This window comes from Mus caroli, unplaced genomic scaffold (assembly GCF_978045245.1).
Source record: "Mus caroli unplaced genomic scaffold, Mus_caroli_1 scaffold_2, whole genome shotgun sequence".
Lineage (NCBI taxonomy): Eukaryota > Metazoa > Chordata > Mammalia > Rodentia > Muridae > Mus > Mus caroli.
The window spans coordinates 89,742,067-89,988,648 of NW_028227257.1; the positions used below are offsets into that span (position 1 = coordinate 89,742,067).

The window sequence follows — 246,582 nt, forward strand, 5'->3', positions numbered from 1 at the left end:
TCAATCACCCATAGGTAACTGAGAATGAATGCAGAGAAATCAGGTCACTGGTACTTTCAATTCCAACACATTCTCAAAGTGTGGTTTTTCGCCCCCCTCCATTCCTTTTTTTTTTTTACTTCCAAAGTAAAAATCCTGGTCTATTATCAACTCATCTATTTATTTGTTCAGTTATATAACAATAATCTAGTCATATAATTTAATAAAGTAAAATACTTTTTTGTTCTGTTTTATTCTAGACAGGTTTTTCTGTGTAGTCTTGGCTTTCCTGGAATGCCCTCTGTAGACCAGGTTGACCTTGAACTCAGAAATACAACTGCTTCTGCTTCCCAAGTGCTGGGACTAAAGGTGTGAGCCAGCACCCCTGGCTAAAATGTTTCTCAATCATTTCACCATCATGAAACACAAACTTAACAAAGAAAGTTTAGAATTTGTCTGAATCTTCCTCATACTTTGGCTACCCAGCACTGCTGAGGAAGACGGTGTCCTATTGCGGGTAGGAGGCTTGAAGCAAAGTGGGAGATGTCAAAGCTGAGGGCGCTGGAGCACCCAAAGCAGAGGGTACGTTTCAGAGCAGCAAGCAATGCATCCGTGGTGGCCCGAAGGCGTGTTTTCCTGCAGCCATCTTGGCAGGATAGGACAGGCACAGAGAAGACAGATGGCTGGGATGGATGGCTGAGCCAAAGTTGGGGAACTACCAGATGGAGGTGGTAGGAAGACAGAGGGCGAGGATGCTGGAGTGCTGGCAAGAGAGTGTTTGACGTCAAGGCCATGGAGTTCAGGCGGGATGGAGCAGGAAGGGGAGTGACCAGGGCTTGGGTGGGCTTGCTGTAGTGACCTCTGACTGATGGATACAATGCTCTAGGGATAGTCAGTTCGGGGTGGTCATGAAGTGAGATAGGTTATGCTAAACCTGGTTGGGCGGATCTATACTCAGAGCAACCAAAGAGACCTGGCTACACCAAGGACTGAAAAGACTGACCCAGGGAAACCCTTGCTGGCCTAGGCTGTAGAAGGACACTTTCTATAGCACCCTTATGCAATATATAACAGCAAAGAGCAGTGATCAAATGAGTGAGGTTTCACGGAGACCAAGGGACTCTCAGCAAAGTTCCACCTGCAGTCTCTTCACTTTAAAGATTTATTTTTTATTTTCATTTTGTGTCTGTGTGGTTTGCATGTAGGTATGTATGTATGTATGTATACATGTGTACAGATCCTAAAGATTTGAAGTTACAGCTAATTGTGAGCTACCATATAGGTGCAGGGAATTGAGCCACAGTCCTCTGTGCTCTAATTCACTGAGTCATCTCTCCAGCCCTTGTAGTAACTTCACTTTAAAGCTCAGGAAGACAGCCCAACCCAGTGGGGCACAGACCTGCAATCCCAGAAATCAAGAGATGGAGACAGAAGAATCAGGAGTTCAAGGTCATCCTCAGCAACATATTGAGTTCAAGGTCAGCCTAGGCCTTGTATCAAGCAAATGAACACTAACAAAAACCAACCAGCCAAAACCAAACCCAAAAGCCTGCAGGAGATATGCCTTAGTTGCTGCGGTGGTTTGAATGAGGATGGCCTCCGTAGGCTCATAGATTTGAATGTCTGATGGAGAGGTGTCTTAATTAGGGTTTTACTGCTGTGAACAGACACCATGACCAAGGCAAGACTTATAAAAAACAACATTTAATTGGGGCTGGCTTACAGGTTCAGAGGTTCAGTCCATTATCATCAAGGTAGGAGCATGGCAGTATCCAGGCAGGCATGGTACAGGAGGAGCTGAGAGTTCTATGTCTTCATCCAAAGGCTGCTAGTGGAAGACTGACCTCCAGGCAACTAGGGTGAGGATCTTATACCCACACCCACAGTGACACACCCATTCCAACCAGGCCACACCTCTAGATGGTGCCACTCCCTGGTCCAAGGATATACAAATCATCACAAGAGGGTAATAAAAGAATAGGAGAAACGCCTTTGTTGGAGGATGTGTGTCACCTGAGGTGAGCTTTGGGGTTTCAAAATCCCATACCAGGCCCAGTCTTTATTTCTTTCTCCCTTAGGCTTGTGGATTCAATGAAAACTTTCAACTACTGTGCCATTGTAATGCTTGCCTGCCTGCTGCCATGCTGCCTGCCATGCTGGTCAGAGAATAACCCTCTGAAACTGTAAGCGAGCCCTAAGTAAATCCTTTCTTTTCTAAGCTGCTTTGATCATGGAGTCTCTTCATCTCAATAGAACAGTAATTAAAACAGTTGAGTAGGTGTCCTTTGCCTAGCATGCATGAGGCCTAAACTCAATTTCTAGCATCAGATAAACCCTGCTGGTGATACATGCCTATAATCCCAGCAGAAGAGGCAGGAGGGTCAGAAGTTCAAGGATGGGATAGAGAGATGGCTTCGCTGTTGCGTGCTTGCTTTGAGATCATAAGGACCAGAGTTCAGATCCCAGGACCGGCAACAAACCAGATATCCTGTACACACCTGTAATTCCAGACCAGCGAAGGGTGGAGAGATGACATTTGATAGGGCGAGCAGAGAAAATGTGAGCCTCACATTCAAGGAGAAGCCCTTCCTCAAAAGAATAGGTTAGATGCTGGTCACGGCAATGCACCTCTAGCCACAGCTCCTGGAAGCCCTACCCTGGCGCTCTCTCAGAGTTCAAGGCCAGCTTAGTCTATGTGTGAGTTTCAAGCCAGAGAAGTGTATAATGAGATCCTGTCTCCAACAAACAAACAACAAAACAAAATAAAACAAACAAAAAACAGCCGGGCGGTGGGGGTGCACGCCTTTAGTCCCAGCACTCGGGAGGCAGAGGCAGGCGGATTTCTGAGTTCCAGGACAGCCTGGTCTACAGAGTGAGTTCCAGGATAGCCAGGGCTATACAGAGAAACCCTGTCTCAAAAAACAAACAAACAAACACAAACCAAACCCTCCAGGCTGGGGAGGGAGCTACCCAATTGCTCTGGGCCTTTACTTGCTGTGCATTTATTCTGTCTGTCTGTCTATGTGTCTGTGTGTGAGAGTACATTTGCACACATGATGGGATGGGAGTGTGGCTATGATCGCTCTTTCTCTCTCTCTCTTTTTTAAAGATTTATTTATTTATTTATTCATTATATATGTGTGTACACTGTAGCTGTCTTCAGACACTCCAGAAGAGGGCATCAGATTTTTGTTACAGATGGCTGTGAGCCACCATATGGTTGCTGGAATTTGAACTCAGGACCTTTGGAAGAGCAGTCGGTGCTCTTAACCGCTGAGCCATCTCACCAGCACCTTTTTTTTTTTTTTTTTTTTTTTAAGATTTATTTATTTATACGAGTACACTGTAGCTGTCTTCATACACCAGAAGAAGGCATCAGATCCAGGTGTTCTGAATTCCGGGCTGGGAATGCCTGAGCACAGTGCAAGATGTCTGGCAGGCTTGTGTGTGCTAGTTTGTGTTTGCTACCTAAGCACAGGGCCAGGGACAGTGGTTATGTGCTGTTGTACTTAGCACAGTTCAGAAGTCAGTCATGGCTCCACGCATTCTTTCAACTGACAGAATTAGTGGGAAAAACCCATCTTGGGTAGACAGGCATGGTGGCCCTCATAGGCTCGTGTATTTGAATGCTTAGGGAGTGACATTAGAAGATATGGCCTTTTTGGAGTAGATGTGGCCTTGTTGTTGGAGAAAGTGCATCACTTGGGTTGGGCTTTGCAGTTTCAGAAGCCCAAGCCAGGCCTACAGCTTTTGCCACCCCCCAGTCCCCATGGATTTACATGTAGAACTCTTAGTTCCTCTCCAGCACCTTGTCTGCCTGCATGCTGGCATGCTTCCTGCCATGACGACAAAGGATTGAACCTCTGAACTGTAAGCCAGCCCCAGTTAAATGCTTTCATTTATAAGATTTGCCATGGTCTCTTCCCAGCAATAGAACACTGACAGAGACAATGAAAGGAAATAAAACTTGAGACCTGTGATTCATGTAATGTATGTCAAATAGCCCAAAGAGTTGTTTGTGAGCTTTGAAACCTGGGGCTGAGAACATAGCAGAACAGGCCAGGACATGCCCGGGCAGGCCCATCACTACATGTCCTGACTGGCCTGGTGCCTCCCTATTTCCCGCCCTTCTGACAGTCTGTTGATGTTTAAATGGACCAATCATGTAAAACCGCGCCAATTCCTCCCCTGACCCCACCCCTTTTCTATAAAAGTCCCTAGCTTCCAAGCCTCGGGGTCGAAACCACTGTCTCCTGCGTGAGATATGTTTCAACCCGGAGCTCCGCCATTATGACTCCACCATGTGGTCAACACCTCTGTCTCCTGCGGGAGATATGTGTCGGCCCGGAGCTCCGTCATTAAACTACCTCGTGTTCTTACATCAAGTTTGCCGTCTGTTCGTGATTCTTGGGTGCGCGCCGAATCGAGAATTGAGTGGGGGTTTCCCCACTAGGTTCTTTCAACAACATGTCAAATGCAAACTGGAATTTTTAGGGAACGTCATGAGTTCAACATCTTTTATCTGAAAGGCTCAGGGCCAGAAGCGCTTTCTATCATGTACGTTTTAGGATCTTAGACTTTTTGCACATATGTAACAAAATGTCTTGGGGATGAAACCCAAGTCTAGACATGAATGAAATTCATTAATGTCTTATGTATAGTTTGTTCACAAAGCCAGAGGGGAATTTGACACATTATTTTCATCATAAAAATGGTTTGGGGGAGTTGGAGAGATGGCTCAGTGGTTAAAAACACTGGCTGCTCTTTCAGAGGACCTGGGTTTGATTCCCAGCACAGGTAGCTCACAGCCATGTAGACCTCAGCTCCAGGGCATCTTTGGCCTGCTGAGGGCGCCTGCATGCCTAGGCACGCTTCCTCTGTTGATCATCCCCGGAACACAGACTTGCACTCTAACCACTGAGCCATCTCTTAGTCCTTTTTTCTGAATTCCTAGACAATCCCACCCTGTCTCTCTCTGACAAGTCTTGTAATCAAGGCTGGCCTGGATTCCATATGTAGCTCAGGTTGGCCTGCAGTTCATGGTTCTCTTACATCCCTCTCCTAATCCAGTTGTCAGTTGTTTTTTTACTTTTTTTTTTATGATCTTCATTACATGCTCATTAATCTGGATGTGGCTTTGCCATTGTAGCTTTGTTAATCAACATACACATGCCTTTCTGAGTCTGACGTCACATGAAAATCTGGTTGGTAGAGAAGACAACTGCACAGAGCTTAGGTGGAACACACTCACCACAAAAAATAGACCCCATGTTTTTAAATACTTGCTGAGGCAGCTTTTCAGGTGAAGAATAGAATATAAAGATATTGGATCGTGGCAAGCATTAACAGAGATAAGTTTGCCTCCGCAGGAATACTCCACTAAGAAAGGGAGAGAAGCCTGGGTGGTGGTGGCACACACCTTTGATCCCAGCACTTGGCAGGCAGAAGCAGGCAGAACTCTGAATTTGAGGTCAGCCTGGTTTACAGAGCAAGTTCCGGGACAGTCAGGGATATAGAATGAGAGACCCTGTCTGCAAAAACCAAAACCAAACAACCAACCAAACAAAAAAAAACAAAAAAACCCAAACAAACCAAAATCCAAAAAAGGTTGGGGGGGCTGGCTGGTGAGGTGGCTCAGTGGGTAACAGCACTGACTGCTCTTTCAAAGGTACTGAGTTCAAATCCCAGCAACCACATGGTGGCTCACAACCACTGTAATGAGATTTAACACCCTTCTTCTGGTGTGTCTGAAGTCAGCTACAGTGTACTTATGTATAATAAATTTCTGGGCCAGAGTGAGTGGGGCCTACTGGAGCAAGCAGGGCTGACCAGAGTGAGCAGAGGTCCTAAAATATTCAATTCCCGGGCTGGAGAAATGGCTCAGTGGTTAAGAACATTGACTGCTCTTCCAGAGGTCCTGAGTTCAATTCCCAGGAACCACATGGTGGCTCACAACCATCTGTAATGGGATCAGTGCCCTCTTCTGGTGTATCTGAAGACAGCTAGTGTACTCACATAAAATAAATAAATCTTAAAAAAAAAATTCAATTCCCAACAACTGCATGAAGGCTCACAACCATCTGAACAGCTACAGCGTACTTAAATAAATAAATAAGTAAATCTTTTTAAAAAGAAAAGAGAAAAAAGAAACCGACAAAACACCACTAGTCAAATTTGGTTAAATTGAGTCTACACACACTTTTTTTTCTTAAACAAGATCTCATGCAACCTAGGAGGCCTTGAACTCACTACATAGCTGAGGCTGGACTTCAACTCCTGATCTTCCTGCCTTCACATCCCAAGTGCTAGGATGGCTTACAGGCCCTCACCACCATACTTAGCTCTGTCTTCATACCTTAAAGGACTAAGTGGGCTTTGCAGCTTAAAAGGCATCTGGGGAAGAAGGTGTCAAGTCTCTGACCTGGAAACAGCTCTGCTCTTCTAGATAATGAAGCCAGAATTAGTGTGAGAACAGCTTGGAAAACCTGAAGTTAGCATTTCTATTTCTGTAGAGAGGAACATTTCGTGTGGCATTTTCCCACCAAGTCTTATGTGTTGTAAACTTGGTTCCAGTGTGGCAGTTAGTGGCATTTGGAGGTGTGACTTTGGTGGGTGATTGGGTCAGGAGGGTGGGTGGCTTTGTAGATGAATGAATTAATAAACAAGGGAGGGATTTTGTGAGAAAATCAAGATCTCCCGGGCACACCTGTTCTGTTCAGTGATGTGAAGGTTTTATTGCCTTGGGACTCAATGTTGCCCCCAGTGAAGAGCTAGCTCCTCATTAAATGTGGCTGTTTTACCTTGGGATTTTGTAGACTCTTTAATCATAAGAAATTTTCTGCTAGGCACAGTGGCTCAAGTCTGTAGACTCAGAAGTCCCAAGGTGGAGGGAGGCATGGGGAACAGAAATTCAAGGTTATCCTCGATACAAAGAAGTAAACTCAAGGCCAGACTAAACTGCATCAGATCCTCTCTCAAGACCAGTGCCCTCAAAATGAGATTCCTCTGTTCATCAACCATCCCATCTCCTGTACTCAGTTACAGCTTCAGAGAATGAACGAGGATGTCTTTGACAAAATTTTGTGGCAACATAACTACAGCTGGTGATCATGGAAGGCTCTGAGTTGTCACATATCTGGTAGCTCTTCAAAATTCTTGCACACACATCCCAAAATAGAGTTTGATCTGTAGTCTAGGCTGGTCTTGAACTTGTGACCTCCTGTCTCAGCCTCTAGAGTGCTGGGATCACAGGTATTTTACCATGCTCAGCTCATAGTACTGTACCTTGAATGTTGTGCTGGTTAGTTTTTAGTCAAGTTGGCCTAAGTTAAAGTCATTTGAGAAATGGAACTTCAACTGAGGAAATGCCTTCATAAGACTGGTCTGTAAACCGGGCGTGGTGGCGCACGCCTTTAATCCCAGCACTTGGGAGGCAGAGGCAGGCGGATTTCTGAGTTCGAGGCCAGCCTGGTCTACAAAGTGAGTTCCAGGACAGCCAGGGCCATATAGAAAAACCCTGTCTCGAAAAACCAAAAAAAAAAAAAAAACCAAAAAAAGAAAGAAAGATGTAGACAGCAAGCAAGAGCTGTGGTCACTTCACCTTTCCAACACCAGAAAAGGGGGCTGGTGAGTAGGCTTACTAATAGTTTAAGGGCCCCTACTGTCAAGCCTAGTCACCTGAGTTTGATTTCTAAGAACCACTCAGTGGAAGGAGAAGACCAACACCCACAAGTTGTCCTCTAACTTCCACAAGTGCACTGTGCATGCATGTGCTCATACATATGCACACTAAGTAAGTAAAAATTTAAAAAATCAAACAGAAAAGGGTATGCTGCCACCAGATGGTAATGATACTCCCAGTGGCCATGCAGCCCCAAAGGCAAGACTGGAGTTAGGTACACCACATGCACACATACATGAACATGTATATGCACAGGTGTGCACACACTAACATGCACACACAACACACATGCACATATGAACACATACGTTAACATGTACAAACGTGCATGGATTTGCACACACACATGCATATATCCATTCTGTCTTAGTTATGGTTTTACTGCTGTGAATAGACACCATAACCAAGGTAACTCTTTTTTTTTTTAATTATTTTATTTTTAATTTTTTAAAGGATTTATTTATTTATTACATTTGCAATATTCTCCCTGCATGTATGCCTGCAGGTCAGAAGAGGGCACCAGATCCTGTTACAGATGGTTATGAGCCACCATGTGATTGCTAGGAATTGAACTCAGGACGACCTCTAGAAGAACAGCCAGGGTTCTTAACCTCTGAGCCATCTCTCCAACCCCAAGGTAACTCTTATAAGGACAACACCTAATTGGGGCTGGCTTACAGGTTCAGAGGTTCAGTCCATTATCATCAAGGTGGGAGCATGGCAGCATCCAGGCAGACATGGTGCAGGAGGAGCTGAGAGCTCTACAACCTCATCTGAAGGCTGCTAGCAGAATACTGCCTTCCAGGCAGTTAGGATAGGGTCTTAAAGCCCACACCCACAGTAACTCACCTACTCCAACAGGGCCACACCTTCTAATAATGCCACTCTCTGAATCAAGTATATATAAACTATCACATACATATTCATACACGAATGTGCATCCACACAAACATGAACATATATACACACAAATGAAAAAAACATGGTAGGAAACTTCCACTCTAATGTGAGAAGATAAAAGAAAAGTAAACAGAGGAGTTGGCCTACATGAGCAGAGGTGATCCCTGTCTATTGAGTCTCACTCAGTAACTCAGTATTACATTCACAGCAAGTCTCCTAACTCAGTGATGGAGTTACATATGAGCCACCATACCTAGCTAGAAGTAGACACCTTCTCCCTTTTTATGTACAAGGTCTTGCTTTGTAACCCTGGCTGGCCTAGACTTTGGGATGTAGAACAGACTGGCCTTGAACTCATGATTTATGCCTCCCAAGTGCTAGCATCATGGGCAAGCATCACCACACTCACCTGAGTGACTCGTCTTTAATGGGACTCTGGATTCTGACAGGGCGTGTCGCTGCACGACTGTGCTTGGTGCTCATGAAGGATCAAGGAAAACACATGGCTGGCTGTATGACTTAAGATTATGTAGTAAAACAATCCAGGAGAAGTAACGAGAGAGAAAGAATTTTAATCACTGAGTTAAAAACTTACACAACCTTGTTGAACATAATATAAGCAACATTAAATTCTAAGTAATACATGTAATTATTTTTTTCCTATGTAGGAATACCTTACTTTGAGCAAACCTAATATAACCACAGTCTGACTGGTCAGTCACCATTTGAAAACTTCGACACAAGACTTTTTCATATGGCACATTCCCAAAACACACTTAAAACAGCTTGATCTTTTAAAACTGATTTGCATCTAACTTTAAAGAGAACATCTATTGGTTAAAATTAACTATATATACTGTTCTGTCTTTTTATGTGTACAAAGGCTTCAGTGTTCAATAAAGGCTTTTCTATACATCAAAATATAATCTCATCTAAGGGAAAAAAAAACCTAACAAATTCACGAGGTAACAAGGCATGCATCTAAGGACAGTGCACAGCGGAAGACCAGAGAAAGTCAGTGTGTGGTGAGTGTACAACACAGTATACCATAAGTAGAGTTTCCATTTTATTCACAGATTTCCCCCTTATAAGATGTGTATAACCCACAAACTTTTCAGGAGGGCTGGAGACACAGCTCAACGGTAAAGCACTTGCCTAGTATGCTCACTGCCCTAGAGGTTTGGTCCCCAGCATTGCATACAAAACAAACCAACAAAACTACCCAAAACCTTTGGAGGAAGCATCTGTGTGTCACAGCAAGAGCACACTTATGGGTACGTGTATATATGCAAGGATGGGTACACGGCCATGGTGGCATGGTCCTTCCTCGCGGCAGAGTATCTAGTCTTAGACCAGTTTGGCTTCACATCTGGAGCTGGCCCTAGGCTGGAGTTTGTGCTTCTCTTTGGAGAGCATGATGCTGTAAAGCCTGGCTTCTTACTCTGCATAAACAAGATAAAAGAGTTGAATTCACCTTCTGTTGCAATTTCTAAGTTATCTTTAGGCTTGAGGTTGGTCTTACTAGATAGGAGTTAGAAACATTTGCATTTCCTCCCCAACACCAAAACAATTAACATTATTGCAGGGCAGAGGTAAGTCAGGAATTTGATCTAGTTTATCAGCAAAGTAGAGGCAACAGTTGATCCGGGAAGTGGAAGGACTGTTTTCTATATGCTGTCTGCCAACATTACACAAAGAAAGGAAGACTTAGTATGCCAAGATGGCTGCCCCACATTTCCAACTCGATATCTGACATGCCATGGTAGGTAAAAAGAATTCCCGTTAGAAAAAGACTCCACAGAAAATCCGAGAAGATGGAGTAATGATAAAGGTTTGCCTGGTGTCCACCCTGCCCATTGACAACGGGATTCACGTTCACGCTCCAGGCTAGTTGGCATGTTTTAGTTGTGTGTAAGGTTTTGTTGTCTCCAGGCTTGGAGCAATACTGCTATATAAGGAATGAAGACAAGCTCACCACTTACTATTCTGCTGTAGCTTTCTTTAGTTTGACGTTTTTATTTACTGAAAAATAAGATCTTTATTTTATCTGTAATAAAACACTTTTTCTATAATAAAATAAAATGAATGCTTTTACTGTATGTTTGTACATGCACCCAAAGGTGCTAGATTTCCCCGGAATGGATAGCTGCAACCCTTCATGTGGGTGCTGGGAACAGAACTCGGGTCCTCTGGCTCTGCTGAGCCATCTCGCTACTCCATAATATATTTTTGTTTTTGTTTGTTTGTTTTGAGACAGGGTCTCTCTACACAGTCCTGGCTGTCTTGGAATTCCCTATGTGATCAGGCTGGCCTCAAACTCAGTACCCAGGAGGCAGACATAGGTGGTTCTCTGTGAGTTCAAGGCCAGCCTGATCACATAGGGAGTTCCGAGACAGCCAGGACTGTGGAGAGACGTGGCCTGTTTCCTCTGAACTCACTGTGGTGGTATTGAGAGGCAGGACCTTAAGAGCTCACTCAAGAAATTTAAGTCTAACAGAGTTGGGCTATTTTGTGGGACTTTATTAATTACTGAAAAAACTGTTATATAGTGAGGCTGCTATGCACTTGAAGCACTTGGGAGGCAGACGCAGGCTCCAGCCTGGTCTAGATGGTGAGTTCCAGGACAGCCAGGGCTATGTAGAGAAATCCTGTTTCAAAAACAAAATACAACAACACAATACAACACAACACAACAAAAATCTAAACAAATACCTTGTGCTCATAAGTTACCTAGACCCAGGCATTCTGTTACAGCAACATAAACTGTATGAGCCATGTACACACTTCATTTTTGAGTCATCACTGTCAATGCTGGCTATGAGACATACATACCAACTGTGACATTCCATGTATCAACAATACATAGCCAGTGTCACTGTTTCAACTGACATACTGCCATGGAGCTATGAATTGATGGCAGCCTGAGAGAAGTTTGTTAAAATTAAGTTCTTGATATCCAGATTTTAGCTCTGCATGAGCCTTTCCTACTCCTGTCCTATCTTGAGGGCTGTGCCCCAGAGTGGCCAGGTGGTTTGAGCCTGAGGGTACAAACTACCCTAGACATCCGCCTGGGCAGAACAAACCTGAGAAGGCAACACTGGACAACAGCACCACCCATCCAGGAACACAATATGTAAGAAAGTTAATTCAGTTGGGGGGTGGCAGTGCACACCTATAATTTTAGCAGTTGCTGGGCAGAGGCCAAAAGTCTATGAGGCCAGTCAGGTCAGTATAATGAGTTTCAGGCTAGCAGGGGCTATATGTTGAGAACTTGTTCCAAACAAAACAAAACACACTATAATACACACACACACACAATAAAACAAAACAAGAAAAGAAAAGAAAAGAAAAGGTAACTAAAATTAACCGTTGACATGTGTATGCATAAATGAGGGGAAGTACCTGATTTCTTTCTTTATTCTTAGGGCTGGTCAGTGGTGGATCCAAGGAGGTGCCCTTCTCTCTTCCACTTAACTGAGTCTAAAATAAATGAATACATCCTTGCTAAGTTCTCCTTGTGAACACTGTGGGTATACTGAATACGCACTGGTCCTGTGATTTTTAAAAGCTCATGAGTGTTCACGTATGGGGACAATGCCCCGTAAGAGGCAAGGCAAAGCAAATACAAGAAAGGACTCAGAAGAAGAAAACTAGTGTTTATTCAGTGGTCACTACATGCCCAGGACTTTTTAGTTTCCCACCTAGTGCTAAGCCACCAGAGATGGCAGCCGTTAGCACCTCAGTGTTTCAGAGCAGGAAGTTCCTGGCTGATTGAGTAATCCCTACAATAGAGAGTTCTCAGGCATGCTTAGGAACACAAGTGTTTTGAATTTCAGGGTTTATTTTCTTCTGATTTTGGAATATGTGCCTATGTATTACAAGATATCTTAGAGATGGGATTCCAGTGCAAACATAAAATTGGTTGTTTCATATGTGCACTTATACGTGTGGCCTGAAGGTATTTTGTATATGTGTTGTGTGTGTAGCAGATGTGTATGACAGTATGTGTTGGCCAGAGTGACAGAGTGTAGAGTTTTGTTCTAAACCTGGAGGTCATTAGTTCACTAAACTGGCTGGTTGACAAGGCCCTGGGGTATCCCTGTCTCTGCCCCCTACAGTGGTGTTACAGTGTACCGCCACCCTGGCTTCACGTGGTGCTCAGGTCCTTGGGTTCCCACAGCAACCCCTTTACCCACTGAACCATCTCCCCAGCCCTTGCCTGAAGATAATTTTACATAATAAGAAATTATTATATGTTCTTGTGTGTGTGTGTGTGTGTGTATTGTTTACTAGGAATTAAACCTAAGACTTTGAGCATGGCAGGCAGGTACCCTATAACTGAGATAATAATCCTAGTCCTTTCCTCAACATTTCCTTTTTTAAAAGCTTTTTTTAAAAAAAATCTTTGATAGGGGCTGGAGAGGTGTCTCAGCCGTTAAGAGCACTGACTGCTCCTTACAACCATCTGTAATGGGGATCCAATGCCCTCTTTTGGTGTGTCTGAAGACAGTAACAGTGTACTCACATACATGAAATGAATAAATCTTTAAAACAAAATCTTTTATCTATATCTGTATCTATATCTATATGTGTGTATATGCATAAATATCTCTATAAGTGTATATGTACACATGCATGTGTACGTGTGTGCAGGAACTCGCATGTGCGTGTGTATGCCATCTATGTGCACGTGACATTGGAGACCAGGGGAGGCATTAGATCCTCTCGAGCTGGAGTTATGATGGTTGTGAGCCACCTGGTGTGGGTGCTAGGAACGGACCTCAGGTCCTCTACAGGGACAGCAAGCACTCTTAACTGCTGAGCCATCTTTCCAGGACCTCTTCCTCCATAGTTTGAGAAGGGTCTTTCTAAGGTACCCAGAGTTGCCTTGAACTTGCGGTCCTTCTGCTTTAGTCTCTCCAGGAGCTGATATTACAGGCCTATGTCACTATGCCTAGTTGAGAAAATAATTTTTAAAGCAGTGCTGAGGACTGAATGCAGAGGCCTGCACATACCAGACGCGTTTCCTACTACTGAGCTGTCTATTACTCTCTGAAATCCACTTTCCCCCCTTTTTGATATTACGTCTCATGTAGAACCTGTTTGTCCCCTGCTTCTAATTCCCAGGTGCTGGGTTACAGGCAGGTGGCAACATCCTGTTAGAATCAAGGATTTCAGCTGTGAGACTAAGTACTGACAGTTGTCTGATGCCCCTTCTCCGGGTGTCTTTCTTTGCAGCTCTGAACTCTCTGAGGAAAGGAGGGCATCTTGTTCACCTCTGCACGCCTCAGCGTCCAGGAAAGGACCTGCTGTATAGTAGGCACGGGGCAGAGTCTGTCAATGTGTGGATGTGTGAATGGATGCGAGTATGGATAAGTAGAGCAGCCTCTTTCTTATGTTCTTGATATAAAATCACAAATCATCAATATTTGATATAAGATTCCAGTTTTTAATCCAAAGCATCCTTTTCCACCTCCAGGTGACATGATGGCCACTGTGCTCTTCACCTAGTGGGACTGAGAAATCAGAGAATCTGTGTGACAAAGAATCAAGCAAAAATACTACCTCATTGAGCCTTGGGTTTTCACTTCTCCTTACTGAAGGGCTAGGACTCTCTGGACTTTTCAAAAAAGTAGGCTGCTTTTGCAGAGTAGAGACAAATCCTGCCCTTCCCTGTAAGGATTGAGTGAGAAGGTTTTTCAGTTGACCCATTCCTTAGCTACCCAGTCAAACACTCTTGAAAGCATCCTCTCTTTAGAAAGCAAGAGTCTGGACAGGGTGGCCGTGGTGGGTACCGGAGCTACAAACAAGGTGGAGAGGTGTCCCCCTCCTGACCCGGCCACTCTAGCCGAGCCCCGGCTAACACACCCCGACTCCACCTCTTTCTTGCAGGAGCAGTTTTAGTCATGCCCTGACCCTGCTGTACCTGAGCACAGGAGGGGAACCGTGGGTTGAGGCAGGCTGAAATCTGCTCAGACACACCCAAGGACCTGAGGAAGTGCTCTGACCTCAAAATAGAAAGCACTCCTGCTTCCCACCACCCCCTTCTAGTGTGGAGCAAACTCTAGCCCTGTCTCCTGCTTCGTCTGTGGAACACAAGTGGCAGAAGCAGATGTAGGCAGCAGGGACTGCTTACTGGGGCGTTTTCTGTTAACTTTAACTCCCGCATCAAGTAGCTCTTCTGGTACTGCTCATCCCGCTGTTTTCTAGTCTGAAGTCTCTTCTTTTTTGGATTCTTGAACACCGTCTTCTGATTTGGCTGTTTCAGAAATTACAGAGAAACTGGTCAGAAGGGGCGGCAGAGGTACACTCATCCTCACACACAGTCTTCAGGTAACAGTCCACATGCACACACAGTAGCCTGTCATGTGGGCCTTGTTTGTTGGCTTGGAGAATGGGTCAATAGCTCAGCCACCTTCTTTCAAGAGGCTGTTCCTTGACTGAACATGCCTGAGTCCCATTGATGTGGATCAACACCCAAATATGTGTGATTTATGACACAAGACCAGATGGCACGATAACACGGTCAGGTGGGGATCACTCTGACCACTGAGACGTGGCTACAAAATTCAGCCTGGTGTTATCGTAAAGAAACTCCAGTGATTTAGCAAGGAGCACATAAAGGACACAGTGAAATACTCTGAGGTAGGATGACTGGCTAGAGATGTATTCTGAGGTGACTGAAACCAGAAAGCCACTCATGATAGGCAAGTGCTTTCTTCCTGAACAGCACCCTGGGACTATTGCTTTATTTCCTGAAGGTTCTAGGACAGTTGAAACATTTCCCCAATCGTCTAGTGTTGTGCTACTTTACAGGTTTGGTTTTTTTGTTTTTTTGGTTTTTGTTTGTTTGTTTGTTTGTTTTTTAATGTTTTGGGTGTGCACAAGAATCAGCGCCCTCTCACCTCATCTGCAACGACGTTCAGTAGACGAATGGGAGGGCCATCGGAGAGGGAGCTGTCCGAGCCGCTCGTGCTAGCACCGAAAGGGGAAAACAGAGAGAGAGAGAGACAAGGAAAGAATGGGTATTAAAGGAGGCAGAGGCTCTGTACCTGGGCATTCACAATCAGTACAGCAAGGTGAAGGCTGGCCGGATGGGCAGAGGTGACGTCAGAGGGCGGAAGGGGCCATGGGAGAGCAATGTGACTTCCCTGAGAACAGAGGCTTCTGTTTCTTCATCTCCTTTGAGATGATACTAATTCCCAGAAGCCAGGATTCTACCAGTTACTCTGGGAAAACTCACTGAATGTGTAAATAAATAAACGTGATTTAAAAATCAGCAGGCTAAACACCGTAAGAATTACTTCAAGAACTTTTAGCCAGGTGCAGTGACACATAACTGTGACACTGGCACTTGGAACATTGAAGCAGGAAGACGGCTGAATTTGAGTCCAACATGAAACTCCATCTCAATAAAGCAAAAACCAGCTGGCCATGGTGGTATGGATTTCTAAATACCAGCACTCAAGAAAGGAAGGGAGGGAGGGAGGGGGAGAGAAAGACACAGACAGAGAGAAACACTGAGAAAAATTTGAGGGGTCTGGAGAGATGGTTCAGGGATTAAGAGTACTAGCTGCTCTTTCAGGGGACCCAAGTTCAGTTCCCAGTGCCCCGCTCTCCCCTCCATTTTGCTCCCTCTCCTCAGTGTGCAATGAGGAGTCCCACCACATAGGAGCAGGAAGGAAGCCCTATCTTCTGTCATCTAATTTCCAGTATGCAGTTATCAAAGGCTTCTGCAGTCAAGATGGAGCCCTCAAGGCTGCCGGACAATAGGCTCTGTAGTTCTTTTGGAGATAATAGACTACTTTAGTAAAGGGATATCAAGGCATTCGTTGTACTGTGTTCTAGAAAATGTCAGTCATGTGTACACACAGAGAATAATCTCACCATTCCAAGCCTGCCTTCATGTGTAGTGTGAGAACAGACAGGTTCGATCCTGGAGAGCCTGGTGGCATCAGACTTTCTGGTAGAAAACTGGAGAAGTGTTTCTTCTGTTTCTTAGCTAAATAGGTCAGCGTTCCTGCTGAGTCAGCTATAGTGTAGCGTCTGGCTATCCCTGCTGTTGGTTCTCCTGGGCTCTATGTATCAGTAAGCTAACATACACAGGATTCTTTGGTTTTTCGGGATGCAAATAGAGAGGGGCTAGTGCAGTGGGCTGAGGAGTGGAAGGGGTAATGGGTTCTTAGGCTTCTCAGATTCCCATTGGACCCACTCCTGCATCCTAGAATCAGACAGGTAATCTACAAAGGTATCGCCAGGGACCAGAACAATGGAGAAGACAAGGAAGAAAGTGGTTTTTATATTCCACCACAGGCTCTTGTGACTCTGAGATTCTGGGTTCTCATAGAGGTGTCTCTCTATATAGTCCTGGCTTCCCTGGGACTTACTATGTATATCAGGCTGGCTTTGTACCTACAGAACTATGCCTGCATCTCCCTCCAGAGGGCTAAAATGAAAGGAATGTGCTTCCACACCTAGCCTAGGTCTTGGGACATGAACATGCTCTGAATTTGCATGGACATGCGTTTAATCCAGCAGAGGTAGGCAGATCTCTGTGCGATCCAGACCAGCCAGGGGGATACAGTAGCACCTTGTCTCAAAATAAACAGGTAGATAGATGATAGATCGATTGATCGATAGATAAAAAAAATAAATAAACAAGAGGACAGGATGTCACATAAATATAAACTCAGGCTTTCCTTAGACTCCCAATGCCCCTGCCTCTGTTTCCCATGTGCTGGGGTCAAGGATGTCAGGGATGTATTACCAATCCCAGATTTTCTTTGAAATGAAGTCTGTTACCTGGATTCAATGTCAGACAAAGGAATGTCACTCCAGTTTCCTTCTAAATCCATATCTTGTCCAAAGTTATTCAACTTTTTGTTGATTTCCTGTTGTAGGAGCTCCTTAAGCTCTTGTAGACACTGTGTGTACTGCGGCAGAGGGAAAGACAGCTTTATAGGCTATTCACAAAATGTTTTGGAGCGTATGCTAAAAGGCACTTATCAATGGGGTGAGCTGTAATTCCTTCTGTGAAGGGCATGGTGACAGGTAAGTTACATAGGCTATACAAGGAAAACTATTTACAGCAGATCGAGGAGCACGGCCTTAGCCACTTTTCTCTGGCTGTAGCTCACTTTTGCAATTGTTTCATTTATTTTCCTAAGTTGCAAGTAAAGTGTAATGGTTTGAAAGAAACCCTACAGGCTGGGGGGGGGGGGGGCGGCGCTATTTGGAGGTGAGGCCTCTTTGGAGTAGGTGTGTGGCCTTGTTGGAGGAAGTGTGGCATTCACTTCCTGCTGCCTTCAGATCAAGATGTAGAGCTCTCAGCTCCTTCTCCATCACCAGTTCTGCCTGCGTGCTGCTATGCTCCCCACCATAACGATAATGGACTCAACCTGTAAGCCAGCCACAATGAAATGTTTTCTTTTATGAGAGTTGCCGTGGTCCTAGTGTCTCTTCACAGCAACGAAACCCTAACTAGGACAGAAGGAACAGTTTCAGTGCTGGTGTTCTGACTTTGGCCCATAGCAGGTGCAGTTTGGATATAGGCGTAGGTCAGAAGAAGAGGTCTTGCCTCACATTGAGTGAGGAGCCTTGTGTTCTATCCCCAGCACCACAAGAGGAACAGGACCTGCAGATTAAACAGCCCTTCTCACTCTGTATCAAGCACTGTACATCAAGACAACACTTAAAAAGGACCATGAGACATGGATTACTGTGGGTACACCCCCCCCTTCCAAGCCGACCAAAGGAGTGAGGAATAGCCACTGGAAGGCGATGGCCAAAGGACAGAGGCAAGCTTGAGCACGCCTGCCGCAGAGGGGAAGGATAAAGGGTGAGGAAACCGGGGATACAGAACAGAAAAGGCAACTGGTGAGGCCTCAGCTTACTCAGCTACAGGGGCATCCACTAGCGCAGAGGGCAGGGTTAGTTTTAGCCAAGGGAGTACAAGCCGTGTGTGCAGTTTAGCCAAGGGAGTGTGCCATGTGTGCAGTTCTTCTGAACTAGAAAAAGAAGTAGGCTCAGTGTGGCCAGGAGTAAGCCTGTAAGTTAGGAGAGGGTGCCAAAGGGATTATCAAGGGTTACCATTTGTTGGCCGGTTACAGGGTAGGGGTTCTATTTTTCTCTGCTGATAAAAAACATCAGGTTAAACACACACACACACACACACACACATATATATATATATATATAGAGAGAGAGAGAGAGAGAGAAGAAGGAGGAGCAGGAGGAGCAGGAGAAGCAGGAGGAGCAGGAGGAGAAGCAGGAGGAGCAGAAGCAGGAGGAGGAGGAGCAGGAGGAGCAGGAGGAGCAGGAGGAGGAGGAGCAGGAGGAGGAGGAGAAGCAGGAGGAGCAGGAGGAGGAGGAGGAGCAGGAGGAGCAGGAGAAGCAGAAGGAGCAGGAGGAGGAGGAGCAGGAGGAGCAGGAGGAGCAGGAGAAGCAGGAGGAGGAGGAGGAGCAGGAGAAGCAGGAGGAGCAGGAGGAGCAGGAGGAGGAGGAGGAGCAGGAGAAGCAGGAGGAGGAGGAGAAGCAGGAGGAGCAGGAGGAGCAGGAGAAGCAGGAGGAAGAGGAGGAGCAGGAGAAGCAGGAGGAGCAGGAGGAGCAGGAGGAGGAGGAGGAGCAGGAGAAGCAGGAGGAGGAGGAGAAGCAGGAGGAGCAGGAGGAGGAGGAGGAGCAGGAGGAGGAGGAGCAGGAGGAGCAGGAGGAGGAGGAGCAGGAGGAGGAGCAGGAGGAGGAGGAGCAGGAGGAGGAGGAGTGGTGGCTCTGGTCCCACGTGAAACTCAGCAGAGTGCAGGTACAACACTTCTTGAAACCCCACTTTTACCTTGGTTTGGTCAGGATCACAGAAATCCAGAAGAGTGTCACAGACGTGATACCCTAGGGACTTCAGGTCCTCAATGGTAAAGTGAGTGTCTCTTTTACTACCTGGGGGGGGAAAATCAGCATTTCTTATTAGATTTTTTTTGTTTTAAACTGGGGGTGGAGAAGATGGCTTAGTAGCTAAGGGCATTTGCTGCTGTTCCTCAGAATGCAGGTTCAGGTCCCTGCACCCACACACTGGCTTACAACCATCCAAAACTCCAGTGCCAGGGGAGCCAGCGCCCCCTGCTGGATTCTGCATGCAGTACATGCACATGGTGTAGGCAAAAGACTCACACATACATATAAAGATAAAAATGTTTAAATTACACGTAGGTATATGTTTCTGTGTTCATAAGTACATGTACCCAGGGCCACCAGAAGCCTCGGCTCCCTAGGCAGTTACAGTTACAGTTACAGCTGGGAGCTGCCTGACACCAGTGCTAGGACGAAATCTAGGCCCTCTGGAGGAGAGGTGGGCATTCTTAGCCACCGTTATCTCTCCAGCCCTAAATCTTTTATTTTTAAAATATTCATTTTTATTTATAAATACGAACTTTTTTCTTCATGTATTCTGCACCATGAATATTAGGTGACCTTAGAGTCACAAGAGGGTGTCAGATCCCCTGGAACTGGAGTTACTGATGGTTGGGAGCACATGGATGCTGGGAATCGAACCCAGATCCTCTCCAAGGACAGTGCTCTTAACAGGTAACCCATCTTCCCGACTTTCTAAATCTTACTGGGTCAGTGCAAATCTAATTTATGAACAGCTTTTTAGAAAAATACCACTCGTCAAAGGGCTGGAGAGATGGCTCAGCACTAATAGTGCTTCCACAGAACCCAAGTTTGGTGCCAATACCTACACTGGGTCATGCACAACTGCCTGTAACTCCAACTCCAGGGGATCTAACACCCTTTTCTGATCCCTGTCTGCAACTGTGCGCATACACTCATTTCACACACACACACTATAGACACAGATATACACAATACACATGAATAAAAATAAAAATAAATTTAAAATACCACCTCTTATTCTAGAATAGTGTATTTCTGAACAGGATAGCTCTCCTAGCTTCAGTTTGGTTCAGAATCTTTGACAATGAAACAGTTCACTATTACAATGGATGATCAAGTTCTTTAAAGATTATTCTGGCCTTACTTTATGGTGGGTGCTGCTTAGTAAAGCAGTATTTATAGTCTGGTGTTATTCTCATCACTTAGAGGGAATATGAGCTTCAGGGAAGTTGGACAACTGAGCCAAGGTCACAGAACTAATAAATGCATCAGGAAGTCCAAACCTAATCTTCCTGATCCCCAGGTCCTGAGCTACAACTACAGTTCAGTGAAGCGCTGTGTCCCACATTCGCATTTGGGGTACTGAGGCCAGTGAGGAAGTCCTTCTCCTGCTTTCCCCAACCCGGCTTTCCCTTGCTGGACTCCCCTCTTACCCAGGGTAGACCCGCCAAAGGTAGACTCCATGGTGTAGCTGTTGATGATGCCCATCCGCCACATCACCACTCTTCCCGTTCCTTCTTTGCATTTTTGGACCTTAAAGTTACAGCTGTCGAAAGAGAACTAGAGAGAGACCCGCATTCTGTCAGGTATATAACGTAGCTAGGCCAAGATGTCTAAGAGTTATTAATATGAAAACAAGAATGGGTCTTTGGGAGCTTCGATCATGTTCTTTTCTTGATTCCATCGAGACACTGATTTTGAGCAATAAAAAGGTGGTAACAGGTACGGGCAATTCGGTTGTCCCGGCTGGGGAGATAACAGGCCTTGCAGCACTTAATGTGGACTGTGAGCTCCCAAGGCAAAGAAACAGGTACCTCTACTGTCCAGGCTTATTTGCCTCCTATCCCAGAGCATCTTGCCAGATGAGGATCCCTAGGAATCTGGGAGCCCTGGCACACTTTGCCATCAGGTACTAGCTGACTCTTCTAAGTCTTTTCTTGACATATAGCCCCAAAACGTATTCAATCCTCCTGCCTCCATCATTTGAATACTGGGATTCAAATATATGCATGTGTTCCCCATGGGCTCTATAATTTATTTTCTGTCACAAAATATGAACTTCCAGATCTAGGATTCCCTCCAAATATGATTTTACCCCCCTTTGGTTTTTCAGGCATGGTTCTTCTGTGTAATGGCCCTAGTTATCCCAGAACTCACTCTGTAGATCAGGCTGGTCTCAAACTCACAGAGATCTGCCTTCCCAGTGCTGTGATTAAAGGCAATGCACCATGACTGCCTGGCCTCTAAATATGATTTTTGATTTATGTTTCTTACCCCCAAAGTCTCTGACTGAAAGAAAATTAAAATTCAAGGTCCATGACTCATGTGGCTTGCTAGTTAGGAGGGCTTTTTGGGCTTAGAGCAAAGAACAAAGTCATCCCAGGAACCAACTAGCCATAAAGATAGGGAAGATATACAAGAATGTCCGGACTGGCCCAGCGCCTCCCTATCTCCCGCCCTTCTGACCTAAGTTAAATGTTAACCAGATGCTCTGCTGTTACCTCGATCTGCATGTACAGTTTGCTGGTGTTTAAATGAACCAATCATGTGAAACCACACCAATTCCCCCCCCCCAGCCCCAGACCCTTTTCTATAAAAACCCCTAGCTTTCAAGCCTCGTGGTCGAATCCACTGTCTCCTGTGTGAGAATACGTTTCAACCCGGAGCTCCGCCATTAAACTTCCTCGTGTATTTACATCAAGATGGTCTTTTCGTGATTCTTTGGGTGCACTCCGAATCGGGAATTGAGTGGGGGGTTTTCCCACTAGGTTCTTTCATGACTAGGGCTCTCTCAGTCTCTGTGGTAGTAATCTTTTCACTGAGAGTCTGATGTTTTCTTTTGCCTTTAATGCCCAGTTCAGCTTCTCATCATCTACAGCCTGTAACACGCTTACCTTGTCTGGTGCATTCTTGCTCAACATTAAAGGAAAGACACGCTCATGGAGCCAGTGCTTGTGGTTGTTGCTGTGACAGCCATAGAGGAAGATGTTGTTCTTGCGGCTATGCCCATGGAAATCACAGTACAAGAGAACCTCTCTTTCTTCCAGAAGCCTATTGAGGGACAAACAGAAGGGTGCAGTGGACATCCAGACTCATAAGAGATTAAAGTAACTTGCTTATCTATGGTCACAGGGTCAGTCAATAGTCAAAGCAATCCTCATGTGATGGCCAGACATGGCCGGCCAACCCTTCTCATACCTGCTCACACAGCTTGGGAACTTTCGTTTAGATCTTATCTGCCGCACGTTCACTTCTGGTGGCACAGAAGCTCTTCCGGGATGGGTGCTGTTACCTCAGAGCTCCCAGCCGCCTTCACACAGGCCTGAGACTGCAGGTTGATTTGTTACTTTCTCTTTATTAGGAGCAACTTGTGGTGATATTGGGGGGGGGTACTCAGTTTCTGAGTCAGCGAGCCTGTGTTCAAATGCCTACCCTGTTGCTTACTAGCTCTGAGACCTTGTTCGAGTTATTTAACAGCTTTGGAACTCAATTTCCATTGCCTACAACAGTGGATGTTGACCGTATGTAATTTCCTAGTGGGTTTATGGGGAGAGTGATAAGAGTGTTTGTTCCTTCATACTTACACATTCTTGGCTTGATTATGATTACAGTTTCACAGGAACAGTAAGACTGCCCTGACCTTTCCCATCCAATTGCTTGACTTAAAAATAAAACAATTGAGCCCAGCATGGCAGCACAGGCCTTTACTCGCAGCAGAGGAAGGCAAATCTCTGTAGTATGAGGCCAGTCTGGACTACATAGTGAATCCCACACCAGACCTTCCATCAGAAACAAACATGAACCAAGTGGCTTGGAGAGATGGCTTGGTTGGGAAAGTGTTCATTATATGAGCATGAGGACCCATGTCAAAGTTCAACATGGAGAGGATGGGTGGGGGGTCCCAGGGGCTTGATAGCCACCCCAGCCAGAACAGGAAGCTCTAGGTTCAGTGAGAGTTTATGTCTCAAAAAACAAAACAAAACATGAAATTGACAATATAGCTCAGTGATAGAGTGCCTGCCTATCTAACATGTCTTAAGCCTTAAATTCAATTCGGGGGGGGGGTGCGGGGGGAGGTGAAATGGCTGACACGTTGATGTGTGCTCAGTTTTCTTTTAGAGACCCAATGTGATTTAAAGGTCTGAAAATTAACCTCTGACTGCAAGGACCATCAAAGCCATACCGGACTCCTAAAACAAGGGACAAGCTCTTCCTCCTCCTAAGGTATGAGTATCTGGCACTCATGGTCACAACATTCATAGAGTTATCAGCAAAGAGGTCTCACCTTTTGATCATGTTCTTGGTGTACCAAATGCAAGGGAAGGAGTCCTTAAGAACGGTTTTATAATGCCTGTTCAAGTCCCTTCCAGCCAGCGAACACCGATAGTTCCCCACTATCACGCCATCTGGGTTTAACATGGGAATCACCTTGAAGATAAAGATATCCCTGAGGAGCTGGGCATCGGGAGAGTTGCTAAGGATGAAGTCCAAAAAGCCGTTCATGATCCAGGAGCTGTTACTCTCTCCGGGGTGGACTCGGGCGCTCAAAACCACAGCCTTCTTTGCGGCTGCCTCTTGAGGGGTCCTGGATGGGTTGGTGATGGTCAGCAGGTAGACAGTGTTCCCGGCTAAGCTCCTGCATAAGGCTCGGAGCTTGCAGAACTGAGACTGGATGGGGTTGTTTGCTACTGACAAGAGATAGCATTGCAAGTCAGTGTAAGTGTATGGGTAAAAGTGTGCGAAGAAGCAAGTGTCCTGGTCGTGAGGAAACTGAGTGGTCCAGGTGAGGCAGTATAAGGGCTGCTGGCCGTCGTCCACGTTGTTCTTGTAGTACTTGATTTCACGGCCCTCTCTCCTCCAGCCGATGTTGTAGAGGGTGGCGTCCAGCTGAGAGTACATGAGAGGCTTCATGCCTACTGCGTAAAGGCTCTTGGGTTTCAGCAGGTTGACGATGGTGAAGCGATAGGTAGCATCTTTTCTGGTGTTCTGAACTCTGAAGTAAAACCACTGAGTGTGTTTGTCCGTGTAGAGGTCAGTCCGCAAGGTGAGTTCGTACTCATAGATACCTCTGTAACGGAAAAGAAAACAAAGATGAAAGAACCTTCCTAACCCTCGTCACCTCCCTCTCAAAGCATGCAGGGGAAAGCATTGCTCTTTCCTTGTAAAAGTAGATGGACCAGAGCTGCCTGCTACAGCAAACATGCGTTTTGGGGTTTTTTTTTTTCCTAGCTTACCCACTTCTCCAAGTCACATAATAAACTAGTGAAACTTCCGGGAGGAAAGTTTATTTGGGACAGAGGAGGAAGAGTCCCAGATCTCACTGGGAGCTGGGTGTGGTGGGACATACCTATAACCCCAGCACTCGGGAGGCTGAGGCAGGAGGCTCATAATTTCCAGGTCAGCCTGAACTCTACAGTGAATTCGAAGCTAGCCTGAGTTACCTAGGGTTTTTGAAATTAGGGAAACCGTGTTTCAAAAAGCCAAACAAGGGCTGGTGAGATGGTTCAGTAGGTAAGAGCACCCGACTGCTCTTCTGAAGGTCCAAAGTTCAAATCCCAGCAACCACATGGTGGCTCACAACCACCTGTAATGAGATCTGATGCCCTCTTCTGGTGCGGCTGAAGACAGCTACAGTGTACTTACATATAATAAATAAATAAATAAATAAATAAATAAATCTTTTTTAAAAAAAAAGCCAAACAAACACATTTACTGCTGCATGCGGTGCTTGGAGGGCCTGTCAACTTTTTTGGTAGGTTTGGAAGGTCGCTAGTGGTTTCTAGTCACTGCTGTTTTCTGAAGCACACTGAACAGCACTCTCTCTTGGCTGTGCTCTCCATTTTACAGGCGAGGTCACATTTTGAAAACCCTTAAACCTTAGTGTTATTTTCATCTCTGATCACCAATTTGAATATGAGAAGACATCTCTGGGATATATTCACTTTGCTAGAAGGGAGCGCGATACTGGGGCTGGCAGGATGGCTCCGTGGGTAAAGCTGCTTGCCACCATACCTGTTGACATGAGTTTAATCCCCAGAACCCACACAGAGGAGAGAAACCCAGAACTCATGTGGAAGGAGAGAACTGAGTCCTGCAAGCTATCCTCTGACCTACACAAAACCACACATGCACGCACACACACATGCTTGTGTAGAATAACACATGTGTGTCCTTTCCTCTCCAAAAGAGAGGCTTTTTTTTTTTTTTAAAGGAAGAAACTAGGCATAGTGGTGAACAGCTATAATCTTAGCATTTGGAGCCTGCAGCAGGAAGACTGTAAAGTTAAGGCCAATCTCAGAGGCATAGTAAATCCTGCTCCCTCCAAAAAACATAGAGATGGAAATGAATTTACAAAAGGAAATGTATATGGCAAGAATAAAGATATTCACTTATGTGCATAATCAAGAAAGTGCATACTGGGGCTGGAGAGATGGCTCAGCAGTTAAGAGCACTGACTGCTCTTCCAAAGGTCCTGAGTTCAACTCCCAGCAACCACATGGTGGCTCACAATCATCTGTAAAATGGGGTCTGATGCCTTCTTCTGGTGTATCTGGAGAGAGCAATAGTGAATACATAAAATAAAAACAAATAAATCTTTAAAAAAAAAGAAAAGAAGCCGGGCGTGGTGGCGCACGCCTTTAATCCCAGCACTCGGGAGGCAGAGGCAGGCGAATTTCTGAGTTCAAGGCCAGCCTGGTCTACAAAGTGAGTGCCAGGACAGCCAGGGCTACACAGAGAAACCCTGTCTCGAAAAACCTAAAAAAAAAAAAAAAAAAAAAAAAAAAGAAAAGAAAGTGCATACTGAAATAAGAAATGGACAGGGAGTAGGTCTAGCTCTATGGTAGGACATGTACTTAGGATGTGTCAGGCACTAGGCTTGATTTAAATTTTTCTTTAGACTTATTTATGTGTATGAATGTCTTGTCTGAATGTATGTATATGCACCATGTGTGGACCTGGTGTCTGTGAAATCAGATCCCCTGCAAATGGAGCTATGGATATTTGTAAGACACCATATAGGTGCTGGAATCTGAACCCAGCTTTTCTGTAAGAGCAACAAATGCTTATAACTGCTGAGCCATTGCTCCAGCCCCTGGATTCAACTGTTTTTTGTTTGTTTTGGGACAAAGTCTCTTTACATATCCCTGACTGTTCTGGAATTCCATCTATAGATCAGGCTGGCCTCAAACTCAGAGATCCATCGGCTTCAGCCTCCAGAGAGCTGGGATTAAAGGCATGCACCAATATGCCCTGTTCCTGGGTTCAATTTTTAAATGATGAAGCTTCCTCCTTTATCTGGTCAGCATTAGGAAAGAGGCCTTTCCACGTACTGATGAAGGGAACTGAAGTCACAGTGGAAGGTAATGAATGTGCTGATAACCAGCAAGGCTTAAAACATCCAAAGCCTTTGACCTAATAATTTCCTTTTTAGAATTTATCCTGTAAGACCACAAATATATTTTTTATTTGCAATTTCTTTTTTTTATTTCATCTTTTATTAGATATTTTCTTCATTTACATTTCAAATGCTATCCCGAAATTCCCCGATACCCTCCCCCTGCCCTGCTCCCCAACCCACCCACTCCCGCTTCCTGGCCATGGCATTCCCCTGTACTGGGGCATATGATCTTTGCAAGACCAAGGGCCTCTCCTCCCATTGATGGCCAACTAAGCCATCCTCTGCTACATATGCAACTAGAGACACAGTTCTGGGGGTACTGGTTAGTTCATATTGTTGATCCTCCTATAGGGTTGCCGACCCCTTTAGCTCCTTGGGTACTTTCTCGAGCTCCTTCTTTAGGGGCCCTGTGTTCTATCCAATAGATGACTGTGAGCATCCACTTCTGTATTTGCCAGGCACTGGCATAGCCTCACAAGAAAGAGCTATATCAGGGTTCTGTCAGCAAAACCTTGCTGGCATATGCAATAGTGTCTAGGTTTGGTGGTTGTATATCAGATGGATCACTGGGTGGGGCAGTCTCTGGATGGTCCTTTCTTCCATCTCAGCTCTGAACTTTAAGACCATAAATATTTAAAAACATAATTCATAAGGGTGTTCAGTCTTTAAGATAATTAAACAAAAAGTATTGTAATTGCCCTTGAAAGACAGGGTGAATGAGGTATAGGATACACACAAAACAAAATTGTATGCATGCTTCACTTAGTTAGAGACAAGGTCTTACACCGTTACCCAGGTTGGTACTGAACTCTTAGGCATAAGACACCCTCAGACACCTGAGTAGGTGGAACCACAAAAAGCACAAGCCATTGTGCCAAGATTTCACAAATAAAATAAGGAGGCATATATATATATATATATATATATATATATATATATATACACACACACATTTATATACACATGTACATATATATAGACATATACACACACATATATATACACACATACATTTATATACACACACATATATATAAACACACATATATATGTATATATATACACATATATATGTGGTAAACTGCTAATAGTCCTTACACATAGGACTTTTTATGTTGTATATATATTTACTAATAACTATGTTAAAGTTTTATGTATCTTTTTAGTGTTATGTATACAAGGACATGTGTGTGTGTGTGTGTGTGTGTGTGTGTGTGTGTGTGTGTGCTATGGCATGTATATGGAGGACACAGGCCAACTTTGTGGAGCCAACTCTCCACTTCCACGTTCATGTGGGGTCTAGGGATTGAAGTCAGGCTGTAGACTTGACAGGCAAGTGACTTTACACACTGAATCATCTTGCTGGCCCACGGATTCAACTTTTAAGTGAGCTCTTTTTCCTTTTATAAGCAGAAGAAATGACTTAATGCTTTTTTCTGAGGGAAAATTAGTCATAATTATTCAATTCTTTGCCAGCCCCTTAATAAGTTCTCTACCACCCATCTTTTGCAGACATTCCCGATTCCTGGAGTCGTTCCTCGAGACCCCCCAGCCCCTCCGCCAGCACCCCTTTGTTACTCACACTCTGACGGCTTTCTGCAGATTCCCGCTCTCAAACCTTGACTCAAACAATAGAGTGTTGTCATCTGGCCCTTGCAGTGTGACAGCAAGTTCCTTGATGGTCCCTCGTTTGCCTCCTATTCTGGAACTAGTGAAATAGGTACCTTCTGCAGGCACTACAGAGGAGAAAGATACCATGAGGCTATGCTCCACTCAGAATGCATTCACTCAGCAAGTCTTTACCGAGCCCCATCAACCCTATAAATATTCAACAAATTGTTTATTGTCCTTACTGGGACCCTTGACCTTATAGCCATTAGATGGTTGGGGTTTTTTTGCATATAGTAATGGCGTTGAATCCAGGCCCCACCCTACCAGGTCAGTGTTTTACCAACATCTCTCCAAGCAGAGGCCCTTAATTTTCAACAGTGCACCACTCTGAAGTCTTTAAGTGGTTTAGAGTACTTCTTTTTGCATCAGATCCTTGGCACAGCAGAGACTTCTCATTCCCATCTAAATCCTGACTTTAAAGGATGATTAAAACTGATTCCCTAGCCCAGCTTCCTAGGACTCTGGAGGAGGCTGAAGTAGGAGGACTGCCTGCTGTGGGTCCCAGGCCACACAGCAAAGCCATAAAATCAAAACGCTAAAACCAAACTAACCCAGACATCCTAAACGTCTGACACTGGATGAAATCACAAACAGTGATGATTTGGCTGCTTTCTAAGGACATCTCAAAACATCTGCAATCCTACTCTACAAAGTAGGACCTATCTTTTTTTAAAACTATAATGGAAAATAAAGTATATTGCATATCATGTTTTGGCATAGCCCTCAAGGTCTGCAGTTGCTGGTGAAAAGGTAATGTAGATCTTCATAGTTTCAAAGATTTCTTTTTGTCCCACAGCATTGTGTTCTAAAGACCCTACTTTACCATCTTTTTCTGGTATTTTTGTTAACTTGAGGAAAATTTATTTTACTTATTTGTCAATGGCTTTGTGATTTAAGCAATTTTAATATTCATCAGATACTTTATAAGATCGTGAATTTTTTATGAAGATCACAATGGTAATCACTTTTACTATACTTTTATATTTATTATATTAATAGATTATAATATTATTATATGTATTATATATTTCAGACATTAAAATTCACTCACCAATTGTTACTAATTGTTATTGCTACCATGTGTTGACCCCATGAACAACATTAAACAAATAGCAGTGTTTATAAGGAATCTGATTTTTTTTTTTTTTTTTTTTTTTTTTTGGTTTTTTGAGACAGGGTTTCTCTGTATAGCCCTGGCTGTCCTGGAACTCACTTTGTAGACCAGGCTGGCCTCGAACTCAGAAATCCGCCTGCCTCTGCCTCCCGAGTGCTGGGATTAAAGGCGTGCGCCACCACGCCCGGCGGAATATGATTTTTTAAGGTATTTTTTTATTCATTTGTATGTGCAGGTCACATATGTGCAAGTGGGAGACCAGAAAAGGGTACCAGATTCCCTGGAGCTGGAGTTACAGGAGGTTGTGAGCCGTCCAGGGTGGGTGCTGACAACCAAACTCAAGTCTTCTGAAAAAGCAGCAAGGGCTCTTGCCTTCTGAGCTCTCTCTCTAGCCTCAGGGATATGTACACACTTAATCATATAATCATATGTATGTATGTATATATGTATGCCTGCATGCATGCATGTAGCCTTGGCTGGCCTGGAACTCTCTTTGTAAACCAGGCTGGGTTTGAACTCATAGAGATCTGCTTGCCTCTGCCTCCCAAGTGCTGGGATTAAAAGGTTACAGACCACTCCCAGCCTCAGGGTACTGATTTTCATAACTGGTCCCTGTTATGACTTTTCTTTCATATGCAGTCTTGTGACTGTAGAGTTGAGATCACACACAGCTGGCGAATGAACCATAACATGTATATAAAAATGAAGGCACCATGAGAAGAAACAAAGCCCAGAGGAGGCGGGAGCAGAGGTAAAACCGAGGCCACATAAGTCCTCTGTAACTAAATGGGGGTAGGGATGGGGGCCCAAGAGTTCTGTTTTTTCATGGAACAGCAAAGGACTACTCAGCAAAGCCATGCCATAAATATAGACTTTTCATTGTTTTCTTTTTTCCGGAGACAGGATTTCTCTGTATAGCCCTGGCTGTCCTGGAACTCACTTTGTAGACCAGGCTGGCCTCAGAAATCCGCCTGCCTCTGCCTCCCAAGTGCTGGGATTAAAGGCACGTGCCATCACGCCTGGCCTTCATTGTTTTCTTTAACATTTCAAAGTAACACTTAAGATGACCTAACCTCTGTAACACATTTGTCTGGGCATGGGGGTGTGCATCTATCCCAGCATTTGCATGGTAGAGGCAGGTTGATCTCCTTGAGTTTGATGCTAGCCTTATTTACAGAGGGAGTTCCATAATAGCCAAGGCTAAACACAGAATCCCTGTCTCAAAAATATACATATATATTGAGTGTTGGTACACACCTTTAAATTCCAGCATGTAGGAGGCAGAGAAAGGCAGAGACAAACTGAATATGAGGTCAGCCTGATCTAGAGAGTGAGTTCCAGAACAGCCAGGGGTTGTTAAATAGTGAAACCCTGTCTCAAAAAACAAAAACAGGGGCTGGAGAGATGGCTCAGCGGTTAAGGGCACTGACTGCTCTTCTGAAGGTCCTGAGTTCAAATCCAGCAACCACATGGTGGTTCACAACCATCTGTAATGAGATCTGACGCCCTCTTCTGGAATGTCTGAAGACAGCTACAGTGTACTTACATATAACAATAAATAAATCTTTGAAAAAAAACAAAAAAACAAAAACAGGGAGAGAGAGAGAGAGGGGGGGGGAAGAACTATTGGAAAACTGGAAAAGCAGCTCATCAGTTAAGAGCACTAGCTGCTCCTCCAGAGGACCTGGATTCAATTCTTAGCACTCACATGGAACCTTACAACTATCTGTATCTCCAGTTTCAGGGGATCTCTGTGCCCTCTTGTGCCCTCTATGGTCACTGCATGCATGTGGTACATAGACATCCATGCAGGAAAAACATCCACACACATAGAATGATATGTAAAAGTAATTAGAAACTATTGACGGAATCTCAGAACTAGTCCTCTGACCTCTCTCTGTTTATGTTGCGGTGAACCTATTCCTGTACGATATGCCCTCCTTATCTACACACAAACCACTGTAGTAAAAAAGGAAAAGATGTGGGGGCGGGGTTAGGGGGGCTGGAGAGATGGCTCAGTGGTTAAAAGCACTCAGTGCTCTTCTGGAGGTCTGGAGTTCAAATCCCAGCAACCACATGGTGGCTCAGTCACCAATAACGAGATCTGATGCCCTCTTCTGGAGTGTCTGAAGACAGCTACAGTGTACTTACATATAACAAATAAAATAAATCTTAAAAAAAAAAAGGAAAAGATGTAAAGTCACTTGGGGCTGGCAAGATGGTTCTGTGGGTAAAGGAGCCTGCTGCACAAGCCTGAAGACTTTCTATCGTCTCCTTGGAATCCACAGAAAAGTGAGAGAACTGACTTGAGCTGTCCTCTGACCTACAAACTCGCACCGTGGCAGGTCTTCCCATCAACATATAGACACAGGAATCCATTTTTAAAAATTAAAATCACTTTTATTGTGCACACTAAGTTTACTGTAACTTTATCATAGCTAGTCACTCACTGTTCAGCGCAACGACGGTACCTGAATCTAGCTGGTACACAACTGTACCTTGCTCTTCTCCCACAATCTCTGGTACCTTCTCGTTTCCTGTAGGTTGGTAGAAATATTCTGGTTGAAGTGGAACCCACTCTGAAAGAAGATATTTTCAAAAGTACAGAGTAAGAAATGATATTCAGAGCAGAATAAAAATTAACAAAGTTATAATTACTCAAATCATCAATGTTGTTCAATCTAGCCTAGCCTTCAATCTCATTCCTGGCTTGCAGCCTGCTTATGAACTCAGTGTCATGCTTCTACCCACGAAGACTCTGGGCAGATACTGGGCAGGCAGCAGGTCAAAGGCCACCCGGTCCTGGCTTTGACCCCAGCACTTGATACAGCTACAGTAAAATCATGAATTTGTTTAAAAGTGTGTGTGTGTGTGTGAGAGTGTGTGAGTGTGTGTGTGAGTATGTGTGTGTGTGAGTGTGTGTGTGTGTGAGAGTGTGAGTGTGTGTGTGTGAGTGTGTGTGAGTGTTTATGTGTGTGAGTGTGTGTGTGTGTGTGTGTGTGTGTGTGTGTGTGTGTGTGTGTGGGCAGGTGCTGTGGAGGGCAGAAGATCCCCAGAGCTGGGGTTATAGGTAACTGTTATCCATCTGATGTGGGTGCTTGGGCTTGGACGTGGATGCTCTGGAAGAGAAGCAAGAACTTTATGTTGGATAGTTTTCTGTCAACTTGACACAAACTGAAATCATGTAAGAAGGAGCCTTGAGAAAAATGCCTCTAAAAGAGTGGGCTGTGAGAGAGCCCATAGGGTATTTTCTTAATTGGTGGTTGATGGGGAAAGGCACAGTCCATTCCACTATGGGTGGTGCCATCCCTGGGCTGTGGTCTTGGGTTCTATAAGAAAGCAAGCTGAGCAAGCCATGAGGAGCAAGGCAGTGAGCAGCACCCCTTCATGGCCTCTGCATCAGCTCCTGCCTCCAGGTTCCTGTTGTGTTTTGAGTTCCTGTTCTGACTTCCTTTGGTGATGAACAGTGAGATGGAAGTGTAAGCCAAACAAACCCTCTCCTCCTCAAGTTGCTTTTGGTCACGATGTTTCATCACAGCAATGGTAACCCTAACTAAGACAAGGTCTTAGCAACTAAGCCATCTTTCCAGCCCCAGAAACAGTTTCTATTTCTCCAGGAAAGTACATCCTGTGTTTCAGAGAAAATAAGGACTTTTTATCAGCAATCAATTTAAGAGTCAGCACATTTGTCTTTTTAGCTCATTTGTTTTTTGAGGCAGTGACTCTCTACATAGCTCTGGATGTCCTGGAACTCACTATGTAGACCAGGTTGGCCTTGAACTCACAAAGACCTGACTGCCTGCCTCCTGGGTGCTGGGATTAAAGGCCTGACTGGTATACAATCGTTTGCATAATTTTTTTTCTCCGACAGAGTTTTACTCTGTAGCTCTGGCTAGTGAGCAAAGGCCTGAGTTCAGAGAAACTCTGTCTTGAAAAACAAAAAGAAAAACAAACAAAAGAAGATTGTATCTCAAGAGCTCATAGATAGGACCAATTATATCACAACTCCGCAGGCTGAAACTAGCGCTCAGTGACAGAACCCTAGTGAACAAAGGCCTGGAAAAAAGACATAAGTAGTTATACATTTGGCCTCTAAGAAGCTATCTTCCCATTCCTAAATTCAGAAGCATAGTTTATGCTTTAGTGGTTAAACCCTATGCAGACCCTGTCTTGTCTTCTATGTCAGCGTGAAAGACTAAATTCTATGGGCTAGAGAGTTGGCCCCACTGGCAAAATGTTTACTGTGCAAACACAAGGACTTGAGTCTGATTCCCTGTGTTCAGATGTAGGCTATTTAATTTTTTTTATATTTTAATTTATGTGTGTGTGTGTCTAAACAGCTGGGAAATAGAGCCCTGAGAGGTGAACAGAGATGAATCTCTAAACAGCCACACTTGCCTAATTTGGGACATGTAGGTCCCACTGAGAGACACTGTCTTAAAAGTCAGAAATGATGTCTGAGGCATGTCTTCCACATGCACACAGCACACGTGCACACATACTTGTGTACATACACGACTCTTAAACCCTGCAGCCTTGTAATAAAGTAAGATAAAACAGCAGGAACACACACACACACAGACACAGACAGACAGACACACACACACACACAGACACACACACAGACACACACACACGCCCTATTACCAATGTGATGAATGTTTTCCTTGATGACCTCACATTCGATTGGCCATCTTGGAGCCTGCAGCGGCCCTCTGCTAGAGAAACATGAGAAGAGTTCTCGGGGTTCTCGAAGCCGTGGGCTTGCTTCATCTAGCTCATCAAAAATCAGCTGCCTGCTCCTCAGGAGCGGCGAGCTCAGCAGAAGTGAGTCTGCAGGGAGGAAGAGGGATAGATACATGAGCAGCCTTCTCTCCCACCTCGAGGGACTTGCTGTTAATCACCTTCTATAATCATCGTTTTCAACACTGTGCTAAGTAAGACATTAGCAACCTGGGTGTAGGAGTGTACAGGTTTAATACCAGCTCTTAGGAGGCAGAGACAGGCAGACTTCTCTGAGTTCAAGGTCAGCATGGTCTACACAGAGATTTCCAGGCTAGGTAAGAACACCAATAAAAAAAGGTTAAAAAAAATAGATTGTTTAAGATAACAAATAAAAGGTGTAAACTATTACGTCAAAATTCTACATAATCTAGATTTTTTTTTTGTTTTGTTTCATTTTTTTTGTTTTGTTTTTTTCAAAACAGGGTTTCTCTGTATAGTTTTGACTGTCCTGGAACTCACTCTGGAGACCAGGCTGGCCTTGAACTCACATAGAGTGATGGAAATAAAGCCATGTGCCATTACCATCCAGCTACATATAAATTTTAAAATTCAAATTAATAGGTCCAAGATCTTGCAACAGTGTGGACTTTCAATTCTCCTATCAACATTGTCAGGGAAAGCACAAAAAAACCTTCAGTGACTGTAGTGAAAGAAGCACAAAGACCTAAATTCAACCCCCAGAACACGGGTGGAAACGCGGGCACAGTGACATACGCTTGTGGGCATCATTTTTGAGAATGGCACTCAGTGTTGTTCTCCAGCCTCTACACACACACACACACACACACACCTACCTTGTGTAAATGCAACTTTTAGTTACATATACACAGCAAATAGACAGACAGAAAGAAACACAGAGAGAAGAAAGGAAAGAACATAAGAAGATAAAAAAATTCTCAAGTGCTGGGGAGATGGCTCAGCTGGCAAACTGTTTGCTGTGGAAGGATGAGGGTGTGAATTCAGAGGCCAGACACATGGAAACAAGCATAAGAGTGCAGGTTTGTAGCCCCAGGGGTAGGTCAGAAATAGGAAACCCCTGAAGCTCAGTGAATTCCAGGTTCAGGAAGAAAGACCTTGTCTCAAAAAAATAAGATTGAGGGCTGGAGAGATGGCTCAGTGGTTAAGAGCACTGACTGCTCTTCCAGAGGTCCTGAGTTCAATTCCCAGCAACCACATGATGGCTCACAACCATTTATCTGTAATGGGATCTGATGCCCTCTTCTGGTGTGTCTGAAGACAACTACAGTGCACTCAGATACATGAAATAAATAAATAAATCTTTAAACAAAAAAGATTGAAAGGCATTTCATATAACCACCAAAGACATACACCGATTGACATCGGGCCTTTAAGTGTGTGCATACACACCCAAAAACATGTATGAACATACACCATGCAAACTCACACATTGAAAACAAAACTTATTGTGCAGCAATCGACAAATGAATTTCAGAATCCTGCTATACTCATCTGAAGACTGTTACCTCTGTTTACAGCGTCTATCTGAGCATGCCCAGTTGAAGATAAACAGGTAGGCCCTAGGAAGAAAGAAGGGAGCACCATTTGCTTATTTGTTTTGTCCACTCTCTCCCATCTCTTTGTCCTTTTCATCCCCACACCAGGCCCCTGAATTTCTATATAGGTCTTTACCCAGGCAGTAATTACTGGCTGAGACAATAACCATTCTAAAAGATGGCAAAGTGAATTTAAAAGAAAGCCAGAGGCTGGAGGGATGGCTTGGGGATTAGGACTGCTTGCTGATCTTGTAGTGGTCTGGGGCTCAGTTTCCAGCACCAGTCAAAAGGGGAGCTCACAGTCTCCCAAACTCTAGCTCTAGGGGATCCCCAAGCCTGGTCTTCGGGGCACTCATGTGCATATGACCACACAACACACACACACACATAATTTAAAAATAATAAAAATAAAATACTGTTGGGGTGGAGTGGGGGAAGTTTCAGGCAGTGCTGATCTCTATGGAGTTTTCAAGGCAGTGAGGTTCCGGGTGGGGGGGGGGGCACTGGCTGTTACTCACACAGAAGCATCTCTTTTTCCAAGCTGTCCGAGATGAAATCATCTCTGTCTCCAAAAGAGCCACTCAACATGTACCGAGGGCTGTTCCTCCACAAGCGCTGATGAGTGCCTGAGTTTGGCAGGCTGCTTTTCTGAGCTAAGAATAAGTGGTTTAGTTCAGGCTGCTTGTCGGTTGGTTGGTCAATATTAAAATCCTGACCACTCAAACCACTACTTGTATTACCATTGTCCATAACAGGTTTTTTTTATAATAACAGGTCCCATTTTTAGAAGATCTCTCAACATTCCAATGTATGCAGAGGGAGAATAATTATTTCCATTTGAGCAGAGAAGAAAGAGAAGAAAGGTTAAGACCACTGTGTAACAGGATAAATGGCTTAGAAGGCAGAAATCCAGTGTCTCTAAGAGGAAGGAAAGCAAAACCCAAGTGAGGGCAGGGACCAGAGCGCAAGCAAAGTGCTGTGGCAAAAGTTGTTTTAAATTTAAGATACAGGTCTCACTATGTAACTTTGACTCTCCTGGAACTCACTATGTAGACCAGGCCCTCAAGCTCAGAAAGACCCAAATGCTGGGATTAAAGGTGTGTGCCACCACACCTTGCATCCAAAGCCTTTCTGTCCTAAGGACACTTATTGGGTCCAACAAGCTGAAGTTCTCTCTTCAACCAATTAGCACTAAAGTAGAAATGGTTAATAAGAATATGAAGTGAGGTTGCCAGAATTACAGTTAATATTCAGCTGGTCATTGTGGTCAGACGAAGGCAGCAGACTGTGAGGCTGAAACCAGTTAGACTACACGGCAAGACTTTGCCTTCAAACACTAAGATTTGTAGATCTAGCTCAAATAATATATGTAGATAATATGTGCAAGGCCCAGGCATGTACCCTAAAACTGCAAAAGTGAACAATCAAAATAAAGCTATATATTGTGGTGAAGATTAACCTGGGTTACAAATGACCCTGTCTCAAAGGATTAAAACAAAACAAAACAAAACACAAATGGAAAAAAAAATGCTAGGTGTTGTGGCTCATACCTTTAGTCCCAGCACTTGGGAGGTAGAGACAGGCAGATCTCTCTGAGTTTGAGGCCAGCCTGGTCTATAAAATGAGTTCTAGGACAGCCAAGGCTAGACAGAGAAATTCTGTCTTGAAAAAACAAAATAAATCAAATAACCCAGGGCTAAACCAAACCAAACTAAACACAACATACAAACAAGCCCCTAGCTGGACCCTCGGGGCCAACACAGTGGAAGGAGAGAACCAACTCCTGAAGTTGTTCTCTGCCCACTGCATGTAAATAATGGTATGTGCGCACACACATCTACACACAAGCAGCTGAGGATGATCGAGAACTCACTGCTCTTTCTCAGGACCCACATTCAGTTCCCAGCACCCACATGGTGGCTTAACAGCCACCTGTCACTCAAATTCCAGGGAGATATGATATACTTTTCTGGCCTCTAAAGGCACCAGGCATGTACATAGCACACATAGAAACATGCAAGGTGTTGGCATTCCTTCTAAGCTCCATCCAAAAGTTACCTGGCTATCGCCAGGTAGGCCTGGCTTACTATAAAGGGGGCTGTTTGGCCCCTTCTCTCTCTCTTTGAAAATGCCTCTGTTAGATCTGTCTCTAGGTAAGCCTGTAGGGCACTTTTTAAAATTGATGATGGGGTTTGTTTGGCTTACACTTTTTGTTTGTTTGTTTGTTTGGTTGGTTTGGTTTGGTTTTTCGAGACAGGGTTTCTCTATGTAGCCCTAGCTGTCCTGGAACTCACTCTGTAGACCAGGCTGGCCTCGAACTCAGAAATCCACCTGCCTCTGCCTGCCAAGTGCTGGGATTAAAGGCGTGCGTCACCACCACCTGGCTGGCTTACACTTTCTTTTTTTTTTTTTTTTTTTTTTTTTTGGTTTTTCGAGACAGGGTTTCTCTGTGTAGCCTTGGCTGTCCTGGCACTCACTTTGTAGACCAGGCTGGCCTCGAACTCAGAAATTCGCCTGCCTCTGCCTCCCAAGTGCTGGGATTAAAGGAGTGCGCCACCACGCCCGGCTTGGCTTACACTTTCTTATCATGGTTCATCATCAAAGAAAACCAGGACAGGAACTTGGAGGCAGGGGCTGATGCAGAGTCTGTGGAGGAGTGCTGCTTACTGCTTTGCTCCCCATGGCTTGCTCAACCTACTTTCTTAGAAACCTAGGACCAACCAAATTGCTCTTTGGTCATGGAGTTTCATTGCAGCAATAGAAATCCTAACAAAACCTGTGCGTGTGCCCCCCCCCCCATAAAAGTTAATCTTTTTTTTTTAAAGATTTATTTATTTATTATATGTAAGTACACTGTAGCTGTCTTCAGACATTCCAGAAGAAGGCGCCAGATCTCGTTGCGGATGGTTGTGAGCCACCATGTGGTTGCTGGGATTTGAACTCTGGACCTTCGGAAGAGCAGTCGGGTGCTCTTACCCACTGAGCCATCTCACCAGCCCAAGTTAATCATTTTTAAGGGCATTTAACTTGTATGGCAGTTTGAATGAGAATGGTTCCCATAGGTTTATGTGTTAGAATATGTTATGATACTTCTTGGGAAGGACTAGGAGGGATGGTCTTGTTGGAAGAGGTGTATCAATGCGGATGAGCTTGAGGTTATAAGAGACATATACCACCAGGTGGTGGTAGCCAAGCCTTTAATCCCAGCACTTGGGAGGCAGACGCAGATAGATTTCTGAGTTCTAGGTCAGCCTTGTCTATAAAGTGAGCTCCAGGACACCCAGGGCTAGCCACATAGAGAAACCCTGTCTTAAAAAAAACAAGACAAAACAAAACAAAACAAAATAAAAACATCAAAACCACACCCATATACATAAAAAAATCTTAAAAATTAAAAAAACCAAAAAGTTTTATTAAAAGACATTAAATAGGGCTGGAGAGATGGCTCAGCGGTTAAGAGCACTCACTGCTCTTCCAGAGGTCACGAGTTCAAATCCCAGCAACCACATAGTGGTTCACAACGATCTGTAATGAGATCAGGTGCCCGCTTCTGGTATGTCTGAAGATAGCTACAGTGTACTTATAATAAATAAATACCATTTGAAAAGACATTAAATATTTAAGCAAAAGAAGAAACACATCCAGATCTTAGATTCCCCACTACTGAAAATTTATCTCAGGATGCAGATCTCTATAAAGTCAGGACAGCTTTGGTTGTCCCAAAACTCACTGTGTAGACCATGCTGAGATTAAAGGCACAGATCACCATGCCTGGCAAAAATTTATATTTTCTTGGAAAATTTCATTTAATCTATAGATTTAATCCAAGTGCAATAAGTTTTGTTGTTTGTTTGCTGAGACGGTGTTTTAAACATGGTAGAAGTCTAGATAGCTTGACCTTGCTGTGTAGCCCAGGAGGTCCTCAACTTGCACGTGTCTTGCAAGTGTGTAGCTATGCATGCACATGTGTGCACATGCAAGTGGAGGCATGGGGTTGGCATTGGGACTCACTCAATTGTTCCACCTTGTCCACTGAGGTAGCCGTTCACAATTAAATGCAGAACTTGATGACGTGTCTAGTCCTGCTCGACAACTTGCTCTGTCTATGCCTTCCAGTGCTGGGATTACAGGCGGGTCGCCAGCCCACCCACGATGGTTTCTGGGGATCCAAATTCCAGTGTTCACTGTGTAATTGAGGATAACCATGAACTTCCATCCTCCTGAATCTGTCTCCCAAGTGCTGGTGCTATCATGCCTCCATTTATAAGATGCTGGTGCTCAAAACGGGGATCTCAACTATGCTAGGGAGGCACTCCACCAACAGAGCCATATATGTATATATGTATATATGTGTGTGTATATATGTATATATATTCATATCATATATGTATGTGTATATATATATATATATATATATATATATATATATATATATATCTTGTGTGTGTGTGTGTGTGTGTGTGTGTGTGTGTGTGTTTCCCTTGAGACCCTGAGACAGCAGGATCTCTCTTTGTAGTCCTGGCTGTTGTGGAGCTTGATCTGTAGACCAGGCTGGTCTCAAATTCTTAGAGACCTGCTAGCCTCTGTCTCCTGAGTGCTGGGATTGAAAAAGTATATACCACCATCACCTTGACCCCCAATATTTTTTATCTATTTTTATTTTTTTAAAGATTTATTTTTTAAAAGATTTATTATTATAAGTACACTGTAGCTGTCTACAGATACACCAGAAGAGGGCATCAGATTTTATCACGGATGGCTGTGAGCCATGTGGTTGCTGGGAATTGAACTCAGGACCTTTGGAAGAGCAGTCAGTGCTCTTACCTGCTGAGCCATCTCTCCAGCCCCAAAGGTTTATTTATTTATTATATATACAGCATACTGATGGCAGGTATGCCTGCAGGCCAGAAGAGGGCACCAGATCTTATTATAGATGGTTATAAGCCACCATGTGATTGCTGGGAATTGGATCTAAGGTCCTGTGGAAGAGCAGACAGTACTCTTAACCTCTGAGCCATCTCTCCAGCCCCTAATATTTTTAAAATTAAAATGTTGGGCAATGGATGGTTCACAGCCAACTGTAGCTCCAGCTCCAAGGGATTCCACACCCTCTTCTGGCTTCTGTGGGTAATTACACATGTGTGCACACACACTTACATTGCACATACATAATTAAAAGTTAAAAAAATGAATCTTTAAAAAAAAAACCCAAAACATTTCTCCTAATAAACTACAATTCTGCTTTAAACAAAAAGGTAGTATGTGGTCATAGTACATTCAAGATTCAAGACTGGGGCTGGCGAGATGGCTCAGTGGGTAAGAGTACCCGACTGCTCTTTCAAAGGTCCGGAGTTCAAATCCCAGCAACCACATGGTGGCTCACAACCATCCGTAACGAGATCTGATGCCCTCTTCTGGTGTGTCTGAAGACAGCTACAGTGTACTTACATATAATAAATAAATAAATCTTTAAAAAAAAAAGAAAGAAAAAAGAGCACCGACTGCTCTTCCAGAGGTCCTGAGTTCAAATCCCAGCAACCGCATGGTGGCTCACAACCATCCGTAATGAGATCTGATGCCCTCTTCTGGTGTGTCTGAAGACAGCTACAGTGTACTTAGATATAATAGTAAATAAATCTAAAAAAAAAAAAAAAAGATTCAAGCCTGACTTGCCCACCCCCCTCGCCCCTACATCAACAAGTAAGTAAATAAATAAATATATAAATAAAAATAAAAGATTTCAGCCAGGCAGTGGTGGCGCACGCCTTTAATCCCAGCACTTGGGAGGCAGAGGCAGGCGTTTTTCTGAGTTTGAGGCCAGCCTGGTCTACAGAGTGAGTTCCAGGACAGCCAGGGCTATACAGAGAAACCCTGTCTCAAAAAAAACCTAAATAAATAAGTAAATAAAAATAAAAGACTTCGAGGTTCTGGGGATTGAATGTAGCTCTTGGGTAATGTTAGACAAGTGTCCCACCACTGAGCTACAACCTCAGTTCCTAAAGTTTTTTAATGTCACAAACTAATTTTAAAATGTACATACAGGGGACTCAAACGCAGCTTAGCAGAGTGCATGCACTGAATTGAACAGAAGTTCTATGTCCAGAATCAAAAGAGAAAAAAGAAGAGAGAGAAGCAATGACTCAGGAAAAGGTGAAACCCTTTTGAAGAACAAGGTGATAGGAAACAACTGTCCAGAGATGAAGACTATCAGAGCTGCACATAACAGTGCAAGAGGCTAAGACAGGAGAGTGAGTCCCTTAGCAGTCGGACTACATAGTGAGACTGATGTAAAAAGGAATCTTCCTTAATGTCGTGGAGTAATTCAGAGCTGGCAATTTATTAGTGCATCAGTAGAAAAACAGGCCAATAAACTAAAGAGCCTAGAAGAGACATTTGTACTTTTGCATATAGTAAGTCTGTCTCTTGACAGAGGTGGTTCAGTTCAACTGGGAGTAGGAAGCACTTTTTTAACTAGTCATCTAGAAACAGCGTTCCAGTCTCATCCAAACAGTTCTTTCAGTAAAAGCAACAGTTCAACCCGCGGATGCTGGAGAGAAGGAAGTGTTACCTTTGAAATATCCATAATACTGGAGGTGATGGTGAATAAAGTCCTCATAGGGATCAGGAAGATTCTGTGAAAGAAAAGCCATCTCAAGCAGAGCATTCATTCAGATGACACTGACTTCTTAACCCAAAGCACCAAACATGCTGCATAGGATACGGGAACAAAACAAGCAAAAGCCAGGCAAATAGTGAATTCTATTTTGGGAAGCATAATCTCCAACAGGTCTGGTGGCAAACACTAGTAATCCCAGCACCAGGGAAGCAGAGGTAGGAGGAGAACACAAGTTCAAGGGTAGTCTGGGCAACAGAATGAGTTCCATGCCAACCTGGGCTAAAGAGCCCATCCTTCCGCCACCCCAAAATCCAACTACAAACTAAACCTCCAGCTGGACCAGCATGCCACCACAGTGAACCTTCTGACTTTGGATTGGGTTTCTGCGAAGTTATCGGAAAGAGAGTGTACCAACCTCCTGCTTTAGTTCTGTTTCCAACGCCGGGAACATGTTACTGCCGCATAGTATGATGTAGGCGAGTTAGTAGCACCGTACCCAGCTGCAATATCTGCCTGATTTCCAAACAGTTAGCTGATTACACAGAAGTTACAAATCCCCGTAGGAAAAGTGAAAAGAAACCTAACCAACCACCACTGCCAACAAATAACACCAAATCTGCAGGTCCTGCCCTTTCACACCCACAACCACTCGGGGGTAAACTCTTGCCAAGCGGGCGTCTTACGAAAGGAGAGGATGGTGGTTGCCAGCACGCACCTGAGGAGCTGGGGCGCTCTGCGTGTCCCCACGCCTGGTCCACTAGATTCACCAGGAGCCTCGCTGGCCCCATGCTTAGCTTACGCTGAGAACAGATGCCCAACACCAGGACGCCGCAGAAAAGGGAAAGGAACCGGGTTGGGGGCACGCGCAGAGTCGCCTCAGAGCAGTTGAAAAGGAAAGGTCAGGGGTCGGAAGCGAGAGCCCTGGAAACGTTCAGTTCTGAGCGCCCTGCCTCGGAGTGTGGACTGCCCAGACGCAAGCCCAAGGAAGGACAGAGCAGAAGTTTCCACCGGAGCCCGCGGGGTGACACCGCGCTGCCTAGCTACCCCTTCCCCGCAGCTGGTCCCCGGGCCGGGTGGACGCTGCAGGAGCTCCCCCATCTCTCCACTCTCACTCTTTCTGCAGAGGCCAGCCTGGAGTCCTGTCCACCCCAAAGCTCCTCGCCCCCCTGCCCTCCTCTCCCCTGCCCCCCTCTCCCCCTTCCCGCCCTCCTCGCCCCACCCCTGCCACTCTCCTCACCCCCTGCCCTCCTCGCCCCCCTGCACTTCCTGCCCTCCTCATTCCCTTCCTGCCTGGGATCCCCTGCTTGTCCCCTGCCAACTAGGGCGCTCTTTCGCAGGCCCAGTCCCTCAGCTCACCTGCTGGAGTTTTCTGCGAGGACCCTGGGAGCCTAGCAACCGGGAGCCAGAAGCGGAAGGAGGGCAGGACCCCGCCCTCATCTGTAAGCTGCAAGCCTTGGGATGTCAGGCAACTTGCGTTTCACACTCCAATGGTTTACTGATTCAAATTTCATCTCAAACTTTACAGACTCAGTCTGGGAACTGATGAGTAGAACAGTGCCGAGGACCTTCACGTTTCTACTTTCGGTAGTTGTAGGTCATTTACTTTGTTCAAGGGCCTGAAGCTTCCATTCCTTTGGGGGCTGGTGAGGGTTAGAGCTGTATGTAGCAAGCAACCAAACGTTATTTAAAAAGAGCAGATACGCTCGGAGAATAAGAGGTCAGTCCTAGAGAGAAGGAATCAGGTTCATTCTAGTTTACTTCATTTCTTCTCCCTTTGACAAACGTAAAATGTCCTTCCCCCATCCCTGCCTTGTCTTGATTTGGTTTAAAATAGGAATTATTCCTTAAAAAAAAAATTGTGTGTGTTCGCCTGGAGGCTAGGCTTCAGATCCCCAGGGAGTTAGATACCTGCAGTTGTGAGCTGTTTGAATTGCTAAAGGGGTGCTGCTCTAAGAGCAAGTGCTTTTAACCCCTGAACAATCTCACCAGCCGCCTCCCCTTCACTCTTGTTTGCATGTGCAGGATTAGTGGGCATGTGTACGTTAATGTGTACGTTAAACACTTTATGGAGTCAGTTCTTCCTTTCTGCCTTTGCATGAGTTTCAGGGACTAACTCAAGTGCCAGGCAAACACAAACCTTCTATACTATCTAGCCAGCCTTTATTTTTAAACATTGTTTTAATCCGGGTGCTTGTTGTGAGTGCAGGTGCCCGCGCGCTGAGGTCAGAGGTCTCCCTAGAGTGGGATTACAAGCGACCCGATGTGGTCTTGTGGACACTGGAAACCAAATTTGGATCATCTGGAAGAGCTTTCAGAGTTGAGCCCCACTGTTACTTGAGACTTGTTCAAGGACTTGTGTGAGTCTCCATCCACTAAATGACCCTATTGTCTAAAAGTAAAGATGTGCTATTTTAAGGGCAAATCTCCTCAGAGCTGAAGAGATAACTCAGAGGCAAAGAGCACTGGCTGCACTTCCTGAATTCAAATCCTAGCATCCACCTGGTGGCTCACAACTATAGTCTTATGGGATCTCTCTTCTGGTGTAGATAGATGTATATGCAGACAAAACATCCATATACGTAAAGAAATCTTTAACAAAAAGTTAAAGAGTAATTGACTCATAAAAGCTGGGCCCACAATCCCTCAATTAAGCTGAGACAGGCCAGACAGATTAGCACACTAGAAAGACTGTCCTCCTCCCAACTACACTGTTATCAGATCTTTAGTCTCTACCTTCTAGATATAATGAGGGAAAAAATGTACACCAAAAAAACTAGTTAGCAAAACTAGTTATAAGCAAAGGTGGCGAATGAGTGAGACCACCCAAAAGCTGGTACACCCGACTCCTCATGCACTCAGCCAAAGGGACACTGAGGCCAAAAGCTGGTCCACCCGACTCCTCATGCACTCAGCTGTAGGGACAGAGGACAAAAGCTGGTCCACCCGACTCCTCACGCGCTCAGTTGCACGGGACACTGAGGAGGCTGCTGCTCTCCAGCAATTCCTACCAGCCTGGAAAACTGCTAATCAAGACAAAAGCTTTAACAGCTATTTGATAATCTTTATTTGTAGAAATTTACTCTATGCAAATTACAAAACAATTTTATGTACAAAATGGGCATCCCAACAGCGCATGATAAATAAAATCTAATACACTATAATTTTTACAAGTAAAAAAAATTGAACTGCATAGGAATATACTAGAATAAAATCCAAACTATTATCTTTGGTTAACTACTGTGATTATAATCTTAAATATCTATTACTTTCCATAATCAGCTTTGTATTACTTAATAAAAAGCTATAAAGCACCTTTTTCCCCCATATTACATTGTTTCTAGGACTTAAGTAGGTCAAATATCAGCTATATTATTAACAGGGTACAAGCTCCAGAAAATGGCACCATCTTATCGGGATTTGTAACTTGTGTGTGTGTTTCTTAAAACCCTGTCTTCCTCTCTCCCCAAGCCGCCACTTTCCTGATGTTCAAATGTCAGTGTATGTCTGCACTAAGTCTGACTGGAACAACTAAGAAAGGGCACACACTAAGTCCTAGTTATGTAGGGTAACATGCTTAGAAGAGCAAAAGGATAACCAATGAGAAGTATAAAAAGAGCTTTATTGGTGCATATATACAAATTTACAATGTCAGAAACTGGAGAAATACAAACAGCTTTAAGACACAATTTGCTTTTCCCTTCAGTTTAAAGTGACCTTTCCTGATTGTGATACAACAGAAAGTACACAACAGTGAACGCGTCTTAAATACTGGAATCTTATGGAGAACATGTCCACACATAGAAGGAAGGGGTATTTCTGAAGTGGGTAAGACGATGAAGACAATACACAAAGTGGCTTATTATACTTATTGCCACATACTTAGGGGGGAATTTCTCAAAACCAAGGATCTAAACACCTGATGCTGCTGCTCCTGCCTGTGCTGCAAAGCGAGCATTCTAGGATTGCTGAGAACGACTCTGTGTGTGGCCATCAGCACAGATCAACACTTCAGGGGAGCAGACTTGAGGAGGTCAGAAAGAGATCCTGATGGTCAAGCAAGGGAGGATACAGAGCTGCCTTAATTGCACTTGTTTGGAGGAGAAGGGAGGGAGAGTGCCACACTAGAACTAAACAAGCCTCTACTGGGCAGGAAAGCCCTTCACTTTTGCCAGCAAGTTCTATACAGAGATTTCGTGCCCATGACTCACATGTCTGACTCATATCTAACATGCTAAGTTTGCCAGTGTGAGAATAAAGACAGCCAGGTCAAAGCAATTCCTCATTTCAGCAAACAGAAAAACTACATTTCATAAATGGACAACTTTGTATGCACGCATCCTTGCCCAGGAAATGTATATGTTCTTCTTCATAACATTTTACAGTTCATTTGACAACAGTTTAAATCTGGTTAAGACTGAACATAAAACAAAACAAAATGAAAACTATGTGCTGGGAGCCATTTTCCTTCTCTTCAGTCTTGCTCGCCAATCCTCAGGAAGGGCTTCAAAATTAGCATTTCTTTCTGCCAGGCCACTGTGAAAACAATTTGCATATTATTACTTCATTGGAAAGAAAGAGAACTGAACTCTATAATTGAAACTGAAAATTGGATCTCACATCCATTCAGGAAAATGTTTCAAGTTTCTCAGTCAAAGTAATGTGTGGTGTGTATTCTCCATGAAGGGCTGTAACTTTAAGACTAATGCCACAAGCCTCTGCCCACATCTGTGACAGCGCCCTCTTACCTCACCAGCTGCTGCTGTTTCCATTCCTCAATTCGCTTCTGTGCAGTCGATTCCCGGTCTTCTTCACTGGAACTTGAATTATCTTCTTCATCTAACTCCCGCTGGATACTCTGCCATTTCTTTACCAAGGATGGCATTTTAGTTTTACTTTTCTTTGCCTAAAACAAAGTGGTGGATTAGTGAAATGCAATACTGAACAAGGAAAGACATCCTTTACAGTGGAGACTAAGATCTTCCCCTGAATCCAAGGAATAAAGATGATCTCGGAAGTGGCGGAAAGAAGGTTAAAAATGGTTTGTGTGCAGTGTGCAGGTGGTATGACGTGGCTGGTGCCCTCTTAAACTCACAGCAGCTGTATTGCCTACACAAGACTGGGCCTGTCATGAAGGGGGCAGGAGTTGATGGGGCCCCATTTTTTCCTGAGGATTTATACAGTTAATAGTTGATGGAGGAAGGAGAGACATTATTTTTGGTGGTAATGTGCTCATGCTCCTATAAACTATAAAGCTCACTGTCATAAGATAGAAGCTGGGCATGGTAGTGCATGCCTTTAATTCTAGTACTCAAGAAGCAGGAGACGGATCTGAGTTTGAGGCTAACCCAGTTTACAGAGTGCAATCCAGGACAGCCAAGACTATTCAAAGAAACCCTGTCTTGAAAACAAAAGACATAAAGGTAGAATGTCATGTGTTTCTGGGGAATGGGGATAAACAAAGAATGTAGACAAGTTGGAGGAGAAAGGGGGTTTGTGGGAGAAGAAAAAAAAGTAGCGGGTGCACGTGAGCGTGCTGAAACCACATTATAGATTAATGCCATGTACTAGGTTTCATAGTGGGGGCCGAGGAGATGGCTCAGTGGTTAAACGTACTTCCCGTTCTTTGCAAAGGAACTGAGTTTGGTTCCAAGTATTCACATCAGGGGTACTTAAGTCCTAGAGACTCCCATGTTTTCTCTGGCCTCTGCAAGTACCTGTGTGTACACAGGCACATATACATAAATAGGAGGGAATAGATAAATTACTTAATCTTTTATCCATTAGTCTATTTACTTGACTAATTGGGGAAGGCAGATGGTGGCACACTGGGCAGTTAACACTGGCTGTTCTTCTAGAGGACTTGGATGGAATCCACAAAGGACCTCAGTGCTGGGATCTACTACCCTGTCTCTGAGCTCCAGGGATACCCGACTCACAGATATACATGTATGCAAAACACATATATGAGAGTCTTTTTTTCTTTTTATAAGACAGGGTTTCACTATGTTGCTCTGGCTGTCCTAGAACTCAATATGAGGCTGGCCTCAAACTCACAGAAATCCACCTGTTTCTCCCAAGTACTGGAACTAAAGGCATATGCCACTACTGCCTGGCAATTAATTTATCTTTTAAAAAATAATTATTTCTGCTATGTGAGTATCATCACCTTAAACATTTTTTTAACTGAAGAAGACTCACCTTATCTTTCTTCCCTTTTCTCGTCTTCTCTGGCGGTGGCACTTTGGGAGCTGGTGGTGGCGGTGGTGGTGTAGGTGTAGGGGGAGGAGGTGGAGGTGGAGGTGGTTCTACAACAGCAGGTGCTGCCATAGTTCCTCGAGCCTGAGCTGGCTGCAGCGATGGAGTAGTCACTCCAATTGGGACAGAACATTCAGCATAACTCATAAGCGCAGGCGCTGCTGCTAGTCCAAGGTAATTTGACTGCAGGCTCATCCCTCTGGCCTGATGACCCACTCCTGCTGCTGCATGGCTAGCAGATACTGCTTGGTGTGCCATCCCAACAGCCTGGTGTGCCATTCCAACAGCTTGGTGACCTAACAAAGGAAACAGAAAAGGAAACTATAAAAAGGATACCCTGCAATGAGAGAAGGAAAAAGAAACTAGGAGTTAAATCACAAAATGATTGCAATATACTTTTTCCCTTAAAAATATGACATATTTGCTAACTGCAAAACATTAACTTTTGTAACTGGGCATGGTGTGCATGCCTTTCTTATTCCGATATCTGAAATGCAGAAGCAGGTGGATCTCTGAGTTTGAGGACAGCCTGGTCTACAAAGCCAGTCCAGGACAGCCAAGGCTCTGTTACACGGAGAAACCCTGTTTCAAAAACCAAAACCAAAAAACGGTAACAAAACCCAAAACAAAAACAAAAACAAAAAACCAACTTTCAAAAATAAGGAAACATGCAAATGTTTAAGGGTAGCTTTTTAGTAACTAGAAATATAAGTAGTATTTTCTTTTTTAAGTTTTATTTTTTTTTATGCATGTGAGTACACTGTTGCTTTCTTCAGACACAAACATTAGATCCTATTACAGATGGTTGTGAGCCATCTTGTGGTTGGTGGGAATTTAACTCAGGACATCTGGAAAAGCAGTCAGTGTTCTTAAGCACTGAGCCATCATCTCTCAAGCCCTATAAGTAAAATTTTCAATTAAAAGTCTTCTGTCTTAGTCAGGGTTTCTATTCCTGCACAATCATGACCAAGAAACAAGTTGGGGAGGAAAGGGTTTATTTAGTTTACAGTCCTACACTGCTGTTTATCAACAAAGGAAGTCAGGACTGGAACTCAAGCAGGTCAGGAAGCCGGAGCTGATGCAGAGACCATGGAGGGATGTTACTTACTGGCTTGCTCCCCTGGCTTGCTCAGCCTGCTCTCTTATAGAACCTAAGACTACCAGCCCAGGGATGGCACCACCCACAATGGGCCCTCCCACCCTTAATCACTAATTGAGAAAATGCCTTACAGCTGGATCTCATGGAGGCATTTCCTCACCTGAAGCTCCTTTCTCTGTGATAACTCCAGCATGTGTCAAGTACACCTTCTAACTTTTCAACTTAGAGCATCTAATGCTGGAAACATGATATATTGAGAAAAACCCACTTTAATCATGATGCTTACCTGCAGCTATAGCTGACTGGCTATAGAGAACTGGAGAACTACCAATAGTGGCTGATCTCTGAACTACTGCAGTACTCATTTCTGGAGCCTTTCTCTTTACTGCTTTATTGGGTGGAGGACTAGAGGCAGTAGAATCAACTAAACTCTGAAACAAAAACATTCTAGTTAGTGCTACAAAATAAATCCTTTTGAAGTAAAGCATGCCAATCACTGCCCAGCCCCCATGACCACATTGAGTGCCAAGGGCATCATTACCTGGCTGGTTACAGCTGTGGTCTGTGTTGAAGGTTTCAAAGGAGTATCCTCCTCTGTTCCGGGGGCAGGAGGCTCCTCACTTCCCTCGTCCTCCATTTCTACCTCCTGAATCTCACCATCTTCTAATGGTGGGGGTGGAGGAGGAGGTGGAGGAGGAGGAGGTGGAGACTCCGGGGGTGGAGGTGGGGGTGGCGGCATTTCCAGAGGTAATGGAGGTTGAAGCACAGGTACATTTGACTGGAGGAGGGTCCAGAATGGAGTAAGTGGCATGAGTGATGAAGAAACTTGACCAGAAAATGATTCTTTACAAAGAGAACCTGGAAAACAGACAGTAGTCAGGAGGAAAAAAAAAACTCAAGACAAATCCTTCAAAGCTAATATTCATGCGAAAGTTCATCTGACCAGTAGAACAGACATCTGTACCAACCTAGGAAAACTAGCTAGCTCTCCCATAATCAAAATGTGACTCAGCAAGCCACCGATGCCACTGAAATACTGGGCAATTCAACTCAGAAATTACTCTAGGTTAAGGTTGATGCTGAAATACTAGCTGTATTCTTTAGGTCCAGATTTATAAATAAAAATAAATAAAAATTATGAGAAACTCAGTCATCCAAATCTGTACATTGGAAATTGATCTTATTTGTGTGTTGTGTGTGGTGAAGTATGTGCCTGTGTGTACAGGTGCCCTTAAAGACCAGAAGAGGGCAGTAACTTGTTGGATCCCTGTGGGGCTGGAGTTAACAGGCAGGTGTGAACTGCCTAATGCGAATGGTTCTCTGCCAAAGAGAACTTGCTCTTAGCAAGTTCAGCCCCTAGAATTTTTTTTTCAAACATGTATTTCAGCATATAAGATGGCAACAATTCTCTGGAGAATTTTTTTTGTTTCAAAAATGAAATAAGTAAATTGTATATCTGTAATACTCATTTCGTTTTATTATTACTGTTGTTTCTCAGTAGGCTAGTTAAGTGGGATGCCACAGTGAAAACTCATTCAAAACAACAAATTTCACAAAAATTTCACCTATTTTGGCTAACCTGGATTACTAGTTTTAAAAATTCATTTGCAAGATGCAACTGTGAACTCCCATTCTTTCATATGTATGTATTACATTTGCTTAATCATAGCAGCAGAAAGGGAAGGAAGATTTTATTTTTGTGATGAATGAAAGGAAATTTATAGGGCAAAATGTCAAAGTAAACAATAATTGAGACTGTCAAGTGTTCAGAGATGTAGAAGATTTGAAATTGCTGCTGCTTTAGCTTGAAAAACTGTATGAAATGTTCTCAAATTTCACAAACACTATTCCTGAAGACTGGAGTTTCTTTCACTGCTGGGTAAAGCTTTGCACAGATCAGAGAAAACAGGAGGGTATACTTACTTGTAGCCTTCCCCAGCCCTCTTTATCGTCAATAGGGAGGTTTCACAATATATGGGGCTATTAGATATATATCCCGGGAATGCTGAGGGGATTTTTCTCCCTAAAAATCATAGAATTTAGGAGTAGAAGAAACATGAGAAGTCATCTCAGTCAACCTCCTCATTTTAGAGGTAATGAAACCCAGGTAAGAGCTCACTCATCTTAGGCTGACAGAGCTTCAGGCCAGGCCAGGGGTAAGAGATCAGGCCTGACTCTTGGCCTAGTGCTTTCTAGTCAACTAAGAATGCTTGGAGATGTAGAAGCTTAAGACCTTTAAAAATCTAAAATCTCACTGCTGATACATAGATGTAACAACCTGTCAAAATTTATTCTCGGGCTGGTGAGATGGCTCAGTGGGTAAGAGCACCCGACTGCTCTTCCGAAGGTCCAGAGTTCAAATCCCAGCAACCACATGGTGGCTCACAACCATCCGTAATGAGATCTGATGCCCTCTTCTGGTGTGTCTGAAGACAGCTACAGTGTACTTACATATAATAAATAGATAAATCTTAAAAAAAAAATTTATTCTCAAAACTGACTTAAATAAGGGCTCCATTATGGAAGACGTCAGACGAGGGTGAAGGCCACGCATGCTGACACTGACCTAGTCAGCCAACGGCACCCACTTTTTAGAGTGGCTTTGTGAATGGAGCAGACAGGTAATATACACTGTATAAAAATACTGTCAATTCACACTACTTTTATAATTACTGAGCTATTCCTTTTTGCTGAAGGACAGTAAAACTTTTCCACTAGAAAGCATGAATGCTGTTTTCAGCTAAAAGAACTATGTGTATGACTTTTATCTTTTGGTTAACTTTTTTCCTTGTATTAGTGTTAAGTAATACGAATACAGTTATGTACCAACTTTCACACAGTAACATTTTAGAAAAGACTAATTTTACTAAATAGTATGCATAAAGCTATAAATCCTAAATTATGAAACAGTATAACAAGATTTCAACAGAGCAAGGCAATAAAATAAAGCATTAAGCACTAAAGATGATTAAGTTAAGAATTAAACTTCCTTCTACTAAATTAGCTATGCTACATGGAGAATGAACTGGGTCAGCCTTGAGACACAGGCAGTTTTGGCTTCAGGTATCATGACAGTGACATGCTGCTAATCAAATCAATGCGAGGGACCACAGCAGGCCAGGGTTAATAAAGTGGTCTGTGACCCAGCAAAAGCAACCCATCACCTGAACCTAGTCTACGTGCTATTTGATTAAACTGCATCTGATGTGAGGGCCGTGGATGGTGCTCAGTTTGTAGTATGCTAGCCTAGCATGAACAAAGCCCCACGTTCCATCCCACTGCATAAAACCAGGCACAGAAACATGCACCTGTGACCTAGTCCAGTCCAGGTGGAAGAGGAGAATTGTGACTTCAAAGTCATCCTTAGCTACACAACAAGGTTCAAGTCAGCCAGAGAACCATTAGATCCTGTGTCAAACCCTCCCCCCCAAAAAAACCCCAAATCCCCAAAACAAAGACAAGTCAAACACACCCACACCACCACACGTACACACACACACTTGTAAAATTTAGTAACATATACAACTCAAATCTCAAGCTCCTAAATTTACTCAAACATAAAAGCTGTTTCTCAGACACCATTGATAGCTTTTTGTGTTTTTGAGACAGGGTTTTTCTGTGTAGTCACCCTGGAACTCTGTAGACAAGGTTGTCCTGGAACTCTGGATCATCCTGCCTCTGCCTCCCAAGTGCCTAAATTAAAGGGATGTTGTCACCACCACCCTGCAGTAATTTTGTCTTTAGCTTAAGCACAAAAAAGTTAAAGCTGCTTTAGCTGACATGGTAGCACAAGCCAATAATCCTAACACCTGGGAAGCTGAGTCTGAGCGAGCCTACAATGCACAATAGGATTCAACCTCAAACAGCCAAAAGCAATGGGTCTGGAGGGCTGTTTGGCACAGTGGCTAAGATGGTCTGCTGTTCTATCCTGAGGACCAGGGCTTATCAGATGCTGGCACCCACATCAGGTGGCTCTCGGATGCTGCTTCTTTTTTTTTTTTTTTTAAAGATTTATTTATTTATTATATGTAAGTACACTGTAGCTATCTTCAGACACTCCAGAAGAGGGGGCCAGATCTCATTACACATGGTTGTGAGCCACCATGTGGTTGCTGGGAATTGAACTCAACGACCTTTGGAAGAGCAGTTAGGGCTCTTAACCGCTGAGCCATCTCTCCAGCCCCTCGGCTGCTTCTAACTCTATGGTTTCAAGTGATCCATGACCTTCACAGACATATAAGTAAAAATAACCGCTGGGCAGTGGTGGTGCACATCTTTAATCCCAGCACTCCGGAGGCAGAGGCAGGTTGATTTCTGAGGCCAGCCTGGTCAACAGAGTGAGTTCCAGGACAGCAGGGCTATACAGAGAAACCCTGTCTCAAAAAAACCAAAAAATAAATAAATCCAAACTCGGGCTGGAGAGATGGCTCAGAGGTTAAGGGATCCGATGTAATGGGATCCGATGCCCTCTTCTGGTGTTTCTAATGACAGCTACAGTGTACTCACATACACTGTAAAATAAATAAATCTCTAAAACAAAAACAGAAAACTTTTTTTGAGTCAGTGTTTCTCTGAGGATATCCACTTGCTTCTGCCCCCTGAGCGCTGGGATTAAAGGTGTTTGCCATCACTGCCCTTAATTTATAGGCAGTCACACTTTACTAACAATGAAGAAATATCATCTCACCTTCAGACATGATGCTCTATTATATACTGAATATTGAATTCAATTATATACATTGAACGAGGACTAAAAGTGAAGTAAAACTTATTTGACACCTCATGGAGCCTCACAAATGCTAAGCATATACTATTACTGTGCTAATACCTCTGGACTCCCAAGTTTTCTTTTTTTTAAAAATTACATTTTGTGTGTATTATTAAAAACAACTCAGTTCTCTCTGTGCAGCTTGTGGGTCCTGGGTGCTGAACTCCGATCACCAGGTCTGGCAGCAAGCACTTTACCCACGGTTCCCTCAGTTTTCTTTCTATAAAAGACAGTCTTAGGGGCTGGGTGTGGTGGCACACGCCTTTAATCCCAGCACTTGGGAGGCAGAGGCAGGGGGATCTCTCTGAGTTGAGGCCAGCCTGATTAGCCTACATACGGAGTTTCAGAACAGCCAGAGCTACATAGTGAGTTCCTGTCTCCAACCCACCCCAACTCCCAAAGAAGGAGAAAAAAGGACAACTTTATTCATTGCTTTGCCAACAAAAACAAGTCCATATTAATATATTATCATATTTATAACCTTAGAAGGGAACACTATTGGTTTTAAATCTTTTTGGCCTTGATATAAAATTGGATTTAGACTAAGTTCTCCAGGAATGCAGAAGTCAGTTTTATCAATGGTCTCCTTCTAGTTTCAACTTTTACTGCAAGAATGGCTTTCAGAGCTGGGTGTGGTGGCGCACGCCTTTAATCCCAGCACTCGGGAGGCAGAGGCAGGTGGATTTCTGAGTTCAAGGCCAGCCTGGTCTACAAAGTGAGTTCCAGGACAGCCAGGGCTACACAGAGAAACCCTGTCTCGAAAAACCAAAAAAAAAAAAAAAAAAAAAAAAGAATGGCTTTCAGGTAAGAATGGCTGGAGGTTTACCTTTACCATACAGCATCAACTGTGTCATCAATAGGATAAAACAGCTTAATGCCTGACATTAAAGCATTAAATAAACAAACACACATGACACTGTTAACTGTACAGTATCAACTAGAGGATATATAAAAACAAGACATCATAGGCGAGAATCCCAATTGGTGGTGTAGGCCTGTAATCTCTGCACCTAAGAGGTGGAGGCAGAAGGATTGAAAGTTCAAGGTCACCCTTTTCTTATCTGTGTGGGAAGTTTGAGAAGAGTCTGGGGTCTGTACAAAAAACTAAGATAGTGGAGTGGTCAGGAATGGGATCACTAAAGTCAAGCCTCAGTTCACTATCTACTACATACACAAGCAGTAAGTCCTAACTTATACTGTCACGCACTGCAAAAGTCAAGTTCTGAAATGAGATACAGTAAAACTCAGTCTTTTTACTAAACTCTAAAATTACTATAATCTCTGAATTTTAATTTTAGTTGAACTGATGTTATATTAGGCTACTTAATGATGTTAACAAGATCATTTGGGATATGACTGCAAACTTTTTGACAGGAGCGAGGAACAAAGCACTTGTGTGTGCTGGAAATCTCTGTGTGTGTATAGGGGTGGGGGGTAGGTGTGGGGTGGTGTTCCACCAGGCTATCCTCAAATTTGAAATCTTCCTGCCTCCGTCTCTTACATGTTGATAAAATGACCTATATACCATACTGACTAAGTCAATTATAAGTTTTGAGTCCTTTCTTAGTGGGCAGACCATGATTAGCCTGCATCTCTGGAAAGTGGCCTTGTGTCAAAGATCAGGAGTACAGCATTTTTAAAGACAAAGTCACAATTATATTCATGCTCCAGGAGGTTACATTAGTGAAAGACTCAGAATAAAGCCTAGTAACATCTGCTTTCTTTGCAAGGCTCACAACATCTTCCAGCCACTGCAATGGTCTGAACAATGGCCAAGGTCACAGACAGCCCCAGAAGGGTCACCAAGGCGAATGTGGTGCTGGGCACGGAAGGCTGAGTAGTGGCTAAGCAGGCACAAAATACTGCTGGGACAGAATGGCAGTCCCTCAGTCATTTTACTGAAATAAGCCATGTATGTGTATGTGTGTATATATAATATATATCCCCCAACAATCTTCTTGTCTTCAAGTGTCACTGTAACAAAGAGCTAGCAGTCTCTCTTTTTTTGGAGGGGGGGGGGGGAGGACAGACAGGGACGACAGGATCTTGCCACAAGTCTCCTGGCAACATCAGACATAATCACAAGAGGTCCAGACAGGAAAATCTCTTGTTTAAGGCCAAAACCTGGGTTATAGAGTAGTATCTTGTCAAAAACAACCTAAGCAGTGGTAGGAACATGAGCTAATCCTGAGTTTACTTCCCAGTACCACTCACAAAACAGAAAAGACAGAAGAGAGGGAGGTAAGAAGGAAAGCAAAGGAGAGAAAAAAACAAGACTTGGCAAAAAATTTATTTTCTTTTATAAATTGTCAAACTATGTGACTTCTGAGCAGCTGACTGGATCTCAGCATAGACTAAGGAGCCCACTTATTTATTTCAGTGAGTGGGGAGGCACCCTGGAGAGATAGCTAATACCCCTGGATATTTTTCCAGATGAGCTGTGGCACCCACTCCACATCTTACAATCACCTGCAGATTCTGAAGAAGTCTGCTTGCAGCTCTTCTGGCCTTTGAGGTGGCAAGCACCAAGCACACACACTGTATATGGTGCAAGCATGACAATCTGAGTTCAATCAGTACCAACCATGTTATACAAACACACAAAGAATCTGGATGTGGCCACAGTCTACCCACCACTTGGGAGGCAGAGCAGATGAATCCTGAGTTGGAGGACAGCCTATATAGCAAGTACCAGATCACTGACACAGTGAGACCCTGTCTTAAAAAGTGAGAGAGGCATGTGTGGTGCCTGCTTGGAATCCCAGCAGAATTGAAGCACAGAAGGTGGACCAAGTCCAGATCAGTAAACTTAACATCATCAAGCAATTCCAGGTCTCAGTGAGAGAACCTTTCAAAAAATGTGTCTGGCTTCAGAAGTGAGATATAAAGCTGGTAGGTCTCTGCTTGGGCATTCGGGGGGGGGGGGGGGGGGGGGAATCACAAAACCATTACAATTCCCCTAGGACTATCTTAAATGGGAAGTTTTACCCATTTCTGATCAGATTATCTAAAAATACCACTGACAAACTTAAATCCCATTGACTGCTAGAATAGATTCTACTTCTATAGCTTTTCTTCCTATCATTTTGATTTATACTTAATAAGAATACTTAGAAGACTAGTGAAAGTCAGAAATGAGGCCAAAATATCAAGTTGTATAAAACGAAAAGCCATCCTTATTTTTACTTCACAGATCTGGAAATTCCAACGCCTAGTCCTCGCATAGCCATTCCTGTCTTTCTCTGTTACATGAAAGAAGTATCGTTATCTTTTTTTTTTTTTTTTACATTTTTAAATTTTTTATGAGTTCACATGAGAGTAGGACATCAGATTCTATTACGGATGGTTGTAAGCCACCATGTGGCTGTTGGGAATTGAACTCAGGACCTGTGAGAGAGCATCCAGTGCTTTTAACCACTGAGCCATCTCTCCAGCCCTATGAATTATTTTTGTTTGATACATAAAATTTGTACTTATTAACAGAGTACACAAAACATGTATTAATATTCAGTGCATGAAATATTTTAAGATCAAAAGGTAGTATTTTATTTTTTTACTTTGATGGCAGACTGATACATTAATTCCTTTTAGCTTTTAGGACTTAATTCCTTTTAGCTAACTCGTGTGTTCTCACAGTTTAAGTTGGACTTCAATTAGCATGTTATTCCTATGCTATAAGTTGTCCTATAATAAAAAAACTGATGTTCTTTTCTCTAAAATTATTGTTCTACTAGAACAGAATAAACTGTCTTACCTGTGGGGTTCTCCGAGGATTCTGTAGAATTTGGATCAGTGCAGGTTTTGTCTTTCACGGTCAGCTTAGGCAGACTCTCATCTCTAACTTCCTGTGTTTGGCTTTCTTCCTCCTCCTCACCATCTGGGAATTCCCACTGAGACTCGCCCGACTGTTCGTTTACATAGAAATATCGTCTATGATCCCTAAATCACAAGAAAGAAAACCCATGTTTTAACATCTGTTCTCCTACAGACACACTTCCATTGGGTCCTGTCCCAGGACAGCAAGCAGTCTGCTCTCACAGGGACGAACCTCTTCTTATGGACTGCTATTCACAAAGGCCACAAAGAGCTTTGACAATTGTGGATGAAGAACCCAGGATAACTCAAAGCTATTTGCACTGCCAGCAGCTCTGTGAATACAGCCCTTCGCCCTCCAACAGATGACTTGGAAATCATTTGTTTTGTTTGTTTGGTCTTTTTTTTTTGCCAATGTAAAACCAGGTTTCAAGTGTCATTAATGAAGGGACTCAGTTGCCTAGAACACTAATTTCCCTTCCAAAGAAGAGAACATCGAAGTGAAAGGTGACTCTTCCCCTCTTGGACCGTGGAATTCATTTCAAATTCTTGATATCAAACACAGTGAAAGCTAAAGAGAGGGAGAGGATCTGGGAGCTGAAAAATAAAAGAGCAAAGATTTCAAATAACGAAAAAAAAAAATCAAGAAAAGCCAAATATAAAAAGAAATGTTTTCATCTGACCTGCTGGCAGAGGATAGTAATCTTGCTCTTCATTCACTTCTGCAGTCACGAAGTTTTCCTGAACTTCACCGAGGTTAATCAGGAGTAGTTGCTTCCAGAGGTCCTGTAAAGCGCACAGAGCTCTCGCATGCGCTTAACCCCCAAGCCCGCCCTACTCCGTGCAACACTCTGGAGAGTAAAAACCGGCTTTGTCCAATCTTGGGAAAAAATCTGTTACATGGAACACTTTTAAACATTGCTTTTTGTTTTTCCGAATGTGTGGCTGGCCAAAATCTGCTTGCAGGCGCTTTGCCTGCCCAGCACCACTAACTGCAGCTGCTCAGTCTCCAGCCAGGCTGTCATGGCGTCAGGTGGTGGTGATCACAAATCATGTCTGAGATGTCAAAGGTGAAAGGTAAAAAGGGGAGAAGAGTGCGTACCTGTCCCAGTGGCAGGACCAGCCTTTAGGAGTGGCGTTTATTTCATACTGTTTTAGCTGTTCTGCAGCATCCTGAAGCTTTCGTTTTAGGTAATTTCCATTGAGAGCCCCTTCCCGCCAGTCTGCAATTCGAGTCTAGAATCAATAGAGAATTAATTAGAACTTATGCCAGGGACTCTTTTTTTTTTTTTTTTTAGGTTTTTCGAGACAGGGTTTCTCTGTATAGCCCTGGCTGTCCTGGCACTCACTTTGTAGACCAGGCTGGCCTCGAACTCAGAAATCCGCCTGCCTCTGCCTCCCGAGTGCTGGGATTAAAGGCGTGCGCCACCACGCCCGGCATGCCAGGGACTCTTAAGACTATATCACGTCAGGCAGTGGTGGCACACACCTTTGATCCCAGCACATGGGAGGCAGAGGCAGAGGCAGGCCGATTTCTGAGTTCAAGGCCAGCCTGGTCTACAGGGTGAGTTCTAGGACAGCCAGGGCTTTACAGAGAGACCCTGTCTTGACAAAACAAAACAACAAAAAAAGACTGTATCACAATGCTCTAATGGAAGATATCATCTTAATTAAAATGTATGTCTATTAAGGTGGTATTTGCTTTGATTAATAAAGCGTTACTACTACCTGGAGCTGACAGTTCAAATATGAAACCAAAGCTAAAACTGCAAAACACATCTTAAAAAAAAAAACAATTATTTAGAGGCAGGAGTGGTGGTACACGCCTTTAATCCCAGCAGAGGCAGGAGGATCTCTGAGTTTGAGCAACTATACATCAACCTCCAGGGCTGCCAGGACTGTATAGACTCTTTACCAAGCACTACCCCACAAAATGATGTTATTATTATTGATTAGGTGTGCATGTCTTTTGTGTAAGTATATGATGTGCTCTGAGAAGAGGTTCAAGGACAACTCTGTAGTGTTGGTTCTCCCACCTTATGGGTTCTGGGAATCAAATAACAGTCATGTAGTTTTAGCGCTAGCATTTAGGCCCACTGCCAACATCTCAATTCACTCTGTACATCAGGTTAGCCTCAGACTCAGACATCCACCTGCTCCCACCTTCTGGGTGCTAGAACTGAGGGTGCACACAACCATTACGTAGTTTACAAAATGTACTCTTAATACAGAATGCCATTTATGGGCTATGAAGATAGCTTGGTTATTAAAGTCCTTGCCACAAGTACCAGGACAGGAGTTAAGATCCCCAGACCCGAAATAAAACCCAAGCAAACACCATGGTTCCCCTGTAATTACAACACTCAGAAAGTAGAGACAGGGAACACGTGGAGCAGTTGGCCAGATGAAGCAGCTACACTGGCAAGCTCTGGATTCAACTGAGAGACAGAGGGTGCCTCAGCGAATAAAGTGAATTGCAACAGAGAACAACTCAGTCTGAGCCACTACATGCATGCATGCACAAATACATAAACACATATATACAGGAACACCACATATACATGAAAACAAAACAAGTGCTGTCAATCAAGAGAGTTGGCTTGGCAGTAACCCCAAGTCTGGTCCCCAGCACCCATGACAGGTAGCTCACAAATGCCTTTACCTCCAGGTCAGGGGACCTGGCAGTGTCTTCTGGCCTCTGCAGACATCTGAACACATATGGCACACAGACACATGAATAAAATAACACTTCTATAAAATGTAAGTAAGTTTTTAATCTCAGCACATTTGGAGACAGAGCCAGGAGGATTTCTGATGCTCTGTATAGTAAGCTCTAGGCCAGCCACGGCTACAAGTAAATCAAAAATAAGACAACAACAAAATGCCACGCACACCCAAACCAGCTGCATTACCTCAGTCTGTAAGAGCAGCATGTGAAAGTTGGAGATGGACTGTCTGTTAATCCCTAGGAATTCAAATTTACTTGTCAGGGTATTTGCCAGTTCTCCAATCTGAAACTGTAACAGAGAACAGAAAAATTAAACCCAGAACTCCAGCACTCCTTCCTATACTATGCATAGTCTCTCATTTATTATTACTGGTAGTAGGATTTATTGTCTACAGACAGATAATTGTAACTGGTTATATTTAGGCTTCTAATTTATCAACGTCACATAAAGAATGGATAAAATGTCTATTTATGTATGCACACATGGATTCACAGGGTAACAAAGATCCTAATCATCAAATTTACACAAAGCGGAGGTTTTCAGAGGGTGGGATAATAAGGAGTAAAAACTTTCATCCAGAAAACTGGGAATCTAATGTACAGCATAGAGACTATAATTAACAATACCATATTGTACGAGCTGGAGAGATGGCTTAGCAGTTAAGAGCACTTTTCATTTGTTTACCACAAGACTCCTGGAGACTGGAGCCAGGACATGAGACTTGTAAGCCCACGTCTTTAGCCAGTGAGTCATCTTGTCTGTCTCCATACCAGAGTGTCCCAATGACAGCTCAGGTACAAGAAGGAAAAATCACTATATGAGGGGCTGGAGAGATGGCTCAGAGGTTAAGAGCACTGGCTGCTCTTCCAGAGGTCCTGAGTTCAATTCCCAGTAAGCACATGGTGGCTGACAACCATCTGTAATGGGATCTGATGCCCTCTTCTGGTGTGTGTGAAGAGAGTTAACAGTGTACTCTTAACCAATCAATCAATCTTCAAAAACCAACCCAACCATACTGTACAGGTGAAATTTTTTCAGATCAAAATATTCTAACACCCCTACACCAAAGAAAGTAAGGTAACAATTTATTAACAGGCTTTGTAATAATATCAGTATCTATATATATTTTATATCTATAGAGAGAAAGGAAAACATCTAAATGTGACACATGGTAAATGTGTCAATTATACCTCAAAATAACTGCACGGAGAACATCTTAATTGATATTCTACTATCACTTACTAGCCCCATGCAGAAGCCTTAAAATTCCCCTTCCCCAGGACAGCCAGGGCTATACAGAGAAACCCTGTCTCGAAACCCCCCCCCCACAAAAAAAAAAATCCCCTTCCACTCCTTTCTACATGGCTGCATAAAACACTAGTGATCAAACATCTTTAAAAATACTATGCTACAGGGTTTTTGTTTTTTTTTGTTGTTTTTTACCACAACAAATTAAATTTAAAGAGCCACATTGAGCTAACCAGACTAAAAATTTTAGTTAACGCTGGGTGTTGGTGATGCATGCCTTTAATCTCAGCACTTGGGAGGTAGAGGCAGGCAGATTTCTGAGTTCCAGGCCAGCCTGGTCTACAGAGTGAGTTCCAGGACAGCCAGGGCTATACAGAGGAACCCTGTCTCACAAAAACAACAACAACAAAAAACAAAACAAAACAAAACAAAAAAAAAAACCCAAAATTTTAGTTTTAACAACTCTGCCTATACTCAAGATGCATATACATTTTGGTCATATTCCTCAATACACTGTAAGCCAGGTGTGGTAGTAAAAGCCAATAATCCTCTCAAGAAGTCTAAGCTCTGGAGAAGTAAGTTCTAAGACTGCCTGAGGTAGATAATGTTTTAAAAGAACCATTTAGGCAATCATATACATATGATATGCACAAATCATAACATAGTGCTAGGTATCATAAGCAGCCTAGAATGATTTAACACGTATGAAGGATGTGCATTAGGTCTGTGCAAATGCTGCTTTGCTTTACAAAAAAGACCCAAACAGTTCAGAATTGATTCTATCTGATGGGATCCTGCTATAAATCATTTGTGAACCAGAAGATTTCATTATGAGGTTACAAATGCAATTGAAAACAAATTTGTCTTTGTTTAAAGACAAGTATTTCACATAGGAATGAAATCTTTTCCTCTCTTTAGTACTTATAAATCTGAGAAGCCTGTATCAGTAGATTCATTCTTTCCAGCCAAAGCTTAATCCCAAAGAAAGTAAATATTAATAATTTTCACATAATTTCTCAGCATCAAAGTTTTTACTTCAGCCTTAAATGGAATCTTTTAATCTAACAAAGTGAAAGAGTTAGGTTTGGACATAGTAGAGCTTATGATTTGCAAACAGCAATTAACTGCAGTTTAATGACTGAACCTATAATCCCGGCACGCGGGAGACTGAGACAGCAGGAGCCCGAGGTTCAGGGCAGCCTCAGTAGATGCAGCAGACCCAGACCCACCCCGAGCCAAGTCCCACACTCCATACTTTCAGGTCCTGCTCTTCCTCCACTTTAGGTGCTAGCTGGACTTTGATCTTCTCAGAAGACTCTTCTACTTCCGTTTCTTTGTCTGAAATTTCATCTATTTTTTCGGAATCTTCAGCACCAATTGCTACAAAACAAAAACTCCATGAAATTAAGTCAAAACAATTGAGGTCCAAAGCATTTTATTGTCTTTGCAGGACACACCTGAAAAACAGTATTAGCACCCTTTCTTGCCCGCTTTGTCCATCAGCAACCCTGCACCCAAAGGTCCTTTAGGAAAAGGTGAGCAGGCCATCCTACTGCTCTACTGCTGCATTTACCTTCTGGTTTCCGTCTTCTCTCTTTACTACCTTTTCTTTCAAAAACACATCAATTTCTTACAAAAGCTAAACATCAAACTTGGAATAAACAGGATTCTTGACTAAATTGGGTGAAACAGGAAGCTTTTAGAGCCAGAGGCGCCAATGTCAGTTGCCAGGCATGGGGAGGGGTGGGATGCCTGTTATTCTAGCACTTAGGAAAAATAAGGATCCAAGTTTCAGGCCAGTCTGGACTACAAAGTAATTTCCTGCCTCAAAAACCTCACCACCAGCCAGCCAGTCATGGTGGCACACTTTAGCATTTGGACAGAGACGAGTGAATCTTTTTGAGTTCAAGGCCAGCCTGGTCTACACAGGACAGTACCAGGTCACCCACAGCTACAGACATAACATCTCAAAAACAAACAAACAAACAAACAATCAAACATCCCAACCCCATCCAACTCATTCAGCCTTCCTGAAGTGGCTAAGGTCTACAATCATCAAGATTCATATTGCTGGTCGCCGGGCGTGGTGGTGCACGCCTTTAATCTCAGCACTTGGGAGGCAGAGGCAGGTGGATTTCTGAGTTCGAGGACAGCCTGGTCTACAGAGTGAGTTCCAGGACAGCCAAGGCTACACAGAGAAACCCTTTCTCAAAAAAAAAAAAAAAAAAAAAGATTCATATAGTTGGGCTGCAGAGATGGCTCAGTGGTTAAGGGCACTGACTACTCTTCTTGGGGTACTGAGTTCAATTCTCAGCAACCACACGGTAGCTCACAACCATCTGTAATAGGGTCTGATGCTCACTTCTGGTATGTCTTAAGACAGAAACAGTGTACTCATATATACAATAAAAAAAAAAAGAATCATATAGTTTTGTACACCTATAGTACCAGCTACTCTGGATGGGAACAGAGGAAATATGCTTGAGCCTTAATGCAAGGTTCTGGGCCAGTTGAAGCAACCTTGCCAAAACCCTTTCTTTCTCTTTCTCTCTCTCTCTCCAAGAGAAAACAAAGTAAAAATTACAACAGCACCTCACTTTGTACAGCAGGCTAGCCTGAAACCTATGATCCTCAGTACTGTAAGTGTCAGAATTATAGATGTGGACAGCGACACCTACCCTCAGGCTTTTTGAATGCTATTTAAAAAATATGAATGTGTTACATGTCCATGTTCTACAGTGCACATGTGAAGGTCTAAGAATAATTTTGTGAAGTTAGTTCTCTCCTTCTACCTTTGTGAATAACAGAGACTAAGTATCTTAACCCATGGGCCCATCTCACCAGCCCTTTTTCTACTTTTCAAATGACCTGAAACAAAATCTATTAGTCTGATTTATTGACTTATAACAATTATATTCTAGAAAACTATCAGTTTTGAGTATCACTATACTTCTGATTGCAAGATTTTGTACGGGAATTCAGCAAGTTATACAAGTGTGAGTACTAAGTCTCCAAGGCAGGTTGCTGTGGCTTTGGGCAGAAGGCAGCCGGGTGGAAAGAGCATGAAGCTACCCTAGTGACAACTGACAGTGAGATGGTGAAGTCTCTAGTGGACATCTGACCACTGATCACCAAGCCACAGAACCTGAACGATGCATACAGGCACTCAGCAACTTCCTCAGTGCCAGAAACCCATGGTGTTGGCTGGGGCCACTCCAAAACCACTCAGGGTCACAACAAATCTTCCTGAAGGAAGTTAGCAGAGACAAGTGCCTTTGAACTAAATTAGAAAGAGAGCAAGGCTGTAGCTCACCCAGACCCTGGGAAAGCATTTTTGCAACAGCTTCCTTTCACAGATAGAATATTTGATGGCAAAGTTATCAAGAAAAGCAAGCAAGGATTCGAACAGTTTATATAAACAATGTCACTCGCCATCCTCTGGGACAGAATGAATATTCTCTTAACATGTTTTTATAGGATTAAGTAGATAAGAGCTATACCCCATCTTAAAAAAAACATGCCTGAATTTGGTGAGAAGACATGACCATTACTGATTCATCTGCATCAATTCAAAAGCTGTAATTCCCCTAGCATGTGCATACACGGCTATAATATGCCTTAGCTATACCAACAGTCACTCACATGCTCCCATTCATTTTGTTTTGTTCTGGCATTTGACAGTAAGTTAATTTAATTTAGTGAAAACTTTTTTTTTTTGGGGGGGTGGGGGTTCCCAGACAGGGTTTCCCTGTATAGCCCTGGCTGTCCTGAAACTCAGAAATCCACCTGCCTCTGCCTCCCAAGTGCTGGGATTAAAGGCGTGCGCCATCACCGCCCGGCTAGTGAAACTTTTATTCCAGCTTCTAGCTCTTCTTTGCTGTGCCCACATGTACATTATAGTCTCAGAAGCTGCCCTGCAGAACCTGAGTTATCCCAATTAAATTTGTTGACTTGGTTCTATTTGCAGATTCTGTGTCATGCTTTCTTCTTGAATCTGACTGACTAGAATATTTCTCTTCCCTACTTTAACTTGTGATATCACTACTTGGTCCTAACTTATGTGTGGGGCACTTCACCCTTTGTTTCTGGTGCTGCATATTCTATATTTTATGTGCAGAAAGTTATCTTCTTTTTGGCCTATAATTCCTTTCACATGGAAGATTAAAGAAAATCTTTATATTCTGTATAAAAACAAATCAGATCTGTATACTAAAATCACGGTTAAAAATTTGTTTTTCAAGAAAAATTGAGGGGCTGGTGAGATGGCTCAGCAGTTAAGAGCACTGACTGCTCTTCCAAAGGTCATGAGTTCAAATCCCAGCAACCACATGGCGGCTCACAACCATCTGTAACAAGACCTGATGCCCTTTCTGGAGTGTCTGAAGACGGCTACAGTGTACTTACATATAATAAATAAAGAAAAAAATTACCCATTCTTTAAAAAAAAGAAAAAGAAAAATTGAGATACCGTATACACAACCAAGCATGCACATATGCATGGCCAAAATATGAATAACTAGGACTCTATCTATAGCAACACTAAAATGTGCCTTATACTGTTGAACACCTTGACAAATACAGTGTGACCAACAGAAAAGAATAAAGGAACTGGAATCCCAGAATCCGGCTTCATCTGAATCTCTGTACCTGTCATCAATCTTCCAACTTATCAGTGTCCTTCTTTAGTGTCATCAGGGACAGATTGTTAAACACAAATGTTTGCCTATTTTCAAGGTTTCACATACAGATCAGCACCTGTATATTTCTCCAAATCTTTTTTTGTTGCTGTTGTTCAACACTACTGTATCAAAAATTAATGTCAGTACATATGATTAAAGTTTTCGTTCATTTTTGCACTGCTGCATAAAATTCCATAATAAAAATACACAAGTTGGCTGGGGCTGGGGCCACACACCTTTAATCCCAGCACTTGAAAGGCAGACTTCTGAGTTCGAGGCCAGCCTGGTCTATGAGCAAGTTCCAGGACAGCAAAAGCTACACAGAAAAACTCTTGTCTTGAAAACCAAACTAACCAACCAACCAACCACCCCACTTATTTATTGTGAGGGTGTAGGGTATGGCGGTCTCGATGTGTGCAGAGGTCAGAGGATAACTTTCAGGACTTCCTCCATCCGTCCATCCGTCCACTACTTGGGTGGGTCCGGGGCCTTGAACCCAGACTGTCCTACTTAGTAGCAAGTGCTTTGACCTGCTGTGCCCTTTGGATACTTCATGTATATGTACCATGTCCATACCTAGTGGCCAGAGGCCAATTCTCCTGCCAAAGCAACAAGTACTCTTACCCATCCTGCCATCTCTCCAGCCCTACCCATTTATTTACTTTTTGAGACAGAGTTTTGCTCCATTTTGCAGGCTACCTGGAATTCATCATATATTCCAGGCTAGTCTGGAATTTGTAATCTTTCTATTTCAGGTCTCCCAAATGCTGGAATTACAGATGTCCTACCATGCACTGATTACATTATTGGGACAGAAAGGGAGGAGGGGCTCTACAAATAATGTATGCATTTGTTTATTACTTGTTTGGTTTTAACCAGAACAGGCAGTAAGTATATTCTGCTAAGTATATCAAAGAAAGGCTTTATGTTCAAATCTTACTCCTAATTTCCCACTACAAAATTAGGGTCAAATGTAAATTAAAATATTTCTTTTATTGAGACCACTCTGATAACTGGGAAATTGAAATAGGACAAAGGTAGAAGAACTGACTCCTCAAAGCTGTCCTCTGATCTACACATGTGCATCATGGTGCACATATGTGCGTACACACAAATAATTTTTAAAAAGAAAGAAAAAGTAGGAAACAAACGGCTGGGATAATCTTATTTCCTGCTGTTGCAAAAGTGTAATCCCTACTTTATAACAAATACAGGACTCAACTGATGCAAACCCTCAAATTCTTACATCTCTACCTAAGCAGAGAAAAAAGGAGACATGAAGGAAGATTCATTTCCAGAATTTTTGCCAAATAATAAGTGCCATCTCCCTGCTATTGTATAAGAAACAAAACACAGAAGGCTTATTACCCTCCATAGTTCAACTCTAAAGTTTCCTGTGCTCTGAGGATACTCAGTGGTAATGGGGATCCCTTGCTTGCTTTAATTCCTCCCTAGGAGGGAGGGGAGGGAAGGGGAGAAAGCTAGTTTTATAGGAAGCACAAATTACCAGTTTCTCCATTTTCTGGAGAATCTCGTCCAGTTTTACTAGAACTTCGGCTGGTGGATTCTGGACTGGTGGCTCGAACAAACATCTTCCATTTTCCTCTTTTAGACATAATCCTACGCACTCCGTCCTGAGATGCTGGCTGGCTGATGTCAGAACGTGGACTAGACCCTGACACACTACCATCTCCTTCCTCCAAGGCTCGTAACTCTGCCTACAAAGAATATGATGATAAGGTTAGCAAGACATGAGCACTCATCTGCAGTAAGTACTGTGAGTAACAAGCACCATGGCTTTGAATTTCTAAGAAAAAGCAGCATTTTATCCAGTTTCCTTCACAACTCAACATTATGCTCTGTGCTCAATATTCTTCTGCAATTAATAAATGTTCATAATTACAGTAACAGATTGATGGGAGGGGCAGATTCTAGAGATTTACAAACATACACATCTGACATACACACATAATAGAAGAAAAATTATTACTGTGTTTATGTTAAGTGTAACAGTACTAATGGGTATTGTGTCTGTTTTTTTAATCTATGATGGTTAATCTCCACTGTCCACTTGACTGACTTTGGAATAACCTAGAAGACTCACCTTTGGCTATGTTAGTAAGGGACCAACAGAGAAGTTTAACTAAGAGAAGGCCCATTTTGAATGCGGGCAGCGGGCACAACAACCTTCAAGGTAGCAGCCCCAGGTACAGCCCTGCTCAGAGCCACACTAAAGCAAACCCTTCTCCCCTGAGATCTTCGCGTCAGTCGGTCATCTCGTCCTGGCGAAGGTAACTAAGAAGATCCGAAAAGCCTCACCTTTTTCCTTTCCAAAGCTAGCTCCAGCTCAAGGGTGTCCTGCTCCTCCTCCTCCTCCCCCTCCTCACTCTCTCCAGATTGAACGACACTGCAGAGATCCTCCTGACAAGGATCTTCTGTGCCGTCCATCATCACTTCCGGTGGCTTTATACTCGGGCCGGTCTCCTCCGCAGCTGTGCTTGTTTCCTTAGTCTCTGACACCGGATCTGCTTCTTTACAAATTACTTTTCTTCTCCATCTTTCTTCCTCCTCTTTTACCCCTTCAGGCAGTAAAGGAGCGAGCAATGCAGCTGCCACCCCTTTCCTCTCCTCCTCACTGTTGGAAAGGGCTTGGATTCCTTCATTCACTTCCTATGAAGAATAAAAGCACTGAGTCAAAACTCTTAAAAAAACAAAAAACCCCGGCGGATTATTCAATTATTTGTATTAACTAACTTAATTACTGGATGCTCACAAAACCCCTGTACCATTCACATGTACAGGAAGGAAACATTAGGAAGGCAGTGGCTGGACTACAACCTACTGCCCTCTGGATATCAAAAGGGAAGCTAGGCAGACATGCTATAAGCATTTTGTCAACACGTGACTAAATCTTCATCTTCCTGTTCTGTAAAAGGAATTTACAAAATTTATTTTATTTATATGAGTGCACTGTAGCTGTCTTCAGACACATACCAGAAGAGGGCATCAGATACCATTACAGATGGCTGTGAGCCACTATGTGGTTGCTGGGAATTGAACTCAGGACCTCAGAAGTGCAGTCAGTGATCTTAACCGCTGAGCCATCTCTCCAGCCCCAAAGTTCATGTTTCAAAGGGAACTTAGAGGAAAATGAACCATGAGAAGGGCATCAGAGGGCAAGTTTAAATGCTACCCAATCTGTGAGTCAGAAGAGTGAAGACTACAGATCTCAGCCTTCATTATGCAGTTTGAGGACAGCCTGGCTACATGATACAATCTCAAAAACAAAACAAAAATGTTTAATTAATATATTTAAGTAGGTGGGCGACAGAAGCAGGTAGATGTCTTGAGTTTGAGGCCAGACAGGTCTACGCTAGACATCAAGTTCCAGGACAGCCAGGGCTACACAAATTAGCATCTCAAACAAACAAACAAACAAACACACACACACAATGTACACACACATTTATGTTTGATATGTACACATATGTGTGATATGATATATACACATATGGGTATATATACATAGGTTTGACATTTCATCTATTGGAATTGGAATACTTAAGCTTCTTACAAATGTGAAGATTACAAAGCAGGGGGCGATCTCATGTGACTGAAGCTGGCCTCAAATCTGGCATACAGCAAAAGATGTCTTTGAAGTTTGTACTTTGGGGATTTGCTTAACATGCCTAATAGAATGCTAAGTACTGGTGCAGGATAAAGATGGGATGGTATAGCTCACTCTGAACATCAAGATGAGGTTGTAATTCAATACACAATTCATAATTGTCTCTAAAAATGCTATTTACTTTTCTTACTGGAGAGATTAAAGAAATGCTTAGCTTTCACTAATATGGGTGACCAGCTCGACTCAAGACCAAAAAATTATACCAAAACAGCTTTTGTCTGTCTTTCTTTCTCTTCCTTCCTTCCTTTTTTTTTTTTTTAAGACAGGGTTTCTCTGTGTAGCTCTAACTGTCCTAGAACTCACTCTGTAAACCAGACCAGGATGGCCTCGAACTCAGAAATCCACCCACCTCTGCCTCCCAAGTGCTGGGATTAATGGTGTATGCCACCACCGCCCGGCCCAAAATAGCTTTTTTAAGTGCTAAGATATGGTAAGTGGACTTGATATGTGTAGTGCTACAGTAAAAATATAGATCAGAGTTCAAGACCAGCCTGGTCTACAGAGTGAGCTCCAGGCAGGCAGGGCTACACAGAGAAACCCTGTCTCCCAAACCAAACCAAAAAAAAAAAAAAAAGAAAAAAATTAATTTTGTAGGTCAGGTGAGGGAAAGTAGCGTACTCTTAATTCCATCATTGTGAAGCAGAGGCAGGGGAACCTAGCCTGGTCTACATAGTGTGATCCTGTCTTCATAGTCTTTCTTAAACTTTATTTTTAATTGTGTGTGTATGTGTGTGTGTTTGTGTGAGAACAGGTGCCCACAGCGGCCAGGGGCATCCCCAGAGATGGAGTACAGCTGGTTGTGAGTCTCCTGAAGTGGGTACTGATTATCTGGAAGAGTAGTGTGGGTTAACCACGTACTAAGTTCTTTTTCCAGTTTTAATTGTTACAGAAAAGACACACCACCACCACCACCACCACCCCACTTGTCTTGATATATATATATATATATATATATATATATATATAATTCAGGCTTGTCTATACTTGAGATCTTCCTGCCTCCACCACTTGCATGTGCTGGGATTGCAGGTGTATGGCACTGCACCTGACTTAAAGTAGTTATCTTTTTATTTTCGATATATCTTGTCTGGGGGTTGGAGGTGGTTCTTAAAAGGGGAACCCTTTTTACTTTTGACTCAAGTAAGGATGGGGAGTCTGATACCATGTCATCTTAGCTATATTCTGTAGAATTATCTACAATAGCCATGCTTAGTAAAAGACTAGCAGATAGGAGCTGGAAAGAGACTCAGTGATTAAGAGCACAGGCAGCTCACAATTGTCTGTAACTCTATCTCCAGGGGATTCAACAACCTCACACAGACAGACATGGAGGGAAAACACCAATGTGCATAAAAGTAAAAATAAAAAATAAGTCATAAAAATTTAGCAAATACCTGGGCAGTGGTGGCTTACGCCTTTAATCCCTGCACTTGGGAATCAGAGGCAGGAGGATTTCTGAGTTCAAGGCCAGCCTGGTCTACAGAGTGAGTTCCAGGACAGCCAGGGTTACACAGAGAAACCCTGTCTCGAAAAACCAAAAACAAAACAAAAAGCAAATAAAGAACAGAAGCATCAGATAATTAACAAACAGCATCAAACAGAAGTTTACAACATATCAGAGACAAGTGGAGTGGCCTGAGTAAGAGCAAGGGTAACATCATCAGCTCAGGAGCTTACAGCCATCAGTAGTCGTCCTCAGGCTTCCTAATGTTACAACCCTGTATTTAATACACTTCCTCAGGCTGGAGCAACCTCAACCCTGACATTTTGTTGCTACTGTCTACCTGCAATTTTGCTGTTATAAATTACAATGTAAATATCTGATATACAGGATATTTTCTATGCAAAGCCTGAAGGTTAAGGCCACAGGTTAAAAACTGGGGAAGCCGAAATTAATGGGGAAACTTAAATAGTCATATGGAGTTCCCAACTGAGTCTTTTCTCTTTGGTTGACATTCCCATGGCTGAATTTCCCATCTCCGGTTCCCACTGCAGGTGTTTTTTAAGAAGGCGTCAACGTCTGCTTGAAATGGGCTACTACTTTCTAGATGTTCTTAAGGACATAAGCTTTTAATACACTTAGCTGCTTGCTATTTTTCCTTCTCACTTGTTATAATTAGGGACTAGCCTGCCCCCAAATGCGTAGGATTTTAAAGGACACTTGACATAACACAATGATCTGAAAGGGGGTGGGAACACAATTCCAGAGCCAGCTTCTCAAAAAGCTCAAACGGCACACGACAACCTATCAAGATAATGTACAGGATGGCTGCTCTCATGGCACTGCACTCTAACACTGAATTGCTGACATGGTTGGTAACTTGTCTAAATGCTGTCTAAGACAGAGACAGTAGGTAAAACTAACAACACACGTGCTATGAAATACTATTACATCCAGCCTCTCAGACTAGAAAATAAGCAAATGCAATAAGTTATACTGCTAACCTTTTTAACTTCTCGTTTGGTGATGATGACTGGTCCACTTTTATTACTGGAAGCAGCAGTTGTTTTCTCCTTTGTATATATGTCTGTATTTACCACAAAAGCAGCCTCAGTACCTGTTACAGAACTGGGGATGGGGTGTTAAGATAAACAAAAGGTAAATATTCACAACAACTATTTCCCTTCACTTATTTTTCCTACATAATCTCTTCTTCAGTTCTAGGATTACCTGGGCTGGTAATGTTGTAATCCCTGCACCTGTGCAGCAAGGTACTGGGGTAACTCCCAAGTCACTTCATTTGTTTGTGTGTTCCAATAATAGTAGCAACCTGTGTTCTCATCCCAGACTTCTTGCCAATCTCCCATCTCAATTTCAACTGTACGGAAACAAGACATATTTTAAGTACAAATTCTGACTTATATCATCAGTCCTCACTTCTATCCCAAGACAGACATAAAACCATGACAACCTAACACCACTGAAGACAAACTCCTGTGCACTGCAACACACACACACACACACACAACCACAAAAAAGCCAAAACACAAAAAACAACCTTCAGATATTACTAAGCATCTCCTGTGAACAACCCTTCCACAACCCCTCCCAAAACGAAACAAAAAACAACCAAAAACTTTGCCAGGTGCAGTGGCACACGCTTTTAATCCCAGCACTCGGGAAGCAGAGGCAGGTGGATTTCTGAGTCCGAGGCCAGCCTGGTCTACAAAGTGAGTTCCAGGACAGCCAGGGCGAAAAACAAAAACCAAAAAAACTTCAATAAAGATTTAATCACCTTTGTGCACAGAATTAAAAACACTCTGATACAAAGAAAAACCAAAGCATTTGAACCCCTACAAAGCTAACACTCACCTGGCCCGATCTGCTACTAGTTAAAAGATTACCATTCTAGCTACTAGCTTCCAGACACTACATTTAAAAGCCAGATCTCTGAGTCTTAGAGCTAAAGCCTCTGGCTTCATGTTTAGGAAGGCCAGCTCTCAGCATCCCAGTGAGGATTACTTACAAGTCTTCTTCAACCAGGGACCACCATACTTACTTACCTCCTGCCAATGAACACTGAGTGTCATAATGCCACCCTGGTGTCTGGGCAGTGTCTGTTCCATTTGATGCGGTGGAAGAAAGGGCAGGTGTTGCCGCTTCTTTTGGTTCTGGTCGAGGTGGAGTTGGAGGTGGAGCAGAAGCTACCACAGGAGCTGCAGGCTGAGGTGCTGTTATGGCGTCTATCTCCTATGGAAGGAAAACAACAATACATGACTGGCTGTGGTGCTCACACCTGAAATCCTAACCCTTGGGACGCAGAGGCAGAAGACAGCTCTAAGGTCAAGACCAGTTTGGTAATGTTGTGATCACTGCCCCTGTGTGGCAAGGTACTGGGTAACTAGTACCTCCAGACCATTCAGAGCTACAAAAATACTATCTCAAAACACACACACACACACACAAACAAAAGCATCACTAACCGCTAGGAAGTTGGCCAGTGTGCTGTCAATGTCCGTGGCCTGGTCTCCGTTGGCCTCTTTGGATTGGGCTGTTTTCTCAGACACATCACTCTCATCGTCATCGCTGTCAGCATAAGCACCAAGTAAGCACAAACCTCCTAGAAACAGAAGGGAATATTTGTAACACCGACTATTGGAGCAAGTATTTAACCAAATACACTGGGGCTACAGAAAAGACCATAGTTTTCCTTTTTATTAGGTGTGATATGCATCTATGTATGTGTTTGTATGTATGGACACACATGTATATTCAGATATGGGTGTGGTGGGTGTCTCTTGCTGAACCTGCAGCTTGCTATTTCAGCTTGTGCTGGGCTGACAGGCAGGCACCACATCTACCCACCAGGGGATCCCAACTCTGGTGCTCATGCCTTTGCTAATGACCACATGGTCTACGCACAACACATGGTTCCTATTTTTTTTTTAAGTTGCTCTATTATACGCACAGATATTTTAGCTATATTATACACATGCCCGGTGCCTTGGAGCCAGAGGAGGGCATTAAAGCCCCTGAAAAACTGGACAGTTGTGAGCTGCCATGTGGGTACTGGAAATCAAAACCAAATTTTTTCAAAGAACAGTCAATATTTTTAACCACCCAGCCATCCCTCCAGCCCCAACACATGGTTCTGTAATCAAAGAGTCAACATTTTGTTTATTTACAAGTCAGAACTTAATTCCAAAGTCAGAATAATCACTAAATTAGGATTAGGATTGATAGGATTAATTAATAGTTGAAAAATATCTATGTACTCAGCATATATAAGATCCTAGATTCAATCATAACATAAGCACATACACACAGATGCATGCGCTCATGAACACAACACTGGGCACGGTGGCACAAGCACATATTCTCAGTACTAAGGCAACTAAGACAAGATGGTCATGAAAGCCTGGCACACTCATCCAGGCCTTTAATCCCAGGAACTCTGTGAGCTCAAGGACAGCCTGGTCTACATAGTAAGTTCTTGAACAAAACAACACAGAAAAAGGAGGAAGGAGGGGTGTAAATAATATAAATACAATGTATTCATGTATGAAATTCTCAAAAAAGTAAAATTTAAAAACACCCAAACCACAAAGAATGCCATTAAATCACTACAGATATAAATAATATAATATCCTTCAAGGAGTCAGGTCTGGTGGCACTAGTCTTTGATCCGAGCACTGTGGCACTAGTCTTTGATCCGAGCACTCGGGTCAAAGTCGGCCTGGACTACATAGCAAGTTCCAGGCAAACCAGAACTACACAATGTGATTCTGTTTGTGGCAGTTTGAATATGCCTGGCCCATGGGAAGTGCCATTAATAGGAAGTGTGGCCTTGTTAGAGGAAGTGTGTCACTGTGGAGGAACGGCTTTGAGGTCTCATAGATAAGCTTCAATCTGGCCAGTGTGATCCAAAGCCTCTTCCTAGCTGCCTGTGAAAGATACATGTCTCCTCCTGGCTTCTTTGCATCAAGAAGTACAACTCTTTCTTAGCTCTTCCTCCAGCACTATGTGTGCTTCTGTGCTGCCATGTTTTCTGCCTCTGTTAAGGAACCTCTGAAACTGTAAGCCAGCCCCAATTAAATGTTTTCCTTTATAAGAGCTGCCTTGGTCATGATGCCTCCACAGCAATAAACCCCAAGATACTGTTTCTATCCCCACCAAATCCTTCAAAGTAATAAAATTACTCTACATATACTTGATATCTTCCCCCAAAACCATGAATCACTGAACCTCATCCTCTCAAAATAACAGAATTTGGTGATTAACTATTTATTCAATCTAAGAATTATACATGTCTGCATTGCAGCACTTAGAAGGCTAAAGCAGGGTTCTACTGTGTGGTCAAGGAAGGACTACTAGTGACTTCTAGGACAGTCTGAACTATGAATGGTAGCCCCGTCTCAAAAATTAAAACATCCCACACACCTAAGCCAATCAAACTACAGCAGCTGAAACACATTTTCTAAGTAAAAACAAAGCAAGTAATGATTATTCCTCAAACGGAAAGTTCCATGAACTAAAGTGCATGAAGACAAATATAACTGGACTGGACATCATGGCTGTTAATCCTAGCTTGGGAGGCAAAGACAGGCAGAACTCTGCTTGAGGCCAGATAGGGTTACCAAAGGGAAAAGTCTCAAAACAAAATACCTTAGACTAGGAGTAAAATTACTGTAATTTTGGGGAGCTCAGCCACCCGCATCTTCAGCTTCATGGGATCTAACGTCCTCTTTTGGCCCCCTCAGGCTTCCACACACAGAACACACTCAGACAGACACACAATTACAAATAAAAATAAAAATAATTGGGACTGGAGTCAGTGTTAAAAGCACTGACTGCTCGTCCAGAGGCCCTGAGTTCAATTCCCAGCAACCACATGACTCATAACTATCTTTAATGAGTCTGGTGCTCTCCTCTGGCATGGAGGCAGAACACTGTATACATAATAAGTCTTAAAAATCACAACATTGTGATTCAGAAGAATATCTTAAAACAAAACAAAACAAAACAAAAATGTCAAAAGAAAATCAGTCTTAAAAACCTTTAATCTTCAATATATATAAAATGCAGAAAAAAGTTCTTGCTTTTCCAATGTGAAAATTCTCTAATATAAAATTTAATCCCCAAGCAACTCAGGACTATAGTATATGCATTTATAGATGAGTAAGTTTCAGCCCGATATCTGTTCTGCAGTCTCAGAGTAAAAGTCGGAGTGGTGACTTGAACTCAGGCTTGCCAAGGTAATCACTGCTGCAGAGTGGACTGGGTAACTGTATGGGGTCAGGGGTGCATCCAACCAGGCAGTGTGGGAAATGAGCTGGGTGTAGTGGAGCACACCTGTAATCACAGTCACAGGACTTGGGCAGCAAAGGCAGGAGTTATCAATAGTTAAAGGCCAACCTCAGCTAAATAAAAGGTTCTAGGCCAGCCTGGACCATGAGTCACTGGAGAAAAAGAACAATAAAAAAAAACAATGAAAGGGTCAAATGAAAAAAGTGAGGCGTGGTTGGTGCTCCTAAGGAACACAAAAGGAGCTGGGGAGATGGCTCAGAGGTTGAGAGCACTGTCTGCTGTTCTGGAGGTCCTGAGTTCAAATCCCAGCAACCACATGGTAGCTCACAACCATCAGTAATGAGATCTGGTGCCCTCTTCTGCCCTGCAGGACACATGCAGGCAGAACTCTGTATGCGTAAATAAATAAATCTTAAAAACAAACAAACAAAAAACCACAAAAGGACCAAAAAGCCGGCAGGGAGATGACTCCCTTTGTAAAATGCTTAAGGACTTGCATTCGGAGCCCTCATAGCCATGTTTTGGCAGAGTATGAAGCACACTCATCTGTAACCAGCGCTGGGGGGTGAAGTGGAGTGGTCAAGACAAGGAGACTAGGGGAGAAGAGGTCTCTGTGCAGCCCATCTACCTGAACAGTTAAAAGTTCAGGTTCACACCTGGTGTGGTGGCACACGCCCTTAATCCCAGCACTTGGGAGGCAGAGGCAAGTGAATTTCTGAGTTCAAGGCCAGCCTGGTATACAAAGTGAGTTCCAGGACAGCCAGGGATATACAGAGAAACCCTGTCTCGAACCACCCCCCCCAAAAAAGTTTGGGTTCACTTGAGACACTCTCAAAAAATAGATAAACAAGTTATGTGGCCCAGCTTTAGAAGGACGAATGTGTCTGCAGCCGTAAATAAACTTTCATGTTACTTAAAAGTTTATACACAGCAAACCCTCAGGAAAGATTTATTTTTTGTTAATCCATTTTTGTAAGCCAAGAGTGGAACCCAGAGTTTTGCATCTTACCCTAGAAAAACTTCAACGACTTTTTATGAGAAATCATAAATTAGCAACATTTAACCATCCAACAACCCAGCTGCACACTTTTATCTTTCAACTTAATAAAAGATATTTTAAGGGAAAGGCAAAAACAACAAAAATCTCTACCTGTTGCCTTGACGGCTGTCGGTCTGGTGGTCATGACTGGTGTTGGAGGGTTCTGAACAACGTTGGGGACCTCCACCACCACTTCTTGTTCATCTGTATTTGAAATGCACAAAAGGAAGCTGCAGTCAGTCAGTGGGCGAGGGTCCAAAGCTTGACCTTCAGGCCTGAATCAACTTTTAAAACCAGTGTGTATCACTGATACAAACTAAGAAGTCAAAAAACAAGCTGATCTAGAATCTTCCATTCATTTAGTGATAGCGACAGTAAGAACGTGAACACTATGAAAATGGCACCTGCAATACTTAACAATTAACATGCATAAATACATCTGCACGTTTCCACACGTTATGTACATCCTATTAACCTGATTCTTAATGTTTGATACAGTATAGATTCTCCGGCATCTACTCCATGCAATTGTTACCCTAAACCCAAAACAATTCCAGAAAAGCCCACACACAGGTTTTGTCACTTTCCCTTAAGTCTGGGGTTACCGATGCTTTGTCTAGCATAGGAAAAAAAAAATATGGGTTTGTTCACTTCTAAAGAGTGGTGTCTCCATTTCAACAAAAACGAAACCAAGCGTGACAAGTAGAGAAGGCCAGGTTCAACCGCCTCAAGGCTCGCACGTGGAAATTGCCCTCCATCTTCTGCGTTATTAAGATCGAAGGGGATCATCTAGGAGACATTTGGGGTCCCAAGCCTCGGTGGACTGCACAGGTTCCGGGGAGAAACCCCTGCACCGCAATGGCGCCTCAGATGAGTCCGGGCCCGGCCTTCCGCCGCCCAGAGTCCCCGACCGCCGTCCCGCGGGCCCCAGATCGCAGGCAGCCGAGGTGTACCTCGCCCGCCAGGGTTTCTCTTCTTCACTGGGTCCGAAGAGACACCCGGGAACCTAGGCCGCAAGCCCCGTGCTCGAGTTTCAGACGTCCCAAATAAAAGCAGGGCCCCTCTCGCGCGCCCTTACCTTCTGAAGGCGAGTCCTCTGGGGCAGCGGTGGCAGGCACCGCGGGCGACGTCGCGGCCGCCGCCGTCGCAGCTGCCGGAGCTGACTGGCTAGTCGCCGCCGCCGCTGCCGCCGTCGAATCTGCCTCGGGATCCGGATCGGGGTCGGGATCCCGGCCCGGGGTGCTGCTCCGAGGACCCGGTGGAGAGAGCTGCAGGATAGGCCTGCGGCCGGGTACCGCCCGGGACTTCTTCCCCATCACGAGCTGGAGCGCGAGCAGCGAACGACGGCAGATTAGTGGGGCGGGCGCACAGCGCCCCGGTGCGTAATCAATATTCATGAACCGTGGCACCGCCTCCCGAGGAGATCCGCTTTTAACCGGCGCGGTGCACTTGCGCATGCGGCCTGAGCCCCGGTGCTTTTACGCATGTTCCGCTCCATCCATGGTGGGTGGGCTTTGTTCAGGGAAAAGGCGATTGGCTGTTTTGACTTGAGACGGACTCGGTAGCCAATGGCAAAGGGAAAAAACAGGACGTCGCGCCAATAGTGGGGAAGGACCCGCGGTGTGTGCGACTTCCTTAGACTGGGGTTGCACCATGAGCTGTTAGCTGTGTCTTTTCTTTAGGGCTTTGTCCGCCATCTTGTAGCTATTTTCAGCTGCTTATTGCTGTTTGTCTTTGAGGAAGATAAAGATACATTGCAAGCCGGGCGTGGTGGCGCACGCCTTTAATCCCAGCACTCGGGAGGCAGAGGCAGGTGGAATTCTGAGTTCGAGGCCAGCCTGGTCTACAACGTGAGTTCCAGGACAGCCAGGGCTATACAGAGAAACCCTGTCTCGAAAAACCAAAAAAAAAAAAAAGATACATTGCACCCTTCTGCAAGTTCTCTTGGTTATTGTAGCTTCTTTGGGGTATAGTATTAAACAATGATGATGCTGGGTGTTTATACATCGGTAGGCTTTTTCTGTTTTGTTTTTGTTTTTCGAGACAGGGTTTCTCTGTAGCCCTGGCTGTCCTGGAACTCACTTTGTAGACCAGGCTGGCCTCGAACTCAGAAATCCTCCTGCCTCTGCCTCCCAAGTGATGGGTTTACAGTAGGCTCTCTCCCCCCACTTTCTTGCTCCAGCCCCGCTCGCTCCAACCCAAAGGTTTATTTATTTTTGATCAAACTTTATCTAGTATCTTCTCAGTCAGGCTTTATTTGAGGATTCCCTTGCAAGAAACCCATGGGGTACCATATCTCAGCCAAAGGCTTTATTCCCACAATCCTTCAGTTCTGGCTTTGATGCTGGCAATGGCAAGCACCAAACAGCTCCCCACAAGCTCCACTCAGCATCCTTCTTTCTTTATCTTTGTGCCTGATAACAGTCCTTAAAGTGAGGAGACACGCCACTCCTCAAGGTGGTCCTTGCTGGAAACAGCAGAGTCACATAGCCCAGCAATAGATTATACATTCCTGGGGCTGCTGGCATCACTGCTCAGATGATTGAGATATGGTGGCACTAAGTGTATGGTGCACTTAGAATCCGGTGTCCAGGAAAGAGGCAGAGCCTTGTTGGGACCTGGAGGGGCCCTCAATAGGGGGTCCCCTGGCCCTTATCAGGAGTCCATGGAAAGTCTTACCCCGGGTCTGTGGCTTGCGCCGTGGTGGCTTGGGCTCCTCTGGGGGCTGCACCACAATTCGAGGTATCTCAGGTTTGGTGCTTTCTCGGAAACCCTGCCAGCTGCTGGGACTCGAAGATGGCTTGGGCCCCGAAGATGGCTTGGGCCCCAGGAAGGCGGGCCTGTGGCAGAGGGGCTGGCCCAGGGAGTGACTTGGAAAGCTGGGCTAGCTGGATCCTGATTTCCCCTTGCAGGTCTTGCTCAGACAGGGTTACACTGTGCACCTGGGACATGAAGACCTCTTCCTGCAGCTGGGTAGGGGGAATGGCTCGTAGGGCCCCAATGTCTCCAGGAGCCCTGGGCATGCTGTGCACTGTTCTACAGTGCCCAGTGCAAGGCCCCACGCGGAACAGTACCTTAGCCCCTGCAGGGAAACCAGCCTGAGCCCTCCCCACTCAGTTATTCTGTTATTCAGCCCTCAGCCACGCTCCTTCTACCTCACTTCACCCAACGCAGGCATAGAAAAATGGCCAACGACTGTAACCTTTTTGAGACAGGGTCTCATGTAAACAGACCTCCATCTGCCTACATAGCTGAGAATCTATTTATTTATTAAATATAAGTACACTGTAGCTGTGATACACAAGAGGGCGTCAGATCTCATTACAGATGGTTGTGAGCCACCATGTAGTTGCTGGGATTTGAACTCAGGACCTCTGGAAGAGCAGTCAGTGCTCTTAACCGCTGAGCCATTTCTCCAGCCCCAGTAGGCTCTTTAAAACGAAATACGATGTGATTAGTAGGGGAAATGACTGGACCTTGGAAACAGTCAAACTGTTCATATAGGATACGGAAGCCTTACCTCATCCTACTTCTGTAAACACTACTTTTTTGCCCTACCTCCAACTCCTCCACATTGAGGCTGAGCTCTTTACATTTTGAGTCTTCCTTGTTCCCCATTCCTAGAGTCAGGTGACATCCTGAGTCATTAATGTTCTCCCCAGAGATAGTTACCACTCAAGTTAATGCTGATTTTCTCCAGGACCCACTCCTTCCACCCATCCCTGATTACTTCTAGACTAATGACAGCAGGCCAGAAGGTGAGAAATAAATGCCTAAAAGATGGTGCACTGTACTCCTGGAGAGCTACTGAAGTGTTCTAACAATACTGGAAGTAGTTGTCATGGTTCATGTCTATCATTTCAGTGGATACGGAGGTAGGAAGATTTCAAGTGAGTCTAGCTAGGTATGCATATTACCAGAGCTTACAAAGTGAGATCTTGTCACAAAGATAACAATAATAACAATAAATTAATAAAATAATAATAATACAAGGAGAAATCTGGGGAAGATGTATGAGAATGGATGTTAAGGAGGGAGAATAAGAGGCAGGAGGATTTCTGAGTTCGAGGCCAACCTGGTCTACAGAGTGAGTTCTAGGACAGCCAGGGCTACATAGAGAAACCCTGTCTCAAAAAAACCAAACCAAACCAAAACCAAAAAACAAGCCGGGTGGTGGTGGTGCACGCCTTTAATCCCATCACTTGGGAGGCAGAGGCAGGCAGATTTCTGAATTCCAGGACAGCCTGGTCTACAAAGTGAGTTCCAGGACAGCCAGGGCTATACAGAGAAACCCTGTCTCGAGGAAAAAAAAAATAAGAGCAAGAATAATAGGCCAGGCAAGTGGATCTCTGAGTTCCACTAGAGTTAGGGCTACATAGTGAGACCCAGTCTCAAAACAAAAATATCTGGGGTTAGAGATTGCTCTGTGGTTAAGGCACTGGCTGTCTTTCCTGAGGACCTTCAGTTCCCAGTACCCACATGGTGATTCACAACTGTAACTCCTGTGCCAGGAGATCTGTTGCCCTCTTCGGGGCTCTGGCACCAACTATGCTTATGGTGTGCATACATATGTGCATTTGAAACATGTACACACAAAATAAAAGTAAAATCTATGTACACTAGGAGAGTTGAGAAACCATACCGTCATCAGAATTTTGCAAAATACACTAGATTTTCAAAACCCCAGCATCACTGAAGAGCTCCTTCTTTGTAGGCCAGACATCACAGGGGAGATACAGCAGCTTACTTGGAAAGCTAAAAAAGAAAAAAAAATGGATCCTGGGATGGCAGGGGCTACATAGGCATGGATTTGGTAATAGCACAGAACACACTCAGCAGACTGAGTCCGTGGAGGCGTATGGCATTCACCATAGATCTACATGAATCATGGGATTCCCACAGGTGTAATAGGAAGCCTACTAAATTTTTGATCTGTATAAGTAGATGTTTTCAGGTCAATAAAAGTAACTTGAGTCATGTGAACAGAGATTCGTGGCCCCTCCATCAATACTTAGACCTTTGTCCTTTCTGAAGATGGCCTTTGATTCAACTTCCCATCATTCCTCTCATCTTAAATCCATCCTTTACTCTAGTTGCAATAACTACTGCATCACATGACAAAATCGTTCCCCCAGGGCCCAGTACAGACAAGACCTTCCTGAGCATCCTTGCTCCTCACTGTCAAGCCCTCGTGGTACTTGACAGTGGTATGGACACCCAGCTCCCTCTCTAAGTGTAAGAAATAACTGGTGGAATTTTTTTTTTATAGCCACAGAGGTTGGTTGCACACTAACCAAGCACACTAAAAATATCTAATATTTGTTATTTGCTGTGTTGCTATGTATTAATGACTAATAACTTTAAATGCAGGTTTGTATCTGATTCTCATAACCTTACAGGGTAAATTTTGGGTTCACCTGCTAATGGTTGTTAAGTGAAAAATCCACAAGAATAGTGACTTGATTTTTTTTTTTTTTTTTTTTTGGTTTTTCGAGACAGGGTTTCTCTGTGTAGCCTGGGCTGTCCTGGAACTCACTTTGTAGACCAGGCTGGCCTCGAACTCAGAAATCCACCTGCCTCTGCCTCCCAAGTGCTGGGATTAAAGGCGTGCACCACCATGCCTGGCTTGACTTGATTTTTTTTTTTTTAAGATTTATTTATTTTTATTATATGTAAGTACACTGTAGCTGTCTTCAGACACTCCAGAAGAGGGAGTCAGATCTCATTACAGGTGGTTGTGAGCCACCATGTGGTTGCTGGGATTTGAACTTCGGAAGAGCAGTCGGGTGCTCTTACCCACTGAGCCATCTCACCAGCCCCCGACTTGATTTTTTAAATTCATTTGTTTACGGTTTCTAGCAAACATACTTTCTAAAACATGAGAAACATTCAGCAAATATCTTAAAATATAAGAACTTGACTGGATGAATGAATGAACATATACAAACTTGAAATAAATTAGAAGATTGTTTTCTTACTAATGGATGAAGAATCTGGATTATTAAAGTATTCTGAGATTTGTGCTCCTAATATAGATGAAAAGGATATTAACTATTTTGAAATTGTTAGCAAGTTTCGGATTTATTTCTTGGGAAGAGTGGCAGTAAAATATGGTAAGTATGTAATGGAATTCTTTTTTTTTTTTATAAAAATGTACTACATCCAGAGTCAGAGGCAAGTGCATCCTTGGAGTTCAGGGTCAGCCTGCAATACACAGTAAGAGCCTATTTCTTTTTTCTTTTCTTTTCTTTTCTTTTCTTTTCTTTTCTTTTCTTTTCTTTTCTTTTCTTTTCTTTTCTTTCTTTTCTTTTCTTTTCTTTTCTTTTCTTTTGTTTTCTCTTTTCTTTTGTTTTCCTTTTTCTTCTTCTTCTTCTTCTTCTTCTTCTTCTTCTTCTTCTTCTTCTTCTTCTTCTTCTTCTTCTTCTTCTTCTTCTTCTTCTTCTTCTTCTTTTTTTGAGACAGGGTCTCTCTGTGTAGCCCTGGCTGTCCTGGAACTGACTCTGTAAACCAGGCTGGCCTCAAACTCAGAAATCCTCCTGCCTCTGCCTCCCAAGTGCTGGGATTAAAGGCATGTGCCACCATTGCCTGGAGAGCCTATTTTTTCTTTTAAAAACTACATGTATGTGTGTGTGCATAGACATGCATGCCACAGCATGTATGGAGGCCAGGGAACAACTTGTGGAAGTTGGTTCTCTTTGTCACATATGGTGCATGACTGAAAACCATTAGGCTCGATAGCAGGCACTGCCATTTGAATCATCTCACTAGCCCTATTGTTAATAGAAAAATATTGATCGATCGATTGTTGGGGAGAGGTACATGTGTCATGGTACAAGTGTGGAGGTCAGAGAACAACTTTCAGGAGTCTTTTCTTTCCTTCCAAATTCAGGTCTAGGGTGAGGATTTTTTACCCACTTACCCATCCCACTTCTATTTTTTTTTTTTTTTCCAGACAGGGTTTCTCTGTATAGCCCTGGCTGTTCTGGAACTCACTCTGTAGACCAGGCTGGCCTCGAACTCAGAAATCTGCCTGCCTCTGCCTCCCGAGTGCTGGGATTAAAGGCGTGCGCCACCACGCCTGGCCCACTTCTATTTTTAACTCTTTGAGAAACTTTGGCAGTGACTGCACAAGGTTGTATTTCTATCAAAAGTGAGTAAAGATTTCCCTTTTCCATTCTCACTAACATTTGTTGGCCTTTGTTTTCTTGATGCTAGCCATTCTAAATTGGAGTGAAATTGAATCTTAAAGTTATTTTTGTGTTTCCCTGATGGCTAAGAATGTTGGCCACATTTAAAATATTTATTAGCATTTTGAGGACTATCTTGCTCAGCTCCTTAGCCCGTTTACTGACTGAAAGAGTTTCCTGGTGTGTGTGTGTTTATTGTAGATAAACCCTGCTGAAGCAAAGCTGGCAGCTAACGCCCCCCGTTCTGTAGGCTTTCTTCTTTGTTGATATATTTTCTTTTTAAATTACTGCACAGCTCTTTTACTTCATGCAACTGTATTTGTCAATTCTTGTGATTATTTATTGTAGAACTTTTCAGAAAGTCCTTTCTTATGCAGCTATTCACATAGCTAGGAAATGGAGTCAGTTTAGATGTCCATCACCATTTGAATGGGCTAACTAAATACACACAATGGAATTTTATTCGGCTACAAAAAAAGCTAAGTGATGACAGTGGAGGAAGGTGGATGAGGCTAGGAATTACCAGAGTGATATAACCCAATCTCAGGAAGCACCACACTTCTTCTCATACATGGGTATCAGACTTTAGTTTTTATTTATATATGTCAATCAATGTGTATGTGTGTGTGTGAGTGTGCGCGTGCGCATGTGCACGTCCTCCTGTAAGAAGTGCCCTTGGAGTTCAGAGACATCACATTTTGGAGTTACAGGCAGTTCCTATCTGGGTGCTAGGAACCAAACTTAGGTCCTTGTAAGAGCAATGCACATTTTGTTTTTGTTTTTCTGTCCTGGTTGTCCTGGGTTGGACTCATTTGTAGACCAGTCTTGCCTCGAACTCACAGAGCTCTATCTAACTGTCTTCTAAGTGCTGGGATTGAAGGCATGTGCCACCAAGCTGGCCATGCAGTACAGTTCTAGGGAACCATTGCTCATTTTTTTAAGGATTTTTTTTTTTACTTTATTTATTTATTTTTTGGTTTTTTGAGACAGGGTTTCTCTGTGTAGCCCTGGCTGTCCTGGAACTCACTTTGTAGACAAGGCTGGCCTCGAACTCAGAAATCCACCTACCTCTGCCTCCCAAATGCTGGAATTAAAGGCGTGCGCCACCCCCGCCCGGCAAGGATTTATTTATTTTATGTATGTGAGTACACTGATGTATGTTGAGTACACCAGAAGAGAGCATTGGATTCCATTATAAATGGTTGTGAGCCATCATGTGGGTGCTGGAAATTGAACTCATGACCTCTGGAAGAATAGTCAGTGCTTTTAACCACTAAGCCATCTCTCCAGCCACCCCTTCCCCACCCCATATTGTCTTTTTTTTTTTTTTTTAAGATTTATTTATTTATTATATGTCTCGTTACGGATGGTTGTGAGCCACCATGTGGTTGCTGGGATTTGAACTCTGGACCTTTGGAAGAGCACTCGGGTGCTCTTACCCACTGAGCCATCTCACCAGCCCCCATATTGTCTTTAAGCAAACATATTTTCAAATATATTTAGTCATACTCAGTTGGTAGGTGGTCTTTATTATTTGGTAATTTTGAAAGCTACGCTTCCTGAACTTATTTAAAGGCTTTGCCTTTTGGAACTTCACTTGCAGAGATAAGCCACAGAAGAGCCAATTCAGTAGGGTAGGGCTAACTTTCATGGCTGTCTTGATTTAGTTGTACAACTCAATTCTGGACACTTGGAATTAGCACCAGACTCCACAGGTATAGGGATTCAGGTTTTAGGAACACCTGCACTTGACTGGCTACAAATGTGCCACCTCCCTATGCCTCCTTTCCATAATTCACTACAACTACTAGAACTCAGAGAAGCTCTGTACTCCAGTGTTACCACGAGGGTAGTAAGTAGGGGGGGATGGAGGGGAAGGGAGCGAGAGGGGATCATGGTGTACATTCAGCCTCCCTCTGTAGCCAGAGTGTCAGTCTCCTACTTTACCGTGTAGGAAGCTCCGGCTCCATGAGTCCCTTCTTAAGGAATTTGATTTCAAAGGCATGATTGGTCAAACTGCTTGCCACAAGATTGGACTCAGGCCCCAGCTCTCTTACTCCTCCCAGGAAGTCAGGCGGGTTCAAAGTTCCAACCCTCTAATCTTGTGGTTGTCTTCTGTGAGCAGCTCTATTCCAGAAGCTAGTTAGGAACTTACCGAGACTCAACTTATTAAACAAATTCCCACAACTCAGGAAATGTTAAAGGTTTTGAAGTTCTATGCCAGGAACCAAAAACAAAGTCTAGATTACTTATAATACCACATTATTTGACTTTGCATGTTTTATGGAGGTTCATATAAACCACGAAGCCTGGTTTATTGAAATACCTATATTCAAATCATAGGTTATTTGCACAATAAATTGGCTTTTTACATACAGATCTGAGTAGATACAATGAAAAGTTAGTAAGTTATTTATATATTCAAGTATCTAATTTTCAGAGGTGTATGGAGAACCCAGTAATACAGGAATATCTATGGTTTTAAGTACTATGATTAGGAAAAACAGGGGCGATTAAAGGACACTTTAGACGTTTCTATGATGGGGATAGAGAGATGGCTCGGGTTGAGAGCTCTTGCAGAGGACCCAGGTTTGGTTCCCAGCATACACTGGGGGCTCACCACCATCTGTAACTCCAGTTTCAGGGGTTCTGATGCTCCCTTCTCTGGCCCCATGATCACCAGAGACACACATTATGGACATATATACATTAGGGCAAAATACTCATAAATTTATAAATCTTTGTAATAAAAACTATGTGCTAATGAAAAGTGCATCAGATTGAAGTATCTTATTGTGTTCATGGGTACTTTTCTTTTTGCTATTTAAATATAAAGTCCATCCATATTCATTTGAATAGTGTTAGCGTTTGCAGTAGTCTGAGAACTGAGGAGAGTCTGCTAATGCCATAGTCTTCTCCCCTAGTTTTGCTGTGCTGCAGATTACTGAACTCAAGCTTTTAAGCTTTTGTTCTGCCAAGTAGGATTTACAGGAAATGCTTTGGCTTTAGCTCCTGTGTTATGCCTGACCAAAACCAAACAGTCACTTAGTTTTAGTGTTCCACATCACAAATCTGAAACAAAGTTATCTGACTTTAAAGGAAAGTAGCTAACTTCAACAAGAACACTGTTTTCTTTTCTTTTTTTTTTTTTTAAAGATTTTATTTATTATATGTAAGTACACTGTAGCTGTCTTCAGACACTCCAGAAGAGGGCGCCAGATCTCGTTGCGGATGGTTGTCAGCCATCATGTGGTTGCTGGGATTTGAACTCTGGACCTTCGGAAGAGCAATCGGGTGCTCTTACCCACTGAGCCATCTCACCAGCCCCGAACACTGTTTTCTTTTACTTTCTTTCTTTTTTTTTTCTGTGTAGTCCTGGAACTTGTTCTGAAGACCAGGCTGGCCTCTCACTCACAGAAATCCACGTACCTCTGCCTTCTGAGTTCGGGGATAAAAGGAATGTGCCACCACCATTGCCTAGAGCAAATTGCCTTTCACATTTATTTTTTGATTTTTTTTAAAATAATTTTTTTTTTTTTCGAGACAGGGTTTCTCTGTGTAGCCCTGGCTGTCCTGGAACTCACTTTGTAGACCAGGCTGGCCTCGAACTCAGAAATCCGCCTGCCTCTGCCTCCCGAGTGCTGGGATTAAAGGCGTGCGCCACCACGCCCGGCTTTAAAATAATTTTTTTAAAAAAAATTTATTTATTTGATGTACATGAGTACACTGTAGCTGTCTTCAGACACCCCAGAAGAGGGTATCAGATCCCATTACAGATGGTTGTGAGCCACCATGTGGTTGCTGGGAATTGGGACTCAGGACCTCTGGAAGAGTAGTCAGTGCTCTTAACCACTGAGCCGTCTCTGCAGCCTCTAGATTTATTTTTTTTCTGTGTGAATTATGTATGTGCCTCATGTGTTGAGGTCAGAGGACAACTTGCAGGAGTTGGTTCTCTTTGGCCTTGTGGGTTCTGGAGATCAAACTCAGGTCACTGTACTTGGCAGAAAGCACCTTTTTCCACTGAGCCATCTTGCTAGGCCCCTCTCTGTTGCTAAAAATTAGCATCCACTTAGCCCAACACAACACATATATATTTTTAAAGTTTTTAAAATCATTTATTATGTACAGTGTTCTGCCTGCATGCCAGAAGAGGGCATCAGATCCCATTACACATGGTTGTGAGCCACCATGTGGTTGCTGGGAATTGTGCTCGGACCCCTGAGCCATCTCTTCAGCCCACAACACATATTTTTGTGTTTGTGTGTTTCCCTCTATATGTGGGTGTACCTGTATGTATGTGGTGGCCGGAGGTGCATGTGGAGGCAAGAGATCAAGCTCAGGTCTCAGGTGTCATTTTGCAGGAAATGTCCTTGTTTTGTTTTTGAGTCATGATCTCCTAGTCTGGATCTTACCGAGTAGGCTAGTCTGGCTGGCCAGCACCACAGGGATCCTTGTCTCTACCCTCCAGCATGGGCATTACAAGCATATATGACCATATGTATGTAGCCTAGGAGACTGGACTAGGTCATAAAGCTGACATTTTACTGAACTCTCTCTAGCCCTGCAGCATGTTTCACAGAACAAGGAGTCATTTGACTCTAATAATCTCAAACAGCCAATTAAGGTCTTCAACTGGAGCTTGGGATGCAGCTCAGTAGGTAGAGTGCTCGACCACAGTATATAGAGACGGGGGAAACTGGGTGTGGTTATTTATAACTAATCCTAACACTTTAGAGGCAGAGGCAAGAGGAGCAGAAATTCAAGATCATCTCTGGTTATGGTGAGTTCTAGGCCAGCTTGGGATACATGAAATCTTATATTGGAAGGAATGGAAAAAAAGGATCTTTAAGGTACTTTGCTTTGTTTGTTGCTGCTGTTGTTGGAAATGGTATTGCTATGTAGCCCTCAGACTCACAGAGACCCACCTGTCTCTGCCTCTGTCCTACATACACAGGTGCTTCAGGAGACCTGAAGGTTTTAGATCTCCTGGAGCTAAAGAGCTGGTTGGTGGTGGTACTGAGAAGTGAACTCTGGTATTCCTAAGAGATGAGCTATCTCTAAATCTGTAATTTTGTGTCTCCCCCGCCCCCCTGGGGGGGGATTCAGTGAAGTTTTAGGAAACAAAATAGCCAGGGCTTTGAGACCTACTGAGTAACTAGAGAGAGTCACAAAAGGGACAAACTAGTACTGACTGGTGACAACTGACCCAAGGGTTCTTTTTTTCTTTTTTCTTTTTGGAGATAGGGTCTCTCTACATAGTCCCGGCTGTCTTGGAACTCACTATGTACAACACGGTGGCCACAGACTCACAGAGGTCCTCCTGCCTCTGCCTCCCTAGCACTAGGATTAAAGGTGTGTACCACTTATCCTGGCAGACCCTAAGAGTTTGAGGCAGCTGGGATCCAGTGGGGAGGGCTGGCAAAGAAAAGGAATTATTAAAAAAGTAGTGTGTTTGTATACACTATATAAAATTTGTATAGCAAATTTTGCAATGTTACAATAATGACAGTAATATATCTGGTAAAAAAATATCAATATGAAAACTCCATGTTACTATCATTTTCCTTCTCCCTTTGTGGTATTGGGGATCAAACAAAGGCCTTGGCACTCAGCCCTACCAAATCTAGTATAACAGTGAGGATATCTGTTACAGCCATTGCAGTTACATTTTACTATATGCCTTCTGGTGCTGGGGATTGAGGGTCTTGGATCTGCTAAGCAAATGTTCTATCAGTGAGCTACACATTCCTAGCCCAACAGAACCTTTAAGACAGCAACAACAATATCAACGATTTTTATATTATTTTGACTTATGTGTTTCTGTGTGTACATGAGTGCAGGTGTCAGTGGAGTTTAGAGAGGGTGTTGGAGTCCCTGGAGCTGGTGTTACAGGTGACTGTGAGCTGCACAGGACTCATACTTAGGTTCTCTGGAAGAATGGCAAGCCTGTGGAACCACTGAGCCATTTCTCTAGACTCTCAAGAGAGCCTTTCAACTTTCTGACAGAAACAACAAAACAAGCCATGGTCTAATTACTGTGGACTAATAAAACCTCACAGGGTACAGGAAACACAAGCACAGAGCCACGGCGGCAAACACACTGCAGTGAGAACACAAGGCTCTGGCTGGAATCAAAATGAGACGGGTAGACTAAAGGGGAGATCAGACTGGCTTTGACATGGCGGTTAGCACAGGAAAGGTTGGGCAGTGCTAAGTGAACTGCAAGGCAGCACCGCTATCCTCTTATTTGTTGCTCTTCAGATATGGCAGAAACAGGGTATGCTAATTTTCAGACTACAGCTGAACGTGGTTGAATACAGACCAGTGCCTTTTACGTTGTAGTGGAAAGCCCTAAGTTTAGAAAGCTTCCAGGGTAAGGGCCAATCCGTAGCATGTCACGGAGAGCTCTAAACTATGTAACAAATAGGATGCTAACAGTATAAGTTCTAAAGTTTATAAAACACAGATGTCAAAGGGCAGTCATTCAAACAAATAGTAGAGACTTGTTTCCTTAAAAGATAAATCTTAATATACAGAATAAAATCAAAGGATATTTTTATTATTTTTCACCTTTCCCAAAGTTTGTATGCATGAATGTTTCTGATTCTGACTGGTAAATCCTATTTTGGTCCAATATATTATCACACTAACTGTATGATCAAGTCCAGCTTGATTATTATAAATCACATAAATTAATACAACTTGAAAATGAAAATTTGTTTCTTTTATAGATGGACATTAGTTTTTTTCAACTTTAGCCTTAGCCAGATTCAAAATATATTTTCCTTAAAAAGCTGGTCATAATTTATTGTTAATCTATGCATATTACCTAATACTTTATTGACGGTCATATGAAAAACTCTACAATAAATAATGAAAGGAGTATGTAAAACCACTAGCCTTTGTTTGCAGTACAGAAAATAGATGTTAGTTCTGGACCAAAACAAATCCACTGAAAATACAAAAAAAGGTAAGGAAAAATTAAAGGATACGCAGTGACAATTTGGTGGTCAGCTGTAACAAACCAACAACCATTAGCTATTACGGAAAGTGAAGGTGAGTTTCTGTTTGCAGATAAAGGATGTCTTCGGTAGTTTAAAAAAATATAAACTCTGAAAAAGGTTGAGAATCATATACAAAAGCAGCTGTTAGAGACGAAGTTTGAACACCAGAAACCGTGTTAGCACCACAAGCAAGCACAGGGTCGGTCCTGACTTTGTTCTCTTTGTTTGCAGAATGCAGACTCGGGCGCCAGACACGTTGTTTACAGTTATAAAAGCTGGCCTTGAGGACAGGGTTTCTGTAGCGTAGTCTTAAGCCCTAAGAGTCACCAAGGTTACAGAGCTGAGCAGCTATTCAGATCACAAGTCCCGACGGTACAGTAAATCTCGCGTTGCCTTGTCAACTTTTTGCTGGTAGTCTTCTAGTTTGTCAAGAATTTTCTGGGACAGCTGTAAGGGAAAAGAAAGAAGTCATTATATTCAACAGTGAAGACTGAATCACTCTGACTTCAACAACCAGGCTACCTACGAGAGATATTGTCTGCTCTGCTTCATTATTTACCATTCAGAACAGAAGTCTGGGCTGAGATTTTACACAGAACTGACCCTTCTGTGTTATATGTAACCATCATTCCTGGTTTTGGAATACATTTTTTTTTTTTTGGCTGTTGTTTTTTTATTTTTCAAGACAGGGCTTCTTTATGTAGTTTTGTCCTCATTGTTTTGGAACTCTGTAGATAAGGCTGGTCTTGAACTCAGGAGATCTGCCTGCCTCTGCCTCCCAGTGGTTATCACACCCAGCTGCAAACCACACTTTTGTGTGCTTGTAGAACTCAAACACTTATGTACACTAGGCAATGGCTTTACTACTGAGCAATATTTCCAACTCAGTTATACCACTGTGTATGTTTGCATGTAATTTCCATGTGTATATATGTATGCATTCATTTATTTATGAGACAAGATTTCACTGGGAGGCTTTAGTCTCCCCAGGTGCAAGTACACCAGTTTTTGTTTTGCTTTGAGACAAGGTCTCAGTATATAACCCTGGCAGTTCTTACTCACAGATAATACCCCTAAGATTAAAGTTGTGCACCATAATGCCTTGCTTATGAAAATGCAAGCTCAAACTCACCATCTTCTTGCCTCTTCTTCTTCACCATATCTTACTACTGTGCTCTACCACAATAAGCCACACCAGTATTCCCTCCCTCCCCCCACCTTTTTTGAGACGGGGTCTTACTACATAGCCCTGGCTGTCCTGGAACTCATTATGTAGACCAAGGTGGCCTCAAACTCAGAGATCTGACTGCTTCTGCCTCTCAAGTGCTGGAATTAAAGGTGTGAGCCACCCTTCAACACCAGAATTTACTGATTTTTATTTTAATTTAAATGAATTATTTATTTCTACTTATTTTAAACAATTTGTTATTACACTTACATTGGTGTTTTGCCGATATGTATGTGTGTGAGAGTATCAGATCCCCTGAAACTGGAGTTACTGATAGTTGTGAGCTACCATGTGGGTGCTGGGAAATGAACCCATGTCCTCTGGAAGAACAGCTGGTGCGCTTAACCGTTGAGCCACCTCTCCATCCCCATGCCAGAAATTTTTCTTTTCTTTTTTTTTTTTGGTTTTTCGAGACAGGGTTTCTCTGTAGCCCTGGCTGTCCTGGAACTCACTTTGTAGAGCAGGCTGGCCTCGAACTCAGAAATCCGGCTGCCTCTGTCTCCCAAGTGCTGGGATTAAAGGAGTGCACCACCACGCCCAGCCAGAATTTTTAATGAAAGAATTAACTAGTTCTTTTCCTAGAATGAGGCACTGCATCTGATTTAACTAGTTCATCAGCTCCTTAGTAAAATATGGGACTAATATTTACTGTACTTATTTAAAACTGATAGATCCAACTGATAATAACTAACTTTTAGGGCTATCTTCTCTTCTTCCTTGCTTAATCAACACTTTAAAAACAGCTTAGGTCTGGTTATAGTGCCACATGCCCATACCCCAGCACGGGGGAAGCCCAAGAGTAGGAAATCATAAGCTTGAGAGCAGCTAGAACATAGATCTACCACTCTTTTTTTCTAAGATGCTATCTTCTTATGCTTCCTAGGTTGACCCTGAACTGCTAAAACCAAGAGACTGACTTCTTGCCTAAGCCTCAGTAGCTAAGATTTAGGTGTGTGCTACTGTAATAAGTAGTTTATAACTACATTTTATGAGTTTTAGTTGATAGAGTTAGGAGAACTTTAGTAAACAAAAAAGTCATCCTTATAATGATTGAGCAAGCAAATATTACTGTTTTATTTTATTCATTTATTTATTTACTTTTTAGGGTAAGTAGTAGCTAGTATGGGTTCTGGAACACCTTATTGTGTACAAAGGCGGTATTTATTACACTGTAATTCATCCTGTAGTGTCTGTCTGCCCTGATAAACAATCTTTTCAAGAGTCTAGGTCATTGTTTCTGTGTAACTGAAGCCCACATAATCCCTTCTTAATACTTTTGGACATGGTTGCTTAGACATTTATTTATAAAGGGGTGGGGGTGTAGCACATTATGGGCAATAAATGACTCTGTCCTCCCTTTCCTAGAGACACGATGATCATGCTCTAGGGTGTGCTTGCCCGTAGAGACTGTTGAGGATAACTCAGGGTTTACTTACTATAATGTTGTGACTGTTGGCACTGTTCTCGCCCAGAGCCTGGAGAAGCTGGTCAATAGAAGAGTATGGGAGCCATACCATCGGGGCTGTTGCTGACAGTGGAAACTGAAAGAAAATGTCTATTGATTAAAATGACATCATTTCTTCTAGGTTGTTGTCTTTGCAGGAAACACTTTAAACTCCACCCCCTTGCCACCATTATGAAATTAGGTGGGGCTGGTGAGATAGCAAAGGCATTTGCCACCTGGAAACTGAATTCAATTCCTGGGCCACATGATTCATATGCATCTACCTCAATTCCGAAGTACTGATGTCCTTTTCCTAATACAGCATCTACATATTCAGAGACCAAATCCACAGCTTCTTCTAAAAGGTCATAGTTCAGGTAAAGACGAAGCAACTCGGCAGCATCAACCTTCTGTAAAGACAACAATTATAAGCATGTCTACCCCAACTGGAAATAGAACCTAGCAGTGCTGCATTCAGAATGTTTTAGAAATTATCCAAGAAACCAAGTCCACAAACAACCTAAATGTATTACCAAAACATATGCTGATTGTTTCTATACAGCAACAAATTAATCAGGTTTTCCTATTAACTTTTCCAATACAATTGTATTTCAACTTACACAGTACACATCTAGGCAGGCAGGGCTACACAGTCCTGCCTCAGACCAACTAACCAATTTAAAAAAGGTTCTTAGTGTGAGGGAGCACCTCAGGGTAAGATCTGTAAATTCCCAAGAGCCCAGTTACCTCCAGGCACACTGTAATATTGTCTGTTAAGTGGCTTTTCTTTTCTATTTTGTGATCTGAGACATGTTTTAACTTGTTCCTATTTCAATTGTACATCAGTAATGTCAACATGTTTTCTCAGGAACGTGGTGCACTGAAGTGGAGGATGTATGCATTAACTCTCAGAAATAATGAAATGCAAAGTACCACCCGCTTTAAATCTGTATGCAGCGCAAGGAGTGTAATGGTTTGCATATGCTTGGCTCAGGGAGTGGCACTATTCGGAGGTGTGGCTCTGTTGGAGTAGGTGTGTCACTGTGGGTATGAGCTTTAAGACCCTCATCCTAGCTGCCTGGAAGTCAATCTTCTCCTGTTTGCCTTCGGAACAAGATGTAGACCTTTCAGCTCCTCCTGCCCCAATTGGGGCTGGCTTACAGGTTCAGAGGTTCAGTCCGTTATCATCAAGGTGGGAGCATGGTAGCATCCAGGCCTGGTTTACATAGTAAATTCAAGTCCAGCCTAGTTTACAGTGAGTTTTAGGTTAGTCAGGGCTACAGTGACACCCTGTCTCAACAAACAGACAGAACAACTCCCCCGTAAACAAACAAAACAACAAAAACAGAAGGTTGTCAAAATGTGGAATTCTGTTTCCTGGCCCCAGATAATCTGATTTAAGACCGAGGAATTGACATTTTAAAGAAGCTACTGAGCCGGGCGTGGTGGCACATGCCTTTAATCCCAGCACTCGGGAGGCAGAGGCAGGCGGATTTCTGAGTTCGAGGCCAGCCTGGTCTACAGAGTGAGTTCCAGGACAGCCAGAGCTATATAGAGAAACCCTGTCTCAAAACAAACAAACAAACAAACAAACAAACAAACAAACAAGCAAACAGACACACAAGAAGCTACCATTCAATATAGCCCACATGTGAGTCACATGTTGGAAGTTTGACCCCCAGTGTAGTAGCAATGGAAGAGGAAGGAACCTTTGAGAAGTGGGACCCAGTGGGGGGATGTGTAGGTCAAGGAGGGTCTGTCCACTGTGAAGAGATTAAGATGGTTCTCAGGAGAGTGAGCAGGTATGAATGACAGTGGAGGTTGAATTGCCTCTGCCTTCCTGGACCATATTATGCTGTGTACAGTCTCACCACACTGCAATACACTATGATATAGCAGCACAGACAGTTTTTACTGGAGGTCAAAATAATGAGCCAAGTGTTCTTGAAACATTTCGCTTATAAAACTGTGAGCAAAGTAAACCTCTTTCTCTAAAAAGCTAACCTGCCCAGGTACCTCTTCATGGGAACAGACAACAGACTAATAGATAAACCTCCCAGTCAAAGATAAACTGTTGTATTATCTGGGAAACATTCTACCCACTGTTGTTAAGTTTTTAACAATGATAGTAGATACTGTTGCATGAAATATACTCATTATTCTAATTATGAGCTCACTATACAATGATAAGTCCCCAGTACTATACGTGGAATTTAAGATAAATTGTTTCAGTCCTGTTAGAGATGATTGAGAATCAAATCATTTAAGCCAGTGAATTCTCCTTTGTCTTCCACTTCTCTTGATAGTATCTCATTTAGCCTAGGCTGGCCCTGAACTCACTTAGGCTGGCTTTGAAGTTCTTTTGATCCTCTTGTCTCTGCCTCCCAACTACTGCCAAAATGACTTGTAAACCAGTACACTTCCCAAATTATTACCCCACCTCAATACCACGTACCTTGTAACTGTTTATAAGCCAATTAGGCAGAGGAACTCCATGAGACAACAACTTGTTAATCACGCAATGATGATACAAGTTATTCTGGACTTTGTATCTTTCCAAGTAAGTTGACAATAGCCTCCATGCTTCATCTGTAGCACTTGGAAAAAGTAAAAAGGACAAAGGAGTTCAGATTCCTATTCTACTAGTTAATTAGGAACTAATTAGTTAATGAATTGGGTAGACAAGGCTGCTCTTAAGACTCTCCAGAGTGCTGTGATCATAGGTGTTAGCAAACATACCAAAGCTTATTTTTTATCTATCCTCTCTCTCTCTCTCTCTCTCTCTCTCTCTCTCTCTCTCTCTCTCTCTCTCTCTCTCTCTCTCTCTCTCTCTCTGCATCTTGTGTGTGTAGGCTCATTTGGCATAGTATCCATCTAGAAATTACAGAACACCTTTGGGAGTTGACTCTCTTTCCCACCATGTACCAGGGTATCAAATTAGAGTCCTTCACAAAAGGTGCGCATGCTCTTAGCTGCTGAGTCATCTCTCCAGCTAACAACTGAATTGATAATATAACTAAATGGTAACTAGAAACTAGATGAGCTACTAAAAACATTTAAAAAATAAATCCAATAAGATTTACTTTTCTCCTATTTAATTCCTCAGTTTTAGGAGTTGAAAGAAAAGAGGAATTGGCTTATATTATCCCCAAAATTGACCAAGCAATACATTCATGTAGAAATCAATTAAAACATTTTCCTTTGTATATGAATACTTGTCTGCACGTATTTATATGTACCATGTGTGTTCCTGGTACCCATGAAGGCCAAAAGAAGGTATTGGCTCCTCCTTGGATCTGTAGTTATGAGCCACTATATAGATGTTGCAAACCAAATCAGGTTCTCTGCAAGAGCATCAAGTATTTATAACTGCTGAGCCTGTTCAAAGTCCAGTCTGTCATGTAGAAAGTTTGATGTTCTAATTTCAGTATTTAAAACTAGTAACAGAGAACTCCTGCTGAGGCAGATAGGTGGCAATGCTTCTATTACAGCAGTTAGTAGGTGGAGATCAAGGCCAACCTGCCCACTGAATCTGTCTCAAAAAAACCAAACCAACCCACTGGTTCAGAGGATCTCTCAGCAGGCACAGGTGCTTGCCAACAAACCTGACAATCTGAGTTTTGACTCCTGGGATCTACATGGTGGAAGAGAGAACTGACTTCTCCAAGTTGTCTCCTGACCTGCAGACATGTTCACTCTCCAAATAAATGCAATAAAAATTTAAACAAAAACAAGTCCCAAACTGTAATAGCCAATGTGAGATGGCTCAGTGGGTAAAGGGCATTTGCTGAGTGAGTCCAGAGACCTGAGTTAGGTCTGGGAACCCAGGTCAAGGCAGTAGGAGGAAACTAACTGGAAACTTCTTCTCAGACCCCACATGGAGCACCAGTAATAAAGAGGAAAACTCTGTGGCTTGAAATGGTCCTTCCAAGTTAATATGCTAGACACTTTTTTGGGGGGGGGGTGGATGGAGGGGAGAAGGGGGTGTTGTCTTGGTTTCTTGGACTTCGATTTGTAGACCAGGACTCACAGAGATCACCTACCTCTGCCTCCTGAGTGCTGGGTTTAAAGGTATGCCCACCACTGGCTAGAAACATTTTTAAAACAAAATTTATCTTTAATTATATGTATGTATGTTATGCATGTATATATACATGTCTGTATATATCTGCAGAGGTCAGTCAGAATAGGGTGTCAGATCCCTAGAGTTGCAGTTACAGGCAGTTGTGAGCCAGCCAACATGGGTGGTGGGAACTACCTGAACCATCTTTCCAGCCCATCAGATGGTAAACTCTATCCCTGGTGTAAAAACTTTGAGAAGTGTGGTATGGTAAGAGATCCCATCTCATAGACACATCAGTATCCCCACTCAAGAAGTGAATTAGCCATGATGGATGGTAATGTGATTGTTCCTTTTTCTACCTACCATCTTCTGCTACTCAACGACAGCAAGAAGGTCCTTGTAGATCCTGATGTTGAAGTTCTAGCTTTCACAATGTGAGGCAAATAAGGTTCTACTGTTTATAAATTATACAAGCTTAGAAATGATGTAACCTAAGTAGAAAGTATTTAAACAAGAACTTTCAGTTTCTAAAGTACTATCATTTTCATTGCTAAGCTGCGTAAAATGGTGGTAAATGCATTTCATAAAAGGTATTTTACTGGAATTAGGTTTCAGAAAATTCAGAAACAGTCTATTCACACTATCCCAAGCAAAGTAAGTTCATGAAGGCTGTCAGAACAAACTGAGGTCAATGCATGGCTGGAGTCTCAGCCTAATGGGCAGCAATCACACTTGAACTGAGTCAATAAATAAGTTTGTCTTTAAGGATCTCTTGCATTTTTTATTTTTAGATTCAACTGTTTTTTGTTATGTTTTAATTTTTTTGTGTTTTACCTTTGGGTGTTATCTACACATCACAGCTATGCAATACCTAGAAGATGACACTGACCCCCTGGAACTAGGGTTAGTGAGCAATCACGTGGGTGTGGAAATTGCACCCTAAAACACTGAGTCAGCTCTTCAGACCCATGGTTGTGTGTGTGTGCTTGTTTTCCCTTTGAGAAATGGCCTTATTATGTTGACCAGGCTAGCCTTAATTTTGTGGGTGTAAGTGATATTCTTTTTTTTTTTTTTTTTTGAGACAGGGTTTCTCTGTGTAGCCCTGGCTGTCCTGGAATTCATTCTGTAGACTCGAACTAAGGAATCTGCCTGCCTCTGCTCCCAAGTGCTGGGGTTAAAGGCGTGCGCCACCACTGCACGGCTCATTTAATTAATTTAAAAATTATGTGTCTACATGTGTGTTTGTGCACATGTGACTGCAGGCACCAACAGGGTCCAGAAGAAGGCTCTGACCCACTGGAGCTCCAGGTACCACACTTGTGAGCTGGGTGTGGATGCTGGGAACCAAATCTGAATCCCCTGCAAGAGCAATATGCACTCTTTCAAAATTTTTTTTTTTTTTAAAGACAGTGTCTCACTATATAGCTCTGGCTGTCCTAGAACTTACTCTGTAGACTAGGCTGGCCTCTGCCTCTGGAATGCTGGTACTAAAGCTGTGCACCACAATGATGGTTGTAACATGTACTCTTAACCACTGAGCCAGCTCTCCAACCCCAACTTTCATAAAAACTTAGCAGAGGGCTGGATATCTCAGTGGTTAAAAATACCTGCTGCTTTTCTGTAAGACCCAATTTGGTTCCCAGCATCAATATCAGGTGGCTTACAACTTCCTATAACTTACATACAAACACATATACCACATAAAGAAAAAAATTAAAAATCTTAAAAAACAAAACAAAAACAAAGAAAAACCAACAACAAAAATCTCATAAGGCAAGTTTGACACTGCATGCCTGTAAACAATCTCATTGCTCAGGAGGGTGAGACAGGGGAATTGAGAATTTGAGAACAGTGAGGACTACATAGTGAAATCATAGTTCAAAATAATGAGAAACCTCAAATTACCCTCTTCCTTCTCAAAAAAGCAGCAGGAAATAAAAGTATGGTCAGATAAAGCACTATTCACAGGGCAGGGAAGATGGTCCAGCAGTTAGGAGCACTGTGGCTCTTGCAGAGAACCTGGCTTTAGCTCCCAGCACTCCCATGGCTCACAGCCATCCAAAAGTCCAGTTTTGATCTCCCCGGTCATCAATGGTTCACATACATTTAGGCAATAGATCCACACACATAAATCTTTTTTTAAAGTTATCCATTCAGGAAACAAGTGCGACAGCTTTGCTGAAGGTAAATCTACTTAGGCCTAAAGAACCCCTTGGGCGAGCTATACCTGGACTCCTTGGTGGTGATGACAGACGACAGCTGATTGGTTGCTAGCCAGGACCACGCTTCTCCTTGTGCTGCTTCTCCTCCAAACTGCAACTTAATGCACCTGCAATGAAAATGGCCCCACACCAGTAACCAAATGCTGCAGTGAGCCGCTTTATTTTGCTATTACAACTGTGTCAATAAACTAAAATATAAAGTTTGAAAATTATTTTAATTATTATGGGTGTTTTGCCTCATATGTCTGTGTACCGTTTGCATGCCTGGTATCTGTGGAGGTCAAGTAGCCAATATTCTTAGCTATTAAGCTACCTCTCCAGCCCCCCAACCCCCATTACAATGTTTCAAAAATATTTTCATTCATGAAGCACATTACCAATAGCTATAACTTAAATAAAAAGTTGCCTGTACCATCAGCCCTTAAAAGGCTAGAGTAGCAGGACTTTTATGCCAGCCTGGGTTATATGGAGAAAAACCTTATCTCAAAAAAAAAAAAAAATTGCTAGGAACAGAATCTACAAAGGACGTACACCTGTCAGGTAAGTGTACCCTGTAAGTGCTAATTATTTCACTTTTAGGGACAATACTCAGCAGTAGAAGTGCCCGCTATGCAAGTGAAGAGCACAAGTTTGTTCCCCAGTAGCCAAATAAAAAGCTGGGCATAGTGACATGCCAGTAACTCTGGTGTTGAGAAGCTAAAGAAAAGGAGAGCGCCTAAGCTCGCAGGCCCATCAGCCCAGTCTAATGGACAAGCCCCAGGCCCTGGTGAGAGATTATGTGTCAAAGCCCAAGGTGGACAGTATCCAAGGAAGGTGTCTTCTAGCACACACATGAACACACAAGAAAGAGGAAATGAGAAAGGAATAATTTTCTTTCTTTTTTTTGAAAAAAATTTATTTTATGTATATACGAGTACACTGTCAATGTCACTATCTTCAGACACACCAGAAGAGGGCATTAGATACAATTACAGATGGTTGTGAGCCACCAAGTGGGTGGGAATTGAACTCATGACCTTCAGAAGATAAGCCAGTGCTCTTAACCACTGAACCATTTCTCCAGGCCCCAAAAGGAATAATTTTCAAAAAGACTCCAAGAGCCGTAGGACTGAAAACATCACATGCTTCATCTATAATGAACACCATCAATTATCTAATCCAGCGTCGTCTTAAGACAAAGATTTTTTTTTCCAGACAGGGTTTCTCTGTATAGCCCTGGCCTCGAACTCAGAAATCCACTTGTCTCTGCCTCCCAGGTGCTGAGATTAAAGGCGTTGTGCCATCACTGCTCAGCGATTTTTTTTTTTTATTAATACATGGTCTTAACATAGCTAAGACTGGCCTCAATTTTCCTGTCTTTACCTCTCAAGTGCTGGTACTGGAGCTCCACCTCTCCTAGTAAAGTTTTTTTTTTTTTTAAATCAAATAAAACTATAAGCTATCAAAAGATTTTTAAAAAGTCTTGCAAAAACCAAACAGAGCATCTCTTTATAATAGTTGAGCAGCTTCTGATAACTGTGTCACATTAAAGAATATGACAGCATCTCCACATTAGAAAACTAAGGCTATTGGGGCTGGAGAGATGGGTTAGCAGGTAAGAGCACTGACTGGTGTTCAGAGGCCCTGAGTTCAATTCCTGGCAACCACATGGTAGCCTATAGCCATCTGTAATGGGATCTGATGCCCTCTTCTGCTGTGTCTGAAGAGAGCAACAGTGTATATATATTCACATAAATGAAATAAATAAATCTTAAAAAAAAAAGAGAAAAAAAAAGGAAAAAAATTAAGGCTATTAAAATGTAACTTTTACTTACTTGAAAGCAAGCCCTTCAAAGACTGGTGTTAATGGAAGCGAAAAAGTCTGACAGAGTGATATGGCAGTATCAAAGAGGCCAGCCTGAACCAGGAGTGCGCTCATCTCCTTTGCTGATGAACTTCCTGTGGAAATGGGATATGGCTACTTAGTGCACCTAAGGGCATACATATATAAGCAAGACCAAACGCTTTGATAGTTAACAAGTATCCCTGCCTTAGACCCACCTATCCCATTACCCCACTGCCTGGTCCCGCATCACTGGTCAGGTCGGTTAGTAGTCAAGTTCCTACCTGCAATGGCAATCACTGACGGATCATGCCGAGCCAACGTGAGGCGAATGCGAGCTAAAGAATATTCTTTCTCTAGATCTTCCAATTCCAGAATTTCAATTTGCCGATTGGCTGGAAAACAAATAAATTTTATTATCCAAAGATATTAGATGTGTCTATTAGATGAACTTGTCAATTTCAAGGGCGACATTAAATAGCATTCCACTTTTGGGGAATGAGGGTGGGACAAAGGCTCTCAGTTTAATTTTCCAAGTTATAGAGGAAGAAATGAAGAAAAAAGGAATCAGTAAAAATTAAGCAATGTCTCATTCATTCATTCATTCATTCATTCATTCATTCATGTGTGTGTGTGTATATATATATGTGTGTGTGTGTATGTATGTATGTTATGTATATATACATACACACACATAGCTGACTCAAGCAAAGGAGTAGAATCAAAACCTGCAGTTGGGGAGTGCTTAGTGTTTCAAACATGTAACTTAATTTAGCTCTTACAACTGCTTAAGCGAGAGGTGCAGAAATAAATCTGGAGTCCCAGGTCTCTGTGAAACACCATCATCCCCTGGTCATAAGGATCCTATGAAGATGTTCGGCACTGAGTTGACCTGAACACAGTATGCAACACACTTTTGCTTTCTAGCCTCCTCCCCACACTGCCCCACCCCCAACCCCCAGGTCTCAGTACACAGCCCACATTAGCCTAGAACGCAGAGACACACTCATCTCTGGCCTGGAGGGCTGGGATTAAAGGCATGTGTTAAATGCACTTGGCTGTATTAAAGATCACCTACTGGGCAAGCCTAGCTGGCCAGAGAGCTCTCAGGGTCTTTCTGTGTCTTCTTTAGATCTAGGTTACAGAAGCACAGCATATGCCTGGCTTCTTCTGTGGGTGCTAGGGACCTGAACTCAGGTCCTCCTGCGCGCAGGGCAGGCACTTTACCACTCAACTGTTTCCTAAACACAAAGACACGCTTCCTAAAGTAATGTTCATTTCTTTTATGACAGTATAGTATTTTCAAAGACCTCTTAAGATAATCTTTAGGAGATTACACGTTGAAACTAAAGTAAAATGAAGTAATTTTACCATAGGTAATGACTATGTGTGATATTTGTAATATTATATATAAGTAATATTACCATCTGTTCTATATTACATACAATCACTGTAACATTTCACATAGACAGCACACACACACACACACACACACACACACACACACACACACAGACACAGACACACACAGACACACGACCTTAATCCATGCCTACTGAACTATAACAATGGCTACTATCCAGAAATCAGAAATCCTGGGCTCACTTGGGGCAGCTGTGCACTCGCCATCATGATTCCGCTTAGGAGATGCTCCAGGGCGATCAGACTGAAAAACAAAAACCAGTGACTTAACTCTTAAAACATGATCTCATTTTTATAGTATTAACTGTGATTAGAGCATTTATGTTTAAATTATCCACAGAATGTTTGATACCTGGCAAGGATTTATTTTTATTTCAGTTGGCATAAAACTCTTTTACAGGGGTTCTATAACCATAACACAACAAAATGGAGCTGTTTGTCAAGAGGAGTCATTTGCTTACATGTTATTTAAAACAAAGTTATAATTTGACCTGTATATAAGTCACATCCTTTCCATTGGCTCCATAGTTCTATCATTCACTGGTAACCTTGGGCAATAGCTTAGTAAATTCTGACACTATAAAACACAAAAAACTATCATCAGGATAGGAAAAACTGTGTCTGACTTCTCTAACACAATTAAAAAGGACTAAAATTAAAAGCAGGTATTATTTACTAAGCACTTTTTTTGAGACAGGGTCTCATGTACCAGGGTAGCCTTAAATTCACTCTGTGGCTGAGGTTGGCCTATCCATCCTACTCCCCCCTTGGCTTCAGTTCCTGAGTGCTGGGATTATAGGTATGCACCACCACCACTACCCGCATCCTCAGTAGACTCTTTAAATAAATGAAGCAAAATGAGATAATAACAGTTGAAAGGACAAAAACCCTAATAATGAAAAAATCCTCCAAAGAAAAGTTTTCATACCACTGCCCCAGAGGCTGGCTGTACGATCCACGCATACTCTGGACGAATAAGCCGTAAACAATTAATAGCGGCCAGGTAACAGTTGCCTTGCTTCTCAAGTCCCCGAAGAGTTCGAACCTCTCTGCCAAGACGCATACCATATTCAAACATCACTGTACCAGCTATGAGGCAAGAGTAAATTAGACAAAAAAAAAAGTTTATTTACAGATACAAACAGAATCTATTACACACGAAGCACTAACTCCTGAAGCAAAATTGAGTATAACTTAAAATCACACGTAAAAACTGATGAGAATATGGAGTATACCCTGTGGCAAGCACCTTTTGGGGGAATGTAAAAAGTACAGAAGCTAAGAGTGTTGGCCTTGAATTCATTTTGTAGCTAAAGATGACTGTGAGTTCTTAATTCTGATTTACCCCCAAGCAGTGTATTATAAGCAAGCACCACTGTGTCTAGCTATTTATTCTCCTGTCTCTCTGTATATTTGTGTGTATATAAAGGCCAGAGGACAAATGTGGGTGGTGGTGTTCAGGATCTATGTACTTTGTTTTTAAGGCAGGATCTCTTGATTGTCTAGAGCACACAGTTAGGCTAAGCTAGCCGGCCATGGCCCAGATATCAAGACCTCACACCTGCTCACTGAGCACTCTCCTGGCTGTGCTGCTGCCCTCACTCTACATCTTGCTTTGGAAAACAGGCCAAGATGAGGTTACAATGCAGCATTATTCACTACATCCAAAATGCAGAAGGAATCCATGTACCCACTGATGGATGGGTAAGAAAAACGTGATATAATAATACACGTATGACATTTGCAGGGGTTGTACTGGTGCCGACAATCAAATCCAGAACCTCGGGGGCTGGAGAGATGACCCAGTAGTTAAGAGCACTGACTGCTCTTCCAGAGGACCTGGGTTCAATTTCTAGCACCCATATGGCAGCTCACAACTGTCTGTAACTCCAAGATCCAATACTCTTACATAGGTATGCATGTAGGCAAAATACCAATGCACATAAAATTAAAAAAAAATTCCAGTTCTCTACCACTGCACCATATAATTCAATCTTAAAAAAGGAAATAAAAAGGAAATTCTAACACATGCAACTATATGGACGGATCCTAAAGTCAAGCTAACTGAAATAAGTCAGTTCCAAAGACAAGCACTGCAGATCAGTAGCCAAATTCAGAGAAGGCAGCCAGAAGAGCGTTTGCTGGGGATGGGCTCCGGAAGAACGGGGCATGGAACTTCAGTTTGTAGGAGGAAAGGTCTTGGAGAGCGATCATAAAACTCTTGGAATGTCCCTGAGCAGCTCACTTAAAAACAGTTAAAATACAGGGGGAAAAGAAGGCTACAAGTAGCTCAGATGTAGAGCCTTTGCCTAATGCCTGGGGCTCCAAGTCTGACCTCCAGTGTAAAAAAGAAAACAAAGACAAAAACAATAGTGAAACCCTCCAAAACGGGGCTAGGAGATAGCTCTGTGAATACAGGCACTTATCGCCAAACCTGCCAACCTCCTGAGGCAGGAGGATCATGAGTTGGAGACCAGGCTAAGGCATACTTTAAGATCCCGTCTTAAAAAACAAAATCAAAATTTCCTGTTTTTTTCTTCAGATTTTATTTTATCAGTTTTAATTATGTGTATAAGAAGGAAGGAGGTGTGTGTCACATGTGTGCAAGTGCCCACAGAGAACATCAAATCCTTGAAGCTGGCAATTGTGAGCTATCTGATGTAGAGTGGCACCCAAACTCGAGTCCTAAGTCACAGAAATGTAAGGTCTCAGTTGCTGAGCCATTTCTCCAGGCTGATAAAATGCACATGGCATAAAACTGACCATTTAGTGTTTGTTTGTTTGTTTGTTTGTTACTTGTTAAATTAAAAGTGTATGGCCATTTGTCTATATGTCTGTCTGTCACCTAGTGTTCTGTGCATTCAGTACCTGAACTCCAGTCCTCATCATCATACAGCAAGTACTCTTAACTACTGAGCTCGTTTTACTTTTATTTTTGTTCGTCTAAGAGAATGTTGCCAACATGGTGGCACAAGCCTTTTATACCAGCACTCGGGAGGAAGATCTCTGAGCTTGAGGCCAGCATGGGCTACCTAGTGAATTCAGAGACTGCCAGAGTTAGTGAGACCTTGTCTCAAGAAAAGAGAAGGTCACTTGCAGGCATGATACCTGTAGTGCACTTTTTTTTATTCTGTTTTGTTTTTCTGAGATAGGGTTTTTCTATGCAGCCCTGGCTGTCCTCAAACTCAGATCTGTCTGCCTCTGACTGCCTCCTGTGCGCTGGAATTAAAGATGTGTGAGCCATCACTGCCTGGCTAAACTGATCCTTTTAAAGAACTTGCATAATGTTGAAGGGATATGGCAATTTAACCATAGAGAAGACTATTATATTCAGGTGACCTAAGTAAATTTAAGAAGTTAAGCGGTTAGGATTTTACTCTAAGAAACAAAATATAAATGGGAGACAGCCAAGGACTCAGAAACTAAAACCAAGGATCACAAAGTACTTCTAGTTGAGAAAGTCAATACTCCCTTTACAGTCAGGCAGAAAATGAAGGACGTTTATTCCAGTACCGGTTTACTGGGAGTCACTTGAGAGCCAATATATATAAACTTTCAATGTTAATTGAAATATACATACATACATATATATATAAAATCTTACATATAATTAAAGCACATGTCCTATACAGAACGTCTCTGGAAATAGGGTTAACCTGACAAAGCTGCTTTTACCACCAAGGTTCTGGTTCAGCTGCTCACCTTTTCGGTAATTGTGGCGGTAAATGTGAAACGCATAAAGAAGTTCATAGTAATTGTGAGTCATAAGGTCCACAGCTCTAGCACGTGATTCAATTATTCCTACAACCTAACAAAAGATGAGCAATCAGATGTTGAAGTTAGTAGCAATCATGGCAGCCAAAAGACTTGTTACTAAATAAAAGTGGACAAATTAATTACCTCATTATGCAGATTCACGTAGGGAAACTCTACAAGATCCTGCAGTTGGGAGCGTTCACAAAGAACTACCACCAGCTGTCGCAAACAGTCTAACTGCCTAGAAAGAAAGCAGCAGGTGAGGGTGAACTGTCTTGGTGAGTTACACAGGCCTGGTAAACTGCCTTCTCTAAAACAACTGGGGGAGTACCTGCTGGAGTCCGGAATTTGGGTCAAGGCCTCATATGCTTGGCTATTATGACCCAAGTCCAAATGATGTTTGAAAATGCATGTTCTTAAAGTAGCCTAAATGAAATATCAAAAAAGAGTAACAGAAATTAACAAGCCAAATTTATAACAAATCTTAAGGAAAACAACTGAAAAAAAATTAACTAAATTAATTTTAAATTAGTAAATTAGTTAATTTTTACCTGACTTTTCCAGTCATCACCTGCTTCAGTAATTGCTGATGTAGCAAGCTGAATAACCAGCTCAGGCAATCCAACAACGTCTAGTAGACGTAAAACCTAAAGTTAAGAAATTCCCATTAAAATTCCAGTGACTTGGGGCTGGCGCGATGGCTCAGCAGTAGCACTCCAATGGTCTAAGCTGTTCAGAGAAGATAATTAGGTGAGCCCAGGACAGCAAGTGTTAGGAAGAGCTGGTCAGTGAACAAGCACCACAGGAGGAGGTGCCAGGATGGACAAGATGGTCTGGATAATCGTTATTGTCTTCCAGCTGAGCTGGGCATTATAGTATATGTCTGTAATCCCAGATTGGGAACAAGAATTACACAATGAGTTCAGGCCTGGGCTGCCCCAGATGGTGTATCAAAAACTAATCAACCAGCTAACCAACCAACCAACCTACCCACACACCCACAAGTCAGTGTGAAATCCATTTTGTTTTACAAGAAAATGCTACTAGCAGAAGATGGCCTAGTCAGTCATCATTGGGAAGAGAGGCCCCTTGGTCGTGCAAACTTTATATGCCTCAGTACAGGGGAACACCAGGGCCAAGAAGTAGGAGTGGGTGGATAGGGGAGTGGGGCGGGGAGGGTATGGGGAAATTTTGGGATAGCATTTGAAATGTAAAATAAGAAAATACCTAATTAAAAAAAAAAAAGAAAATGCTACTAGAATGATGACTGGCTCTAGTTAGATTAATTTTGTTTACAAGTGTTAGGTTGAAACAGGCAACATTTAAGAGATGATTCAAACATTCTCTATAGAACATTGGTAAGAACCACTATTATTGAGTAATAGATTATAACAGGGCCTACAGTTGTCCTATTCCACTTATTTATAGATAAAGCCCTACTATACTGTCGGATTGAATGGAACTCCTGCGTTCATGTAACCCTTATGCCTCAGCCTCCCAAGTATTGCGTGAGACCATAGTCATGTGCATTCTTCTTTCCCTATTGACAGATGTGACGACGTAATGAAGAAGTTCTAAGACCCACATATGTCTATGTCCTTATGTTTGCCTCCAGTAAGCTGAGAGGACAAGAATCACTCTGATTATAGAAGGCCTATACGGTATAGAGGTAACTACTACTCTCACCACAACTGGATGAAGACTTACAAATTATCAAGTAAAGAATAACCTGTCCAAGTTCACTTCAGTGTCTTGGGACCCAAATCGTCACACTGAAACCACCACACAGTTTCTAGGATATTTTGGTAATAAAGTAACATTTCTTCATCTATCCCCTTGATCTGGCTTACTTTTATCAAATATTTAGCGATATCACCATATATATATCTTACCATATATGGTATATAGGGAAAGATGTCTAGCTTCTTTCCCACCCAAGAATCAGGGAAGTGACTTTGAAAGAATTAAGCACAATTTTACTACAGGTTGATCACCCTTAATCTAAAATCCACAATACCCGAATTGAAACTTTTTGGATGTGTCAACTTAAGTGGAAAACCCCACACGATCTCATGTGAGGGCCTCAGTCAGAACAGAGGGCGGGGAGATGGCTCACTGGCAAAACCCTTGCTGTACAAGCATGAGGACATGGATTTGGATCCCCAACATCCATGTAAAGGGCAGGGAGGGGTGGCAGCATGTAGAGGTAAGCACAGGAGTGGGAGGCAGAGATAGGTAGATATGGGTGTGTGTGTGTGTGTGTGTGTGTGTGTGTGTGTGTGTATAGCAGCTCCACACCACTTGTAATTCTGGCACCAGAGGAACAGACTCCTTTCTCCAGCCTCTGAGGGCACCCGCACATGTGACAGACACTCACACAGACACAAACACAGAAAACCAAATCTCTAAGTTAAGAAAAGATGGGTGGTGGTGGAGAGATGGCTCAGTGGTCAGGAGCACTTTGTTGCTCTGCAGAGGACCTGACTTTGATTTTTACCAATCATATGGTGGCTCACAAGCATCCTGTATTTTATTCCAGAGGCCCTTTTCTGACTTCCATGCACCAGACACACACTTAGTACATATACATATATGGGAGCAGGGGTGAGGGGTGTGGGGGAGAAAGCCTCATACATAAAAAAATAAAAAAGGGCTCTTAAACAAAAAAAGAAGAAGAAGAAGAAAAGAAAAAGAAAAAAAAAGGAGGGACTGGAAAGATGGCTTAGCACTTCTATGCTGCCTCACAACCACCCAAAATTCTAGTACAGAGGATCTTTCTTCTGACCTCTGCAGGCACCAGGTATGCAGCACATGGTGTACTTATATACATGCAGGCAAAACATTCACAAACACAGAATTTAAAAAATAGAATTAAAAAAAAATTAAAATAATATACAGATGGAAAGATGGAGTGTGATATCAGAAGATCCATGAAGCTGACCTCTGCCTTCCGTGAGTGACTATATCCACACTTATACCACACCCATTACTTTTAGGAGTATTACTACTTGGAAAATAACTTAAAATCTTTCATTAAATAAGTATATCTTTTAATATACATTTATTACTGAAATTGATACAGATACTGAATTTTCTAAAGTAGCTTTAACAAATCTATTGTGATCATCTACATCCTTAAAAATTTATTGTTTCATAGTTATCTTGAAGTGGCACTTCATGGCTCAAGCTTCATTTAAAATCATGTTTTTAAAGTTCCATTGCTTTTTGGTGAGTTATCAGACTTGCTTATAGTATAGTCTGCCACTGTTGTAATGTAGCTGATGAAGTTTTAGATCAAGGGTAGAACTCTCCAAGTTTGTACTTTCACAGTTAATGTATTGTTTTCAACATGGCTCTTTTGTGCTTAAGTGGCATTTATTTCCTCCTAGGGTTCAAACTTAGAGACTCACACACTAGACAAAAGCTCTAATAGTAAGCTATATTCCTACCTTTAAAAAAAAATGAGATAGAATCTCATTATATTTTCTTTTTTGGTTTTTTCGAGACAGGGTTTCTCTGTGTAGCCCTGGCTGTCCTGGAACTCACTCTGTAGACCAGGCTGTCCTCAAACTCAGAAATCCGCCTGCCTCTGCCTCCCAAGTGCTGGGATTAAAGGCGTGCGCCACCACGCCTGGCTCTCATTATATTTTCAAAGCAGGTGTTGGAATGTCTAACCTCAAGTGATTCCCCAACTTAGCCTCTCAAAAGCACCTATGAGTGCATGCTACTAACTCACTGCATGTTGAGTGAATTTAAAACACACACACACACACACACACACACACTAAGTTTTATTTACATGAAGGAAAAAAATGAGTCAATCTAGTTGGTCATGTACCTATAACTCACTGAAGTTCACCCTCACCCCTAGCTGGGATACTTTGACTCTTCCAAGATGCCTATCTAGGACTGAGCCACAAATGGAGCAGTGAAACTTGTGCTATCAGACACAATGGCTTCCTCCACCAGAGAAATACCAAGACAATGTACTTGAGAGGGATGCACTTCTGCACAGAGTGTTTAAGAAGGGTCCAAGCACAACACCGTACCTTATCATAATACTGCAACTTGGGGGTGGACACAATCTCCCCGTCCTCTGATCGGATCAAGCGATCTAAAAATTCTTCTTTGCCCACTTCAGATGCTGCCTGACAGAAACATTCCAGAGCCTGAAGAGATAAATAATAAAACACAAAATAACTTACTAGAGGTTGTGCAAAGGTTGGACATAGTGGGACAGACACACCTTTAACCTCAACAGTTTTGAGACTTGGGCTACATAATGAGACTGTTTCAACAACAACAAAAGTTCACTTCAGTTCTAGTTACTATAAATCAGGATGCATTTACTAGGTAAAATCACTTAAGAAAACCTTTACTACATTCAAATTTTCTGTCAAATCTAAATTTTCTTTGTTTAACTGTTTTAGCTTTTTGGGACAGGGTCATACTCTATATGTGGCCCTGGCCATCTTAGAACTCACTATGTGGACTCGACTGGTCTCTAACTCAGAGATCTGCCTGCCTCTGCCTCCCTGGTTGCCAGGATTAAAGGTGTGCTTAATAATCCCTGGTTGCTAAATTTTGAGGGATTATTTTTTTCTTAAAATTTTCTCATTTAGAAAAAAAATTTTTTTTTTACATTTATTTTGTGCACACGTGTCACAGCATACATACAGAGGTCAGAAAACAACTTTCAGAAAATGATTCTTTCCTTCTGGTGTGTGGGTTTTGGGGACTGAACTCAGGTTTGAAGCAAGTGTTCTTACCACTAAAAAGCCATCTTGTTTGTCCCTATGTCAGTTTTAAAATGCTATTATATATTTAAAGATTTATATTTGCTGTCATGTATGCATATCATAAGTGCGCATCAGGAGGAGATGTCAGGTTCCCTGGAGCTGGAGTTAATACTTATGGTTCTAAGCCACCATGTAGGAATTTAACCCGTGTCCTCTAAAATGGCAACAAGTACTCTTAGCCACTGAAACATTTCTCTAGCATGTTAAACACTATTATTACTGAACAAACATGTACTGCCAGATGTGATGACAAGTCCCAGCACTCAGGAGGTGGAGGTAGGTAAATTTTTGTTGAATTCAAAGGTGGTGTGGTCTACATATTGAGTTAGTTCATGGTCAACTAGGGCTTCATAGTGACCATGTCTCAAAAACCACAATACCAAACAGAAAAAGCAAATGCACTTCCAGTACTCAGGAGGCAGAGGTAGGGAGATGTCTGTGAGTCCAAGGCCAGTCTGGTCCACAGTGAGTTCTAGGCCAGCCAGGGCTACATAGTGGGATCCTTTCGCAAAACAAAATACAGATATGCCCGTAACCCCAATATTTGGGAGACTGAAGTAAGTACCAGGATAGCAAGTTCAAGGCCAGCCTCAAATTCAAATTAAATTTTTAATAAAAAAGGGAGGAATCTTTAGAATTAAACCAGTTCTATCAACACATTGATTGTATATTTTGAAGGAACAAACTCTTATTATTTAATTAGCAAAGGTGGAATTGGTCCAAGGACATAGCTCAGTGGAAATGGAAATGGACTTGTCTAGCAGGCAAGGCTCTAGATATAATCACTAGCATCTCACACTTCTGTGTAAAGTTTAGTAACATGTCTATCTGAGTTTCTGAAAACTTAAAACAATTAATCTTGATGTTTTTGTTTGACACTATTGTAATAAAGTACTACAGCAGCATGTTACCAACTACAGGACATGACCAGTAGGTATATTGTTTGTTCACTAGCTCTATCTTTTTTTCTTTAACTGTAAAAACAGGTGTTCTGCCTATATGTATATGTCTGTGCAACACTTGCCAGAAGGCTTCAGATTCCCTTGGAGCTGCGGTTACACTTGGTTGTGGGTTGTCACATGGAATGGAAATTAAACCTGGATACTGTATTACAACAGCCTGTGCTCTTAACTGCAGAACCATCTACCAGCTACAACTATGTGAATTCAACTTTTAAAAAAATACATTACTAACCATCACTAAGTGGTGGTGGTACATGCCTTTAATCCCAGTATTGGGGAGACAGGAGCAGGTGGATGTCTGGGTTCCAAGCCAGCATGGTCTGTATACAAAAACCCTGTCTCAACCAAACCAAACCAAACCAAACCAAACCAAACCAAACCAAACCAAACCAAACCAAACCACACCACCCAATCGACAAACCAACCAAAAGCACCACTAATTCCTAAAGACATCTGCACAGGGACAGAGGGATTTTAATGTTTTCTTTTTTCTTCTTTGTACTAATTAACAAAGTACAGGTAGTTAGCTAATCCTGATACACATATAATGTCCTTTACTGGTCAGTCTTCTCTAACCTTTGCCAGAAGATTCTGTGCCTCCCACTTCCTAGAGCCTAGACAGACGGAAAGCAGGCGTCTTCCTCACCAGCTTGCTCACCACTCAAATGTACCTTACCTTCTGCACTTCCCCCGTAACTAGGTAACACCGTCCCAGCATAAAGCGACAAGACCCAACATTGACTTGACACCAGGGATGCAGTAGTTGGATATAATCCTAAAAGACATAAGAACAGTCATTTCTAAGCTCTTCAGAGGGAGAAGAGAGTGATCACTACTAGGCTTTATTTCTGAAGTACTCAGAAAAATGAATCCAGTTAGTACATTTTAATATAAACTATGGACCATAAGAAAGCAGAACCAGGGGTAGAGGTGCACCCCTATAATCACAACTAATTCAAATCTGGGATGGGAGGATCACTTGTGGTCAAGAGTTCGAAGCCAGCCTAGGCAACACAGCAAGAAAGGGAGTTCAGACACAGGTGAACACAGATTCTCACATCTAAGCAACTTCCCAGGTTTTGGTGTTCCCAGATTCAGGGTTTTCCCATGTAAATTGTTTGTTTTATTCTAAAGAAAACCTAATGAAAATTTAAAGGTTTTCTTTTTGAATCTGAAGACAAGTTTACTAGAGTCTAAGCAGTCAGTTGCTTAGAGAAAGAAGCTGGAAGAACAGAGAGAGAGAAAGCCATGCTGTTTGAGTGAAGCTGGCATGGAGGCCAGCTACACAACAAGGGAAGCTTTGGAGAAAGTGTGGTGATACCCACTCTCAAACAGTAGAGAAGACATGGTTGTTCTGAGTAGTTCTGAGAAGTGAGACTTAGGCTGCATGGCTGTGGCTCTGTGAGCTACTGTTAAGAAGGTATGATTTAAAAACAAAATGACCAGAGAGAGAAAGATGACTTGGTGATTTAGAGCACTTGTTCTTGTAGAGAACCTGTGTTTACTTCCAAGCATCTACATGGTAGACCACAACTCCAGTTTAGGGGATTCAATCCCTTCTTCTGGTCTCCATGGGCATCTGGCAAGCACATGGCACAGAGATATATACATGCAGAGATGTAGGGGATGTAGAGGGTATGCAAGGCCTGTGCATTCAGATAAGCACTAGAGAAGCCAGGGAAGTTAAACACAAAGCTTATCTTTACAATTGAATGAGGTGCTTAGCTGTTCTTCCAAGAATGCTGGGAATGGATATAGTTTTATAACTGGTGATCCTTTTCTGTCTGATGAACCAGGCTTGGCTTGTATCTCACAGACTTAACCTTTTACTTATCCCAAGTCCTTACCCCTTAAAACGCTGAACATTACTTTTAGGCCACAAAATCCTTGTAAGAGACGTCATTTGTATGTTACAAGAGTCTAAGTGATTCTAAGTTATCTCAGGGTTGGACCAAATCCTGACCCCCAGAGGGATTATGTTTGCCTCAGTCATTCTCCCTAGAGACTAGGGACATAGCTCAGCAGCAGTTTCTCTTTTCTATTTGCTTTTTTGAGACAAGGTCTCACTTCGGAGCTCTGTCTGGCCTGCAACTCACTATACAGATCAGGCTGGTCTCAGACTCACAGAGTCTGCCTCTGCAGTTTTTTTTTTTTTTTTTTTTTACACTGAGTTCAATAATCAGGACTTCAGAGAGCAAGAGCGAGAGGAAAGAGAGAGAGAGAGAGGAGAGAAGAGAATGAATATTATTCTACTGGGTGCATGCATGTCTTAGCATAATCAAGTTTAATTTTTCATAGTTGTTGCTATCAGTCCAATTAAAATATAGTTAACAGTAACATAAGTAAATAATCCATCAATGATCTTCTTTATAAGAATGGTAAGAAATGTTCAACAAAACTCACCTGCAATTGTACATACTGGCAATTTCCCATCAAACATTCTAGAAAGAGACAACCAGGGTTGCTAGGCCACCTAGTTACTATATTAAGGAATTTTGCTTTTTCCCTGTCTTTTTTAATGGGTATCAAACTCAGAAGAGTCACTGAAACAGTTTAATGAAAAACAAGTAAAAGTGGGCTGGAGAGTTGGCTCAGAGCTTAGCAATACTTGCTGCTCTTCCAGAGGACCTGGGTTCAGTCTCCAGCACCTACAGTCAGGTAACTCCAGTTCCAGAGGACCCAATACCCTCTCTGGCATTCATGGGCACTGCAAGTTGGGTGTAAACACATACACAGACAAACACCCATATACATAAAATAAAACTAAAAACATTAAACAAACAAACAAACCAAAAATAAATCAAGCAAACAGGAAAAGCCCTGGGGCTTAGTCTACATTGTGTTAGTTGTGAAAACTTTAAGATTTGAGTTTGATCCTTAGAACTCAGTGAAGGGGAAAAAAGAAGAGAGTCAGGTGTGATGGCCCATGCTTTCAATCATAGCACTTGACAGACAGAGGCTGGTAGATTTACATGAGTTCATGTCCATCATGGTCTACAGAGTGAGTTCCAGGCCAGCCAGGGCTACATAGTGAGACCCTGTCTCAAACAATTACAAAAAAAGGGGTATCTTAAAATAAATACTGTCCTCTTTTGTTTTTGAATGCAACTCCTCCGTGTATAGAATGTGTATGTGAGAAAGGGCCGTTGCCCTCAGAGGCCAGAAAAGGAAGTCGGATCCTCTGAAGATGGAGTTACTGGCATTTTAGAGCTGCATACATGGCTGCTGGGAGCTGAACTCAGGTTCTCAGGTACATGCTCTTAACCACTGAGCCATCTCTCCCCACCTCATTTTAAAAATGTTTCAATGTTCCTTCAGGGTCTTCTGATGTAGCTGATAGCTATGTGTTAACACACTTGTCTAGTTGTGCTGCCCTGAGCTTGATCTCCAGCACCAAGAAAGAAAATAAACTCCATTACAAGGCAAGAATAAAGGCTTTATGAACAATTTAAACAAAATTGGCACCTGGCTTTCAAGCAAAAGGATACAAAAGCTGCAACAAATAACCAGTAACTGCAGTAATCATTTCAGGCCAATTCAATCCAGTTTGGCTTAGAGGGGCTTTGGGTTGAGAGAAGAGATGAGATATAATTTGTTTTCTTGCAACTTCTTGGAAGAATAACTCCATAATTGTCTGAGGGCTAGATACTTAAAAGAAACACAACGCATCATGGGCACAGCAGTGAAAGCAGTCTGCAAATGTCAGTCTATACATAGCAAATCACTCACCATCTCACTATAGTTAAGCAATTTACATAGAAACCTTTTACAGTAGTCCTAAGATTCCACCTTCTAGCTCAAACAAATTCCCTATATAATTCTGAAGCATGAATGAGACTGCCTTAAAGACTGAGATAAGAGTATGAAAGCCACTTAGTAAAGTTAGAACTTAGTAAAATTTTAAAATGACTTTGTTGAATTAATTACTGGAGTATCAAAAACCAATGGACAAACGAGCAATGTAAGAAACACTGAACACAAGACTCTGACTCTCAGGAAGGCTTCTCAGGGTGGATTTCTATACTCTTCGTAACTGTGCTCATTTGTGTTACATATACACCTATGACACCCTTCATTTATGCCTGATCTGGGACATCTTCCCAAATGACCTGCCACAACCACGGGTCTCAGGCCACAGGTTGCTCATGGCACAAAAGCAAAGAGCAAGGCCATTCATTTCTACAACAAAGGTGACAAAAGAACATTTAATAAATACCCAATAACCCCCCAAATTAAACCCCTACTCCTTACCCAATTTATTTGCCATTAAGGCACCAGAATCAGTTAGTTCCAGTACTGACAAATGTTGTAGATTAGACTCCCTATGAAAAAAAGAGAAAACATACTCTATGTTAAATATTATATTTCTAAATTTATTTTATATTGTTGATTTAATTACTATAATCATATAAGAATTCCACTGAAAGCTTAAAACAGTCAGAAAACAGGATTCAGGATTTAGATTGTTGTCTATCACATTGCTCAAGGACTGTTCAAAGTCACTTGTGTGCCAGAGCTCACTGACTACTGATAGTACTGTCAACTTTACAGAAACTAGAATCAACCAGGAAGCAACCATTCAGGCATACTGGTGAGGAAACAGCTAGATTAAGGTTGTCTCCAAAGAGCATCCAAGAGGGACTTTCTAGAGTATTAATTGACACGAGAAGACCCATCTTAACTGTGGCTGAGACCATTCCCTATGCAGGGAGTGGAGACAGGGAGTTGAGCATTAAGCATGCAGTCATTGTATTCTGCTTCCTGAATGTAGGTGTGACCAACTGCTTCAAGCTCCTACTGACACAAGAGACTTTATCCTTGAATTGTGAGCTGAGACAAGCCCTTTCTCTTTTGAGATGTCTTTCTCAGCGAATTTTATCAGAGCAACAAGAAACGGGAGCACACAGTAATCAAGGGACTCTTTTTTCTTTGCATATAAATATAAAGTTCAGTCTACTTCTAACAACCATTTTGTGTATGTTCATATAAAATAAAGTATTACTTTTTGATAAATTACACTCAACTGTTAAAAACATGGAAGACCTAAACATTTCAACTCTTCTTTAAAATAAATATAATTACTTTTAAATTTTATTTTTTTTTGGGTAAGGGTGTCTTGCCTGTATATTATGCCTGTACACCATGTCTGTGCAGTGCCAGTGGAGGTAAAAGCAGGACACTGACTACCCTACAACAGGAGTTACAGACAGTTGTGAACCATCCTGTGGGTGTTGGACGTTGAGCCCCCATCCTTGGAAGAGTAGTTGGAGCTCTTACCCACTGAGTTATCTCTCCAGTCTCAATCTTTCTGATTCTTAACGGCAAAAACAAACCCAAAAACCTATTTTTAAATAACTTAAAAAAAAAAAAGATGAAACTCACAGTGTGTCAACTGGGACATCAGTTGCCAAGCACTGACTTGCCCACTTAATGAGGTAATAAGACAAGAGCAGGGGAGCTGTGCGATGCAGCAGGTCTTGCTGAGCTTGAAAGAGCTGACCAGCTCCTAAGATCACCTATGACAGCAAAGATGGAATGGTAACTCAGGAGAGGTCAAACAAAGCAATAAAGCAATAAAGGGAACAGCAGTGTAGAGGCAATACACATGCTACATTTTTATGTAGCAGTTAGTGAGTATTTTGCTGAACACTAAGGGTCAAAACAAATATAACCACTACCAATGAACCAAAACAGTTTCTTTTTCTTTTGTTTTTTTGAGACAAGGCTTCTTTTCATAGTCTTGGCTATCTAGAACCCACTATGTAGACCAGGCTGGCCTTAAACTCACAGAGATCCTCCTGCCTCTCTTCCTGAGTGCTGAGAGGTCTGCATCACCACACGTGGTTCAAAACAGTTTTCTGACTCAGGAAAGCTGATGGTGTAAAGAAATAAAGGAACAGAGAAATCTAAGTCTCTTCTGTTGTTGCTGCTGCAGTTTATGTGAAAATAAGTTATGACCAACAGATGCAAATTTGTCAATACCACCCGAGGTCTTAATGTGTAAAGCGTGTGACCATCAACTCTACTTCTCAGAACTCACTCTAGAGACAGTTAAAGACCTGGTAGGAGAGTGTTGGGGGTCCATGGCTACTTTCCTAGCATCTGGACATGGGGACAGGAAGATTAGGAGTTAAAGAATAGTCTCAGCTACATAGTGAGTTTGAGGCTATAAGCAACCCTATTTTAACTCCTGATAACTGCCAAAAAGAAAAAAAGGAAAACAGCAATATCCTAGATAGCCAAAAAGAATATTTGAGTAAGTTAAAATAGTACTAGGTAGCTACTAAAATACTAATATGTTCTAGTTTTATAAACAAAATAAAAAACTACATAGGCACACAAAATGCAGTGTTTACTACTGTGTGTACGACTATAGATGACTGTTTTGTAGCATATATGCATTTCATAAAGGTTCTACAATGAACATTTATTGATCCAGTTGCCTCTGACTCTACAGTGCTGGGTTAAAGGTGTGCACCACTGCTACCTAGCTGAAAAAAAAAAAATGAGTGGTTTTTTTTTTTGGGGGGGTGGGGGGTCGAGACAGGGTTTCTCTGTATAGCCCTGACTATCCTGGAACTCACTTGTAGACCAGGCTGGCCTCGAACTCATAAACCCGCCTGCCTCTGCCTCCTGAGTGCTGGGATTAAGGGTGTACGCCACCACGCCCGGTGAGTATTTTTTAAAAATAAACAATTAAAAAAGAAGATATAAACACTCTGGGAGCCATATGAGCCTTCTGGCTCTTTATACATTAACATGGATTGGCCTAACCTGCCCATTTCCTTGCCAGAGTTAAATGCCTTTGTCAACTCAGAGACACATGATCTTCAACCCCAGGGTGTCCAGGGAATAAAACGATTCAATTGTGAGAAAAAAAGTAACCTTTTATACAGTACACTCATGGTCTATAAAGCCACCAGGATTCTGATGGCAACAGAATCTGGTGGCACGAGAAAGAAAAGATGGAAAAGAAGCATAGAAAGGAGCAGAAAGGATCACAGACGCAAATGCTGCACACTCAAAACTGTGTTTAGGGCAGCCCTATCCTCTACACTTGGGGTTCTGCTATCGCATCTAGAGTGATAGCAGGAGCAGATCTGCGGAAATTCTACAATACTAAATAAGCATGTGTACCACATGCCTCCTGTGCCTGAGGGAGTGGTGAACATCTATGGGTACAGAGACTTGAACTACTAGTCCTTTGCAAGAACCACAGCAAGTGCTATTACCACTGAACCAATTCTGCACAGCACACAGCCTTTTGTGTGTGTGTATGGGCGGTGGGGGAGACAGGGTTTTGTTCTGGTAGTCTTGGCTGTCCCAGAACCAGCTCTGTAGTCCAGGCTGGCCTTGAACTCCCAGAGATCCACCACCATCTCCTGCATGGTATTGTGTTTTAAAGACAATCTGACTATATAGCTAAGACTAGCTTCATATTCCCCATGTAGACCAGGTTGGCCTTGAACTTTGATCTTCCTGCCTTCATTTCAAAAGCACTACAATTACTGGTGTGACAGTTTACAGGCCTTTGACTTTTCTTCAGGCTAGGAACATTTGTTTGTTTATCTGGTTGCTATGTGTTTTCTGTTTTCTGATTAGCAACAGTAATCTGCTTCAGACAGTCCAAGTGCATTCTGTTTATTTCTATTTATATGATGATTAATTTTGTCAGCTTGAGATTTAGAATCAGGGAAATATACCTCTGGGTTTATAAAAAGGTTAAACTAAAGAAAATAAAAGCAAGAGGGGTGGTCCATCTTGACTGTAGCTGAGACCATTCCATTGGCTGGGTTGAACACTGAATAAAAGGAACAAAGTGATAACTAGCAGCCCTCTCTTAGAAAACCCCATACCACACTCTTGGGTATCTTTCTTTCTAAGCATCTCTCTTTATCTACTGCCCTCATTTATAATCTCTATTTAAAATGTTTTTCTTAAATCTTAACTGCACACATAATGTGAGCTGAGAGGCAGCTTTCCCTCTGTTTCCTGACTGTGGGCGCCATGTGACCGACCAGTCACTTCACTCCTCAAGTCACAGTAGACTACACCTCCACACAGCAAGTCAGGACAAAGCCTGCCTTCTGTAAGCTGCTTCTGAGAAAAGGAACTGCCACTACTCCTCTCAGCTGGTATCTGCAGAGCCCTGCTTAGGCTAAGCTCAGGGGAAAGCAGTAAATACAGACAAGTCTCTAGACTATGCAGTTTGAGAGTTTATAAGTGAGTTTTCCCTCAAGTAGTACTTACTGCATCTCCTAGCCTTGTTAATAGCTGCTGTAAGATCAAGAGGTCTCGGCAGATCAGGAATCGAGTGCTGGCAATTTTATACACACCTCTACACACAATATATCCTGCTGTGCTACTACCATAGAGCTGGGAAAGATTCATTCGAACGTTCAAAGGCTGAGCTGTAACAAGAAAAAATGGAGTTAAATGCTGGCAAGATGGCTCAGTGGGTAAAGGAACCTGCCGCCAACCCTGATAAACTGAATTAACTCGCAGGACCCATACGGTAGGGAAAAGCTGATCCCTACATGTTGTCCTCTGAGCTCTGTCTATGTACCATAGCATGTGTGCATATATGTACATAAAATAAAATAAACAAATGTAATAAATTTAGAAGGAAAACTGGAATTAAATGTATCATTTAATTCTGCTTTTTTGAGACAGGGATCTTCTATGTGTAGTCCTGGCTGGCCTGGAACTTATGCTGCAGACCAAGCTGGTCTGGAACTCAGAGATCTGCCTCCCTCTGCCTGAGTGCTGGGATTAAAGGCGTGGCCATCATGCCTGGCTTTGTTAGTTCTAACTATGTGTGTGTGTCTGTATGTGGGTATGTGCACATGAGTGCAGGTAGCACAGACCAGAGATGTCAGATTCCTCTGGGGCTGGCTGTGCGTCACCTGACGTGGAAGTAGACTCAGTTCCTCTGGAAGAACAGTGCATCCTCTTAACCTCCGAGCCCACACCACTGAGTTCTGTAAAGCACACTTGTTGTTTCCTTGGTTACCTGGATCAAACCCCTTTTCCATTTCCACTTCTGTTTCATAATCCATTTCCCGTATAAGAAGTCCAATGGCGTGGACAGGGTTTCTGATCTCTTGCAGTTTACTACAAATGTCTTCCATCACATTTTCTCTACATGACAATTAGAAAATTCCCGTTACTACTGACAACATTTAAGACAGGCTCTATGTGTGCTGCTCACAGTAAAGTAGTGGAGAAAATCATTCTGACACAAGACACTCAAGAGTCCACATTAAATCACTCTCAACTTTTTAGGAATGACCCACAAAATGAATTCTAGGAAAATACTTGTGTATTTTTTTTTAAACATCATGCTTATTTAAGGGATTACAGAAGTATAATACTTTATGAATTTGTTTTCATTTGCCCTCTGTAACATCTGAAACAGGGGCTTCAGAGTAGTACACTTGCCTAGAATGTACAAGGTCAGGTTCTTCCACACGCACACACGTGCACGCACACACGCACGCACACACACACACACACACACCCAACCCTATTTAGAATCAAGGAAAATTACTTTAACATTAAACCATGACTTTTTATATACTTGACCATATATTAAAATCTGTGATAACAACACTGCCGAATTCCATTAGGAAATGTACTTTACCCTAAATTCTCCTTACACATCAATAGTGATCAAATCTTCCAAAATGTGTTCTGCAGCCTTCTCTGGAGATTGCAAGTTATAACAACTGGTTTCCATCAAAACTGCCATGTCCATGGTAACAGACTCTCCAATCATCCGGAGGCATTTTATAAGACATAAGACATCCCGTGCCACATCTGCATCTATGAGAGAGAATGTTAACATCGATGGCTGAAACCATGAAAGTCTATTGATTAATACATTAAATCGATGGCTGAAACCATGAAAGTCTATTGATTAATACATTAAAAGAGGCATCTGTAATTAGATAGAAAGAATCCCTTTTCCATAGCATATGTATTTAAGACTCTCCAGCTTAAAAAAAAAATCTTCAGTGAGTAAGGTAAACTCATCAAGACAGGTCGCAGTGGTAATTGATAATGTTTAACTGAAGTAAAATATAAGATTCACATTGGGAGGGGGTCAATTAGATAGAAAAATGATTACCATCTGATATGGTCGTCTCATCCTCCGTCAAAAGGTGCTCGTCGGGCAGGAGATACAAATGATCTACTAAGGAAGATGGCACCAGGAAAGACAGATACCCCTGCAAGTACAAACCTTTCCGTTATTTTCTTTTAAATAATTAAAAAAGAAACATGTAACTCATAATCCATAATGTATCATATAGACAACAAATTGTGCTATATAGAATATGTACACATAATTTTCCATGTCATTTTTTAACACTTGGAAGGGGCTAGAGGATGCAGTTCAGTGGTAAAGGGCTTACCTAATACATGCAGGCCTTAGGTTTGACTCTCAGCAGAGACACAAAAAGAAAGAACAATATTGTGAGCTAAGTCTTCCATTTTTTACCTGTATCTGTGTTCATCTGAGTGGTGATGTGTGTGTGTATGCCTACAGGATAATCTTGCTTGTCATTCCCCGGAATGCAGTGTTTCTCACTGGCCTGGAAATCACGAATTAGGGTAGACTGACTAGCAAGCTGTCTCTGTCTCCTCATCACTGCGACCATAAGCATGCACAACTATAACTGGCATTTCTTCATGGGTGCTAGGGTCTTTCGGCTTGTAAGGCAAAGACTTTACAGACTGAACTTAAAATCTACAGAATGTACTTAGACACTGAATGGTGAGGAAACAACAAATTTAAATCAAAAGACAATATAAAAAAAGATGGGGGCTGGAGAGATGGCTCAGTGGTTAAGAGCACTGGTTGCTCTTCTAAAGGTCCTGAGTTCACTTCCCGGCAACCACATGGTGGTTCACAACCAACTGTAATGGGATCAGATGCCCTCTTCTGGTGTGTCTAAAGACAGCAACAATGTACTCACCATACATAAAATAAATAAATAAATCTAAAAAAAAAAAAAAAAAAGATATAGTCTTAAGGTAGCAAGGAAATGGCCAGAAGATGGTGCTTCACGCCCTACAGCTAGAGTTACAAGTAATCTCCACTTGGCATGATCGCTAGGAATTGAATCAGGTTACTCTGTAGAAGTAGCAAGCACTCTTTTTTTTTTTTTGGTTTTTTTTTTTTTTTTGGTTTTTCGAGACAGGGTTTCTCTGTGTAGCCCTGGCTGTCCTGGCACTCACTTTGTAGACCAGGGTGGCCTCGAACTCAGAAATCCGCCTGCCTCTGCCTCCCGAGTGCTGGGATTAAAGGCATGCGCCACCACGCCCGGCTAGTAGCAAGCACTCTTAATCATTAAGCCATGTCTCCAGTTCCAGTATCTGTGTTAATGTGTGCTGAAATATTTACAGATATCAAGGCATCAGTGACTCAGGAAAAAAAAAATGAAGAAAAAGAAGAAGAGGAAGAGGAAAAAGAGGAGGAAGAAAACAAAAACAATGCAGAAAAGCAAATTGGGGTTGGAGATTCAGTTCAGTGCATTATGTGTGCTTGTTAGCATGAATAGGCTCAGATTCAATCCCTGGCACTAAGATCTACCCAGCTACCAACCAACCCTGTCACCAAAATCGAAGCTAATAATGAGTATGGGTGAAGGAAATACTGAAATTCTTGTGTTATCACCATTGTTGTTTTTGTTTGTTGAAGCAGAGGCTGACCTGGGATCCTAAGGGCATTCCCATGTAGTCTCTCAAATGTTAGGATATACAGGCCTGAGTCATTGTGCTGTTTTTGTAATTTCAACGTGCATCAATATAGTCTCCTTGAACTTTGCAGAGGAGCTCTGAATGCTCCAGTTCCCTTACTTTCTTCAGAAGGCACACCATGTTTGTGACAGGATTCAAATGTAGAGCGAGAGGGTGGGAGAGGGCTTCCTGATACTGGAGAACGCAGGCATAGAACTTGCACCAGAATTCCTGCTGTAACGTGCGGAATTCATCCTGGGAGAATTCATACTCAGTCACACTTCCTTGGAGCTGACAAACAGAGAAAAGTGAAACCTTTTGGGGGTTTTTCTTTACAAAATATTTCTTATGCATTAAATCCCATGGGATATGTAAATATCTATCAAACTCCCTAATGAAAAGGCTTAAGCATTTCTACTTTCTGCTACCATGATAAAAATGATCAAGTTTGACAGTTCAACTAGACAGACAACATTATCATTCCCACTCTTTCCCACACCTCACCTCATTTTCAACAGCTAAAGTAATTTCCTTTTTTAGTTCATTCCATGAAAGATCCAAGTTCCTCTCGGTACCTCGGCAGAAAATCTAAAATTAAAAGGAATATTTCAGAATATTATAAAATACTCACACTGAAGGAAGTCTGGCTTAAAAGTCCCTAAGGCAATATGTAACTACAGAGCAACCTCAGAAATGTCAGGAGTCCCTCCTGCTCTAATACTGCACAGATGATTTCTAGCAGCAACAACAAAGTTCAGAACCAGAATAACTTCCAGAAATCTGAATCCAAAAGAATTATAATGAAGTACATAGACCATTTAAAAAAATCAATTAAAATCAAAATAACTATTGCCCATTTGGAGAGAAAGGTCTATGGGATGTCAAAGACACATAGCCCAGGACCACACATAAGAGAAAGCTAGGGATGATGGTGGGTACTCCCCTAGGAAAGAGTTCAGCAGGAGTTTGGTAACTGCACTAATTATGTTTTTATATCTTAATTATATACTAGATACTATGAAAAGTGCTACTATACAACTGCATATTATTGCTGGGTGTGACAGTGCACAACTTTAATCCCAGTACTAAAGAGGCAGTGACAGGCAGATCTGAGTCTGAGGCCAGCCTGGTGTACAAAGCAAGATGCACGAGTTAGGAAAGTCAGGGCTACAGAAAGAAGCCCTGTCTCAAAAACAAACAAAACAAACAAACAACCCTCCCAATCCAAACCAAAAAACAACCCAACTAGTAATTATGAACAAGGACAAAATGATGATGAGAAGAAACTAAACAGAACACTTTACTCCGGAGTAATTATGTAGTTTTATCAGAGAGAAAACAGAAAACACATAGCAACCAGATAAACAAACAAATGTTCCTAGCCTGAAGAAAAGTCAAAGGCCTGTAAACTGTCACACCAGTAATTGTAGTGCTTTTGAAATCAAGGCAGGAAGATCAAAGTTCAAAGCCAACCTGGTCTACATGGGGAATATGAAGCTAGTCTTAGCTATATAGTCAGATTGTCTTTAAAACACAATACCATGCAGGAGATGGTGGTGGATCTCTGGGAGTTCAAGGCCAGCCTGGACTACAGAGCTGGTTCTGGGACAGCCAAGACTACCAGAACAAAACCCTGTCTCCCCCACCGCCCATACACACACACAAAAGGCTGTGTGCTGTGCAGAATTGGTTCAGTGGTAATAGCACTTGCTGTGGTTCTTGCAAAGGACTAGTAGTTCAAGTCTCTGTATCCATAGTTGTTCACCACTCCTTCAGGCACAGGAGGCATGTGGTACACAGATACACATGCAGTCAAAACACTCATAACACAAAATAAAATAAATCTTAAAAAACCAAAAAAACTCACAATAACAAGAAAGGGGAAGAGAAGAAAGTAGAAGAGAAATTGTTTATTTATATTTAGAAAAATGGTAAGGAATTTTTTTTGTTGTTGTTGTTTTGAGACAGGGTTTCTCTGTGTAGCCCTAGCTGTCCTGGAACTCTGTAGACCAGGCTGGCCCCGAACTCAGAAATTGGCCTGCCTCTGCCTCCCGAGTGCTGGGATTAAAGGCGTGCACCACCACGCCCGGCAATGGTAAGGATCTTAAGTGGATCTGCTGTGTACACAATTAATCCCAACTACAGGGAGGTGGAGGCAGAAGGATCCAAAGTTCAAGGTCTGCCTCAAAAACTACACAAAAATAACAATAAAATACTTTTTGTAAAATAGTGAACAACGTTTAAGTCATGACTGAAAATAAAATATTTTCTGAGACAGTTTCACTATGCAATACAGACAGCTGCCTCCAATTCAGTACGCTTCTACTTCAGCCTCCTGAGTCCTGGGACTGTGGTCATGCATTATCTATCACACAGAGCTTGAAGCTAAAATACTCTGAGTCACCGAGACTTTGCACCCAGAACTTGGCCACTCACTATACTAACAAAGGGTATAAACGACAATATAACCAATCATAAATAACTTAAAAACTAATCTTTAAATCTCTTTCAAGGATAAAGCTTACATGCAGTGTAGAGTAATTTCTGTTTACAATAGTGTTGGCATACAATCTGCACTGTGGCATGCTCCCCTAATTACTTGGGAAAGAATTTCCTACTCCTATCTCTCAGCCAGGATTCTTATTTTGTGTAAAGAATGTTAAAACAAATTACAATAGTATTTATAAACACACACACACTCAATTATACCATCCAGCAATACAATCAGGAATAATTTGAAGTAAACATTAGATATTTTCTTGCTCACCTGTAAAGCTTTACATAAAGCTGCATTTATGAAGTGTCCTGGTGTAAAAAGGCTCCGCAAATACATTTCCTATTAGAAAATTAAAACAAAAGCTACTATGATTCTGAAAAAGATGAAGCTGGGAAAAATACAAAGGAATCGTGTGAATCCAACATGTGGATTTCTACTCCATGAACTGGACACTCTGCCCTTCTACACTTGAGCAACAATAAGCTGTACTGCAGAGACATGCTTTTACAGTGGAGACTGCAATGCTTTGGGGGTCAAGCTGCTATATCCGCCTGAATGGTACACATTTTTATAGAACACTACTGGGTACCACTGAAAAACAAAGGTGACAGCTGTCAATCTTAAATACAAAGGGTGGACCCAGCCTGGTGGTGACAGGGTAAAGAGCAGTTAGAACAAGTTGATTTCAAAACCATCTTCACAAGGACTCACAAATAAAAGAAAGTGACAACAGGTAAGCTAAATCAAAATTTAAAGTGCAGAAAACTCACAGGAGTATAGAGTAGAATAGAAAGCTGCCATGCTGCCTCACTGTTTTGAACAAGTCTTGAACCAGATTTGCTTCTAAGCATCAAGTCTGAGTGACCAGGTTCTTTCCTGCTGCTGAGCTTCTCGGTGGGTGACAACATGAGTACAATGGAACAAAAGGCTACTAACATCAGGGTGTGACGCCAGTCGTTATTAACTGTAGTAATAAGTAACCATTACCAAGGAACTCTAAGGAGTAACACTCGAACAACATTCAATTTCAGATACTTAAAGTGGGGTTTCCAGGAGCGGAAATCTTGGTCATTTCAGTTTAGCTCACTAAGGATCAACTAGAAACTTTCTTTCTTTTTTCTTTTTTTCCTTTTTTTCTTTTTTTCCAGACAGGGTTTCTCTGTGTAGGCTTGGGTGTCCTGGAACTCACTTTGTAGACCAGGCCGGCCTCAAACTCAGAAATCCACCTGCCTCTGGGATTAAAGGCATGCGCCACCACACCCGGCAAGAAACTTTCTTTTATTTAGCCTAAAGATATCTTTGAAAACATGGAGACTGGCCTATTATGCTTTATTGCATATTATCTTTATCAGAACTTTTTTTTTGTTTTGTTTTGTTTTTCGAGACAGAGTTGTTCTGTGTAGCCCTGGCTGTCCTGGAACTCTCACATCTGCCTGCCTCTGCCTCCTAAGTGCTGGGGTTAAAGACCTGCACCCACTACCCAGCTCTTTATCAGATTTTTAAACCCCTGATATGGTGCTTTAGATTGCACCCAGGTGTGGCATATGCAAGTCCTCTACAATCAAGCTATAGTCTTCAGAATTGATCTGAACTTCACAGAATGTTTAAGCAGATGGAACTACTAATTACTAAAATATGATTGTTACATGTTACATAATCATTGTCATGCTATATTTCACAAATGTATATAATTACTATGCCAAATGAAAGGTTTGGGGGCTGGAGAGACGGCTGAGTGGTTAAGAGCACTTGTTCTTACAGAGGAGCCAGTTTTGGTTCCTAGCCCATATATGGCAGCTTACCACCATCTATCACTCTAGTTCCCGGCAATCTGACACTCCATTTTGAACCCTGGGCATCAGGTGAGCACAGGGGGCACATACATACATGCAAGGAAAAGATGCCCATGCACATGACATAAAATTCTCAGCCACCAAAATGGCTCAGTAGGTGACTCTGTAAAGGTGCTCGTCACTAGGCCTGATGACCACAGTTCCACTCCTGGGCACACATGGTGAAGAGAGAGGACTGAAGGGTTACCTTCTGACCTCTGTCTCTGCACTGTGTGCATGCGTGTCTCACTGGCCCAGAGCACTTACTCCTATCAGTGAACACACTAGGAACTAACATATCACCCAGCGATGCCAATTCATCACAGGGACATAGGACTGAGGTATAGCTGTCTCCTCCAAGACAGCTAAACACACAGAATGTAGACTTTGTAAGGCAAGAGGTACTATCTGAGATCAAAAACAGGAAGGAAGCAGAATAAAGAGATGAAGTCTTGAAAATACTCTGCCAGCCCTATCTGAGAGCAGACGCTGAACATCTCAGCTGCATAAGCCAATGTATTTGCCTTCTCACTCAAATGACCTCAGGGTAAAAACTAATGCAAGTGGTTCCTACAGTAACAGTTTTCATACTTACTCTGGGGTCTTGATCGTCTCTGATGACAATTTCTTCTTCTGGCAGAGGCTGCATAAACACTGGATTCCACTGACCTGCAACATTACTACAGAAAAAACGTTCAAAAGTTTACCAAACACTGTCTACACACGTTGGCAGTATCTGAGCAGGAATGGCCTCATCAGAGAACCCATTGCAACCAACCACAGCTTTATCACTAAGCAGTTTACTGTCCTTGCATCTGTCCTTACTGTCTGCGTGTCTGCACAGGCGCAAAGGTGTGCATGTCCTCGTGCAGGCCAGGACTCAATGCTCAATGTCTTCCTCAACTGTTCTCCACCTTGTTTTAAATGATCTACGTATTTTATTATTATTATTATTGTGTGGAGATACCAGTTACACAGGTGCCACAATAGCTGTATGGAAGTCAGAGGGTCTCTTCCAAGTGTCTGCTTTAGCCTTCCAGAGGGAGTTCTGGAGACTCCCTCTGGTTGTTAGCCCCTACAGCTAGCACTTCCACTTACTGAGCTACTTCACTAGCCCCTGACCTGAGCTTTTTGAGACAGGGTTTCTCTCTGAATCCAGAGTTCATCAATTTAGCTAAACTATGCTGGTCAGCAAGCTCCAGAAATCCTCACGTCTGCCTTACCAGTGCACAATTCTAAGCCCGCACTGCCCCAACTGACTTGCTTTTACATAGGAACTGGGGATCAAAACTCAGGTCGTCATAAATTCATCGCAAACACTGCCAAATGAGCCATCTCCCAGACCCAAAGTTCTATGTTTAACAGGGAGCATCCTCAATTTAAAACCTGAAATATAAATCTACAAACAGCTGATTTTTACTATGTACTTAAATTTACTAGATATTATGTAAGATGCAATTCTTGACACTATTCTATTCATGTTTGCCTTACAATCTCCTTCAAGAATGTATTACCTTCAATCTGTAGCTGAGGAAATAAGTCCTTTTAAGGTCTTTCACAGCTGGTAAGCTGCTGGAAACCCTGAATCCAGAGCCCAGGCCTTCTTGTTTGATAAGCTGTGGTTGTACCCTGTAGCCCTAAGTGGCTTCAATCTCTCAATGTACTTCTGTGCTCAGCTCCAAGCTCATGGTTTTGAATGATACCTATAAGAATTAAACTAGTATTTTTCAAGGTCTGGCTTAGGATCAGAATAGACCTTGTAATTCTACTCTGAAGTTTAATGTTGAGGGTTCAATTTGTTTAAATGGTTCTTTTTTTTTTTTTTTTTTTTTTTTTAAATGGTTCTTAAAGGAATCTTAAAAGGAGATGCTTCACACTTGATCTTAGCCAAAGGCCAATGAAGCGTTTCAGTGGTTATGTATTTCATTAAGAAAAAGTTTAAAGCCGGGCGTGGTGGCGCATGCCTTTAATCCCAGCACTTGGGAGGCAGAGGCAGGTGGATTTCTGAAGCCAGCCTGGTCTACAAAGTGAGTTCCAGGACAGCCAGGGCTATACATAGGAACCCTGTCTCGACAAACCAAAAAGAAAGTTTAAATCTGTTTATAAATATATTTGTAAATATTAAATTTTTTTTAGATTAAGCTCAGTGTTGTGGCACACACTTTTAACCCCAGCACTGGGGAGGCAGATGGATCTGAGTTTGAGGTCAGCCTTGTCTATAGGAGTTCCAGGACAGTCAGGGATATTCAGAGAAACCCTTGAGAACCAAAACAATTTAACACTATTTTTGAATCACATATATGATATGTGTGTGTCCATGTGAGTGTACGTGTCCTGGGAAGCAAGAGGGCTATGACCCTCTGTAGCTGGAGTCCCAGGCAGTTAGTTATAAGCCACCCTACAGGGGTGCTGGGACTCAACTTCAACCCCTTCTAAGAGCAGTCTGAGTCTTAATTGTTGAGCCATTTCTCCGAGACCACAGCTAAAAAGTTAAAAGTAAACCAATGTATAATAGATAAAGTATATCTAACAGTAGAGGTTATCAAAACATAAAATTGTGCAATACAAGGGCTGGTGAGATGGCTCAGTGGTTAAGAGCACCGACTGCTCTTCTGAAGGTCCCAAGTTCAAGTCCCAGCAACCACATGGTGGCTCACAACCATCTGTAACAAGATCTAACACCATCTTTCGAAGTGTCTGAAGATAGCTAGTGTACTCACATATAATAAATAAATAAATCTTAAAAAAATTGTGCAATACAACTTTTCATCCTAAAATACTAGTTTTGTTCTATAGCTCATTTTTGCTTCTTACTCGCACTCTCCTTCTCCCTCTCCCTCCCTCAAGGTATCACATATTGCAGGGGAGCCCTGAACTCACTATGTAGCTGAAGATGGCCTTGGATTTCTAACCCTTTGCCTCTACTTCCTTCCTTCTGGAACTGCAACCATGCTTGTATGAGGCGCTGGGCTCTGAGTGCAAGGAAGGCACCCTACTCACTGAGCCGGATTCTGAGCCCTGAAGCTCATTTTTTCAGAAGGAGAAAAGTTTCCTATTTTAAAAAGTTTCAAATAACCATACTAATTTAATCTATCTTTGATCTTTATTTAAGGAGATTGAGAATAAAAAAGAACTTCAATGTTTTTGTTAAGTTGTGGGCATAAGGACATTAGAGTATTAGTAGTGAGATTCCAAATTACTGCTACTGTTTTGGGGGTACCTCTCCTAAGAAATATGCTATTTTATCTTAGCTCAATCCTAAGCATATTTGATTTCCACAAAATCCAGACAAACACATCAGAATCCTTTGAACTAAATATTTGGCTCTACACGGAAAAGGTCTCATCTCAGTATGGCGCTGTCTAGGGTAACATAGGAAGAGAAAGGTTAAATATTCCATACTGTTCGAAGTTGATATATTTCACAATTGTTTGGTTCTCAGCATCATGCCACAGGGCCCAGATATCCGTTGAGGTTAAGGCAAAATCGACTAGTGTCTCCTAGGAAGAAATGGGAAAAAGAAAGAAAGAAAAGGGAGCAGAGACTAAGTTTGTATTGACAAGAGAACAAAATGCATGACAGCACAACATGCCCCATGAACTTGATAAAATCCAACTTAAACTGTTTCTATGCATGAAGAGGGGCTGGAGAGATGGTTCAGAGCACTGGCTGCTCTCACAAAATACTCTGGTTCAATTCCCGGCACCCACATGCTGGGCTCTCAATCGTCTATATATGAAGTACCTTAAGACTATAACCCTGGGGCTGGAGAGATGGCTCAGCAGTTAAGAGCACTGACTGCTCTGCCAAAGATCCTGAGTTCAAATCCCAGCCACGACATGGTGGCTCACAACCATCCGTAATGAGATCTGTTGCCCTCTTCTGGTGTGTCTGAAGACAGCTACAGTGTACTTACATATAATAAATAAATCTTTAAAACAAAAAAAGAATATAATCCTATAAAAACACAATGGGGGTAAGGAATTTTGAGACAGTCTCACTACTGTGAGACTCTACTTGGCAATTACAGAAAGTTGCTAAGTTGGTTTGAAACTCCTATGTTTAAATGACCCTGTCTCAGATTAAAAAAAAAAAAAAAAAGCTATGGTTAGAGGGCAAGCAACCTCCCCAGGGTATGGCCAACACTTCCTTCCTGCACCTGTGTGAAATGCACAGGACGGTTTAACTTACCTGAGAAGTGAACAGGGAAGAAATGTGATCTAAACTATAGCGATTATTCTCAGTGCTCACCAACTGGAAAACGCAGAACTGTTGAAAAGCAAGTTAACAGTTCATTACTTCATACAATCACCATGTTATTCTTCTAAGGAGAGAATTCACAATTCTCCTGTCTCTGAGTGCTGGGAATACAGGTGTGTGCCACCAAACTTAACTAAAATATAACAAAGTTTCCATCTTAACCATTTTTAAGAATGCAGTTTATAGAGGGCTGGAGAGATGGCTCAGCTGTTAAGAGTACTAACTGGTCTTCCTGAGTTCAATTCCCAGCAACTTCACAACCATCTGTAATGGGATCTGATGCCCTCTTCTGGTGTGTCTGAAGACAGCTACAGTATACTCACATACATAAATTAAATAAATCAATCGTAAAAAAAAAAAAGAATGCAGTTTATATATATTGACATTGCTGTGCTACCCATATGCAGGACGCTGCATCTTGCAAAATTGAAACTTTACTCCCATCAAAAACTTCCCACACACGTGTGCAAATTTAAAATACATAATATACAAAATATAAATACTATGTATAAATTATATAAACATATAAAAGTATTTTTCGTAAATAACGGTTGAAGTCTAGGTTTAGTTCAGTGGTAGAGTCATTGACTTAAGTGTGCAAGGCCTTGGGTTCAATCCCTTACATTAGATGAAAAGACTAAGCCGGGCGTGGTGGTGCACGCCTTTAATCCCAGCACTTGGGAGGCAGAGGCAGGCGGATTTCTGAGTTCGAGGCCAGCCTGGTCTACAAAGTGAGTTCCAGGACAGCCAGGGCTACACAGAGAAACCCTGTCTCGAAAAACCAAAAAAAAAAAAAAAAAAAAAAAAAAAAAAGACTAAACAAAAACAAGGAAATTAAGGCACAAGATACTTATGAAAATATTTTTGACAATTTTTACTAAAGAAAATTCACTGTGCACTGACAATGCAATGTCCTGTGTCTTTTAAGTAGGCAAGTACTCACAGTAAGTTAAAATCTTTTACATTTATTTAGTTTATGTATGAGGATTCAAGTGTGTGTGTAGGTCAACCTGCAGGAATTGGTTCTGGGAACCAAGCTTAGGCTGTCAGGCATGGATGCAAACACTGGGACCCACTTAGTCATCTTGTCACCACCCTCCTTTAACCGCTTTTTAAAAAAAGTTTTTTTTGAGACAAGACCTATTTATATAGCTTTGGTTGTCTTGGAACTATGCAGGCCAGGCTGGCCTCAAACTCAGATTGCTCAGATTGGACTGTCCCTGCCTTCCAAGTGCTGGGATGAGAAGCATGTGCCACCATGCCTAGCTTTAAAAAATGTTATTTTTAGAAAGAGAAAATTATAATTTTTTCCCCCAGTAGTGGGGATTAAAACCTAGGACTTTACTCATTGTAGGTAGTTTTACCACTAAGTTATAGTCCCAGTGTCACAAGCAAGCTATAAGGGAAAAAAATAAACACTGGCTTGTCTTCTGAGAAAAAGAGGTGTATGAAATATGTAGGGTAGCTGGAGATGGCTTAGCAGATAAGAAGACTTACGGAAACTGGGTCCCATCCCTTGTACCAGACAGCTCGCTAACTTCAGCTCCAAGGGACCTGACATCTTCTAGACTCTTATGTCACCTGTCCACATGTGTGTGCATACTCACACAAACACATATGGACACACAAAAATAAATCTTAACAAATAAAAGTAAAAGGTCTATGTAGGGGATGAAGGTATAGTTCAGTGACAGTACAAATGTGTATGTATAAGACCAAAATTTAAAAAATGTTGCACATTTTTAATCCGAGCACTTGGATCTCTAAGTTCCAGTTCAGCCAGTGATACTACAGAGTCTGTCTCAAAAAACAACAAACAGCTCTTCCGGTCTGACCAGCAATGGGGTAGCTAGGGCGCAGGGTCGGCTGACACCCACCAGCTGCCCACGACACCCGCCACAGAATCTTGGGACTTCTGGTGGGTGGAACAGAGCTTCTGCTCCAATCCAATCTCGCGGGACCTGAGACTGCTTTAGTAAGGGAAGCAGAAAGCCGACCTGAGTGGGGCCACAGCCTCTTCCTGTCTGACCAGCACCGGGGTGGCTGGGGCGCGGGGTCAGCTGACACCCGCCACAGGATCTTGAGAATTCTGGTGAGTGGAACACAGCTTCTGCTCCAGTCCAATCACGCGGGACCTGAGACTGCTTTGGTTGGGGAGGCAGAAAACCAGCCTGAGTAGGGCCACAAGCCTCTTCCGGACTGACCAGCACCGGGGTAGCTAGGGGCAGGGTCAGCTGACACCCGCCAGCTACCCACGACACCCACCACAGGATCTTAAGACTTCTGGTGAGTGGAACACAGCGTCTGCTCCAATCTTTAAACAGTGACAACGATAACAACTAACCCCAGAGATTACCAGATGGCAAAAGGTAAACGTAATAATCTTACTAACAGAAACCAAGACCACTCACATCATCAGAACCCAGCACTCCCACTTCGCCCAGTCCAGGGCACCCCAACATACCAGAGAAGCTAGACCCAGATCTAAAAGCATATCTCATGATGATGGTAGAGGACATCAAGAAGGACTTTAATAACACACTTAAAGAAATACAGGAGAACACTGCTAAACAGGTAGAAGACATTAAAGAGGAAGCACAAAAATCCCTTAAAGAATTGCAGGAGAACACTGCTAAATAGGTAGAAGACATTAAAGAGGAAGCACAAAAATCCCTTAAAGAATTGCAGGAAAACCAGACCAAACAGGTGATGGAATTGAATAAAACCATCCAAGACCTAAAAAGGGAAGTAGAGACAATGAAGAAAACCCAAATTGAGGCAACGCTGGAGATAGAAACCCTAGGAAAGAAATCTGGAACCATAGATGCGAGCATCAGCAACAGAATACAAGAGATGGAAGAGAGAATCTCAGGTGCAGAAGACTCCATAGAGAACATCGGCACGACAATCAAAGAAAATACAAAATCCAAAAAGATCCTAACTCAAAACATCCAGGAAATCCAGGACAAAATGAGAAGACCAAACCTACGGATAATAGGAGTAGATGAGAATGAAGATTTTCAACTCAAAGGACCAGCAAATATCTTCAACAAAATTATAGAAGAAAACTTCCCAAACCTAAAGAAAGAGATGCCCATGAACATACAAGACGCTTACAGAACTCCAAATAGACTGGACCAGAAAAGAAATACCTCCCGACACATAATAATCAGAACAACAAATGCACTAAATAAAGATAGAATACTAAAAGCAGTAAGGGAAAAAGGTCAAGTAACATATAAAGGCAAGCCTATCAGAATTACACCGGATTTTTCACCAGAGACTATGAAAGCCAGAAGGGCCTGGACAGATGTTATACAGAAACTAAGAGAACACAATTTCCAGCCCAGGCTACTATACCCAGCCAAACTCTCAATTACCATAGATGGAGAAACCAAAGTATTCCACGACAAAACCAAATTCACAAATTATCTTTCCACGAATCCAGCCCTTCAAAGGACAATAACAGAAAAAAACCAATACAAGGACTGAAACCACGTCCTAGAAAAAGCAAGAAGGTAATCCCTCAACAAACCTAAAAGAAGACAACCACAAGAACAGAACACCAACTCTAACAACAAAAATAAAAGGAAGCAACAATTACTTCTCCCTAATATCTCTTAATATCAATGGACTCAACTCCCCAATAAAAAGACATAGACTAACAGGCTGGCTACAGAAACAGGACCCAACATTTTGCTGCTTACAGGAAACTCATCTCAGAGAAAAAGATAGACACTACCTCAGAATGAAAGGCTGGAAAACAATTTTCCAAGCAAATGGTAGGAAGAAACAAGCTGGAGTAGCCATTATAATATCTGATAAGATTGACTTCCAACCCAAAGTCATCAAAAAAGACAAGGAAGGGCACTTCATTCTCATCAAAGGTAAAATCCTCCAAGAGGAACTATCAATTCTGAATATCTATGCTCCAAATATAAGGGCAGCCACATTCATTAAAGATACTTTAGTAAAGCTCAAAGCACACATTGTACCTCACTCAATAACAGTGGGAGACTTCAACACACCACTTTCACCAATGGACAGATCATGGAAGCAGAAATTAAACAGGGACACAGTGAAACTAACAGAGGTTATAAAACAAATGGATCTGACAGATATCTACAGAACATTTTATCCTAAAACAAAAGGATATACCTTCTTCTGAGCACCTCACGGTACCTTCTCCAAAATTGACCACATAATTGGTCACAAAACAAGCCTCAACATATACAAAAATATTGAAATTGTCCCATGCATCCTATCAGATCACCACGGACTAAGACTGATCTTCAATAACAAAATAAATAATAGAAAGCCAACACACACGTGGAAACTAAACAACACTCTTCTCAATGATACCTTGGTCAAGGAAGGAATAAAGAAAGAAATTAAGGACTTTTTAGAGTTCAATGAAAATGAAGCCACAACATACCCAAACTTATGGGACGCAATGAAAGCATTTCTAACAGGAAAACTCATAGCTCTGAGTGCCTCCAAAAAGAAACTAGAGAGAGCACACATTAGCAGCTTGACAACACACCTAAAAGCTCTAGAACGAAAGGAAGCAAATTCACCCAAGAGGAGTAGACGGCAATAAATAATCAAACTCAGGGGTGAAATCAACCAAGTGGAAACAAGAAGAACAATTCAAAGAATCAACCAATCGAGGAGCTGGTTCTTTGAGAAAATCAACAAGATAGATAAACCCTTAGCCAGACTCACTAGAGGGCATAGGGAAAGTATTCTAATTAACAAAATCAGAAATGAAAAGGGAGACATAACAACAGACCCTGAAGAAATCCAAAACACCATCAGATCCTTCTACAAAAAAGGCTATACTCAACAAAACTGGAGAACCTGGATGAAATGGACAAGTTTCTAGACAGATACCAGGTACCAAAGTTAAATCAAGATCAGGTTAATGATCTAAACAGTCCCATATCCCCTAAAGAAATAGAAGCAGTCATTAATAGTCTCCCAACCAAGAAAAGCCCAGGACCAGATGGGTTTAGTGCAGAGTTCTATCAAACCTTCAAAGAAGATCTAATCCCAGTTCTTCACAAACTATTCCACAAAATAGAATCAGAAGGTACTCTACCCAACTCATTTTATGAAGCCACAATTACTCTGATACCTAAACCACATAAAGACCCAACAAAAATAGAGAACTTCAGACCAATTTCCCTTATGAATATTGATGCAAAAATCCTCAATAAAGTTCTCGCTAACCGAATTCAAGAACACATCAAAACAATCATCCATCCTGACCAAGTAGGTTTCATCCCAGGGATGCAAGGATGGTTCAATATACGAAAATCCATCAATGTAATCCATTATATAAACAAACTAAAAGACAAAAACCACATGATCATCTCGTTAGATGCTGAAAAAGCATTTGACAAAATCCAACACCCATTCATGATAAAAGTCTTGGAAAGATCAGGAATTCAAGGCTCATACCTAACCATGATAAAAGCAATATACAGCAAACCAGTAGCCAACATCAAAGTAAATGGTGAGAAGCTGGAAGCAATCCCACTAAAATCAGGGACTAGACAAGGCTGCCCACTCTCTCCCTACCTATTCAACATTGTACTTGAAGTCCTAGCCAGAGCAATTAGACAACAAAAGGAGATCAAGGGGATACAAATCGGAAAAGAAGAAGTCAAAATATCGCTTTTTGCAGATGATATGATAGTATACATAAGTGACCCTAAAAATTCCACCAGAGAACTCCTAAGCCTGATAAATAGCTTCGGTGAAGTAGCTGGATATAAAATTAACTCAAGCAAGTCAATGGCCTTTCTGTACACAAAGGATAAACAGGCAGAGAAGGAAATTAGGGAAACAACACCCTTCTCAATAGTCACAAACAATATAAAATACGTGGCATGACTCTAACAAAGGAAGTGAAAGATCTGTATGACAAGAACTTCAAGTCCCTGAAGAAAGAAATTAAAGAAGATCTCAGAAGATGGAAAGACCTCCCATGCTCATGGATTGGCAGGATCAACATTGTAAAAATGGCTATCTTACCAAAAGCAATCTACAGATTCAATGCAATCCACATCAAAATTCCAACTCAATTCTTCAACGAATTAGAAAGGGCAATCTGCAAATTCATCTGGAACAACAAAAAACCTAGGATAGCAAAAACTCTTCTCAAGGATAAAAGAACCTCTGGTGGAATCACCATGCCTGACCTAAAGCTGTACTACAGAGCAATTGTGATAAAAACTGCATGGTACTGGTATAACGTCAGACAAGTAGACCAATGGAACAGAATTGAAGACCCTGAGATCAACCCACATACCTATGGTCACTTGATCTTTGACAAGGGAGCAAAAACCATCCAGTGGAAAAAAGACAGCATTTTCAACAAATGGTGCTGGCACAACTGGCGGTTATCATGTAGAAGAATGCGAATTGATCCATTCCTATCTCCTTGTACCAAGGTCAAATCTAAGTGGATTAAGGAACTCCACATAAAACCAGAGACACTGAGACTTATAGAGGAGAAAGTAGGGAAAAGCCTCGAAGATATGGGTACAGGGGAAAAATTCCTGAATAGAACAGCAAAGGCTTGTGCTGTAAGATCGAGAATTGATAAATGGGACCTCATAAAGTTGCGCAGCTTCTGCAAGGCAAAAGACACCGTCAATAAGACAAAAAGACCACCAACAGATTGGGAGAGGATCTTTACCTATCCTAAATCAGATAGGGGACTAATATCCAATATATATAAAGAACTCAAGAAGGTGGACTCCAGAAAAATCAAATAACCCCGTTAAAAAATGGGGCTCAGAACTGAACAAAGAATTCTCACCTGAGGAATACCGAATGGCAGAGAAGCACCTGAAAAAATGTTCAACATCCTTAATCATCAGGGAAATGCAACTCAAAACAACCCTGAGATTCCACCTCACAGCAGTCAGAATGGCTAAGATCAAAAATTCAGGTGACAGCAGATGCTGGCGAGGATGTGGAGAAAGAGGAACACTCCTTCATTGTTGGTGGGATTGCAAGCTGGTACAACCACTCTGGAAATCAGTTTGGCGGTTCCTCAGAAAATTGGACATAATACTACCAGAGGATCCAGCAATACCTCTCCTGGGCATATATCCAGAAGATGTTCCAACCGGTAAGAAGGACACATGCTCCACTATGTTCATAGCAGCCTTATTTATAATAGCCAGAAGCTGGAAAGAACCCAGATGCCCCTCAACAGAGGAATGGATACAGAAAATGTGGTACATTTACACAATGGAGCACTACTCAGCTATTAAAAGGAATGAATTTATGAAATTCCTAGGTAAATGGATGCATCTGGAGGGCATCATCCTGAGTGAGGTAACATATTCACAAAGGAACTCACACAATATGTACTCACTGATAAGTGGATATTAGCCCAAAAACTTAGGATACCCAAGATATAAGATACAATTTGTTAAACGCATGAAACTCAAGAAGAACGAAGACCAAAGTGTGGACACTGTGCCCCTTCTTGGAATTGGGAACAAAACACCCATGGAAAGTTACAGAGATAAAGTTTGGAGCTGTGAAGAAAGGATGGACCATCTAAAGACTGCCATATCCAGGGATCCATCCCATAATCAGCTTCCAAATGCTGACACCATTGCATACACTAGCAAGATTTTGCTGAAAGGACCCAGATATAGCTGTCTCTTGTGAGACAATGCCGGGGCCTAGCAAACACAGAAGTGGATGCTCACAGTCAGCTATTGGATGGATCACAGGGCCCCCAATGGAGGAGCTAGAAAACGTACCCAAGGAGCTAAAGGGAACTGCAACCCCATAGGTGGAACATTATTATGAACTAACCAGTACCCCAGAGCTCTTGACTCTAGCTGCATTTGTATCAAAAGATGGCCTAGTCGGCCATCACTGGAAAGAGAGGCCCATTGGACTTGCCAACTTTATATGCCCCAGTACAGGGGAATGCCAGGGCCAAGGGGTGGGGGTAGGTGGGTGGGGGACTGGGGGGGGGAGTGTATTGGGGACTTTTTGGATAGCATTGGAAATGTAATTGAGGAAAACACCTAATTAAAAAAAAAAAAAAAAACCAACCAAACAAACAAAAAACACAATAGAACTTAAAGCCACAATAACTCCCTAAAGAATTAGAATTCACCAATTTACTGTGGTATCTGTTATAGTAAAAAGAAATGTTTTATTAAAAAAATTATCTATCCTGTTATATATTTATCCTGTTAAAAATTTATCCTGTTATATATCTATCATTACAAAAGTGCATACTAAGTAGCAAAGTAAAATGTGTACTGTTGAATGTAGCCCAAACAAAACAACAAAATCCAGAAAATTCCAGTTGAGTGCATGAGTTTCTCAAATGACTTGTGACAAAAGTGAGTTTATTCCAGTTTTTTCCTTCTGGACAGTCTTACGATGTCCCTCAGTGTGGCCTTACAACCATGGCAATCCTCTTGCTTCAGCCTCTGAATGCTGGGATTAAATATATATTACAAGCCCAGGCTTATTTAATTTTCATTAATCTTATTTCTTATTTACTTAGTATTTGTGTATGTTGTACCATGTGCCAGGTCACTCAGAGAACAATTTTAAGGAGGTTCTCTTCTACTGTGTATGTCCTAAAGATCTGATTCAGGTTGTCAGGCATGAAGGTAAGTATCTTTACCCACTAAGCCACTGTATCAGCCCTGTTATGAGAATTTCCACTGTGGAGAATGAGGGGTAGGGTCTCAGGCCTCAAATAGGGAAAGCTCAGCAGAGCCCAATCAGACTTCCAAGCAGGACAAAAACCTAGCCTGCGGAATGAGAGCTCCAATAAGTAGGGGAGACACATTCTGTCTGTTAGGATTACAGTAAGCCTGTGCAAGTGCTGCTACACAGAATGCACATTACCATGCCAAACGCACGACAAACGGCTATTTATTACTTGATTACACTATTGTATACATTCTGCATGCTTCAACTATAAACAACACCAGGATCTAGGTGGTGAACAATTATTTCTAAACATTAATTTCAACATAACAACTTCCTAACACACTAACACTTGCATTCCTTTTCAGGAATTTTATCTTCTTCACCTAGATTTTCCCTTAAACTTCCCTTTAATCCTTAGCACCCCCCGTTTCCCAATTTTCTAATTCATAGATCAGCACAAAGCCCAAGCACCCTTCGGACAACTTAATATGTTCAAAGTTGAAGTGGACTCAAACTTAATTTTGATATCCCAAAATTAATCCACAGAGAAAATTCACACACACTCATCCCCCCCCCCCCCCACTCATTTCATACCTGTCCTCGTTTTGGAGCATGCATATATATTCCTAGGTAGAGCCCCATGGTAGGGGAATACGCAAGCCGTAATTTATGTCCTGTTCCTGCAGTGAGCCGAAGGTCTTTGTTTACAGGGACATATTCCAGCATGTCAGCCACCATCAGGCACATTTGGTCCTACCCAAGAGAAGAGTTAATAGGTGATGTTCCAAGAATACTGAGGCTAAAAATACATCCTTAGCTTTTCAAAAAAAAAAAAAAAAGTCTGGCAGAGGCACATCCATTTAATCCTAGAATTTGGGAGGTAGAGGCAGTTGTATCTTTGTTAGTTCCAGGAGAGCCAGAGCTACACTGCAAGACCTTGTCTCAAATCAGAAAACACTACCAGCTTGAAAATCATCTTATCGACATGCATTAATTTTTTCATAATTTTATGTGTATGGATAGGTATCAGTGTACACCTATGTGCCCAGTGCCTTTGGAAACCAGAAGAAGGTGTTGGATTGCCTGGAAATGGAGTTACAGGCAGTTATGAGCCACCATATGGGTTCTGGGACTTGAACTACAACCCTCTGGAAGAACAGCCAGTGCTGTTAACTACTGTTAGCCAGGGACATCTCTTCAGCCCCAACATGGATTTTAATATGAGTTGTAGAGATTAAAACCACCTGTTAACTCCAGTTCCAGAGGATCTGGCACCTTTTCTGACATCCCCAGGCACCAAGGATACGTGAATTACACATATTTGCATTTAGGCAAAATAGTCATGCACATAAAATAAGCCTAAGGAAAAAACCGTGAAGCAGTTGTTGCAGTTAAGTGAAGAATATATCTCACATTACCTCTTTACTCATATAGGGCCCATAATTCTCAAAATAAAAAATAGGAAAATGTACAGAAAATGTTAATTCAAATGTCAAGATCTGAAAGTAAGTCATAACTTTCAACCCAAAGGATCTAATCACCTTTAAATGAGGCAGCAGGACTGACCTCAATCCTTCCCACTTCATACTCACATTTAACTGATGCCAACTGTTAGTGCTTACCTTGTAAGACCACATCCGAAGTTTATGATCCTGACACAGGGCAAAAATAAAGGCATCATGTTCCACACAATGAACAGCGAGACTCAGGGCACGATCAGAAGGCCCATGATCACCCCTAAAAACAAAGGGCGGGCTTTAGACTCTCACTACTGCAAATAAGCGGATCATTCGAATTTGTGATTTAAAAGGTAAAATAAGCCGGGCGTGGTGGTGCACGCCTTTAATCCCAGCACTCGGGAGGCAGAGGCAGGCTGATTTCTGAGTTCGAGGCTAGCCTGGTCTACAAAATGAGTTCCAGGACAGCCAGGGCTATACAGAGAAACCCTGTCTCAAAAAACAAACAAACAAACAAACAAAAAGCCCCCCCCCCAAAAAAAACAAAAACAAAAAATAAAAAAATCTCTTAAACTGGGCGTGGTGGAGCATGCCTTTAATCCCAGCACTTGGGAGGCAGAGGTAGGTGGATTTCTACAAAGTCTACAAAGTGAGTTCCAGGACAGCCAGGAATACAGAGAAACCCTGTTTCGAACCCCCCCCCCCGAAAAAAAAACCCCAAAAACAAACAAAAAAAGTAAATGGATATTCTTAGTAGAAAGAACATGATATCCACCTGCCTCCTAAACGCTAGGATTAAAGGTGTGTGCAACCACACTAGGCTATTAGATCTTTATAAAAATAACACTTTTTTTTTTTTTTTTTTTGGTTTTTCGAGGCAGGGTTTCTCTGTGTAGCCCTGGCTGTCCTGGCACTCACTTTGTAGACCAGGCTGGCCTCGAACTCAGAAATCCGCCTGCCTCTGCCTCCCGAGTGCTGGGATTAAAGGCGTGCGCCACCACGCCCGGCTAAAAATAACACTTTTTATTTGTGTATGTATGTCAGAGAGAGAGAGAGAACGAACGCAGGAGAGCGAGCACATCAGGGTTCATGTGTGAAGGTCAGAGGACATTCTGTGTGAGCTGGTTTTCTTCCCTCCAGCATGTGGCACATGCAATAGGCACACACTGGGCTATCTTGTATGCTCTACTTTAGCCATCTTCTAGAAACCTGAATTTGGTTAAGCCAGGACACAGCATGGAACTGGGGCACTGAAAATATAGAAGAATGGTGTCAAAGTGTGGGACTGCAAATGAGGCAGATTCTGGAGTCTTTTCTCAGGTAGACATCACACTATGCACTCTTCTGCTCACTGCAGAATATGCCGTGAAGTGCAGCTGGAAGTAGTAACACGGGATTACAACTTGAGCCCTTTGATTTCTTGCAGGACGTGACTTACTGCTGGGGTTAGTCTTGTGCACTGTGTATTCAGATGTTGAGTTCTGTGCCCCAAGATCAGGCTGCAGTCTGGACATGGGCACTATACTGTCCAATGTGCTATAAAGAATGCTCCCCAAGCCAGGTGTGGTGGCGCACGCCTTTAATCCTGGCACTTGGGAGGCAGAGGCAGGCGAATTTCTGAGTTTGAGGCCAGCCTGGTCTACAAAGTGAGTTCCAGGACAGCCAGGGTTATAAAGAGAAACCCTGTCTTGAAAAAAAGAAAAAACCAAAAACAACAACAACAACAGAATGCTCCCCAATAATCTGATTCATTATTTAAAGGTTTAGAGTTTGTGACTGGAGAGGAGAGAGAGGAAGGCAGGACTTGAGACTGAGTAGTGGGGTCTCTGCTAGGGACCATTAGGAGGAGGAGGAGGGGAGGAAGACGAGAGGAGAAGGAGGAGGCAGTGGTGGTTGTCATTAGTTGGGATGGACAAGGAGCACAGACAGCAGAGGCTACCCAGGAGACACTAACTTGGTAAGTTACAGGGCATTCATGTGGGTTTTAACAGTATGGAAGGAAGAACCTGCCCAGCACAGAAACAACAGCTTATTAATAAATTAGTGTTTCTGTGTCATTTTCTTGGAAGCAAAACAGGCAAAAGTGGGGTAGAAACTCCCAATAGATATTAAGATGCAAAAGGGGGTGTAGCACCTCCCAAAAATATTTATAGCAGTAACTTACCTTATAGCTGTGGGCATCCAGCCTGTGAGTAGTCGCTGCATCACGGAACTCTGTTTCAGCTCCACGACTGATGCTATCCCTGCAATGATACCCAAGAAGCCTCCTGATTTTAACTTAGAGAAACCCAATGCCATGAATGATGTGACTAAGAACGAGATCTTCATAATATATGACAGGCTTCTATGTTTTCTGTACCAACAAGATTCTTAAATGTACTTTTCTACATAAATCATACCTATAATACTTTCAGTCAGTATGAGATCCATAAAAATGGCATTTTTTATATTCTTAGGAGAAATGCCTTGCCATTTGCAGACAGCAACATATTCTTCCACTCAATAGAATCATTTCATATTTTCTTTCCTTTCCTTTTTTCTTTTTTTGGAGGTGGGGTGGGGATTGAGACAGGGTCTGTGTGTAGCCCTGGCTGTCCTTGAGCTCAGAGATATACCTGCCTCTGCCTCTGGAGTGCTGGGATTAAAGGCATGTGTCACCACTGCCCAGCCATCTCATATTTTCTTAATCACTGGGTACTTCTCATGTGGCAGTAGTTCTAGGTGTTAGAGATTCACTAGTCAATAAACTGCTCTCATGAAACTTAACATTTTATTGTTGGAGGATGAGAGAAGCAGGGAGTTAAATTAATAGTGAAAAAGACAAAAATGAGTATTGCTGGCATGTCTGTGAAGGGAAGGCTGGATTTCCAAAAGGATGGTCAAAGAAGACCTCAATGTGGAGATAGAATCAAGAACTAAAAACATTAGGGGGAATTAAAATGTAGGAATATGCCTCATGCCTTTAAAGAACTACAAAAGGGGCTGGAGAGATGGCTCAGTGGTTAAGAGCACTGACTTGACTACTATCCCAGAAGTCCTGAGTTCAATTCCCAGCAACCAGATGGTGGCTTACAACCACCTTGTAATGGGATCGGATGCCCTCTTCTGATGTGCCTGAAGACAGCTACAGTGTACTGATATAAAGTAAGTTAATTAAAAAACTACAAAAGGGCACGTAGCTGGTAGAGAGGGCAAGGGGGGAAAGAGAGGACAAGCTTAGAGACAACAGTGAGGCCCTCACTGTGAGCCAAGTATACACTGTGAGCCAGGGGCAACTCACATTATAATGAGCACTGTGATAACATGATCTAACAGGATCCAATCTCTTTGTTTTTTAAAATGTATTTACATATATGGGTGCTTTGCCTGCACATGTCTATGCACACCACCTCCATGCCTGATGCCCTTGAAGTCCAGAAGAGGACCCCAGATCCTGCGGAGCTCGAGTTACAGACAGGCATGCCCTGGAATGTGAATGCCTTAGAGCAGAAAAGCAGCCAGAGCTTTTTAACTTCTAAGACAGCTTTCTAGTCCCCAAACCAATTTTTTCAGGCTGGCCTCGAACTCAGAAATCCGCCTGCCTCTGCCTCCCAAGTGCTGGGATTAAAGAAAGGCGTGCGCCACCACTGCCCGGCCCAATTATTGTTTGCTTTTGTTTTTTAAGACAGGGTTTTTCTGCATAGTGCTAGGTGTCCTAGAAGTCACTCTGTAGACCAGGCTGGCCTCAAACTCACAGAGATCCACCTGCCTCTGCCTCCTGAGTGCTGGGATTAAAGGTGTGCACCACCACTGTTTGATTACTAATGTCTAATATATCAGTCTGCCCAAGAAATTCCAGAAATGGAGATATTTAGGACATTATAATGCAGGCAAGAGACAGTGGTGACTTAGAACAGGGATCAGCTATCAAATTTGGTCCCAGAACTCATTTGTTTTAAATATACTACTTCAACATGAGGGTGGGAGAATTAGTAATCTCTGTTAGACTCAGAATAGGCTACTTATATATTTCTGTGTCCCCATACCCAGCTCCATTCTGGTTCCTCGTCCACTGAATAAAGAAAGGTGAAGCAGCAGAGACTGAGCAAGCAATAATGAAAGCAGAAATAGTACAGATGGAACCCTGCACTGTTGATAGACGGGACTGAATGTCGGTTTCAATGTTGATGGCTGAGTCATGCTCAGTTCCCATACTTACCAGGTACGTCATAAGGAGGCAGCTTAAGAATGAAGATGCCGCCAGAAGCAGATGGTAGAGCAAACAGAGCCTCCCCATCGCTGCTAAGCCAGGCTGCAGACGTGGTGGAACCCGGGGACAGCCCAGGTACTGACGGAATTAACTGAGAGTTGCAAGGATCTCTGAAATCAACTTTTCCAATGTCAGTAAATATGGACTGCATCTGACTTTCAGTTACCAGCTCCTATAATGGAAAAGAATATTTTGAAACAATCTGAATTTTTTTGTTCCTTTCAATTTCTAAAAATGTTTATTGAAAAAGATGTTGAGGGGTTGAGAGGATAGCCCAGTGGCTATAAGCACCTGTGACTCTATTTGATAGAGGACCCGGGCTTTGTTCCCTGCAACTACATAGTGGCCCACAATTGCCTGTAACTCCAGTTCCAGGGGATCTGATGCCCTCTGACTCCTGCAGACACTGCATGTATGTGGTGTACTTACATAATGCAAACAAAACAGTCACACACGTAAGATAATCTTAAAAACAAATTGTTGAGGACAAGACAAAAGCTTCCTCTCCTCCCTGCCAGTCAGGCTGTCGTGTAGCCCAGGTTGGCCATGAACTTCCTCTGTACAGCTGAGACTGCTCTGAGACCTGAAATTCTCCTTCGTCAGACTGTTATTGGGATTATAGATGTGTACTGTAGTACCTAATGAAAACTATGTTTCTGAAAGAAAAAAAACCATTTTATCAACTTAAAATGTCTGATCTTTTATTATTCAGTCAGGGTCTCATAAAGCCCAAGCTGGCTGTGAACCCCAGCATGGTCTTAAAGCCTAGTCTGTCTACTTTCATCTCATAATTAGTGGGATTATGAGGCTTGAACCCAAGGCTTTGGTTATACTAGGCAAGTACTCTGTGACTGAATAACATCTCCAACTTAATTATTTCAAACAATAACTATAAAGTATGCTTTGTAAGGGTTAACAAGAACTCTATTTTTTCCCATTTCAAAGAAGTCATTGCAATCTTCAATCTGTGATATCATAATATGGAAAACAAGTTATTGCACACAACAATCAACTTACACTTCTGTACATACGGGAAGGGTGTGGTAAAATTAATCTGTGCACTGTCTGATTGGTTAATATTAAGATTATCACATGATTGTGAGTCTCAGAGACATGAACCCCACCGGGTAAGATGTTGTAATTTTGGAATTTTAGGCGAACAGCATTATTCAACAAATTTAAGTCCAGTGATTCTTCCACCAGCTCCAATGTATCCCCAGAAGTCTTCCTGTTAAAACAAAAACAGATTTGTTTACAGTTTTTTTTTCTCAATGACTGCTGCAATAAAATGTATAAAAGCATATAAATGAACTCTGCCAATTTGAAAAGATTAGACAATTCAACTTGGACCCACACCCTTTTCAGGGTCTCCCTACAAAGATTTGCCTGCCCCTGCCTCCTGAGTGCTGGGATTAAAGGAGTGCAACACCATGTCTGGCTTGGACCACATTTCTTTTTTCTTTTTTTTTTTTTAAATGAGGTTTTTTTTTTAAAAGATTTATTTATTTTTATTATATGTAAGTACACTGCAGCTGTCTTCAGACACTCCAGAAGAGGGACTCAGATCTCATTACGGATGGCTGTGAGCCACCATGTGGTTGCTAGGATTCAAACTCTGGACCTTCGGAAGAGCAGTCGGGTGCTCTTACCCACTGAGCCATCTCACCAGCCCTGGACCACATTTCTATTTAAGAATATATTATATAGATTTATAAAACACAGTATAACAAAAATCTAACTCTTACTATGGTAATAGTAAATATACTTCCCATTTCCTTAACCCTTAATTCTATATAAAAATTAAACACCCATCCTTTGTACAGGAGTGAGGTATTCATGCACACTCTATCACCAAACAAAATTGTTCCTAAAATACTAAGCACATTTCCTTTTTCTATTATCTTTTGACACTTTGAAAAACAGCACTTTGTGAGTTTTGCACTTTCTGTATAAGGGTCATTATTTCTTAATATTCTTAAAAAACATGAAGGTGGACATATCAAGGTTCGTCTTTTCACTACCTAAAACTAGTCCAGCTTCCTTGTCCTCTTCAGAGAGAGCGGATGAACGGCAGTAAGCTCTCAGAGAGCAGAGAAAGTGTCAAGTATACTTAGATACCTTAGCAAAAGTGTCTGAATCAGAGCTGACATTCATAAATGCTGTCTGATAAGATACAAATGCAACTGGCAGCAGGAAGGTGGGGTGGGGGTCGGGCTTTGTTTAAATCCAAGTTGCAACACAGGAAACAAACTGTTGTGCTGAGAGTCATCAGTCTGACTTTAGATTCATATAATTCTAATTACCCTCTACTGCCTGTGCTGTCCTTTGTGCCTCACAGACGCTGACGCTTTCTCTTACTCTGCAAAGTATTTCTTACTTTCGCCTTCTACTCGCTGGTCTATGTCTACATGTAGTCTGGATCTTGAATGTCTTCCAAAGTCTTACATGTTAAAGGTTTAGTCCTCAGGGCACTACTAGGACGTGGTAGGATCTTAAGAGGCGAGGCCGGGAAGTCCATAGGAAGAAGAGATCAATTCTGGAGTAGGACCTCTAAAAAGTGTGAACCAAAATGACCTTTATTCTTAGACCCTAGCTGCCTCAACACCTGCAAATCCAACTAGCCATAAACTGCAAACACCCAAGAAAACAAACACACAACCTGTTTGTACCTCGACTCTTTTATTTTTCTCACCATCTTCCTATACACTGTGTTAACATCATAGAAAGCCATCAAAAGTGGGCTAGAAAGGAACTAAAGTATGTTGGTCATGCAGATTATATGCAAATACTATGCTCTTTAAAAGTACGAAGATGATTTTTAGGCTGTAGTATCTGCAGAGGTGCTGGAACCAGTTCCCTAGATACAGATGAACAGTGATGGCATTTCTGCTTTATCCTTAGGGTCCTTTTCTTTATTTTATTTTTAAAAAGGATTTATTTTTTTATTTTACTTATGAGTACACTGTAGTTGTCTTCAGACACACCAGAAGAGAGCATCAGACCTCATTATAGATGGTTGTGAGCCACCATGTGGTTGCTGGGATTTGAACTCAGGACCTCTGGAAGAGCGGACAGTGCTCTTAACCCCTGAGCCATCTCTCCAGCTCTATGGTCCTAATAACTTGCTGTGATCACACTGACTTCAGAATGATAAAATGAACTTTTCTTGAAGCAATAATCAAGACTAAATTTTAAATTAAAAAGCCAACCAACTTTTTCTCCTTAACTTTTAGCTTTTAGTTTTATCCCCCTGCTCCTCTTGAAGAAAAAAAAATTTTTTTTATTAATACTGTTCTAGCCAGCTGCAATATGATGGCCCATATCTTTAATACCAGCACTCTGGAGGCAAAGGCAGACAGATCTTTGTGAATTAGAAGCCAGCTTGGCTACATGGTAAGTTCCAGCTAGGAATACACAGTGCGACCTTCTCTCCACCTGACTCACTCACACTCACTCTCTCTCTCTCTCTCTCTCTCTCTCTCTCTCTCTCTCTCTCTCACACACACACACACACACACACACACACACACACAGAAAGCTAACAATTCTGGGGCTAGAAGGATGGTTTAATAATTAAGAGCCCCAGTTGCTCCTTCAAAAGATTCAGGTTTGAATCCCAGCACCCACATGACAGCTCACAACCACCCATAACTCCAATTTCAGGGACCCAGACAACCTCTTCTGGTCTTCAACAGTACCAGGCATGCGTGTGGTGCACATAAACACACACAGATAAAACACTCATACATACGAGCTATGCCGCGGCTTTATCATTTCAAATTCCCTTCATTTTCCTTGTCCAATTTATTTGGCTTCTTTCAAGTATGTATCAAGTGTCATTAACCAACTGTCCCTTGATAATGACGGGAGACATCCCACCTAATGTTTCTTCTCTTGACTCAGATTACTGATATTCAGCCCTTTAGCTCTGGATTGATATCTTTGGTTCATGTAAATTGTGGTGACTGACTTTATACAACAGAGGAAAGAAAAATAAAGTTATGCATGAATCTAGGCTTTTCTATTCATAAGAGTACAAGTTCTAAAAATCTATTGATCCTTACTGAGGGACAGATAACCTACAGGAAATAGCTTAAAGCAGTATAAAAAAAATCAGCAAGAACATTTTGTGTTGCTATTCTTAAAAAAAAAAAAAAAGGACAAAAATTACTCATGGCAGGTCATACAATTTAAGAAATAACAATACATACTGTGATGGTTTGATTATTAAGAATGGTTCCCATAGATTGATATATTTGAAAGCTTAGGGCATGGTGTTAGAAGGTGTAGCCTTGTTGGAAGAACTGCCACTGGACTCAGCTATGAGGTTTCAGAAGATTGAGCCAGACCCAGTGGCTCACTCCTTCATTCTTCGGTCTGCTGATCCAGATGTAGAATTCTCAGGCACCTCTCTAGCACTACGTCTGTCTGTGTGCCCCCCTGTTTCCCACCAAGATGATCATGAACCAACCATATGAACCTGTAAGCAAGCCTCAATTAAATGCTTCCCTTTATAAGAGGTGCTGTGGCCATGGTGTCTCTTCACAGCAACAGAAACCCTAAGACACAAAACATACTATGCTTAAACAAGGCCAGACCTTCCACAGGATTTGTGAAGATTCCTCCAAGGTGCCGGAGTCTCTTTCCATCACGTTACCAACCTCTGCATCCTTGTCCCCAAAACCAGGTCTCCTTCAGTTAAAGTACTGATCTTGGCTTTCTCAGAGTGGAATTCTTTATGCATCCTCTCTCCTCCTTTCATTCTTTCTTTGATACTCACATTCTTGGTACCCTGGATTCCCTCCTAACCCAGCTCTCAAGGTCTGTCTGTCTATTCCCTTCCATGGTGTCTACTTGATCCTTCTTTGCCCATGCTTAGCTAACTTTTTTGATCCTTCGGATCTCAGTTTAACTGACTTTCAATACCCTCCTCTTTCCTCCCAATACCATCTGATTGTCCCATTAGCTTCTTGTAGTCCATAGACTTTTCTCTGGGGCATGAAAATCTGTATTTATATATCTATATTATATCATTAGTTTAATATCCTTTGTGTGTGAAATCGGCACAACACAAGTGGCACCCACTATATATGTCTACTATTATACTGCTACAATATCTTGCATCATTTCCTAGTACTCAGCACCAAGTGTGACATGTATAAGCTTAATCTCATCAACAGAATTAAGGTTGAAAGCCTATAATGACATTTTGAATCAATGGCTAAAATGGGTCTTCAGTGTTGTATCTCAACTATACTCTTTTTGTTTTTATCCAGGTACGAGAATACTTCCAGAACTGATTCTGACATGAACATGAGACACCGGTTCTCTGCTAGTGTGCGGATTACTGCTAGACGTAGTAACTTGGAACAGGCACAGATATTTATACATCAGACAACCCTCCATCTCTGAGGGGAAAGGGAAAACGCAGCACTTACCAATGAATGAACCTGTTCCTGGTGATGGAGAACAACTTGCCACTTTCCACATAATAGAAGCCACCAGCGCTCTCACTATACTTCACCGTTCCAAACGCGGCACTTGCACTCCCTACAAAATGAATGTGGTGGGCTTGCATGCGCGGTTCTCTGGGGGATGACAGGCACTGAAGAGTGCGGAGGAGCAGCGTGCAAGGGACTGACAGTGCATATAATAGTGAGTGGAAAAGGGAGGAAGAAGTCAGGCACAGGACAAGCTGTGATGGTGCACAGGCTTCAGGCATGTGGACTTGGATCCACCAGGGGAGACCAAAGGCCTACTTGGGGAGCCCGAGGGAAAGCAGTGGCTCCCATTCTCCCAAGCCCTTTCCGTACCAATGTCGCAGACTGTGAATTCCCGAAAGTGCCTGGGCCTTTCGCGTTCAGCTCCGCTCAGTTCCACGAAGCTCCGTTCCAGGGATCCCGCCGCCGCCATCTTCCCGCCGTCGCCGCGAGGCCTGACGGGACAAGGGCGGGTCACGTCGGGTCGTCACTTCCGGGGGTGTGGCGCGAGGCGGGACTATGTGTGTGTGTGTGTTTGTGTGTGTGTGAGACTATGGCTGCTTGAGGTTGGAGGCTCATCTGCGGCTTTTCACCGCGAGAATGAGGCTGACGCGGGAAGAGGATGCCTCGACTCGCGGTCATTCGGAGCGGCCGGCGACAGGCGGCGGCGGCGCCCTTTTCCCGACGGCCTCGAGCAGGGGCGGGGCTGTGCGTGTTTTCATTTTGAAAAGCGAGCGCGGGCGGGGAAGAGGCCTGATGGGCACACTCCCAGCTAGCGGTAACCTTCCCCTCCGTTAGAGCGTTGGCGTGTAAGTTGTTACCCAGCCTCTTCATCGTTCAGCGAAACAAGGAGGAAAAGTAAATGGAAGGAGGGATTCTTTGTGTTGGCATTTTTGTGAAACTTTTTCTTTACACACCCACATATACATGTATGTATTGAGATGTCAGCTCAGGTTGGGCCTCGAACTCTGATCCTCCCGCCCCAACCTCCGGAGTACTAGGATTACAGATACTTGCCACCCTGAGCGACACAGGTCCGATGCGTTGAATTAAACATTAATGCCGCAACCTCCTTGAAGTTATCGAAAATACAGTACAATTTGCAAACGTGCAAGGAATTGTTTTTGAATTTCTCTCTGGGATCGGTATTCTCTGGAGGTTGAAGATTGATCATTCAGAGCCAGCTTGGGGCTACATAGTGAGACTTTGTAAATGAATGAGTAAATAAATTAAACTACAACTTCAGACTTACAGCTGAACATGTTCCTTGCCAACTCCATCAGAATCACAACATTGCTCAGTTCCATAATTCTGCCCCAGCAATTGCATTTCCCTTGACCATTTATTGCCTTAATGACTATTTCGTGATTGTCACTGCCTACACCTCTCTCACCCCTACTCTTTTTTTTTTTAAGTGTATTTATTATTATATCTAAGTACACTGGAGCTGTATTCAGATGCACCAGAAGAGGGCGTTAGATTTCATTACGGATGGTCATGTGGTTGCTGGGATTTGAACTCAGGACCTTGGGAAGAGCAGTCGGTGCTCTTAACCGCTGAGCCATGTCTCCAGCCCTCACCCCAACTCACTCTTAGCTTACTATGAAGTCGGCCGAGTGGGCATAGTGGCACACTGACAGCAGCTTTTGGAAGCAAGTAGATCAGGAGTTCAAGATTATCCTCCAATATATGTCAAGATCAAGGCCAGCCTGAGGCTGCCTGAAAATCTGGCTCAAATCAAACAAAAAGCAGCTTTTAATCCCAGCACTCAGGAGGCAGAGGTAGGTGGGTTTCTGTGAGTTAAAGGCCAGCCTGCATAACAGAGTGAGTTCCAGGACAACCAGGGCAACAGAAACTATCTTGACGCCCCCATTCCTCACAAAAGAAGACAACTTGCCCTGCAACCATATTTTCCTACCAGCAATTATAGCCTTATGCTTCTGTTTTTATACATTGAACTGTGTCTGAGCTTATAGAAAGACACCCTCCTTACCTCAACCTTCGGTCTATTCCTCATTTTAGCACCTTTAATTTTTCCATTTTTACTAAATTACTCCTCTAAATCTCACTAAGATAGAGTCTCCCTAGAGCCCTGCTAACCCCTGTCCTTCTGTACTTGGCGAAAGGGAGTTGTGTCTGCACCCAGTGGATGCATCTCAGTGGATCAAGATGAAGCCTAAGGTCCTGGTCCCTTGCTTCCATCTAGGTCCATCCTGGTCAATTTCAGTTCAATTTTCTCTGCCTAATCCTGCTTTCTTCACTCCCCTAGCAATGCTGTTCTGTGAGCACACTGTGTGCTCCTTCCTGTGTGCAAATCTCTGCTTCAGAGCCTTTTTTTGAGGGGAAGCTCACTCTCTCTCTCTCACACACACACACAATTTTAAAAATATATATATTTTAAAGATTACCTGTTGTGTGGCTCGGTGGCACACATTTTGAACCCCAGCACACAGGAGGCAAATGCAGGTAGATCTCTATGAGTTTAAGGCCAGCCTGGTCTACAGGGTGAATGAGATATGTTTTGGGGAACTTGATGTTAGTGTCATTTCCCCCACGTATTAAAAATCTCTATCAAGGCAGAAAGAATGCAAGATGAACGGGAAGGTGTGCTGTAAGGACACTGCCTCCTGGACACAGCATGGTGGCTGCTCTCGTGAGATCATAACTGTGGTTACCTACACAAAAGACAGGGCCTGTCAACATTCCATGGTGGGGGTTGGACTAGGAGGCCCCATCCCTTTCTGAGGAGCCGTAGGTAAAGTCAGTGGCTGCTGTGAGGGAGGAGTAATTTTCTTCAGTGGTGTATTTGCTGGTTAGTTGCCGGTGCTCCTATAAATAAGACTCCCTCCCATGCTCATTAAAACAACTCTAATTAAACCCAGTGGGTCACAGATAGAGAAAAGACATGAAAGTGGAAGAGGAACTAGTTGGGAAGAAGAGCAAAGGATGGTGATGGGGGTCCATGATGAAGCTGGGAATAGTGGCCCACACCTGTCATCCTGGGTACTTGGAAGGTGGAGGCATTCTAGGCTAGTCTCAGCAACATAGTAAGTATGAGCGCCACCTAGGTTACATCAAATCCTGTTTCACAGACATAGACAGAAGATTTTATTAGAGTATGTGTTTGCTTTTTTATTAATGTTATTCATTTTACAAATGATGGACATCATATGACATTTTTATACATGTACTTTAGCCTACTTTGTTCACATTCACCTGTTAGCAAATCTTGTCCTCCCTTTCCCTCTTACTGTTCCCCTTCCTCTTCCCAGATAATAGTCCTCCGCTCCCCTTTTATGTCATGTATACATATATTTAAATCTATATTTTGCATTTCTTGTGTGTCTTCCTTTATTAATAATAATGATGATCCCCAACGTAACCATTTTCATTCAAATGACATGATTTTCTTCTTGTTTATGGCTGAATAGAACTTTAGATGTGGTGTTTTCCAAGCTTCAAGCTGTCTTTGACCTTTGGTTCATGTTACAGTAAATTCAAGGTGAATTGCAGTAAGTTAACAGTAACACTTTACATTGCCCAAACTTAGTGACTTTTTTTGGGTGGTAATTCAATGGAAGTTATTGAATTATTCAGTGGATTAATTTCTTTCAATGGAAATTAGTGTTATTTCTCAGTGAGCACCTTCAATGTAATTACTTTATTTCGGGTTCCAGGAATGTGGTTTCCTGTCATTTGGCCAGTGACTTTCAAAAGTGATAATAGCAATGACTCGAGATCTAGCCACAGTGCACAGGGCTTATTTTTTCTATTTCTTTAGATTTTTAAATATTGGCTTTTATCTTCATGCTGTTCTATTAATCATAGTAACTAGCTTTCCAGTTCCTGGAAGCATATTGGTTTATCCCACACTTATTTTTTCAGTCTTGATTGCATGTTGGGCACTGGGTTATAATGATCCCCCAAAATAGGCTAAGCAGCCAGATACCTTGTCTTTCTTGTTTTTTGAGACAGAGCTTCTCTGTGTATCCCTGGCTGTTCTGTAACTCCCTCAGTAGACCAGGCTGGCCTCGAACTCAAATCCACCTGCCTGCTGCCTCCTGAGTGCTGGATTAAATGTGATTCTCCACCACCCAACTAAAATACCTTTAAACACCACAAAATTTTCAAGTTTTCTGCTTTTGAGTTTCTCTCAGTTTAGTGGGGGTTGCAAAGGGGAAGTAGAGATAATGGTAAGATATGGTAATTATTATACAAGATAGTTACAGTAAAGATATGGCTGAAATATCACAGGACAACCAGGCAAGCAGTGTCTGAGTTGCCTGGGTCATGGTCTAAAGATGTTTCCTTTCTTCCTGAACACTTTGCACTAATGCTAACAACTGTCTTTCCTTACAGCTCAGTGCTGAAAGAACTGAATACATCCTTTGTTTTCTTGTTTCTTTATTTGCCAAGGTCTCAGTATACAGCCCTGGCTTCCCTGAAACTGACTCTGTAGAGCAGGCTGGCTTCGAACTCAGAGCTTTACCTGTCTGTGCTTCCCGAGTGTCAGGATTAAAGGCATGAGCCACCATGCCCTGCTATAGATTCCCATTGTAGGTTTTACATTTTATGAATATGAAATGGCTCTGCAGGTAAAAGGCCTACTATGTAGGCCTGATGACCCATGTTCATACCTCAGAATCCGTGTAAAGGTTAAAAAAAGAGAATTGACTCTTACAAATTGTCCTCTGACCTCCACATGTGAGCTGTGGCATAATGGATTTATCTCAGTGGTAGAGCGCTTGCCTAGGTTCGGTCCTCAGCTCTGGGGAAAAAATTATAATTAATATGTTTTATTATATAATTTATAATTCTTCTAAATAATTCATTCCTTTTTTACTGTATGTGTTAATTCCTGCATGTGTACATATGGACCATGTACATGCCTGGTACCTTAGGAGGTGAGAAGAGGGAATTGGATCACTTGGAATTGGAGTTACAGGCAGTTGTGAGATACCATATGCGTGCTGGGAATGGAACCCAAGTACTCTGAAGAGCACTGAGGGATCCTAACTGCTGAGCCATCTCTACAGCCCTATAATAACAAGTTTTATTAACACATGTCTGTCTGTCCGTCTGTCTGTCCGTCCGTCTGTCCGTCTATTTGTCTATCTATTTTTATGTGTATGGGTGTTTTGCTTGTCGTGTATCAAGTATCCTGCTGGCCAAAGAATCCACAAGAGGGCATCAGATCCCCTGGCACTGGAGTTACAGACATTGTGAGTCTCCACACAGGTTCTGGGAATCACACTTGGGTCATCTGGAAGAGCAGCCAGTGCTCTTAACTGCTGAGTCAAAAAAATAAAAAGTAAAAATACAAAAAGGAGTATAATTTTAGGGACAAAGGGGGCAGCTCAGTGGTGGAGTGCCTGCTTTATATGCATAAGCCCTGGTTGTTGTTGTTACTATTTATTGTTTTGCATTTTTGAGACAAGGTCTCATTATATAGTCTAGGCTAGCCCAGAACTTAGTATGTAGATCAAGCCCTGAAATGTGCTTGCCTCTGACTCTTAGGTCCTCAGATCAAAAGCCTGTACTATGAGGTTAGAGAGATGGCTCAGTGGTTAGGAGCACTGACTGCCCTTCCAGAGGTCCTGAGTTCAAATCCCAGCAACCACATGGTGGCTCATAACCATCTGCAATAGGGTTGATGCCCTTTTCTGGTATGTCTGAAGAGAGAAATGGTGTACTCATATACATAAAATAAAAATAAATCTTTAAAAAATCCTATACTATCATAACTGGCTAAGAGTTTTATTTTAGCAGTGTATATAATAGGAGAAGAAGAAGCAAGAAAATCAGGATTTCAAAGACAGCCTGACTACATAGTGAGTTTGAGGCCAACTTGGGATATATTAGATCCTATCTAATATTTTAGAAATCAAGTCTTTGTAAATAGTTCTTAAAAATTAAATATTTTGGAGGGACTGAGTGTTATGGCAGGACTCAGCTTTGGTTCCCAAAACCCACATAGTGGCTTACAACTGCCTATATCTGTAGTCCCAGGGGATCCAATACCCTCTTCTGGCCTCTTAGGTTTTCTGAACACATGTGGTACACATACACTGACAAAGGTACATACACATAAAAATAAATAACTTTTTATTAAAGTAGATTTGACCTCATTATATAAAGCCTTAATTGAGGTGAACAACAAAGAATATTGTTTGTTGTTGTTGTTTTCTAGAGTTTCTCTGTGTAGTTATGTATGTCCTGGAACTCACTCTGTAGGCTGGCCTCGAACTCAGAGATCATCCTGCCTCTGCCTCCCCAGGGCTGGGATTAAAGGTGTCTGCCATCACTGCCAGATACAATATTGCTTACAGAGAGTAGAGGTCAGTAGAAAGTTCCGTCCTGGAGCTATCAGGCTGACATTGTAGGTGCACAGTAACTGCTCTGACATGGAGTCTAGAATCTTTCAGTTCTCCCCAGGAAACCCCTAGTGCATAACCCTGCAGAGGGAACTTCTTTTAAAAAGAGAAATTGTGAAAGAAGTGAAGTATGTCCCTGCTCTCACTTCTGCTTTCCCCTTGACCTTTTTCTCACTTGTCATAGAATATTTTCCATAAATTTCAAGGTGTTGCATGTTGTTCCACAATTAATTGATTTTCTTATTTTATTATTTTTTTAGAGTAGGCAGAGTGAACATGAATTTATTAAGGATGAAAAGTGGAGAAAGAACTTCTGTGATTTGGAGGGGCTCAAGGGGTGAATATTGGAATGCTACCTTTATATATTTACAAAATCAGTTCGCATAGGCTGGACAAGGTGAGCAGCACTCGGGAGACAGAGACAGGTGGATCTCTCTGAGTTCAAGGCCAGCCTGGTCTACATAATAAGTTCTAAGTATAGCAAAGTCTACATAATAAGACACTGGTTTTGTTCATTTTATACAATAATGTAATCCACAGAATCAGGGAAAAAATTGTTTCTTGAGTTCCCTGAGATGGCTTTGCCTATCAAAGCCTGCTCTAGTATACTTGGAAATGACCTGACACTAATGTAAGTGATGATATACACAAGCTTAATCAATTGCCTTTCCTAGAGGGACAGGAGCCTCGTAGCCCTTCCCATCCTTGTTTCTCTTGCTAGTGAGTTTTGGGTGTCCTTTCTCATTGGGTGTCCATACAGGATCTATCAGTTGAGTGTAAGGCATTTACTATCTATTTTTGAGAGTAGCACTTAAGGGTGAAAGCACCAACAAGAAGCATGATTTGAGTCAGGCAGTGGTGGCACACACCTTTAATCCCAGCGCTCCAGAGGAAAGGAAGGTGGGTCTCTGAGTTTGAGGTCAGCCTGGTCTACAGAGCAAGTTCCAGGACAGTCAGGGCTACACAGAGAAACTCTGTCTTGAAAAATAAGAAAGAAAGAAAAGAAGAGAAGAGAAGAGAAGAGAAGAGAAGAGAAGAGAAGAGAAGAGAAGAGAAGAGAAAAGAAAAGAAAAGAAAGAAAGAGAAAGAAAGAGAAAGAAAGAGAAAGAAAGGGAAGAAAGAAAGAAAGGGAAGAAGGAAGGAAGATGTATAGGTAGCCTTAAGGTATTAACTAAGCAGTTATTGAACTAAGATTTACATTGATCTCAAAGAATAAAATAAAAGTAACCAGGTAGGTAGCTCAATGGGTGGGGATGCTTGCAGTGCAGGCTAGAGAAACTGAGTCTGGTCTTGGCAATTCATGGTGGAAGAAGGGAACCAACTCCTGAAAGGTGTTCACTGACATCCATACATCATTTTGACACATGTGCAAGCTTGTACACACACACACATAACACACACACACATATACAAAGAACAATTCAGCCTGGAAAGTTGGTTCACCTTTTAATCCCAGTATTTGGTGGACAGAGGCAGGTAGATCTCTATGAATTTGAGACAAGTATGGTCCACATAGCAAGACTCAGGCTATCTAGGGCTATAAGGTGAGAGACCTTGTGTTAAACTAACCAATTAACCAGCCAACCAACCAACCAAAATAAAAATTCATACAGGCATGGAGCAATAGTTTAGCAGTTAGTCATAGTACCCAGGTTCAATTCCCAGCACCCACACCACTGGTAGCACCAGTTCTAGGGGATTTGATACCCTCTTCTAACTTCTAAGGGCACCAGGCATGCATGGTGCACATGCATACATGCAGGCAAACACCCATATACATACAAAATAAACTTTTAAAGAAAAAAGAAAAGAGTAGCTTAGAAAAAAATTAAAACTCATTAACAATTGGGTTTTATTCACAACCACAGAGCTTACCATCCCCCTCTTTCTGACTCTTTATGTCTGTGTCTCTCATCTCTTTGTCTCCATCTCTCTCTCATCTTGTTATTATCCCAGGATAATTCCAACAATACTTTTTATTTCAATCAATGTATGGTGGCAGTAGTATGCACAATTGTAATCCCAGCACTCAGTCAGAGGCAGGAGGATCATGAGTTTGAGGCTACTCTGGGCTACACAGTGAGACCCTACCTCAAAAACAAAATATTTTTTAAATGGTCTCTTTTCATTTTACTTTATTCTTTCTTCTTTGAGACAGGGTCTCTCTGTGTAGCCCTGGCTGACTTGGGTCTTATTGAGTGGGCCAGGTTGGCCTAGAACTCTCAGACCTGACTGCCTCTGCTTCCTGAGTGGGGGGATTGGATTGATCCCATCCTGACCTATCCTCACTTTCATGACTGTCATTCTTTGCTGCTGTGCCAACTTGTTATAGTGTTGTGTCTTGCTCTGCAAAGTAATGATGTCAATAAATGTCAGTGGAGATATTTCCCAATCTGTTTAGTGATTTTTCTCTTTTCATCTGCTCTAGGAAGTTTTTTAGAACCCTTCTGCTTGCTGGGTAGGGGTGGCACATACATTTAATCCCAGTATTTGGGAGGCAGAGGCAGGTAGATCTTTGTGAATTCAAGGCCAGCCTGGTCTATAGAGTGAGTTCTAGGACAGCCAAGGCTATACATTAAAGCCCTGCCTTGAAAACCAAAGCCCTCCTCTGCCAAATAAAAACCTTTCTGCCCATTCCTTCAAGAGCGTAAAAAGGTTCAAATCATAAAAATAGAAGTTTTAGAAACATTAATCCTTCCTTATTTTATCCACCAAGTTTCATTTCTATGCAGGTGCCAAAAGAGTCACCAGGCAAATAAAATAAGTTGCTTTCTCATTCATTGGAGCCTGGTGTCAGTGGCTTGAGCAGGGTTTGGGACTTTGATAATAGGCTTGAGCTGGAGGTCAGAGGAGAAAGCTCTTCTGAATCCTAGGCTTTTTTGTTTTATTTTGTCTAGGCTTTGTCACTCCTACAAGAATGTCTGGAAATTAAATAAGTTGAAATATATAACTGAAATTTCAGACCTGGCAAAATGTCTTCAGGCAACCACAGGTCCACACCCAGTGATTGCTATGTTTCTCTAGCACCCTTCAGGACCCTGCTTACGCACCAATTTCTCCTGAGTAGCGGTGTGTGGAGCCAAGTCAGTAACGGTAATGTTCCTTGTCTGTCTTCTTGGGCTTGCCCTGACACTGGCCTGACAATGCCAGGCTCAGGAAGTATTTGTTTCTGAAACCTGGCCAAGAAGTCTAACAATTCTCTCCCTTCCTTTCTATTGCCCTTGTCTTCCGTATTGATGCCAAGTCTGGTGTTTTCCTTGTCTAGAGACAATACAAGCAAGGAAATGAACTTTTTCGGGATAAGACAGGCAACTTAGCAGAAAATGCTCTCTTTGTTCTCATTCAAATGACTTTTTCTCAGATGACATCCATGTCTGAAGCTTTCCACACTCTTTCAATTCTCCAAGAGCCTTGTGAGAAGAGCAGGAGGTAAGTGCTAAGATTCTGATTTTTTATTTTTGAGACAAGATGTCATGTAGCCCAGGCAGAGCTCAAAGATGTTATGATCTTTTAAACTACCTTTGAATTCCTGATCCCTCTGCTTCCGCCTCCAGAATATTGGAATGCAGGCAGGTACCAGTATGCCTAGCTATGAGTTTTGAATTTTCCTGATTATCAAGAAAGAGCTGAGAAACAGTAAAAGGCTTTGACATGTATTTAGTCAAACAATCCTTAGTTGGGTATGAACCCATTTTTAAAACATGTTTAAAGGCCAAGGCTAAAGAGAAGGCTCAGCTATTAGACTGCTCTTGCACAGGATCCAGGTTTAGTTCCCAGCACCCACAAGGCAGCTCAGACCTGCTGTTACACCAATTATAGGGGATCCAATGCCCTCTTCTGGCTGCCTTGGCCTCCTGCATATGTGTGGTGCACATAAACTAATGTAGATACACACATCTCATTACAATAATACTTTAAAAATGAATATTCTCTGGTGGAGAAAAATGTTTCCATAGTTTGACTAAGCTGTTTCACTCTCCAGGTTTTATTTCAAAGAAACAATCAGAGGCACTGTTTTATAAATACAGAGGTTTGTTTTGTAAATAAACCTTTAGTTTCCTGTGATTAACAGATTACACTAGTAATTGTCAAAACGAATAGTTAACATAAAACTATCCAGTATACTTCCTCAAAGTATACTTTGTCTTTCTTTTCTCCCCACCCCAAGTCTCACTATGCATAGCCTAGGGTCATCTCTGCCTCTGTCTCTCTAGCCTTGAGTCATCTCTGGAACACTAGGATTACAAACATTCACCATCATACCTGACTTTCCTGTGTGTCTGTATGCGCACACACATATGTGCTCTCACCGTGAGTGTACATGTGGAGAGGTTGGAGAACAACTTCCAGGGCTCAGTTTTCTTCTTGTGCTTTGGTTTCTGGGGATTTGACTTGTTTTGTCAGGTTTGCACGAGTGTTTTTACCCATTGAGCCATCTCACTTGTTGTATTAGTTAGGGTTTTACTGCTGTGAACAGACACCGTGACCAAGGCAAGTCTTATGAAAAACAACATTTAATTGGGGCTGGCTTACAGGTTCAGAGGTTCAGTACATTATCATCAAGGTGGGAGCATGATAGCATCCAGACAGGCATGGTGCAGGCAGAGCTGAGAGTTCTACATCTTCATCCAAAGGCTGCTAGTGGAAGACTGATTTAGGGTGAGAATATTAAGCCCAAACCCACAGTGACACACCTACTCCAACTAGGTCACACCTATTCCAACAAGGCCACACCTCCAAATGGTGCCACTCCTTGGCCCAAGAATATACAAACCATCACACTTGTATACTTTTTTTTTTTAAACATAATTGGTCTTTTTTGTTCCAGGATTTTATCCATGCTACCCACTTACACGTGATGCTCAGATACATATCCTTAGGTTCCTCAAGTCAGTGAGAGTTTCTTGAATTTTCCTTGTTTTGGATGGCCTCTACACTAAGCTATACACCCAGTGATATTCATTATTTAATTTTTTTTGTTTTTTTGAGCAGTATTTAAATTTTTTTAATGATAAAAGGGATTTAAAAAAATTTATTTCTTTGCTTGTTTGTTTGAACTCAGGGGTCTCATTATATAGCCCCAGCTGTTGTGGATGTAGCCTTTGCTATGTAGTCCAGGCTGGCTTGAACCCACAGAATTCCTCTTGCCTTTGCTCCTGAGTGCTGGGACTAAAAATGTGTGCTACCATGCTTAGCTTAGGAGTTATTTTTGAAATTAGAAAGAAATACACTAGAATGAAGGACTTTAAAAAATTTCTGTGCATGTGAACATGTGTACACATGCATACCCCTACATACACATGTACAAGTCAGTGGGCAACGTATGGGAGTTGGTTTCGTCCTTTCAGCATGTAATTCCTAAGGATGGAACTCCGGTTGTCAAACTTGCCAGTAGGGACCTTTATTCACCGAGCCAGCTTGCTGCCTTGGAGAAAAGGTTGTAGCCTTTAAAAGACTTCCTAGCTAGAAGGACAGGTGTTCCAGTGCAGTGCTAAGCAAGCACGTGGTGGGACTTTGTGCCACTATCTATGAAGGAACTGAAATCAGCCGTGTGGTGTGGGGCAGAGTGGGTGTTGGCCTCACAATTCTGCAGTTTCTAGGAAACTGGGCACCATCTGTTAATGATTAGAGCATTAAACTTGCAAGATCATGAGCTGGATCTTTGTTACTCTCAACAAATTGTTTAAAGTTAAAAAAAAAAAAAATGAAGAGTGATACCAAATGCTAAGGATGCCTGTGTGAACGGCAGAGTCGTATCCTGGCTCTCCCTCCCCTGGGGCTCTGCATTTAAAAAACACGTGTTGTGGTTTTCTATGATTATCTTTCCACTTCCTCTGCCGCAACTCCCTCGCTGTAAATATCCTGACGTGCACCGATGCTTTGCTTTCCTTGATCACTCGCTCACTTTCTCCAATCCTCCGCTGTGTATTCCCTGCTAGTAATTTACAAGTTCGGCGGTATTTTTATTCTCTAACGAGATTTTTTTTTTAGTAACTTTAGCTTCAAATCCCATCCATGTCTGCTATGAGCGGCGTGATCTGAGGACAACTGCACAAGTAATAGGAGTTTCCTCCTCTGAAAACAAAGACGACGTTATGCAGCCAGTGGGAACAGTACAGGATTAAACGAGGCTTGCCATACATTTGCAAAGGATCTAAGTTGGTGCTTGGCACAAATGAGGCGCTGCACCTTCACTGCTGCCTTCTCCTTCTCCCTCCATGCATCTTCTGAGACAATGGCTTATGCCATCTCTCTCTAACACGACCACGTGCTAACGGATCAAACCTAAACGTAGCTGGCTTCCAGGGTCCCCTCATACGAACCCACACCCTGTCTTTGTGGCCTCCCCACTTTCTACCGTACACACGTCACTCTGTAGCCACATCCAGTTACTAGCTCTTGTCTAAACACATTGGTAAGCACCGTCTTCTGCAGCTGGAATTTCTACTCACTCCTGCCTGGTAAACTTCTTTGCAAAGGTTGCCCTGACAGCTGGAGGGCCCATGCTCCCTTCTGACTCAAGGCTTCTGCTCAGAGCTGTATGAATGTAGCTCCTTATTCAACTACCCTTGCTCCATTGACCCAACAGATTGTTTTCCAGCCGCTACCACATGCCATTGGAAGAAGGCAACCTCTGTGACGCTTTGCTCTATGAGGGCAGGGTCTGCCTGATTTTTATCTCTACTGCTTATTGAGGGGGAAGAGCAAGCACTGGCTAGAGCTTGTTGAAAGTTGAATAAAATGAGAGCTGATCTTTCTCGGTGGCGGAACTAGAACGATCTTTCCAAACGCTGACTTCTCATTTGCTAGGTAAAGGCAAAGACAAAGGACACTTCTTTTTACATGTAACATATTGTTGTACTTACTGACGATTCCAAGGGCTCAGACCCATCATCCTGCTTCCAATGTTCTCCATCTGGAAGTGTTTAACCAATTAAATGAAAGACTGCAGATGAGTTAGCTCCACTGTATCTTCAATGGGTGAAATCTTTTCTGCTCTGGAGGACTCATTACACAAATACCAGGGGTCAGATTTATTTTTAGTAATACAATTTTGACCATCTTAGTTTGTTTTTTTGAAATTTCTAAAATCGGTAACATACTTTTGAAAATCTTTTTATTAAAAAAAAAATTAAGGTCAGTGTGATGGCTCATAGGTAAAGACCTCTGCCCTCTGACAACCTGAGTTTGCTGAGAGAAATTTATTTACTCTGCTAAACTGAATTTTTAAAAATTCTGGTTGGAAACAGTATGTCCATTTCCTAGATTATATCACGGGGTTTAAACTGAAGGGCCATAATGGGAAGGAGTTAAATTAGGTTTCAGTGAGAAAGATGGGATTTGAAATTTGATAGCGGATAGAAGATATCTAATGTCCAACACTGCTGTCCATGCTCGGCCAAGTCAGAATGCTCAGCGCACACTAACTGAATTTCATTCTAGGCTAAAAAGCCCAGGGCTTAGGGGAGGGATGGAGGGACAAGGTAGAGCACAGGGGTTTCTATGTGAAATAGCCTTGACTGTCCAGAAACTCACTCTGTAGACTAGGCTGGCCTCGAACTCACAGAAGTCCACCGGCTTCTGCCTTCCGAGTTTTGGGATCAAAAGTGTGGTATACCACCATGTCCAGCAGAAATGACCTTTTGCTTTTAAAAAACATTAACATTGTATGTGTATTGTATATGTGTGAGTAAGGGCATGCACATGCGTCAGTGTGTGTGTGTGTGTGTGTGTGTGTGTGTAGAGGTCAGAGGACAGCTTTTGGGAGTTGGTTCTCTTTTTGCTGTGGGTTTGCTAGTGCTTTTGCCTGCTAAGTCATTTCACAGACTTGAGGCTTTAAAAAAGTGATTTTGACAAATTGTCCCAAGCTGGTCTAGAAGAATTCTGTATGTAACCATGATAGTCTTAAATTGGAGAATCCATTGCTTAGCTGGGATTATATCTGGTGTGGCTTTGAACTTCTAGTACTACTACCTCTGTCTCCAGAATGTTGAGCTCATACATGTATCACCATGCCTATTTTATGGGTATCAGGCTGGTTTCGAACTCCTGTAGATCTGCTTGCCTCTGCCTCCCTAGCACTGGGACTGAAGGCACACCCCACCACCCAGCTTGGATCTTGCCTGCTTTTCATGTTTAATTCATTGCTGTAGTGTTTACACCTCTATGATTGATTGGCCTTAGATGAAACAGATAAATGAGTGATTATACACAGTGGATAGGAAAATCCAGAAAGAAGTTAGCTGTCTAAAGTAGCAAATAGTTTCTTTTATAAGAGACCTGACACAGATCACCCATGATGAGATCTGGGTGTGCTAATGCATACCTGCAATCCCTATGTTTAGGAGGTGGCGACCAGAGGATCAGGAGTTCAAGATCAGGCCTGGTCTACATGAGACTCATCTCAAAGAAACAGAACGTATGCAATGTAGATTGCATGAGATGCCTTGGCAGTCCTTATGGTGTGGAAATATATAGCAATGAAGGGTGACTTGCACTCAAGTCAGAAGGACCAGAAATTGTTAGTGAATGGTAAAGCAAATACCTCAAGTTGTTTGTTTAGGTTTCCCTACATGAGAACACAGTGACCCCAAAGAAGTAGTTCATAGCGGAAGGGCACAGAAAATGGTGGCAGAGGGCTCAAGTGACATTGCAGGGGAGGGCAGAGGTGCCACCAAACTCGTGAAAAAGGCGCTATTGAAAGGTATGTTCATAAGCCATCCAAACCAGGGTCACAAGCTCCCAGAAAAGTGGCTATAATTTCTGCTAATGAATTGGAGGAAATTTGCAATAAGGAAAAATACACCCATCTGAAAAGAAATCCAGTTCAGAAGGTCAATCCAGCCCCAAACAACCTCAGGGAACAGGAATTGGACTCACAGAACAATGACGGCACTTACTTAGCGCTACAGAGGCCAGCTTATTCCTTTCCAGAGTACACATAGTGTTCACACCTAACACTGTACTGAAGTATCTACAGAGAACTTAGACAGACAGGAACCTCCTCCAAAATTTCTCATTGTTTCTCTGTACAGATGCATGACAGTTCTTTCACAGGCTTAGCGATTGTCAACAGTGAAACTCCCAGTTACCACAAACAGTGAAGTCCCTTGAGATTCTCATCTGAGAATAATTTACATTAAATATTAGCAAATAGACAGTCATGATGGTACACACCTGCAATCCTAGCACTTGGGAGGCAGAGGCAGGAGGATCGTGAATTCAAGGCCAACCTAGGCTACATAGTGAGACCGTGTCTTAAAACAAGAACAAAGGCAAGGGCACAAAAATACAAAGTGCGGGTGCCTGCGATTAGGATCCCTCTGGAGCTGGAGTCAGGAGCATTGTGGGACGTGGACAGCCAGTCCAACCAAGCCAGTGAGCTTCAGCTGCAGAGAGACCCCATTTCCAAAGAAGGCGGAGAAACAATCGAGGAAGATAAGGTGCTTGGTGCCAACCTCTGTCCCTCCCACGTGTGCACATATGCATGTGCCCCAATGCACACAGGTGGACATATGCACATCAGATTTTTTCCATCTTGAAAGTTTAATATAGTTTGAAAGACAAACCTGATTTAAAAAAAAAAAAAGGAAAAGAAAAAAGCAAACTTACAAAGTGTCAGATACAAAATCCTAAGCAGCATTTGGCCACATGACATAAAGTGACAGACGGCTCATGACCTAAAATGCTTTAAACCTTAGTGAAAACTGAAGTGGAATCTTAAATGTATCCTCCAAAGATGATATTACACTTAATCTAGCAGATAGGATAAATGTAGGCAAGATCTCTTTTAATTAAAAAAAATAGATGGAACATTACAGTAGAACTTTATATAGTCAGGCCTGGTAACTAATGGACACAAAAATGCTTAAAAATCACAAATTCAGAAACTAGGCCAAGTAAATTCTGATAAACCGAATGCCCTCTGAGAGCGTATAAGGACACAGATAATCCCAGTCTCATGCATGCGATGATCACCACAGCTTGTACTTACATAGTGATCTCTGTGTGCTAGCCACTGTGCTAGCACATATGGATTCATTTAATTTGATTCTCACAAGAATCCTTTAAGGGAGTCACATATGTAGCTACTATGGGCCTTGCCATTTTTTATGTGTCTATATTTAAAAATCTCTCCGTTAGACTTTCCCAGAGCCCAGCCCTGATTAATCCTTTCAGGTTCTTTGGGATTCCTTAGGAAAAGGCAACAAGTCTACGTTCACCGAATCTCACCTCTTGGGGGCTTTGTGCTACTCATTTTATGACAACCTTTCGAGGTGATTCATGTGATTAACTCTAAGTACAGATGAATCGGCCCGAAGAGATGGCTCAGTGGTGAAGAACACTGGTTCTTTCAGAGAGCCACATTTGGTTTCTAGCACCCACATGGTGGCTCACAGACATCCATTACTCTGTCCTCTGTGGCCACCAAGCACAGGTGTGATGAACATACATACATACACTCAGGCAAAACACTCATGCACATGAAATATAAAAAATGTGTGTGTGTGTCTGTGTGTGTCTGTGTGTGTGTGTTCACATGGAGGCCAGAGGTATGAAATTCTTGTGAAGCTGGTGTTATAGGAGCTGTGAGCTGCTAACCATGGGTTCTGGGAAACAAACTTAATTCCTTTTCTAGGAACAGTACATCCCAACTGCTGAGACATCTCTCAGGTCCCTGTGATGGTTTGTATATCCTTGGACCAGGGAGTGGCACCATGGAGGTGTGGCCTTATTGGAATAGGTGTGACCTGGTTGGAATGGGTGTGTCACTGTGGGTGTGGGTATAAGATCCTCACCCTAGTTGCCTGGAAGTCAGTCTTCCACTAGCAGCCTTTGGGTGAAGACATAGAACTCTCAGCTCCTCCTGTGTCATGCCTGCCTGGATACTGCCATGCTCCCTCTTTGATAATAGTGGACTAAACCTCTGAACCTGTAAGCCATCCCCAATTAAATGTTGTTTTTTATAAGACTTGTCTTGGTCATGGTGTCTGTTCACAGCAGTAAAACCCTAACTAAGACAGACTAACTATTTTAGTGGAACCCACAGTTAAGAGACTTTTAATTGTAAAAAGACTTTGGATTTTAAAAGAGATGGATATTTTAAAGAGATTGAAATTTTAAGAATATGTAAAGACTGTGGGATGTTTAAAGTTTAGACCTTGGGGATGAATAAGAATGTAAGGGTTGAGGCTTACTAGTGATTTGTTTGTGTGTCAAGTTGACAAGGGGTCAATTGTACTGGCTAGTTTTGTGTCAACTTGACACAGCTGGAGTTATCACAGAGAAAGGAGCTTCAGTCGAGGAAATGCCTCTGTGAGATACAACTGTAAGGCATTTTCTCAATTAGGGATCAAGGGGGAAAGGCCCCTTGTGGGTGGAACCATCTCTGGCCTGGTAGTCTTGGTTTTATAAGAGAGCAGGCTGAGCAAGCCAGGGGAGGCAAGCCAGTAAAGAACATCCCTCCATGGCCTCTGCATCAGCTCCTGCTTTCTGACCTGCTTGAGTTCCAGTCCTGACTTCCTTTGGTGATGAACAGCAGTATGGAAGTGTAAGCCGAATAAACCCTTTCCTCCCCAACTTGCTTCTTGGTCATGATGTTTGTGCAGGAATAGAAACCCTGACTAAGACAGTCCCCCAATTCACATTTATTTATTTATTTATATTTTATGTACATTGGTGTTTGACTGCATGTATATCTGAGTGGGGGTGTTGGATCTCCTAGAACAGGAGTTACAGCCAGTTGTGAGCTGCCAAGTAGGTGCTGGGAATTGAACCTGGGTCCTCTGAAGAGTAGCCAGTGCTCCCAACTGCTGGGCTATCTCTCCAGCTCCCCCTAAATTCATATATTTTTTTAAATTAAAACAGCCAGGCAGTGGCGGTACATACCTTTAGTCCCAGCACTTGGGGGGCAGAGACAGGCAGGTCTCTGATTTCAAAGTCAGCCTGGTCTATAAGAACAAGTTCCAGGTCAGCCAGCTACATAGAGAAATGCTGTGTAAAAAATGAAAAAAAAAAAAAAACCAAACACACACATTTCAATTGTTGTTTCTACCCTTCCCTTTTCTTCCCTTCCCTTCCCTTCCCTTCCCTTCCCTTCCATCCAATTCTTCCCAGCCCCCACATTTACAGCCTATTTATCATGAATTGTTATTGTTATTTATGTATATAAACTTATAAATATATAAATACAACCTGCTAAGTCCAGTTAGTGTTGCTTGTGTGTATATGATATTGGTGTTGAACACTTGGGCTCATCCCTGGGGAAGACTAATTCTCTCTTAGGATTTTTTAGTTTCTCAAATTCACATGCTTTTTTGTTTGTTTCTGATACACAGTCTTACTGTGTAGCTCTTCATGGCCTGGAACTCGCCAGGCTGGCCATAAACCACAGACACCTGTCTGTCTCTGTTTCCCTAGTGTGGAGATTAAAGGCATTAAATGCATACCAAGAAAATATGTGTAAAAAAAAACCCCATGCACATAAAATAAAATTTTAAAAGAAATTGAACTGTTCGCTTCAATTACTTCCTATGCACCCTGTTGGAGAGAGATCCTTGTCCTCCTGTGGTAGTGAGAGCCAAACACAGTACAATTGCTCCTGGACAAATGGGAGGCAATGGCAGTTTGTCAGTTACACGTGCTCACCCTGGGGGACTCTGCCACACAGGGCCAGAGGGGTTGCACTCAGGAAGAGTAAATTGCAAGGGGCTACAGAAGGCAAGTGCTGTAACAAGAGGGTGGAGTGCCCTTTGCTCCCTTCAGAAGGATATGGTTGGCTTGTTTGGATAATCCTGTGGTCTGGGAGGGAACTGAAGCCTGCCAATCAGGGAGGAGCAGGAATTGCACTTGGTCTATGAGATAATGAGTGTGTGTGTGTGTGTGTGTGTGTGTGTGTACTTGAGAGGGTCGAGTTTAAACCAGGACATTGCTAGGCACATCCTCTATCACTGAGCTGTATCCCCAGTCCTTAGAACAAAGGCCCAAGGTAATGATGGCTGGTTAGAGACTATCCTTGAGAGGAGGGTGAGGAGGAACCCTTGCAATCAGGCCTTCAATTTTGCTGACTTTGAATATGATATTAATTTTAGCTGGTACAACAAGCCACTGATGTGCATAAGGGGTTAGAGTTAGGGTTACAGCTCCTGTTAAAACAAGGTGGGTCCCAGGGATTGAGGGGAAGCTAACTGAAAGGGAAAGACTGTCAGTTAAGTATGGTTTGATAAGATATGATGTAGAGTGGGGACTGGAGATGTAGCTAAATTAGTAGAATGCTTGCCTAACATGCATGAAGGCCTAGGTTCTGCACTGCATTAACTGGGCATGACAGAATGCATCTTATCCCAGCACCTGGGAGGCGGAAGCAACAGGATCAAGAGTTCAGTGTCAGAAGCTGGGTGTGGTGGCTGATGCCATTAATCACAGAACTTGGGAGACAGAGGCAGGTAGACCTCTGTGAGTTGGAGGCCAGCCTGGTCTACTTAGTGAGTTTCCGGCCAGATACACAGAGAGACCTTGTCTCAAGAAGAAGAAGAACAACAACAAACGAAACCCCAACTTTCCCAAACAACAACAAGGAGTTCGAGGTCAGGAGGGATGGCTCGGTTGGTGAAGTGCTGGCTGAGTCACCAAGAAGACCTGAGTTCAGGTCCCCAGAGCCCATGTGAAGATGCCAGGCATGTGTGTCTGCAGCACTAGTGTGGGACAACGGACGTATGAGATGGGAAGGAGCAGTCTCAAGAAGGAGCTGACAAGCCAGTCTAGCCTGGTGAATGCCTGGCTCAATAGGATCCTATCTCAAAGATAAAGTAGCCATCCAGGAACACACCTGATGCAGACCTCTGACTATACATACACACCCACATACACTATACATGAACACACCCACATACACACACACACACACACACACACACACACACACACTGTCACACTGTGCAATTCTCTTAGGAAAAAAAAAAAGTTTAAGCCCACTGTGGTGGCTCTCACTTACAGTCTTAGCATTCTAGAGGCAGAGGCAGGCAGTTTGAGGCCTGTTTGGGCTATAAAAGAAGTTCCAGGCCAGCTAGGCATACATAGTAAGACCTTGTCTCGAAAACTACCCAAAAGAAAAAAATAAATAGTTCAAGGCCGTTCTTGGCTACTTAAGAGTTTGAGGCTAGCCTGGACTACATGAAACTATGTGTCAAAAGAAGATAAGGAAAAAGAAGAGAAAGGAGAGAGCAAGCAAGCTGGTATATGTTCTGGACTCAGCCAAGAGTGGATCAGGAACATTCACTGAACACACCTGTAGGATCTCTGATGTTATTGGACCTAGAGGTAGAAATGGATACATCTGGGTACCAGGGCCTGTTGTCTAAGCTTTTTGTTTGCTTGTAATTTTTTTGTAGTTTGTTTTCATTTAAAAAATATTTGTATTTATTTTTCAACAATTTCATATATACATTGTATCTTGATCGTATCAACCCCTATTTTCCTCCCAAAGGCCCCCACCCCATGCTCTCTTCCTCCAGGAGCACCTCAGCTAGGAGTAGAGCCTCATGAGCCCCTCCCTTATGTGCACCAGGATTTTGATTGTGTGTAGCTCTTGTGTGGGTGGCCACAGCTGCTGTGAGTTTCTGAGTGCAGAGGGCAGGTCTTGTCCAGATGACATTTCACAGCGCTCCTCTGTGTCCTCCTGCTGTTACATTCTTTCTGCTCTTTCTTCCTCAAGCCATGAGGGTGGAGTTGGTGCTGGGTTGTGGTAAATGCTCCGTTCAAAGCTGAGCTGAGTCCTCCATTCTCAGCTCTTGGACCAGGTATGTATGAGCCTCTGCATTGGTATCTCCCTGCTGTAGGGAGAAGTGTCTCTGACCAAGCAGCACAGATCTGTGGATACAAACAGTTGTAAGACAACATGTTCATTTGGCAAAGCAACAGTAGTGGGCTTCTGCTAGGGCCTATGATGTCACCTTAGTGGCGGGACTGTCCTGCTGCATGGGGAGGGGTGGACCCTAGGTAGTTCCTTCTTGTTGGTCCTTCCATTGCTGTTTCTTTTTGTTTGTTTGTTTGTTTGTTTTGTTTTTTTGATGGTGTTGTGATGGTCTGTAACATTTTTCAGATGTCCTAAGGGTTCCAGATGTCTGTCTGTCTGTCTGTCCATCTGTCTGCCTCTCTTTATGTATACATACAGTTGGCTTGCATGAAGAGCCTCACTCTTGTAGGCAAACTATCAGGCCCAGAATAGTGCCCCGCCCCCATCCCCTGGCAATACATCCTTGCTTAATCCCATGCTCCTTCAACTCTCATCCTTAGCCAGGCTGAGGGCTGAAAACTGCTGGGAAGTCTCTGCCACAACTGCTAAATTCAAGGCTACAGGGTTAAGGCAAGGGCTCCTCACTAGGCTGGCATGAACTGTGACCCCAGCCCACTACACGTATTATTTAATTCTAAAATAACAGAGATAACACACAATGGACTTTTTAGCTTGCCACTTTCCCCTTATCTTTCTCCCCTTTGTGAGCTTGAAACATCGTGTTCTTTTATTCAGTCCCTCAGGAAAAGAGTAAACCCCTTTGGCCATTCCCTCCTGTCCTGGAGAAGAACAGTCTCTATCTGATATTTCAGCTGGAAGGCAGGGTGGCAGATTCTTTCCAATGGGGTGGCAACTTCCTCCCTACTTTCAGAACACACCCCTTCCCAAAATTCCACCCTCTTGGGCCAGAGGCGTCAGTTCATGCCCACATCCCTTCCTTTTCCTTCTACGCCCAAGGCCTGGGAATGGTGCAGAGCTGGGGGTGGGGGGCATGCTGGCAGTCTCTGGAGGGCCTGGAAGTGGCCTGTCATTCATCCCTCGCCTTCTTGGTCCATCTTTCAAGTCAGCCATCAGCAGTGATTTTTCAGCATCTGAAGTATAGTCAAGATTTTATCCCACCCTCTTACGAACTGCCTTTCGGCCCCCAGAAATTATTTTCAAACCCTGGCCTGGTCTGTCCATAATTAGCATGAAAAGATCACTTTATCCAGATGCAAGTCCTAGAACTTTGGGTAGACTTTGGGGTCTGCATATAAGTCTATATTCTGTAACCTACAAGTGATAGAAACTCAGATTAGCTTAGGGTCTAAAAAGGAATCCATTCTTTCATCTTCTAGGAAGTTCAGAGATAGAACTGTCTTAGTCATACTTCAAGTGTGTATGTGTGTGTGTGTTTATATGTGTTTGTATCTTGTGTTTTCTTTTGAGGTGGAGTCTCATATATCCTAGGCTAACCTCCAACTCTTATATAGCTGAAAACTCTTTATGGCCTTGTATTTTGGATCCTCCTGCCTCCACCTTCCAAGAGCTGGGATTAAAGGCATTAACCATCACACTGTGGTAGGGATCAAACCCAGGGTTCTCTGCACAATTGGTGACGTCTACAGCAGTTGAACTTCATCCCTTGCTCAACATAGGATTTTAATTTATAGAGATATCTAGATGACACACAGAATTTTTTTAATTGAATTTATTCTTTAAAAAAATGTATTTATTTATTATACACCAGCTGTCTTTAGACACCCCAGAAGAGGACATCAGATCTCATTATGGATGGTTGTGAGGCACCACGTGGTGGCTGGGATTTGAACTCAGAACCTTTGGAAGGGCAGTCAGTGCTCTTAACCACTGAGCCATCTCTCCAGCCCAAACACATAGAATTTATTAGCTATGTTTCCACACGGCCCCATGGAGAGGTACAGGTCTGGTGTACTGGCTGGTTTTGTGTCAACTCGACACAAGCTGGAGTTATTACAGAGAAAGGAGCTTCAGTTGAGAAAATGTCTCCATGAGATCCAGCTGTAAGGCATTTTCTCAATTAGTGAACAAGGGTGGGAGGGCCCATTGTGGGTGGTGCCATCCCTGGGCTGGTAGTCCTGGGTTCTGTAAGAGAGCAGGCTGAGCAAGCCAGGGGAAGCAAGCCAGTAAGAAACATCCATCCATGGCCTCTGCATCAGCTCCTGCTTCTTGACCTGCTTGAGTTCCAGTCCTGACTTCCTTTGGTGATGAATAGCAACATGGAAGTGTAAGCTGAATCAACCGTTTCTTCCCCAACTTGCTTCTTGGTCATGATGTTTGTGCAGGAATAGAAACCCTGTCTAAGATATCTGGTTAGGAAGCAAAGAGCAGGGAGATCAGGGCATAGGCTGATGCCCTTTGTCAAGGTTTCAGTAACAAAGGCAAAGCATATAAGGTGGAAAGCCCAGAGGGCTAGCTTGAAGAATCGAAGTGTGCTCTGGGGTATAAAGGCTGGTATCTGACTCTAGTTTGTGTTTTAGGGCAGGGGACATTGATTTTACGTGTGAGTGCTAACTCGAGGAGAAGATTTGAGAGGTGAGGACCCTGGTGACTGGTGAAAGCCAAATAGAAAAACACACAAAAAAGAGCGAAATTCAAATGAGTGCCTCTGTAGGAATGAGCCCTCGGCTGATGCCTGATTGAGAAGGTTAGTACATGTGCACACATTGCAGCTTCGCTGAGGGGCTCAGAGGACAACTTGCAGGAGTTAGCTCTCTTCTTCCTCTACTTGCATGCTGTGGCCTGGGGACAGAACTCAGGCAGTAGGGTAGGATGGCAAGCCCCGTTATCCACTGAACCATCTCTTTGACCCCCCTGGCATCCTCTGTACAGTGCTTTCCTTGGGGCTGGTAGTTATATTTAGAGCAGCCTGACCAATAAAAGCATAATGTAAACTACAAAAGAAACTTTGAACTGCCTAATAGCCACACTAAAAAGAATAAAAAGAAAAAGATGAAACTGATTTTAGGAGTATATTTGATTTAATTGAATATAGCCACAATATTACTTCAACATTATATCTACATACAATCATCGACATATCTTATGTTCCTGATTTCATACTAAGTCTGACACATTGAGTTTGGTCCCTGGACTCACCACATTCTGGAAAGAGAGAAAGGGTCTCCTTCCTTCACTCGGATACTGTGGCACGGGCACACCCACCCCTCCATCCCACCTCTTCACATGCACACAGAATACATTAAACATAAAGATGTTTTAAAAAGTAAAAGTTTTCCTAGGCAAATGGATGGACCTGGAGGGCATCATCTTGAGTAACCCAATCGCAAAGGAACTCACACAATATGTACTCACTGATAAGTGGATATTAGCCCAAAACTTAGGATACCCATGATATAAGATACAATTTGCTAAATGCATGAAACTCAAGAAGAACGAAGACCAAAGTGTGGACACTTTGCCCCTTCTTAGAATTGGGAACAAAACACCCATGGGAGGAGTTACAGAGACAAAGTTTGGAGCTGTGTCAAAAGGATGGACCATCTAGAGCCTGCCATATCCAGGGTTCCATCCCATAATCAGCTTCCAAATGCTGACACCATTGCATATACTAGCAAGATTTTGCTGAAAGGACCCAGATATAGCTGTCTCTTGTGAGACTATGCCGGGGCCTAGCAAACACAGAAGTGAATGCTCACAGTCAGCTATTGGATGGATCACAGGGCCCCCAATGGAGGAGCTAGAGAAAGTACCCAAGGAGCTAAAGGGATCTGCAACCCTATAGGTAGAACAACATTATGAACTAACCAGTACCCTGGAGCTCTTGACTCTAGCTGCATATGTATCAAAAGATGGCCTAGTCGGCCATCACTGGAAAGAGAGGCCCATTGGACTTGCAAACTTTATATGCCCCAGTACAGGGGAATGCCAGGGCCAAAAAGTGGGAGTGGGTGGGTAGGGGAGTGGGTGGGAGGGTATGGGGGACTTTTGGGATAGCATTGGAAATGTAAATGAGGAAAATACCTAATAAAAAGTATAAAAAAAAGAGTAAAAGTTAGTCTAGTCTATAGTATCATTTTTTTCCCTTTGTAAGTAAGAACAGCACATAGATTATCTCAGTCCCTTGTGAGAGGTTCTGACTTAGGCTTTGCTGTGTCTCCCAAACAAGGTCTCCCAATGCTTCTAGGAAACAGTTAGTTTCTAAGCTCACTGGGAATGTCGGGAATTCATTTCCTTCTGAATGGATGTCCAGGGTCTCTGTTTTTGTGGTGCCTAAGTACTGGGAGCTGCTGTTAGCCACTGAGGCTGCTCAGTGTCCATTACAATGTCCAGTTCCAGACAGAGTCTCTCTAGTCTACACTGTAACAATGGAACTCTGCTCATGTTTGATAGCCTCCATTTGTTGCAAGGAAGTCAAAGGGTCCAACTCTCAGGCAGAGTGAGTCTGCACCCGCCTAGAGCCTGCCTTCTCCGAGCTTGTAATGGGTCTGCTATGAATCTGCTGGGTACCAGACAACATACTGGGCACTGTTCATTAACTGTTTAATCCTGTTAATATCACCAGTTACACATGATTACAAGTATTTTACCCATTTGGAAGTTGAAGTTTTGAGAAACTGATGTGATTTGTGATCAATTTGTTCAAGGTTCTACAATTATTGAGAGACACATCTGAGACTCAAACCCAAGCCTGTTTGTGCTTAAAGATTATACTTTCAAAGCTCTCCTCTTCCTCTCTGTCCAGGGGAATACAGAAGTAGGGAGAACACAGTCTCAAGCTTGGTCAGAATCGATTCTTCCTGTGCTGCAGAAACCGGTTCTTCTAGGAGCATTGCAGACTGAGAGGAAGCTGCCCTGCCAGGGGACAGCTGTCACCTGGACTTGGTCAACACCATTAGAAATGAATTACATCAGCACTCAGGCTGTTCAACAGTAGGTTTTAGAGGCTTTCCTTAACTAAAAAAAGTAGATGAAGAGATGGGCTTGCTAGTTAGCCTGATGTAACACTTTCAAATTATTACAAATGCATATGAAAATATCATATTACAACTCACATTTAAGACTAAACTTTAAAAACCTACTACTATTATTAAGTGTGAGTGTGGGCACCTGTGTGCCAGGGCATGAACATGGTTGTCATAGGATAAAATGTTAAATTATTTAAAAAAATAAAATGAAGAATTGAATTTACTTCAAATCCTGTTCCCGGGGTCAAAGAATCTTGGTTCTTTTTTTTCTTCCCTTCCTCCTTCCCTATATTCCTCCATCTTTCCGCTTTCTCTTTCTTTTTGGTGCTGGGATTCAGCTCAAGGCCTTGCATGTGCTCAGTAAGCACTCTGCCTCTGAGATGCAGCCCCAGTCCAAAGCATCTCCCCTCCCCACATGGCTTATCCTCATCATCTGTCTTAAGCTCAGCTAGTGACCAGAGACCTGGCTTTTTCTAGCTGGATGGAATGGGCAGAGTCATCAGTCTCTGGCCTGTTTTTCCCATTCTTTTTCACTCATTTGTTTTCCTCTAGGGAAAGGAAGAGGAAGAGGCAGCTTCAATTTTCTTTCTTAGAAGAAGGGAGTTAAAGCTTTTTACTGTCTCCCAATATTGTGACTGCATTTCTCAAGTTCAGAGTTAAACAACATCGTGACTCCATGAGCAGCTGTGATTCAACATTTGGAAGAACAGCAGTTTAAAATATAGAAACAATAGACACACACATATATGCTTGGTTTAAAAAATTATCTGTCTGTCTGTCTGTCTGTCTGTCTGTCTATTTTGAGGCAAGGTTTCACTATGTAGACCAGACTGGCCTCAGACTTACAGAGATCCCCTGCCTCTGCCTCTTGAGTTTTGGGATTAAAGGCACCATACTCGGCATATATATGCCACACACACAGTCTCCTGTATCTCAGGTTGGCCATGAACTCCATATGTCTAGACTATGATAACTATGAACTTCTGATTCCCTGTCTCTACCACCTAAGCACTGAATTAACAGGCATGTCTGTCTTATATGCTGCTGGGAATAGAAACCAGGGCTTTTAGCATGCCAGGCAAGCGTTCTAACCCAGCTACTTTCCAGATAAGTTAGTTAGTTAAGCTACACGGAGAAGCTTGATAAACCACACACACACACACACACACACACACACACACACACACACACACACACACACACACACTAATGATTGTCATTTCCCTTGAACATCAGAGTAATATTTTTAGAATAAAAAAAGTACACTTTTTCTTTTGTTTTAATATTTGTCTTTTCTAATAGTAAATGAAACCACATAGTTTTCTTATTTTCTTTTTTCTTCTTAAAATGTCTGTGATAAGCCGGGCGTGGTGGCGCACGCCTTTAATCCCAGCACTCGGGAGGCAGAGGCAGGTGGATTTCTGAGTTCGAGGCCAGCCTGGTCTACAAAGTGAATTCCAGGACAGCCCGGGCTACACAGAGAAACCCTGTCTCGAAAAACCAAAAAAAAAAAATGTCTGTGATATCAAGTGGGGTATGCTACACTGAGTTCTTTGGAACTAAGAGGAGAGTAATTATAAAAACCAAGGATCTCCAAGGGCATGGGAGACGGATGGTGGTGGGCAGGATCTGTTACTTTCAAAAGATACTTGAACAAGGGCTCAACACTTCATGACCCTTATTTAGGGAAATCAACCATTTGTTCATTTCACACATGTTCAGTAGAAACATCATGTGTCATGCACCAGCCTGTACCCCAGATGAAGCCTGTGGTGCCCACTGCCGAGGGACTTAGAGCAGAACGGTCTCAAGGCATGCCGAACAAAGCATCCTTTACAGGTTTCAAGGACAAGAGCAGCTACCTAATTTTTCCTGAGGACTTAGAGAAGGTGCCTGTGGGCATCCAATGGACTGCAGAGGAGATGAAGGATGATGAAGGATGTTTTAAGGAGAGAGAACAGAAAATGCAAAAGTTCAGCAGGAATCTGGGAAACGGGAAGATGGAGGAACGGGTACCAAGGTACCACATCACACTTCCAGAAATAAAATCAGACAGACTGAGCCAAAGTCTCCACTGCTTAATGATTTCAGAGAGGTGGCTTGAAATGATACCTGTTTTGAGAGACCTTTAGTCTAGAAAGAGTGGCATCAAGAAGCTCCAGTTGGGAGCCAGGGCGATAGCTCAGCAAACCTCAGTTCAGTTTCACATTAGGCTGCTCACAACTACTTGTAACTTTAGCTCCAAGGGATCTGATACCATCTCTGGTCTCGGAGAGTACCTACACACATGTTCACATAATTATATACCGACATAAATAAATATAAATCTAAAACCAAAACCAAAACCCAAACCCTTAGGTAGGGAGCCTATGAGATGGCTCAGCAGGCAAGGGTGCCTTCTGCTAAGTTGGACTGAGTTAGATCCCCTGGGCTGTCATGGTGGAGGGAGAGGTGTGTCATGTGCTCATGCTTACCCAATGGGGGGCAGGGAGGGAGGGAGGGAGGGAAGGGAAGAAGCCATTAATCCCAGCACTCGAGAGAGGCAGAGGCAGAGAGGCAGAGGGGCAGAGGGGCAGAGGGGCAGAAGGGCAGAGGGGCAGACGGGCAGAAGGGCAGACGGGCAGACGGGCAGACGGGCAGACGGGCAGACGGGCAGACGGGCAGACGGGCAGACGGGCAGACGGGCAGAGAGAGAGAGGCAGAAGCAGTGAGATCTCTGTGGACATGGGCTACACAGTGATTCCCTGTTTCAAACAAAACACCATCAAAAAGCGAAGAGTCTCTTGGTACCAGACAGTGGCAAATGGCCATCATCTCTAGGAAGTCTGAGGTAGGGGGATCATGAGTTTAGGGCAGCCTGGGCTACACAGTAAGACCCAGATATCTCCCTCACTAACTAACCTCTAAATCCATTGTCATTGTAGTCTGGTGGTGGAGTCCACTCTGTGTGAGGCTCTGGCTTATATTTCCAGTACTGCAAAGAAAGGAGGAACAAAGTAGAATCTGGCTGGGTGTGGTGGCGCGCACCTTTAATCCCAGCACTTGGGAGGCAGAGACAAGTGGATTTCTGAGTTCGAGGCCAGCCTGGTCTACAAAGTGAGTTCCAGGGCAGCAGGGCTATACAGAGAAACCCTGTCTTGAAAAAACCAAAAAAAAAAAAAAAAAAAAAAAAAGAATCTGTTGGCATGGCTTCAAGTGCAGCTCATGTTTCTGCTCTCGCCCAGGCTTACTCACCTACTGCTTTGAGTCTGCTCCCTCGTCTTTCTCTGAACTAGGGGATCACCCCAGCACAGGCGGTTCCTGGTGCGTACCCATTTGATCTGGGGGACTCAGGAAACAGATGCATCCTCCTGGTCTCAGCTTAACGATTGGGTTTCTTTTCTTTTTCTTTCTTTTTTTTCCCCCCACACCCACTAAAGCCAGATCTTGCTCCCAATCAACAAAGAGGAAAAAAGTAATTACTGAAGTATTACTGTTATTATTATTTCCCGCTAGGAACTACCGCATACCTTTCTTGTATCTGGTTTTCTCCTTAGGTCAGGGGGGTAGGAAATCTAAAAACAGTCCTGTCCTGGCTAAAGGATGTATTAATTATTTTTAATCCTGTTTGCACTGGGAATCTCTTTGAGGCTTTAATGAAACCGATAAACTTATCACACCCACAAAATGTAATACAGTTCTAAGAGTCTTACACACCTATTGAAGACCGAGAACTCAAGAGACTCCATGGATCCCAGCTGGGAAACTCTACTCTGTTGGGTAGGAGGGCTCCAACCTAGCACCCCAGCACTTCCAACACTTGGGAGATAGACGTGGGAGAATCAGGAGTTCAAGGTCATTCTCAGCTACCTAATAAGTTCAAGACCAGTCTAGGCAACATGAAGCTCTGTCACAAATACAACAAAACAGAAGACAGACAGCTAGTAAGGGAGGGGAGGAGATATCCATATTAACACTTAGCAGAAGAAAATTAGAATACCTGAGCGGTATCCTTAAGTAAGTGATGATAGCAAGAATAATGAAAGAGGCTAATGTTTCAAAGAAATCGCTTTCATATATGCCAGCAACAAACAAGCAGAGTTTGAAAAACAAAACAAAACAAAATGCATTGCTTGGCTGGCAAGATGACTCAGTAGGGAAAGGCACTTGCTACCAAATCTGATGTCCCAAGTTTGATCTCCAAAACCCCCACAACTAATTCCCACAGGTTCCCCTCCCTCCCTCTCTCACACACATACACACACAGATACACAAGTAAATAATAAATACATAAAATTTAAACCCCACATTGCCATTTATGTTAGCACCCCTGATTTTTTTAAAAAATAAGGTAGCCTGGGTTACTAGTTTTGTTTTGTTTAGAGTTATTTTATTTTTTTGTGCATGGATATTTGGCCTGGATATATGTATGTACGTATGTATGTATGTATGTATACCATGTGTGTTCCTGGTACCCTCAGAGGTCAGATCTCCTAGAGTTGGAGTTATGGCTGGTTGTAAGTTACCACGTGGATCCTTGGAACTAAACCCAGGTCTTTACAAGAGCAATAAATGCTCTAACTCATGAACTATCTCTCAATCTCTCTAGTCTTGCACCCAAGGTCCTCCTACTTTAACTTTCTAATCTTTCTTTTTTTCTTCTCTCTCCCTCCCTCCCTCCCTCCTTCTCTCCCTCCCTTCCTCCCTCCCTCCCTCCCTCCCTCCTTCCCTTCCTTCCTTCCTTCTCTCCCTTTTCTTTTTTTAATTTCATAATTTATTGAGTACACCATTAGGGTGCAGCAGGATAATGAGCATGCCATCTGCTCCATGATATTTTATTACTTTTTAATGTCAATGAAGATCTGTAGTGATGTCTTACCTTTCATTTCTAATGATGGTAATTGGTCCCCCCACCTCTTTATGTCATGGCTTAACCTGATAAGAAGCTTGTTAATTTTATTGACCTATTCCAAAGAAGGCTTTTGGTCTGGTTGACTTATAGCTCGTGTTCATGGATGAGAAGACTTGGTGGATCTTTCTGATGCATGTTCATACATTCATTCATGTGTGTGTGTAAGCCTAAGTACTTAAGGAACACATTCCAGCTTTCAGCCCTGTAACTCAGCACCGAATTCACACAAATAAAAAGCCATCAATCAATCAATCAATCAATCAATCAATCAATCAATAACTCATGGCCAAGGAAGTCAGGAAAGGCCCTTTAGTGGATGTGGACAATACAGATACCAGACCAATTTACTCTGAGGATTTGTCACTGGGACTCCTGCTTTCAGTCTGCTGCCCAGGCGGGGCTGCCTATGTGCTCCAGTAACTGCACCAACAGGAGGGAAGCACTCCCACAACCCTTTGTAGACTTGTTCTCGCTGTGTTTGCCACCACAGGTCTCAGGAGGCTTTTGCCTTTCTTGAGCAGAACTGAAAGTTCACGGCACAGCCAACTCTAGTGGCCCCAAGACTTTCATTTCCTTTTTTATTCTAGGGAGAGTATACTAAGCAGGGGTACTTCATCAAGAGAAAAGTAAGTGCCAGGTGAGTGGAGGCTGGGTCTGGGCTTTATTCACACCCATGGCTCTAAGCCAACAAACCATCAAAATCCTTTCTTACCGTACAGATTTCTGACCCCATCTCAGACTTCCCCTGATAGCGGATAGAGGACAGGAGTCTGTAATTTTTCCAGTCCTCTCAAAAATGTTCTGATGAGCCTGTAAGGTTTAGGATCCCACTGGGTAGTGGCAGAGGCTCCTTGTCCCGTTTTGGCTCAAGGTGTTCTCTTCCCTTCTCTTAAATCGCATCTTCCTTTCATGCTTTTTTTCCTATAACACTTAAACATACTTTCATCATGTATTTTTCACATGATATCACATACATTTGTGTATTTCCTTTGTTGCCTGGTAAACTGTTCAAGGGCAGGGATTAAACCTTAGTATTTCCTTCCATGTGCTCAGGACTGCCACAGTGTTGAACAGGTTGTTCACAGTACAAAGGTTAGCATATGGGATAAGCGGGACTGTGAACATGCTAAACCCCAACCTGACTCACCAAGTCAGTGGCCTCTAGTGACTAGAAGGAAGGATACCTTTTCTAACATGACAAAGGCTCCAGGTAGGCTATGCTGGCTCAGTTTGTGCCTGGCTTCATAATCATATGAGGAAAATCTGAACATCTATTCAAGAAAAAAGTTTGAAGCTGGATGTAATGACACACGCCTTTAAACCAGCACTTGGGAGGCAGAGGCAGGCAGATCACTGAGTTAGAGGCCAGCCTAGTCTACATAGTGAGTTCCAGGACAGCCAGAGCTACAGAGAGAAACCCTGTGTCGTTCCCTCCTCACTAAAAAAGAAAAGAACGGCCATCCCTTCCCCTCATCTCCCTCCTGGAAGAAATTGTCAGACCTGGAGCAACCTCTGAACTACATGCTATATTGGTAAAACAGAAACATGGGCTCCATCACTCCCAGACTAACTTTCTTTCTTTCTTTCTTTCTTTCTTTCTTTCTTTCTTTCTTTCTTTCTTTCTTTCTTTCTTTCTTTCGACCTCCATAATGGTAACAAAGACTCCCCTTTAGCCCCCAAAGTGTACCAGTACCGTGGAACTTTGTCGTAGGATGTAAACCACGCCCAGATATGTCAACATGGGGGTGTTGTCAGGAAAGAGCCACACCTATTTGAATGGTCCCACGAGTCTGACAGGGACAGTAGGATGAATAATGTTTGCACAAGCGCGCCATCCCAGCACTAGGGAGGCTGAGGTAGGAGAAGTTCCACAAGTTCAAGGCCAGCCTGAGCAGCTCCACATAGAGAACCTGTCTCTGGGCTTCTTCAGCTCATAAAAAGGTATAGTAACTTTTCACCTTTAGCACGAGAAATAGGTGGTGCAACTTCAGAAATAATTGGTAATTTGGTTAATTACATGTCTATAAATAAAGGCTGGGATGCAGTTTAGTGACAGAGTGCTATCATATAATACCATATAAGATATATTACTTTTATATTTGTTATTACAAATGAGTCATATAATTATGTAATATGTATCCTATAATAAATGTGTAATTATGTGTTATACTATATAATTAGCTGTGGCTGGAGAGATGGCTCAGTGGCTAAGAGCACTGACTGCTCTGGTAGAGCGCCTCTGCTCAGTTCCCAGTGCTGCACCCACATAGCAGCTCACAATCATCCATAAATCAATCCAGTTTCAGAGCATCTGGCTCCCTCTTCTGACCTCCGAGGGCACCACGCTCACACAAGGTACACAGACATGCAGGTAAAACACTCAGACACATAAAATAAAAATACATTTGAAAATATTTAAATAGTTTTTTTAGCTATCACCTTTCTTACTCTCCTCTCTAGCCCTCCTTCTCTCTCTCTCCCTTCCCCACTATCTCCACGTGGCCATGGCCACTCTCCCTCTTTCTACCTTCTCTCTTTCTCCCTGCCTTTCTACAATGAAGCTCTAAAACCTTAAAAAAAATTAAGTAACAACAATAAAGAATTATAAAATAGGTGCTGGAGAGATGGCTTAGCGGTTAAGAGCACTGACTGCTCTTCTGAAGGTCCTGAGTTCAAGTCCCAGCAACCACATGGTGGCTCACAACTATCTGTAATGGGGTCTGAGGCCCTCTTCTAGTGTGTCTGAAGACAGCTACAGTGTACTTAGATATAATAATAAGGAAATCGTTACAAAATCTTTAAAAAATGTTTAAAAAAAGAATTATAAAATAAGCAATATATAACTAGTTATATACTATGTATATTATGTATTGTATGTGAATGCAAATTCAAAGCATACAAAATATGTAACAGGTATATACATATATATTTACACATGAGCACTGTGTTTATCAACTTTTGCAGGCAGTACCAAGTAAGTTAAATAGATATTGGCAGACAACACTGCCTGTCCTTTGAAAGCACTTGAGTGTGTGCAACACTGAGTTAGTCTGGGAGTGATGGAGCCCGTGTTTCTGTTTACCAATGTAGCATGTAGGTCTCAGGTTTCTCCAGGTCTGACAGTTTCTTCCAGGAGGGAGATGAGGGGAAGGGATGACCTTCATAATGGTAACAAAGACTCCCCGTTAGCCCCCAAAGTGTACCAGTACTGTGGAACTTTGTCGTAGGATGTAAGCCACGCCCAGGTATGTCAACATAGGGGTGTTGTCAGGAAAGAGCCACACCTATTTGAATGGTCACAGGAGTCTGACAGAGACTGTAGGCCTTTTGGAAGTCAGAGGAAGGAAGTTTGGGATTCTTCTAGTTTTGTTTGAATTAAGTTACAGTTGTACTTATTTAGTGTGTATGTCTGCCTTGGCAAATATCGAGGTCAGTGGACAACTTGCAGGGATTGGTTCTCTCCGTCCATTTTATGGATTCCAGACTGGGTATCTAAGCCTGTGTCAGATGAGCCAGCTTGCCAATCTTCTTCTGTGCTTTATATGAAGGCGTTCTCAAAGCAGCATTATACAAGTTGTGGTATATTTAAAATCGTTACATTTAAAAGAAGGCTATTTTTTCACCAGAAAAGTCAAAATCTGACTTTATAATGTGGCTATGTCTTGAATATTGGAATTCTGCCAAGTTAATATAGTAGAACCCAATTCATTATGCAAACGAAGCCTTTAGGGGGAGTGACTAAGTCATGAGCTTTGGCTGTCATGAATGGAATTCGTGACCTTTCAGAGTATGGAAGGTTGTTCTCTCCTCTTTCACCATGAAAAGGTGCTATGAGAAAAAGACCATTTTAAAGCAGAAGACTCTGAGTAGACACCAGATCTGCTGACACTTCAATTAGGGACTCTCCACACCCCAGAACTGTGAAAAATAATCAAGAGAGGGATGGGGTGGCAGACAGAAAGACAGAGAGACAGAAACACAGAGAGTGCGTAGGATCCACTTTAATGTGTCTATTGAAAAAACAAGAGACAAGGCTACCAGGCAGGGAATGGGAGCTGTCACTAAAGAAACCAAAGTGCTAAGTGGGTATCCAGTCCAGGTGGGCAGAGAGTTTGCGCAGTGTGATTGGAAATCCTGTCTTTGCAAGCTGCAAGCTGCTTTGCCTGGGCTTCATGTGGGACTGACAAGGAGCTAGATCTTCTTTCTTTTTCTTTTTCTTTTCTTTTTAAATATTTATTTATTTCATTTATGTGAGTGCACTGTAGCTGTCTTCAGACACACCAGAAGAGGGCATCGGATCCTATTACAGATGGTTGCTGGGAATTGAACTCAGGACCTCTGGAAGAGCAAACAGCCAGTGTTCTTAACTGCTGAGCCATCCTTCCAGCCCTAGAGCTTGTTTCAAATTTAGGCACAGTACTGTTCTTTAAGAATCTCTGGCTTCCAGAGAGAATAGGGGTGTGGCAGCCTTCGCTTGAGTTAGATGTCACATACAGTGAGTGTGCAGAATGTGCTGGGGATATAGGTTGGGGTCAGCGAGGGTAGTTTCCCTCAAATCTAGCTCTTGTCTGTGCACGTTCTTTCCTCTCTGGCTATGAAGTCATATGCTCTTCTGGAGCCCCTCTAATTCATACTGGAAGACGTGGGGATATATGGCAATCTTTGAGGTCAAACCAACGGAGAAAAGCCCTAGGCACAGTACAACTTTTGGAACTTCAATGCTTGATGGCCTCAGATTGAGCCTTGTTATTTTGATCTCAGATTGACCCATTACCCTTGCCAAAGATGCCAATCAAAAAGACATGCTGAGTTTATACAATAGACCAGTGTTTGGCCATGTTTAAAATATAAAAGACGGGAAAATATATAGGTTTTGGGGGCCATATTATGTTGATTGGAACTACTCAATTTTGCTATTGCTGTACGAAAATAACTAGAGGCAATATGCAAATGAGCAAGTGTGGATATATTCCAATAAAATTTTACTTACAAAAATGACAGGGCTGTGGATATAGCTTAGTTGGTAGAATGCTTGCTTAGAATGCATAAAGACTTGGGTTTGATCTTAGCACTTCATAAAAACAGTGTGTTGGTATATGCTTGTAATCCTAGCACTTCGGAGGTAGAAGCAGTCAGATATCCAAGTTCAAGGCCAGCCTGCAGTACATAGTACATTCCAGGCCAGACAGAGCTACATAGTAAGACTCTGTCTAAAGACAAAGAAAGGGATGTTGCTTAATAACTGAGGGGCTGGAGAGATAGCTCAGGAGTTAAGAGCACTGGTGGCTCTTGCAGAGGTCCTGGGTTTGATTCCCTGCACCCACACAGTGTCTCACAGCCACTAGGAACTCATGTTCCAGAGGATCTGATGTCTTTTTTTGACTTTACTGGTACCAGGCACACACGTGGCAAACAGACATACATGAAAGCAAAACATTCATACAGTAAAAAAAAAGATGATATATATATGAATATATTAATAATGATATATAATTATAACTTATAATATATAATGTGCATAACATATAATACTATATAATATAATTGTGATATATAATATTATATATAATTCATATATATTCATCAATTTATATATGTATATGAATTGAGGATGCTTGCTAAGAATGTGGCTTTTAGCCAGAGAACTAAGGAGGCCTCTCCGTGGCAGATAAGCCTGCAGGGTGGTTGAAGAACACAACCGACACAATCAGAACCTCTTGGACTCAGTTCAAGGCAGTCCTAGCAAGGCATCTGTAGCCTCCCCTCCCCCAGCCTTAAGATTCCACTGTTTACATCGGGATGGAGCTTGCCGCTCAATCGTTCTGCCACGCCCACTGTTGGAACCTGCCGCCTTGCTGTTCCGGAGCTGAGGAAACATAGGGAGTTGCTACAGCAAGCCTGTCCATTGTATGCCATAAGCTTTGACTCAAAACAGGCATAAGGCAATGTATTAGTTAGGATTTTACTGCTGTGAATAGACACCATGACCAAGGCAAGTCTTATAAAAAACATTTAATTGGGGCTGGCTTACAGGTTCAGAGGTTTAGTCCATTATCAGCAAGGTGGGAGCATGGCAGTATCCAGGCAGGCATGGCACAGGAGGAGCTGAGAGTTCTTTGTCTTCATCCAAAGGCTGCTAGTGGATGACTGACTTCCAGGCAAATAGGGTGAGGATTTTATGCCCACACCCACAGTGACACACCCATCCCAACCAGGTCACACCTATTCCAACAAGGCCACACCTCCAGATGGTGCCACTCCCTGGTCCAAGGATATACAAACCATCACAGGCAAATATTAGGCCAGCTAGGTACCTTCTACCAGAAAGCAGGTGAATTTGAGTGCTGAAATGTGTGACCTTAACAGCCAGTGGTAGCCTTCTTGAAGGGAAGGGGTGGAGCTGAGAGGGAAAAGGAGAAACAGAAGGAGAAGATGGGAGAAGAGAAGGAGGAAGGAGGAGGAGGAAGGGGAGAGGAGAAACGAGGTCATGGATGTATCTTTTGGGGACAGTAGAGAGAACAGCAGTGGTAGTTGAAGGCTCTGTCTACTAGGAACATTGAAAAAGGATGCTCATGTCAGATTAGAAAGATTAGTGAGAGCCTTGGGTGTGGGCTAAGAGGCTTTAAATAAATATATAGGTAATTGGGAGATGGTGAAGATCCTTTAAATAAACTAAGCAGCAGTGTGTGAAGAGTAGATTGGGTTACAAGATGGAGATCACTGGTAGCTACCAAAGCAGCTGAAAGACTGGATCCTTGAGCAGATGCAATGGGCTAGGAAGAGGGAAGGGGGTAGTAGAAAGGATGATAGATTAAGGGTTCTGTTTCATTTCTCATTTACTTATTTACTTAGAGATAGGGCCCTACTACACAGCTCTGGCTGGCCTGGAGCTCTCTATGTAGACCAGGCTGACCTCAAACTCATAGAGATCTGCCTGCCTTTGCCTCCTAAGTCCTGGACTAAAGACCAGTGTCACCACATGTGACTATTTTATTTTTTAAAAAATCACTGTCCTAGCTGGGTATGGTGGTGAATGCTTTTTGTTCCAGCACTTTGGGGCCAGAGGCAGGCAGATCTCTATGAGTTCCAGGCCAGCCTGGAACTACATAGCGGGTTCCAGTGCAGCCAGAGCTGTGTAGGGTCCTGCCTAACAAACAAACAAACAAACAAACAAACAAACAAACATCCCAACCAAAAATGGTCTTAGGTATCCTGGGTTGACCTCAAATTTCTCTGTGTGTTCTAGTATGAACTTGACTAATCCTGCCTCTACCCTCCAAATGGTTAGACTAAAGCATGTTCCCCAATGTCTGCTTCATGCAGTACTGAGCATGGAAGGCCCAGGCTAGGCAAGCACTCTACCAGCTGAGCCACAGCCTAAAATCAGAATCTTACAGGAAGCACTTGTCACTTTCTTAGGCCCACCCTGAAGGCTAGGCTGGACACACACTACCTCAAGTTCTTGGGTGGCTTCTCCGGGTTAATAGTTTACAATTCCACAGGTAGGTGCAAACTCTGAGCGAACACACACAAGAAGTAAAGGGTCCTTTTGTCTCAAACATGCTAGGCAAATGTCTTGCTACTTGCCTGTATCCCAGGCATGTTTAGGTACATTGTAAAGACACAGTATTTTTAACTTTGAAGGAAATGGTGCTGACTAAGCAGGTATACATCAGCAAACATTGGGGTTAGAGTCCTACAACATGCTTTGAAAGGGTGGGATGATGCATATCCATCTGTAGAGATTTTCTACTATCTTTTCAAAAGCTGTGTGATTCTAGGTAGGTCACTCAGGTTCCCTTCCGTTTGGGGAGTGGGGCAGGGCCTCACATAGTTCAGGTTGGCCTAGCTCCAGATGTATTCAAGGATAACTTTGATCTCCTGCTCTTCCTGCTTCTGACTCCCAGGGAGCTGAGATTACAGGCTTGTGCCACCATACTGGATTCACTTTCCTTGTCTTAGAAAAAATGTTTTTAGATTTATTTTATCTTATGTATGTGAGTGTTTGCCTCTATCCGTGTTATGTACGCCTTGTGTGTGTGCTTGGTGCCCAAAGAGGTCAAAGGACAGCATCAGACTCTCTGGAGTTTTGGATGGTTGTGAGCCACCACGTGGGGTCTGGGAACTGAGCCCGGAGCCTCTGCAAGAGCAGCAAGTGCTTTTGACCCCGGGGGGGGCATCTCCAGGTCGCCACATCCTCTTTCTGAGGTGCAGTTTCTTCAGGCACAGAGAGGGAAGAGACAGCTTCTTTCCAGAACTGTGGTTCTCCTTTGCGACCCTCATGGGAGAAAAGGTCTGTCAGTGAGCAATAAATGACAGGTAAATAATAAAAGGTGAAACACACAGAGATGGATTGAAAACAAGAAATAAAAGGTACATTTCAACACCCTCTCCCCCCTTTCTTTCCTCATTTGCTTCTTGATTGTAGCTGGCTGCCTTTGCAGAGACTGTTTTGGGTTGTTCAGTCTGTTGTCATGTGGATTCTGTGGCTGCCAGTCTTCTAGAGCCTATTTGGTACTTAGGTTCATCTGGTTCTAGATTCATTAGCAATCTAGAACCCTTCTATTTTGTATTTTATAACATGCTCTATAACAAACACATAGTTTCTTTTTTCACGATGCCAATTTGTTCTATGAGCTAAATCCTCCTTCAGATATATAGTTTCTATCTCATACCAACAGATATCCTCAGACATCTGTGTTCTATTGCTGTGACAAAATAACTGAGCCTGGACGCTTGTGTGGAAAAAAGGTTCAGTTCACTCACTGCTCTGAAGGTAGAAAATTCAACAGCATGGCACTGGTTCTTCCGAGGTCTGCTTAGCTATGTCACATTTCTGAGGTATTGTGGGAGCAGTCATGGAGGAAGTCAGATGGTAAGACAGGAAGCTGGAGAAGCTCGGGGCCAGGCATGCTCTTTTATGATGAACTGTTTTCACGAGAGCTGACTTACTTCTAGACCAGCTTTAAGCTCTTCTGAGGACAATGGGCCCAGTGATCTGATGAGCTCCTACGGGCTCATCCTGCTAAAGTGCCTATGATTTCCCTAGATCACTGCATCTGGGACCAAGCCTATAACTCTGGAGTGGATAAACCGCACCCACAGCGCTGGGAGAAAGGAAGTGCTCTTCGGCAAGGGCACTGAGTGCATGAGTCACTCACTGGAGCTGATGTGTCCAGAGCTGGGTGACCACGCAGATGGCTAACGTGCAAAGGCAAGTGTTACTGCTACCGAGTAGCATGGCTGGGTAGAGGGCTCTGGCATGTGCCTGCAGTGGTTGTAAGCAACAGAGAAAGGACTTGAACTGGATTTTACTGGCTCTAAAACCATCGATTTAAAACATTATCCCAAGACTGTCCATGCTGAGACTCCTGGGAAGCCTGCTTCTTATTCTTCCTTTTCTAGGCATCTGATGTGTGTCACCTCCCTGGGCTAGGACACAGCAGCATTAGCCTCTCCAGGGTTACTCAGCACTTTGATGTCTCCCCTGGGAGCCACACTGACTGTCAGCTAGCAGGCACAGGAAGAAATTAGATTGCTATAGAGTCTTCACTTGGATGCAATTTATTATCTCTAAAGATAAGGCCTACAGGGACTTCTACACTGCTTTTCATGAGTCAGTGCAGAAAGATATTTGTTTAGCATGAGTCACACACCTGGTTAAAAGAGGAAAATAAATACTAAAATACAATAATCCATACAAACACTCCTTTTGTGGCTGATTTGCCCTCTGCTTTGAGTCCCATAGTAAAATTTAATTTAAATCTGGGGCTGTCAGAAAAAAGGATGTTCCCGACTCCCCCTCCCTCCCCCTGCTTCCTCTTCTCTTTTGAAGATGGGGGTCTCTCTATGTTGCCTAGGCTTATTTCAAACCTCTGAACTCAAGAAATCTGCCCACCTCTCAAGTACCGGACATCCTTGCTCCTGATTAATCAGGAAGGCTAAAGGGCTCCCCAAGAGTAGGCTGGGATTCCCTTCTGGACTCTTACCTTTGGCTTTCAGTAAAACTTGGAAAAAGAATCTGTAAGGCTGAGAGATGGAAAGAAACATCTGCTCAGCAAATATCTTCCTTTACTTGTGAAATGCAAAAAAAAAAAAGGGCCAGGCCTTGGACCCCTGCCAACTGCCTCTCCAGGCCTGCTCTCCCTGCTTTCCACCCAGCTGTGTCCTAGGAGGCTGGCCTGTGTGAGGTGTGCCAGTAGGCTAAGCCAAGGTCCCTGCCTGAGGAGATGAGAGGCAGGAGGAGAGTGAGGTCAGGCTATCATTTACTCAACTCCCTCCCTACTAGGATACCTTGGAAGAACTGTGTGCTCTGAAGGCCACAGCTCTTGCTTGGTGGCCTATCCTATGCAGCAACCATCTCTGTGGAAGTCACTGCCTCTCCCTTGCTCTCTCAAGGACTGGGGTTAGCAAGGAGTTTTGCATCAAATCTGGAGATTCTACACTCTCTATTTTGTGGGTGCACCTTTGTAAGAAGCCCTGTGAGTGCCTGTAATCAAATTAGGAAGCTTAAATGTACCATCTGCTTCCTGCTGGAAGACCGGCTGGGGTGCCGGGAGAGGCTGAATGACTTGCCCTAGGTTGCAAGAGGATTTGATTGCATACCAGTGCTACTCATAAAATGATTACAGTATTTTACAGTTCCAAGAACCTTTCAAACCCAGTCTCAGGCTGCAGGAAAGGCATAAAGCTTTCCACGCAGAAGCTGGGAAATTAAAATTTCAGTAGGACATCCGATTAGCCACAACAGTGAACCTCTGTGCCTTCCTAGACCTAACACGTGACTGTCACCGCACAGTTCACCTCCAGGCCAGAGAGGAACATCTAACTCTTATCTAGCACAACTCCAGACTTCGAGCATCAGGAAAACAAACATACCCAGAATTCCTTCTCCCAGGCCTAGAGCTACTGATACTACATGAGTATCCAACACCCCATGAGGCAAATGGTGCTATTCTATTCTATTTGTGTGTGAGAAAATTGAGGATCAGAAGGCTAAATATTCCACCCAGAATATTTTTGTAATTTGTCATACATCAAAAGTTAGGCTCAATTAGAACCCAGGCCCACCTGCCCGTTGCTCTTTCTGCTACATCTCACTGTCTTCATGCGGGGCTGTGCCCCAGGTTGGAGGTCCAATATGTCTACTGCACTTTCTCCCTTCAAACTAGTCCCAGCATGACCTTCAGACTAACTCCAGGGCCTCAGCATGGTTTTCCTGTTGGGCAGCTAAGGAGGTTTTTGTAGATAAAACCAATAGAAAATGGACTGCGGCTGATTTCGAGCAAGAGATAAGCAGTGCAGGCCAGGCAAGCCCTTTGTCCCAGAAGTCCTGAGAAAAACACATTGGAGGTCTGTTTGGTTATAGAGGGGTTAGATAGGGTGGCCAAAGGGTATTCTTTAGTTTTGACAAGCTACCCCACCCCCCTGCCTAGCTGAGAAGGGTCCGTCCCCTGGGCTCATTCACTTTTCTAACCTTAAAGCAGAGCCCCAGGGCTGCTTACCTTCTGTGTGGCCTTAAGGGCTTACTTCCTCAGTTTGGGCCTTCGTGGCCTCATCTCAGACACATGGGAGATAAAATCGTGGCTCATTCTAGTCTGCACGGCATGAGCTCGGAGCCCAGAGAAGGATATGAGTTTTCTAAGATCCCCTGTCCTCCCTACATAAAAGGATTCGGGTGTTACTGTGGGTATAACCTTCCATATCCCTTTCCCTATAGTCCTCTCTCTTTTCTTCCTCCCCTTTCTCCTCCTTTTACACATTTTTTTTTTCTTTTTGGTATGGACTCTTGCCCAGACTGACCTTGAACTCCCTATATAACTAAGGATGACCTTGAACTCCTTCTCCTCCTGCCTCTATCTCCCAAAGTCTGGGATTACAAGTATACACTGTCATACCTAGTTTAGGCAGACTTGGGGATGAAACTCAGGACCTTGTCCATGCTAAGCAAGTGCTCTACCAACTGAGCTACAGCCCCAGTTCTTCCTTTGGGACAGAGTCTTATTATATAGCTCAGGCTGGCCTAGAACCCAGGATCTTCCTGCTCCATTTTCCCAAGTGCTAGAATTATAGGCATGCCATCCTGCCTTACCAAACAGGGTTCCAGTGTGTTGGAACCAGTGATGAACTAGAGTCCATGTAGCCTAATCTACGTGTAGGTTAATGTATCACAAACTGAGGATTAGAGATAATAAGGGACTCATCGTGTTACATAGCCAATTGCTGGCAGTGCCAAGCCTAAGGCACAGGTCTTCTGATTCAATTTTGTGTGTTCTTAGGCTAGGTGTGTACTTCAGACACATAGGAAATGTGTTCTCAGCTGGCATGAGGTGGAAAGAGACTTGGTGCTTGTAAACAGGTACTTAGTCACCCTAATTTCACACCCGTAATGATTAGGGGGTTGCAATTTATTGAGAGTTTATGACGTGCTTATTATGTGCTAGCAATTTTATAGTCATTACTTCATTTAACTTCTGCGGTAACCCACAAAGGACGTGCTGTAGCCCAGGCTTTTCGGATGAGGAGTTTGAGACACAAAGAAGTGGCACAGGGCTGGAAGATAGCTCAGCCAAGGAAGTGCTTCCTTTGCACTCAGACAACTCTAGTTTGATCCCTAGAATACACATGAAAGAACAACAAGAGCAGGTGTGAAATATGTGCTTGTATCCCAGCACTGGGGAGGTGGAAACAGATATCCACGGGGTTAAACAGGCATGTGAGCATATATATGTATGCACACACTTACATATGAGTGCACATGCATACACACACACACACACACACACACACGAAATGAAGTATAAAATTCAGAATCACACAACCAGAATGTAATAAATAGAATGGGGGTGAGAATTTAGTTCTGTTTAATGTGATGCTCCAGCTCCAAACCACCAGACTAATAGGTAACAATCCTTTAAAACATGCTCTACGCTGTCCTGGCTGTTCTTACATTCACAGAGCTCTGCCTACTTCTGCTGGAGATGAAAGATGTGGGGCCACTGTGATGCTGGGCCCCAGACAACTTGTACACACCTTTCTTCATATTCTATTGTTTGAAATGAATTCATGTGGGAAGGAAAGCCATGGTGTAAAGCTGTAGTTAACACAGTCTGACATCCAACAGCAGCCTCCCTCACAGTTTCCTCAACTCTGGCTGCTTCCTTGTCCTCCAGAGTCCCTGCTTGACCATGGGGAGTGCCACCAAGTAAGGAATCAAAGACAAAGGAAAAGATGGCGTTACCTGAATGCCCCTGTTCTGGGTTTCTCTTTCCACTTAAGGGTTTAGGGATAACATGTTTGTCCTCGGAGCCAGTGATTATTATTATTATTATTATTATTATTATTTTGTGTGTGAAGAAGTAGTTTGTATAATTTGTTCTGTTTACCTCTCCCTAAAGATTGCAGAAGGTTTTAGTTTGGGGTGCTTTGTAGAGAGGGCTAAAGACTATGGCCGATAATCGGAGCCTTACTGCGGCACAAACATAAGGATCCCAGGCGTTTATCTGCTCTCTTTACCACTGCTTGGAAGCCTGAGGGTCCTGAGTGTGAAAAGACAACCAGCTAAGCTTAGGTTCATTCCTGAATCAATCACCAGGGTGCAAGATATAGGATGTTCTGATTGGTCAAACCTGAGTCACATGCCCCTTTCAAGCAGAAAGGAAAATGAACTCCAGGAGTGGATTCCTTCCAGATGCTTAATTGCAAGTGCTTCCTGAGGAAGAAGCGGGGAGAGACAGGAGAGATGATGGCACCAGGAAGAAGGGGAAATCTATGGTAGGTGGCCAAAGTAGTCATGTGACCACCTTCCTAGTTGCTAAGCAACCTTTCACCTTTCCCTTTCAGTTATTCCTCTGATCTCCAAAGCTTGCCTCATCCAAGGGCTAATCTTCCAGTATGGAGGACGGTGGAACTCAGGAGGCCGCGAATGAAGCAGAGATCTGGACTAGAACTTTGGTTCTGTCCTAATGCTGCCACAGCTGTCTTCTTTCTGAGTCCTTCTGCGGGGCCTTGCATACAGTCTACAGGAGACCTTACTTTCTGTCAATGTCACAGGCCAGGACTCTCATTTTGAGACCCAGCCAGAAAAGCAGATTTTCAGAACATGGCTGAAAGCTTTCATGGAGTGATATCACCTGCTGGAAAGTGCCTTGATCTTGACACCGGATTCCTGACTTAATTGAAGAAAAATCACTTAACCTCTCTGAACCTGAACCCACTTTGTGAAATGGAACTCATGATAGTCTATGCTTTTGGTCTCAAGGGTGGTTGAGAGATTCACATGAAGCAATGGATGTGAAAGTTCTGTGTAAGCCCCAGCACATGGCTACAGGTATAAGTGCCTGGACTCTTAGTTTCTTCTAAAACAGACTTAATGGAAAAGGATCTGATAAATTCAGACATACTGAATTTCGTCCTGGGATGTCTCAGTGTGTCAAGGGTCTTGCCATGCAAACCCGACAACCTGAGTTTGAGCCCCAGAACCCATGGCGGAAGGAGAGAACCGGTTCCCGAAAGTTATCCTCTGATCTCTGCATGCTCTGTGATACCTCACCACTAACACACACATACACACACACACACACACACACACACACACACACATCTCTCCCACACAAATAAAGAAATACTGATATTGTGAGTAGTGAAGAGAATACAAAGTGAAGAAACACTGATTAGTGAAGAGAACACAACTTTGCTCACCCAAGAGTTAACTGACAAGAAACTTGGGAGAGTATATCCTTGAAAACGAGCACATGATTTTCAAGGCCCAGTGCAACATGAATATATGGACCCCTTTTTAAAAGCCGGTAAGAGTTTCACAATAGTCAAGCACTCAGCCATGTGCAAAAGCCCTTATGTGCCCAGGTCCTACCCCTGCCTCAGGAAGTCAGCCAGGAGATTTGTTCGGATTCTTGAGCTTCCCAGAGACCCTTCCCCTCAGCATCAGATGGATCCTTCTTACAGATAACCAAGACACTCAAGGTATCAAGGAGGAGGATGCTGCTGCTCCTGCTTCGAGGATGCTGCCACTCTCCCAGACACTTCCTTGTGGTCTCCAGCTACATTGGCTGACTCAGAGCAGAGCCAAGTTTATTTTATCTAGTAGCTGAAGGAAGCAGGGCAGTTGTTTTTGTAAAACTCCCTTTGAGGTAAACATGACGATAGTCTTTTCAGTCTGTTTACAGGACACATTGGCATGGAAGGAGTCTCTGTTGCCACCACAGGCCACTGTTTACCTGTTCTGTACACACACCTTTAGCAAAAGAGGCAGCTGCCACCAGGCCCAACCCTCATCTTTGGAAGGAGGACCAGGGCCTGGAGAGGAAGAGCTGTGAGCCAGGGTGGTGGCTGCAGGAGAATGGGAGGGGTTACGGGTTCAAACTTCCTGTAAGCCGCCAGCGGAAACGCCACTACATTTGCCAACTCCTTCAATTAAATATATTTATAAGGCGTTGACAATGCAATTATGTATTTAATTGAATTAATTTTTTGAAAAAGCAATACAGTCTTAAAGTTAAAACTAGAAAAAGTTATGTAAAAGTTTATGGTTAGGAGAAAAAAAAAAAACAAACCCAAAACACCCAAAACAAAAGACTCTTCCTTATTCCCAAATAACCTACTTCCTCTCCCTGAAGTCAGAATAACTAGTTTTTTTTTTTTTTTTTTTTGCTTCCTGGCAGAAATACCATTTATATAAACACATGGATATGCATGATGCATCTTCCCTCCTCTGCATTCTCTCTCCTCCTTTTAAGACAGTGACAGTATGACTAAACCCTATTCTGCACCTTGCTTTTCTAGTTACTATATCCTGGGGAACCATTCTATATTGCTTCACAGAGAGGATTCTTTTTCTAGATGTGCATAGCATCCTCAGTGCACAAAAGTACCATCAGTTTTGTAGTCAAGTATGTTAGGTACCATCTCCCATTATCATTCAAAGTCCCTCAGAAAGGACCAGAGTTTGGTTTCTACACCCATGTCAAGCAGTTAACAACTACCTGTAACTACAGTAACAGGGGGAACAGATGCTTCTGAAGGGCACTCACATTCACACATCTACGTGCACATACATGTGTGCACATGCGCGTATGCACGCACACACTGGCACATAGTTAAAAAAAACAACAAAAATGTTTTTAAATAGTCTCTCTGGGTAGCAGAGTGTGTACATTGGATACATACTATCGTTCAGCTCTGCAAATTTTGGCAATGTGCATCCAATACCCACTTTATGCTAATACCGGAGACACAGCAGCGGCACTTTTGGGCCTGTCTTCTCAGGGGTACAGAATCCAAATAGAAGAACTCAAAATTGAGAGAGCAGTCAAATGTGGAGGTGATGTGGTAGAGCTTGGGATGCTCTGTCTCTGCTGTCCAGGATGACTCCGAGGTAATAAACATCTCTTGGGATAACGGAGCTGCCCTTGTGGGGATGGATGGTACCAAAGAAGCAGAGACAAACTCAGTCCTTTGGATTTGTGTGATTCTATGTTATTTATAGTTTGTTTGTTTGAGGCAGGGTCTCACTATGTCTGTCTCACTTTGGCTGTCCTGGAACTTGCTATGTCGATCAGGCTGGCTTTGACGTTGTTGTAGAGTTCCTCTTGGCTCTGCCTCCTTAGTGCTGGCTAAAGGGCGTGCAGTTTTAAGACATTTCAGACTCTCCTATCACAGTTGGCTGCCTAAACAGCAGTACTTAGTTTTATAGGGGTGAGGAGTGTTTAGAGGCATGCCCTCTCTCCTTCTTGCCCTACCCTCTCGTTTTTACAAAAGAGCAAACACTTTTACTCTGATCTCAAGCAGGGATGCCCCTCATACTGTCTGAAGACAGATTTCAGAAAAGCAGCCTTGGGGTGGCCTGGGAGGTCTTGGTGCACATTCCTCAAGCTGACAGAACTCAGAGTCTTCCTCCTCTCCATGTGGCCAGCAGCCTTCAAACACTTTGCCTTGTAGGTGCCTATGGTGGTGGTAGCTCAGCCAAAGAGACCAGGTGACCATTTTTTCCTTCATTGCTCTCAACCGTGTGCTTCAGATGTATGAAGAACCCAATGGCTCTGTGTAGGGAATGCCTGACCAGAAATCTAAGTGTGTTGGTTAGGACTCTGCCTTTTATTAAGGGATGATGTTCAAAACTTTGACCTGTCAGTTCAGCAGCAGCACTGACAGAAGCCTCCCCTGGACCAGATGACTGCGTCTTCCACTCCCGCCGAAGCTCATACTTTGCTGCTTTGCTTTCTGCCTGCGAGGCAGATCGGTCCCTATCAACCTTGGCTTTAAAATTATTCTTGGGGCTCAGTGAGGAATGCTTGGTGTGCAGGCGTGGGTATCTGAGTTTGATCCCATATCCCTCATGTAAAAGTAGGGTACAGCACTCATCTGTCACTCTAACACTTGTGGGGTGAGAGCAAGTGGACCTAGCGGGCTTGCTGGCTGCCAAACTTGTGAACCTCATGTCCAGTTTGAGACCTTATCTCAGAAAGTAAGGTGTCGATAAAAAGGTGGTGAATGATTGAGGACACATGTATCGTTGGCAAGTGTGCCTGCACACAACCACACGCACACAGACACATGCACATATTCTCACCTTTCAAATCCCAGTTCAGATATGCCTTGTCCACGAATTCTTCCCTCTTCTAGGCTAAGTTAAGCCTCATGGTGGGTGAAAGCATCATACTTACCCCTGCTAGGTCTTCTGGTGCAGAAACAGTTCTGCTCTGAGCATGCACCATAAAGCCTTGCCCATAATCGTTCTACAGTGCACACAGTTGAGTGCAGAGTCAAAACACTGTCCCTTACTTGCCCTGTTGCTGTGCATAGAAATACATGCTGGCAAAGTGTAGCGAACGGAGATTTAGCACGTTGTTGTTGCTCGAAGTTGTTCCAGCAGGTCCGTTTCCCACCCAAGTCGATACTGTCTTATTTTCTGTTTTGGGTCCCATTTTACTGGAATGGGAATCATCAAATGGGAAATCATCAGAAACCACAATAGAGCCTGACGAGGCAGAGGAAAAGGCAGAAATAAGCTTGTGGGGCTGCAGGGAGGGGGATAGAGGAACTGGGCAAGTCTTAGAGATGGGGTGGACCAGGCTAAACCTGGACCAAAAAGCAGATGCAAAACAAGAGCAGATGGCAGAATGTTCAGAGGAGCAGCTTCGTGAGAAGTTGAGCTGACTCCAAATAGCTTCACCCTGGGAGCCACTCAGCTGCCCTAACTTGTAAGAGAAGGAAGACAGAAATTGTTCTAAAAGTGTTTTGTTGTTTTCCTGGAAAGAATACTGAACAGAAGAAATTCCAGCTTGTTCCTGCCTTCTCTGAGGGTTCTTTGGGACTGAGTGTGGCATTTCTCTCTCTGGTGAAAAGAAACCCACTGAATGCCCTCTATCCTTGGGGCTGCTGGGAGAGAGGATGTTGGCCTCCCGAACTCTTCACCTTGGTGGAGGAGAATGAACGTGCTGAGTCAGGTTCCCTAATGGGTTCAGAGGCAGGTCTAAGCGTGGAAAGTCTCCACAGCGTTGAACAGATCTGCGAGGAGTAAGAAGCCCTAGTACCCAAGGGAGGCACAAAACCACAAGTGGCCTAGGGAAGGAAAGGGTCCACGAAAGGAAGGGCAAGGAAACTTGCTTCCTCATGGAGCTGCCGCTGCCTCGGGCCGCCGCCACTGCTGCCATCAGGGCCCATGGAGCCCATGTTGGTTCCATGTATCCCACGCTCTGTAGATCTGAAGCAGAGGGCGCTTTAAAGTGAGATGTACTATTAGGCACAAAACACACCCTGGCTCCTAAAGTCTTTGTATGGACAAAGAATATAAAATATCTATGCCGTAACTTTTTTTGATAATTGCATGTTGTTCTGGTAGTATTTTTTAAAATACAGGTTTAAAGAAAAATTAAGTTTTGCTGGGTATGGTACTGCATATCTTTAATCCCAGCAGTGGGGGTAGGGTCAGGGGCAAAGGTGAAAAAAAATTATTGTGGGTTGTAGGTCAGCCATGTTTACAAACTTAGTTCCAGTTAGGACTATATAGTGAGATCCTGTTTAAAGGAAGGAAAAAGAGAGATTAAAAGGAAAGAAAAAAGTATGATGCTGTGTTGTGGGTTCAGAGTCAACCTTAAGTCTTGTTTTGTTTTGCTGCTGTTGCTGTTTTGAGACAGGATCTCTCTATGTAGACCAGGCTGGTCTCCAACTCACACAGATCTCTCTGCCTCTGCCCTGCAAGTGTTGGAATTAAGGGAGCATGCAGGTCAAGCCTTAAGTCTCATTCTTCAGGTAGCATCTGCTCTCTTACCCAGACCACATGCTTTACTAGCCTGGAGCTTTACTGATGAGGGTAGCTAGACTGGGTTGGCCAGTGAACTCTAAGGCTCTGCCTATCTACTTCTTCCCAGTGCTGGATTGCAGTTGCCTGCTGCTGCTCTTGGTTTTCTGTATGAGTTCTAGGGATTGAACTCAGGTTGTTATGTTTGCAAGGCAAGCTCTCTACTGACTGAGCCATCTCTCCAACCTAAGAAAATTTTATTTGTTTCTTTTCTAATTTTTTTTAACTTCCCTAAACTGTTATTAGCTATGTATTTTGCAAACATTACTTGTATTAGCAGTGGTGGAGCCATTGGGAAATGCTGTACCTTCTCCAAATTTCTTAGCAGCATCCACCCGAGTGCAGCTGGTCAGCTGGTACCCTTCTCTAGGACCAGCACTCCTGATGGCCTATGGTTCCAGCCCACCGTCTCCCTGTGCTTGTGGGATGGCTTGGTGATTTGCTTGCTGTCAGGATTTCTGCTGATAATGTTATGAATGGGTCAATGAGGAGAGGAACCCCAAGGAATCTGGATGTGGTATCTTCACCAACCCAGTAGGTATTCCTGACTCTCAGAGCCCCATAGAAAGATAGAAGAGTGGCTTCAGAGCCCCTGGAAATGCAGTTACAGGTGTCTGTGAACTGCCCAATAAGGGTGTTGGGAACCAAACTCAGATCTTCTGGAAAATCAGTATGTGCTCTTTATTGAGGAGCCATCTCTCCAGCCTCTCCCCATTTTTTAAAAAGTGTATCATTTCTTTTATTCAATCATAAAAACCTAGGAGCCCATAGAAAGAAGGAGGGTCTGGCACATTCACTATGCCAAGACATGGACCCACTAGCCTCTAGATTAGAGGACTCCTGAGTGAGAGGAGGTCAACGTCCTTTCTACATCTATTTTTTTAAAAAATCATGGTTTTTAGTGTATACATTTTCTGGGGGCTGGGGGCCTAGCCTGGAACAAACTAGAGTTTTGTATTCATAGAAAAAAAGAAACTCTCAGTGAGAAGTTAAACAAGACACTGGGCAGATATTGACAAGAAGCACTGGAGAGAAGAATCCTTACTTGTGTAAGAAGAACAGAATGTGGATTTTGAATATGGTAGTCTGGGAAGGTTGCTCTGAGACCAGGACATTGAGGAGAAAGTAAGCCTTAGGGAAATGAGACAGTGAACTTCGAGGGACCCAAGAGGAATCCCTGTTGGGGTTCTCAGAGCAGCAGGCTCTGAGCCAGAAAGGCTCTGACTTGCTTTGGGACATTAAGGAGGTCAGTGTCAGTTGGAGGTCAGAGGAGAGAAGAAGAAACCAGGAACCAGAGGTGAGCAGACAAACTGGGGCTTGCAGGCCATCCACCTGCCTTTGAGCACCATTCTGAGTGTCTTGGGGATACTTGGAGAGAGATGAGCTGAGGTATGGTGACCTGACTGTACCACAGCATCAGTGGGAGGAAGTTGGGGACTTCAGATGACAACACTTTAATTAGGGTAAGATGAAAGGGCAGCTGCTACTAGGGTGGCCAGAGTAGAGATGGATGATTGGCTGGGAGCTGCCTGGGTGGCCTTCTAGGTTTTCATTTCTTTCCCACACTACAGTCAGCAGAGCTATTCCTGAGGCTAAGTCAGGGACAGCTGGCTGGCTCTGTCCACACCCTCGATGCTTCCTTCTGCCTCCCAGCTGCCACCTAGCCTCTCTGGTCTGTTGGTTCACCAAGCTCTGCTTGACTTGGGGTGATTTCTCTGTGGAGGTTACTATCTGCCCTGCAATTGGTTTCTTGTCATTATTCAGCTATCTGCCCAGATGTCATCCCTCAGACAGGCCTTCCTATGCCACACCTCAAGGAACCTCTAAATGCTGCCCTTGTCCATCACAGACACCCTGCTCTCTAACTTTCTGGTAGACTCATGTATGTATGTATGTATGTATGTATGTATGTATGTATACACACACACACACACATATATATTTATGTATAGATATACAAAATTTATTGGCTTACTTCTTTACTGTGGAGATGTGGTTGGGGTCACTGCTGTGTCCCCAATGGCTAAGGTAGGCCTGAGAGGACAACAGCATAGATAATATCCAATGTAACAAGCTATGGGTCTGTCTGTCTGTCCTGTCCCTTTAATTAGAGGCAAGGGAGCATGAGGCATGGACTTAGACTCCGTTAACTGTGTTTATTCACTTCCTATGGCAACCTTGGGCAAAATTCTTCAAGCTTCAGTTTTACCATTCATAAAACTGGGGATAATCCACATACTACCTCATGGGATGTTACAAGGAATGATGGAAGAGAGCAAAAAGAAGTGACTGGCCCTGCACCTGGAACTGTCATGGTTATCAACAACTTCCCTGTGTATATCATTCTTATATTGTCTAATGTTTTGAGCTCTGAGGCTAGAGGGATGGCTCAGCCCCCCAAGTCAGTGACTTTTAAAATATTTTGTACTTTAATTATAAAGGTAAAATGGTGTTTGCATAATTAATGTGCAAAGTAATCAGATTATGTGGATTAAAGATATATAATAATACAATTATAATTCAAGGAAAGTGTTTTAAAATAAGTGCAGTAAACAGAGATACATATTTAAAAGATTTATTTTTAAAATATTTTATTTTTTAACCTTTTATGGATTTTTTGTGAGTTTCACACCACGCACCCCAGTCTCACTCATCTCCCCTCCTCCTCATATCTGTCTTTTACTTTTGCAACCTTCCCCCCAAATAAACACACACACACACACACACACACACACAAGCAAACAAACAAAGCATAGAAAACATCTCATTGGGGAAGCTGCAGTAAGTCACAGTGTGTCCCACAGTCTACCCTTCTGTCCACACATCTTCACTTGCACATGTTCATTGCAATGAGTCATTGGTCTGGTTCAAGGTCTCTGGCTTCTGTGACTCCATCAATATTGGATCCTCACCAGGACTCCTCTCGGTTATCCTGTTGTTGCCCAGTGTCATGGAGATCCTGCAGCAGGACTGGCCTTTTCACATGTCCCAACCATTCGCAGATGATATAGTTTTGGGGTAGGCCAACTCAGAGTCCTGGATCTGAGCCTGGGTGGGAGCTGAGCTGGTCAGCTTGCAGGTTCTTCCTTAGCCACACCACCACAGTGAGCTCTCCAGCACTGCTCTGGCTTTTGCCTGCATGTATGTATGTGTTTCACCTGCATGTCTGGTGACGGCAGAGGTCAGAAGAGGATGTCAGAGTCCCCAGAATTGGAGTTACAGATAGTTGTTAACCACCACATGGGTGCTGAGAACCCAACCTGGGTCCCCTGCAAGATGCTCTGAACCACTGAGCTATCTCTCCAGCCCCACGCTTAACTTTTTTTTATGTTTAATTTTTTTATTAGATATTTTCTTTATTTACATTTCAAATGCTATCCCGAAAGTTCCCTGTACCTCCCTCCTCCCCCCGCCGCCCTGCTCCCCTACCCACCCACTCCCACTTCTTGGCCCTGGCATTCCTCTGTACTGGGGCATATAAAGTTTGCAACACCAAGAGGCCTCTCTTTCCAATGATGGCTGACTAGGCCATCTTCTGATATATATGCAGCTAGAGACATGAGCTTGGGGGTGGGGTGGGGGGTGGGGGTGTACTGGTTAGTTCATATTGTTGTTCCTCCCAGAGAAGTTCTTTATTCTTTAGAGCTTGTCTAAATCAGCCCATTTTTATCCAAATAGCATCTTACTCTGTAGCTGAGGCTGGCCTCAAACTCAGCAACCTTCCCGTTTCAGCTCCCCCAAACTGTAACAACAGGCACGAGCCTCCATGCCCAGGTGCTAGTCCTTTCGTTTTATAAATAAGGAAATAAAACCCAGAGAGAGGAAGGACCTTAACCAAAGCCCTAGACTCCAGCTTCAGTTCTATGCTTGTTCTATAAGGCTCACAGTAGATGGACTCACATATTTTTCCAAATATTTTTCCTAAGAACAAAAACAACTAAAATGCAGCTACACTATTATATCAATCCAGACTTTTAGATTTTGTTTTCCTACTCCTGAGCCTTTTGGACAGATCTAAGTTTTAGTGGGAAGGGGGTTGATGAATGGAGACAAAAAACTCTACAACATGACATCTTTTGAGTTTTGTTGGGTGATTGACTGTTTACTATAAACATTTAATTGTTTTTTAAATCCCAGCTACTCAGGAGATGGAGGCAGGAGGATTATTTCAGTCTAGAAGATTACAGTAAGTCTGAGACCATGATCATGCTTCTTAAGGAGAGAGAGAGAGAGAGAGAGAGAGAGAGAGAGAGAGAGAGAGAGACCTATGGAAGAATGATAACATAGCTAGGAGGTAGTGGCAGAAGGATTTGAAGTTCAAGGACAGCCTCCACTACCTAAGATTTAAGTCCAGCCTGGGCTATATGGAAAAGAAAGAACTTATGCAAGAAATGCCTTTAGTTCTCTAGAGGTAAATGTGAAAATTAAAATGTGGGGAAAAATAACCATCTCCCACAGGGTTACCCTCAGTGTTTGAGACATTGTGGAATTTCCCCTAGCATATATTGTCTAATGGTTCTCTGACTTTTGACTGAGTATTGCTCTCTGGCTTATCTGGTAGCATATGCCCGCAGTTCCAGTTCCTAGAGATGCAAAGGGCTGAGAATCTTGGGTTCCAGTTGGCCTGGGCAAGCTTTTCCTTTAACACTATTCTACTCTTTCCATATCACTTCTTAGCACTCAGAACAAAGTTGTAGCCTACCAGAGATAGCCCCTGAGATTTTATGCATGTGCTTCTCTTGCTGAAAATCCTCCCTCTTCTGATTAAGTCTGTCTTAAAATTTTAAGGCACTCAGTATCTTGTGGAAGAATCTTTTTAGAGGAGGGCACGGTGAGGGCTGGAGAGATGGTACAGTGGATAAGATCACTGGCTGATCTAGTAGATCTGGGTTCAGTTCCCAGTCATGGACACTCACAAATAGTCTTTAATTCCAGATCCAGGGGGCCTGCTGTCCTCTTCTGACCTTGGAGGGCACTAGGCACACACTTGGCACACACACATCCATTTATTTTTATTTTTATTTTTTTAAAAGAAAGGTAAATTAGAAGTCAGTGATTTAGATCCACTGAAGATCAGAATCAAATAACACAAGGGCTCCTTTCCTGCCTCCCTGCTTCTGGTTAGAGCAAAGAGCAGCCTCAGTAGATGAATGTTGACAGGGAAACCCACACTGCTTCGTTTCTCTTCTATTATGGAATGGCACGGGGCTGAGGATTGCATATGCATCTTAGCTCAGTGGATGCAAGCATTTGAACCCGTCTGGATATCCAGCATCCACCTAAAAAGCTGGACAGAAATGTGTAATCTTTTTTTTTTCTTTTTTTCTTTTTCTTTTTATTTTCTTTTTTTTTTTTTTTTTGGTTTTTCGAGACAGGGTTTCTCTGTGTAGCCTTGGCTGTCCTGGAACTCACTCTGTAGACCAGGCTGGCCTTTTACTCAGAAATCCACCTGCCTCTGCCTCCCAAGTGCTGGAATTACAGGCATGTGCCACCACTGCCCGGTGAAATGTGCATTCTTACCTGGGGAGATGAGGCCAGGCAAATCCCCGAGCTCCTTGGCCATCCACTCTGGCTAAGTTGGTTAGCTCCAGCGTCAGTGAGACCCTGTCTTAGAAAGTAAGGAGAAGAACAATAGAGGAAGACATCCAGTGTTGGCCTCTGGTTTCCACATGCAGACAGGTGAACACACACCCAATGCACATATACATAAGTGTATACATATGCTCTCCCCCTGAGAATCAAGCAACACTTTACCTTAATAAAAAGTCCTAGGAGTGAGATTATTGCCTCAAGATGTTTATTTACGTACATAAATACACACATATAATAATTTTCTATATCGTTAGTGCACTTTTTTGGGGGTAAACACATGCTGTTTGGTTAATTCAAAAACAACTAAACTTTTGTGGTATGACTGCCAAAAATGTACAGCCTGATTATAGTCATTAGGAAAACATCCAATAAACTGAGATGGAGCAACATTCTGCAAAATCCCTCATTTCACTTCTATAGGACAACAGTAGCAGCAGCAGCAGCAGCAACAACAACAGTAGCAGCAGCAGTAGCAACAACAACAACAACAGCAGCAACAACAACAACCTAATAGCTCAAAAGACAAAGAAAAACACCAGATTGAATATAAGGTTTTCTTCTGCTGCAAAGGGATTATGGAGAAAATTTGAGAAATTTGGATAAAGTTTCACAATTGAATAATAATGTGGCCTCACTATCAATAAAGTAGATAATATAATTTACTCTTGAGTGACTCAGAACAAATGTATTTGGAGTGTGTGTAGCAGAAAAGGAAGGGGTGGGGAGGGAGGAAAGAGGGAACATGATAAACCAACCAGTAACTGTTACAAGTTGGGGAGTCTGGGTGAAGAACTTACTGTAATTCTCATTTTTTTTTCAGTTTTAAGTATGCAATTGTGTTAAAATAAATCAAAACCCACAAACTTTAAAATGTCCCCAAATGAATAGGATAGGCACAAAATTAATATATAAAAATAAGACACGTTGTTCATTTGCTTTTTCCTCATTTGCTCTGTCAAACTAGCTCACAGTGCTGGGTTGTTACTGTTTTCACAAACATGATTTAAGGCTATAACAAACACTGGTCCAGCACTCAATAGAGGGCGCTGTAACATTGCAAAGCCTCAGCCACAGCCCCTGTGCTTAATGTGGATTCTGAGGTGTTGACCAGTAGGATCAAGGGGTTGAGAGTCTCACAACTGAACTGTATCCACAACTTATTTTACAAATGAGCCCACTGAGATGCAGAGAGGGAAACATGTTGCTCAAAGCCACAGCAACAAGCATCCTCCTCCTCTAGACATTGAGAGCATAGATGGCGTATCTCCAAGGTTTCCCTAGGTTCCTAACCCGTACTGAATGCTTTGAGTGCAAGACCTTTTTAATCATTTGCCTACACCCATTTTGAATTCTGAATTGAGATCCAGTAACTCAGGACCTTGTCGGGTGTCATAATAAACCAAAAATCAAACAAAAAAAGAAAAGAAATCCTGGCTGTTCCTACAGCTAACTTGGCATTCCATGCCACAGTTCTGCCTGGGCATTTACTCTGAAAGAATTTGCCATATACAGGGGAGGCAGAACACAGCCATCAGAGTGCCAGGGAACTGAGACTCTCCTGCTGCATACATGCTTGCTGGCAAGAAACCAGAAGCCCGGGGAAAGAAGGTTGTTGGGACTAGGGGAGGAAGGAAGGAGGGAACAAGGTGCAGCCAGGCAGTTAAGAGGCCCATGAAATCTGGAAAGCTGGGCCAGGGAGATGGCTCAGGGGGTAAAAGCTGCTTGCTGCCAAGCCTGACAACCCTGAGTTCCATCCCTGGGACACACATGATAGAGGGAGAGAGTCAGCTCCCACAAGTTATACTTTCCCTCCATGCTTACACTATGGCATTGTGTGTGCAGGTGCATGCACACATGTACACGCATACATGTGCACATCTGTGCGCATGCACGCCCATGCACGCTCATGCACGTGCATGCACACACACACACACACACACACACACACACACACACACACACACCAAATGTAAAAAAAAAGAACAAAATAAGAAGATAGATTTAAGACAATGAGAAAGCTAATATGGAGAGAAAATGAAGAGGGAAACAGGGCAGGAAAGCTCATGGAAGAACACATGGAAGTCTTGATTTCTCTTCATGCAATTATCCTAGACTCTCCCTATTGAATCCAGAAGCTAGTTTCTATGTTAGAGCATCCACCAGAAACACACAGGATCCCTTCCACTCTGTGTACCTAGACTGCACCCCAGCTCTGTCCCCTGCACTTCTGTCTATACCCCACCCCAGCTCGGTCCCCTGCACTTCTGTCTATACCCCACCCCAGCTCCGGCCCCTGCACTTCTGTCTATACCCCACCCCAGCTCCGGCCCCTGCACTTCTGTCTATACTCCACCCCAGCTCGGGCCCCTGCACTTCTGTCTATATCCCACCCCAGCTCGGGCCCCAACAAGACTCTGTACACTACTCTTCTTGCTTCCTTTCTTGGACTTCCCATAACTCATGCTCCACAAAACAGCCAGAATCACCTTTTAAAATATACATCTTAACATTTTTTTTTAGTTTTTAAGCATATGTTGAATGTATTGCACACATCTGCCCTTGGAGGCCAGAAGAGGGTATTGGATACTCTTGAATTACAGTTGCAGGCAGTTGTGAGTTGCCCAACATGGGCGCTCTGAATTTGGGTCCTCTGAAAGAACAGTGAGTACTGCCTCTCAAGTCCCTAAAATATGTATCTGCTCAGCTGCTAGTCCCTAAAATACGTATTTCAGCAGCCGTGTTGGAAGTAAAAGTTGGTCCAGGCTCTGTGACCTCTGGCACTCTTGAATGATGATAGAGATGTGAAATTTGGTTTGGATTCTGCTTTCTGGAAGGTAAGCATGGGAAGGTATATTTCCATCCAATGATTAGTGCTTCGACCATGGGATTGGGCCCTAAGACTTAGATGACAAAACATAATTCTGTAGTATTAAATCACAATTAAAAAGAATGGAGCTAATGTTCACAATGTGCTTTTTCTTGGGGAGTGGGGACCCCTTTCATGTACTTTATCTTAGCACTCTCTTCAGAACAGTTTCTGATAGGACAGAGCTCTCCATCACTCTCAGGAAGTCAGAATGTCTTGCCAGGCTCCTCCGGAGCTGTCATCCTTCTGACACACCTCTCTTGTTTTCTCCGGCTGCCTTGAGGACTTGCAGAGCTGGTTCTCACCCTGGGGACTCTGTACTTGCGAATCCCTCAGTCTGGAACATCCTGTGGTCTGGTCTGCAGATGGCTGCTGGCTCCCTGACTTGAAAGTCCTCCCTAGTGTGACTCCTGGAGAGGACTGCCTAACCACCAGTTCCATCACTGTGCCCCTCTTCGGGATATTCCAGGACCGGGTGGTATCTCCTCACTTGCTTCTGTGTCTCTTATGTCCATCTTTCCCCCTCTAGACTGCATGCTTCTGGCAGATAGGATCTTGTTTTGTTCATTATACTGGTGCCCTGAGCTGAGTGTCTGGCAATAGTACGGCTATAGGACATAGTAAAACATTATGAATGAATGAATGAATGAATGAATGGGCTGGTTGAATGAAACAGAAGATTATGGTGAATCAAAGCAGAGGGCAGGATGGGAAGAAAGGTTTGATGGTCTTAGGACATGATCAAGAAGGACCAGAGTCTGTAAACAGAAAGGAGGCACTGAAGGTGGTTGATTTCTGGAAATTCCAGGTTTGTTTAACTAACAGTGAGCAGTGTTTTTGAGGAATTAGAAAAGAGCCTAGAGGCAGGATGGTGAGTTACAAGCCAAGTGCAGAGGATTGATGGATTGAAGGGAAAAACTTCAGGGAAAGGTTTCCCAGAAGACTGATACTAGAGCCAAGACCCCCTACACTCATTTTATAGAAGATCTGTAGCTGAAACTGGCCTCAAATCCTCAAGTCTCTATCCTCCTGCCTCCTGTCCCCAAGGGCTGGGATTTATGTTGAGGCTGCCACACCCAGCTATTCTTAAACTACATTTCCTGCTTTAACCACATTAACAGCCAACACTGCAGCTCACACTTGCATAGATCTCACCACCAGAGTTTTCATATGTGTACCTGGCGGAATGTCTCTCAGGGGTGCGTGGAGTGGAAAGGCCTCTGACCGAGAGCTAGAAAGAAAATCTGACGATGGATCAGATTGCAGTTCATCTGGGTTCAGCAACTATGGGCATCATCTTAGTCTGTCCTTTAAAGGGTTAACAACCAGTCACAGGATTTAAAGATTCAGAAGTCTCAGCCCCAGAAGAGACCTAGTGGTTTGCCTTTTATTTTACAGATACAGGATAATGAGATTAGAGCAGAGAAGTGCAAGTTTAGAGGCAGACTCCTCCCCAAGACCAGGCAGAGTCTGCACAGGATCTGGTAGGTGTAGTGAGAGGTTGGAAGCAAGGGCCCCATGTGATGCTTTATTCCTATCTGGCCACAACGCCAGCTTAGCATTAGCTGAAGCCTGGCTTCTTTCTCTTAACAAGCTTTTACTTAGTGCTTACCAAAGTGGGGCTTGTTCCCGTCACTGAAGACACTGCAGTACACATGGCCCTTGCTGTTCTTACTCTATTGAGGTTTACTTGCCAGCATGGAGTGTGTGTGTGTGTGTGTGTGTGTGTGTGTGTGTGTGTATTCAGTGATCATAAAAGCTATGGAGAAAGGGAGACAAGAAAAAAGAAAGGGAGCTGCTAGGGAGGGCTGGAATTCTCTCTCTCTCTGTCTCTCTGTTTCTCTCTCTCTGTCTCTCTCTCTCTCTCTCTCTCTCTCTCTCTGTGTGTGTGTATGTGTGTGTGTGTGTGTGTGTGTGTGTGTGGTGAATTGAAGGGGAGTCTCTCAGAGAAAGTGACCCAGATTCTGGGATAAACCTAGCGATGAGGAAGGAGAACTTTCCTTTCTCCTCAAAGAAATACCTGTTCCCTGGCAACAGCCCAGAAGGAAAGGTTGACCTTGTTAGGATTAATGGTAACACCACATATGGCTGGCGGAGACGAGGCCCCCACATCAGTATTGTTTCAGATATCAGGTGTTGTAATTATCTATTTCCTTCTTGGAAACCCAACTGAAACCAAAGATTCCAGAGGCTAGCAGAAATAATTGCACAAAGACACACCCCTTACTTGTTGTATTTCTCCTCCTCCTCCTCCTCCTCCTCCTCCTTCCCTCCCCTCCCCCTCCCCTCCCCCTCCCCCTCTTCTTCTTCTTCTTCTTCTTCTTTCTCTCTCTCTGTCTCTCTCTGTCTCTGTCTCTGTCTGTCTGTCTGTCTCTCTCTCTCTCTCTCTGTCTCTGTCTCTCTGTCTCTGTCTCTCTCTCTGTGTATTTCTGTGTCTCTCTCTGTGTATGTGTGTGTTTTGAGATACTATGTCACCCAGGCTGAGCCAGGACCCATTTTGTATGCTCTGCTGGCTTTGAACTTGTGTTTCTCCTGCTTCTGCCTGCCAGGTGCTGGTAATATAGTCATATACCATCATGTGTGGATTCAGATCTGCTTTGAGTAGTTTTAGAATGGGGCAGGAACCAACAATGAATGAGCCCTACTAAGTGTTAAGTGCAGTGTTAGGGCTCTGTTTATACCACCCCATTTAATACTCAGTAATGCAAGGAATATATTATTGTTCGTATTTTGTTGATGAGGAAAACAGGCTCAGAGTGGCCATCTGTCTTGCTCAGCATCAATCAGGGCAGAAGGTAAAGGGCACACTAACCATTCAAACCCAAGCTGGTATGACACTGTATTCTGGGCTCTCTGTCTCCCATATAAATACTAACCAAGCTTGGCACTGCTCAGCTTCTAAGATCAGAACAATAACCTGGAATATTCCATAGCCATCCTAGGCACTGAGTGATGCCATGGTCTCTTTAACTTCTAAGGAGAGGTGATCTGACTAAATGGATGATTTGCATGAAAGTGTGCTGTCCAAACACATGGCAGGGTCACAGCCAATTTCAACCACAGCCTTTTCAGACTAGAAGTGAAATTACCTGATAGCATATACAACTGACACAAAAAATACCACCAGGGAACTCCTATAGCTGAGAAACACTTTCCGCAAAGTAGCTGGATACAAAGTTAACCCATAAAAATTAGTAGCACTCCTATATTCAAATAGCAGATTAAGATAGAAATCAGGGAAAGAATACTTATCACAATAGCCTGAAATAATATAAAATATCTTGGGGTAATTCTAACCAAGCAAGTAAAAGATGTGTATGATAAAAACTTCAAATCTTTGAAGAAAGTAGATCTCCCATGCTCATGAATCAATGGATTAACATAGTAAAAATATCCACTCTACCAAAAGCAATCTACAGATTGACAACTGCAATCCCCATCAAAATTCCAACACAATTCTTTACAGACCTCGAAAGGACAACAATCTGGAGCAATAAAAGAACTGCTGGAGCAGTAAAGGACAAAAGACACTGTCATTTGGACAAAGTGGTGGTCTACAGAGTGGGAAAAGATATCAACTCCACACCTGGTAGAGGACTAACACCCAAATATGTATAAAGAACTCAAGAAACTAGCCCTGATTTCAACGTGTACTACAGAGTATAGTAATGGCAGCATGCTAGTAGCATAAAAATAGGCAGGTTAATCAATGGAAGGCTCAGCCACCTCCAGCCACCTGGTTTTTGATGAAGAAGTCAGAAATACACACTGGAACAAAGAATGTTCTCAACAAATGGTTCTGATCTAACTGGATGTCGGCATGTAGAAAATGCAAATAGAATCATAATTACTACCCTGCACAAAACTCAAGTTCCAGTGTTTCAAAGACCTTAACATAAAACCAGATAACTGAACCCGATAGAAGAGAAAGTGAGGAATAAGATTTGAACTCTTTGGCACAGAAGAAGATTTCTGAACAGAAGACTGATAGTGTATACACTAAGATCAACGATTCATAAGTGGTACCCCATGAAACCGAAAAGCTTCTGTAAAGGACAAAGGACACTGTCATTTGGACAAAGTGGCAGCCTACAGAGTGGGAAAAGATTTTTACCAATTCCCCACCTGGTAGAGAACTAACACCCAAATATGTATAAAGAACTCAAGAAACTAGACATTAAAAAACCAAATAATCCAAATAAATGTGGGGTCCAGATCTAGACAGAATTTTCAAAGAAAGGCAGGTGGTTGAGAAACACTTAAAGAAGTGTTCAACACCTGTAGCCTTGATGGAAATGCAAATCAACTACATTGAGAATCTACCTTAAACCTTTCAGAATGGCTAAGATCCATAGCACAAGTGGCAGCTTGTGCTGTTGAGGATGTGGAATAAAGAGGACACTTATCCATTGCTGGTGGGAGTGCAAACCTATTCAGTCTCTATGGAAATCAATATGGCAGTTCCTGGGAAAGTTGGGAATCGATTTTCCTCATGATCTAGCTACCATCCTTGTGCATATACTCAAAGGATGCTTCATCCCACCACGAGGACACTTGCTCAATCATATAACTGCTTCTTTATTCATAATTACCAGAAAGTAGAAACTACTTAGATGTTCCTTAGCAGAAGGACGGATAAAGGAAATGCGGTACATTTACACAATGGGATATTACTCATCTGTTAAAAAAAATGACATCATGGAATTTTCAGGGAAGTGGATGAACCTAGAAAAAAATAGTACTTCAGTGAGGTAACATGGACCCAGAAAGATAAATATGGTATGTATTCTCTGATATGTGAATATTAGCCATTAAATCAATGATAATCAACCTATAATCCATAGACCCAGAGAGATTAAATATATAGGATTGGAATGGGGGAACACATGGATCCCTCTGGAAGGGAGAAATATAATAGGTTTTAAAAGTGGACTGGGTTGGATGGGGATGGGAACAGGAGGATCAGGTGGGGAGGGAGAGGGGAGATAGGATTGAGGGAAGGACTGTGGGGAGAGAGGAGAGACAGCTGGAATTGGGGGGTGTTTGAGGGATGATATGGAAACCTAGTGCAGTGGGAACCTCCTAAAATATATGAAGGTGACCTAAATTATAAATAATGGGGGAAACTGAGCCCCAACTGGCCATCTCTTGACACCAAGTGAAACTTCCAGTACAGGGTCTAGGCTGTATTCAGTTGAGTTTTTGGCCAAGAGTTCCCATGGAAATCCCTGAACAACCCAGGCTGTTGCTAAAATAATGAGTTGTCTGGGGTGGGGTCCCATTGCTGAGGATAGTACCCACACAACGCATTGAACACAATGCCTATATGGACCTTCAACCAATGTTCTAGTGTCTTTGATGAAGGAAGGCACTCTGTCTGAAGGCTACAAGATGAGAAACGTTGATACCAGCATAACCACAAATCTTTGAACCTACAAACTGTACTGCCTGAAAGATATGGTAGACCTACAGTGTCACAGAACTTGTGGGTGGAGCCAACCAATGTCTAATTTGTCTTAAATTCCACTCCATAAGATGAAATCCATGCCTGACACAGCTTGAGTGACCTAGGACCAAAAACTAGAGAGCCTAGAGACTTAGGGTAAAACCAACCAAAAAAACTCACCTCCTCTCACTTAAGGTTTAGTTTGATGACAAAGATGAAGGAGACCTGATACATATTCACTCCAGGAGACCAGGACTGGGATATGAAGAAGGTCTGGACCCTATACCCACCTCTTCCCATCAGTAATTGGGGAGCAAGAAAGCCTGTCTGATTGGCTTTCATTCAGATTTACAGTCAAACAGTATTTACTTAGTAGGACAGGGTACCAGACACCAGGTATAAAGTGTGAGTGTGGGACCAAGGCAGTGGGGCAGTGTAACCGTTGATTACTACAAGGCTGTGGGGCTGCCAGGCACTTCCAGTGACATCTCTTAGGGCCTATGCTTCCCACAGAAATTGCTCGAAAATATCCCCTCCTGTGTTCGTCAATGAGCCGTAAGGAGTTAACGCTTCTCTAAAAATGATTATTATAGAGAATGTGTGGGGCTAGTAAGCAGCTGAGAATCGAGGGGGTGGTGATGAGGCCTCATAAGCTGCACAGACACGCTTTTCAAAGCGCTTTGAGATGCAGGGTGGTGGTGGGCACTAGAAGCTGCTGCGTGGGTTGGTCGTCTAGGCTCCGCATTCGCTACTTGAACCTAAATTGCAATCGCAATGACTAACGTTCCACTCGCCTGCCTACCAGGCTGTGGCTCAGGACCTGGGTGGGAGCTGGGTAGCAGTGGCGCACCAGTGGGTGGGTCTAGGCACAGAGTTATCTCAGAATGAAAAGCGATTTTCATTTAATATTCCCAGGTTACTCCATGATTCTTCCTGTCTCACAGTTGAGAGGGCGGAGGCTCAATGGAAATTAGAATTCGAGTCCATCCTAGGCTCCTTTTCCCCATCTGGTGTGTGTGAGAGGGTGACTTAATTCTTTCCCTCCATTTCAATGAGAAAATGCCACGTGGCAGAGGTGGGGGGTGTGGGAGGGGTGCTGGCAATTTCCGTCCGTAGGAGTGACGATGTCTCTCTATTCCCAGCTGCCTCCTTTTGTTTGGGAACTTCACCAGGATGGGCCTTTCTGCAAACATGAGGCAAATTCCTGCTCATCATCCTTGGGGACCAGGGTGCGGTCACCCCAATCTCCTCACTCACTGAAGTGAACGGAGACTCTTGCCAGTGGTCTTTCATCCTGGAGATTCATGGGCATATAGTGTTCTTGGAGGGGGATTCCATCCAGACCGTTGGCATTTGTTCATTCCTTCATTTCGGGAGCTTTCCCAGACCTTCGGACTACACCCATGAGCTTTCTAAGCTGAACTGTGGGCAGAGAGGTTGTGGGGTTCCTCAGCAAAGCAGCCCAAAACAGGAGTATAACTGAGAGGCTGGAGTGATGGGGTGGGCTCAATGGTTAAGAGAAAGTATGGGCTTGCACAGGGTTCAGTTCCCGGCACCAGCAACAGGGGTTCACAAGCACCTATAACTGCCGTTCTAGGGGATCTGGCACTTGCTTCTGACCTCCATGGGCACCTGTACTCGGATGTACAAACGACACACATACACATACATAATTTTCAAAATGAAAATACATTTTAAAAAAGATTGCAACTGATTCTTGGGTCAGAGAACTCTGGGGTCTTGGATATCATCATGGTGATGCCTTCATGCAGAAAAAGTATTTGGGGAAAGAACCAGAAGCTTTTGGTAATATTAATGAATACTTGACTTTTAAGTCAGGGGTAGCTAGTGGGAGATAGGTAGACAGAGAACAGAATCGGGGGATGTGGCTTAGAGGTGTTCTTAGCTGTTAGAGGTTGTCATTAAAATTTGAATTTAAATGCCTGGAGGTGGGAGGGAATCAAACTTCCTTGGTTCTAACAGCTCCCGAGCCGTCCCATCTGATTCATATATTTATCAGCCATCTGTCTAAACTCTGGAACTAACTCGGTTTTTTTGTACTAACAGCAGTTGCCTGTGCTTTTGAGGTGTCATGCAAGCATCAGAGGACAGAAAGTGGCCTTGTATGTGGTATGGTTTGAAACTTTGACATGTTCTCTGACTCAATAGTGAAGGGGATAGCAAAGGTGAACGTTATTTGGGGAATGTGTGTGTATATATATATATATATATATATATATATATATATATATAGTGTGTGTGTGTGTAGTAATGGGAATTGATGATTTTTAAAAGAGACAAATAACTCATTCATTGCACTTGTGTTAATTGAGAGTTCTTTCAAGACAGGCAGCTCTAAGCACTTGGAATAGATCTGTGAGGAAAGCAGACAAACACAGAACTTGAATTCTGCAGTGGGTTGTGGGAAATCAATAGAGACAATCTGTTGTTGGATAGTGGTTAAGTGGTAAAGAAAATGATGTTAACAAAGACTATGGGAAGCTGTTCTTTTAGTTAAGCTCCTTCCTACACTAGACCTCATGGGACAGGGCCAACTCCAAATGGAATCACTCATACTAAAGCCAGAGATGAAACTGAAACCTTAAAGGGACAGATAGCAAGTTTCCCTAAACAGGAGTCTCTAGCCTGTCTGACTGAGTGTAGTAAGGAAGGTCCCTCTTAGGATTCATTTGTTTGTTTTTTAGGCATGCCAGCTGACATGCTAGGCAAACTCTCCACCAGTGAGTGTATCTCCTCCTCCCCCCCCCCCCCCGCCTTTTGTTCTGTTTCTTTGTTCCCACCTTATAACCTACTTCTGCCATTTCCTATGGGATTGATCAATCTATTTTTTAGTCTAGGGGGCTCCCCTGATTTATGATTTGCGAATATAAGCAATTAAATCTGTAAAATCAGATCAAGCAAAGAAGCAGCCAGACCCCAACTTTTGTCTTTTGACAGGGGAAAATATTAGAGGAGGTTTATAAAATGAATATTTAGCAAAAGCAAGTAAGTGAGGTTGTTGGTCATAGGACTAACTTGGGGCAAAAGCAATCTAGACATCATCTAGAGGCATTGAAGTGGGACCAGGCCTGGTGTGTTGAAGAGAGCGCTCATATCACATTCTAGTCTACACTGTCTTGTTACTGTGAGGGACCCATCACTGTTCTCCTTTACCGATGGGCAAACTGGCTAGGGAGCTCTAGGCTGTGCAAACAACCAAGGTAGACTCTACCCCAAGGGAGAATTTGTGCTTCTAAATACTAAGGTACTAAATTGTTGCAGAAATGATTTCCTTGGCTTTGGTAGACTCAGGTAGTCCCCCTGCTTCCAGCTGCAAGCAGCCTTTCTAAGGCCAGGAGGAAAACCCTGGGTGTGGTAGTAGGAGGGAGAGTGAGTCAAGCCTTGGCCGGCTTCCTGCTGAGTCACAGCTACTGGGCTGAGAGAGGCCGGTGGGGTGCAGTCCTCATCTTCTCCTAGTGGCAAGTTCTTCCCTTTGCAGGAGATGCCTGTTGACAGGCCGCAACTGCACACCAACACTGAATGAATTCGCTTGACTTTAAGAGTTTTGTTGTGAAATTGCGGTTGGGCTCCCCTTCCTAATGTGATCCCATAGCCAGCAAGAGGGCACAGCCATCTTTCTGCTCATGTCCTTCGTGGACACATTCTGTCCCTTGTGGTCCTAGTCTTACACCATCTGAGGATGAACCGTTCAAAAACAGTCCTGAGCTTGTCTTGCCAGGACAAAAAGGGGCGGAGATACAGAGGGAAGCTGTGTGGAGATTATCCTGGACTCCTGATACCTCGATGCATTCATGACCACAGCAAACAGGGAAAGGCTGAAGCACGCCAGATTTGTAAGTATTCAAAGCACAGGTTCATGAATAATAAGCACAGGCAACACCTACTGTGCATTTCAGCTATGCCAGGCGATATTCTAGCCACCTAACATGTCTTGACATTTTTGGTTTCATTTTTATAACCTTATACCACCTTAGAAGGGATGAACTTTCTGAGCGATAGATAAGGAAACGGAGGAATACAGTTGTCACGAATTGGAAAGAGCAGAAAGGGTAGCAGGGACAAAATCCAGAAGGGAGGAGAGTGTAGGCTGGGTTTAAGATTGTATGGCAGCCGAAGATAGAGGGGATGGGGTTGCAGCTCAGTGATAGGATGTTTGCTAATCATGTATGAGCCTTGGGGACCATCCCAAGAACCACAGAACAGTACAGGGAAAAGGTGAAGGAGAAACATCAGTGAGAGAAAAGGCTGGAGGAGACAGCAAGGCTAGATTTAGTCGTGGTTTAGTCTCAAGTTCATGGGTGGTAGAGAGTAAGGCACTGGACATTCTTTTCTTAGTGTTAGGTATTGAAGCCAGGCTTTGTGTATGCAACCACACCCTCTACATCTGAACGTTACCCCTTTAAAATGTCTTCTAAATTATTTTAAGAGATAGGGTCTCACTATGTTGCCCATGCCAGCTTCAGACTCTTGGGCACGAGCAATCTTCCAGCCATGGCCTTTTTAGTAACTGGGACTACAGGTTCCTGCCTTTGTACCTGGTTCCTCTGATTTATTTATTATTTGAATTTTAACTTTTTTGAGACAGGGTTTTGCACCGTAGCTCAAGCTGGCCTTGAACTTGAAGCAATCCTTCTGTTTCAGCCTCCAATTACTGAGATTCCAAGCTTGTGCTGCCACACCTGGCTAAAATACCTTTGAGTTGATTTCTTCCAAGCCTCAGACCTGTGTGTTTCCAATTTGGTTTATGGTTGTCTTGCAGAATGAATAATGAGATTGAACAGAGACAGCAGGAAGAACTCAGATTCTATGTGGCAAAGAGACACATGATCTGATCATCCTGCCTTCACTTGGAGATTACACGGATGCTCCACCACATCTGGCTTATTGTGCTTGGAATTGAACTCAGGGTTTCATTTATGTTAGGTAAGCACTCTGCCAACAGATGTATCTCCAGCCTGGTATTCATCCTGATAGCACTTTAGTCCTTTCCTGTATGATACCATGAACAATTAATTTGCAACCATATGTGAGGATAGCTCACTCATAGTGTTATTACAATGATTAAGTAAGACGGTGTAGGTGATGTGTAGACCTGGTACCTGTGTGAGGGAGAATTGTTCTTAGTTATTAACATCACACTGTCTTTCCAGGTCTAAAACCACTGGCATATCTACATTATTGATAATTTCACAAAATCTAAGGTATCTTATCAATTGTACTCCACACCATTATTGGTGTCTTTCTATGAAATTAAAAGGCCAGGGAGAAAAAGCTTTCCTATTACCAGGAATTTTTGTGTTCCCTGTATTCAAAGGTCTCCTTTAAGTCGGGTTGTTACATAGATTTATATTTTCTTTCTTTCTTTCTTTCTTTCTTTCTTTCTTTCTTTCTTTCTTTCTTTCTTTCTTTCTTTCTTTCTTCCTTCCTCCCTTCCTCCCTTCCTCCCTTCCTCCCTTCCTCCCTTCCTCCCTTCCTCCCTTCCTCCCTTCCTCCCTTCCTCCCTTCCTCCCTTCCTTCCTTCCTTCCTTCCTTCCTTCCTTCCTTCCTTTCTTTGTTTCTTTTCGAGACAGGGTTTCTCTGTATAGCCCTGGCTGTCCTGGAACTCACTTTGTAGATCAGGCTGGCCTCGAACTCAGAAATCCACTTGTCTCTGCCTCCCAAGTGCTGGGATTAAAGGCATGCACCACCACCACCTGGCAGATTTATATTTTCTAAGGAGCTGTCTTTTCCTGGCCTTTAAATTGTTGTTTTTGTGTTTATTATGCATGTGTGTATGTAAACGCCAGAAAAGGTCATTAAATCCCTCTGTGTGTGTGTGTGTGTGTGTGTGTGTGTGTGTGTGAAAGGTCATTAAATCCCTCTGTGTGTGTGCGTGCACTGCATCAATATGGACACAGCATAAGCACACGGGTGGCAGGTAGAAAACAACTTGTAAAAAGCAGCTCTTTTCTTTTATCATACAGGTTCTGGAATCGAATCCAGAATATTAGGTTTGGCGGCAGTCTCCTTTACCAGCTAAGACAACTCCTGGTCTTTCTTTGCCTTTTTAAAAACTTTAAAAGGAGGAAGAAAGAAGAAAGAAAGAAAGAAAGAAAGAAAGAAAGAAAGAAAGAAAGAAAGAGAAAGAGAAGGAGAAGAAAGAAAAAAGAAAGAGAGAAAGGAAAATGCATGTCTCATGGAGCCCAGGATGCTATGCACTTAAAAAAATTATTTATCTATTTATTCACTTTACATCCCAATATCCATCCCTCCTCCTGGTGTCCCCTCACAGCTCCTGCCCTCCTCACCCCCCTCTTCTCATCTAAGAAGAGGGAGGCGCCCCCCCCCCCCCCGGGTATCACCTTACCTTGGCACTTCAAGTCTCTGCAGGACTCAGCGAATCTTCTCCCACTGAGGCCAGACAAGGCAGCCTAGTTAGGGAGATGGGAATCCACAGACAAGCAACAGATTCAGAGACCCCTCTCCCTGCTCCAGTTGTTGGGGGATCCTCATGAAGTCTAAGCTGCACATCTGCTACATATGTGTGGGGAACTAGGTCCTGCTCATGCCTGCTCTTTTGTTGGTGGTTCATTCGTTGGGAGCCGCAAGGGTCCAGGTTAGTTGACTCTGTTGGTCTTCCTGTGGAGTCCCTGTTCTCTTTAGGCCTCTCAATCCTTCCTCCAGTGCTTCCACAAGACTCCCAGAGCTCCATCTAATGTTTGGCCATGGGTGATGCTGTGAACTTTTGATCCTCCAGCGACTACTTAAGGAATGCTGGACATATACCACCACATCTGGCTTATGTAGTATGGAGGACTAAACCTAGAGCTTCCTGCATGCTAGGCAAGTTCTACTGAATCGTACCCTCAGTTACAGTACATAATAACTTTGTTTTAGGGATCTTTTGGAAGACATTATAAATGGCCGTTAAACCAATACTTGCAGTACTAACAATGCCTCTTGCTAAACAGTGCTGGGTCATAGTTTCTCAAGACCGAAACAACATGTCCTGCAGGGAAGTCCCTTGAGCAGGAAGGTAAACAATTCAAAATAGCTTCAGGAAGTACCTGAAACTGACCAGATTCACTAGGCCTCTCCCTGTACTAGTAAGCAACAAAGCAGAGAAGAAGTCTCAGACAAGCCAAGGTACAAAGAAGATCCTTAGAGGAGAAACGCTGCAAAGAAGACTCTGAGACCAGACTAGCCACCTAGAAGCAGCAGCAATGATCAGAAAGGAGAGATGCTATAATTAAAATACAGTCTCAAAACAACAAAAAGCATCAGCTAAGGACACATACATCTGTGGGGAGACCTGCCTGGAAGATGTCAGCCAAGCTGCCTGGAAGAGGTTTAGATCAACTGAGTCACTTGGAAAAGACACTCTCCTACCTGTTGAGCTTCCTGTAGGCTGTGCCTTGTGTTCCAGGTTCCCAGCTTTTGTAAACTGTCACTTATACTGGGGTGGGCTTTGGTGATGCAGCTGTCTGCAAGTTATTTTGCTCCCATAACCCCTCACATGATACTCCCATAAGTAACCTCCAAACACTGACCGGTTCACCAAGTTGGACTTTGGTGGTATCCATACTTTAGGGTGTCTAGGACTCCCTATCTGGGGAGAGTAGATGTGTATATAGGAACTTTCTAGGGGGAGTTTTGTCATATAACAAAGAGGGAAGAATGTGTGTGTGTGTGTGTGTGTGTGTGTGTGTGTGTGTGTGTGAGAGAGAGAGAGAGAGAGAGAGAGAGAGAGAGAGAGAGAGAGAGAGAGAGAGAGAGAACTGTGGCCAGGTTGGCTCTGATCAAGAGAATAGAATCTCTGGCCTAGGAAGAGACCTGACATTCCAATTGGGCCAGGTCATTCACTTGGCCTAGGAACCACCTCTAGGAAAGTGGGCTCATTTTAAGTCATGCTGAAGAGATAAATAGAATAATTAGTCCTTCAATGAGATAACAGAATTCTTGCCCCCTAGTAGAGTAGCTTATACTGTACCCATATAGCTTTGTAAGTCTGTCTGTCTACCTTAAGTTTGTAAATCTGTCTGCCTTTCTGAATTATTAAGAAGATTGTGACTTCTTTGTTCTGCTTCTCCTCTAAGCATCCTTTCCCCACCACTCTGGGCTTCCCCACCATTCTGGGCTCCCTTACTCTTTCTCTGAAGCCTTCCCACCATGTGGCTGTTGGTTGGCCATGTGCCTGACCTCCATGCCAACTTAAACAGCTAGGCTATTACCCTCTTCCCTCCTCCATTCTCCAGATTTTGAGATTTGTAGCTTGCCTGCCCTGGGGTGGGGGTGGGGTTCTTTTAAACTCCAATAAAATTGTCCTTCAGCTTATATTTGAGTCCATTCTTAAATTCTTTTATTAGTAAGACAAGAACCCAAAGGGGGCATGTGATTTCCCTTCATTTGACAGCCATGAAGCAACCCCAGATTTCTGTAGTTTGTCAGCTGTTTGAGGTGCCACTGATTGAATGTTGATTTACACATCCATGTAAAAATGCGAAAAGATGTGTTGTAAGTTTGATGAAATCCCAGCACTTGGGAGACAGAGGCAGGCGAATTTCTGAGTTCGAGGCCAGCCTGGTCTACAAAGTGAGTTCCAGGACAGCCAGAGCTATACAGAGAAACCCTGTCTCAAAAACCCAAAAACAACAACAACAACAAAAAAAAAGTTTGATGAAATTACATGATACTCCCAATAGATATGTTTCCCTAGTTGACTTTTTTTTTTGTTTTGAGATTACATTTTAAATATAACATTTGTTCCTCCCCTTTCCTTTCTCCAAACTCACACACACTTCTCCCTGCTCTCCTTCAAATCCATGCCTCTTTTTCATCAATTGTTATTTACATGCATGCAAAGATTTGTATATTCATATATAGTCCCAATTATAACCTGCTGAGTCCACATGTTACCTGTATGTATGCTTTCAGGCCTGACTGTGTGACATTGGACAATTCACGGGTGTGCTCATTCCTGGGGACGACCATCCCTCCTGCCCTCAGCCTTCCTCAATTGCCTTCAGTTCTTATGTAGGGTTGAGGCCTCGTGGGCTTTTCTGCATGCAGTTTGGCATGTTTGCTGGTGTTCAGCTCCTTGTTCAGCTCCCGTTTGGGTGGTCGTGATGGTAGGACATTATGGATAGTAAATTCCTTGGTTACTAGTTGGCTTTTGAAGCCCACCCATGGCTTAAACCTAACTTGTTTGGGTATTCCTTCTAAGTCTTGCATTTGGCTTTGTGTCACTTTTAAGTATAGCTAGTGTCTGTAAGAGATAAACCCTACATCCTTCTCGATTTCTTGAGTAAAGTTCAAGCCAGGGCTCCTTCTTGGCAATAAGAGCTCTTTATAGAGACTTTGACACAGAGATCCTGACAGTCTCACCAGACCACTCCAGGAGTTGGTATCTTACATTCTCTGAGACTGTGAGTACAAGGCCATTTTTAATCACAAGGGAGGCTGGGAAATGTTGTCTTGCACAGCTGTCAGGAAGAAAAGGATGGGCTTGGCAGCCGGTAATGATTAGGTTGTACAGGAGAGGAGTTTGTTTTTGTTTCTGTTTTGGTTTGTTTGCATTGTGTGTGTGTGTGTGTGTAGATGAGAGGACAACTTATGGAAGTAAATACAGTTCTTACACCATATGGATTCTAGGGATTGAACTCAAGCCACTAGGTTTGGCAGCATGCACTGTTTTGGGCTGAGCTGTCTTACTAGCCCCATATATGGAGATTAAGCACCGTAAGCGGCATAGTAGATTAAGTTAATTCTTGTCACCCTGAAACACCACAGTGGACATTGTTCTCATTATTAAGATAAAGAATTGATATACAATGAAGTGAAAGGCTTGGCTAAAGTCATGTAACCCCACAATCATAACTAACGCTAGAGTTGAGTCTCATTTGCAGACACTTTTCATGACATGTGTTTGCTTCTCTGAACTACACAAGAAGGCACAGAAAGAAAAGCCATTGTTACTTATGTATAGGATGGTGTATATGAAGTATATATGTACATGAGGGTGTCACTTGTCCTTTCTTTTCCTGTTCCTCCTTCCTCTCTCCCCTTCTTTAAGATTAAGTCTTAAATGTAGCTCTTGTTAGTCCAGACTGAAGCTTGCTATGTAGACCAGGCTGGCTTCAAACTTGGAGTGAACCTCCTACCACAGTTGGGATAGGTGTAGGCCACTGTGGTAGTTTGAATATGCTTGGCCCAGAGAGAGGCACTATTAGAAAGTGGCCTTGTTGGAGGAAGTGTGTCACTGTGGGGGTGGGATTTGATGCTCTCTTCCTACCTACCTGGAAGCCAGTCTTCCTACCTACCTGGAAGCCAGTCTTCTCCTGGTTGCCTTCAGAACAAGGGGTAAACCTCTCAGCTCCTCCAGCACCATGGTGCCTGGATGCTGACATGCTTCCTGGCATAATGATAATGTATTGAACCTCTGAACCTGTAAGCCAGCCCCAATTAAATGCCGTCCTTTACAGAGTTGCCTTGGTCATGGTGTCTGTCCACAGCAATGAAAATCCTAATTAAGACAGCTACCATATGACCTCTTATTTCTCTTTGTCCTAGACCAGTGATTTCACTAATTACCATGGATGGGATCAGGCTGCAGCATTTGTCTCTCACAAATGCCATTTCTTTGTCCTGTTCTGGCTAGGATGAGTCTTCTTTAGGGTACATGACAGTTGGTTAACAGCCATTTTGAAAACAGAGTTACATCTGAAGACAGAAATGAAGAAGTACAGATGGACACTAAATGACCCTTAAAAGTGAAGACGAGTTGCCTGGTGTGCAGACACTGATTGGACCCTCGTTTGAGAGACCAGCAGGAGGATACATTTTGAAAACAAGTTATGAATTCATATATAGGCATGGGCCATGAACTTGATTACATTAAAGAGCTATTGTAAATTCTGCTGGGTATAGTAACAGTGCTAAGTAGAAAATGTACTTTCTTTTCTTGAGACAAGGTCTCATATAGCCTAGGCTGGTCTCGAGCTTGCTATGCAGCTGAAGATGAACTTCCATTTGAAATCCTCCTACCTCTCCACTTCCTGGATTACAGGCATAGGCCACCACACTTGGCTAAAAATTGTGTCATTTTCAGAGATGGATACTGATGCATGCATTCAAGAGCAAATGTTAGGATGTTCACATTGGAGTCTAAAACACGTCACCACCAACAATAACAACAGGAAAACAGGTGAAGCAAACATGGCAACTTGCTAAGAGTTGTTGAAGGCGCTGCACACATGAATGTTTATTATGTTTATTTTCCTGAGATGTTTCTTCTGAAGCAAGACAGTGGGGCACTGGATGGTTTAAACATCACTATCTAATATTTTTCTTGTGAGCCAGGCGTGGTGGCGCATGCCTTTAATCTCAGCACTCAGGAGGCAGAGGCAGAGGCAGGCGAATTTCTGAGTTCGAGGCCAGCCTGGTATACAAAGTGAGTTCCAGGACAGCCAGGGATACACAGAGAAACCCTGTCTCGAAACACCCCCAAATATATATTTTTCTGTGTTTGCTAGTTGATCAGTTAATTTGTCCTGCCCCCACATGACTCTAACTACATGAAAGCAGGACTTTGCTAGATTTCTTCTTTATTTTTAAATCGACAATAGATTTTTTTCATTCAATATATTTTGATTATAGTTCCCCCTCCTTCTACTCTTCCCAGTTCCTCCCCACCCACAGTTCATCCTAATCCACTCTTTCTGTCTCTCATTAGAAAACAGGCTACTAAGAGATAATAGTAAAATATAGTATAATATAATATAACATAATATAATATAATAACATAATATAAAAACTAACACATTGGAATAGGACAAGCAGAAGGAAAACAGCCCAAGAAAAGGTACAAGAATCAGACAGAGACGCAGAGACCTACTTGCTTGCACACTCAGGAATACCATAAAAACCTAAAATGGAAGCCATAATATTCTCTTTGTCTCTGTCTCTGTCTCTGTCTCTGTCTGTCTCTATCTGTCTCTGTCTGTCTCTGCCTGTCTGTCTCTCTCTATATGTGAGTATATATATATATATGTGTGTGTGTGTATATATATATATATATACACACATATGCGTGTGTGTGTGTATGTATGTATGTACACATAATATATACCTGTAGGTTCAAAAGAGAGAAAAATATGTATACATAAATAAAATTAAAATTAAAATAATTTTTTTTATAAAAGGAGAAGCCCTGACACAACATTCTGAGACAAAGAACCTCCAAAGATTCTGTTGAGTTCATTTTCTGTTGGCCATATACTGAGGGACATACATCCTACCCTTAAGAGTGGTTTATTTCCTCAGTGAGACTCCCTTGCAGAAAACTAAATATTCATTTGCAAGTGGTTAGCCATTGGAGATAGCGTCTGGGTTAGGGATGGGGCAAATGTTCACTTCTCATTTCAGCTTTCGGACCTCATCTGGTGCAGACCCCTGTGGGCCCTGTGGATGCTGCCTTGGTCTCTATGAGTTCTTATGTGTGTTGGTCTGGTAGATTTAGAAAGCCTTGTTTTCTTGGTGTTCTCCATCCACTCTGGCTCTTACACTCTTTCTGCTTCCTCTTCTGCAGGGTTCCCTGAAAAGAAGTATTTGATGGCAATATACCTCTTTGGGCAGAGTGTACCAATGTCTCTTACTCTCTGCCTAGTGTTTGGCTATGGGTTTCTGTATTTTTTCCCATCTGCTGCAGGAGGTAGCTTCTCTTACTCAGCATTGCCAGTACATACATTTTACTGAGACATCCTGGCTGGCCTACCCTGCCCACTATCTAATGTCCCAGCTCATGGCTTGGATGCCTTTCCCTCAGCTTCTCTGATTTCTAGATAATCCAGCCATTTTGGCTACACTAGTCTCTTTGCCTTTTGACTGTTGCTCTTGGTTCCCAATCTGGCCTCTTGGCTTCTGTCCCCCCTACCCCTTGAACCCCCATGGCTGGCTCAGTCTGCTGGCCATGTTCACTCTGGACTCTTCCTGATGCTTCTGCCTAAGCTCTCCCTCACATCTATGATAAACCTTCTCCCCTACCCTACCTTGGAGCATTATGTCTTCGTTTCATGTTTTCATCCAATTTCCATAGTGGCTGCACAAGTTTACACTCCCACCAGCAACAGATGAGTGCTCCCTTTATTCCACATCCTCACCGGCATGACCTGTCACTTGTGTCATTGATCCTAGCCATTCTGATGGGTGTGAGATGAAATCTAAAAATAGTTTTTGTGATGGTTTATATATGCTTGGCCTAGGGAGTGGCACTATTAGGAGGTGTGGCCTTGTTGGAGTAGGTGTGTCACTGTAGGCATGGGCTTTAGGACCCTCATCCTAACCACCTAGAAGCCAGTCTTCTCCTAGCTGCCTTTGGAACAAGAGTTAGAACTCTCAGCTCCTCCAGCCCCATGTTTGCCTGGATGCTGCCATGCCCTTGTTGATACTGGACTGAACCTCTGAACTTGTAAGCCTACCCCAATTAAATGTTGTTCTTTATAAGAGTTGCCTTTGCCATGATGTCTGTTCACAGCAGTTTTTGTTTGCATTTCCCTGGTGACTAATGGTGTTTTACATTTCTTTAAGTATTTATCAGCCATTTGAGATTCCTCTATTGAGAATTCTGTGTAGATCTGTAAACTGGGTATTTGCTTCTTAATTAATTCATTTTGAGTTCTTTATCTATTTTGGCTATTATTTCTCTATCAGATGTGGAGTTGGTAAAAATCTTTTCCCATGTTGTGGACTGCCACTTTGTCAGATTGTCAGTGTCCTTTGCCATATAGAAGTGTTTCAGTTTCATGAGGTCCCATTTATTGTTGATCTTAGTGCCCGCACTAATGTTGTTCTGTTCACAAAGTCTTGTCCTGTGACGATGAGTTCAAGGCTATTCCTCGCTTTCTCTTCTACTAGGTTCCATGTATTTGGTTCTATGTTGATGTCTTTGATCCGTTAGGACTGAATTATGTGCAGGGGGATAAATATACGGATCTATTTGGATTCTTTTACATGTAGACATTTAGTTTGAGCAGCACCATTTGTTGAAGATGCTTTCTTTTCTTCTCTTTTTTTTTTTTTTCCATTGTGTATTTTGGCCTTCTTATCAAAAATCAGGAGTCCATAGGTGTGTGGATTTATGTATTGGTCTTTAATTCAATTCCATTGATCAGCATGTCTTTTTTTTTTTTTTTAAGCCAATATCATGCTGCTTTTATTACTATGGCTCTGTAGTACAACTTGAAATCAGGAATGGGGATATCTTCATCAGTTCTTTTAGTGTTCAAAAAAATTTTTTTTTAGCAACCCCTTTTGTATTTCCATAAGAAGCTGAAAATTGACCCTTTCAGGTCTGTGAAGAATTGTGTTGGGATTTCAGTGGGAGTTTGGATTTCAATCGGGATTTCAATCTACAGTAAATCTGTAGATTGCTTTGGTAAATGACAATTTTTACTAAGTTAATCTTACTGATCTATGAGCATGGGAGATCTTTCCATCTTCTGACATCTTCTTCAATTTCTTTCTTCAAGACTTTTTTATCACACAAGTCTTTCATTTGCTTAGTTAGAGTTACCGGAAGATATTTTATATTATCTGCGGCTATTGTGAAAACCGTTGTTTCCCTAGTTTCTTTCTTAGGCCATTTGTCATTTGTATATAGGAGGGCTACTTATTTTTGTGGCCTAACTTTGTATCTAAATAATTTGCTGAAAGGGCCACTTATGTATACTATCAGTTCACCTGCAAATAAAGATACTTTGAACTTTTCCTTTCCAATATGTATCCCCTTGATTTCCTTCATTTGTCTTATTGCTTTAGCTTCAAGTACTGTATTGCATAGATATGGAGAGAGTGGATAACCTTGCCTTGTTCCTGATTTTAGTGGGGTTTGAGTTCTTTCTAATTAAGATCATGTTGGCTATTGGCTTGCTGTAAATTGCTTTTATTTTATGTTTAGGTATGTCCCTTGTATCCCTAATCTCTCCAAGGCTTTTATCATGAAGGGGAATTAGATTTTGTCAGAGGCTTTTTCAGCATATAATGAGATAATTATGTGGTTTTTTTTTCCTTTTAGTTTGTTTATATGGTGAATTACCTTGACAGATTTTCATATGTTGAGCCATTCTTGCATCTCTGGGATGAAGCCTACTTAATGAAGGTGGATAACCTATTTATTGTGTCCTTGGATTCTATTTACAAGTATTTTATCGAGAATTTTTTCATCTATGTTCATAAGGGAAATTAGTCTGTAATGCTCTTTCTTCATTGGGTCTTTATGTCGTTTGGGTATCAGTGTAAATGTGGCCTCATAAAATTAGTTTGGCAATGTTCTTTCTGTTTCTATTTTGTGGAATAATTTGAGAAATACTGGCATTAACTCTTGTTTGATAGTCTGGTAGAATTCTGTGCTAGAACCATATAGTCTTGTTTTTTTTTTTTTTTTTTTTCTTTTTCTTTTTTGACTGTTACTGTTTCCAATTCACTAGGAGTTATAGGTTTATTTAAATTGCGTCTCTGATCTTGATTAAACTTTGGTAAATGGTGTGTATCAAGAAAACTATCCATTTCTTTTAAATTTTCCAGTTTGGTCGGGGGCAGGTGTTTAAAGTATGTCTTTATGATTCTCTGGATTTTCTTGGTGTCCATTGTTATGTTCCCTTTTCATTTTTAATTTTGTTATTTTGTATCTTCTCTCTCTGCTACACCAAATACTCATGCCAACATTCTTGGTCTGTATCATTTTATTGGTGATTTGAGACCATTGATGTTGAGAGACATTAATAAATAGTGTTGATTCCTATTATTTCGTTGTTCTGGGGCATATGTGTGTGTGTGTGTGTGTGTGTGTGTGCTTCCTCTCTTTTAATTTGCTGGTCTGGGATTATTTATTTAGTTAATTTGGATAAGAGTTTGTTAATTTTACTGATTTTCTAAGGAACCAACTCTTTGTTTCATTGAATCTTTTTGTGTTTTTTTTTGTTTGTTTTGTTTTTGTTATATTGATTTTAATCCTGGTTTTTATTATTTCTTGCCATCTATTCCTGTTCTGTGTGATTTATTCTTTTGTTATAGAGCTTTCAGTTTTGAGAATCTGTCCAATTTTTTTAATGTTGAAATTTAGTGCTATGAACTTGCCTCTTAGAACTGTTTTCATGTTAGAACTGTCCCATATGTTTGTGCATGCTGTATATTCATTTTCTTTTAATTCTAGAAAGTCTTTTCTTGATCCATTTTTCATTGAGTAGTGAGTTATTCAGTTTCCATTAGTTTGTATGCTTTCTCTTGTTTCTGTTGTTGATATTATCAATTTTAATCTGTGATAGAATGAAGGGCATTATTTTAATTTTCTTATATATGTTGAGATTTGCTTTGTGTCAAAGTATTTGGTCAATTTTGGAGAAATTTCCATCAGGAACTGAGAAGAAGGTATATTCTTTTGTGTTTGGGTGGCATGTACTGTAAATATCTAAGTTCATTTGGTCTATAGTGTTAGTTAACACCAGCATTTCTCTGTTTAGCTTTTGTATGGAAGATCTGTCTGTTGTTGAGATTGGGGTATTAAAGTCTTCCAGTATCAGTAGTGGGAGATTATGTAATACTGTTTCTTTTATAATTTAGATACCCTTGTGTTTAGTGCATAAATGTTAAGAATTGCAAATGTCTTTTTGGTGGATTTTTCCTTTGATGAGCATGTAGTGTCCTTCCTTATGTCTTTCTGATTACTTTTGGCTTGAAGTCTATTTTGTCACATATTAAAATGGTTATAGCAGCTTGCTTTATGTTCTTTTGTTTGGAATATCTTTTCCCTCTTTTTACCATGAGGTGATGTCTATCCTTGATACTGAGGTGTGTTTCATAGATGCAGCAGAAGGATAGATCATATTTTCACCTGTTCTGTTAGTCTGTGTCTTTTATTATTTTTATTTTTTGAGTCATGATTTCTTTGTGTAGTCCTGGGTTCTTGGAAGTTGGTCTGTAGACCAGGATGGTCTCAAACTCAGAAATCTGTCTGCCTCTGCCCACCGAGTGCTCAGAGTAAAGGCATGCATTACGGTGTTAACTTTTTTTAGTCTGTGTCCTTTTATTGGGGAATTGAGACCATTGATGTTGAGAGACATAATGAACAGTGTTTGCTGATTTCTGTTATTTTGTTGTTCTGGGGTGGTGTGTGTGTGTGTGTGTGTTCTCTCTTAATTTGCTGGTCTGGAATTATTTATTCCTTGTGTTTTTCTTAGGTTTCCTTTTAGTGCTTTCAGTAGGGCTGGATTTATAGATAGATATGGCTTAAATTTGAGTTTATCATGGAATGTCTTATTGTCTCTATTATAATTGAAGGTTTTGTTGGGTATAGTAGCCTGGGGTAGCATCTATGGTCTCTTAGAGTTTGAAGAACATCTATTCAGGTCCTTCTGGCTTTGAGAATCTCCAAACAGAATTCAGGTGTTATTCTAATAGGGATACCTTTATATGATACTTGGTTTTCCTCTTTTAACATTCTTCCCCCTCCCCCCCCCCCCCCGAGACAGTTTCTCTGTATAGCCCTGGCTGTCCTGAACTCACTTTGTAGACCAGACTGGCCTCGAACTCAGAAATCCGCCTGTCTCTGCCTTCCGAGTGCTGGGATTAAAGGCGTGCGCCACCACGCCCGGCTGCTATTAACATTCTTTCTTGATTTTTATGTTTGGTGTTCTGATTATTATGTGTCAAGGAGAATTTCCTTTTAGGTCTAGTCTATTTAGTTTTCTGTATGATTCTTGTACTTTGATAGGTATCTCTATTTTTAGACTAGAAAAATTTTCTTTTATGATTTTGTTGAAGATATTTTTGTGCCTTTGTCCTGGGTTTCTTCTTTTTCTTCTATTCTGATTATTCTTAGATTTGCTCTTTCCATGGTGTCCCAAATTTCCTTGATGTCTTGTGCCAGAAATTTCTTAGATTTAATGTTTTAACTGAGATCTCCAGTTTTTTTTCTATCGTGTCTTCAATGCTTGTCTCTCATTTCTTATATTCTGTTGGTGAGCTCTGCCTCTGATGTTCCTCTTTGAGTTCCAAATTTTTCATTGACAGACTTCCCTCATTTGGGTTTTACTTACTGCTTCTATTTCTACATTCACATCTTGAACTGCTTTATTCATTTCCTCCCACTGTTTGTGTTTTCATAAATTTCCTTATGGGATTTATTAATTTTCTCTTTAAGGACTTCTATCATTCACAAAGGGTATTTTAAGGTCTTTGTCTTGTGCTTCAGCTATGTTGTAATACTCAGGGCCTGTAGTGGTGGGGTTGTTGAACTCTAGTGCGAATATACTGTCCTGGGTGTTATTGATTGTGTTTTTATGCTGGCATCTAGGTATCTGGGGTCGGAAAGGTTGTAATTCTAGGTGCTGATCTCTGGTCTTGTCTTTGTTGGGTGGCTGTTTTGTTCCTTTGTTTCCATCTCTGGATCATAGGAGAGTGTGGTGGCTGTTTGGTGCTTGGTAGGAAATTCTTCTGGGATCCTTCTAGGTGTGGTCACTGAGGGTTACAGGTAAAATGTGTTTCTAGGTATTGGGAGCAGACACTTACGAATGAGGATGGGTGGAGGTGAGGTGAGAGGGAGGAAGTGGGAGGAGAGAAGGGAGGGAAAGGTCCTATTGGGCTGTATTGTAAATTAATTAATTAATTAATTAATTAATGAAAAAAATGAGGATAGACTAGGAGGAGTGGTTCTGAGGAGGTCCACATAAGGTAGGAAACAGGGTGTTCCATCAGGATCTGTTTAGTCTCCTGGCAATGGAGGCAGAGAGAGTGAGGAGAGGCCACAGCAGCTAGTCTGCTATAGAGCTGGGGATAAAACTGGGGGACTGGGTATGAGGAGAGGAGGGAGAGGAAAAATCTGAAGCTTGCTGTACTGACTGGGTGTCAACTTGACACAGGCTGGAGTTATCACAGAGAAAGGAGCTTCAGTTGGGGAGATGCCTCCATGAGATCCAGCTGTAAGGCATTTTTTCAATTAGTGATCAAGGGGGAAAGGCCCCTTGTGGGTGGGACCATCTCTGGGCTGGCAGTCTTGGGTTCTATAAGAGAGCAGGCTGAGCAAGCCAGGCAAGGCAAGCCAGTAAAGAACATCCCTCCATGGCCTCTGCATCAGCTCCTGCTTCCTGACCTGCTTGAGTTCTGGTCCTGACTTCCTTGGTGATGAACTGCAGTATGGAAGTGTAAGCTGAATAAACCCTTTCCTCCCCAACTGCTTCTTGGTCACGATGTTTGTGCAGGAATAGAAACCCTGACTAAGACAAATTGGTACCAGAAGTGGGGTATTCCTGTGACAACCTGACCATATTTTGGGGAGGACTGTGGAAGGACTTGGAAACTTTGGGTAGAAGATCCATTCGCTGTTAAGAGCTCTATGAGATGTTGTATAGGAGCTTGGAAGATAATGTTGAGAACAGTGCAGAAAAATGGAGGCCTGACTTGTGAAATTTCAGAGGGAAAATTAAAGACTTTTCAGGGCCATTGCTATTTTGGACTGTGAAGATTCTGTGGTTCTGGTTAGCTGGGGCTGAAGAATCAGCTGTGATTAACAAGATACGAAAACTACTAAAGTAAAACCTTTGCATTACTGGGACTATTGATGCTGGTTAGCTGGAGCTAAGAAATTAGTGGTGATTAAGAAGAGACCAGCATCACTGAGGTGAAATCTTCTGGGAAGTGTTTTCTGAGAGCACAGAGGCTGTGTTCCAGAGATAGCCAAGGTTGTACCTTGTGCTGTGGATGGACTTAATAATGTATAAGAGTTACCCAGGTGGTACTGGTTTTGAAGGCATGAAGGGGTCACTCAGAGCAGCTGAGGCTTGGCACTGTGAGAGGCCATGGAAGGCCATTGGAAGGCCATTGGTGAAGCTGCAGTCTCAGTTGCAATTGACAACCCAGGACTGAAGGGGTCATGCAGTGTTTTGGAGATGCCAGTACCATGAGATGACCACCAAGAGTAGCAGCAGTGGAGTTCAGGCATCTGGAGCCTAGAGGACTATGTGTGTGCTACAAAGGACATGGCTGGAGAAGTGACCCAAGCCCTTGGAGGAATACAGAAGATTGTAAGTTGGATCCCAGACATTGGATGGTTGGAGATTGATTTTAACTTTTGATTGTGACTGTGCCCTTTTATTTTTCCCTCTTGAAGGAAGACGATATTTTAGTGGATCCCACAGTTAAGAGACTTTTAATTGTAAAAAGACTTTGGATTTTAAAAGATATTGGATATTTGTAAAGGACTGAACTTTTAATATGTAAAGACTGTGGGACTTTTAAAGTTATTTAAGGTCTTGGGGATGAATAAGAACTAAGGGTTGAGGATTACTAGTAATGTGTTTGTGTGTCAAGTTGACAAGGGGTCAATTGTACTGGCTAGTTTTGGGTGTCAACTTGATACAGGCTGGAGTTATCAGAGAAAGGAGCTTCAGTTGGGGAGATGCTTCCATGAGATCCAGCTGTAAGGCATTTTCTCAATTAGTGATCTAGGGGGAAAGGCCCCTTGTGGGTGGGGCCATCTCTGGACTGATAGTCTTGGGTTCTATAAGAGAGCAGGCTGAACAAGCCAGGCAAGGCAAGCCAGTAAAGAACATCCCTCCATGGCCTCTGCATCAGCTCCTGCTTCCTGACCTGCTTGAGTGATGAACTTGGTGATGAACAGCAGTATGGAAGTGTAAGCTGAATAAACCCTTTCCTCCCCAACTGCTTCTTGGTCATGATGTTTGTGCAGGAATAGAAACCCTGACTAAGACACTAGTCTACCAGCTTCTCTGGCAAGCTTGGCTGGTGGGTTCCCATGAAGTGTTGCTGGATTTCTTGGATAAAAGTATGAGTGGGGGTAAGGAAGTTTGGATTTGGAGGAAGATCTGTGTAATCCACTGGAGATGGGAGCAGAGAGGAAGGGGAGGCTGCAGCAGAGTTTGGGATGAGACTGGGGTGGGGGATTGGATTTCAAGGAGAGGAGGAAGAGGTGAAGATCTGTAGTATGGCTGCCGGCTTCCCTGGCCCAAGTGCTCGATCTACACCCTTTCTGTCTCACAGGTAACTATGGACAAAATGACAATAAAACAAAACAATAAAATCAGATATAACAAAACCAAACAAATCAGAATAGGACAAAAGCAACCAAACAAGAAAAGGAGGCAAAGAAAATGTTCTAGAAACACATATAGATTAGAGACACACATGGTCGTACACACAGACATCCCCCAAGAAAACATGAAACTGGAAGCCATAATATATAGGCAAAGGATCTATAAAGTTAAATAAAAAATGCCTTTACTTAAAATTATGAGACTAAGAACCTTCAAAGATGCTGCTAAGTTCATGCTGTGCTGGCCATTTACTGTGGGCACGCAGCCTGCCCTTAAGAGTGGTTTGTTTCCCCAAGGAGACGGCCTTGGAGAGAACGAACTTTTCCTTTCAAGTGCCTATCAATTGGAGACTGCTCCTGGGTTAAGGATGGGATGTCTGACATCTAGCCTAGTGGCTAGCATGACTAAAATTGTTTTTCTAATAAACTAGCTGTACTGGCTGGTTTTGTGTGTCAACTTGACACAAGCTGGAGTTATCACAGGGAAAGGAGCTTCATTGAGAAAATGCCTCCATGAGATCCAGCTGTAAGGGTGGTGCCACCCCTAGGCTCGTAGTTTTGGGTTCTATAAGAAAGCAAGCTGAGCAAGCCATGGGAAACAAGCAAGCCAGTAAGGAACATCCCTCCATGGCTCTGCATCAGCTCCTGCTTCCTGACCTGCTTGAGTTCCAGTCCTGACTTCCTTGGTGATAAACAGCAGTATGGAATTGTAAGCTGAATAAACCCTTTCCTCCCCAACTTGCTTCTTGGTCATGGTATTTGTGCAGGAATAGAAACCCTGACTAAGACACTGGTTTATTAGGTTCCCTGTGACGGGTTAGCTCTGGCAAGTCATTGCACCTGTGTTATATGTCTTCCTCTCTCCGACTTTAATTCTGTCTCTCCAGCTTCTACTGTTCACTGCAACCATCTGCTCTGTCTTGATCTGTTCCTGGCTGCAGCCCTGTTAGGCTGGTGGTTCCCATGTAGGCGAGAGTCTCAACAGCCTCATGTTTCCCTGCACCTGAGATTTGCTGCCACTGCTCTGTTGAAGCACTAGCTGTCCCATGTCACGAGCACTCAAAAACCATTTCTTTGGTTGATGGCTAACAGATCACACTCTTGCTTCAACTTCTGTTTTTTTTTTTCTTGATGAGAAATACGTGGGCTTGGGAGATAGCTCAGTCCGTACAGTGCTTACCATGCAAGAGTGAGGAATTGAGTTTGCTCCCCAGATTCCTGTTGAAAGGGATGTGATGCTGTCCTTGAAATCCCAGCACTGGGGAAGCAGAGACAGAAAGATCCCTGGATTGGCTTACCTTGATTGGAGAGCCCCAGGGCCCAGTGAAAAATGTTATATCAAAAAACAAGGTGAGTGACTTCTGAGGTATGACACCTGAGATTGACCTCTGACACATACAGTATACATATATATGTATTTATATACTTTTCAAAGGCACTCTATTAGTGATCTACATTCTCTAATTATTATTTATTTCTTACACCCAATCATCTATGAACTCAGCTCATCAATTCATTAACCCACTGATGAAGTTATTATCCTGGTAATCAAATCACTTCTCAATAGTACCAGCATATGGGGACCAAGCCTTCAACACAAGAGCCTTCTCGAAGGACACTTCATATCCAAACCATGACAACTGTTTTTCATGTGTGTCTGGTATGTGTGCATGCATGTGCACCTGTGTAGGTGCATGTGTGTGTAGGCCCAAGGTTGTAGTGTGTCTTCCTTGATTGTTTTCTACCATACACATTAAGGTCACATGTCTCACAGAACCCAGAGTTCATTGTCTTGGATACTTTAGCTAGCTAGCTTTCTCTGTGGACTCTTTGTCTCTACCTCCTGAGCACTGGGATCTCAGGTGGGCCACTACACCTTCCTGTTATCTCGATGAGTCCTGGGGATCCACACTCTTATCTTCATACTTGCATGGCAAGCACTTTACACAGTCAGCCATCTTTCCAGCCTCCATAACAACTTTATAAACTTTAAAAATTGTATAGAAAGGCATGTATATGATATATATCAATATATTGATTATATATCAATTATGTATATATATGTATATTTGTGTATGTGCATATAATTCTCCTTCTCCCTATCTCCATAATGCATTCTGACTTTTTCTATAGATTACACACCAGTAATTCCAGCACTGTAGAGGTGGAGGCAAGAAGATCAGGAGTTAAAGGACAGCCTTGGCTGTACACTGAGTTAGAGGATTGCATGGACTGCATGAGACCCCATTCCAAAACAAAGCAAAACCCAAACCAAACAAAACTGGAGTTGGGTGGCTAATAGCTTTGTGTGTCTCAGGTGTGTAGAAAATAGACCTGCTTGGATGCTTCTAGTTGGTGCCAAAGGGCCAAGAACCAGGAGCCAGGGATCCTCTCAGATGTCAAATACCAGGTCATGGGAAGGAGTCAGGCGGGACCCTTCACTGCTCAAGCCTGCTATCTCTATGGTACTTCATTGTGGATGCCTGCCATTGCGCCTGCAGGGATGAGAGGAAGGAAAACTAGGCTTTATCAGAAAGGGCCTTTGAGTCAGCTTCTGTCAGTCTTGTCTGTACAGATCACAGCTGCTCTGCAGACTTCTTTCTGATATATTTCTTTGTTGAGGACCACAACCTTTTTGCTATCTTAGACTATAACTTTCTGTAGGCAGATGGACACTCACTAAGATGTTCTTTTTAGTCAAAGAGGTAGAGGCCTTTCAAAACTATTTTACTTAAGGCTGGCAAGGGAGTGCACAACTGTCCTCCTGGAACCTGGAAATGATGGCAGAGAACCAACAGTTCAAGATCATCATCAGCTACAGAGTTTAAGGTTTGTCTGGACTATGTGAGAACTCACCTCAAATAAGCAAAAGAAGGGGCCAGTAATATGGTTCAGAGGATAAAGACCGACATGATATCCTGAGTTCAGTCCTAGGAACTTACATGGTAGATAGGGACCTCAATACATGTCCTGTGGCATGGGTACTCCTACTCCCCACATACATATAGAATATATATAAGGAAGTGTGAAAAGCCCAACTCTACAAACAAACAAACAAACAAACAAACAGACAGGGGTATGGGGATAGCTCATCAGCCAAGTGCTCACTGTGCAAGCATGAGGGTTTGGATTTGATCACCTGCACCCATCTGAAAAGGATGTTACAGTGGCGCATATTTGTAATCCATATCTAAGGCAGGGACAAACAGAGGCTGACTGGCCAGCCTGCCTAGCTTACTTGGTGAGTCCCAGGCTGCTGAGAGATTCTGTCTCAGAGTTCAGATAGGTGGCTCCCTAGGAGGAATGACAGCTGAGATTGCCCTTTTGTCTGCACTGGCATGCACATGCATGTGCACATGGACCTGCACATGTAAGTACATCTGTAAACACATGAACAACAAATTTTCAAACTGGGGCAGGTAGCTCTTACTTGTAATGCCAACCCTCAAGAGGCTGTAGCAGGAGCATGAGTTTGAGGCCAGCCTAGTTTACACAGTGAGTTTTAGGTTGAGATACAGAGACCCTGTCTCAAAACAAAACAAAACAACCACACAGCCAACCCCTAAGGCCCCCAGAGTAACTATTAAAAATAAGAGTAAGTATTTCTCAGAACGGGAGTGAGGGGAGGTAACTGCATCTCTCAGCTGTGTGCTGCTCAGTGCAGATTTCCGAGTCCTGGTCCATGTGCCCATAGTTGCTGAGGTGAGTGCACAGAAATAGGTATGTTAACGAAAGGCAGGGACAAGAGTTAGGAGACACATCCCTCCCTCGTCATGCGGAGGTCCTGCCAGTCAGTGGACTTGGCCAGTTCCTCCCACACTTGTCTGGTCTTACAAACCTATTATGCAGTTTGTTGAAATGTAGATTTAGACTCAGTAGGTCTCTGACCAGGCCAGAAGTTCTGCCTTTTTTTGACATCTTTCCAGGGCTTGTCCAAGCTATTGGTCAGGAACCCATACTATCGACAGGCAGATTTTAGTGGTTGTTTCTGTTCTCAGGATACCTCTGCCTCTGCTGTCTGAACAGGAAAGGACTGTATGTCCAGCCCTGGTACTTGTGAGTAAAACAGATGGCACATCCAGGACACAGCATTCCTATGCTGGCTCAGTTTGTCTGAGTTTAGTTTGTTAGTGTGCTTGTTAGTCTGTTCTCTGGGGTCATGATAAACACCTGAGACAATCAGGAGGACAGGCACATTTTGGCTCCCAGTTTTAGAGGCTCCAGTATATGGTCACTTGACCTTTTTGCTTCAGGCTTGCGGTGGGGCCATGAGACATGACCTAAGCATGGGGTGAAAGAGAGTTGTTCATCTCACAACCTCAAAAATCTCAGTGTCTCTTTTGATGGCATGTCCCACTGGTCTTAATTACATCCACAAGGCTCCATCTTTTAAAGGATCTCTCAAGGGCATCTACCATCTCTCAAGGGCAACACAGGTTGGTGTGGAATCCTTTAGCCTTTGAAGGACATATAAAAGCCAAACCGTGGGATTCTCTAAACCTCTCTGCCCCTTTAAGGGAGCAACTGACAATATTCTAGATACCTTCTGCCCCAGCAGATGGGGCTTAGACGGCTGAGGGAGCACACAATGAAGTCTGATCCTCAGCTAACTTGAGGTGGACATGAAATGAACCTTAAGTGTTCGAGATTTGGGAGTCTGCTGTGGCAGCAGCAGAACCTAGTCCATCCTGACCAATTCACAAACACCCCTCACTGTGTAGCCCTTGGCTGGCCTGGAACTCCCAGACATATAGACATGGCTGGCTTAGAATTCCCAGAGATCCAACTGTCTTTGCCTCCTAAGTGCGGGGATTTCAGACGTGTGCTACCTGTGGCCAATATATAGGATTTGAAATTGGTCCATCTGGTACAAAAGATATTCTTTTTCATCATATATACCTGCTCCAGATCATCTAGAAAGAGATGTTAAGACTTGCAAACATGCCCATAGCACTTACTTTACAGGAAACATTACAAGTGCTTCAAGTATTTTAATGCAACGCTAAGAGATATAGATGATCAACATCAGCATCCTCACTGATGGTAGATAAGGATATTGGAGCATAGAGAACCTATGGAACTTGTGCAGGATCACACAGCTAAGTCATGGCAGTATTTGAACTAAGTAGCTGACTCTATTGCAAGAATCCATACATACACCTACTACATTTGGTTCCTAAAGGCAAAGCCATCTGTCTGTCTGTTCCTAAAGGCAAAACAATCTGTCTGTCTGTCTGTCTGCCTAATTATATACTTATACATATAATTAAGTTATATCTACCTATTTAAGTATATATCTATGTTCTATCTATCTATCATCTATTGATCTATCTATCTATCTATCTATCTATCTATCTAGATTATAGGGTACTTTCTTCTCTATCAGCAATTATTGCAGATTATTTCTTATACTGATTTCAGAAACCTAGAAATTCTACATTCCTAGCACAATGTGATTAGATTTTATTTTCAATTTGGAAAGGAGGGGAGTCGGAGACCTCTGGGCCTGAACCCACTCACCTTTTCTAGACTTTTCATCTCTCAGATCTTCCTTTGTTTGAGGGGCTATTCCCACAGAAGGCTCCTCTGCATTCTGTCCTCTGCCTGCCACTTTTGGGCATTGTGCAGTTGTTTTAGGGCTGTCTTAGTCAGTGTTCTATTTCTGTGAAGAGACACCACGACCATAGCAACTCTTATAAAGGAAAGCATTTTACTGGGGCTTGCTTACAGTCTCAGAGGTTTAGTCCTTTATCTTCATGGCAGGGAGCATGGCAGGATGCAGACTGGTACCTGAGAATTAAACATACAGGCAAATATGAAGACAGCAGGAAGAAAAAGAGACTGGGCTTTTCAAATAGTGCTACTCTCTGGTGACAAAGTGTTCAAATCTATAAGCCCATGGGGCTATTCTTACTCAAAGCACCACACAAGCCTTGGACAAAAGCTCTTTGTCTTTTAGGACCTGAGTTCCCTTGCTACTTCCTCTTTCTAGGTATTCTAAGACCATGAATCTTGGGTCTGTCTTGCCAGGGTATGAAGATCTTTGGTCCTTCTAGCTTTGAAGGAGGGCTGGAGACACAGAAGCAAGTGGGCTTATCATGTCTCAGAATGCAGGGGACTCTTGAAAGCTACAGCTGCCTCTCCTACATCCTCAGGTGACTGCACTGAAAAATGTGTTTCACACAGCTGACTCTTTGGAAGTCAAGCATTTTTTTCTATAACACACACATACACACACACACACACACACAGAGAGAGAGAGAGAGAGAGAGAGAGAGAGAGAGAGAGAGAGAGAGAGAAGTAAGGAATTAGGGAAATACTTAACGATGCAAATGCTTGAAGTCAGAAACTCAGAAACAGAAAAGGTCACCACGGCACTCCAAAGCTGTGAGCTTGGGCAGGTGATTCAGGCTTTAGTGAGGGAGGAATTAAGGTCTGATAGACGAACATGGCATTCTAACTATATATAGCCCAGTAACTAGTCCACAGGAAACATCCTGTTAATATTATG

At 42.8% G+C, this 246,582-nt stretch overlaps 3 protein-coding genes and 1 long non-coding RNA gene across 16 annotated transcripts; 1 reads left to right on the forward strand and 3 right to left on the reverse strand.

Annotated features, from left to right (window-relative positions):
• Positions 1–9,124: 9,124 nt before the first annotated feature.
• Agbl2 (AGBL carboxypeptidase 2) lies at positions 9,125–43,923 on the reverse strand. Of its 10 annotated transcripts, none has more exons than XM_085834703.1 (19): positions 43,900–43,915; positions 43,259–43,464; positions 42,959–43,052; positions 42,496–42,559; positions 36,446–36,580; positions 35,898–35,951; positions 34,276–34,461; positions 32,100–32,207; positions 28,426–28,579; positions 23,730–24,512; positions 22,339–22,495; positions 20,878–21,004; positions 19,389–19,489; positions 17,363–17,493; positions 15,466–15,535; positions 14,697–14,819; positions 14,126–14,233; positions 11,963–12,040; positions 9,125–10,002 (listed from the first exon to the last, which is right to left on the reverse strand). In XM_085834703.1, exons 3-19 carry the CDS (start codon positions 42,992–42,994, stop codon positions 9,829–9,831), a joined length of 2,589 nt encoding a protein of 862 aa, XP_085690829.1. In that variant the 5' UTR covers positions 42,995–43,052; positions 43,259–43,464; positions 43,900–43,915; the 3' UTR covers positions 9,125–9,828. The 10 variants fall into 10 exon arrangements, with proteins under 10 accessions (XP_085690829.1, XP_085690827.1, XP_085690828.1 ...); XM_085834701.1 differs by having other exon boundaries at positions 42,959–43,056; XM_085834702.1 differs by lacking the exon at positions 43,259–43,464 and having other exon boundaries at positions 42,959–43,056; positions 43,900–43,923.
• Positions 43,924–45,733, forward strand: LOC147005872 (uncharacterized). Its single transcript, XR_015046513.1, has 3 exons — positions 43,924–43,982; positions 44,069–44,133; positions 44,750–45,733. It is a non-coding gene; the product is annotated as an uncharacterized LOC147005872 (long non-coding RNA).
• A 410-nt stretch (positions 45,734–46,143) lies between these two features.
• Fnbp4 (formin binding protein 4) lies at positions 46,144–80,047 on the reverse strand. 3 transcript variants are annotated; one of them, XM_021155628.2, is made up of 17 exons: positions 79,688–80,046; positions 78,721–78,813; positions 74,747–74,883; positions 74,327–74,513; positions 73,494–73,641; positions 73,268–73,391; positions 69,454–69,804; positions 68,642–68,852; positions 63,711–63,835; positions 61,391–61,495; positions 59,581–59,714; positions 58,420–58,604; positions 50,439–50,755; positions 50,184–50,328; positions 48,742–49,094; positions 47,289–47,446; positions 46,144–47,076 (listed from the first exon to the last, which is right to left on the reverse strand). In XM_021155628.2, the coding sequence occupies exons 1-17, from the start codon at positions 80,004–80,006 to the stop codon at positions 46,986–46,988; spliced, it is 3,183 nt and encodes a 1,060-aa protein (XP_021011287.2). In that variant the 5' UTR covers positions 80,007–80,046; the 3' UTR covers positions 46,144–46,985. The 3 variants fall into 3 exon arrangements, 2 of the variants coding, with proteins under 2 accessions (XP_021011287.2, XP_085690834.1); XR_015046512.1 differs by lacking the exons at positions 46,144–47,076; positions 47,289–47,446; positions 48,742–49,094; positions 50,184–50,328; positions 50,439–50,755 and adding an exon at positions 59,162–59,264 and having other exon boundaries at positions 58,512–58,604; positions 79,688–80,047; XM_085834708.1 differs by lacking the exons at positions 46,144–47,076; positions 47,289–47,446; positions 48,742–49,094; ... (1 more) ...; positions 50,439–50,755; positions 58,420–58,604 and adding an exon at positions 59,079–59,264 and having other exon boundaries at positions 79,688–80,047.
• A 12,059-nt stretch (positions 80,048–92,106) lies between these two features.
• On the reverse strand, positions 92,107–155,189 carry Nup160 (nucleoporin 160). Of its 2 annotated transcripts, XM_021183053.2 has the most exons (36): positions 155,078–155,189; positions 154,703–154,814; positions 150,282–150,492; positions 149,214–149,436; positions 147,180–147,258; positions 145,181–145,295; positions 144,153–144,311; positions 134,781–134,858; positions 133,992–134,089; positions 131,185–131,269; positions 129,028–129,096; positions 126,765–126,848; positions 126,381–126,551; positions 124,648–124,747; positions 124,178–124,343; positions 123,532–123,659; positions 122,769–122,929; positions 119,901–120,034; positions 118,770–118,840; positions 118,007–118,166; positions 116,922–116,991; positions 115,195–115,293; positions 112,807–112,926; positions 109,309–109,404; positions 109,089–109,183; positions 108,902–108,998; positions 108,704–108,809; positions 105,930–106,090; positions 105,185–105,245; positions 103,864–103,974; positions 103,572–103,695; positions 101,763–101,864; positions 97,928–98,069; positions 95,757–95,882; positions 95,465–95,569; positions 92,107–93,247 (listed from the first exon to the last, which is right to left on the reverse strand). In XM_021183053.2, exons 1-36 carry the CDS (start codon positions 155,175–155,177, stop codon positions 93,158–93,160), a joined length of 4,209 nt encoding a protein of 1,402 aa, XP_021038712.1. In that variant the 5' UTR covers positions 155,178–155,189; the 3' UTR covers positions 92,107–93,157. The 2 variants fall into 2 exon arrangements, with proteins under 2 accessions (XP_021038712.1, XP_085690835.1); XM_085834709.1 differs by lacking the exons at positions 124,648–124,747; positions 126,381–126,551; positions 126,765–126,848; ... (9 more) ...; positions 154,703–154,814; positions 155,078–155,189 and having other exon boundaries at positions 124,162–124,328.
• Between the last annotated feature and the right edge of the window lie 91,393 nt (positions 155,190–246,582).

What these genes read in the sequence shown, in the direction of transcription:
- Agbl2 (XM_085834702.1), bottom strand. Translation starts at nt 42,994, where the DNA reads ATGTTCCCGGCGTTGGAAACAGAACTAAAGCAGGAG. An exon ending in CTTTGGCGGGTCTACCCTGG is followed by an intron (nt 19,490 to 20,877) that starts GTAAGAGGGGAG and finishes TTCCCCCCCCAG; the next exon opens with GTAGTAAAAGAGACACTCAC. An exon ending in AGTTAACAGAAAACGCCCCA is followed by an intron (nt 14,234 to 14,696) that starts GTAAGCAGTCCC and finishes CAATCCTTACAG; the next exon opens with GGAAGGGCAGGATTTGTCTC.
- Fnbp4 (XM_021155628.2), bottom strand. Translation starts at nt 80,006, where the DNA reads ATGAATATTGATTACGCACCGGGGCGCTGTGCGCCCGCCCCACTAATC. An exon ending in TAGCTTTGGAAAGGAAAAAG is followed by an intron (nt 68,853 to 69,453) that starts GTGAGGCTTTTC and finishes TATTCTTTGTAG; the next exon opens with GCAGAGTTACGAGCCTTGGA. An exon ending in CCACAGCTGTAACCAGCCAG is followed by an intron (nt 50,329 to 50,438) that starts GTAATGATGCCC and finishes TTTTTGTTTCAG; the next exon opens with AGTTTAGTTGATTCTACTGC.
- Nup160 (XM_021183053.2), bottom strand. Translation starts at nt 155,177, where the DNA reads ATGGCGGCGGCGGGATCCCTGGAACGGAGCTTCGTGGAACTGAGCGGA. An exon ending in CTTCCCGTATGTACAGAAGT is followed by an intron (nt 149,437 to 150,281) that starts GTAAGTTGATTG and finishes TTTCCATTATAG; the next exon opens with GAGCTGGTAACTGAAAGTCA. An exon ending in GATTTGATCACTATTGATGT is followed by an intron (nt 123,660 to 124,177) that starts GTAAGGAGAATT and finishes ATTGTCATGTAG; the next exon opens with AGAAAATGTGATGGAAGACA.